The sequence below is a fragment of the Pinus tabuliformis genome, chromosome Q (genome assembly GCF_031772625.1).
Source record: "Pinus tabuliformis cultivar Carrire ecotype Pingquan chromosome Q, CPIR1, whole genome shotgun sequence".
Taxonomy (NCBI): Eukaryota; Viridiplantae; Streptophyta; class Pinopsida; order Pinales; family Pinaceae; genus Pinus; species Pinus tabuliformis.
The window spans coordinates 1,346,812,508-1,347,100,865 of record NC_142296.1 but is presented as its reverse complement, the minus strand read 5'-3'; the positions used below and the strand labels follow the sequence as shown (position 1 = coordinate 1,347,100,865).

General features: G+C 39.1%; 1 protein-coding gene across 1 annotated transcript; it reads left to right on the top strand.

Moving 5' to 3' along the window:
• Positions 1 to 72,853: 72,853 nt before the first annotated feature.
• On the top strand, positions 72,854 to 275,999 carry LOC149224878 (uncharacterized). Its single transcript, XM_089386311.1, has 8 exons — positions 72,854 to 73,008; positions 132,854 to 133,098; positions 133,244 to 133,481; positions 133,609 to 133,799; positions 143,001 to 143,236; positions 274,735 to 274,978; positions 275,139 to 275,246; positions 275,635 to 275,999. Exons 2-8 carry the CDS (start codon positions 132,880 to 132,882, stop codon positions 275,752 to 275,754), a joined length of 1,356 nt encoding a protein of 451 aa, XP_089242437.1. The 5' UTR covers positions 72,854 to 73,008; positions 132,854 to 132,879; the 3' UTR covers positions 275,755 to 275,999.
• Positions 276,000 to 288,358: the final 12,359 nt, after the last annotated feature.

The window sequence follows — 288,358 nt, the reverse complement described above, 5'->3', positions numbered from 1 at the left end:
TCTCATTAGTGGAACAATGGCGGAGATGGATTGTTTTTTCCTCAACATGATGTCAAATCAGATGATATTTAGTATTGATGTGCTTCGTTTGATCATGGAACTTTGGGTTCTTGGCCAACTTTATTGCCGAGGTATTGTCAATCATGAGTGGAGTCGATTGTTCTTGTTTTACCTGCAAATCTTCAAGAATTTTCCTGAGCCACACAATTTCTTTTGTTGCCTCAGCTGCTGCCACATATTCTGCTTCTATTGTGGAATCTGCTGGAACTGATTGTTTGTGTGATCTCCAGGAGACAGCTCCTGATCCAAGACTCATAGCATAACCTGAAGTAGATACCCTAGTTTCTTTGTCTCCATTGAAGTCTGAATCAGAGTATCTAATCAAGCTGAAGTCGTCCACTTGTGTATATTTGATTCCAAAGTCTTGAGTTCCCTTCAAGTACCTTAGAACTCTTTTTGCAGCAGACCAATGTCCCTCACAAGGCTTTTGCATAAACCTGGAGAGGATTCCAACAGAAAACGAAATGTTTGGTCTGGTAGTGGTTAGGTAGTTGAGACTTCCTACAAGTTGTCTATACTTTGTTGCATCCTCAAATTATTTTCCTTCCATGGATGTGAGATTTAAGTTTTGTTCCATTGGAGTCGTAAGAGGATTGCATTCTATCATGCCAAACCTATTCAACAGATCTCCAATGTACTTATTTTGAGAAAGAAATATGGACTTTGGATGTTGAGTTACTTCAATACCAAGATAGTAATGAACATAGCCCAAATCAGTCATTTCAAAACCTTTCCTCAATTCCTTTTTTATGGATGAAATTTCATTGTTCCCTGTCATCAAAAGATCATCTACATATACCACAAGATATACAACTATTTTGCCAACTTTCTTGACAAATAAAGTTGCATCATCAAGATCATAATGTTTGAAATTGAGTTTCAGAAGATGCACAGTTAGTTTTTCATACCAGGCTCGCGGTGCTTTTTTGAGGCCATACAAGGATTTCACAAGTTTGCATACTTTATGTTCATGTCCTTTCATAGCAAATCCTTCAGGCTAGGACATAGAACATTCTCTTTTAGATCTCCATTCAAGAAAGCAATTTTTACATCCATTTGATGGACTTTCCAACTGTTCTGAACTGCTAGGGCAAAGAGTGTCCGAATGGTAGCCCATTTTGTTGTGGGGTCAAAAGTCTCCTCATAATCGACCCCTTCCTTTTGTGCAAAACCTTTTGCCACAAGCCTGGCTTTGTGCTTGTCAAGTGAGCCACCAGCTTTATACTTATTCTTGTAGACCCACTGGCAGCCAATTAGTTTGGTTCCTAATGGAGGATCAACTAGCTTCCAAGTGCCATTCTTTATGAGGGCATCATACTCCTTTTGCATCACTTCTTTCCATTCATCATGAGAAGCAGCTTCTTTGAAGGAAGTTGGTTCGAAATCTGTAGACAAATTCAATTCACAATCATAAGAAACATCCATATCAACAGGTGAATTAGAGTCATCTACATCACCTCCATTTTGCCGGTTTGAATTTCTAGTTCCTGCCTTTCCAACCTCATCGGGATGAACACTTTCAAGTGTCTTTTTCAGCCACTTTGGAGGACCTTCCTCAGATGGTCCAGGCTGTTTGATTGATTGAGTTGGGACTGAATCAAGATTGAGTCTCCCAATTCTATCAATCACATCACTTAAAACATCATCCGTTGTTGGAGTTTCATGCGAGGGAGAGAGTGCTTCAGAAGAAGATTCCATAGGTTGATCTAGTATAGGAATCCCCCATTCAAGATGTGGAATCTGATTATCAAATTCTTGAAATGATTTTGCATTTGCGAATCTATCCAAGCGATCAAGTTGCCACTCAACCACATTGTCAGTTTTGGATGATTCAAGAAAGATTACATCTCTAGATACAACAAAATTTTTATTAACTTCATCATAGAGACGATATGCTTTGGAGGTGTTTGAATACCCCAAGAAGATACACTTACGACTTCTTGCACCAAGTTTGTTTCTATGTACCTTTGGTATCAAGGCATAACAGGTGGAACCAAAGACCTTGAGATGCTTTACTGAAGGAACGTGCCCATACCACATTTCATATGGAGTCTTGTTTCTAATAGCATTAGATGGACATCTATTCTTTATATATACAACACATAGAGTTGCATCAGTCCAAAACATCAACTTTACATTTTTGAAAAACATCATAGAGCGCACCATATTTAAGATTGTCGTATTCATTCTTTCAGCTACACCGTTCTATTGGGGATTATAAGGCACAGTTGTTTGATGTTTGATCCCATGTTGGTGAAGATAGTTTTTAAATTCATTTGAAGTGTATTCTTTTCCATTATCAATGTGAATAGAGCCAATATGAGATTGTGCATCATTTTCAATCCATGTATGAAAGTTCTTGAATGTTTGAAAAGCATCAAATTTGTTCTTCAATAATAAACCCAACACATTCTGGTGTAGTCATCAATAAATGTCATCATATATTCATTTCCATTTCCAGAAGGAACAAACATTGGACCACATAAATCTGAATGAATGAATTTAAGTTTTCTATGTGCTCTTGAATGTGAATCATGAAAAGACTGTTTGCTATGCTTTCCTAGAATGCAAGCATCACATTTCTTAAGTTTCCTAGGAATTCTAGGAAAACCAGCAACACCATTTTTATTCAACAAGCAGAGGTTTTCATAGTTAAAATGTCGAAGTCTATCATGCAATAATAAACTTGATGGAAGTGTACCTTCTTCATAATGAGAATTGTATGAGAAATGTTGTGCACGAGCAAAGGTACCTTGCAGCTTGAGAAGCCTTTCTTCTTCTATTCCCCTCATGACAAGTGAGTGGTCAGATGCTTTTCTCACCTCAAGCTTGTCATCAAACATATGAATGGAGTGACTTTGCTAGCGGATGTGGACCAAGGAAAACAAGTTTCTCTTCAGTTGTGGAAGATATAGAACATGATGCAGAAGAAAGTCAGGAAGACCAGGCAATTTGAGCTTGATTGTGCCAAGCCCTGATGGCTTGAGTTTTGATTGGTTTGCAAAATATACTGCTCCATCAACATTATCAGTAAATTCTTCAAAAAAAATATTTTCTATGAGTCATGTGGCAAGTTGCTCCTGAATCAAGCAACCAATCATTTTTCCAAGAAGCAAGTGAAGCATGAAATAAGTCTTCATTTACTCCAATATTATAGTGTGCCACAACATAATGAGTGGATTCAGGTGCGTTAACTTTGTTTGTGTCATTAGTTTTACCTTTGGGTTGGTTTCTTTGCTTCTCAATTTTGTCCCAAGGTATTTTGCATGTATAGGCATCATGTGATCCATTTCTTTTGCAGCGTATGCAGTGCAAATCTGAATTTTCTCCTTAAGAGTGTCTGCCCCCATGCCTCTGAAATATCTTCCTCTTCCTCTTCAACCACCTCTTCCTCTAGAAGAATCTTGGGCAAGATTCTTTTCTTTATGAGCAAGGCACACAGCCTCTTCAGAAGATTCAGGGGCTGTCTTCTTTCCAAAAGCTTTCTCTCTTTTAGCAAATTTTTTCACAAGAGAGTCAAAGGTAATATCTTTGAGATTTCCATTTGCTTGCAATGACTCAAGATAATTGGAGTAAGTAGGATAAAGTGCCTTGATAAAAGCAATAAAAGCAATATCCAATTCAACCTTAGTTGCTTTGATATCATGCATTATAGATTTTACTTCGGATGCAAGAGCAAGAGGATCATTATTTTGTAATTCAAGAGTGAAGAGTTTAATCATGAGTTGAACAACTTCAAGTGCAGAATGTCAGTCATAAAGTTCTTTCAGCTTTTGTAAGGCTTCGAAAGCAGTTGAAAATGGAAAAATATGGTGACTCACCTCTTCACTTATAGATGCTGCAATTAATGCATAGGCTTTGTCGTTCTTATTTTCCCAAATGGCAAACTTTTTGTCTGAGGTAGGTTGTTCTGGCTCTTTGTCTCTATCTCCAACACATATTCCTTTCCACAACTCATTGAAAATGAGGGTGTGTTGTATCTTCGGGTACCACTCAGGCTAGTTCTCCTTTCCAGTGAGAACTACTCCCATAATAGATATGATTGAATGCAATGAAAAATTTGTCAATGATTAACCAAAATCGACAATACTAGAACAACTATAATTCCAAGATAGTGAGACAATGAAAAAATGGCGATATATATACCAGAATTTATGTATATGAAACACCGTGTTTTGGAGAAAACCTTTAAATATATATCAACGTTATATATATCAAAACAGTGGCTTTATATATACCAAAACTATGGCTTTATATATACCAAAAACACTGCGGCGCCAGCATGTCAAAAATGGAGGAACGCTCACCACACCAGAACGAGAGGGTCAATAGCGAATGGAGGAACGCTCACCGCACCAAAACGGGATGGCTTCCACCACACTTCCACTATGCAAAACCGCGAGCACCTCTGCCTTCCATTCCTGCACTATTGACGAGGAGTCTTCAGAGACCTTGTGTGTTAGTGATGCACCTTTAGTCACAATGCCTCCCGCTCCAAGGCAGTAAGGTCTACATAGTAACTCCTGGACTTCAGAATTAGAATCAAGTCGATAATAATGGGCCAACGTATGGCAGGTCAGGTGTATGAGAAAGAACCTGGTTGAGTTGGTTTCCAAAGGCTAAAAGAAATTCAATAAAATGTGGAATCCTAGTGGGCATGCACGGAAACCCTACTTGTAAAACTATTAAATATGGGCAAGCATGTCAGATGTATGGCTACAACAGCATGTGTGTGGAGGGTCAATGGCGAATGGAATAGCAAGGTGACTCTCCAGCTTCCCGTTGATGAAGCTGAGTGAGAGGATGGCAGATGCGTTGCGGTTTGGAGCGTATGACCAGCGTGGAGAGAGCAGCGTTGTTGTACTCTGTTATACCATACAATGCCAACGGTGGTTCAATCACATAGTCTACACAGGCTGACACACAAGTCAGATATTAAATCACCACTCATTACAACGTAGCTAATACAATGCAGTTTCCCACCAAAACAGCGAAGATGACCCAAAAATAAATAAATAAAAAATCCAACAATAAATTTTCAAATTACAAGAGATTATGCATAGCAGGACAGATTCATGTCAAAGGACAGACTGCAGATAAAATAGTAGAAGGGAGTTACAAGGGCATACTAGAATGCCAAAAATGGAGCTGGCTCTGATACCATGTCAGGCCAGGCAGTGACTCCTCCAAATCAATTCACATTTATTCCTTCAGGTTGGTCTTTATTATATACATGAGGGAGAGACTGTTCACTTCATCTCCCGATGACTATTCATATTTCTTATTATTTATTTACATAAGTTACATTTATTCACCCAATCTTGATGATTAGGTGTCAACAAGGAGTTTCCCATTCCATAATAGTTCTTATCTTTCCCGGATCCACTGTTATGCCTTCCTTGGAAACAACATGTCCCAAGTAATGTGCCTTTGCCTAAAAGAAACTGCATTTGCTAAGCCTCGAATACAATTGATGCTCTCTTAGAAATCTCAACGCTGTTGTTAAATGTTCAGCATGTTCTTCCTCATTCTTACAATATACCAATATATCATCAATGAATACAATAAAAAACTTGTCCAAATAAGGATGCAACACACTATTCATCAAGCACATAAAAATAGTTGGAGCATTAGTCAAACCAAATGGAACTACAACAAACTCATAATGCCCATACTTGGTCCAAAAAGTAGTCTTGTAGATGTCCTCTTCTTTAATGTGTACCTAATGGTATCTTGATCTCAGATCAATCTTTGAGAACATTGTCGCTCCCCTCAACTAGTCAAACAAATCATCAATCCTCGACAACGGGGATACCTATTCTTGATGGGAACTTTGTTCAACTTCATGTAATCAATGCATAACCTAAGAGTACCATCCTTCTTCTTGACAAACAACATCGGTGCACCCCAACGTGATACAATTGGCCTGATGCATCCTTTGTCAAGCATTTCCTTCAACTACAACTTTAATTCCACTAACTCTGGTGTGCTCATCATGTATGGCTCTTTTGATGTTGGTGTTTCCCCTTCTATCAACTCAATAGAATCTTTGTGAGGCGGTAACTCTAGAATATTTGTGGGAAATATATCCTAAAATTGTTGTATAACTAGATACCTCCTCAAGACATCCACGTCCTCAACTTTATTACCTTTGTCACTAGAAATATGTACTACAAATAGCACACACTCTTTTTTGCAATTGTGCTTTTCCTGCGTAGTTGTCACCATTCTAACTGATGTTGTCTTATTCTTACCCTACAAGATTATTTGTTCCCCAATGTCATCCAAGCACTCAACGACCTTGTCATAACAATCCACTTTTGCCCTGTGAAGATATATCCAATCTATACCCAAAAGAATATTGTATGATCCCAACAAAATTACATTCAAATGCGTTGATGTAGGCATAACACTCAACTCAAATGCACAAGTTCTTACACAGTGATTGATCCGAGTTGATTCAACTCCCGGATTTAACAAGATTTTGCTTTCGTGATGTGATTAGAATTGTGATTAAAATAGAATAAAGGAACATAAATGAATGTTGTAAAGAAGAAGGAACGTGACAAGAATCATCAACATAAAAATAACAAGACATTGATAACAGAGTTCGTCCAGGAGGGACTACGTCTCCGGGCCCCGGTGTCAAGATGGTGTAGGTCGCTGCATTAAGTGTTATCAATAGTAATGATGTACATAAGAGATGACGTCACTATCATAGAAGGAAAATTCCCTCACACAGGAGTGGCTCCAAGAGATGTTCCATTGCAGGAAATCTCATCCAAAAAGGACTCCTATTAGTATGACCTAAACTCATGCATGATGATAAAGAGCATCCCACCAACATGGCATAAAAGGGATCTCAATGCAAACATACATGGCGACACATGAGTATCCCATCAACATCATAACAAAGGGATCTCAAACAAAACATGACGAATCATGACAACAAGTACATCCCACAAATGATTCTGCATCACATCAAGCAGGAATCATGAAAACAAGTAAGAAACAAGATCCCTCATCAAACATCAAACAGGGATCTGTGCAGCACAATGCATAGCAAAAGAAGTACATGAACACACTGCATATACCTCACATCCTGGGGTCATCTGAAGAAAGGGATGTCAAACTACTAAAGGTAGTTGTACCATCAATCTCGCTGCGTTGAATCTCATGGAATGACTGCTCGCACGTTGAATGTTGACACCTACAATCTGCTTTGAAAAAAGTGGCTGAAAAATGAAATGAGCAAATGGAAAATATGAATGCACCATCAGATTTTTGGCATCAAATAGTGCAAAATCGACTGCCAAATTTCTGAATTCTGAGAAAGTGAAAATCTGGGGCTTAAGGAATCTTTTAGATTCCCCCTAGATTTTACAAAGAATCCCTCCTCTGAGTCCTCTAAAAATATGCTGCTCAGATCAGGAAAATGACTACGCCATCAGGTTCGTGTCGCCAAGAGGTGTAAGATCAACATAAAATTTTTCCAATTTGGACACTGCAAAAATTTCACCCTCCTGAGAATTTTGCCCAATCATGGTTCTGCTTGTGTTTTTCTCAGGTTCATGGTTCCACCTACAAATAGATTAATAAAAAGTTACGTCCTGATTTCCATGCATGCTCTTGGCTCCTCCATGTTGCTTGGGTGCACTGGTGAACTGAGTTTAAATATTGAAAGATTGGTGGATTTTCCAAAAGTTTCGTTGGGCGGAGTGGTTAGGGATCCGTTTATTGTGGAGGGGGTCAAGCAGTGAAACCCCGCCCCCTCCCATTTTACATAACAGAATTATTTTTGGAAGGGAGGTCAAGTTGGGCCTGCCTTGGGCAGCCCACCTACCTCACCTGTCGCCTAACGGTGGCCCATGTCTCGTGGGTGGTTCTGTTTTTATGGTGGTTGTGGTTGGGTCCATGCCCGGACCCAAGGGCCGGCCCACCATCTACTCCTCCGTGCGCAACGACAAAGGCCAAGTATGGTGGGAGGGGCCGGGGGTAGTGGCCCACCCCTCCATAATACATATATATGACAAGGGTTGGGGTGGCGGGGTTGATGGCCCGCCACCTCCTTTTTTTAATAATCTTTCTTTTATATAACAATATGGGCATTTTAAAAAATTTGGAATTTGGACCGAAGGAGAGGTTTCAACGAGGCAACAATTTCACCTAGAATCTGACAGGAGTTGGCTGGATTCCATCCGTCGGAAAACTTCAAAATTATGTCTCCATTAATCTTGCCCAGTCAGCAAAAGTCAACCAAAACTTTGACTGGCTCGTTCTCCCTCATACAAGCTTGGATTGACGAACCATTCACATTGTTGCGATCAGGACAACAAGATCTACGCTTTGGTATTAGTTCGAAATCATTTCGATCAGTTTGATTTCTAAGCTTCCATAAGCCCTCTTTGTCCTGTGTGCATCTCTGGAGCCACCTGGATCAATCCTCCCCACTAAGGAGATTTTGGTCCTCCAAAAGCATGAAAAGTAATCTGCAACTTCTTTGTACCTTGTCTGCATCACAAACGTCCTGAAAGGTCCCACTTCCATCTCCTTCACCTATGTTCTTCGAAGCCTTAAGTGATGAGCCAACACCTACAACCTCTGCAACATGTAGTACATTGTTTTTCAAATTACATGCTTGACTTTCATGACCAACTAATGACCCAAGCATCCCCCACTTTCCACGAGTTTATAACACATACTCGATGATCAGGTTTACATCGAAATGGAAACAATCCCCCAGCTACGAAATAAGGCCAACATATCATTGTTTCTTCAATAAGTGATGGGAAACACATCATCACTGCAACACATGATTTACAACAATAAGTACAAACACTATTTTGTTTTAACAAGTGATGGAAACATGACATCACTTTCACCGTTTATCATGCAACTCAAAATAAGACCAGACATCATTGTTTCTTAACAAGTGATGGAAACACGTCATCACTTTTACATTTTAAAATGCAACAAATGATTTGAAAAAGAACAACCATGAAAAGCTAACATATCTAGAAACCATTTTTCACTTATCGCTGTGAGGTCTCTCGGTGTATCTCGAGCCTACAAATTGAGGTCTCTACACAACCTCCAATTGTTGAGTTATGCCTTGGTTATTAAAACCAAGTTCTTCTTCCTCCTCACGTCTTTTCCTGGTAAGGAACCTCATGTTTGTCCCACATATCCAACAAAAATCATACTATGTGAAGACGAAACTAAAAGGAAATCAATCTCCACATATCCAACATAAATCATACTATGTGAAGACGAAACTAAAAGGAAATCAACATCTTTTACCTTCTCTATTGATTTGGAAAGAACTAATGAAGTTTTCCCATCATCTATTGTTGGTGGTTCACTAGCTGTCTCAGCATATTCCCCAACTTCCTTTTGACATACCCAAGCACTGCCTGACTAGGTAATTCTTCTACTTTGATGGGGTTGACAATGCCTTAGCCATTAACGCCCAATCCTTTTCCTTCATACCCCATTCTCTTCAATAGTTTGGAGCCAATTCCTGTGGTATGATTTTCAAAAATAGCGAAATCATCATCAAGACACATACATGAAGATGGAGAACTACTTTTAACCTCACATGGGTCATGTTGCAACTCTTCCAAGGCCTCATCCTTAACTTGCAGTTGTCATATAAAACTATGTTTCTCCTCTTTCTCTTCATGTAGAAGCATCTTCAATTCAACGTTATCTGTTTGAAGACTTTGGTTGTTGTGCTTCAGTTCTTCCAGGGCCTCTTCTGTGGCTCGCAACTAAAGTTGCAATCGCTCCTTTTCCTCTGTCTCTTTTTGTATAGTTTCATACATTATCTCCACCCTTTTGGAAATTATGAGCATGGTCTTATACATCACTTTTTCATCCTCTGTCGCTGCATGTTCCATTGTTCACGCTTGCAATTCACATCCACGCAAAGACCGCTCTGATACCAAACTTGATCCGATTTGATTCAATTCCCGGATTTAACCAAGATCTTTTGCTTTCATGATGTGATTAGAATTGTGATTAAAATAGCATAAAGGACCATAAATGCATGTTTTAAAGAAGAAGGAACATGATGAGAATCAGCAACATAAAAATAACAATACGTTGATAACGGAGTTCGTCCAAGAGGGACTACGTCTCTGGGCCCCGGTTTCAAGATGGTGTAGGCCGCTGCATTAAGTGCTGTCAATAGTAATGATGTACATAAGAGATGGCATCGCTATCATACAAGGAAAATGCCCTCACGCAGGAGTGGCTCCAAGAGATGTTCTGCTGCAGGAACTCTCATCCAAAAAGGACTCCTATCAGTATGACCTAAACTCATGCATGATGATAATGAGCATCCTTCCAACATGGCATAAAAAGGGATCGCAATGCAAACATACATGGTGACACATGAGTATCCCATCAACATCACAACAAAGGGATCTCAAGCAAAACATGATGAATCATGACAACAAGTACATCCCACAAATGATTCTGCATCACATCAAGCAAGAATAATGAAAACAAGTAAGAAACAAGATCCCTCATCAAACATCAAATAGGGATATGTGCAGTACAATGCATAGAAAAAGAAGTACATGAACACGCTGCATATACCTCACATCCTGTGGTCATCTGAAGAAAAGGATGTCAAACTGTGGAAGTCGATTGTACCATCAATCTCGTTGCATCGAATCTCATGGAATCACTGCTTGCACATTGAATGCTGACACCTGCAATCCACTTTGAAAAGTGGCCAAAAGATGAAATGAGAAAAGGCAAAATCTGAATGCACCATCATATTTGTGGCATCGAATAGTGCAAAATCGACTGCCAAATTTCTAAACTCTAAGAAAGTGAAAATCTAGGGTTTAAGGAATCTTTTAGATTCCCCCTAGATTCTACAAAGACTCCCTCCTCCGGGTCCTCTAAAAATCTGCTGCTCAAATCAGGAAACTGACTGCACTATCAAGTTTGTGTCGCCGAGAGGTGTAAGATCGACATAAAATTTGTCCAATCTAGACATTGCAAAAATTTCACCCTCCTGAGAATTCCACCCAATCATGGTTCTGCGTATGTTTTTCTCAGGTTCATGGTTCCACCTGCAAATAAATTAATTAAAAAATTACGTCTCGATTTGTGTGCTCTCTCTTGGCTCCTCCATGCTGCCTGGGCACACTAGTGAACTAAGTTTAAATATTGAAAGATTGGCGAATTTTCCAAAAGTTCCATTGGGCAGAGTGGTTAGAGATCTGTTTATTGTGGAAGGGGTCGAGTGGTCAAACCCCGCCCCCTCCCATTTTACATAATGGAATTATTTTTGGAAGGGAGATTAGGCTGGGCCTACCTTGTGTGGCCTACCTACCTCACTTTTCACCTAACGGTGGCCCATGTCTCGTGGGTGGTTCTGTTTTTATGGCAGTTGTGGTTGGGTCTGTGCCCCAAGGGCCAGCCCACCCCCTGCTTCTCTGTGCGCAACGACAAAGGCCAAGTATGGTGGGAGGCACCGGGGGTAGTGGCCCGCCCCTCCATAATATGTATATATGACTAGGATTGGGGTGACGGGGTTGATGGCCCGCCACCCCTTTTTTAAACATTTTTTTTTTATATAACAATATGGGAATTTTAAAAAATTCAGAATTTGGACCAAAGGAGACGTTTTAACGAGGTGACAATTTCGCCTAGAATCCAGCCAGATTTGGTCAGATTCAGTCTACCGGAAAACTTCCAAATTGTGTCTCCATTAAGCCTGCCCAGTCAGCAAACGTCAACCAAAAATTTGAATGGCTCGTTCTCCCTCATACGAGCTCGGATTGATGAACCATTTACACCATTGCGATCAGGACGACAAGATCTAGCTTTGGTCTTGGTTCGAAAGCATTCTGATCACTTTGATTTTTGAGCTTCCTTAAGCCCTCTTTGTCCTGTGTGCGTCTCTGGAGCCACCTGGATCAGTGATGAACTATTTTCATAGTACCTATAGCTAACTGCACTAACCAAGATTTTGTGTGCACTTCTTTATTCAAACCACACTTATCCACCAGGTTAGGCTTAACATAACTATAATTAGATCCAGGTTCAATCAAAATAGAAACAACTTGACCACAAATATCACTGTCCATCTCGATAATAGATGCCTGGTGATCTACCTCCCTATTATCCAACGCTGCATAAATTCAAGGAATATTATGTCCAATATCCCCCACTGTTTGTGCCTCCTGAGAACTGTAGATCTGTGGTCTACCACCCTGATGTTGTGGACAATCTCTCCTGTGATGATCTTTGCCATAAGTCCAACATTGTAAAGGCTTCCTGCCATCACCTTTGTTCTGCTCCTCAAAGTAAAATACATGTCCTCTGTCATATGCATTAAACTTCTTAGGTGGTGTTTCATTCTCTTTGTTATTTTTGTCTTGAGGTCTAGGTCACTTCCTATCCCATTTCCCTTTATTCTTCACAATACCTTTCGAATCCTGCTTAGTCTCGAATTGATTTCTCATAGCAATGATTTGGCTTCCTGATGGCTTGCTCCAATGATCTAGGCTCATCAAATTCAATATTGTCCTTGAATGCTACCAGCAACCCACTGATGAATCTCTAAATCTTCACTTTCTCCTCCTTTAGATAAGGCACATACCTTAACAAATCCAAGAATATGCTAGTGTACTCCTCACCAGTCATGGATCCCATCTTCAGCTCATAGAATTCCTTTGCAACGTCATCATAGTATCTCTTTGATAGATACTTCTTCCTGAAAAGTCTCTCGAACTCACTCCAAGTTAACTCCTCCTCATGAATACCTCTAACGTTCTTTACATCTTCCCACAAAATGTATGCTTTACCTTTAATATTGAATGTAGTTATTATGGCCTTCACGTTCTCTTAGTAAACATGCAATCTGAAAAACTTATTCATTCCAAGCAACCAAACTTCTACATTCTGTGACATCTTCATTTCCCCATCAAATGTAGGTGACTTTACTTTCTTGAACTCATCCATAAAATATCCCCTATCACATTTCTTGTAAGGATGATAACGATGATGACCACGTTACTTGTCTGAACCAGAACTAGAGTAAAGCCCATGCTCATTGCCTCGTCTATTAGGTGTATCCAAAAATATTCCATCTCTAATCGTGTAATCTCTATCCAACATATGCCCACCATGAGACCTGCTTCCATATGCTCCATTAGTCTTATCGTCCCACCCATGACTAATTCTAAGTGGTCCTTGTCTATGCAAGTTTGAAAAGATATGAAGATAACTGCATTAACCTCTTCTTGTTTCTCATATTCCCTAGCAAGTCTATCTTGTGACTGAATGATTTGGTCATTATCTTCTTTGAAAATTCTTATTTATGCCTTCAAACTTCTTACGGCATCTGCTATGTCAGGAGAATATCCCTCACCATGATGCTCATCTGATCTATAGGGAGAATCTTGTGAGTTGTAGTCTAACATCTTGCTAGTCATCTTGATCTTCTCTTCACGCAAGGTATATCATGTCAGCTAAACCATAATATAAACAAACCAAGATACCTCAGTGTAGTTCAGGGGAAGATCTCTTGTCTACAAGATCAACCAGATTAGCACAATACATGTGTAATCATAATCATCACAGTATATAGACATCATCTTAATCGTCATCCAGTCACCATGCATAGTGCCATAATTATAACACCAACTAGGTACTCTGCATAACAAACATATGGATGACACACATGCATAACAATGCATACACAATCAGCATATGTTCATGACAATGCATATTAACAACAACATCATCATCTTCTGCATGAAATCACAATGGAAACAATTACCAGTACCATGCATACACAACAATCACATAGATCGCAAGTATAAGGACACATATGCAGCTGACATGTACACATGGCAACACATTCATCCAAGGAGAACGGAAACCAGACATCACCTAAGGAGAATGGAACCATGCTCTGTTACAACTCTATAACACTTTCCTCCCACATTTACCCAAGCTAACTAGTACACCAGGGTAAACATGTGAAGAAGAGTTACTATGATATGATTCAACTCCCCAAGTACAGTTAAGGAAGTGGAACCAACAAGCCTAGACCAATCTGACCTTCCTTAGGAGCTACAAAATCTTTAGGAAACCACCAACCTTTCTAGGTACCCAACCCTTGAGACAACTTGACTTTTTTCTAATCCAAACCCCTAGTCGCTCCCATGACAAGCCATGCATGCAACTGAAACCCTCCAGTGTCTCCCACAGCACGACATGCATGTGACTGTGGCCTTTTTCAAGCTATTTTGTGCCAGCGACCCGAGATTCTTTGCCACTTTTTTAGGGCCAAGACTCATGTCACTGCCCAAAACTTCATGGAACTTCCAGAAAAGATAATTGACACTGAGATAAGGTTACTAATGCAAACATTTGACCAAGAAATTGACCGGACCCCTACAATCCATGACAGACATTTCGTCAAACATATCATAAACATAAAATCTACTGATCATAACAACATATTTGAACATAGGCATCTTATACTTATTTGAGAATCATCAAGGAGGATTGATATATCCTCCCAATAGCTACATTGTTATCTACTAGGTCATTCATTCATTAGTATTTCATATATTAACCAAAACATGATGAGATCCATACATCAAGATTATCATAAAACATGCTCATAACCAGCAAATAACCAAAGATGTATCAATGATGAAACAACTATTAAAGCCATATAATGATAAGCACATTTACTCATGAAAATCCCAAAGGAAAAAGAGATCTTATTAACATATCAAAATCCAATCGAGTCAAGGAGTTCCACGTACCACTTGACCATAGATTGGGTTGAACCAAATCTCTCTTTTAGCCAATCACCCTCGTGCCATATTCCAAGAAAGAATGTGGGATCTCATGAAACGAGTCGAACAAAACCAAATCAGGGCTTCCATAGGCCAAATCACCTCAACCCTAAACCAGTGATTCCACCTCACGGTTACACATCACTAACCATCACCAGATCGGTCTCTACCTAAGCTGTCAAGGGCGCCAGAGCATTTGTTCCAACCAAGGCTTCTAGGACTAGTAACTTAACCCACAACTGCTACCGGGATCCAGAGCATTTGTTCAAATAGGGCTTGCGGGACTATTAACTCAACCCACCAAGGCTCTAGATCATTTTTCCAACCAAGGCTTCTTGGACTAGTAACTCAACCCAAGCCATTTTAGGGATTCTAGAGCATTTGTCCAACCAAGCCTCCAGGAACTAGTAACTCAACCCATAACCATAAGGAATGTGAGAACCAACCAAAAAATGGACATCCAGGAAATGGAAAGGCTAGGAAAAACCACTATCAATCTAGGCAATCCTCCATGCCAATGGAAAATCATAACCAAGAAACCACATGCATGTGCCATGCATGCCAAAACTAGCAAGGAAACCATACATGCAACTCGTTACCTGCAAGAAAAACCTATCGTAGTTGTTGATCCCGATGTCCTCTTGCACTTTCATGCTTTTCTTTTTCCTCCTTGCTCCAATTACCAAGTATACCACACTCCTCCAAGAGTGCTCCAAGAAAACTCTAAGTGTCCAAGAGTATGAGAGAGAGCATAGAAGAGAGAGCTCCAAGCTAAAACTGGAAAAAGGTTAACATGAACTAATCCTCATAATCTTTTTTGTCATTGAGCCCTCTATTTTCTTCATTTTCCATTTTTTCCTTCATTTTCCTCCTCACATGCAACCTATGACCTTTCACCTCCCTTTTCTCCTATTTTCTATTGTTTTCATAAACAAAAAGCCAATTAATGTCTCATGCCTTTCCAAAATCTTTACCATTGCCTTTGCCAATTTCCATAGCCATTAATTAATCACAAGTGATCCCCATCACTATGTTTTTTCCCAACTTTCAACTTGGAATACGTGTCCCATGACCTTGGTTATTATTGTTCCTTAATATTAGCTTTATTACATGTGTTTTTTACCAGGGCTCCTACATTTCCCATTGTAGGTTTTACAAGTGATACTATTGGACCTCGACCGATTTTCCATGCCATTATGTATAACCATTTCATTTAGACTACAAAGGCCTAACAATTCTACTCCAAAGTATGAAACCCTCCCTTTCCCATCCTATAATATCCTTCTCCAAGGATGATCTTCACTCTCTCTTAACCATAAGTGATTGTTGTCCTCTCCTATATCGTTGCCCAACTAAATAAATAGATTTTTCTTTGTTGTAGCATTAAAATTACCAATTAAGAATATTTTTCCCATAGTGCTAAAAGTTGAAATATATTTACTTAACAATGGATAGGGGTCTTCATTATCTAGGTTCCTTTTCTTGTAGAATTTTGAGATTTTTGGAGCAAAATAACAAGAGACCAACCAAATTGTTGCTTCATTGTCTATTATTTTCAGCCATATAAATTGTTTATTTTTCTCCAATTTTACAATTCCAATCCACATTTATTTTATTAGGACTGTTATCCCTCCATGTCCTTTACTTGTTTTAGTCTCTTCATTCTAGACAAAGATTTTATTGTATCCTTCAAAGTCTAAAACTCTATATCCCTCATGTTCATGTGTTTCCATAAGGAAATTAATGTATTTTCCCTCATCTATTGGCCCCAACCTAGGTCCTTGTCTCCATGGGTAACCTTTGCAATCCCAACTTACCATGTTTAGGTACTCTCATGGGACCCTAAAACCCTATTTATTGTGTGTTACTCTCTCATTGAATTAAGCTTTCTTGTTCTTCAACCATGCCCACATTACTACCTCTCTTGTTGATTTTACTTTCTCCCATTCTTTCCTCCTTTCTTCTTGTTGAGCGAATGTTATATCTTCATCCAAGTAGATATGAGTACCTCTAAGAAACCACCTATTCTTTAGATCATTGACTTGTCCTCCAAGTTTCTAAAGGTAACTCTCACATGTTTATCCCTTCCTACTCCCATATTCTTTCCTATCCTATTCGCTTGTTGAATCCCACATGTCCAATGCAACTCGTCCCTAAGAAAAATCCTTGTTAGAATATATGTTCTCCTTTTTCTCCAAAGTACTTCAGTCCTTTAATGATGATATTTACTATCGTTACTTCTTTGTCTTTTTCCTCTCTTATTTTTCTCTTGATTTGTTTTTCTATGATTTACTTTTGTTCACTTGTCGGTTATTTTACCACTTGAGCCCAGGATTTGGCCTCTTTTATTTTCTCACTAGCTTATTTTCTTGTATTTCCATGTTTGCCATTACTGATTTAAACTTTTCCATCTATGTTGTGTTGGTTGTTCCCATTGGATTTGAATGATTTTTATTCATTTCTCTTGCTTATTCTATCTTGTTTTAAACTGATTATCTCTTGTTTCCCTTTCTCCATTTTGTCTCGTAAGCTTATTACCTTCTCTTTTAATAACTTGTTTTTCCCTTTCAATGTTCTTTCTATCTTCTGTAATTTCCTTTAAATTGTTATCTTCATGTTGTCCTTTTACCTCTAAAATTACAATTCTCTTTTTCACGCTCGTGAGCTTGTTTACATAGATTTTTGAAGACCACAACAAAGGGGAGGTTTTGGGACTGTATAGGTCTTTATTTATTTGAGGTTTGTTTTCTCTTGCCTCTTTGTTTATTGCAGATGTTTCAATTCTAATTTTCTTTTCCTCATATGGTTCTCGGGAAGAAATAACGTCTTTCTTTTTGCCTTTGTTACATCTTTGGTTTGTCTAATTGACCACTATATGGCCCATTGTAACAACCACAGTCACATAATTGTTTTTCATTGCTTTTGGTAATATCATGGTAATTTTTTTTTCTACAACTGTTTCCTTTTTGTGACTTGTATGTGCTTTAATATCCCCAAATATTGTTTTTCATTCACAAAAATCCACGTATTGCTTGAGCTACCTATATTAAGATGTTGAAACTCTAGTAAAAGGGGTTTCCATTCTGAGCCATAATGTGTTCTTACAGGCCCACTCATTGCCTCAAAGATGTTTGGACCCCACTTTATCAATCCTAGGTTGTCTAGGCATATGTTTTCATCTTCAAATTGATTTTTTATAGCAGACCCTAGAGCCCCTGTTTTAAGCTACCTTGACCCACTTCAATATTAGGCATGGTTTAATTGGTAACTTGTGGTTACCCAAACCCCTGTTTGTAGTTTTAAAGTGTTTTCCCCAACTCCAATTTGCAGTAGAAAAATGGAGAAAGGTTAAAGTTATTCTTTGAAAAGACAAAAAGGGGAGAAAATATGGAAAACTAATTTCCCCAAGTCCCTACACTAGACCCACAAAACTGGTAGAATTTGACAACAACCCTCATTTTACCCGTATACCCCGACAATAACTCTCCCAAATCGTAAGAAATCGCAGTCCTCCATGATATTGAATATTGCAGCTTAAATACAAATTGATGTGGGCTTCTCAAATCAAATCAATTACAATGGGAATTGTTGCTCTCATGCAACCTATAAGAAACACCTCTATGAAGTCAATTTTTTAAGTCCTACTATACCACGGATGCACAACGTGAAAGAAATTTAGAATATACAAATATGGAACATGTGTAAGTGTTAAGAAAGGAAAAGTGGCACACATATGTGACTTGCCCCTATGAGACAATGCTGACAAGTAATTATGTGGTTAGAGATATTACCTTGTGGGCTTCCTATATTTTTCCTTCCACACATTTTCTTTTACATTTATCTATCATTAAGTCCAATGTTTGATTCTTATAACTTCAATGAAAAAATAGATATAACAATCAAAGAATAATAACATAATGATTGGTTTTAGGTTGGTGTTATAATTCAAATTGTTGGAAATGTAACTAGTGTCGGTCTTCATTATGTAATGTAATTTTATCGTCAAAATATTTATTATTACTATTTTATTTTTGGTCAAAGCATGTTCTTCATGCTTATAGATTCAAAAGAGTCAAAAGAATTTATTATGAGTCAAAAAGAAAAATGTATTTGAGTCTAGTACCATTTGGACTTTTGTAAAGAAAAGAATCTTGAATTTTTTTGAGTCAAAGTCCACCAAAATGTACAAGTTGTCCCTCCTTGGGAAAAATTCGGCTTGGAATTTCAAGAGCCACCTATTCAATTCCCTGGATATATATATATATATATATATATATATATATACATAGATATATATATATATATATATATATATATATATATATATATATATATATAGATATAGATATAGATATAGATATGATTACTTTGGAGGACAGTCACTCATGATCATCATACATATCTTCTGCAACTAATTAGTGGAGAAAAGGATGAAGAAGAAGGACAAGAACCAATTTTTTCTGTAATTATTGCAGACCCAAAATTTCAAGGCCAAAATTTCAGGACAAGACTGAAATTTCAAGAAGAGACAATTTGGCCATCGTTGACTTTGACTAGAGTTGATTAGATTTGGAGGTGACTTGGAGGAGGGTCGAACTTAGCATTTTGGCGGAAGTTTTGGGTCTTGGTATTTGTCCTAGATATCTAATTTTGATATAATTTTATAACAGAAGAATTTTTGGGTTTTCCCCTTGTGGGGTTTTGCTCTGGCTTAGAGCCTAATTTCTGGTGTTCTTTGTCTCTTTGTGATCCTTTTTATTTTGAACATTTGTATAATTTCTTGATGAAGAGAACACAATAAATAATAAGAAAGTAGATAACATTCACAAGTAATTATCATAAAGAGAAATCAAGTTTTAATCTACACTATACTTGGTTTCTCAACATGGTATTAGAGTTATGGTAAAGACAAGAGCACTACTAAAGAAGCTCTAAGTAGGGATAAGTCTGGAAGAAAGATCAAAACAAGAAGTCTACTATGCAAAGAGGCCAAGATTCTTTTGACGGTGTTGGACCCACCAACATTTATGGGATCTCCCCGATATGAAATCCCAACTAGACCTAGCACCATTTGGTGTAGGAGTCCCATCTGGTATGATGGATCGGTTGCCATTCTCTTAAATGTTTTCCTTAGCTCTTGCTTTTCACCATGATAGAGTGGTCTATTTTATCTTCGAACAACGAGATTCGCGTGCCTAGTGAATGCCAGTGTTGCTTGTGTCAAGGTTCTTTCACATCAGAGAGAGAAGGTGGGAGTGAGTCTCAAGTCAGATGGGAGGAAGTCCCAACTCTGTTAGAGACACATAACACAACAAGACATGCATAGCTTCCGGAAGAGTAATCCACATAGATGCATAAGTCACAACACACAAAGGAAGATGACACGTACAACTCCTAGGGGGAAGTTCGCGTGAGTGCAACGGTCATTATAGCAGGTTTCATGAAAGGTTTTGTCTGATGTTTGGGAGGTAACCAATGCAAGCAGGTTAACGTTAAAAACTTATACAACACATTTTCACAAATATATGTATTATAATAGTTGAATGAGTTCAATTGTTTAACACAGGTTAAAGAAACATCTATTACAAGTGTTCAAGATTAATTCTTACAAACAATTACAACACATGTGAGAAAACATGTTGGCCTGTGAGCAGGCTTCTGAATTAATCAAAAGTTCCAAGACACATCGATACACCATACATCACTAACCCCATAGGTAGGGCGTTGGAGCCACTACTTACTCCTCAAATAAAATATTATAGACTCTCAAGGCTATGTGGGAGGAGCCAAGGTGAAAAGTCCTTTGCATGTACAAATGAGGGGGTATTTATAGCCAAGGGTGAAATTGGCCCTTGTGACTATTCGACTTCCCTCATGACTATTTAACTTCCATGAATTTTCATATTGCATGTCTCTTCAGATTACAAGTGGGTCTCTTGGAATTCCACGTTATATTACATTGAGTGACAACAGTATCGCCCACAGTAGTGATGTGGCCGACACGACTCATGACATGACTTGACATGACAATGCCGGTATGTTCATGATGCTACTGGTGTGCATGTCGAGCTGTAGTGTTGTTGAGTGATGGATGTCCTCTTAGTGTATCACAACTTCCCCTCCGCATGGCAAACTGTGCAAAGTCCTCGATGGTCCTTGGGTTCGCTTGATGTTGCATGTGCACGTTGCTCCTTTGCTTGTACTTTGGCATGCTTGACATGTTCATCCGTTCACAAAAATATCTCCTTGCATGTTCACTCGTTTGTCTATCCACACATGTCATTCGTTCGTCCATTCGTGAACACATCTTCGCACGGTCATCCGTTCGTGAACACATTTCTTCGTATGCATCGTTTTTTCATTTGTTTGTGAACACATCCTTTTGCATGTACTCTCCTTGTTCATCCCAATTTTCGTCATGTCATGTTTTTTCATGCACATGTATCTACAGTTACTCATGACGAGATGACATCAAATCCATAAACCTCCTAGTCTACCATGATGCATGGTCGTTCGCTTTCGTATGCAGGTGACCAGGAGAGAGGATAAGGCTGTGAAATTGCGTGATGCAAGTTTCAAGTTGGGATGCGAACTCCAGGAACTACTGGTGAAAATTGCGCAGAGGTCACTGGAGGGATGAGATGTATAATTCGTATTAGCAGTGACTGTCCATGGGATCTGGCTTAGCTGGAGGGAAGATCTGCATAATTTCTGGAGGGAAGAAGTTCGGCCAGCAGAGGACCTTGGTAGCAAAAACTATGCAATTCTTGGAGGGAACTGGTAGCAGGCTGTAGGAAGGCTTGGTAGCAAAAACTACGCAATTCATGGAGGGAGCTAGCAGCGGGCTGCGGGGTTTCCTGGAGCCAAAAACTGCGCAAATGTTGGGAGGTTGACTTGCTGGGCACCTCTGTGCAATTTCTGAGCTGAGCGAGATGTTGGGTTGTTGATGGGCTTACTCAGAAATCTACACAGTTTTATGGGTAAGCAGCCAGCTGGCTGTTTAGGTGACTTGCTAGAAAAACTATGCAATTCTTGAGGGGAGACAGGGACAGACACTTGGTGTCTATCCGACCTGTCTGCGCAATTTCCTTAGTCAACGGAGTGGGTAAGGTCTGTAGCTTCTGCATAATTTTTTAGGGGAGTGAGTCCCAAGGTCACTGCCCAGTCAAACTCTCTCGTTGACCAGCATGAGGGTTGATTGATCATCTTGCGAGCAGCGCAAATTGAAATGGATCATTGGACACTTTTGTGTTGTTTTGGGTGACAGTCAGTCAAGTCAATTGCAGGGTGAAGGTCTGGTTGTTAGAGGGTGATTCAATCGTCGGAACTTCAGCAAAACTGACTAAGTGTGTGAAAAAGTGAATTTGTGCATACACAAATTTTTCAAACACACACACAACATAACTTGACGAAAAGATGCCTCAAACCATCAAGACAACATATGCTCAACATGACTAATAGACGATGCGAGAGACAAGCGCAACACTTGTGATAGATCGTTGAATGACAACGAAGATGCTTGCGCGATAGTGCATAAAACTTTGTATGTAAGTGTGACGGATGTTTACATAGCGAACACAACATGTACACATGAAGCAAATGCCTTGTGCACGACCACAACATAGTTGCAAGCGTGAAATTGTGACCAATATGAAAAAAAATCGTCCATCGAACGGTCGCAAAGAGGGTGCAAAGACTCACATGAACCCACGATGTGAGCCCAAGTGATTGCAAACATCAAGTAAAAATTCAAGGGAGGCTCAGAAATTGCGTATGAGCCAAAATTTTGGAGTGCGTTGTTGCAACCGCTACAATAGATTCGTATATTCGCGTACCCAAATTGGGTTTAGAAGCAAGTGAAGGAATCTCCTCTATGATCCAAATATGTTCAAGAAGGTCAAAGCTTTTGTGGATGAGACAAATTTATTCCTATGATTCATTTACTGTAGTAAAGTCCAAGATTTGTGAAATACTACTTATACAAAAAGGATCTGATACCATGACCAAATCTGTAATTAATTGTAACAAAAATTTGAACCTATGAGGCTACTATGATCCAGATTTATGGAACTACTATGGAAAGGCTACAAAGATATGTAAAAGACAATGAATCTATACATCTCTCTGAAGTCATTATATATCTATGAAATACGAAATGTTAGAAGACTATATCCTTCCATGGAATGTGAAAAAAAAAAAAAAAAATCTGATACATGACCATGTAAAGAATCATTTACTCACTTCTACATCTGAGGCTACTCAAGTAAATTTGGAAGAAAATCAAAAGAGGCAAAAATATGAAGCTATATGAAATTTTTGAGGCATAGAACAATACGAGGTATATTTATGAGGTATGTAACAGTGCATATATAAGCAATAACAAAAAGGTGTGAAGTATTTCTAAAGAATATAAACTAAGTTTTGTCTCCCTATAAGAAGGGTTGTAATTATAGGAATCCAAAGATATGTGGAACATCCAAATTTGTAACTAGTTTGAGCATGGAAGCAAATATCATGATATCTCTTATTTGAAATAAGACTACCATTGGAATATTAAATACTAGGTTATTCGCTCAAGGAGTTTGGAGGATATTAAAAAGTAAAAAGACCTAAAAGTTTGTGATTATACTTTCCTCTGTGGCACAAATCCATATCAATGAAAAGGGTTGAGCCCCTATGGAGAACAATTAATTGATATCTAAAGTTCACTATACAATGATATACACTACAAAGAGTTAATTCATTATCTCATACTCAAGTTAAGAATTGAAGGATGAAATAAAATAAATCATAGTTTAATTTGTTCAGACCATTATGTTTACCTTGCTCTAGAATCTTGAAGTCTGCATCTTTGAAGCAAATAATAGTATAGTTGAAGATCAATGTGTGAACCTTTTGAAGAAGATACGAAGACATAGTTACTAAGAAATCTTATGGACAAATTGAAAAAATCTTATGGACCGAATTGTAGAGTTAAGAATTCCAAGTTCGTTGCAAACATATCTGCTTGAGGCAACTCCAAGAAATTTTCTTGGTTCATATCCTAGTTTGAAAGCTAAGATGTTGGGTGCTTTATGGAAGAACTATGATATGAAATTTGAATCTTATCACTATGACGCCAATACATGAAGCAATCAAGATACCAATATTTAATTCTTATACATAAAATAAAGAAAAATTACATCAACAAGGCTGAACTATCTAATTCACTAAAGTTTGCAAGATCTGAAGTATCTATGTTAGAATAAAAAGACACATGTCAACTAAAGACAAGGTCAAAGAATTATATATCTACAAGGTTGGACAGGTAATACTAATAGAGATATGTATAATTTTTGCAATTAATGACCTACACTAAATATAATACATATATTGTTAATATCTTTTAGGTCATGAATAAGCTAACAATCATGTGCTCTCTTGAAAGATAAAGATGTGCTAGAAAAGGGGTTTGTGTAGATATATTAATAGTTGTCGATATGTTAGCATGTAAATTCTTTCATTGCTATTGTATACTAGGTTTTGTAATCAAGAAATGAAATGAACTCCATCTCATAAGATGCTTGTTAATAACATCTCTAGGGTTTTTGCAACTAACTCTTTAGTATAGTTGTAGAATTTGCAATTCTTAAAAGGCGGATCTTGAAGGCTTTGGATAATCTATGGTTTTTAAACCCTAGTAGAGGTTTGAATTAGAAAACCCTATGAGTAAAACCCTAACTAATTGTTTCCTCTATAAAAAGAAAACCTAGATTTTGAGTATGATAGGAATGATATCATGTGAGGACAAGGTTGATGAAAAGGTCCAAGATAAAGAGGGAGTTGACTCTCCTCAAAGAGATAAGTATTATACACCTCCTTTATTTAATTATTACTATAGCTATTCTGTCTATGCACTTTGCCTTTTGTTCTTTCATATTCTTCTAATAAAGGTTGCAGGTCAAGACAAGATCTATCTAAGCTTGAATAATAGATGGAAGAAATGAAATAACATAGCAAATCATGAAGACAAGAAGAAATAAATTGAAGTATGTATAAGTCAATTAGATGGCAGCATGAAGAAAAAGACTTTGTAAATAAGAAGTTTACCTACATCAGCTGGAAAGAGGAAGCTTTGATTATTTCGATTCAGGAACACATTGATTGGGTTGAAAATACTGATGTTGATAGAGATACTGCTGATGATTGGGAGCTAATATGATTTCTTGAAAGAGAGTGAAGGAGAATTCTATCTAAAGAAAGAAGATGTAAAGGCTTATACAATCAATAATGAAAGTTTTGCTCCATAAGGTGTTTGATGACCAACTTAATGAAATGTTGGATTCAAAATTGCATGAAGAATGTTAGAGAACCAGGAAGGTCGAAATGCTTTATGATTCAAAAGTATGATACAGGTAGGAGTCGGGAAGCTACTACAGATATACATGGAAGAACAAGTATCTAATGCATTGATGAAGTCCCTTTCATTGAAAAGAATGGGTATTTTTTAGACAAGCTTAGGCTTGTGGATGTCTCCTCCCTGGTTTAGAGGGAGTGAGGGTGGACACTGTGTTCTCCATGTGCCATGTACTATGGCCAGGAATAACAGTATTAAGCCTAGTAAAGGCATTGTTATGGATAATGGTGGATTGGATAAGCATCAGGGACTTACATTCTTGAATCATGTATTGTGATTGACTAAGGATTAACATCCTAAGTTGGATACGTTAACTTGGTAAATAATGGTTTGGAGGACGTACATTTTCTTGGATTAGGAAATGGTCCTGTGAGGTCATACCTTAGGAACACCCAGGTGGGGTATGTACCTGAGATGAAGTGGTGTCCAAATTTATGCCTCTCGGCATTGTGCTCTGATCTAGCGGAGACATATAGCTTGTTAGTCAAGGCCTTGTTATTTTGATAATACTAGCTTTGAGGATGTAAATCCTCATTGACGCTTATCAATATAGATCCTTTCTTATATGAATATTTCAACTTGAGGGTAACTTGTTGTGTCATTATGAATACCTCCCTAGTTAAGAGGGAGTGTTGAAAATGTAACTAGTGTCAGTGTTCATAATGTAATGTAATTTAATCATCAAAGTATTTTTTTTTTTTTTTTTTTCAAGGCATGTTCTTCATGCTTATAGAGTCAAAAGAGTCAAAATATTTTAGTATGAGTCAAAGAGGAAAATGTATTTGAGTCTAGTCCCATTTAAAATTTCGTAAGGAAAATCATTTTGAATTTTTATTGAGTCAAATTCCACCAAAATGTACAAGTCATCTCTCTCTAGGAACAAGTCGGCTTGGGCTTCCAAGAGCTACTTGTTTGACCTCTTAGACAGATATATATACAACAGCTCAATCACTTTGGAGGACACTCACTCATTGTCATCATACATATATTCTACAACGTGTTACTGGAGAAAAGGATGAAGAAGAAGGATATTATTTATAGGATGGAGAAGAAGGAGAAGAACGAATATTTCTATGACTATTGCAAGCTCGAAAATTTAGGGCCAAATTTTCAAGATAGGACTGAAATTCCAAGAAGAGACAATTTGGCCATCGTTGACTTTGACTAGAGTGGATTATATTTGGAAGTGACTTGGAGGAGGGTTGGACTTGACATTTTGGTGTTAGTTTTGGGTCGTGGTCTTGGTCTTGGATATCTCATTTTGATCTGATTCTATAAGAGAAGGATCTTTTGGTTTTTCCCCTTGTGGGGTTTCTCCCTAGCTTGGAGCCTAATTTTTGGTTTTCTTTGTCTTTTTGTGATCCTTTTAATTTTGAAAATTTGTATAATTTCTTGATGAAGAGAACATAATAGGTAATAAGAAAGCATATAACATTCACAAATAATTATCAAGAAGGGGAATCAAGTTTTAATCTACATTATAATTGGTTTCTCGACCCAAACATTATATGCTTATATACTTGGAACTTAACCTAGGGAACAAAATTTAGTTCATGATGAATGACATGAAATAGTTGTTCACAAAACTCAACTTCTTCTGAGTTCATTCGAGCCACTTGCTTATGTAAAAGCCAATGTTCTATATAGGGATGAATTTATGTAGAATTTATGACCGAGGAATCAACTTGTTCATGGTAACTGATAGTTAATAGTGAAAAAGTAAAAAGAGCATAGCTAGGGAAATAGATTGATAGGGAAGAGGAGGAGAAGGTGCACAAGATTTACATTTGGATAAAGTCATGCATTCATCTAGAAAAGGGAATGTCAACCATGTTTGCATCCTCAAGGAAGGAGAATATAATGTGAAATCAAAAGGTAAAGAGAGGTTGAACTACAAAGGGTTCAAGGCCTACGAATAATTACATTTTTATGTGTCATAGTGGAACCCTAAAAACAAGGAAATATAAGGGTTTCCATAAAAGGATTCATGCTATGTAGCTCAAGCATTAGGAAATAAACAAAAATTAGATTGCAAATTAATTCCTACTAAGTTGAATGACTAATGTGTTCTAATGCGTATGCTTTGGCAATGGTGAGAATTACCGTTCAAACTAGCGGGGGTCCTAGGAGGGGATCCTATAGAGCAATTACTAGGTTAAGGGGGCAGAATGGAGTGATAGCCCACTGTCACCTCAACTAAGGCTCTCTGCTCTTTACATACTTTCACCAATGGGAGGAGACCTGGTATAAGGGGAATAACTAGGAATGATGGATCTATGAATGGATATAGAGTGATTCCTAAGGCCTTTTCACAAGATAGGCTCAATTAGATAGTTTGTTTGCTTCAAAATCAAGGTGATGGGATCTCTAGGAAGGGATAATAGGATTTTTGAGCCTAGTTTTGGAGGATATGCCTTAACAAGGGGCTTCTTAGACTTAAGGATCCTTATGGATAAGAGACTTCTATGTAACCTTGTGGGATTGAAGTTGTAAAATTTCAGGAACACACAGAGCCAAGTGGAACTAAAACTAGGTCAAGGATATAGACTTGACCAACCAATGAGGGGATTAACCTAATTAGGGTAGAGAATAAGATCAAAGGATTAATTTTATTTTAATATTTGAATGTAATGATCTTAATGAGGACACTAACCCAACTCAACCTAGGGAAAGAATTGGTCTTGTGGCTAGGGCTTGCTATATCTCGGGATTCCACAATTGTGCTTACTTCAAATGTGAAGTACAAATAAACAAAACTTTAATGCAGTATTGGACCAAAAATCGATGTGATTGGATGGATACAATGGAATTCGATTGATGCCCTAGGAGACCTATTAGGGATAGGCCTAGAAAGAGAAGGAGAATGTGTGAAGGATAATCATTTAAGTGACCACTAATAGTTGGATCAGTATATTTCCTTTGGGAGAGATAGAGTCTGTTAGGGCCTAAATCTACCTCAGGCTGAGAAAGGTAGGATCTAGGGTAACATCAAACCACGCTTAACCTAGTAGCTAGCCCTACCAGGTCAGGAGAGGGCTCTCTCCTTGTCAATCTCAGTAAAATACATCAAATGAAGCTTGAGATGACTGATGTAAAGACTAATTTTAGGCTAGGTATATGCTTAGAGGAGTTTGATTGAATTTTATGATGGTTTGCTAGCTCAAATGTGAAATGCAGATTTGGGTCTGAGGAATGGACTCAGTTTTGTAGAGGTTTCTATGGGGCGGGGTAGGAAAATTCTTTAGTACTTTAAATTGAATGATATGGAGAGTCTTAAGATTGGTGAGGAGTTGGAGAGGGCATGAGAGTCTTAGGAATCCTCTTCAAACAGTAGTAAACATGAAAAAAAAAAAAAAAAATTAAACAAACCCTAGATAGGGCACTGCAACATCAATGATTTCTACCTTTGTCCTTGATTCATTTAGTTCAGCTGAAAAGAGAGAGATAATGGCATACATAAACACATGTAAATTTGAATTATAGAAGAAGAAACAATACCAAATCAACTTGCCACAAGAATCCCACAAAATGCTGCAAACCCTGGTCTATTCATTTGCCAAATTGCAGAGATGAATGTACAATGATGCTCAAAGCTTTCACAAGAGTCCAACCTTCTTCCAAAGTCCAACCCCTACACTATGAAATTCATCAAATATATACATTTTCTCATCCTTGTACTAAGGGAATTGAGCTCAACCATTTTCTTCAAAATAGAATCAGTTACATTAAACTTGGGCCGAATTTCTGAAAATAGGTGTTGAAGATGAACTCGTATCTCCTAAACCATAGCACCTGTTACAAAACTGAAAGACATTTTTGTAGATAAGGTCATTTTGGAGAAAAAACCTCTCTCAAATTTTGAAAATTCATTTCCAGTTGCTCGTAATCCGTGCCACAAAATCATCTCTAAAACAGAAAATCATTAAAAATTTAAATCTGTGAAAATGAGTTGTAAAGATCTAGTCACATATCCCAATTCATGATACCTGTGAATAAACTGAAATATTTTTTTGTTATATGGCTTGTGATTAAAAAATACCTCCTTGGGTTTTTTCAAAATTACTTTCCATCTATTGTAAAATGGCACCGCACTAAAATGACTAAAACAGTGAAAAATATGAAAATTTTGCTTTGTTTTAATGTAGGCTCCAAATATCACTGTATATCTCCCACGTAGTAGCACCTATGCATAAACGGAAGGAGGTTTTTATTATTTGGTATGTGATGGACAAAAACCTCTTTCACTTTTGAAAAATTCCTTACCATTATTTCAGAAACTGATCTTGTACTAAACTTGTCATTGTGTGCAGCCACTGACCTCAAAACATGCATAACCAAGAATCACTCATTCATTTCGATCATATCTTCTGATCCAGAAACCGGTTACGGGAGTGTGATATACCGTTGGAAATATTTTTCTGAGCTTCTTCTGATGGACACATTTGTGACATGTTTGTGCCGAATATCATGTGTAAAACATCTAACCAAACCAGACATAGTAAGAGCTCATTTTGATCTCTGGTGACAGGCTACGAAGAGTGGAACTAACAGAGTCAAGGTGAATTTGTGATTTTGAGATAATTAAACCAATTGATTCAGATCTCTTCAGCTACCAGAATTAACCAAGATCTTTTACTTATGTGATGTTACCAGAATTGCATGTGAAAGAGTATGAAAAACCACACGTGCATACTTTTAGAGAAGAGGATACATAATGACAACCATTAAATTAAAAACACAAAACACATTAATAACAGAGTTCACTCAGTGTGGGTTATGTCTTTGGGCCTAGTGTCAATAGTGGGGAGGATGCTTCATTAAATTCTACAATATGATAATGAGTACATTGTTCATTCTTTGTCATTACAAGGATAAATTCCCTTAACCAGAGTGGCATGCCTTTCCACGAGACGTTCTCCTATGGAACTCTCACTCATATGGTCCCTCCTTCAACATCACAAGTTAATAAATTCTCACATGATGTGGCATACAAGTATCCTTCAACATAATGGTAACAAAGATCTCAATAACAAAATCATCATCTCAATAAAACAAAAGAAAGGCATGGCATCACTGCATCATATACCACCACTTTCTAGAATGTTCTAAAAATGCAAATCTTTGCTGAAGAAATGGATTGCAACATTGAATTTGTGACGCGAAATCATGTCAAACTACTATAAACTTGGCCCCTTTCTGACATCGTCAAAATCTGGACCCTTGGGAATCTCGAAGATTCCCTCAAAGATTTCTTCCTAGAGATGGGCAAAAAATTCGCTGCTCGGATGAAAATTTTGAGCACACCACTACGCTCCTTGCGAAATTCTGACAAAAATGACTATAAAGTCAGCATCATTCTGACTCTGTCAAAAATCAACCTCCAAGGGAATATTTTAGATTATGCAAAGATTCTTCACGGCTGACCGCATGAAATTTTGCTGCTCAGATGAGGAAATAGACCACACCATCATGTTCCCTTCAAAATTATGGTTTGTTTGAGAATAAACTCGACATGATTCTATCACTGTGAAAAATTTCCCCCAAGGGAATCTAAAGATTCCTCAAGCATCAAAAAAATATTCCTGCAAAGATTCCTTGACAATCTACCTCGAAATTAGTGCCAGGCATGGTTCCAATGCCTTGGCATTCGTATGCATTTTGGGTTCTATGTGCTTAGCCTTCTCGGTCCCCTACAAATGAAAGAAACAAGTTTATATGTTTTTTTGTTTGGGCGAATCTAACAAAGTTGTGCCCATTTAGGCATTTGGTTAAGTCGTTTGGCTAGGGGGCGGAGATCCTGGGGTCAAGCCCGCAGGCCTCCCCCATATAACACACATTGCATTATTTTTTAAAAATGGGCACGTTAGTTTTGCGGTCTTTGATTTGGCGCATGTCATTTTCTTTTGGTTGATAAGGTCGTTGGTTGGGTGGGGCTAACGGACCTGCCAGCCATGGGTTCGATTCCCACCGACCTTGGCTTATTTGGAAGGTTGTGCAATGGTTGGTCGAATGTCCATGTATATGTTGGATGGGCCATTGAACCTTGGTGCATCTTGTTAACAAACGTGTGGCGGTTTGTTTGGTATGATTCTGGTTGGCCGTCGTATGGTATTGTTTTGGAGCCGCCGCGTGGGGCGGGCCGGCCACCAGATGGTGCATATTCAATCCTCGTCGGCTCCGTCATAATTCATATATGGGTGATTTTTGGGATGGAAGGTCCACCAATGATGGCTCGCCCCATATGTCGGTATCTTTAATATATATATTATAATGAGCACTGGCAGGGTTTGCCCACCCGCCAGCCCTTATATATATATATATATATATATATATATTGTTGCCTCGTTAGTGGTTTCCACTGGGCCTAGTTTGACCATAACTTTGATCGTGAATATCTTAAGCATGAGAACTCAGATTTGAGTGTCGTTCGCGCCTTTGGAATCAAGACGATGAACACTACAATTTGGCCCTGGTTTCACTTCAATCCAGAAAATTTGGTTTTCAAGCTTTTTTAAAGCCACTTCTAAATTCTGAGCATTTTTGGAGCCACCTGGATCACTGATCAAGGAGACTTCGCATGGAAATTAGGGCATGATAGAAACTAACTAAGGACTTTATACTTCAATGTGAAATGTTTGATGACTTATCACGGTATATTCAATTAAAATAACCTCTAGGAACATTCACCCATTCATACATGACACATGCAATGTATGCAACACTTCAATAGGATTAAAATTTCCACCATTTCGCATAAAGTAGCATTAAATTTCAAACCTCGATAGCGCAAATCCTGGAAACATTCATGTGATATGATAAATACAAGAATAAACATGAAAAATAAATCACTTACATGTACAATGAGTATATCCATTCGTCAAATCATGACAAGAATGAAGCTCCAAGAACAAGAGAATAGTATGCAAACATCAAAATCCTTCCATGAAACCAAACTCATCTTCCCAAAGGGAATACAAAATTGTTTTAGTAACTATTAAACCAAAACAAGTGATGATAATAGAAATGAATCACCTCACATTAGTTTATATGATCTCTAAGGAGTTTGGTTTACCTAATTAAGCCTAGTTAAGCCCCAAGTAATAAAATAATGTGCACTAATAACATCCCTTGCTGACAAGCCCACCAAGATAGCTCAATAAAATAAGCCTCTCAAGAGGGCAGACTAATGAATATAATGAGTCGTTGGGCCATTGAGAAGGCCTAATGAAGTCCAAAGTGTGTCATGGTGAGAGAATGGACCCCAATAATAGTGGACAAGGGGTTGGTCCCTTGTTTCCCAAGTAAGCCACATGTGGTGCTCCCAAGTGGATGTGGGGGCACCATGGCATCCTCATGGGTCTCCATGTGGATCAATGATGCATGTAAACCATTTGTAAAGGCTAGGATGATGACATAATCCCTCCCTTTAGCTCCTGTAGTGAGACACATCCTCATCTGGACCTTGGAACATCTGCCAAGTGTATGGTACAAGTGTGGAGTCAGTTGGGCATGGTGAACCAAGTGCATCATCCTCATCCGAATGGTGGAACATGAGCAATCACTAAGTGGAGTTGGGGATCCATGAAGTACTCTTTGTTGTGGTGGAGGCCCATGGCTCTCAACGCTCACCCTACAAGTGCCAATGTGGCCCTCTGGAGGGCTTGGACCCCATATAGGGAGACCAAACCCCAAATGGAGACCTACTTATAATCTTATATAAGATCCAATGCATCCTCTTACTCTCCAATACATCAAATCATTAGAATAATCAAGTAAAAGAGCTTGAAAATAATGGAATCAATGGGTCACTTCATGGTGACATGCCCTTCCATAGTGGGCTTTGGCATGTACAAGTGTCTCCAAGCTTAATAAGGGCGTTAACCACGAACCATATTAGGTGATTTCAGCCTTTAAATGAGCTAACATGTCCATGGTACATCCATCAATTGTAGTTGGCAAGTGATATAATGATGGTATGAAGTAGGAATTAGGGGAAGGCTCCAAGCCACATGTCATGGTACAAGGGTAGCTATAATAGGGGAAGCCCACACTTGGGTATATGAGTGGAGGAGGGAGAAAATCATGGTATATGAGTTACCTCGGCCTTTGTTTTTACATTGTTCTTCATGTACCTTTTGCCATTGATTGATTTATTTTTATAGATACTCAGGGCTCTAGGGGATGAGAGCATGACGTGTAGGTTATAGTAGTAGATACCCCCTTTGAGGAGGGGTAGTTCATTGCCCACCAGGGGTTGGGACTATCATGGGTTCCTTCATGTAGAGGGGGCTCATCTAGGTCCCATAGGAACCAAGGTGAGGGCCATAGATAAGGGGTAGATCTCATGCTTGGCTTTTTCCCACGTGCTAAATTTGTATGTCCCGACCATATTTTTCATTTTGTAGCACATTTGCTAGTGACAATGACCAAATATGCTTTTTCTTTTCCTTTTAGATGCATCATCCCTTGGGGAATAGTTATAGGCCTGACCCAGAATGTGGACAAGGGGAGGGGGAGGCTAACCCTTTGTGGACCCAATGAAAAATGTGGACCCGGATGGGAAAAGTGATGAAGTGGGGTTTAAGTGAGTGGAGGGGAGCGACGTATATGGTGTCGGAAAGTGGGACCACACAACCCAAATCAGGATTTCCCATGTAGTTCCGACCTTAAAGGTAATAGCTAGTAAAGGATATCCCACTAGACTAGGACCAAAGGATGACCACCTAATCGGGAAGAGGAGACAAGATTACATACCTAGCCCACTCTTTCCATAGAATCCCCCAGCCAATTCATGCCCAAAAGTGTCTATGATAAGCAACCAAAATTACTCAGCTATACCAATGAAAATCCATACCTTTGGAGTCAAGAGGCCACCTTCAAACATATGATCATAACAAATGGGCGAGGGATCACATGGCTAACTGAGGTGGTAGAGATAGTGGCACATTGATCTATTTGGTGCATTGTTGCAGGAACCCCCCCCCCGGATCAAAAGCCCGAAACGCGATCCGTAGGATTTGTGGGCGATCCGTCGTCCGAAACACGTTTTAGAAATTCAAAAACGCGGATCGGGGCGAGAAAAATGGTTCCTACCATGTTGGAAACATCCAGCCCAATCCGCATTTCAGAATTTTGGAAACTCGTTTTAGCTGGGAGATCAGCCATACGAAATGCAGCAGTTCCGGGTTGGATCCGTACAGATCGCGACCGCTTCACTGGGCAGCCACCGTTTTTTCTGCGCATGCCACAAATTGACTTTTTTTTTCTTTTCATTCTTATTGGTTGGGGGTGGGTCCAAATTGGGTTAGGGTGATGTGTGAAGGGATTAAAAGCCCCTTTCATCTCTCCTTCGCTCACTTCTATTTTTTGAGAGCTTGGAGAAGAGAGGAGAAGAGGGGAGAAAGAGAGGAGAGCTTGGAGGAGTGAAGAAGGAGGAGCTAGGTGAAGGAGGAGGAGATTGGAGGAGTAAAAAAGGGCTTCCATCTACAAGAGCTAAATAGGTAAGTGCAAACCCAAAACTCCCTCATTTCTTTTCATTGTTTTTTGTATTTTTTGTTGGGTTGTGTTATATTCTTTCCACGACTAACCTACGTAGTGAACCGGGGGGTTAGAGGGGGGGCAGAGCCCCCCCTTCGTTACATTGATTGCGCAGCGGGGGGGTCAAAGGGGGGGCAGCAGCCCCCCCTGTCCGGGGGGTTTGTGGCCCCCCTCTACGGGGTTCGGGGCAGCACCCCGGGAAATTTTGTTTGGACCCTATATTAGGTTGGGCAATCCTACCTATGGTTTTCGGTCCATGGTTTTGGACGCGATGGTTTTCGGCCCATGGTATTGGATGCTTTGGCATGTATAAATATGTATTATGACATTGAAAGGAATATAATGAAAAATCAAGCTAGTAGTCCCGGTTTTGGGATCCAGGGGAAAATCTCTATGTATATGTGTTTTATGTGTTATGCTTTCGTATTGTTTATTTTCTATGTTTTAGAATTCGTATGCAGGTAATTTATGTACGGGGTTAAAACCTACATTTTTCTCCTCCCTCTCCTACTCTTTCCCATTCTTTCTACTTGCTCATTTAATTGCAAGTTGTCCACCACCTATATCCATATTCTAAGATGGTGTTCTTTTGGATTCCATGTATCATTCCAATTTTGGTTTTAATGATGGCAAGGGGGAGTAGGAATAGAAGGGAAGAAGAACAAGAGGATAGTGGTCTCCATATCAGTGATCCAATGTATGATGAGGAGGAAGGGTTTTAAGAGGAAGTGGATGAACCTGAAGGGAACACTGAAACACTAGAGGGGAAAGTTGCATTGACACTCTTGTGGAACTATGTGACAAAACTTGAAGGGGGAAATGGTAGTGGAAGATACAAATTTTTGTGCCCTCGAGGTTGCCATGGAGGAAAACCATTTAGTGGTTCATATACCCATGTGAAGAGGCATATTTGTGGGGTGATGGTCAGTGATGATAAAAAGGGTGTTGTGGGGATACAAATTTTCCCAAACATTTCAGCGGAAAAAAAGAAGAAAATACATCAAATAAAGGAGGTTGCACAACAAAAAAGCAAGAAACAAAACACTCAGTCTGAATCAAGTGCAACCTCTATATTTGGTATCTTATCTCCTCATGGTACTTCTGCAATCTCTGGAGGTAAAATAACAATAGGGGATTTCTTGAATGTTGTTGGGAGGGATGATGTGGATGGAGAGATAGTCTGGTCTTTGTGCTTGTGATGTACCATTGAATGTGCTTTTCTCTCCCTATTGGCGTGAAATGCTAAAGGCCATAAATGAAGCCCCAAAAGGATACAAGTCCCCCAACTATGAGAAAGCTAGAACAATGTTATTAGAAAGAGAAAAAGAAAAGGTTCAAAGAGCTTTGACACGTTTTACAAATGAGTGGGTGGATTGTGGGGTATCCATTGTATCAGATGGGTGGATAAATATTAGAAGCCAACATTTGATAAATGTTCTTGGTGTTTCTGTTAGTGGTGCAGTATTTATTACATGTCATGACTCCTCCTCCATCAGTGCATCTTCCCAAAACATTGCAGATCTCCTATTGCAATCAATTAGAGATGTTGGTCCGAATAATGTGGTTTAAGTGATCGCATATAATGTAGCAAATTGTAAGGCAACGGGAAAAGTTATTGAGCGTACTCATCTGTGCATCTTTTAGTCTGGGTGCATGGTTCACACATTGAACCTTTTGATGCATGATATTGTGAAGAATTAAGAATGTGGGTGGATTAATGAGCTTTATAGGAGAGGGAAGCAATTCATTAAATTTATCACAGGGCATACAAGGGTAAACTACTTCTATGGCACTTACTCCAAGTTGCAGTTGCTTAAACTTGCGAAAACAAGATTTTCAAGTTATTACCTCACCTTTAGGGGGCTAGTGAAGGTGAGACAAGCTTTAACTAATATGGTGACCGCTAAATCATGGGAGGAAATTGAAATTGATAGAGATGGTGCTAATGTAGCCAAGGACATTATTCTTGATATGTTAGTTTTGTCACAAGTTAAATATGTTTTGCAAATCACCAAACCAATTTATTACATGATCAAGTTTGCATATTCAAATCACCCAATAATTGGGGGGTGTATGAGAAAATGGCTAGCATGTTGGGGTAGATTAAAGACATTGTTGAGCCTAGAGATATCACCTTGTGCAATTGTATTTGTGCGGAGGTGGAAAACCGATGGGAAATGACAAATGTTCCATTACATGCATTAGCATATGTTTTGACACCTAAATACTATCATCCATCATGTCTTTCAACACCAGCACCTGGGGGGGGGGGAGAAAACCACACCTAGATCCAGAGGTTCACGAAAAATATATGATTGGATTGAGTAAATTAGTCCCTAATGAGGAGGAGGTTGCCATGGTACGGAGGCAATTGAGCAACTATACACTTGGCAGTGGTCCATTTGGGAGCATGCATGCAATTAGAGATCGAGATACTTTTTCTTCTGTTGAGTGGTGGAACATGCATGGAGGTGCTACTCCACTTCTACAAACTTTGGCATTGCAGGTGCTATCACAAGTGGTAAACACTTCTTCTGCAAAGAGGTGTTGGAGGTTTTATTCTTTCATCCATAATGTTAAAAGGAATAGGTTGAGTTTAGACCTGAAGAGAACTTGGTTTATGTTCATTACAACTTGTGATTGTTGTCCCATTATTGTGATGATGCAAAGACTAATAAAGACCTTAAGGTTTGGGACAAGAATCCAGAGGAGCCCAATTTGGAGGATGGAGTGTTGCGATTATAGCAATTAGAGGATGCTCTTTTCCAGGTATGTCCATTGTGGTATGAATTTCAAAATTCAGTCAATAAGTGTTATGTCCATTGAATTCAAATGTGTCAATTTTTCTTATAAAGCATTTCTCTAATCATATTTTTAATTTTTTTTGTTAACTAGTGATTTTTTTAGCATGAATGTTTTTAGTGATTCTAGGATGATGATGATCGAGTTGAGATGCCACCCCATCTGGTCCCTTGGTTCCCAAGTTCCATGGTTCAACAGCAACATCAGGGGATTCATCTTCATCAGTTTTAGTGCCACAAATTCCACATGCACCATCTTCTTCATTGCCACCACGTGGAGGCCCACCGCCACGTTCTCTTTGTGGTGGAAGGAGGAGAGATTAGTAGATATATTCACAATTTACTACTTTTGTCATAGATTAATCATTAGACTTGTAGGCTTGTTGTGAATTTGAACCTTTTTGTCTTGGTGGTGGCCAAGTGGCCTATTTTGTAAACATTATTATTTGAATTTTGGACATGACTAATGTTGACAATTGCTCACTTGCTAGATAATATGCTTTATGTTTTATGTTTTATAATATGCTTAAAATTTTGATGTATATTTGTAATTGCTAGAATATAGATGGTTGATGCTCGAATAATTAATCATTGATGTACAATGGAATCATGGATGCCATATCTATCTTGATTTATGTAAAAATATGCATGTTTTCATGTCTTCTACAACTAATTTGGTATTTGGGATGTTTGTTTTGAATATAAATGCGTATATATATATATATATATATATATATAGTAGACGCTTTGCTTCCTAGATTTTTAGAAAATGATGCTTCCGCATCCCCGCTTCCAAAAAATGTCCTCGTTTCGTCCCCACTTCCCGCAACGTTGATTTGGTGGCTGCAAGGGGCAAATGGCTATCGGTTGAGGACCATCTAGGAGAAAATTTTCTCCTATGCATACTACCCACGGGTAGTGGGTAGCATTTGGCTCTCACTGGGACATGAGCTCTCGGAAGGGTGCACAAAGGTACTCGAACGGGAGGTCATGAGAACTCCAATAATATATTGGGTCCGAAAACGTGTCACCTGCACATATCACAAATCAAACACATGGGGAAGCATGCTTTCGTAGTGTCTCATGATTGTACACGCTTATATTAGGCCACTAAAAATAAACTAATAAATAAAATAAAATTCAATGCAATTTTAATCTAAATGCAGCTAATATATCATGATAATATCATATGATGTTAGTTCTAATGAGAAAAATCAACAAAGCTCCAAGGCTTAGCTCAACTGGTCGACTCCCTGTTGTTAAGTACCTCCCGATTGGGAGGTCACAAGGTAAATTCTCCTCGATGCCCTTGGCATTAGGCCCTTCTAGTCTGACAGACAGGCTTTAAAAGATTCCCTCCAGGGTTAATTTGCCACATTTTTCCAAGGGAAAAAAATGAGAAAAATCAACATGAAATGCATCCTATCTAACATGCATATTAATCATGCAAATACTAAGTGTAATCATAGAGCCAATGCAACCAAGACATCACTAGATCAATATAAAAACATTTTTCCAATGATTATTTATGTGGAAAATCCAAGAGCAAGAATAAGAACAACCATATGGAGGGTCACCAAGGTGAGAGGTGGAATGCCCATGCATGGAGGATCATGGGATAACAGAGAACGATGTAATCTACTCCACAAGATCCTCTCCTCTAACCAAAAGATAGAGATGTCGAAATTCAAGCTCATAAACTTTTGATCGATGGCAACCTCGGGCATATCACTTCCATCATGGTCCTTATCACAATGTCATGCTTTATGGCCACCATAAGATCATGAGTAGTAGGAAAGGGAGACTGATGAGATGGAGAAACACAAAAATTATGTTTCCCATGATGATCACATTTAGGAAGGACTAATTAACAGTAGTAATACAAGAAGGGGCTAGGAAAGGATCCACACGAGACTCAAATACAACCCTAGGATTGTGAGGAAAGACAAAGGTCCTATTGACATCATCATCATTGGTGTCTTAGATAGGGTATTCGTTGAAAAAATTCCTTCAAACCTCCCATTTTCCTTCTTTAATATGTAAGTAATCATTGATATCAATGTTTGAAGGGGCTATGGGATCACCTTCTCCAAGGTTTTCAAAGGGTATATCATTAGAGAAAGTGTGCTTGGAAAAGGTAGGGTTAACCCTAACTTCATTCTCTACAAACTCACCCTCCCTATCACACATGTTTTTAGAATTATCATCATCCCCTCTTTCGTCATGCAAACTTAGGGAGGACCCCCTTTCTTTCTCATCATCAAGATCACAATGAAGCTCAATGAAGGCTTCCTCTTGAATGCTTAATGCGGAGCATACTTGAAAATGTCTAAGAAAGCCAAGAAATAACTCCTCAATATATGAGATTCTCTTAGGTTTGTGATTATGCAACCATGAGTTTGAACATAAAGAGATCTCATGAACAAAAACATAAGGACATCCTGGTGGACCACTTTCTCCTTTGAAGCATGTGCATTAAATCTTTCTACATGATCAACTACGGAGAGTGGATCACCATCAAACATGGGCACCCCACGTATCATTTTTCCTATGACGTGATTAGGGTGCCCAAGGATGTTAGTGATGTCCAATGCGGGAAAATTGTCAAAGAAAGACATCCTATTGAGATATACATGTAAATTGCATAGCAGTCGCCAAGGTGAATTTAAATACACCTAGAAACATGCTTCCTCCACCTATAAGCATTGATCTTAAATTTCAATGAAGGATTAGGGCTTCGTTCTTCCAATGGAGTCGCCAATAATGATATATCAATGATGTCGTAAAGGAAAAAAGACACATGTCTCGTGTTCCCTGCAATGGCGCCAAAATGTTACCGCTCAAACTAGCAAGCTAGGAGGGGATCCTATAGAGAAACTACTAGGTCAACGAGAAAGAATGGAGCAATAGCACACTGTCACCTCAACAAAAGGTTCCCTACTCTTAATGGACTTTCACCGATGTGAGGAGACCCGGTATAAAAGGACTTACTATGAAGGTTAGATTTATGAATGGATAAAGAGTGATTCCTAAGGCCTATTCACAAGAGAGGCTTAATTAGATAGCTTGCTTGCTTCAAAAGCAAGGTGATGGGTTCTCTAGGAAGGGATAAGAGGATTATTGAGCCTAGGTTTAGAGGATATGCCTTAACAAGGGGCTTCTTAGACCTAAGGATCCTTATGGATAAGAGGCTTCTATGTAACCCTTGTGGGATTAGAGTTGCAAAATTGCGGGACCACACAGAGCCAAGTGGACTCGAAACTAATTCAAGGACATATAGTTGATCAACCAATGAGTGACTTGACCTAATTAGGGTAGAGAATATGATCAAAGGGTTAATTTTGTTTTGAGATTTGAATGCAACAATCCTAATGAGGACAGTAACCCAAGTCAAACCAGGGAAAAAATTGGTCTTGTGGCTAGGGCTTGCTATATCTTGGGATTCCACCATCATATTTGCTTCAAATTTGGAGGACCTCTAGAAAAAACTCCAACGTAGTAGTGTACCAAAAATCGAGGTGATTGGATGGCTAGAATGGAATTCGATTGATTCCCTAGGAGACCTATTAGGCCTAGGCCTAGAAAGAGAAGGAGAAGGTGTGAAGGATAATTGTTTAAGTGACAACCAATAGTTGGATTAATGCCTTGCCTTTAGGAGAGGAGTCAAGGTGAATTTGTGATTTGGAGAGAATTAACCCAATAAAGGAGGCCTCTAGGCAACTTCTCATGGAAATTAGGGCATGAGAGTAGCTACTTAAGGACTTAATACTTCAATGTGCAATGTTTGATGACTTATCAGGGTATATTCGATAAAAATAGCCTCTAGGAACATTCACCCATTCATACATGACACATGCAGTGTATGCAACACTTCAATAGGATCAAAATTTCCACCATTTTGCGTAAAGTAGCAGTAAATTTCAGACCTAGATAAAGAAAATCTCAGCAACATTCATGTGATATGATAAATACAAGAATAAACATGAAAAATAAATCACTTACATGTACAATGAGACTATCCAATCATCAAATCATGACAAGAATGAAGCTCCAAGACCAAGAGAATAGTATCAAAACATCAAAATTCATCCATGAAACCAAACTTGTCCTCCCAAAGGGAGTGTGACATTCTTCAAGTAGCTACTAAACTCAAACAAGTGATGATGATAGAAATGAACCACCTCACATCAATTTATATGATCTCTAAGGAATTTGATTTACATAATTAGGCCTAATTAAGCCCCAAGTAATTAAATAATGTGCAATAATAACTTTGCTTGGTGACAAGCCAACCAACATAGCTCAATAAAATAAGCCTCTCAAGAGGACAAAATAATCAATATAATGACTCGTTGGGCCATTGAGAAGACCTAATGAAGTCCAAAGTGTGACATGGTGAGAGAATAGACACCAATAATAGTGGATAAGGAGTTGGCCCTTGTTTCCCAAGTAACTCACATGTGGTGCTCCCAAGTGGGTGTGGGGGCACCAAGACATCCTCATGGGTCTCCAAGTGGATTGATGATGCATGTAAACCATCTGTAAAGGCTAGGATGATGACATAAGCCCTCCCTTTGTGATCCGGATTTAAACAGGAACACAATAAATTACATAGATAACCATAAACATAGAGATGCAGCAGAAATAATACTTCATTTCATTAATGTAAAATACTGAAATATGCTTACAAACAGAAATGGAAATAAACTAGCTAGGGCGATGGTAGCTTATCTCTGAGAAGAGATGTGGCAGCTACATGCCTCTAAACTGTGTCACAATGAGGCTCGAAGGCCTATTTATTTTTGAGAAATAATGGAAAACCCTTAACATCCCAAAGCCTAACCCTAGAAGATGAAACGCCAAATTGTGGGCCCCATTTGGGTAAATTGGTACATCAATTTCCTGGGTTTGTAACTTTGGCATACGATCTTCGTTTGACGCGTACAATAGCTTGTTAGAAAGATCTATCTGAGAACTATAACTTTAGGAAGATCAAAATCGGTCTATGGACCCATGTTTCTCCCAAATTTCCCAAAAAACGTCATTTAGGGCCTCAAAACAGCTCCAAAAGTTCAGGACCCAAAAAACTGCTAAAAATAGTAAATTGTGCTACAATTTAGGAAATTGAAAGAGACAGTTGTGAGGGTCCAAATGGGATAGGTGGGTTGCCACCAACATCCACCTGGATCACTTTGTCTCCTGCAATGAGACACATCCTCATCTACACCCTGGAACATCTCGCAAGTGTATGGTACAAGTGTGGAGTTGGTTGGGCATGATGAACCAGGTGCATCATCCTCATCCAAAAGGCAGAACATGAGCAACCACTAAGTGGAGTTGGGGATCCATGAAGTACTCTCTGCTATGGTAGAGGCCCATGGCTCTCAATGCTCACCCTACAAATGTCAATGTGGCCCTATGGAGGGTTTGTACCCTGTATAAAGAGACCAAACCCCAAATGGAGACCCACATGCAATCTTGCATAATATTCAATGAGTCCCCTTGCCATCCAATACAACAAATCATTAGAATAATCAAGTAAAATAGCTTACAAATCATGGAATCAATGGGGCACTTCATGGTGGTATGCCCTTCCATAGTGGGCTTTGGCATGTAAAAGTGTCTCCAAGCTTAATAAGGGGGTTAACAAAGGACCCTATTAGTTGATTTAAGCCTTTAAAGGGGATGACATGTCCATGGTACATTCATCAAGAGGTAGGTGGCAAGTGATATAATTATGGTATGAAGTGGGAATTAGGGGAATACTCCAAGCCACATGCCAAGGTACATGGGTAGCTATAATAGGGGAAGCACACAATTGGGTATATGGGTGTAGGAGGGAGAAAATCATGGTATATGAGTTACCATGGCCTTTCTTTTTCCACCCTTCTTCATATTCCTTTTGTCATTGATTGATTTTTCTTTATAAATACTCAGGGCTCCAGGGGATGGGAGCATGATGTGTAGGATATAGCAGTAGATACCCCTTTGAGGTAGGGTAGTTCATCACCCACCAAGGGTTGGGACTATCATGGGTTCTTTCATGTGGAGAGGGCTCATCTAGGGCCCATAGGAACCAAGGTGATGACCATAGATAAGGGGTAGAGGTCATGCTTGGATTTTTCCCATGTGCTAAATTTGTATGCCCAGACCATATTTTTCATTTTGTGGTACATTCCTATTGAGAGTGGCCAAATTATGCTTTTTCTATTCTTTTTAGCTGCATCAACCTTTGGGGCATCGTTCAAGGCCTGACCCAAAATGTGGACAAGGGGAGGGGTAGGATAACCCTTCGTGGACCCAGTGGACAAATGTGGACTTGGATGGGAAAAGTGACGAAGTGGGGTTTAAGTGAGTGGAGGGAGTGATGTATATGGTTTCGAGAAAGCGGAACCATGCAACCCAAATCAGGATTTCCCATGTAATGCCAACCCTAAATCTAATATCCAAGTAAATGAGATCCCATGTGACTAGTACCCAAGTCTAACCATGAAATCGGGAAAAGGAGAGAGGAGTACATACCTAGCCCACTCTTTTCATCGAATCCCCCCACCAATTCATGCCCAAAAGTGTCCATGATATTCAAACAAAATTACTCAACTATACCAATGAAAAGCCATACCTTTCGGGTTAGGAGGCCCACCTTCAAACATACGATCATAACAGATGGGCAAGGGACCACATGGTTAGCTTAGGTGGCAGAGATAGTGGAACATTGAGCTATCCGGTGGCTGCAAGGGGTTGTTGGCTACCAGCTGAGGACCATCTAGGAGAAAATTTTCTCCTATGCATACTACCCATAGGTAGTGGGTAATAGTGAGCACATGAAATATCTCTACTCTCATTTTTCTACTTAACTGATGAGTTAAAGAAATTTCCAACCCTAGGGAAAAATGTGTGCTCACCCTCATAGCTTTAGTTATTTGTGTCCTTCTACAATTGATTGAATTGGCTCAAACAAGTCATTTTCCTAAATCATGATTTAGTAATTCTCGGTCGAGAGTACTCATTATATTGGCCAACATCTTTTCCCCTTTTGTATTTCATCTTCCTCACCCTTTTACATATGCTTCAAGAAAACAAGAAAACAAGTTATTTAAAGAAGAAATAGTCAAACTGCAAGGCAATATGAAAATAGGTCAACAAGGAATATCAATCATGAAGCAGGAACTAAAGTAGATTAAAGAAATAAATTCCCTCAATAAAATGGAAGAAAGAGGCACTCCACCTCTACAAGAGTTCCAATCAACAATAGCAAACATAGAGATCAAGGAAGCTAAACTAAAGGAACAACTAGAAGAGGCAAAATCATGGGCATAAGTAACAAGAGGGTCGGCAAAGAGTGAAAGAGAACTGATAGATAAGAAGATTAAGGTGCATTTAGGGGAAGAAAAGCATCAGAATGATAGAGCAACAAACATAATAATAAAAGTATTAAAGGGCTACGGAGAAGGTGAGCACACCAATAAGTTACTAAAATACTTTTTAGTGGACACATTGGAGTGGGTAGGGCACATCCATCAAGTAAGAAGAATTGGTAACTCATATACCATGATTTTCTCCCTCCTACACTCATATACCCAATTGTGAGCTTCCCCTATTACAAGATGGCAGGAATATGAATGTAAGGGTAACATTGAAAAAGATAGAGGATAAGAAACAAATTATGAGGAAAAAAGGTTTTCTCTAAGGAACACAACTCTACATGGATGAATATTTAACCTCATTACAATTAGAAGAGAGAAGAAATGAATGGGAAAAATTTGTAGCAACAAGAAATGCAGGGAATGAGGCTTGGATGTATAGAGGGAAAGCTCAATTCAATGTTGCGATTTGTAGCTTGGGAGGTACTCCAAACCTTAGGGTATAGGCTTCTGGAGGATTTGGCACCACAAAAGGGCTTTGTGGGCTAAGTACCCAAAATGTGGGCTTTTCACCCAAGCTTGTGGGTGTGAAACCACAAAGAGTTTTGATGAATTGGCACTTGGATATGATAGAGCACCCTTAGAGGAGCAAGGGATTTCTTCAAGAACCAATAGAGCGATTATCATTGTGGAGAAAATAATATGTATGTGTTTCATGTGGGCTTGCAACAATGGATTCAAGTTGGCTAGCTTGAAAAGGTGGCCTAAAGGGTTGGTTGTTGCACACACTAGGAAGCATATAAATAGAATATGAAGTGGAGGCTCATTTCACTATCCAAGTGCAATACTTCATAGTAGAAGAAACCTCTGAGATAGCCACAGCCAAGACAATCCTAGTTTGTGGGTTTATTTTCTAATGACAGTAAGTTGAGTTCTTGGAGAAGGCAACCAACAAAACAAGGAAGGTTTTTCGGTTATTCTTGTGCTAATTTGTCTTTGTTTAGCAGTCTACATTTATGTTTTACCTAAATTTGGACGAAGCCCTAGTTTAGGGGAGATCTGGGCCTAACACAGCCTATAATAAAAACCTAGGAGGAGGACAAGTACAATGGAAATTCAGCGCTAGAAGGGAGGTAGGACAACGCAGGAGTTGATGTAGTTTTGAGGGCTATTGCAATGGAACAAAAATACCTAAACAATGGGATAAAAACTCAGAATTAGGGGCATAGAATAGAGTTTCATCTCAAGAAGAAGAGGTATGTTTTTGTCTTCTTAAGTTGATTTTGTTGCTAGTGGATGAGGTCCTAGTTTGGACATTTTTTGGAGGACATTTGTTGACTAATTGGAGGGCAACAAGAAGGTGTTCTTGTGTGCCATAATTCCATATTTGTAGAGAAGCTCAAATCTGGTAGGAGAGGCAAAAGTGAAGTGTCCTAATGGTTGATCACTTGAAGGAAGAAGTGGAAACCTAAGTGGGCTAGTGAACATTCCCTAAGTTCATTTTGACAATGATAGTGGGTAGTCCTCCTTGCCCTAAGATTGTCTTCATTGGAGTAGCATAGGAAAGAAATAGTGGGAAGAAGTCCCAAAGAGTTGAGGAGTAGTAGTGGGAAACCTAGAAGTTGTTCACAAATGGAGTTGTGAACAACTCACAAGAAGGCCCTATGTGTTGATTCGTTGATGGATTAACAATCAAATAGAGGGAAGGTTAGTAAATATGTTCAATGACTTAAAGGAGCAATATTCATTGGTAGAGGTAGATCCAAAGGACCGACATATGTGTTCAAGACACGTGGACTGAAATGGTTGTGGGGCGCTACATCAACGAGTAGGTCAAGTGTTGTCTTGTTTAGGGTATATTGGTTGTCATAGTTGTTGACACCAAACCCTAGTTTGTATTCTTGTATCAGTGATTGTATGAGGGCCATGATCCTTGGTACGAGAGCCCTAGACAATTCTATTACAGTTTGTTAATATAATGAAGTTGGGTTGTTGAAAAATTGTAAAAAGTTTTCTATTTGTACATGTGTTGATTTACTGTTGTATTTATTCCACTGTGCAAAGTAGTTTGTTGTGGCATTTGAGTTGGTTGTGTCAGAGATTCTAAGACCCTAACCTAGATTCTCTAGTGCCATGGAAAAACAACATGGTATCAAATCTACTTTGAAGGGCTAGTGAATCATTGGGTGCATAACGAAGTGGCTTAGAGGGAGCTGAGATTGTCTAGATCATGGAGTAGAGGGTTCAATTGAAGACATGGAGATGGTCTTGACTAGCTTGGCACTGAGATAGGCTAGGAGTTCTAGTGGATTGGTGGAGAACCTAGTGAACAAAAATTTGTTGTAGGGTAGGTTATTAATCATGGACTTCCTATGACTCGTCATAGATTGTTGGGATTTATTGAGGGTTTCTTTCGCATGGATGAGATTGGTATGGACAAGATTAATTCATGTGATGGACATGATGTTGGTAGGCTACTTTCTTCTTTGTGCAGTGATGTTGCACATCTGAGAATGGAGGCATGTGCACGTGTTGTGTTTGATCTAGGAGGATGAGTGCTTGCAGGATTGGGTTGCGATAATGATGGCCCGTGTTCGACTGTAACTCAGACTGACCTTGTAGGACACAAGATCAATTGTAGGTTGAGCTAGTGGAGTTTGTGTAGACTCAAAAGGAGTCTAGCTTCAAAGGGAGCATCCCTATTGAAGTGTTGAAGATCTTCAGGTTCAAATGGGATGAGGTAGAGGCACTACCAAGATAGTGTGGTCCATTCTAAAAAGTATGTTGCAATTGTGGATGCGAGATGGGCTAGTGTCACTGGTGACGAGTTACTCCCTAGTGTTGGAAGTACCTCCCTCGCTAAGAGGGAGTGTTGAGATTTGTAGCTTGGGAGGTACTCAAAACCCTAGGGTATAGGTTTGTGGAGGATTTGGCATCACAAAAGGGCTTTGTGGGCTAAGTACCCAATATGTGGGCTTTTCACCCAAGCTTGTGGGTGTGAAACCACAAAGAGTTTTGATGACTTGACACTTGGAGATTATAGAGCACCCTTAGAGGAGAAAGGGGTTGCTTCAAGCACTAAGAGAGCCCTTGTCATTGTGGAGAAAATATTTTTTATGTGTTTCATGTGGGCTTGCAACAAAGGATTCAAGTCAGCTAGCTTGAAAAGGTGCCCTAAAGGGCTAGTCGTTGCACACCCTAGGAAGCATATAAATAGAAGATGAAGTGGAGGCTCATTTCACCATACAAGTGAAACACTTCATAGTACTATGAGATAGACTCATCCATGACAAGCCTAGCGAAGGAGGGAAAAGGGATAGTTTATGGGTCTATTTTCTCATGACAATAGGTGGAGTCCTTGGAGAAGGAAGCCAATAAGAGAAGCAAGGTTTTTGGGCTATTCTTGTGCTAATTTGTCTTTGTTTAGCAGTCCTCATTTCTTTGTTACCTTAGGTTGGACGGAGTCCTAGTTTAGGGGATATCTAAGCCTAACAAAATCTATAATAACAAGCTAGAAGGAGGTCGAGTACAATGGAAGGCAAGGTTAGAAGGGAGGTAGGACAACGTAGGAGTTGATGGGTTTTTGAGGTTGAGTCGAGGGTTTTTGTAGTGGCACAAGAATCCCTAACTAATGGGCTGAAAAAATCAAAGCCAGGGGCACAAAACATAGTTGCATCTTAGCCATAAGAGGTATGTTTTTGTCTTCTTAAGTTAATTTTGCTACTAGTGGATGAGGTCCTAGTTTGGATGGTTTTGGAAGGACGCTTATGGATGTTAATTTTTTGTAGCATCAGATGTGTTCTAGCCACGGAATTTGGTGGAGTGGCTAGAGTACATGTATTCTCCAAAACCCATAAATAGTTTATGGAAATTCCACCTAGAGATGACTTAATTAAAATAATTAATCGTTTTTTAATGTTTACTAAGTCTAAACATAGGATATATGATTAATTAAAGGGTATTAATTAAGTCATGGTGAGAATATTCTAGAAAAAGACATGGATTGAGTTCTAGTTAATCTTAGCCATCAATTATGTTTTAATCTTGGTCATTGATGTCTCAACAAGAGATTATAAGAAGAAATTTGATGGGGGTTGGAGAACACACTTTGAGCCACCAGTAGTTTGAATTCACTAGCAGATCAAACTCCAAAGTATCTATGTTAAGTTGTTGAAGAGAGAGATAGTGAGCTTGAAGCAGTGAGAGAGGAACATGGATAGTAAGGTCGGAGGAAGATTTTCCTGTTCTTGTGAGTGCAGTGCAGAGAGGTATTGAGTGCCACAGAGAGGCAGCGTAGAGCTACAAAGAGCTTCAGAGGGGAATCTGTATTTTGTTGGGGAGAAGCAGTGATTTAGTGCCAGAAAACGGAGTGGGAACCCGGAAGCCAAGAGAGTCTAGATCAACTAATCAGTAGGCAAGAGAGACGCAGTTCCAAGTTGTGGGATGCAGTACTGCATAGGCTGATGCAAAGAGGCAACAGAGAGAAGCTCATCTTGAGTCAAGGTTAGAGTTAGATTTCCAGTGGGAGTGAGATTTTTCTCACTAGACTTATTGTCAGTTATTTCTCTGTATGGATTGCTAGATTTGAGCATCCATAGTTTTGTACTTAGATTTACTACTACATAATAATAAAACCCTCAGATGCTGCACCGGTTTTCCCGAGTTGGGTTTTCCTGGGGACTTAGTCCAAAATTAATTGTGTATTTGTGCGTGTGTGCATCTATTCTTCCTGCATTATTTTTCTTCCGTAGTATTTTATTTGTGAAGGCTTTATTGTATTAGTTTCGAAATTTACCGTAGGATGCAGTAAATAATTTGTTCAATTCATTTAACAAATAGAGGAAACTAAATCAGTTGCTGTAGTAGGATTTAGGGTTTTCCGAATTTTCACATGGTATCAGAGCATAAATTGTAAGTCTGGGAGATTAGTAGCAGAAGGGAAGAGGAATTTTGAATCTCTGCATAGGTAGTAGTTTGAAACCCTCAGAGGGAACGCAATTCCTTTGGGGAGAAGGGTCGATTTTTTAAGGAAAGGTTTATTTCTCTAAGAGAGTCGACAGAGAAATTTGATTTTCCAAATCATATTTTATCAGAGGTAGAGGGAGACACAATATTTTCCTCGTAGAACAGATCTTCAGTTGGGACACAGCTATTTTGCAGTAGTTTTCTAGTGAAAAATAACATCATGAGGAAGGAAGAGTACACATTGAGGGAATTCTTTTCTCAGGGGATTTCTAGCCTAGAAGTTCGATTTTTCCTAGCAGAACAATAGTATTTGTGAGAATATTTTCCCACTCTAGGAGGGAGTGCATAGAGTCAGTCAGCAGTTGCGCAGAGGAGAAGAGGAGGAATTTGACTTTTTCAGGAGATGGCATTAGTAGGGCTCAAAGATCAAGATCAGTTGGAGGGAGCCTTGAACTATGTGATCTGGAAGGCAAGAATTTCATGTGTTCTAGATGAATATGAACTCAAAGCATACATCGATAACGTGGTAATTGTACCCACGGATACAGATCCGCTAAAAAACTACAAGAAGGAGATGATAAAAGAAAAGAGATTGATTCTCGATGGGGTTCAAGATCACATGGTGTCTCACATAGTTGGCAAAAATATTGCTCGACATATGTGGGAGGCTCTTGCTATGCTATATCAGGGATATTCTAAGCAACGAAAGATGTACCTTAAGGAGAAGATGAGATGTACGAGGATGCAAAAAGGGGAGCACATAGACTCCTTCCTCACCAGGCTTCAGGATGTTTGGGACTAGCTGTCTGAAGTAGGGTCAACATCCCAACCTACAAAATTGGTGAGGTTATCTTTAAACAATGTTTATGAAGAATGGCAGGTCTTCGTCCAGAGTATTCTAGGCAGAGATAAGTTGTCAAATTGGGATCGAATGTGGGGTGATCTATAGCAAGAGGGGATGAGGCAAGATCTTGTGAAGAGAACCATTAGTGGTACCAACAATAACAGTGGGATGAAGAAAGTAAAGGAAGAGGAAAATGTGGCCCTCACATCAAAGGGGCAGCAGGAGCAGCACAGGAGGAAGAAGGACATTTCCAAGGTAAAATGCTTCAGATGTGGTGAACTTGGACACTACATCACTAAATTTCCTCTTAGAAAGAAGGACAAAGAGGAGAAGAAGGATCAACAGGCTAAATCTGCAAAGATCGACAAGTTGTCCTCCAGATTGGAGGAAGAGTTTGCCATGATCACCGATATACCTCCAGGAGTGAGGTGGGGTGATTTGGTTTTTTAGCCCCAAAGAGCTATAGGATGGGAAGGATTCTTGAGGAGGTCCACCTCTTGAATTAATACCTTGCTAGGGGGGGCCATAGTATGCATTAGTGGGATGGATCAGTGGCAAATGATGCAGTCAGATGCCAAAGTGACAGATGCAGTAGCTAGTAATGGTCATATATTGGACAATGCAGTGCAGAGTTGGCAACAGTGCAGTTGGCACAAAGCAAAGTCAACAACAGCGTAGAGGCTTCAGTGACAACGCAGAGTTTAGTAGCAATTAGGACTCAAGTGACAGATGCATCATACTGATCACAGTTGATTCAGTATTTTGGGTGCTTTTCAGTTGCAGATGTTGCAGTTGTAATAGCAACAAATGGAGGGGGAGTTGCAATGCAGATGCAGTAGTTGACAGAAATTCAACAAGATCAACAGCAACACAGATGCAACTCATATTAGAGTTGCGAAATAGTGATGGGCAGAGCAGCTAGACTTCAGCAACGTAACAGGAGGTGGTGTAGAGACAAGGTGTTGCTTCAGTGGGTTGCAGTGCTAGAACACATTCCTTGTGAAGAGGGAGTGTTATTTTTTGAAGCATATGATGTGTTCTAGCCAAGAAATTTGGTGGAAAGTCTAGAATAAATGTATTCTCCAAAACCCAAAAATTGTTTCTAGAAATTCCACCTAGAGACGTCTTAATTAAAATAATTAATCATTTTTTTTAATGTTTCCTAAGTCTAAACTTAGGAAATATAATTAATTAAAGGGTATTAATTAGGTCATAGTGAGAATCTTCTAGAAGAAGACATGGACAAAGTTCTAGTTAATCTTAGCCATCGATTATGTTTTAATCTTGTTGATGTCTCAATGAGAGATTATAAGAATAAATCTGATGGGGGTTGGAGAACACACTTTGAGCCACTAGCAATTCGAATTTATTGGCAGAACGAACTCCAGAGTAGTAGCGCTAAGTTGTCGGGGAGAGAGATTGTGAGCTCGAAGCAGTGAGAGAGGGGCAGGGATAGTAAGGCTGGAGGAAGATTTTCCTGTTCCATTGAGTGCATTTCACAGAGGCATTGAGTGCCATAGAGAGGCAGCGCAGTTCTTCAAAGGGGAATTTGTATTTTGCTATGGAGAAGCAGTGATTTAGTGCCAAAAGCCAGAGTTGGAGCCCAGAGGCTAGGAAAGTCCATCTTCCAGACAATAGTTGATCAGTTGGCAAGAGCGACACAGTTCCGAGTTGTGGGACATAGTACTGCATAGGTTGACGTAGGGACTGCACAAAGGTAGCAAAGAGCAACTCATCTTGAGCCAAGGTCAGTTTCGGATCACCAGTGGGAGTGATATTTTTCTCACTAGACTTATTGTCAGTCATTTCTCTGTATGGATTGCTAGATTTGAGCATCAATAGTTTCGTACTCATATTTACTACTGCATAATAATAAAACCCTCAACTGTTGCACCCGCTTTCCCGAGTTGGGTTTTTCCGGGGACTTAGTCCAAAAATAAATGTGTATTTGTGTGTGTGCATTTATTCTTCTAGCATTAATTTTCTTCTGCAATATTTCATTTGTGAAGGCTGCAGTGTATTAGTTTCGATATTTACCGTAGGATGCAATAAATAATTTGTTCAATTCATTTAACAAATAGAAGAAACTAAATTAGTTGTTGCAGTAGGATTCAGGGTTTTCCGAATTTTCACAGTGGACTGATTGGAGGGTAGAAAGAAGGTGTCCTTGTGTGCCCTAAGTCAAGATTTCTAAAGGGGCTGAAATATGGTAGGAGAGGCAAAAGTGAAGTGGCCTAGTGGTTGATCCCTTGAAGGAAGAAGTGGCAACCTAAGTGGGCTAGTGAATAAGCCCTAAGTTCATTGTTTAAGAAGGATTTTTTACAGTGAAAGTGGGCAACCTTCCATGCCCCAAGATTGTATTCATTGGAGCAACATAGGAAGACAATAGTAGGAAGAAGTCCCAACGAGTTGAAGAGAAACAATGGGAATCCTAAGAGTTGTTCACAAATGGAGTTGTAAACAACTCACAAGAAGACCCTATGTGTTGATTTGTTGGTGGACTAATGATCATCCAGAGGCCAGATTGGTGAGTCATGTTCAGTGACCGAAAGGAGCAAGATTCATTGGTAGAGGCAGATTAGTGTTGTTGCATATTCAGATCCAAAGGACTGACAAATGTGTTCAAGACATGTGGATTAAAGGGGATGTGGAGTGCTACATCAACAAGTAGGTCAAGTGTTGTCTTATTCAGGGTAGATTGGTTGTCATAGTTGTTGACAAAAAACCCTAATATGTATTCTTGTATCAGTGATTGTATGAGGACCATGATCCCTTGTACGAGAGCCCTAGACAGTTGTACTATAGTTTGTTAAAATAACGAAGTTGAGTTGTTGAAAAATTGTAAAAAGTTGTCTATTTGTGCACGTATTGATTTACTAATGTATTTATTCTGCTGTGCAAAGTAGTTTGTTGTGCCATTTGAGTTATTTGTGTCAGAGATTCTAAGACCCTAACTTAGATTCTCCAATGTCGTGGAAAAACAACATTCAACAACAAAACAACACATAGTAAATAGGAAAGCGACCTCCCCCATGGACACCTCTCCATAGTAAGTTGGAATTGCAAGGGTTATCCTTGGAGGAGGGGGGCTAGTTTAGGGCCCATAGTTGAGGTGATGAATATAATTTGTCCTCCTTGAGATACATGAGCATGAGGGATGCAAGGTTCTGAATTTTGAGGGCTACACAAAGATGTCAGTATTTAATGAGATAACTGAAAGTGGAAATGGGTAACAAATTTAGTAAGATAATCTTAGGAAAAAAACATACAACTGGAAAAGGAAGACCCAAATAAGAAATACATATGGATAAAATTTAACGTTAAGGATCTCATAATTTCACTTGCAACACGCTACTTTACTCCCCATGGTTCAAAATTCTATAGGAAAAAGAAATTAGATAAAGATGACCCATATGTTACCTTGAAAAAGGATATATCAACATACAACCACAAAGTAAAAAATCACCTTAATTGGAGAATTTTAATGCTAGAACTGCAACAACCAATCTCTTTTCCTTAGTAATGAAGAGGGAATAGGAGACAACCCTTTATGGTTGGAAGAGGAAGGGAGCCAAAAGTGGGAAAGAGTATCTCAAGATGAAAAAAGAGCTATCACACAATATGGGGCAAAATTGTTGGGAGTTTGCAACTTGTATGATTTGATTATATGCAATGGTTTAAAAGTTTGGCCAAGCTCATGAAACATTAAGTGTCACACCTACAATAGTCGAAGTGTGTTGGATTATGTTATAAGCTCAAAGAAACCCATGACAAGTTTCATAGACAAAGGTGAAGGATTGTCCCATAGAAATGAAATCAGATCACAATTCAATACATGTAAAAATCAACATACAACATGATAATCAGTACCAAGAGGAGATGCAACAAAATGAAAAGAAAGAAGCTACTCAAGGCACATTCCTTTTGATGCATGAAAACAAAGAAACCTTTCGAACAACCCTCGAAAAATAGTGGCACAGAGTGGGAATCAATGAGTTGGTCAATTCAAATGAGAAAACCACATACATCATCATGTTGACCTCTATTATTCTCAAGTCTCTCAATTATTGCAATAGGTCCAAGCCTAAAAGAAACAAAAAACCCATGGTATGATGAGGAATGTTAGGCAGCAAATAAAATGGCCAAAATACGTGGTAATAATAGGGAATATGAAAATTTAGTCAAATTGAAAAAAGAAGTTTTATATGCAAACAATAAATAAGGAGTTGATTTCACTGGGGAGGCACAATCCAAGAGGCCTTTGGAAAGAATTGCAACAAAATGACATAAATAAAGAGAATAATATCATAGATCTTGAATGGTTAGAGTATGCAAAACAACTATATGAGAGAAGGCTAGATAAAAACAACCCTTTGATAATCAATTCAGGAACTAAACTTTTCTCTTTGAAAAACATTAAAGATGGAATAAAGAAGCTTGCGATAGGTAAAGCTCGAGACATAGATTGTCTACAAGCAGAATACTTAAAATGGGGCTTGGAGGTCCTCACGCCTCACATTAAAAGAATATTCAATGAGGTCATTCAGAATGGGTTTCTGAAAAATTGGATGACTAGTGTTGTCATCCCCTTGCTCAAAAGTGGCAACATCAACAACCCTTTAAATTACCACACTATAATGATCAATCCTCTTTTTGGTAAACTTTTTGGGAGCATGATAGAAAATTGGATTAGTGTTTGCGCTAAAAAGGAGGGAAAGAGTGTGAAAGGGCAAATGGCTTCAGGCCAAAGCATTCTACCATCGACCATTGCATTACACTTAGACACTTGATCGAGAAGGTTTGGGATAAACAGGGAGGGGAGGTCTTTTGTTGCTTTGTTGACTTCAAGAAAGCTTTTGATACAGTACCTAGAAGCAAATTGTGGAGTAGAATGGAAGAATTGGAAATTCCAAAACAATATAGGGTTGTTGTCCATAGGTTGTATGACCAAGCCTAGGCCAAAATTCAAACCAAGCAAGGATTTTTAGAATGTTTTGGAAGTTATAATTTTTTTTGTGTAACTTCAGAAATTTAAATTAAGCATAAACATAAAATACAATCAAGATGTAATCCAGAGCCAATGTTCCTAAACAGAAACCAAATTGGCTCTACATCCCTAGAAACTAAATCCACATAGGTGTCAAATTATACATATTTGTTGTCACATTGATAAGGATTTCCCAGTGGGAAATCAAACCCCGTTTAGCTTAGAAGATACTAAACTTTCAGCTAAAAGCCACCAAATTTTCCTTATTGATCTCCAAAATGGGTTTATGCTTAACATAGGGATCATAAACTAGACTATAACATACCAATACATTAAGAGCTATACTGCTAAGCATAAAGTTTTGGAAGTGATATTGGGGACCAGTAGAGATTACCATTATCCCCTACTTTATTTGGGATATACATTGACAAATTAGAGGAGTGGATAGACAAGTTTGGTGGTGAGAGGGTTTACTTAACCAATTATGTTATAAAGTTGTTTCTTTATTTCGATGATCTTATGTAATGGCAAAAGCAACACAAGATTTCAAGGAACACTTAAAAGTTGTAGAGCTATTTTGTCATGAGGTGGTGATGCAAGTGAACATTATCAAAATTAAGGTCATGATTTTTACCTTGAAGAAAGAAGGTTCATAGAGAATTTGTTTTTGAAGGCAATCCCCTAAAAGTGATCAATGAAAATAAGTACCTTGGCCTTAATTTCCACAACAAACTTAGCTAGGAAACATGTAGAGCAAAAATGATACAAGGGGGATGGAGAGCTCTATACTCATTGCAAAATAGATACAAAAGCATTGAGCTATGAGACTAGAAGACTAAGAAGACCCTTTTTGGGCTTTTAGTTGTTCTAGTGGTACTATACAAATATGAAGTATGGGGTGGCAACACTTCAACAAGAAAGTGGAGACAAATAGAGAGATTACAAAAAAAAAAAATCACAAATAGCCTCAAGATTAAATCAACTATTCCTTATGAGATTGTCTTGGCAAACACTGGGGCTTTCCCCGTTGAAGCATTGACTATGTTTCAGTTGTTAAGTTATCCAAGAAGATTAGATAACATGGAGACTCATCATTGGCAAAAAATGGCAGCATGAGAGAAATTAAATAGAAAGAAGAGCACGCGACTGAAACAAAACATCAAATGGATGAATAAGTGGGGTATTAACATAAGTGAATGGCCAAATAACAAAGGAGAAATAAAAAAGTGTGTGCAAATAAAATTCAAAGGGAAAGGGTCGTTTGGGAGGAAAAATGAATTTCAATCTTACATACGACCATATGCAAAAGTCCTACATAGGAATGGAAATAAATTGGAAAGCAAAAATGTTAATCGCTCAAGTAAGCACTCGTTCACATCAACTTAGATGTTAAACAGGAAGATGGACGATAGCTAAAGAGGTGTGGGTAGACAAAAGGTGTAGTTATTGCACACAAGAAGTGGTAGAGACGGAATGGCATTGCTTCATGGAATGTTCAACTTACAAGGATATCGAGATCAATTATATTGAGACACTAAAAATGAACAAGTTGAGTAATTTGTTTGAAGAAGAGAAGATAATAAGAGTTGTGGATTTCCTGGTCAAAATACACGGTAAAAGATCCAAGATGCAAAAAGAAAATAAGATTTAGGTGTGAAAATAAATTTAGTTGTGATGTTTTGGACTGCAAGTTTTTCTTCGCTAGCTACTTGTGGGTCCCCTAAACTGTTAGGCGTCGTTGACATGATTAAAATATTCTATTATATTCTAATACTCCTTAGGAAGACAACAATGTCGAGTCGGCTTGCTGGCTGGTCCCCACATCTGTCACTAAAACGCGTATGCGTATGTAGGGGATTTAGTTAGGAGCCCCGCATCTCTCAGTCAAACGTGTACTTAGGGGTTTTAGTTAGGGGCTTGGAGGAAGGCAGGCTTGCTGGATGGTCTACCGCATCAGACAGTCAAACGCGTACGTAGGGACTTTAGTTAGGGGCGGTAGGCCCTGGTTCAGCTGGATCTGGTTGTCGAACTGCTTCTGAATCAAATGGTATCTCTATTACTAGTAGTACAGGTGAACACACTTGTTTGACTGCTTATCTGGATGGAATTCTAGTTAATTTATATTTTATCTGGCTGGAATTCTAGTTACGTGCAGCGAGGCGTGTTGGATGTTGGATGTTTACAAACAATCCTTAACCTGTTTATGCTCAGAAAAGAGAAAAAGCGTGGAGGTAATGCAATGGCAGTTTGTAGCCAATTATAGCCATTCCGAATTGTAACAGAGAGATCATCTACCAAGTCGCTTCCACCTTGCGTTAATTAGGCAGTGACCACTCAATTCGGCATGTTGTTCACCTGAGTTTTCTCCATGTTCATTTGGAGCACTGAATTTGGAGGAGCAGCTGGGTTTGAATTCGCTGGAGGTTTTTTTTCCAACCATTTAGCAGTGTGGTGAGCAGTGTGGTCAGCAGTATGAGCAGAGCAGAGCAGTGTGGGCAGCAGTGAAAGCAGTGAACAGTGAACAGTGAGCAGTGTGAGCACAGGGAGTTTTTATGCAGCAGAAGTATCGAAGTATCGAGCAGCGAGCAAGTAGCAGCAAATGCATTCAAACATGACAAAGGAACCATAAATTTCAGAACATGTGGAGACAAATGATTTAGGACAAGTGAAAATTGTCTCATCCACCAAAGCTGGGAAGTGGGTTTGGATCAATGCCAAACAATATCAGGGAATTTTAAAACGAAGAATAGCCCGTCTAAAATGGGAGCAAGCAAGGAAGAAACAGTCTCAAAAAAAAGTAATCCGGCCCTTCACAAAAAGCACTCAAACAAGTCTCCTCCACAAGCACGTGGCAACAAGAAGTCCAAAGGAAAAGTCATTGATGATTCTGTCTTATATAGTCCCACATCCACACCTCTCACTTGGTCATCTAATTTTTATGTGAAAGAATTGTTAAATGCAAAACAAAGGTTGGAGGTTTTATAAGCTAAAGGGCAGGAAAGAGATTATAAAATTCATATAATAACGACTAAGAAAAATGCGCTAGAAAAAAAGCAATAAAATTTTACAAGAACAAGTGGCATTGCTACAGGAAGCTTTCCTGATAGGGAAGATAGAATGACAACGCATAAAGGCGGATGTGCAAAACATAAAGAAATCTGTAGTGGAAAGTACAGAGGTGGTGAATGTGAAATCATCCCAGGATAAAATGAAAATGATTGCCCAAATAAACAACCATGAAGAGAACACGAGAAAAAACGAAAGGAGATTCCATCAAAGTTTCCAAAACTTTGGCTCAAGTTATTAACAATTCTGCTAATAAGAAAGGAGAAACAGATATTCAGGTTGACAACATGCAAGATAGTGAAGGCAAGGAAAGACAAAATAGGGCAGCAAACATAATTATTAAAGGGGTGAAAGACTATGGGAAAAATGAATGTACTCTTGACCTTGCAAGAGACTTCTTAAAATACAAGTTGCTATGGCAAGGACAAATATGTCAAGCATGGAGGGTGGGTAAGTTTAACGGGGAGAGAGCCAGGCCCATAAAAATCATTATGCCTAGCTTGCGTGATAAATATATTATTCTAAGCAAGAAACATCTCTTGAGGGGTTCTCTTTTTTCCTAGAAGAAGATTTAACTGTAAAACAACAAGAGGAAAGAAGAGAGGAAATTTTAAAGGTTAGGGTAGCAAGAGATGAAGGAAAGAGAGCATGGATTTATAAAGGCAAAGCTGTGATAGCACAATTTGGACCTCCTTCCAGAACAGAGCAGTAAGATGGTAATAAAGAAGAGGCAACAAACTCTTCAACAGGAAATCAGAAAGCAAGGTCAGTATGGAAAACAGGGACAAAGACTCAAATGTGAGTCTTGCATGTCAAAATAAATAGCAATCAAGTCATACCCAGGTTTCCTTAAGATTAGTTTGTTGGAATTGCAGAGGTCACCCATGGAGACAAGGACCTGGGTTAGGGCCTACTGCAGAAAATAGAGACATAATTTGCCTCATAGAAACACATGAGCATGAAGGGTGCAAGACACCTTTGTTTGGAGGATACTAGAAGATGGCAGTCTGGAACAAGGCAGCAGGGAATGGCGAAGGGCACGGGGGTATCATGGTTTTAGTAAGGGAGAAAGAAGGTTGTCTTATTCAATTAGAAAAAGAAGACTCAAATAAGCAATTCATTTGGTTTAAAATATTAGAAAATGGAAACCATATCAGAATTGCAACATGCTATTTTGCGCCACAGGTTTCAAAAATCTACAAAGGTAGAGGGCTTGACCACAAAGATCCATTTGCAGCTTTAAAAGCGGATATTGCAACATATTCGCAGCTAGGTGAAGTCCTTATAGTGGGTGATTTCAATGCTAGGACTACAAGTGAGCAAGCTAGAATTTTTTGTTGTAAAGATGATTGTGACCCTATTTGGCTTACAGAAGAAAGTAATCATCAGTGGGAAAGAATTTCAGAGGACAAGGGTTGCAATCTCTTTGGTGAACAATTGCTTACTCTATGTGGGGCCTTTGATTTAGTCATTTGTAATGGCTTGACTAGATGAGAAAAGTCTGGTAATTTCACTTGCAATACTTACAATGGAGCAAGTGTGGTAGATTATGTAATTTGCTCGCATGGTTTGTGTGAGAAAATGGAAGAAGTTTTGGTTGGAGATCAGCTGTGGGATTTGAAATCAGATCACAAGCCAATTTATTTATGTTTCTCTTGGATTGGAAAAAAACAATTAGAGTCAAAAATTCAACATGTCCAACAAAATCTCCCACATGGCAGAATTCTTTTGACGCTAGAAAATTGTAATACCTTCAAAATGACGCTAGAGAGGCTCTTTGAGAAGGAGAAAATTACAATTCATAGCCTTCATAGTCATGAATTAACACATTTAATTCAATGCGCACTTGCAAAGTGCAAAAGAACAAAAATTAAGAAGTCTGAAACAAATTTCTTTCTGGTTAATGCTTGGTTTGATGAGGAATGCAAAAAGGCAAGGAGAATGTGGAAAGAGTCGAACAAGGATAACATAAAGCTCAAATCGTACAAGCAGTTATTAAGCAAAAAAAAGGCTGATTTCATGGTTTCAAGGAGGGAAGAACTAATCTTCCTTGGGAAAAATAATCCCAAATTATTTTAGAAGGAGCTCCAACCGAAAAAGATACAAATTGGAAATAATATTACAGCTTCTAAATGGTTTGACTATGCAAGACAACTCTATGAGCAGATTCCTAAGGTTGACCCTCCCCCCTTCGTCAACACTGATACTGAACTCTTCACAGTACAAGAGGTAGAAATGGGTATCAAGAAGTTGGGTGTTGGAAAAGCAAAAGACTTAGCTGAACTCCAAGCATAATATCTAAAGTGGGGCTCAAAGATTCTTGCACCTCACATTACAAAAATCTTCAATAACATCATACAACAAGGGCTCCCCATAGATTGGTCAACTAGTCTGGCAATACCTCTTTTCAAGAGCGGTGACGTCAATAATCCCTCCAATTATAGGACCATCATGATAAACACTTTGTTTGCAAAGCTATTTGGAAGCATGTTAGAAAACAAAATTAGCAAGTGGGCAGAAGAAAGAGATAAGCGTACTAAAGGGCAAGCAGGTTTTAGACCTAAACATTCCATAGTTGATCATTGCATAACTTTAAGACACATCATTGAAAAAGTTTGGGAGAAAAAGGAAGAAGTCTTTTGTTGCTTTGTTGATTTCAGAAAAGCGTTTAACTCGGTTCCCAAAAATAAACTTTGGCAGAGAATGGAGGAACTTGGGGTTCCTAAACATTTGAGAGCAATTGTGCATAGGCTGTATGAAGATGTGAAAGTCAAAATTAGAACTTCAACGGGCATTTCTGAAAGTTTTAGAAGTGATATCGGGGTCAAGCAAGGTTTCCCACTGTCTCCTACCCTTTTTGGTTTATATATCGACAAGCTTGAGGAGTGGTTAAATTCGCAAGGGGGTGATGGTATCTATTTGTGCAAGTTTGTTATAAGGCTTCTTTTGTATGCAGATGACCTTATTCTGATTGCTAAATCGACTCTTGGTTTGCAAGATCACTTACTATCCCTTGAGCATTTTTGTAGAAGTGTGGGGATGCAAGTCAATATCAACAAAACGAAAGTAGTGGTCTTCTCTAAGAAAAGAAAACATAACCAGCATAAGTTCTACTTTGAAGGCAACATTCTGGAAGAAGTTGCGGATTACAAATACCTTAGGATTGACTTCAACAAAAATCTAAGCTAGAATGGTTGTAGAAAGAAAAGAACTTTGGGGGGTTGGAAAGCATTTTATGCTTTTCAAAATAAGTGTAGAGAGGTAGAGTTATGGGACTGGAAGACCACTCAAACTCTTTTTGGGCTTCTAGCGATTCCAATGATTCTCTATGGTTGTGAACTGTGGACTAGCAGTACCTCTGACATGCAGTGGACACAAATTGAGACAATTAAGAAGCGTTTGATTACAAACAAATTTAAGATTAAAAGTGCAGTTCCTTATGATATCTTGTTAAATGAAACAGGCACTGCTCCTATTGAAGCAATTGCTATGGTGCGAGTCATAAGGTATTTAAAAAAAATTGAGCAAATGGAAGAGGGAAGATGGCCTAAGGTTGTCTTTAATGATAGATTGTGCAAGAGCAAAAAAACTTGGATGCAGCAAAATAACAAATGGTTTAGTAAATGGGGTATTTGCTTGAACGTGTGTCCCATAAACAACAAAGAGATAAAAGCTTTTGTTATGGAAAAGTTCCACAAATGTACTTGGGATAAGGATCTAGGAAGAAAGAAAACTTACTGTATTGAAGTGTTTAATCCCACTCATAATAATCAACCAAAAGCATACATAGAGGCCAATATTTCTTGGAGAGCCAAAATTCTTATTGCTCAGTTAAGGACTAATTCTCATCAACTCCGTTGTGAAACAGGGTGCTAGAAAAGGCCAAAGGAAGTGTGGGAGGAAAGGGTATGCATTTTTTGTTCTTCCGGAAAAGTGGAAACAGAAAAACATTTCATTTTAGAATGTGAGGCCTTCAAAGACAACAGGAAAAGTTATGCATATATGCTGGCAGCTAGCTCTTGGGATAATATATTTAGCGAAGGGTTTGTCGAGAAGTTGGGAGCATTTATTGTGAAGCTTCACAGAAAAAGGGCTGAATACATCAAGCAGATGAAGAAGCAATCTGTCCCATAGGCTATCTTTATCCTCGTGGACGTTAAAATAATTTCTTTCTTTCATGTTGGGTAAAATTCATTTACCATATTTTTTTTTGGGAATTACATTTGGTTTTATGCATGCATAAAAAACAATGATTGACTCACTAGGTTGGGCCTTCACTTTTGGGCCTTGCAGCATTGATATCACTAGCATTTAATGTTGCACCCGGTTTGCTGTTGGGATTGAGTTCTAGTTCATTGCTGGTAAGAACTCTCGTTCTATTTCTTGCCACATCGGATTCTTCTTACACTCTTGGCTTCCTTCCAAAACAAGGACACGATTTACTGACCATGTCGATCATCCTTCTTTATGTTTAAAGATTTAATAAATAAAATATTTTTTTATTAGTTATGGTTTGACTGTTGTAAATAAATTTATTAAGTTATTTATCTTTTATAAATGGGATTTGTAATTATTTATATTGTTAAAATGTTTTTTCATCTATAATATTTTAAGGTTTACGAGATTAAAAATAATCTATGAAACCATTAGTTCCTTGTTTTTAGCTTTTTGCAATTCAATCATTTTCCAATTCAAATTGATGATGAGCTGGCCCAACCTTCCAACAATCCCCTCACTAAAAAGACAACGCCAAGAAACTGATGCTAACATGTTCTCATAACTTTCTTTGATGTTTTTGAATGCATCACATTCCAAATGAAATGTTGTTCTGATTCCACAGCCCCAAACGTGCAAAATGTACATACCTGTTCTTCCCAAGCTTCTTTAGGCCTTTTCCACCGTCCTGTTTCAAACCGAAGTTGATGTGAGTTGGTCCTTAATTGAGCAATAAGAACCTTTTCCCTCCACGAAATGCTAGCTCCAATGAACTCTTTTTGTTGTAGATCATGCGTAGGGTTGAATTGCTCAATGTAATATTTCTTCTTTTTACCCAACTCTTTTCCCCATACCTTTTTACGAAACTTCTCCATAACAAAATCCTTTAGCTCCTTGCTATTTGTGGGACAAAGATTGAATTAGATACTCCATTTTTGCATCCATGTGTAGTTTTGTTTCATCTATGTTTTCTTTCTTTCACTTATGGCTTCATTGAAGATAACATTAGGCCATCTACCTACTCTCATTTGCTCAATTCTTTTTAGGTATCTTATCAGCAGCACCATAGCAATTGCTTCAATGGGAGTTGCTCCTGTTTCACTCAACATTATCTCATAAGGTATTGAACTTTTTATTTTGAACTTGCTCATGATCAAGCGTTTTTGGATTTTCTCAATTTGTTTCCATTTTGTGACGAAAGTGCTGCTAGCCCACAATTCACACCCATATAGCATCACTGGACAAACTAGGAGTCCAAAAAGCACTTTAATCATTTTCCAATCCCATAACTCTATCCCTCTACATCTGTTTTGAAGAGCATATAATGCTTTCCACCTTTCTAAAATTCTCTTCTTTTTGTAGTCCTCCCAATTGAGTTTGTTGTTGAAATCAATCCCATAACTCTATCCCTCTACATCTGTTTTGAAGAGCATATAATGCTTTCCACCTTTCTAAAATTCTCTTCTTTTTATAGTCCTCCCAATTGAGTTTGTTGTTGAAATCAATCCCAAGGTACTTGTACTCATTTACTTCTTTAAGAATGTTGTCTTTAAAGAACAAAGTATGCTCGCTCTACTTCTTTTTATTAGAGAAAATCATTATTTTGGTCTTGCTAGTATTGACTTGCATCCCCACTGCTCTACAAAAATGCTCAAGGGCATATAAGTGCATTTGCAATCCATGGGCCAATTCAAAAATCAATACAATATCATTAGCATATAAAAGAAGCTTTATCATAAACTCCCCCAACCGAACACCATCTCCACCTTACAGATTGAGCCACTCTTCCAATTTATCAATATATAAACAAAAACAGTAGGGGATATAGGGAAACCTTGCTTGACTCCAGTGTCACTTCTAAAGTTTTCTGAAATACCTATTGAAGTTCTAATTTTGACTTTCACTTCTTCATAAAGTCTATGGATAGCGGCTCTATAATGCACAGAAATTTCAAGTTCTTCCATTCTATGCCACAACTTATCCCTAGGGACTGTGTCAAATGCTTTCTTGAAGTCAACAAAGTAGCAAAATACTTCTTCTTTGTTCTCCCAAACCTTTTCAACAATGTGTCTCAATGTGATACCATGATCCACTGTAGAATGTTTCAGCCTAAAACCCGCTTGTCCTCTTGCCCTCTTTTCTTTTACTTCTGCCCACTTACTAATTTTGTCTTCTACCATGTTGCAGAAAAGCTTTGCAAACAAAGGATTGATCACAATTGTTCTATAGTTGGATGGATTATTAATGTCTCCACTTTTAAAAAGGGGTATTGCTAGGCTAGTTGTCCAATATCTTGGAAATCCTTGCTGAATGATGTTATTGAATATTTCCATGATGTGCGGTGCAAGAACGTTCATTACCCATTTTAGATACTCTGCTTGAAGTTCAACCAATTCCTTTGCCTTTCCTGTTTTCAACGTCTTAATTCCATTCTCCACCTCTTGTAATGTGAAGAGATTTGAATTTGTGTTGATCCTCGGTGGGGGGGGGGGGGGGGGGGTATGGCTCCACCTCAGATTCTTTCTCATAGAGTTGCCTTGCATATTCAAGCCATTGATTGGCTGTAATATTATTTTCAATTTTCTTCTTCCTTGGTTGCAATTCCTGCCAAAAAAGCTTTGGATTATTCTTGCTTAAATATGTTAAACTCTTATCTCCTTGTTTGCATGAACTCATATTTTTTAGTATCTGTTTATATAACTTTACATTCATCTTCTCCTTTCTTGCCTTTTTCAAGGTTCTCCTTGCCATTTTGCATTCCTGATTAAACCAAGCATTTACAGGAAAACAATTTGATTCTAATTTCCTATTTTTTTGCTCTTTTGCACTTCTCAAATGCACTTTGAATTATATTTGTTAAGTCATGAGTGTTGAAGCTTTTGAAACCAGTTTTCTCCTTCCGAATTAATCTCTCTAACATTGTCTTGAAGATAGTACAATTTTCTTGTGTTAGAAGAATTTTGCCCCTTGATAGTGATTGTCGAGAGATTAAGATTTTAATTTTTGCCAAATCTTTTGCCGCACTTGTCTTAAACCTATTAACATTCACCAAACATTTAACTTATATGACAACCATTTAACTTATATAACTAAACTAATTATGATAATTGAAATTCTATATTCTTTATCAATATCTTTTACACCATTTATTGAATAATCAATTATTTGGATGTCACCTATCCAAATGGCCTTCCAAATATTTGAATAGTTGTATACTTCATGGTCAAGTTAACTCAAGTTAACTTAATTTCAATTGTTACCAAAAAAGTTGTATCATTATTTAAACTTATATTTATATAGATAGATATGCCTATTTTGGAATATAAATGCTAGAATTTTAGAGATTTGCCTTCTATGGAATATTTTAAAATATTTTTAACAGTAGTCACAAACCAAAGGTTGAGATTTATCTCATAAGTAGTTATGCATTTTCTACCCTTTTAATTGAAAAAATGCACATAAACATGAGTTATGATTTTTTGGAATGTGTGATTACTAAGCCATAGTATTGTAACAAAGCCTTCATGGTAAAATGAGTGTGAATCTCCATTGTTAAGAATCTTGTTACATGCTTTTTTTTTAAATGTATATATGTTTAAATCGCATATTATTATTTTTTATAATTAATAAGAATAATTTTCCCCGATCGAGTTGGTAAGTATGGATGGGCGAGATGTTGGGTGGCAAGCCTGCCACCCCACCACCTCAAGCAATGTTTAAGAGGGGGGTGGTGTAGACTACCCCCCCATGTGCATGCATGTGAATGGATTTAATGTATATGGAGTTGGTATTTTCTATCTTCGATCCAACTTTTACTACCATAAAGTCGAGGCTAAGGGCTAGCAGTGGTGAGGAAATCCCCTCTCCTACATACGCAAATCTGTGGGAAAAGACTTACAATGTCAAGTTTCTGCTGAGAGAACATTATTCCACAATTCCAGTGCATCTTTTCATCTCAATCCCGAACTTGGTTCACTATTAAGCCAACTATGGCACTATGGCAATAGTGTTTTGTTATCTAAGAATTCGCAGGACTGGTCTTACTATGGTTGAGTCTTAACGAAGCAAGAGGAGTTAGGGCTTCAAGATCACAATCAGACCTCTACTTGTTGGTGGGTTGGTTGGGACTTTGCTTCTTTCTCTCATTGTTGTAGTGGCATTTTCAATCATCTGCCTCATTTTGACCCTTAGACCTAGTCAAGCGACTCTCCTGGTCATACTCTCTGCATTCATTGTCTCGACTCCCTCTATTTTTGGAAACTTAATTCTTGGTTTTTTCTTGGCAAGGTGTTCTATTGTTGTTAAATTGTAATGCCTCCTCCCACATTTACTCAAATTCACAATCTCACCAGGGTAACCATGAGATGAGTGTCACTATGATATGACTTGACCTCCAAGTTCCAGTTATGGAAGTGGGGCTTGCAATCCGACCACAAACTGAAATCCCTCAGAGACCACATACCACTTAGGGGGCTGCAAGCCACCCCAAATGGTCAATCCTTGAGATGGAACTCTGTTTCACTAGGAAAATTCCCCAACTGCATGCACAACACAACATTAGTGCGGTTATGAGGTCCCAACTGCACGCACAACACAACATCAATGTGGTTATGAGGTCCCAATGCACACACAGGTATGCCTCCATGCGGTTATGACTTAAATTCTCGAGTTCAGTGCTAGCGGTTTCGATATTTGAGCCACTTTTTTTAGGTTAGCCTATAGACCACCACCCAGAATTCTCTATAACTTTCTAGAATGTAATCAAAGGTAATGACAAAGCCAACCAATCAAAACTCAATCAATAACTTGACCTAGACATGCCTAATCCATGATAGACATTTCTTCAAACATATGGTAAACATGAAAGCTATAGGTCATGAATGCATATATGATCATAGGAGTCTATACTTCATCTGAGAATCACCAAGAAGGCTCCAAGCCCTCTCTAGCTAGCTGTAATAACACTTATAGAGTTTAGGCTTCTGTGATCCATATCAAGTTTGTGAGAGATTTTTCGGCGAAAATCACATGGAATACCATTTGTCGACGCGTTTCGAACCAACTAGTGTGGTTCATCGTTAGGACAAGTTGAAGAAACAGATCCAGCCTAGCAAGTTAAATAGTCTGAGCAGAGCCTCCAACGGCTAACTTGACCAACGACTAGTTTGACTCTAGGACCGGGGTCAAAATTATTTTATTAATTTAATTAATAATCTCTGGGATCAATATATAAATATATAAAATTTTAATGGGTATTTAGTTAAAAAAATATTATAAAAATTATAAGTTAATTAGTATTTAAAGGAAATCTAGTTAAATAAAGGACCTTATAATATATGAATAAATTGAATAAATATATAAAATAATTTTACTTAAAAGAATTATTAAAAATTATAAGTCAATTAGTTATATAAAGGGCATTATAATATCAGAATAAAATAAAGTAATATCAAAAGGATGCTAGGTTAGTTAGAAAAATATTTAAAAAGTATAAGTTGATTAGAATTTAATTGGAAAATTAGTTATGTAAAGGACCTTATAATAAATTATATGCATAAATAAAATATATATATAAAAATAATTGAAAAGGGGGGAATATTAAGAAGAATTAATAAAATTAAAAGAAAGTTAGTACCAAAGGACCTTATAAGTTATAAGAAATGAGAAAATTAACACTCTAATAATAAAATAAAATAAAATAAAATAAAATAAATAAACAAATAAATAATAATAATAATAATAATAATAATAATTAAATAATTAAATAAATAAATAAATAAAAATAAAGATAAAAAAAAAAAACCTAAGGAGGAGGGTGGAAAAACGACTAGGAAGGGAGTGCTGGGACCCAACACCTACTGATTTTCCAGCCATCCTCCCTATTGAGATTGCTTGGCCTCTTTTCAATCTCAAGCGCTTCCCTAAATTTACGATGATGGAAATGCGAAACCTTAGCAATAACACTAGCCTCCTCAATACAAACATGATGATTGGTTTTCTCAGCATGTTCAGCTAAAGCGGAAGACTTAGCTCTCCTATGCTTAAGGTCCGCTGCATGCTCGCTAATCCTTTGATTAATGGAGCGACCAGTCTCCCCAATATAGGGGGTCCCACAGGAACAAGGGATCATATAAACACCTTTCATATCCTTAGGGTCGATAGGATCCTTCACCGATCTGAGGGACATACGAATGGTGTTCAGGGGCCTAAAAGTCACAGGGATACTATGCTTCCTGAGAATCCTTCCAATTCTATCAGTGACCCCCTGAACATACGGAAGATGGACACCTGGAATTCGTTCCTTCGGTTCCCTTTTAGTCAGAGAATTCTTGGAAGCTTTAAGGAAAGCCCTCTCACCCATGTATCTACTATAACCATTCTCAACAAAGACATCAAGCAGATGGGATTTTTCTTTCTCAAAGCTCTTCTTGTCTGAGATCCTTAGACCATGCATTCATCAACCATTCAATAACTTATCAAAACATGTCAAGATCCATAGATATAATACATCATATAACCAACATATAAACATAATGGAAACCATGGCAAATTAACCATAAAATCACCAACATAATCACTACAAATTCTCATAGATCACAATAGGAAAATATCTCATATTAACATATGAAAATGTCAACCAAGTCAGGGACTTCCACGTACCACCCGACCATAGATTGGGTGAACCAAATCTCTCTTTCAACCAATCACCCCCATGCCATATTCGAAGCATCAATGCGGGATCTCAAGGGTTAAATCAAAACAGAACCAACTAGGGCTTCCAGAGGCCAAACCACCTCAACCCTCAACCACAGTGATCTCACCTATACGATCTAGAGATCACTAACATCAACCAGATCATTCTCTACCCAAGAGATCCAGGGCTCCAGGGATTAGTAACTCAACCCACAAACTTCCAGGGCTCCAGATCATTTGTTCCCACCGCATCTCCAGGGACTAGTAACTCAACCCATAAAGATCTAGAGCGTTTGTCCCAACCTATGGCTCTAGGAACTAGTAATTCAACCCAAGTTGTTCCAAGGCTTCCAGAGCATTTGTTCCAAATCACAGACATAAGGAACCTGAGCACCAATTAGAAAAACAAGCAAGAAGCCCACAACACCATGGCTATCTAGGAAATGACAAGACAAGGTTAAAACCACTATCAATCCAGGCAAATATCCATGCCAATGACAACACATAACCAAGGAACCGCATGCATATACCATGCATCCAAAAATCAACAAAGAAATTACTCATGCAACCTGTTACTTGCAAAGTATCCCTGCCATAGCTATTGATCCAAATATTCCCTTACGCTCCCTTGCTTTCCTGTGCTTTCTTTATCCAATCCAAGTGAATGCTAGAGTGCTCCAAGCATGCTTCAAGAATGCTCTAAGTGTGCATGAGTATGAGAAAATGAAAGGAGAAAGCCAAAACTAAATTGACAAAAGCTATGGACTAATTCTTTGATGCCTTTTTATTATTGATGTCTCATTTTTTCTTCATTTTTCTGCTAATTTTCCCTTGCATGCAAATTTGTGTCTCTTCACCTTCATTTTCTCCTATTTTCCTTTATTTCCATAATTAAATGTCAAGTATTGCTTCTTTGCCTTCACTAATGTCTTTTCCAATTTCCATAGCCATTAATTAATCACAAGTGATGCCCACTAAAGTGTTTGCCCAACATTCAACTTAGAATATGTGTCCCATGACCTTGGTCTTATTTTATTTACAAGGAAAATCAACCAGGGTTGTTACATAAATTATGTGGGCAAGAAGGGTGGCATGATTTTTATGTCTTGAAGTTTTGACTAGATATCTTTCTCCAACCCATTGGCTCTACTCGCTTCCCGCACTCTATCTGCATACCTGTTTTCAATTTCCACCTTCACAAGCCTTTGTTTTATCCTTCTTTATATTCTTGCACTGCTGGTTCTCTTGTAGTCATATCAATTTCCTGGTCTTTATCCACTATGAGTACCCAACCTCAACAACACATGCACAACCACTGAGGTGAGTGGGGTGGAGGTGGAGGAGAGATTGATCATGGTTTACAGGTTAGAACCTGTGTCCAAGCACTGACTCATGAGGTTGTGGCATTTACCACTTTATTGTTCCACCTGAGATTTGAGCTAAGATTCGACGTCTTGAGACTCTGCCTGCTGATGAACTTCTTGTTTTCTCGGACTCAAATATTATTGAAGATGTTTCCCACTGGTTCCCAACCTTGATCACACTAGGGGAAGACAAAACATTATCTTAACTCAATAACTCTCCATTGGCATCTAAAAATCTTCTTGGCAGGGTATTAAAGGAGAAGCAAGAGGACTAATATGACGTTTTTCTGCCCTAAATGACATCAAACATGCTCAAATATTTCAACGTTCATGCCTAGAAATCCTGGATGCCCGACTAGCTCATCTAGAGAGCCACCTCCAATGTGAGCTTAAGCCTCCAAGTCCTCTAGGTTCCAACGCCAAAGATCCTGCACCTGTGACCTCCTCAAACTCTTGAGTTTTTATGTTCTCCAAAGATATTTTCCTTTTTAGTTCTCTAGTTGATAGGCTAGTTGGATTTCAACTAATTTTGTACTGGTATGACTTCTTCTTAAAAGTTGGTCAATATATCTGGTTTCTGTAGTGGCAGATTGAGCTTGCCTTCGTTGATCATAGAAAATCATGGACAAATGACAAAGGTAGGTTGATATTTTGAATTTATAAGACAATACAAACTTAAACTTACAAAGAAAAAGAGAATAATTTAAAATAAAGTTATAATTTAATTAATTTCTATGATGTTTTTAATTTTTGATGATAAAAAGATATTATAATATAAGTGCTTTGATATCTATTTAAGTTTACCAACCATTTAATTATATGGCTCTTACAAATTATAATGGTGACCAAGATTATTATTAATTTTTATTTTTTTAAATCGACCTTTTTCATCTTTTTATTATTGATAGTTTGAAAATATATTATTGTATATTACTTTAAATATATATATATATATATATGTATGTATGAAGTTTAAAGTATTTCTCTTAAAACTTAAAATAAAATTGACAGAAATACATTGATGTTCCCACCTTTGGAATGAGTCCACGTTCATACTTGCATATCCTCTTTTGGGACCAGGCTTCTACTTCAATAGCTGTGGTTGAGTGGGGTCTTCTTAGAATGTCATCTTCCCAAATTTTGATTAATCTACCATTTCTCCAGACCCATGTCAAATGAGCTTGAACTAAGGGGCCTGCTTCTTTACACAGTCTTCATATTGATGATCCTCGCTCTTCTAACAAGAATTAATCTACACATCTTTCCTTTTCTAATGTACACATCTTTTCTTTTCTTTTGCTTCACAGATTGTTTTATCACCCTGAGATTACACATTTTTCTTTTCTTTTGTTTCACGGATTGTCTTATCACCCTGAGATTCCAGCTAGAACGTATTGCAGTGCAAATGCAAATGGCCTACATGAATATTGAAAGCATGCATGCAGCAGTTCACAAACTACATGTTGAGAGTCCTTCAAGGAATTGCTTTCAGATCACTATGGTAGAGGTTTCTATGACTCTAATACTGAATAATATATTAAATTCATCACAGCCATTTTTTTTGGTTCTATACAACATCAATATCAAACTATCATGCCAGCAAATTTGGATTAGCCTCGAAACATTTCAATAATTAGTTTATCATAAACATCATTAGTCATGCATTTCTTTCCAATTACTATTTGATTGGATAATGTTCATACTCTAAGGATATTAAATTAAGGTCAGTCATCAATCCAAATCCTTCTGGGTCAACATTGGCACTATTCCTTCTCTTCTATTTCATACGTCTCGAGCAGGCCATAGTTTGCTCGGTCACAGTTGGTGCCAAGTACACCATACAAGCAAGGCGGCCTTTGTATGCATTGAAATCATTTGGGTAAGCACTCCAAACAATTTCTTTTCTTTTCTGCTTATCTTGTATTCATTTTATTTGGTGATCAATTTACTGTCAAAATGCAGAAAAAATTAGTTATCGGCATTTGCATGGAAACAAAACAAAAACTTCAGTGGATTCACACAGAATTAGGCCTTTCAGTCAGACATAACTTTTGTTAGTTGCAATGAAGTGGGTTTTGCATGGAAACAAAACAAAAACTAAAGTGGATTCATACAGAATCAGGCCTTTCAGTCAGACATAACTTTTGTTATTTGCAATGAAGTGGGTTTTGTTCTCGCTTAGGATTTCCTGAAAATGGTAAGAGTTCACTTTTTTTTTTTAAAGCGCAGAATACCATAGAGGGTATTTCCTTAATCCCTGAAGGAAGAGAAACTGAAGACCGAATGGCATAACAGTACTTCAAACTGGCTGTTGCTGTAGTCAGCAATAAGACAAAATTACAAAAGTTCTATTGTCATTTACATATACAGGGGGTCCTGCCACCCATTCGTTTTCATGAACCATAAGGAGTATTATCAGCTGTCTGCCGCAGAGCAAAAGCTAGTCTTCATAAGTCTTGAAGCATGCCAATCAAACAGTTAAATTATAGCTGTGAAAAAGTCAGAAGTTCATTTCAGAAAACAAATAGAATTCTAAAGCCACGATTCATGAAGATAAGTGGAAATGTCTCCCTGTTGGGACTCCTTGATCGCCCAAACTCCCTGCAGGTTGAGTCCATTCTTGGATAGCCAATCAGCGTCATTGTTATTTTCTCTGTATACATGCACAAATGTAATGTGAGTAAATGTGAATTGCAGATGTTTTTCATCTGAAAAAAGGGGTTGTAATTAAATGTTCATCAAAAGCGAAAGCGAGAAGGCGAGAAAGCGTACGCATCAATCAAATTACAGCGTTTGACTGTTGCAAACATCTTTACATTTACAGCTACAACAGAACTGAACCGATCCGGCTTCAACTTTGGTCAAGTCATCCATCCCCCGTGCGGTAGAGCTCAAACACACCAAAAGGGAGAGCTCAACGAACTGCCACCAAGAAATAGAGAGCCGTGGTAAACCGACGGCACCTTCGCCCTTGCGAAGTTGCGATCAGTAATCTCTAACTCGGAGGGAAGGAACTAAGGGCGTCAAAATTCGGGGTGAAATTCGAATGACATGCTAGCAGCACTCTGAACAGTTTGGAATCAATCGGTGTAAGGTAAATGCTTAGAACATGGAAAATGCTCAGAAGAGCCAAGGCGTAAAGAGTAAGGAAATTCCAGATTTTGTGGAAACAAATCATTTGGGTCAAGTCAAAATTGCTTCCACAGACAAAACATGAAAGTGGATTTGAGTAAACGCAAAGCAATATGAGGGCATTTTAATGGGAATAAATGAGAAGAAACCGATCAAGAGAAAGAAAATAAATAAGAGAAACAAAAATAAAGAAAAATCAATCATTTATAGTCCCACATCTACACCTCTTACTTGGTTATCAGATCTATATGTCCAAGAACTGATGAAGACCAAGACAAGGCTGGAGATTTTGGAAGCCAGAGAACGGGAAAGGGACTGCAAAATTTCAGAGATCACAGTTGCAAACCGATGTCTAATGGAAGGTAATAGAATTTTAAAAGAACATGTAACAATGTTACAAGAGGCTTTAGAGACAGGGAAACAAGAATGGCAAAGCATGAAAATAGCGTGGCAAAGCATGAAAGGATTAATAGTAGCAAATAGGGATGTGATTATTTTTAAACAAACTCAAGCAGATACACGGGGATCTCAGCTAACAGACATTTCCAAAGAGAAGGCAAAAATGAACAGTGGGAAAGATAGTCCAAAAGAAATCAAAGCTAGAGCTGAAGACGCTAATGGTTACATAAGGACATAGGAAGAAGAAGATGCGAGTGCTCATAGAGCACAGGAAATAGAACAAAAAGAAAGGCAGGACATGAAAACAAACTTTATTATTAGGAGAATAAGATATTATGGGAAGAATGAAGGTACTCTCAATTTGACAAGAGACTTTCTGAAAGAGAAACTACATTGGAAAGGGAAAATTTGCCAAGCAAGAAGGGTTGGGAGGATATGTGAAGACAGGCCTCAACCCATTAAAGTCACCATGGCAAGCGTACAAGACAAAAAGAAATTCTTGGAAAGGGAAAATTTGCCAAGCAAGAAGGGTTGGGAGGATATGTGAAGACAGCCTCGACCCATTAAAGTCACCATGGCAAGCGTACAGCTTTTGGGCAAAAAGAAATTCTTGAAAGGCTCACACTTCTTCCTCAATGAAGATTTAACCAAAAAACAACAAGAGGAGAGAAGGGATGAAGTGAAGAAAATTGGAACAACAAGAAATGAAGGGAAAAGGGCATGGTTGTACAATGGGAAAGCCATTATTGCAGTGTTTGGGCCTCCAGGCAAATCAGTGCAGCAAGCTGGAAGTAAAGAAAAAACAGAGAATTCAATAATAGAGAAGGGGTGAAGACTCAAATTTGAGTCTTATGTGCCAAACTGCGTAGCAGTCAAATCCTACCCAGGTCTACCTAAGTTTAGTTTGTTGGAATTGTAGAGGTTAGCCTTGGAAGAGGGGACATGGGTTAGGGCCTATTGCGGAAGGTAGAGACATAATTTGTCTCATGGAAACTCATGAGCATGATGGTTGCAAAACTCCTGTGTTTGATAGTTATTTGAAGTTGGTAGTTTGGAACAAGGTAGCAGAAAATGGCAAAGGGTATGGGGGAATACTGGTTTTAGTGAAAGAAAAAGAACGACGTCACATTCAGTTAATTAAAGAAGATGCAAATAAACAATATTTATGGTTGAAAATATCAGAGAATGAGAATCACATAAGAATTGTAGCATGCTATTTTTCCCCTCAAGTCTCAAAAACTTACAAAAATAAGGGGCTTGACAACAAGGATCCATATGCAGCTTTAAAACAGGATATTGTTGTGTATTCTCAGCAGGGAGAAGTTCTTCCAGTGGGAGATTTCAATGCTAGAACAACAAATAATCAAGCTAGCTTTCTTTGTTGCAAAGAGCATAACAATCCTATTTGGCTCACTAAAGAGGAGAATCCCCAATGGGTGAGGTGTTCAGAAGATGTCAAAGTTAGCAATCATTTTGGAGAGGAGTTGCTTACAATGTGTGGGGCTTTCAACTTAATTATTTGCAATGGTCTAGATAAATGGAAAAGGTCTGGGAACTTCACTTGCAACACATACAATCGGGCAAGTGTCATTGACTATGTGATGTGTTCGCAAAGCTTAATAGAAAAGATAGATGAAGTTAGTATCGGAGAGCATATTTGGGACTTAAAATCAGACCATAACCCAATTTATATAAGGTTATCATGGTTAGAAGAAAGACAACATAGGAGGAAAACCCAATGCTCTCGAAAATCACTATCAAGGGGCAAAATTCTTCTAACACAAGAAAATTGTACTATTTTCAAGACAATGTTAGAGAGATTAATTCAGAAGGAGAAAACTGGTTTCAAAAGCTTCAACAATCATGGTTAACAAATATAATTCAAAGTGCACTTGAGAAGTGCAAAAAAGCAAAAAATAGGAAATCATAATCAAATTGTTTTCCTTAAATGTTTGGTTTGATGAAGAATGCAAAATGGCAAAGAGAACCTTGAAAAATGCAGGAAAGGAGAAGATGAATGTAAAGTTATATAAGGAGATACTAAAAAGGAAAAAAAACAATGAGAGAACAGTTAATATATTTAAGCAAGAATAATCCAAAACTTTTCTGGCAGGAATTGCAACCAAGGAAGAAGCAAATTGAAAATAATATTACAGCCAATCAATGGTTTGAATATGCAAGGCAACTCTATGAGAAAGAATTTGAGGCGGAGTCCCCCCCTAGGATCAACACAAATTCAAAGCTCTTCACATTACAGGAGGTGGAGAATGGAATTAAGAAGCTGAAAACAGGAAAGGCAAAGGACTTGGTTGAACTTCAAGCAGAGTATCTAAAATGGGGAATGAATGCTCTTGCACTGCACATCATGGAAATATTCAACAACATCATTCAACAAGGATTCCCAAGAGACTGGACAACTAGTCTAGCAATACCCCTTTTTAAAAGTGGAGACATTAATAATCCATCCAACTATAGAACAATTATGATCAATCCTTTGTTTGCAAATCTTTTCGACAGCATGGTAGAAGACAGAATTAGTAAGTGAGCAGAAGTAAAAGAAAAGAGGGCAAGAGGACAAACGGGTTTTAGGCCGAAACATTCTATTGTGGATCATGGCATCACATTGAGACACATTGTTGAAAAGGTTTGGGAGGACAAAGAAGAATTATTTTGCTGCTTTGTTGACTTCAAAAAAGCATTTGACACAGTCCCTATGGATAAGTTGTGGCATAGAATGGAAGAACTTGAAATTCCTGTGCATTATAAAGCCGATGTCCATAGACTTTATGAAGAAGTGAAAGTCAAAATTAGAACCTCAACAGGTATTTCAGAAAGCTTTAGAAGTGACATTGGAGTCAAGCAAGGTTGCCCTCTATCCCCTACTCTTTTTGGTCTATATATTGATAAATTGGAAGAGTGGCTAAATCTGCAAGGTGGAGATGGTGTTCGGTTGGGGGAGTTTGTGATAAAGTTTCTTTTATATGCTGATGATATTGTATTGATTTCTAAATCGGCCATGGATTGCAAATGCACTTATATGCTCTTGAGCATTTTTGTAGAGCAGTGGGCATGCAAGTCAATACTAGCAAGACCAAAATAATGATTTTTTCTAATAAAAGGAAGCAGAGCCAACATACTTTCTTCTTTGAAGACAACATTCTTGAAGAAGTAAATGAGTACAAGTACCTTGGGATTGATTTCAACAACAAACTCAATTGGGAGGACTGCAGAAAGAAGAGAATTTTAGGAGGGTGGAAAGCATTATATGCTCTTCAAAACAGATGTAGAGAGGCAGAGTTATGGGATTGGAAAATGATTAAAGTGCTTTTTGGACTCCTAGTTTGTCCAGTGATGCTATATGGGTGTGAATTGTGGGCTAGCAACACTCCCGTCTCAAAATGGAAACAAATTGAGAAAATCCAAAAATGCTTGATCATGAGCAAGTTCAAAATAAAAAGTTCAGTACCTTATGAGATAATGTTGAGTGAAACAGGAGCAACTCCCATTGAAGTAATTGCTATGGTGCGACTCATAAGATATCTAAAAAGAATTGAGCAAATGAGAGTAGGTAGATGGCCTAATGTTATCTTCAATGAAGGCATGAGCGAAAGAAAAAAAACATGGATGAAACAAAACTACACATGGATGCAAAAATGGAATATCTACCTCAATGCCTGTCCCACAAATAGCAAGGAGCTAAAGGATTTTGTTATGGAGAAGTTTCGTAAAAAGGTATGGGGAAAAGAGTTGGGTAGAAAGAAGAAATATTACATTGAGGAATTCAGCCCTATGTGTGATCTACGATAAAAACAGTTCATTGGAGCTAGCATTTCGTGGAGGGCAAAGGTTCTTATTGCTCAATTAAGGACCAACTCACATCAACTTTGGTGTGAAACAAGACGGTGGAAAAGGCCTAAAGAAGCTTGGGAAGAACGGGTGTGTACATTTTGCACGTCTGGGGCTGTGGAATCGGAAAAACATTTCATTTTGGAATGTGATGCATTCAAAGACATCAGAGAAAGTTATGAGAACATGTTAGCATCAATTTCTTGGCATTGTCTTTTTAGCGAGGGGATTGTTGGAAGGTTGGGCCAGCTCATCATCAATTTGAATCAGAAAAGGATTGAATTGCAAAAAGCGAAAAACAAGGAACTAATGGTCTCATAGACTATTTTTAGTTTCGTGGACCTTAAAATATCATTTCATTTCATTCATCCATTTGATCATAATTTGAGAGTCTCCCATGACTTGAAGATTAGGGAGTTTTTTTTTCTTAGCCAAGAGCAGAGCCAATTTCAGGGTTTTAAGCTCATTTTGATTATTTGTTGAAGGGCTTGTTGCCACAAAATCTAGCAGACCTAGTGCAAAGTCCCACTAGGTAGATCCACACCTTATGGCAACAAGAGAAAGGGTTGCCACTGTCACTTCAGCAAGCTTTCTCTTTGCTCCTTATTGGTATTTGACCACAAGGGAGGCTTCCCTAAATCACCTAAAGGATATTCAATTACTATGGCTCAAAGTGATAGATAAAGTCTACAAGATGGGACAAAGTATTGATGAAGCGTAGATGGCCTAGATGTTCTATGCCAAGTTCAAGTACTCTATTCTTGTACCAAATAGATGGTTGTTATAAGTTAGGGTTTTTTGATTTGCAATGATAAGGTATATGATGTCATATAACAGCTAAAGAAAAGGCTTTTCAATGGTTAATCAACAATGGGAGTAAGTCCTAGTAGACAACAAGGATTAAGGTTTCTTAATGGATTTATACAGCTGAAAACATGCATAAACAACAAATTAAGGATGAGATCACCACCAATTTAACCCATGAGCTCGACTCCTAGCTCATGCAGCTTCACAAATTTCTATTCTCAGCCATGATTGTCAAACAAAGAATGCGACCCAAACATGTCCTAGGCAAAAAAAAAGATGCTCACGCCCTCAACGACTTTTCAGTAAATTGGACTATCTTTTTAATTATAATCTTGGCCCTTTTTAATTTGGTCTCATAAAAGAATATTTGGCCCCTTTCAAAATGATTCGGCTTCCATTAAAAATAAATATGGCCTGTAATTTGACTCATTAATTTGTCGCACAGGTATTATGCATGCAACATTTGTACAAGTCAATCTGTCGACCATTTATTGAAAGTGCGACAATTTGGTAAATGGATCAACTTGATTAGCAGGATAGGAGTATAGATCTGACCCTAATGTGTTCTTCGACAACAATATGGTAAATGGATCAACTTGATTAGCAGGATAGGAGTATAGATCTGACCCTAATGTGTTCTTCAACAATAATTTGGCTTCCCCAACAAAGATATATTATCTACAATTGAAATTGAAACCCTCCAGGCTGGCAGGAAAAGCCAGCTTTGATACCATTGTAATATCCCAAATGGGGAAATTGGGTAGATTCTTGGAATTTAACTCAACAAAATGCTTCATATAAAATTTCCATTCATTTTAACAAAACATTGCCATGTAAAATATAGCAATAGAGTACTGCAATTCGATAACACGAGGAACAAAAATAATCTCAGCTTTTATTATGATAGATAACTAGGGGTTACACGCTGATACAACCAATATAATTGAGATGAAAAAATGGCCTCAAGAAACTGCTCCAATTTTGCACTGGCCCTCCAAAAATGAACTGAAATGCAACTGCTAGGCTCCCCTGTGAATTCTAGGTGAATTCACCAAGGGCAGAGTTGGGTACATGCACACTCACACTGAATCACGTGAGGGTTTTCGTCCTGGGGCTACTGTTGAAGCTAGGAAGTCTCGGTTCTCCAAATCTCTCCACAAGAAAAATGCTCAATTCCAAGATATCTTCAAAATGGTCTCCTCCTCTTTTATAGATCTGATGGACCTATCTAGAAGCTTTTATTTTATTATTATTTTAATTACTTAGTACCTTTTCCCTCCTTTTATTTTAATTAAAATACCTTTTTAATTTGGGAAAATGGTAAATCAACCACCATCCCTCCTCAAGCCACTGAAATTCACTTCCCACCATCTCATCCTATAGATCTTCTTGTTCCAATTCCAATGAGCTATTGCACTAAGGTGTTCCGTCAAGTATTCCTCTCAAAATGCCACCTTAAGCATAATTAATTGAGTTAGACTCAATAATAACCTTGTTTTCCGAAAGTTGTTGGAATCCAATGGAACAAAAGGCAAGTTGTGCATATCATGGAATATGCCAAGCAAATGTATCGAACCCCATAAAATCTATTCAAAACCCCTCCAGAAGCCCTTGGGCCCGTTGATGGAGTAAACCTGCTCCTGTATCATAGCTGCCTCCAACCTTAGAAGTCCATCCTGACCATGACATAAAGGAAACCAAAAAAAGGAACTTCACAAAATGGGTGAGGAAATATACAATTGATGCAAGGAGCGGAAATAAACTAGCACATCGCATTTGCTGCAAGGTGGCTGTTAGGGGTTGCTAGATGTCGACTAAAAGAAGATGAATAGGAGAAGAGCTCTCTTAGGGGTACCCACTTTTGGTGGGAAACAAGCCTTATGACTCACCCGTGTGGTTTAATCATTTGATTTTTGTCTAAGCTATTGGGTTGGCTTGTAACCCAATGCATCATTGTGATTTTACTTGTTTTCCAAGGGGCTTCTAGGCTAATTGGGAACTATTCATCCTCATATAAATAAAGGGGAGGACTATTGTATTTCTCATCATCATCACTTGTGAACTCAACCTCTCTTCTTGAGAATTACGACCTCTTTTCCTATTGGAGAGATGCAATTTATAGCAAACCTTGTCTTGCAGCTATTGTCTTGTCTTTGGAGAAGTTATCTTGGATTGATGATTGGATTGTTCATGAATATTATCTTGTAAGTGCTCTTTTATTGAAAATTTCTGATTTCATGTCTAATGTATGGAATATATTGGTGATCTAGGTTAAATTTTGTGCCCTAATTTTGTTGAATATCAATTTTATGGAAGCTAGGTCATATTATTGCATGCATTACTCATAGCATGATATGTGAATGGCAATCCCTGATCCGTAAATTGTCGTGGATATTCCACTAGACAGTTCATCACAACAAATATGATAATATTATATTAAAAATTTGAGATTTTACACTATTACAGTTTTATTTAATTTCTAGATCTGTAAAATTAATTGTAATTAGTGCATGCATGTAAAATTAAATCAAGCAGAAAAGTAGAGAACAACAAAATAAGCTCACACACACATAATACACAAGATATGCTCTCTGGGAAACCCTTTCGGGAGAAAATCTAGCTGGAAGGTGAGGCCGCTTCGCTCTCTTTCTTTGTCTAGAAATATGGCTGCAGATACAAAGAAGTAATGTCTGTGGCCCGTGGGTTGCTACAGTGCACAAATCCTCTCTGTATGCTCTACCTCCTATCTCTCTTGGCTATCTTTTCTCAACTATGGAACAAAATGTTCTCAAAAGAATGGAATGCCTCTTCCTCCTAGTGGCTCGATTATAACACAACCTGATAGCCTACTAGTGGTTAAGTTTGACTACATCAACTCTTAATTAGAGTTACAAAATAGACTCTTCTAGAGTCTTTTACATCACAAACACGTGGCTAGCCCCTTTTCCATGAATAATGGGGGTTGACATGGCATCTTCCCGAACTATAGGTGTGAAAATAGGAAGGTCAACTTCTGAGTAGCCTAACTTTTGCATACAGACTCTGATTTATGTGATTCTTGCGCTGCTGGAAGCTCTCTGTGTGTATAATAGCATGAAAAAGTGTTGCGCATTGGCGACAAAGTTTTACCCCCAAAAAACGTCGTTTGATGCCTCAAAACACTCCCGGAAGTTTTCAAACCCCGTTTTGCCACACTGGGTCCCGTCAGTAAAAACGTCCCGTGAGCTGATTCCTCCACTTTATCCACTCCAAATGCATCGAGATGGATGAAAAACAATATAATGATCCAATTCGGATCAATCCCCTTGGTGATCTTACATTAGCTTTCCCATGTGACTTTCAATCCCTCACAAAGGTAATAGTTAGGGTTTTGATACTAGGGCATCAAAATATCCTTACACCTTTGCAAGTTTTAGCCAAATTTAAGAACCCATATACTCCATCAACCCTAGACTAGGAACTGGCCTCCATTTGTTGGTGATCAAATCAAAATTTATCCATAAACTTTTTTTTTCTTTCTTACCTAATTCAAGCCCCTTAAAGCCAAGCGACTATGAAAATTCCAAACTGGAATCCTATTGCAGCGACTAGAAATTATTCTCCTAATTGTTAATTTTGTTTAACAATTTGTTTGTTGTTTCCTACGACAAATACTGAATAAACTGCAACCTACACAAATAAAATTGTGGAAGAATAAACGCTAGAAGAAATGCTAGCACACACACAAAAATAACACAATTATTTTTGGACAAACGTCCCCAAAAAAAACCCAACTTGGTGCAGCAGCTAAGGGTTTTATTATTAAGCAGCAATGAAATAATCTGAGTACAACTAGATGCCGAAACTGGAAATCCTACAAAGAATTACTTGTTGGAAACATTGAGAGGGGGGTGAATCAGTGTTTCTTTTCAATTGTTAGTTTTACCAGTTAGATCACTTATAATTAGAACACAAAATTAACAATAAGAATAAATACTTTTATTAATCTCAATAAATCAAGTACAATATTTGTGTAGGGCTCCAACCCTAGATGAAGACACCAATTTTCAATCTCCTAGGTTCCAATCTGTAATATGCCAAGCACTGACTTGGACTTCAAAGGTTCCAACCTTGTCAATTTTGAGGCACCAACCCTATATCTGGTTCAGGCTCCAACCTGGTTTCTTGAGGACTCTGATCCTCTAGGGCTCCAACCCTATCCAGCGAGGCACCAACCTTGTATTTTTGAGGCTCCAACCTCTTGGCTCCAACCCTTAGCTTTACTTCATCATGATATGTTTAGTTGTACTTCACGGCTCCCAATGCCTTCTTCAGCGAGCCCTGCCAATCTTCAGCAATGCCTTCACTTAGTCTCCACGTCACATCATCAATGACAACCTTGTTCTCATAGAAGGTGTCACCACTGCTCTTCTTTGTACCCAAAATAAGTTTCTTAAGGTTACATCATAAGGGCCTTCAACATTGCATCATGGAGTCTTCAATAATGTCTCCATGAGGCTCCAATTCAACTGCTACAAGCTAGTTCTAACAAGGTCTTCAAGAGGTTGTTGAGGGCTGCTCTTCAATCAACCTTTTCTGATCCAAAAACTGCCCCTCAAAAGGTAAGGTCAACAAGGCCAACAAGTCTGCTTCAACAAGGCTTCTTCAAGAATACTTCTAAATTGGCTTCAATGGCATTCTAACAAGGCTGCTCCAAGCTTCAACAATGCTCCACTAGATCTGCCCAAAAAGGAGACTTCAATGGTGCTTTGAGATAGCCTTAACAAGGTTGTTGTAGACTTCAACAAATCTTCATAAATGATTCAACAATGTCCCAGACATTACTTCTATAGGTTGAGATAAAAGTCTCTTTTCACACTACTGGTCCATCCTTAAATGTTGCCCAAACAGAGATACCTTCAAGGACACTATTGTCTGAGCTTCTTTACAGAAGAACTGCTACAGGGATGTTGTATAACTCAGCTTCTTCAACAAGGATTTGAGCTCTAAATGATGACTGTTCCAATGTATCACTGCTCCACAGAAATCCGCACTTCTTCAGTTCAATCCGAACTCTTAATCACAGTTCCAATTTTCTGCAAGATGGTCCGAGGTGTAGTGCTCCAAATTTTGTTCACACTTACGAGGTCTTCGCAAAGAAGCATGTAACAGGACTGCAGGTTCGAGCACAGAGAGCCAAAAATATGTTTCCAAAGGACTGAAAAAGATGCTACTTCAGGTTCAAGAATGTCTCCACAATTCTGCAATTAGAAAATTTTCTCCAAGTCTCTTTTGCAGCTATAGAAGGCGAGTATTTTTCTTTTGAATTGCGTCCTTGATTACCTTATCTTTCTCGTCCAAAACAAAGATATATCTGCACTGTTCCACAAACATATACTGCCTCAGATCTACATGATTACGCAGAGATGCAGTGCCTCAAACTTCAGACCTTTTTTGCTTTAAATAACGAGTTATTTTGCCTCAAAAGAATGAGCTTTCACGCCTCAAAATGCAAGCTTATCTACAGGTCTGTAATATAATTTGCACAAAAATATTTTGACATGTCCAGAATTGTGGTTCCACACAATTCTAAAATACAATGGCTCTCCACAGGTTCAAGAATACGCTACTACAGGTCCACAAGAAATATATCCACAATTCTGGAGCGTAAACACAAGTTTAATACATATGCTATAGATCCGCACAGTTCTGGCCCCTGGGTGTAATCGCTTTCCACAATGCCGAGCAGTTTCCTTCCACAAAGTCGAGAACCAAACCAGACAAAAAAACATCAACGCTTTTCTTCTCTTTTTCCCTCTCTTTTTATCTTCTTTGTTGGGCTATTTCCTTCCTGTGGCTATCTTTGAATATCTCACCGAAATATGATGGTTAAAATGAGAAGTACGAACTTCTATTTATAGTGATTTCGTCTTCCAAATGAAGGGACACGTCTTCTGGGAGCAGGACGACTTGAGAGGCCTAGCACAGGTCGGCTCAAGGACCAGATTAATATTCATAACTTAAAAAATTAATATCTCCCAAACTATTTGGAGTTTCGGGCCAAGTAAGAGCTCATTGGAAAGCTAAAAATATGCTCTAAAGGATGGTGAAGGTCTCATAGAGAAATTCTGCCTCTAAGGTAGTAAAAAATATTTTTAATGTGACTGGTCATTTATTGAGTGCAGAAATGGAGGCAGGGCAGAATGCCTTTGAGTGTAGGGCTTCTTCATGGTTTGATTTCTTCATTGATTGTCTTCATAATCATGTCCTAGCCTTCTTCAAGATAGGATCACCATCATCATGTCCTTGCCTTCTTCAACATAGGGTCACTAGTGCAGAGTTACTTCATCAATCAAATGCAACATCATTATGTAGTCTTCATCATAAGGACATCAAGCTTCACATCATTGGAGATTTGTCATGTCATCATCAAATTATCGGAGGTAGGACATGTCATCATGTAGTGTTATCATCAAGATCAGTGATATGGTAGTCTTCCATTATGATCATCAAGATACGTGATTGACACTTCATTTGTGTCTTGATATCTAAACAAGTTTGTAATTATCCTCTGGCATCTTCAAGAATATTGGCCATCCCGGTCACTGACATCAAATATTGACATCAATGACAACCTAAATTAACAATCTCCCCCTTTGTCATTGATGGCAATATTCTTGCCCTTTCAACATTCTCTCCCCCTTTGACATCAATGGCAAACGGGGTGCCCAAGTACTCCCCCTGTCAAGCTGCTTCTTTTTTTCACGAATAGTAGTTCTTCATATGTATGTTACTCCCCCTGTCATGGTGCTTTTCTTTCTGGCAATGTGGTTCATGATCGATGTGCTTACATTCTTTTATGTGATGAACTAACTCCCCCTGTTTGCACAACCTCCTCTAGTTTAGGAAAGATTACCTGCTTAGTGATCAAGTGGAAGACATCTTCAACAACAATCCATTGGATAGATAAGAGATCATGTTCTTCAATGGAGTGTCCTGAGGAATGATCTATCAAAGAATGATTGTCAATATAGCTCATCAAGGATTTCATAAGGCTCATTCACGGATGGCTTCTGCAAGAATGCTTAATCATCATAAGCTCCCCCTAACTGTATGCACGATCTTCGTTTTTGGCACAGTCTCCTCATCAAATACTTGGAATATCAAGGATAACTTCATCAGGTCAACAACATGTGTTGTTGGCTGGAGTGTTCAAGAGACTTCTAGATTCAATTTGCTTCCTTCTCCATACTTGTGTAACTTTCTTCTCTGGCTTGGTTTTCATAGTTTTAGCTTGTTTAGAGACTCAAGTCAAGTTACAATCACGTGCCATATGTCCAATGTTATGGCAATTGAAGCATTCCATCTTATTCATGAATGAGGAAGCATTAGTTCTTCTTGCAAAGTTGCTTCTAAGAGACTGACAGGGATCATTATATTTGTCCTTGTGGTATGCCCTACAATCTTTTGCCATGTGCCCAAAATTTGTACAAGAATAGCAATAACCAAAAAATATACTTTGGTACGTGGATGATGGAGATTGCCTTGTTGTACTTCCAAAGTCATTTTGTCTTGGGATCCTTTGATGATATCCTTTGCCTCTTGCATTCTTGACATCATCTTTGATGATATCCTTTGCCTCTTGCATTCTTGACATCATCTACAAGTCTTCTTGGTGTAGGATTTCTTCCAATGTCATCTTGACTCTTCTCCTTGCCTTTGTTGGAATTGGGAGCATCAACATTTCTTCCAGGCTTCCTCACATCCTTGTTGTTTGAAGCATTAGGGTTTGCATCATTCTTGCTTGAGGATTCACCTGCATAGCCAAGACCTGATTTATCGAGGGGAGACCTTTGATGACTTAGGATGTCATCTAGGGTTTGAGAACTTTTCAAGTTCTTATTTAGCAAGTCAACTTCCTTTTTAAGAAAGACAATTTCTTCCTTCATTTTCTTGCATTCTTCATCCTTCTTTGATAGAATGATCTCCATTTCTTCCTTCATCTTGGTTGCTTCACATGATTGGGCCTTAAGCGAAGTGATTTCTGATTTTAACTTGGTGATGTCATCATCCTTTTCTTCTAGTTGGCATATCATGGTGTTTCTCTCCTTTTCTGCTTCATCAACTTGTCCTTCTATGAATGTCAAAGCTTCCATCACCTTCTCAGCTCCTTGTGCTTGTTTCCTTGCTTCTTCTAGTTGAGATCTAAGGGAGGAGACCTCTTCCTTGTATTGACCAATCTCTGCTTCAAGTTTGTTCAAGCTTTTGTGCCTTTGTTCAAGGTGGCTTGACAAGGTATCTTCCTATTTCTTTGCCTTATCCAATTGATTTGTCATGGATATGACTTCTTCATGATGTTTTCTCTTGTTTTGATGAAATTCTTCCTTAATCTTGGCGAGCTCCTCATCTCTTTCTTGTACTTGAAGCTTGACAAGGTCAACTTCCTTCCTTGTCTTGTCCTGGTCACCAACTTGCGCTTTCTTCTTAAGTTCCTCATTTTCTTTTTTCAAATTGTTAATCTCTTCCATGGTAGCCATAAGTTTGGTGAGGAGATCTTCTTCAAAATCTTTTTCATTCTCTTCATCTTCTAGGTCTTCTTTAGCCTTGATGTTATCACTCTTATCCTCACCTTCCTTGATGGGCTCAGGATTTCCTTCTTGTTTTCCATCATTTTCTTGGCTAGAGATCATTGTCAACGCTCCTTTTGAGTGAAGATCATGAAGTTTATCCCATATGCCTTTTGCTGTGAACATTTTTCAAAATTGGCCTTCATAGAATTTGGTAGCCCATTTAAGATTGCCTTCATCACTTTTGCATTGTACTCCTTGGATTCTCCATTCATCATGTTATCAGTAATTACTGATTCCCATACTTCAACGCCTTGAGTCTTTAAGAAATTCCTCATTCTTGCCTCCCATATATCAAAGTTTCCATTGAACAATGGAGCCTTCACGAATTGATTGACTTCAATTTCGGTGGTTGAGGGAGACACATCTTTAGGAGGATTGGAGACTTTCTTCCTTGGCTTTGCCATTGGTGTTCTAATGATCAACCTTCAAGTTGTTAGGCTTTGAGTGAAGGTCCTAGCTCTGATATCAATTGTTGGAAATACTAAGAGGGGGGTGAATCAGTATTTCTTTTCAATTGTTATTTTTACCAGTTAGATCATTTATAATTAGAACACAAAATTAACACTAAGAATAAATACTTTTATTAATCTCAATAAATCAAGTACAATATTTGTGTAGGGCTCCAACCCTAGATGAAGACACCAATATTCAATCTCCCAGGCTCCAACCTGTAATATGCCAAGCACCGACTTGGACTTCAAAGACTCCAACCTTGTCAATTTTGAGGCACCAACCTCAAGGGCTCCAACCTTATATCTGGTTCAGGCTCCGACCTGGTTTCTTGAGGACTCCGATCCTCTAGGGCTCCAACCCTATGCTCCAAGGCACCAACCCTATCCTCCAAGGTACCAACCTTGTTTTTTGAGGCTCCAACCCTTAGCTTTACTTTGTCATGATATGTTTAGTTGTACTTCACGACGCCCAATGTCTTTTTCAGCAAGCCCTGCCAATCTTCAACAATGGCTTCACTTAGTCTCCACGTCCCGTCATCAATGACAACCTTGTTCTCTTAGAAGGTGTCACCACTGCTCTTCATTATACCCAAAACAAGTTTCTTAAGGTTACATCATAAGGGCCTTCAACATTGCATCATGGAGTCTTCAATAATGTCTCCAAGTGGCTCCAATTCAGCTGCTACAAGATAGTTCTAACAAGGTCTTCAAGAGGTTGTTGAGGGCTGCTCTTCAATCAACCTTTTCTGCTCCAAAAACTGCCCCTCAAAAGGTAAGGTCAACAAGGCCAACAAGTCTGCTTCAACAAGGCTTCTTCAAGAGTACTTCTAAATTGGCTTCAATGGTATTCTAACAAGGCTGCTCCAAGCTTCAACAATGCTCCACTAGATCTGCCCAAAAAGGAGTCTTCAATGATGCTTTAAGATTGCCTTCACAAGGTTGTTGTAGACTTCAACAAATCTTCATAAATGATTCAACAATGTTCCAGACATTACTTCTATAGTTTGAGATAAAAGTCTCTTTTCACACTACTGGTCCATCCTTAAATGTTGCCCAAACAGACATACCTTCAAGGACACTATTGTCTGAGCTTCTCTACACAAGAACTGCTACAGGGCTGTTGTATAACTCAGCTTCTTCAACAAGGATTTGAGCTCTAAATGATGACTGTTCCAATGTATCACTGCTCCACAGAAATCCGCACTTCTTCAGTTCAATCCGAGCTCTTAAACACAGTTCCAATTTGCTGCAAGATTGTCCAAGGTGTAGTGCTCCAAATTTTGTTCACACTTACGAGGTCTTCGCAAAGAAGAATGTAACAGGACTGCAGGTTCGAGCACAGAGAGAGAAAAATATGTTTCCAAAGGACTGAAAAAGATTCTACTTCAGGTTCGAGAATGTCTCCACAATTCTGCAATTAGAAAATTTTCTCCAAGTCTCTTTTGTAGCTATAGAAGGCGAGTATTTTTCTTTTGAATTGTGTCCTTGATCGCCTTATCTTTCTCGTCCAAAACAAAGATATATCTGCACTGTTCCACAAACATATACTGCCTCAGATCCACATGATTTCGCAGAGATGCAATGCCTCAAACTTCAGACCTTTTCTGCTTTAAATAACGAGTTATTTTGCCCCAAAAGAATGAGCTTTCACGCCTCAAAATGCAAGCTTATCTACAGGTCTGTAATATAATTTGCACAAAAATATTTTGACATGTCCAGAACTGTGGTTCCACACAATTCTGAAATACAGTGGCTCTCCACAGGTTCAAGAATACACTACTACAGGTCCACAAGAAATATATCCACAATTCTGGAGTGTAAACATAGGTTTAATACATATGCTATAGATCCACACAGTTCTGGGTGTAATCGCTTTCCACAGGTATGCCGAGCAGTTTCCTTCCACAAAGTCGAGAACCAAACCAGACAAAAAACATCAACGCTTTTCTGCTCTTTTTCCCTCTCTTTTTATCTTCTTTGTTGGGCTATTTCCTTCCTGCGGCTGTCTTTGAATATCTCACCGAAATATGATGGTTAAAATGAGGAGTACGAATTTCTATTTATAGTGATTTTGTTTTCCAAATGAAGGGACACGTCTTCTGGCAGCAGGCCGACTTGAGAGGCCTAGCACAGGTCGGCTCAAGGACTAGATTAATATTCCTAACTTCAAAAATTAATATCTCCCAAACTATTTGGAGTTTCGTGCCAAGTAAGAGCTCATTGGAAAGCTAAAAGTATGCTCTAAAGGGTGGTGAAGGTCTCATAGAGAAATTCTGCCTCTAAGGCAGTAAAAACTATTTTTTAATGTGACTGGTCATTTATTGAGTGCAGAAATGGAGGCAGGGCAGAATGCCTTTGAGTGTAGGGCTTCTTCATGGTTTGATTTCTTCGTTGATTGTCTTCATAATCATGTCCTAGCCTTCTTCAACATAGGATCACCATCATCATGTCCTTGCCTTCTTCAACATAGGGTCACTAGTGCAGAGATACTTCATCAATCAAATGCAACATCATTATGTAGTCTTCATCATAAGGACATCAAGCTTCACATCATTGGAGATTTGTCATGTCATTATCAAATTATCAGAGGTAGGGCATGTTATCATGTGGTGTTATCATCAAGATCAATGATATGGTAGTCTTCCATTATGATCATCAAGATACGTGATTGACACTTCATTTGTGTCTTGACATCTTAAACAAGAGTTGTAATCATCCTCTGGCATCTTCAAGAATATTTTCCATCCCGGCCACTGACATCAATGATTGACATCAATGACAACCTAGATTAAGATTAGTGGCAAGAAAAATCTAGTGAGGAAATATCCTCACTCCACAGGCAAATCTGGGCTCTGACCTCAGCTCAAATTGAGCTGTCCAAATTGGCTCTGCGTAGCTACCATGTCAACCTAGCACAGTCCCTTCTGCACTTAGTTCGAACTAGCTTCTCGTCAAGCTGTTTGGTTTGCTGCTCTCTGGGAAAATGTCTCTCCTGGCTTCTGGAACATCAATCTAGCTTTTGGCACTGAAACTTGACTTTTCCCCAGCAGATTCGAAATTGCCTCTAGAGGCTACTGCACTGCTGTGAGTCAGCCTCACTATGGCTCACTTGCCTCTCTGAAAATGCACTCACCGGATTTGGAATCCTTCCTCTGGCTTCACTGTCTCTGCCCCTCACTCACTGCTTCGATCTCACTAGCTTTCTCTCTAGAAACTGACTACTGCTACTCAGGAAATTGATCTACTCATGAAATCGAATTGCTCAAGTGTCTTCTCCATGGGCCCATCGACTTCTTATAATCCTCTGTTGGGACTCCAACTGCCAAGATTAAATCTTAATCGATGGCTAGGATTAACTTGAAGTCGATCCATGCGAGTTTCTAGAACATTCACACCTTGACTTAATTAATTATGATTAATTAACCATATTCCCTAAGTTTAGAGTTAAGAAATATTAAAAAACTTGTTAGTAATCTAATTAAGTCATTTCTAGGCGGAATTTCCAAAACTGATTTCTAGGTTTTGGAGATCTCCTATATTCTAGCCTTTCCACAAAATTTTGTGGCTAGAGAACATCCGATACTATAAAAACTAACACTCCCTCTTAGCGAGGAATGTGTTCTAGTGCTCTACTGCACATCCTGTAGTAGCACCCTGTCTCTGCATCATCTCCTGTCACGCTATTGATGTCTGGCTATTGCTACCCACCACCACTGCGCAACTCTGATATTCGTTGCATCTGTGTTGCTACTGACCTTGTTGAACTGTTGCCAATGTTGCATCTGCACTGCAACTCCCTCTCATCTGTTGCTGCTGCATCTGCAACATCTGCAACTGAAGAGCATCCAAAATACTATCTCTGATCACTGCTAGTATCTTCACTGTCACTGAATAATTTGCGTTGCTGTTGACTCTGCACTGTGCCAACTGCATTGCTGCCAATTCTGCACTGCGCTCCCCAGCATCTGAGTGCTACTAGTCTCCGCAACTGTCACTCTGGCATCTGATTGCATTAATTTTCACTGATCCATCCTGCTATCGAATACTGTGGGCCCCCGTAGCCAGGTAATGATCCATGAGGTGGACTCCTCAAGGACCTTGCCCAATCTCTGTAGTTTTGGGACTTTGATCTACTCATATTTTCAGTGTTGTTAAAATTGCGATAAAATCGCGATTTTTTTCGAAAAAATCGCCGAGGGCGCGGGCAGCGGGCTTTTAATAGGGAAAAATGAATTTTTTTTATGTCATTTGACTGTCGCCGCGCGGAGGAGGAGGAGAAGAGCTGAAGGGTTTGGGTCGACTTTGGGAGCGAATCCAAGTGTTTTTAGGAGAAATCCAAGACAAGATCACCAATTTGTCCATAAAAACGGTATGTAGATTAATTTTTTTTTGTTTTGCTTCTTTAAAAACTTTGTTTTTCATTGTTTTTAAAGAATTTTTTGTAATTTTTCATTGATTTGGGATGGGTAATTTGTTATGACTATGAGAACCAATTTTTTATTTTTATTTTTTCATTTTTTTTAAACATTGTTTATGTTTTTTGAATTTTCATTGTTTTTTGGCATTTGCCATTGGCATTTGGTTGGGTAACTTGGGTTTGGAAATTGGGATTTTGGAAATAATTAACTTGTAATTTTGTAAATGCTAAATTGTAATTTGTATTATGTAATCCTAAATTCCTATTTCCTAATCCTTATTTTTCCATAGGTTTGCAAATTCAAAATTCAAAAACAAACATGCCAAGGAAATTGGATCCTTTCTGGGAATATGGTGAACCTAAAGCTCCGAATGATAGACAAAACTTGTTTTGCAAGTTGTGTGGAAAGGAGATAAGCGGGGGGGTGTACAGGTTGAAGTTCCACCTTGCACAAATCCCTGGACGTGATGTGGGGCCCTGTATAAATACAAATCCTGAAATTATCCAAAGAGCCATGAGAGCATTGGGAGAATTAGAGCACACTAGAGAGGCCAAAGAAGAACTCAAAAGGCAACTAAAAAGGTCAGCTGAAGGAAGTGGGCCAAGTGGCACTGGTTCTACTGCAGCGTCAGTCAATTCGGTAGCTGCATCATCATTTTTTGTTCCTCGAACCACACCTGGTTCACAACCAACTATCGGTTCAATGCTAAAAAGAACTGAAAAAGAACAAGCTGATAGGTTGATGGCAAAATTTCTCCTCTGGAGTGATATTCCTTTCAGCATTGTAAGGAATAATCCATTTTTCCAACCTACTGTTGATGCTATTGCCAGTGTTGGCCCGGGTACAAAATCCCTTCTCTTCATGATTTCAGAGGCCGGATTCTTCAAGAGGAAAAGCGTGACTGCACCCAAAGATTGGAGGATTTTAGGGCATCATGGGCACAAACAGGATGCACTGTTATGTCAGATGGTTGGACTGACCAAAAGGGGAGAACCCTTATAAACTTCTTGGTTAGTTGTCCCAAGGGGACTATGTTTATCAAATCTATTGATGCAACTCATCAAATCAAAGATGCAAGAACTTTATGTGATTTGCTGGATGTGTTTATTTTGGAGGTGGGTGCAGAAAATGTTGTCCAAGTCATAATGGACAATGCTGCAAATTATGTTGCTGCTGGTAGAATGCTTATGGACAGGCATCCTACTTTATTTTGGACACCTTGTGCTGCCCATTGTATTGATTTGATGTTAGAGGACATAGGGAAAATTCCCTTTGTCAAAGATATTGTTGACTCATCAAAAAGCATCACAAAATTTATTTACAATCACACATCTGTGCTTAGCTTGATGAGAAAATGCACCAACAACAAAGAGTTGGTGCGCCCCGCCATTACACGGTTTGCGACGAGTTTCATATCTCTTCAATCCCTCTTGAATTCTATGTGGGATTTGAAGAGAATGTTTCTTTCAGAGGAGTGGCGTGCTTCGTCAATGAGCCGCAAACCAGAAGGAGAGGCCGTGTGCAGACTAGTTTCATACCAGGAAGACTTCTGGGCGGGAGTGCAGGAGGTGTGCGCTGTTACTGAACCTTTGGTAAAGGTTCTTCGGTTGGTTGATGGTGAGAAGCCCGCAATGGGCTATTTTTATGAAGCCATGGACAGGGCCAAAGAAGCCATTCGGTCCTACTATGATGATAAGGGAGATGATGGGTTTCAGAGACAACTCCTTCTATGGGAAGTGATTGATGAGCGATGGAACAACACACTCCATCGTCCCATTCATGCTGCTGGGCTTTTCCTGAACCTTGCATTTTCTTATGCATGTGGGTTTGATTTTGATGCTGAGGTCGTGGAAGGATTATTAACCTGTGTCCAGAAGATGGTGAGATCTCCAGAACAACGTATAGAGATCTCTAGACAAATTGAGACATATAAGATGTCAGGTGGCACATTTGGCTTTGAGATGGCTGTCACTGATAGGACGATTAAAATGCCAGGTATTTTTTAGTTTGTACTTTGTAACTTTGTTTCAAATTTCATTGTCTCTTCAAATTCCATTTTTTTCTTATGTTTATTTAAAATTTTATTTGTAATTTTGTTGTAGACGCATGGTGGAAGATGTATGGTGGCAGAGTACCCCTTTTGCAAAAGCTTGCCGTACGCATCCTCAGCCAAACATGCAACTCCTCAGGATGTGAGCGCAATTGGAGTGTATTTGAAAAAATACACAACAAGAAGCGCAATAGGTTAACACTTAAACATTTAAAATATTGCAAATTTCCAAATAAATTTTTGAATTCATTAAAGTTTTAAACAATATTTTTTTTATAATATTAATTATTAATTATTATTTCATGAACTTTGTACAGGTTGGAGTCCCATAGACTTAATGACATGGTCTATGTCTACTACAATCTTCGATTGTGGGTGAGACAACTAGAGAGGACACCTGATACGGAAGCCATCTCATTGGATGGGATTGACACCACTACTGAATGGAGGGTTGAGACCGAGAGGCCTCTCATGGATCCCACTGATGATTGGTTAGTGCAGGATGAGGGGGAGGAGGAGGGGGAGGAGGAGGAGCAGGAGGAGCAGGAGCAGGAGCAGGAGGAGGAGCAGGTGGAGGAGGAGGAGCAGGAGGAGGAGGTGACACCGCCTACCCGGGCTACCACTACCACCAGTAGAGGACGTGGTCTCGGTCTACCTCAGCCTCCTGTAGCTGCTACTACTAGTTCTTCAGCTTCTAGAGCACGTCAGACTCCACTGCCATTTCCACCAGCACAGGCACCAGCTTCTACATCTAGAGGGAAAGAGAAATTTGTGCCATTTTCTCGCAAGAGGGGCAGAGGAAATCAATAGGATTAGACTTTCATTTTATTGTATATGACATTATGACATGATGAGATACATTATCATATTTTTTGTTGATATTTTGAGGCTGAGTTGGGACTCAGGACTTACTATTCAGGACATGATTCAATGTTATGTGTGATTTTAGCGCTAGAAATGATATTAAACATCTTATATATTAGTTTTTTTATCATATTTATGTGTCAATGTATTTATTTTATGTTGTAGATGGTTTAGATATTAAAAAAATTGAAAAAAAATGAAAAAAAATGAATATTTTTGTGCCAAACGCTTTTTTCCCGCTTTTGCCGATTTTTTCCGCTTTATTCCCGGCGCCGATTTAATCCCGATCGTGCTTTTAACAACATTGCATATTTTTGCTGCTACCTTTGCGTGGCTACAACTACTGCAATAATGAGTCTAATCTCTCAGATCCTAAAACACTAGCTTCCATAGGGTTGTTCCCTCTGAAGCTACACTCCTTTGAGTCTCGATCCCCTAATGAGAAATCTCTCTGCTCCCTCCTGGCAACTTGCACTATCCTCTTGCACTGGAAACTGGACTACAAAGTTTTGCGCTAGGAATCTTCTAGCTAGAATTGCACCTGCATACTGCAACTGGGCAATTCGTACTACTTGTGTCACTGCATCTAGCTCTGCGTCTGTCTCCCGGGCACTGACTGCAACTATATCTACAACTGCCATCTAAATGATTGACAACGCCTGCTGACACTGAGTCTGCTACTATGATACTATGGGCCCCTGTAGCGAGGTGATGGTCCTACTGCAACAATCTAGAACTAATCTGACTGATCTCCTTGTTGCCATTGCGCAGGAGCCTATTGACACTGAATCTGCTACTATGATACTATGGGCCCCTGTAGCGAGGTGATGGTCCTACTGCAACAATCTGGAACTGATTTGACTGATTTTCTTATTGCCACTACACTAGACCCTGCCCATATGGCACACTGGAGTCTCATACTCCACCTAGATTTGGTGCCCCACTATCTCCTATCGAGCCTAGTCCTAGTCCCTGGCCGGGACCCTTGCTTTCTTTGCAACTCCCACTTCCTCCAGCACCTGTCTCCGACTACTAAAACTCAATTTGTTGCCCAGATCTGCATTGTGGCTAACTCGTATGACCTCCTCAGGCAATCTCATACGCCCATCCCTGCAGAGCTACAAAATTTGGATTTCAAAATTGGAGAAAATAAACCCGAAAATCTCCCTCTTTCCTGTTGCTCAGCTGCTGGATCTGCTACTCGCACTCCCTTTTGGAGTGAGAAGATCTGCTCACAACCACTGCCAATCTGCAACTGGAAAAATTAGATCTTTAAATCTCGAGATCCCCTGATAGAAATTTTCCCTCTACTGTGTGAGCTTTTCTCTCTTCCACCCATCGTTGGCTTTGTTCTAGTGAACTACTACAAAACCCTCTACATCTAGCTAGAGATCTGCCCAACGAAAAATCTGAGCTGCTCCCTCTACCTCTGGAATTACTCGATCTGGAAAATCGAATTTCTCTTCTTTGAAAAATCGAGTTTCCTCAAGTAACTCAGTCTCTTGGCAAAAGAATGCGCTATCCTTGGGAATTTCGGGCTGCTGCTCTTATTGAGCAGCGAAATTCCTTCTTTTCGCTTCTAAGCTCTCCGACTAATCAATTGCGCTCTGATACCATGTGAAAATTCCACAACCGGAATCCTATTGTAGCAACTGGAAATTATTCTTCTAATTGTTAATTTTGTTTAACAATTTATTTGTTGTTTCCTACGTCAAATACTGAATAAATCACACTGCAGCTTACACAAATAAAACTATGAAAGAATAACATTGGAAGAAATGCTAGCACACACACAAAAATAACACAATTATTTTTGGACAAATGTTTCCGGAAAAACCCAACTTGGGAAAACCGGTGGAGCAGCTGAGGGTTTTATTATTAATTAGCAGTGAAATAATTTGAGTGCCACTGGATGCCGAAACTGGAAATCCTACAGAGAAATACTGCCAAGAAAAATCTAGTGAGGAAATCTCCTCACTCCACAAGCAAATTCGGGATCTGACCTTAGCTCAAATTGAGTTGTCCAAACTGGCTCTGCGCAACTATTGCGTCACCCTAGCGCAGTCCCTTCTGCACTCTGTTCGAACTAGCCTCTCCTCAAGACGTCTGGTCTGCTGCTATTTGGGAAAATGTCTCTCTTTGCTTCCAAAACCTTTGTCCAGCTTCTGGCATTGAAACTCGCCTTTCCCCACCAGATTCCAAATTGCCGCTAGAGGCTATTGCGTTACTCTATGTCAGCCTCACTGTGGCTCACTTGCCTTTCTGCAAATGCACTCACCGGATCTAGAAACCTTCCTCCGGCTTCACTGTCTCTGCCCCTTACTGCTTCGATCTCACTAGCTCTCTCTTCGACAACTGACTGCTACTACTCAAGAAATCGATCTACTCATGAAAACGAACTGCTCAAGTGTCTTCTCCATGTACCCATCGACTTCTTCTTATAATCCTTTGCTGGGACTCTAATGGCCAAGATTAAATCTTAATTGATGGATAGGATTAACTTGAAGTCGATCCGTGTGAGTTTCTAGAACATTCACACATTGACATAATTAATTCTGATTAATTAACCATATTCCCTAAGTTTAGACTTAGGAAATGTTACGGCTCAAACTAGTAGGGGACCTAAAGGGGATCCCTAAAGGACAAAAGCTAGACCAAGGGCAACAAATGGAGACTTATCTCATTGTCACCTCAGCTAAGGCTCCCTACTATTTATGGACTTTTGCTGATGGCAGGAGACCCGGTATATTATGGAGTCACTACTGAAGGATAAATCAATGAGTGGATGTGGAGTGACCCAAATGATTCCCTTTCTAGAAGAGGTTGAAGGATAGAGCTTTCTTGCTTTCTAAGCAAGGTACAATGTCTTCTAGGAGAGGAATGAGAGCATTTGAGGGTTAGGTTTAGGGGATATGAGTTGTGAAAGAATTTCCCAATCCCTAAAATCCTTATTGAAATTGGTATCCCAGATGGTTCTTGAAGAATTGTCTTTTCAAAGGAATGGGACCACACGGGATCAAGTGGATCCAGTTTAGTGTAGGGGAGAAGAGTATGGCAACCAATGATGTCCCTAGCCTAGACAAGGTATGGAAATGGATCAAAGAAAGAATATCCACTTTAAAGTTTGAATTGATCCAATAAGGTACTAGCCTTTGGCAATGCTAGGGAAAAGTTTGGTCCTGAACCTAGGGCTTGGCTTTTCTCACAACTCCACCGTCGAAATGGCCTCAAATTTGGAGGAGGTCTTCAGGAAACAACAGCGCAAGAGACCCTCAGAGATCGAACTTTTTGGTGGGGTAGTTTGCCAAGAAAATGATGCCCTAGGTGACCCAACTTAGCTAGAACTTGGAAAAGGTGAAAATATATGATTTTAGGTGACCACCTCTTGGTAGATCAGTGCCTTAGTCTTGGGAGAATGGAGTCTATGATGAATATGGGTGACGATATTTGATTCCCAGTCGTGGAGGCCTCAAGACCACTTTGCTAGCCCTTTAAGTCAAAGAGAAGCAATCTTGCAGCTTTTATGCTTCGATGTGCAAAGGAGATGGCTTGTCAAGGTCAATTTGTTGATAGAATCACCCCTAGGAAATTCCGTTCACATTACATGGTCCATACATTGAGAGATGCTATAATAGAGACAAAATTCCACAATTTAAAGTAGTAAATGCAAGCCCTAAAAATAGCGAAAATCTCAGTCCAATGTATATGACAAAGTAAAACAAGAATAACATTAAAAGCATGTACTTACATGTAACAGAATATATCCAACCATCCACAATTGACAAAAGAGAAGCTCCAAGATAACATAGACCAATATCCACACATCAAAATTCATCCATAAAGCTCCAATTCATTCTTTAGAAAAAGAGTGAATTCTCAAGAGAGAGAAAAGATCCAATCCAAAGTGATGATGAGATAAATAACTCATCTCACTTGTATTTATACACTAATGAGGAGTTCAAATTATCCTCCTTGGCCTACATAAGCCCGAAAAATAAAATAATGATCTAATAATCCAACTTTTGGTGACAAGCCCACCAAACTAGCTTGTAAATGAAAGAATAAGCATCTCAAAAGGTCAAATAATAATTTATGTATGTTGTAGGGCCCTCTAAGAGGCCTAATGAGGTCCATGGGTGCCATAATGAAGAGCAGAACCCTCAAAAGTAGTGGACAAGGGTTTGGCCCCTTGTAATAACTTGTGGGCTCCAAATGACATGTGGGGCACACAAGTGTCCTCATGGGTCTCCAAACAAATCGAAGATGCTTGTAGATCGCCTGCAAGGGCTACGATGATGGTGTAGGTGATGCCACATCATCGTGCAAGTCCTGGATCATCTGCCAAGTGTATGGTGCAAAATTGGGGCCAGTTGGGCATGATAGATCACGTGCATCTTCCTCGTCCAATAAGTGAACCATGAACAATATTTGAATGGCTGTGGGGATTCATGGAGTGTTGTCTGCTACTGTGGAGGCCTATGGCTCTCAACGCACACCCTACATGTGCCAATGTTGCCCCCTGGAGGATTAGGATCCTGTATAGGGAGACCAAACCCAAGATGGAGACCATCTGCAATCCTGCATAAGATCCAATGCGTCCCCTAGCCTTCCAGTACAAGAAGTCATTAAAGAAATAGAGTAAATGAACTTACCAATCATGGACCATAGGTGGGGACTTCATAATGGCCTGCCCTTCCATAATGGGCTTCGGAATGTGCAAATGTCTCCTACATCCAAATGGGGTTAACCAAGAATGCTATTAGGTGGTTTCTACTTCTAAAGGGGATAATTTATTCAAGGTACATCCTTCAAAAGGTGGTGGCATGTGACAGATAGGTGAATGAAGTAGGGGATGAGAAGGGGCAGTCTTGGGTCACATGCTGGGGTACAAGGGTAGCTAATAAGAGGGAAGTCCACACTTGGGTTTATAATGTATAAGAGGGAGCAATCGTGGTACATGAGGTGCCCTGACCTTGATTTTTCCAACCTTTTTTATATGTCTTTTGCCTCTTTATGATTTTCCTTTGATTAACTGCTCGGGGTTCAAGGGGTAAGAACATGATGCATAAGATATAATAGTGTGTTGACCACTACGTGTCAACGACCCATAGCAGTACACCCCCTTTTTTCGCAAAAGGGATAGCGCATGATCGATGTGTCCGAGCCATCCAGCTATCTTCATTAGCCTGATCTTAATGTTATAATGTAAACCCATTCTGGATGTATATGATTTAAATAATCTCAACAGATCTGTGTCATGTATGTAATTGCCTAGGTAAACCTTCTTTTCTAGTGACGACCTACATTCTGGGAGGCTTTTTGTCTCACCGATCCATTCTAGGATAGTCGGCAGAGTTTTCCTTTAGTCTTACCCCAAAAACGAAATGGATTTTGTCATTGGGATCTTAGGCGAGTCCTAGTGTTCTAGATCAAGTCTATGTAAAAGTGATTTGGTTAGATTATTTTATTACAAATTGCTTGGTCTGTTGGATTATATTTGTGTCGCAGAAATGGGTAGTCTGTGAGGGTCTATTACGAATGGGTTTTCCCCCTTATGATGTAAAAAATATGAAAATAATGATGTAATGTGTCTTGAGGGTTGGAAACATAATTTATTCTCTCATAGGTTAATTAATTAAATTTTCTGGCCAAAATTAATTAAAATCCTAAGCCAGAAATTTAATTAATTCTAGATTCTAGGTGAATTTAAATTCTCCAAAGGCAAAATTCATTGGTCCTTAAAAAATTAAATTTTAAGAGGTCCAAGGACTAAGGAAAATTAATTATTTTGATAAATTTTAAGCCTTTGATCCCTGGGGTTAAGTCAAAGTCAAAATTTTGAGGAAATTAATTCAAAAATTTAATTTTTGAATTAATTAAAATGCATTTAATTGAAAATTTAAATTTCCTCAAGAATTTAAAATTTCGACGGATGAGATTAAAAGAAATTTTGATCCTCATCGATGGTCGAGATTGCTTTGACGAGGATCACTCGAACTAGTCGTTGGAGGATTTATCTTTAAATAAGAAGTCATTTGTCAGTCAATCTATCTGACCTTTGAGTCGTGTGCTAAGCGAAAAGCTCTTGTGTAAATTTTTTCGGATAATAAAGAAAGACTTCGGGGTTAATTTTTGCCAGTGTTACTCTTCATGGAAATACTGTAAGATGTGCTGTTTTCATGCATAATTTCCTTTTAGTCATTGATGATAGCTTCTGAAGAGTGATTTGAGTACAGGTATCTTGCTCAGTCGCTGGGGTTTAAGTGAATCTAAATTTTGAATGTAATAGCAGGTATCTCTATTTATCTGAATTTTTCTTATTATTTTGAATTTACTTTTGTTTTCTTTTTACATTTTTCAATTTTCATTTTTTTTTTTTTTATGATTTTGACTTTGATTTTTATTAAAATCTCAAAAATAAAAAATTTAAGAAATTTTAAAAATTCTAAAAGCAAATTTTAAACATTTAAAAATCCTAAAAAAAACGGTTCATTAAACATGACAAAAAATTTAATCGAAAGTAATTCACATTAAAATATTTTTTAAATTTTTATGTGGCCTCTGGCCCATTAATATTTTTAAAAAATTATTAAATCCTTCTGATTTATTTTGGTCACATAGATCATTTACCACATTAATCTTGTTTCATAAAACTTAGCACATCGAAATTTTTTCCTAAAGACTAATTAAACAGTCAATTTAAAATTCCTTCTTGGTGTCTTTTCGGGCTAAGGGTAAAATCTAAAAGAGAACTTTTGTGGTATTGACATTTTCCATTTCTCTGTAGTCAAACATGCTTAAAATTTTTGTATCTAAGAGTAAGGATTGACTATAGGAAAATGGTAAATTTTCCTAGATTTGGGTCACTAAGCATAAATCATTTTAATTCTAGGATTTTGAATTGATTAGCATTTAAATTGCATGGTTTTTAAAAGTATTTGGATCTCCAGAAATTTAATTGCTAGAACATTGTGCATCTATTGAAATTGATCGTTATTGCTTGAATTGTTTAATGCTCGTTACATGTTAGACATTTTGCGAATATTTTCAAGTAATTGTTAAAGTGCTCTGTCGTGGAATCATAATAGATTGCATATCTTTGTTTCCTAAGCTGAGTATTTTTTGAGCATTTGTTGATATTGATATTAAATTTCAAAGAAGTTTTTGTTTTCTTTGAGCTATAATTATATCAAAAATATTTGAAATAAGCTTGTGGTTTAATCATAATATTTTCAGAAGTTTTTTTTTAAGTCTTAATCCAATAAAGCGAACATTTCATTTTGGTAATTAAGGGCTTTTGTGACACAAATGTTTCTAATCCTCGAGTGTAGCTTCATCCCATCATCTGGTGCATTTGCATCTAGGATAGCTTTGCATAGGTAAAATTTACTTCCAAGCATAAGCTTAGTCGATAGAAAGATAGGTATCCATCCATCTTTGCTTGGGAAGCCTGCCTTTAATAGTACTTAAAACGGTGACCTTGCAGTCGTCAGAGCCACAACTCTCTGCAGCGCCAGAGGCACCGGGTATGTTAGTTTTTCAGGAGAGGTATCGTTAATCACACCTTAGTGTGCTTCACCTTATCTTCTCTCTGCCAATTACTACAAAATATTCAACCCAAAAAGGATCGAAGGATTCACATTTAAGTAGGCATTTAAACTAAAATTAACCAAGATTCTTGCATCCCACATTAGCTTTAGGATCTTCATTTCATATAAGATAGTCATTCATCTAAGCAACAATTTCTAATCGATTACTTGGTCTTAATTCCCTAGCAAGATCATTGACTCCATAAGGCATTGGTATCAATCGTTTAAAATTTAATTAAATCCTATAAGTCTTGCTAAATCTTAATCAAGTACTTGGTCACTTCACTGTGTCTCCGAACTGGTTGGTTCCCAACTAGTTCCTTTTCATTCCTCTTTCCATAGGGTCTACCCTCCCTTAGCCTGCTGTAGGGAGACAACTTAAACGGAGAGAATGGGGATCAAGGTGACAGCCCCCGATCTGAGCCATTGTCGTGGTGCCTAGACATCCTGTGCGACAACACAGTGAATACCCCCTTTTAAGGTAGGGCAGTTCATTGCCCACAAGGGGTTGGGACAATCATGGGTTCCTTTATGATGAAGGAGGTTCATAGAACCTATACGAACCAGGGTGATGGCTATGATGATGGGCAGATCTCATGTATTGCCTTTTGCCCATGTGCTAAATGTGTTTGTCCTGACCATATTTTGCATTTTGTGGTACATTTTCCTATTGAATGTGGCCAAATATGCTTTTATCTTTCTTTTTTAGCTACATCAACCTCCGAGGCAACATTCCGAGCCTGACCCAAGGTGTGGGCAAGGAGAAGGGGCGAGCTAACCCTATCTAGACCTAGTGGAGGAATGTGGACCCAGGTGGGAGAAATGATGAATGGAGTAATAATGAGTGGAAAGAGGGTAATATAAGCAGATAAGGAGCGGGACAACGCAACCAAAATTAGGGTTTCCCATGAAATACGATCCCTAAAGCCAATGGTCAGTAAAAGAGATCCCACGGGGCTAGAATGCAAGGTTAATATCCAAAAGGGGTATAGGGGGCAAGGGCACAAACCTAACCCATTCTTTCCACATCCCCCCATTACTCCATGCCTAGAATTGTCCATGATAAGCAAACTACAATACTCAATTACCAAATGACAAGGCATACCTTTAGGTTTGGGAGGCACACCTTCAAACATATGATCATGGCAGATGGGCGAGGGACCGCATGAATGGCTTAGGTGGTGGAGAAAAAGCACAATGAGCTAGTTGGTCGCTGCAAGGGCTTGCTAGCTGTCGGCTGAGGACCATCTTGGAGAAAAAAAATTCTCCTAGGGATATCACCCACAAAATGGTGGGTAACATCTAGCTCCAACTGGGACGTGATCTCTCGAAGAAGTGGGCGAAGCTACTCGAACGGGAGGTCACGAGAACTCCAACAATCTCTTGGTTACAATAGACCTCTCACTTGCACATATAATAGATGGAAAAACATGGTGCAACATGCTTTTGCGGCATCTCATGATTGCACATGCTATATGTCGGGCCATAAAATCAACAGAAAATAAAATATGTAGATATGCACCTATTTACCATTAGAAATATCATATGATGTTATTTTTAATGCGGAAATAAGCATGAAATGCATCCTACCCTAACACGTCTATGACGAAGCTATTATTAAGTGTAATCATAAAGCCAGTGCAACCAACATATCATCAAGTCAATATAAATATGCTTGCCTATATGATTACTCATGCAGCAAGTCCCAAAGCGAATGCAAACCCAAACACATGGAGGATGTTGTGGGCGGGAGGTGGGAAAATATGATGCCATATATGGATGATTATGTGAGAAGAGCTAAGAAAAGGATGTAATCTAGTCCATGAGATCTTTTCTTGCAACCAAAATTTTGAGATGTTAATAACCAAGCTTATAAACTTTCGATGGATGGCGACCTCCAACATATCACTTCCACCATTGTCCTTATTATTTACGTCATGTTAGTTTTTGTAGCATCGGATGTGTTCTAGCCACGAAATTTTGCGGAGAGGCTAGAATACATGATATCTCCAAAACCCAAAAATTGTTTCTGGAAATTCCGCCTAGAAGTGACTTAATTAGATTATTAGTCAGTTTTTAAATATTTCCTAAGTCTAAACTTAGGGAATATGACTAATTAATCAGAATTAATTAAGTTAAGGTGTGAATGTTTTAGAAACTCACACAGATCGACTTCAAATTAATCCTAGCCATTGATTAAGATCTAATCTTGGTTGTTGAAGCCTCAACAGAGGATTATAAGAAGAAGTCAATGGGGCTTGGAGAAATCACTTCAATAGTTCGATTTAATGAGCAGATTGATTTTCTGAGTAGCAACATTTAGTTGTTGGAGAGAGAGCCAGAGAAATCAAAGCAATGAGAGGGCAGGGACAGTGAAGCCGGAGGAATATTTCCTGATCCGGTGAGTGCATTTGCAGAGGTAGAGAAGCCATAGTGAGGTTGACGCAGAGAAACGCAATGGCCTCTAGAGGCAAAGTCTATTTGCTGGGGAGAAGCAGAATTTCAGTGCCAGAAGTTGGGCAAAGGTTCCAGAGGCTAGGAGACGTTTTCCTAGACAGTAGCTGGTCAGACGTTTTGAGAAGTTGTTCCAAGCTGAGAGCAACAACGATTGCGCAGAGGCAGTTTGGACGACTCAATTTGAGCTGAGGTCAGTGCCAGGATTTGCTTGTGGAGTGAGGAATTTCTCCTCACTAGATTTTTTTGCCAGTATTTCTCTGTAGGATTACCAATTTGGGCATCCAGTTGTACTCAGATTATTTCACTGCTATATAATAATAAAACCCTCAACTGTTGCTCTGGTTTTCCCGAGTTGGGTTTTCCCAGGGTCATTGGTTCAAAAATAACTATCATTTTATGTGTGTGCGCTAGTATTTCTTCCAGTGTTTATTTCTTTCGCAGTTTATTTGTGTAGGTTGCAATGTGATTGATTCAGTATTTCATGTAGTAAACAATAAATAAATTGTTAAGGATTAATTTAACAATTAGGAGATTATTTCCAGTTGCTGCAATAGGAATCAGGTCTTTGATTTTTCACACGTCATGGCTTATGGCCTGCATCTGGTTATGATTAGTAGGAAAGGGAGGCTAACGAAATGGAGAAACACAAGTAGGTTGCACATGATGATTACATTGGATAGGGTAGACTATGGAGTGATCAAAACCTTGAGGGTGCGTCCAAGGAGGAAATGTATAATCAATGATGGGTTTTTCCTTGACACAATTCTCGGAAGGGGGAAAGGGCTTATAGTTACTTGAAATCATATCACCACGGGTGAGGGAATCATTTGACGAAGACCCAAGATGATGACCGATAGGAAAAAGGGAGAAAGAAGTATTGTATTCAACGGGTTTTGCTTTGCCAAAATCATAATCTAAAGGCTCAAGTGATTTGAACATAGAATCATACTCAGGAGAAGTGGCAGCCTTATCAATTTCCTTAGTATCAAAGATTGGGTCCCTCCTAAAAGGAAAATTGATCACTTCCAACTGCCCCTCTTTATGCAAAGGCAAATGAAGGTTCTCCTTCCCAAGGATATCAATGGGTATGTCATCATAAATAGTGCCTGAGGGGAAGGGAAAAGCAATCTCATCCTCACTCTCCTTGCCGGTGTCGTAAATGGGAGCACAATCAAATTGAGGATCAACACTTTCCCATTTCTCCTTTTCAATGTGGAAATAATCTTCAATATCATCTTCCAAGGGGCTAATGGGATCATCTTTCTCAGGGTTTTCAAAATAGGATTCATAGGGAGTAATATCCTTGAGAAAGGTAAGGTTGGTCCCACTTTCACTTTCCATAAACTCATCCTTCCCAACACGTGTCCTCAAAATCATCATTTTCATGATGTGGACCCAAGGAGGACACATCTTCATGCTTATTACCTAGATTCTTAATATCTTGGTGATGCTTGATGAAGGCTTCCTCGTGGATGCTTAATGCAGGGTGTACTTGAAAATGTCTAAGAAAGCCATCAATGAACTCTTTAATAGATGAGATACTCCTAGGTTCATGATCATGCAACCATGAGTTATGACCACTGAGAGATCCCATGAACAATAACATAAGGACATCTTGGTGAACAACCTTCTCTCTTGAAGCATGTGCATTAAATCTTTCTACGTGGTCAATTGCGGAGAGTGGATCACCATCAAACACGGGCACCCCACGTACCATCCTTCCTGTGACATGATTAGGATGCCCAGGGATGCTAGCAATGTCCAAAGTGGGAAATTTATCAAAGAAAGACAACCTATTTGAGGTATACATGAAAAATATGTAGGAGTCGCCAGGGTGAAATTAAAGATGCCTAGAAAAATGCTTGCTTCACCCTATAAGCATCAACCTTAAAGTTCAATGAAGAACTAGGGCTTCGTTTTTCCAATGGAGTCGCGAATAATGATATGTCTGTGTCAATATGTTGTATGTGGAACAAAACACACGTTTCGTGTCCCCAGCTTCGACACCAAAATGTTACCACTCAAACTAGCGGGGGACCTAGAGGGAAAATGCTAGGCCTAAGGCAACAAATGGAGACTTAGCCCACTGTCACCTTAGCTAAGGCTCCCTACTATTTACGGATTTTCACCGATGGGAGGAGACCAGGTATATTATGGAGTCACTAATGAAGAATAAATCATTAAGTGGATGTGGAGTGACCCAAATGATTCCCTTTCCAAAAGAGGTTGAAGGATAGAGCTTGCTTGCTTTCTAAGCAAGGTACAATGTCTTCTAGGAGATGAATGGGAGTTTTTGAGGGTTAGGTTTAGGAGATATGAGTCGTGAAAGAATTTCCCAATCCCTAAAATCCTTATTGAAATTGGTATCCCAGATGGTTCTTGAAGAATTGTCTTTTCAAAGGAACGGGACCACACGGGACCAAGTGGACCCAGTCTAGGGTAGGGGAGAAGAGTATGGAAACCAATGATGTCCCTATCCTAGACAAGGTATGGAAATGGATCAAAGAAAGAATATCCACTTTAAGGTTTAAATTGATCCAATAAGGTACTAGCCTTTGGGGATGCCAGGGCAAAGTTTGATCCTGAAGCTAGGGCTTGGATTTTCTCACAACTCCACCATTGAAATGGCCTCAAATTTGGAAGAGGTCTTGAGGAAATACCAATGTAGGAGACCCTAAGAGATCAAACTTTTTGGAGGGGTAGTTTGTGGGGAAAATGATGTCCTAGGTGAACCAATGTGGCTAGACCTGGGAAAAGGTGACAAAATATGATTTTAGGTGATCACCTCTTAGTAGATCAGTGCATTAGTCTTGGGAGAATGGATTCTATGATGAATATGAGTGAGGATCATTGATTCCCAGTCAAGGAAGCCTCAAAACCACTTTGCTAGCCCTTTAGGTCAAAAAGAAGCAATCTTGCAGCTTTTATGCTTCCATGTGCAAAGGAGATGGCTTGTCAAGGTCAATTTGTTGATAGAATTAACCCTAGGAAATTCCGTTCACATTACATGGCCCATACATTGAGAGATGTTATAATAGAGACAAAATTCCACAATTTAAAGCAGTAAATGCATGCAACAATTAGCCCTAAAAATAATGAAAATCCCAGTCCAATGTATATGACAAAGTGAAACAAGAATTAAATTAAAATCATGTACTTACATGTAACAAAATATATCCAACCATCCACAATTGACAAAAGGGAAACTCCAAGATAAGATAAACCAATATCCACACATCAAAATTCATCCATAAAGCTCCAATTCATCCTCTAGAAAAAGTGTGAAATTCTCAAGAGAGAGAAAAGATCCAATCCAAAGTGATGATGAGATAATGAACTCATATCACTTGTATTTATATACTAATGAGGAGTTCGAATTAGCCTCCTTGGCCTACATAAGCCCCAAAAATAAAATAATGTTATAATAATCCAACTTTTGGTGACAAACCCATCAAACTAGCTCATAAATGAAAGAATAAGCCTCTCAAGAGGTCAAATAATAATCTATGCATGTTGTAGGGCCCTCTAAGAGGCCTAATGAGGTCCATGGGTACCATAATGAAGAGTAGGACCTTCAAAAGCAGTGGAAAAGGGGTTGGCCCCTTGTAATAACTTGTGGTGTTCCAAATGACATGTGGGGGCACACAAGTGTCCTCATGGGTCTCCAAAGAAATCGAAGATGACTGTAGATCGCTTGCAAGGGCTAGGATGATGTTGTAGGCGATGCCACATCATCGTGCAAGTCCTGGATCATTTGCCAAGTGTATGGTGCAAAATTGGGGCCAGTTGGGCATGATGGATTAGGTGCATCTTCCTTGTCCAATAAGTGAACCACGAACAATCTCTGAATGGTTGTGGGGATCCATGGAGTGTTGTCTGCTGCTGTGGAGGCCCATGGATCTCAACGCACACCCGACATGTGCCAATGTATCCCCTTGGAGGATTAGGATGCCATATAGGGAGACCAAATCCAAGATGGAGACCATTTGCAATCCTACATAAGATCCAATGCGTCCCCTAGCCTTCCAGTAAAAGAAGTCATTAAAGAAATCAAGTAAATGATCTTACCATTCATGGACCACAGGTGGGGACTTCATAATGGCCTGCCCTTCCATAATGGGCTTCGGGATGTGCCAATGTCTCCTAACTCCAAATGGGGTTAACCAAGAATCCTATTAGGTGGTTTCTACTTCTAAAGGGGATAATATATTCAAGGTACATCCTTCAAAAGGTGGTGGCATGTGACAGATAGGTGAATGAAGTAGGGGATGAGAAGGGGCAGCCTTGGGTCACATGTTGGGGTACAAGGGTAGCTAATAAGAGAGAAGCCCACACTTGGGTTTATAATGTATAGGAAGGAGGAATCGTAGTACATGAGGTGCCCTGGCATTGATTTTTTGACCCTTCTTTATATGCCTTTTGCCTCCTTATGATTTTTCTTTGATTAACTCCTCGGGGCTCAAGGGGTAAGAGCATGATGCATAATATATAGCAGTGAATACCCCCTTTTAAGTTAGGTGATTCATTGCCCACTAGGGGTTGGGACAATCATGGGTTCCTTTATGATGAAGGAGGTTCATAGAACCTATAGGAACCAGGGTGATGGCTATGATGATGGGTAGAGCTCATGTATTGCCTTTTGCCCATGTGCTAAATGTGTTTGTCCCGACCATATTTTGCATATTGTGGTACATTTTCCTGTTGAATGTGGCCAAATATGCTTTTATCTTTCTTTTTTAGCTACATCAACCTCTGAGGAAAAATTCCAAGCCTGACCCAAGGTGTGGGCAAGGGGAAGGGGTGAGCTAACCCTATCTAGACCTAGTGGAGGAATGTGGACCCAGGTGGGAGAAATGATGAATGGGGTAGTAATGAGTGGAAAGAGGGTAATATAAGCGGATAAGGGAGTGGAACCAGTGTTGCAGGAAGCGCCCCCCCCCGGATCCTAGGCCGGAATCGCGTCCCGTACGGAAGTGTTCCGGAAGCGCCAGCCGAAGCGCGATTCCATTTTTGCCGAAGCGCGATTCCTAGTTTTTTGAGCGATTCCTGGTTTTTAGGAAGCGTTGCCCCCGAAGCGCGCTTCGGAGGGCGCTTCGGGCCTCCGGAAGCGCCACGCTTCGGGCCTGGAAGCACACGCTTCACGAGCGCTTCCGGAAAAATCCGCGCGGGCAAGGAATGAAACTTCAATTTTTTTTAATTTTTTTTTAAAGTTAACTTAACTTGCAATGAGGGGGTGGGTTAGGGTGAGTTTAGGGTGAGTTTAGGTGAGGAATGAAAAGCATAAAGCTCCCATTCATTCCTCATTTTCTCACTTTGAGTTTATGAGAGTTGGAGAAGAGAAGAGAGGAGAGGAGAAGAGAAGAGAGGAAAGGAGAGGAGAAGAGAGGAGAGCTTGGAGGAGTGAAGAAGGAGGAGCTAGGAGAAGGAGGAGGAGCTTGGAGCAAGAGCTTGGAGGACTTCATCTACAAGAGCTAAAGAGGTAAGTTCAAACCCCAAACTCCCTTGTTTTTTTGAAAAAAAAATTGTATTTTTCTCCTCCCTCTCCTACTCTTTCCCATTGTTTCTACTTGCTCCTTTATTTACAGGTTGTCCACCACCTATATCCATATTCCAAGATGGTGTTCTTTTGGCTTCTATGTATCATTCCACTCTTGGTTTTAATGATGGCAAGGGTGAGGAATAGAGGGGAAGAGGAAGGGGATGAACTTGGTCCTAATAGTAGTGACCCAATGTATGATGAGGAGGAAGGGTTTGAAGAGGAAGGGGATGAACTTGAAGGGGACACTGAAGCACAAGATGGGAAAGGTACATCAACACCCTTGTGGAACTATGTGACCAAACTTGATGGGGGAAAGGGTGGTGGATCTTACAAATTTGTGTGCCCTCATGGTTGTCATGGAGGAAAACCATATACGGGTTCATATACCCGTCTGAGGAGGCATCTTTGTGGGGTGCTGGACAGTGATGAAAAAAAGGGTTCTGTGGGGGTACAAATTTGCCCAAACATTTCAACTGAAGAAAGAAGAAAATACATCCAAATAGAGATGACTGCACAACAAAAAAACAAGAAACAAAAAACTCATTCTGAATCAAGTGCAACCTCTAAATTTGGTAGTTGCCCATCTCCTCATGGTACTTCTGCAACCTCTGGAGGTAGAAGAACAATAGGGGATTTCCTTAATGTTGCTGGGAGGGATGATGTGGATGGAAAGATAGTCCGTTTTCTTTGTGCTTGCGGTGTACCATTCAATGTGCTTCGCTCTCCCTATTGGCATGACATGGTAAAGGCCATCAGTGAAGCCCCAAAAGGATACAAGGCCCCCAACTATGAGAAAGCTAGAACAGTGTTATTAGAAAGAGAAAAAGCTAAGGTTCAAAGAGCTTTGACACGTTTTACACATGAGTGGGTGGATTCTGGGGTATCCATTGTATTAGATGGGTGGACAAATATTAGAAACCAACATTTGATAAATGTTCTTGGTGTTTCTTCTAGTGGTGCAGTATTTATTGCATGTCATGACTCCTCCTCCATCAGTGCAACTGCACAAAACATTGCAGATCTCCTATTGAAATCAATCAAAGATGTTGGTCCGAATAATGTGGTTCAAGTGATCACAGATAATGCAGCAAATTGTAAGGCAGCAGGAAAAATTATTGAGCGTACTCATCCACACATCTTTTGGTCTGGGTGCCTGGTTCACACATTGAACCTTTTGATGCATGATATTGTGAAACACAAAGATTGTGGGTGGATTGCTGAGGTTTACAGGAAAGGGAAGCAGCTCATTAAATTCATCACAGGGCATACAAGGGTAAACTACTTCTATGGCACTTACTCCAAGTTGCAATTGCTTAAAATTGCAAAGACAAGATTTGCTAGTTATTACCTCACCTTTAGGCGGCTAGTGAGGGTGAGACAAGCTTTAACTAATCTGGTGTGTGCTGAAACATGGGATGAAATTAACACTGACACAGATGGTGCTAATGTAGTCAAGGACACTGTTCTTGACAGTTACTTTTGGTCACAGGTTAAATATGTTTTGCAATTCACCAAACCAATTTATTACATGATCAAGTTTGCAGATTCAGATCGACCAGTAATTGGGGAGGTGTATGAGCAAATGGATAGCATGTTGGGGCAGATTAAAGACATTATTGAGCCTAGAGATACCACCTTGTACAATTATATTCGTGTAGAGGTGCAAAACCGATGGGAAATGCTAAATATTCCATTGCATGCATTAGCATATGTTTTGACACCTAAATACTATCATCCATCATGGCTTTCAACACTAGCACCTGGGGGGGGAAGCAGGAAAAAACCACACCAAGATAGAGAGGTTCACAAAAAATATATGGCTGCATTGAGTAGATTAATCCCTGATGATGAGGAGGCTGCATTGGTACGGAGATAGGTGAGCAACTATACGCTCAACACTGGTCCATTTGGGAGCATGCATTGTAATGACCCATCATTAATGTAGAGAGCACGAGAATATTAGCATGCATACGATGCATGCATATGATAGCTACATATGCATGTATCGCATGCACTGCACTATTAACTATATTCTAAGTTACCTAAAATATTAAATATCCTGACACTCCTTCATATAGAAAAGTCGCATTCAACCAGCAGCGCATAATTCTTAATACTTCATGATTAATGAGCGATTATCAATGATATTAAGTTTAAAAGTATAAAGTAAAGGAAAAGGGTTATAAAGAAAATAAATGTAAGGAATTATGTAAAGCCTAAAAAAATCAGGTTATATAATTATCTATTTAAGAAATTTTAAAATAAAGTATATATTATTAAAGGGATAATCTAAATCAAAATAAAGCATAGGACAAATAATTAAGCATATGACTTAAGACTTTAATTAAACATATAAAAAATTATAATCAAAGTGAAAAGGCACATGTTAAAATATCTTGAAGATGAAATTCGATTTTGCATGTTAAGAGGTGTCATTGAGAAAGAAGCGGTGGGCTCATAGGTGGAGGGAGCAACCACCGTCATTAAAGGGTACATAAGGAGAGGTCGAGGGCAGAGAAGGGGGGTGTTCTTGCCCTGTGAGTGTATTCGCTGTGAGGGTATTTGCTGTGAGTAGAAAGGAAACTGATGCGGGTGCCATAGGAGGAGGAAGGTGCTGTTGGAGGAGGAAGGAGAGGAAAATTACACATACTGGTTTGTGAGCCTTACTTGTTTTGAAGTTTCTGGGCACGGGGGAACGGTATGCATCGGTTGAGAAGCATACTGGGTCGAGTATCTAGGTATACTCGATTTGGCTGGGTGGTTTTGGTTATTCAGTAATGAGAAAGCGGGAGCAGTTTTGAAGCACCCTCACCGCAACAGCAGTAGCAAGCCAGGTAAGTATTTCTTCAAATCAATACTGGCTCTTTATTTAGCTAGGTCACTACATATGGTATCAGAGCAATCCGTTTAGTTTTTTTTTATTCAGTAATGTTTCAATTGAAGCTCCTCTTTTTCGAGTGCAGTAATTGACATGTCATATGAATTTGTTGGACTTTTTGAATGTTATTTTCAACCATCTTTGCTTGAGGAGAATAACACCTGAGATCTTTTAGTTGATTCTGCAATTGTGTCAGTAATGTTTCAACTTTCAAGGCTCTTTTTCTTGTGCAGTAAGCTTGATGTAATCTAAACTTCGCTGGAATTGCTAGAGATCATTTTATATCATTTTTGCTTGACAAGAATAAATCTGTGGTCACTCAGCTTTTAGTATATTCTGCATTGGTCTATTTCTCAGTTTATAAAAAAAAAAAAAAAAATATTACACACATCTCTGATGAGCACAAGGCACACAAATATTGAGATTGGATTAAGTCAATGTGCTATAGTAAGTCAAGGTGATAATTGTAGTTTTGATTTCTACCAGAATTCTGCAGTTACCTCTGTGAATTGCTTATACCTGGAAACCTTTTTCTTTTAATATATGGTTATGCCACTTAGCTTTTATCTAAAAATCTGTTGGAAATTAGATTCATCTTCTATCAAACGGAAATGTCCTTGAAAATTAGACATGTTCTTTACCTATCTTATTTTGGATCATGTTGAAAACATTTAAGGTGAATGTAACTTCATTAGGGGAATATTTTAATTTGATTTAAGTTTGTCAACATTTTCATTTCCCTGATATTTTACGAGTTTCCTAAGTCCTTACAGTCCCTGGGTGATGTAAGCACCTACATGATATTTGCAACATTGTATGATATACTTGAAATTATTCAAAAGACGTAGATTTAAAGCAGAGGCTACTTAAAGCTGTGAATTCCTTGATGATATGATATGGACTCCTTGATGCTGTGAATTCCTTGAGGATATGGACTTCCTGATGATGATAATATGGACGAGATTAACTCCTTGAAGAGTTGAACAAAAGGAGTTGACATATTCTCTAGAGATAAGTACCTTCTTGAATATTTTGATGTTATTCTCTTGTATTGGTATACTTTGCTTGGATGGATTCGTTTTTATTATTATTTATGCTCCTATGACAAACAATGGGTAATGATGTTTATATTCTTACAATCTTCTAGATATTCATTTTAATGTTTAGTCATCCTCCTTTATAATTACCAGGGGACTCACTCCTCTGTACCTGTCAACAGCGTAGATATTTCTCTTTGACTTCTCGACATAGGAGATGTATTTGAGTTTGTATAAATTATCCTATGAGACCTTTCTTCAAGTTGTATGAAAACTTCTGTAGGTGTTTTCTTAATAGTTTTTACTTCAGAAAATATATACAGTGGACAGATAACATTCAAAAGAGACCTCTAAAGAGTCACATATAATATCTTCCTTACTCAAAATTACCCCAAGTGACTGTGTACCTGTTAAAAGGTTCCATGAGCATAAATTCAACCCATAGGGCCAAGGTATTGAAAGAGTACTACTATTTAAACATAGAGCAATGTTCGGTGTATTATTGTTAAAGGAAATGTTCAGTTCAAAATATGTTTTCCAAACGTGTTGCATACCATACTTGAGCTAGGTATTTCAATCAAAGTATATATAAAAGAACACAACAAGTAACAGTATTGTTAAAAAGAAGGAATTGAGATTTGTCTTCGCTAATGACTATCCATATGATGCATTTTGTTACCAAGTAAGACAATAACCCAGTTAGTTGTTACTGGAGCAGACGCATTCAGATCAATGAAAGTTTGGAACATAACGGTATGTGTTCGTAAGATCAAAAATCAGGTATCAGTTAGCAATTTAAAGTCATGAGTTTTATGCACAAACAAATTCACGAAAGAATGATTATATTATGAATATGAAAGCTAATGACATGAATAGATTATGGCAAGGTATGTTATACTTTAGATAACATGTATGAAATATACATAAGCTATGTGTTTTTGAAAATATTAATGCACATGTTATAAATGCATGGACAAGTGTTTATGATTGCAGATAAAATCTCATTACCGAAATGACCACGTGATGACAAAAACTTCAGAACAATTAAGGCTCAAAGAGATTCCATGATAGGGTATTAACCCTGATTCTACTGGGAGGGGTGGAGGTGTTGCCCACCGTTTATCCTCCGAACCCTGGAGTCATGGGAGGACTGTGCGAGTCACGCTCCCCTAGACGTGTGATGATGACTGCCAGATGCCTACTAGGGATCAGGTCGGTATAGCCAACGCTGTCACCCTTGGAGTTTATGAATGGTAGGGTCAGTACAACTGACGCCATGGCATACTCCAGTAGAGGACGGATAGGATGGGAGCGGAAGAGATTAGGAAGGATAGGATGATGTAGTGATAGCCTGGGGGGGGGCCTGATGAAGTAGGACATGATCATTAAGTTATAAACCTAAAAGTATTCAAAACACCAATTTTATAGTGTTCTCACAAAAAAAAAAAAAAAAAAAAAATTTAACCTCAATACTCAATCCGAACAAGAATGTACTAATCACTATTATAAGTATTGAACTCTAACTTCGGGACGAAGTTTTCTGAAGGAGGGGTGTATGTAATGACCCATCATTAATGTAGAGAGCACGAGAATATTAGCATGCATACGATGCATGCATATGATAGCTACATATGCATGTATCGCATGCACTGCACTATTAACTATATTCTAAGTTACCTAAAATATTAAATATCCTGACACTCCTTCATATAGAAAAGTCGCATTCAACCAGCAGCGCATAATTCTTAATACTTCATGATTAATGAGCGATTATCAATGATATTAAGTTTAAAAGTATAAAGTAAAGGAAAAGGGTTATAAAGAAAATAAATGTAAGGAATTATGTAAAGCCTAAAAAAATCAGGTTATATAATTATCTATTTAAGAAATTTTAAAATAAAGTATATATTATTAAAGGGATAATCTAAATCAAAATAAAGCATAGGACAAATAATTAAGCATATGACTTAAGACTTTAATTAAACATATAAAAAATTATAATCAAAGTGAAAAGGCACATGTTAAAATATCTTGAAGATGAAATTCGATTTTGCATGTTAAGAGGTGTCATTGAGAAAGAAGCGGTGGGCTCATAGGTGGAGGGAGCAACCACCGTCATTAAAGGGTACATAAGGAGAGGTCGAGGGCAGAGAAGGGGGGTGTTCTTGCCCTGTGAGTGTATTCGCTGTGAGGGTATTTGCTGTGAGTAGAAAGGAAACTGATGCGGGTGCCATAGGAGGAGGAAGGTGCTGTTGGAGGAGGAAGGAGAGGAAAATTACACATACTGGTTTGTGAGCCTTACTTGTTTTGAAGTTTCTGGGCGCGGGGGAACGGTATGCATCGGTTGAGAAGCATACTGGGTCGAGTATCTAGGTATACTCGATTTGGCTGGGTGGTTTTGGTTATTCAGTAATGAGAAAGCGGGAGCAGTTTTGAAGAACCCTCACCGCAACAGCAGTAGCAAGCCAGGTAAGTATTTCTTCAAATCAATACTGGTTCTTTATTTAGCTAGGTCACTACATGCATGCAATTCAAGATCGAGAGCATTTTTCTGCTCTTGAGTGGTGGAACATGCATGGAGGGGGTACTCCACTTCTACAGAGTTTGGCATTGCGGGTGCTATCACAGGTGGTAAACACTTCTTCTGCAGAGAGGTGTTGGAGCTCTTATTCTTTCATCCACAGTGTTAAAAGGAACAGGTTGAATTTAGACCGGGCAGAGAGCTTGGTTTATGTTCATTACAACTTGCGATTGTTGTCCCATTACTGTGAAGATGCAAAGTCTAATAAAGACTTGTTGATTTGGGACAAGAATCCAGAGGAGCCCAATTTGGAGGATGGAGTGTTGCGACTAGAGCAATTAGAGGATGCTCTTATCCAGGTATGTCCATTGTGGTATGAATTTTCCAATTTTCCCTTATAAAGCATTTCTCTAATTCATGTTTTTAATTTTTTTGTTAACTAGTGTTTTTTTTTTTTTGCATGAATTTTTTGAGCGATTCTAGGATGATGATGACCATGTTGATATGCCACCACCCCCACCCCCATCTGGTCCCTTGGTTCCTAGGTTCCATGGTTCAACACCAACAGCAGGGGGTTCTTCTTCATCAGTTCCAGTGCCACGACTTACACAGGGACCATCTTCTTCATTGCCACCACGTGGAGGCCTGCCATCACGTTCTATTCGTGGTGGAAGGAGGAGAGATTAGTAGATATATTCACAATCTACTTCTTTTTGTCATAGATTACTCATTAGACTTGTAGACTTGTGAATTTGAATTTTGAACCTTTTTGGCTTGGCGGTGACCAAGTGACATATTTTGTAAACATTATTATGGACATGACAAATGTTGACAGTTGCTCACTTGCTAGATAAATCATAATATGCTCTATGTTTTATGTTTTATAATATGCTTAAATGTTTTATGTTTTATAATATGCTTAAAAATTTGATGTATGTTTGTAATAGCTAGAATATAGATGATTGTTGTACATACTAGTAACTACAATGGAATCATGGATGCCATATCTATCTTGATTTATGCAAAAATATGCATGTTTTCATGTCTTCTACAATTAATTTGGTATTTGGGATGTTTGTTTTGAGTATAAATGCAAAAAAATATAAATATATATATATATATATAGCAGACGCTTCCGCGGACGCTTCGCTTCCTAGATTTTTGGAAAATGACACTTCCGCGCTCCGCGCTTCCGCTTCGCTCCCGCTTCGTGCAACATTGAGTGGAACCATGCAACCAAAATCGGGGTTTCCCATGAAATACCACCCCTAAAGCCAAATGGTCAGTAAAAGAGATCCCACGAGGCTAGAATGCAAGGTTAATATCCAAAATGGGTCTAGGGGGCAAGGGCATAGACCTAAGCCATTCTTTCTGCCGAATCCCCCCATTAATCCATGCCCAGAAGTTTCCATGATAAGCAAACTACAATACTCAATTACCAAATGACAAGGCATACCTTTAGGTTCGAGAGGCCTACCTTCAAACATACAATCCTGGCAGATGGGTGAGGGACCACATGGTCGGCTCAGGTGGCAGAGAAAAGGCACAATGAGCTAGCTCGTGGCTGCAAGGGGCTATTTGTTTCCAACTGAGGACCATCTTGGAGAAAAAAAAATTTCCTAGGGATATCACCCACAAAATGGTAGGTAACAGGAAATATTTAAAAATTGGTTAATAATCTAATTAAGTCATTTCTAAGCATAATTTCCAGAAATGATTTATGGGTTTTGGAGATCTCCTGCGTTCTAGCCTTTCCACAAAATTTTGTGGCTAGAACACATCTGATGCTACAAGAACGAACAACGACCACCTAGGGCCTAGTGAGAATTGGCTAGGAAGGGATATTTTGGCTCTTGGAAAGTCTAAATATCTAGGGAGGAGACATTGCCACAAAATCATCCCCCTTTGGTAGGCATTCATTCCAATTTTATCCATAATTTTCCTTGCCCTAGTTGTTTGCCCTGGGAAAACCCTAGTTTTGGTTTAACTTCAACTTGGGGGCTTATTGAGGGTTCTATGCGCCTTAACCTTGCTAAAATACATTGTGGGAAACCCTTTCTCTCCACCTTGACCTTTGGCCATACCAACTCTCATCCTATTAATCAAGCCCTAGGCCTTGTGTTACACAAATTTGGCATCCCTAAGGAAAGTGAATTACCTTCACTCATTGATTGGAGCCTTGTACTTAAGTTGTATCTTTCACTTAGAAGCCTCTAGGTCATCTTACACCTTTATACCTAGAATATCCCTTATAGGTGACCTTATATCGAGACTCCTCCCATTGGTGAAAATCCATAAAGAGTAGGGGGTAATAGCTGTCGTGACAATGGGTTACTACATCATTGTTGTCACTTAGTCTAATGCTAGCTTTGTAGGGTGCCCCTCTCCAAGGCTTGCAAGATTTTGACCTCTTTAAAGGGGAAATTCTGATACAAATATAAAGTGGTAAATAGAGTCAACTTGTAAATGAGGTTTGGAGCAATTTGTAGGTGATTTAATTTGATTTTAAACATCGTGAGAACTTGACTTGTATACATATGACTTAGAGCAGATCTTTATCAATTCCATTCGGAAACTATTTCAAAAGTGGTGCCCCTTTGGAATGATTGTTCATCTTAACTTTGAGGACACTCCATTTTGAAGCCCCAAAACATGGGATTCTTGTGTAGCATGTTTCATGATCCATGTTGAGTATCTCAAACTCAGGTTATTGAGATAGCTTGGAGAAATGTGTATAGCAATTTGAATGGCCAAATATGCATAATCAAGCACACATCTACATGTGGAGGAGCGTTTGGGATGTTATTAGCTTGGTTAGTGGAAGGAAATCAACCCTTTGGAGGACTTTTTGGAATTTGGGAGCCCCTACTTGTCATCGCTTGTGGGAGTGATGGTGCCTTGATGGCTGCTTGCACGTCTTAAAGGATTTGTGACTGTGTTCTTGGGGTTTTGCTTGAGCAGTAAGAGGGATCTATTAATGGGGTAGGCTTTCTCATATGAGGCTTTGGGCATTAGGGTGTTGTGTGCCTGCCTTGAAGGAAGCTTTGAAAGAAAGTTGGCAAGATGTACATCATTGAAGGGCCTTTGGAGGTTGAATGCTATACCAACAACCCTCTCTACCCATGCATTTGTGGCGATGGGTCACTTTGTGAGGGCTTATGCCCCTTTATTGTTGTACATGTGGCGTGAATACCCCTAAATTGTATTGTTTTGGATTATTTGATTGATGAAGAGGTCCTTTTTCCCCTCCATAGGGTAGAATAGGGGGGTTTTAGCCGAGAGAAGTAATATTTTATTGTGAGGGAAGTTGAGCACCTCCTCTATATATAAAGATGCACTTCCTCTCATTTTGTCTTGGAGTTTTGGGGGAGAAATCCTATAGTTAGTCTAATATTTTCTGCACTTTTTACGTTGTAAATTGGTTATGAATGTTTCAAGTTGAGCGGACTTCTTGAAGCAAAATTTGGATGTGGAGTGTTTTGTTTTTGTGATGAATGACTCTATGGTTTTGATGGAATGCTTGGCTTTCAAAGTAAGTTATCATATGTTTATTTTTATGTTATGAAGATGAATGGTATCTTGATTTCATGGTTAAAAGGTTGAATTGGTAAGGGATCTTGGTTTAGCTCTCTTGTTTTGATCCCCTATTTAATTGACTTGGGGGAGGAATACCTAAGTTTAGCTCTTTCTCTTTTCATTTATCTCAAGAATTGAGTTTCCTAGGTGTTGACCTTGCCGCCTACACCTACCTACAGTTAGTGAGAAAAGCTTTTAACCCCACAAGGTGTGGTTGGTGGCAAGGAACCTAGAGAAGGGGTTGCCACCTATTCCCAACTCTATCTGTTTAAGCTATCTCCTAGACTAGCTATGGGGGTTGGTCCCTAAAGGAAAACTAAGTTAAAGATGTGAGGTTTCTAGGAAAATTGTTAAAGTGAAATAGATTACTTTTTAAGATTTATAAGCAAATGTGATATGCGCAATAACCATCAACAACCATTGATACATAAGATAAACATAACGCATATGAAAAGATAGAGCCTTTAAAGTATTACTCTAAAATGAAAAGATATTTTCTTAAAGTAAATGGAATGCTTTCAAATGGAAAGCAAAAGTAATCTTGAAAATGAAACAAGAAACTGTTAGCACAAGATATAATGATTCCTTTAAGATATATAAACCAATGATAAATCAAAGCATGCAAAAATATCTTGCCAAAATGAAAACAATTAGTAATCTACTTGGAGAATGTAAATGAGATGATTCTAGTCAATGTCTATCAAAGTAACTTGCCTTCAAACATTAAACAAGCATATAAGTAAACTTGAAATATATATTCAAATTGTAGACTAGTGCCTTCAAGTAAACAATAGCTTGCCCAAAATGAGATTAAGATACAAATGATAGAGAATTTAAATGTTAGACCAAGATACAAGATGAAATTAAATTTGCAACATAAAACAAGTAGTACTTGAAAATGAAATGCTCAACTTACAAGATACATCAATCATTCATGAGCATAATGACCATCAAAATGATAACATGAAATGGAGTTGCAAAAGTAAACAATATTCCAAGTACAAGAGAATTAAATTGTTGCAAAATTAAAGAGATTACAATGCTTGCATCAAAAGTGCTTCTTGAAATGATATTTGCATGTGAAACTTTAAACCATCAAGATAGCAAAAATTTGAGAACTTTGCAAGTAAAGTAAATGTGATGAAAAAGTGCTCTTGGTTTATTTTATTAGTTGAACTCTAAAAGCAAGATTGCAATTGAATTCTAATCCTCCGACCTCACCCTCGCCCAAAATATTTGGATCTCACAATGAGGAGTCAATAGAGGTAGAGGGTCCCTAAAAGTCTATTCAACCAACTTAAGTTGGAGGTAAGTTTTAGTGATGCTTGGGGCATGTAAAATCTCTAAAAGTAAATTAACAAAATGAAGGAACTAAACTTCAACTTGAAATATATTTGTTTGACATGAAATAAAATGTTGCTTTGTAAATTAGAATTTGCCCAAATACTTGATGCATGTAAAGTGTGCTCAATGGTGAAGCATAAGTAAACTTGGAACAATATTCAAGCCAAATAAAATCAAGTTAAAGGTGCTTGCATGCAAAAAATCTGAATTTGCTATGAAAGTAAATGAACTTAAAACTTGTAGCAAATCAAACTAAATAGCATGCAAAATGAGTGTAATGCATGGTTGTGTTAATTAGCCAATTAGATGAGATGCATGCAAGTGAAAAGAGATCAACAAATCAAACCAAAAGTCCTCTCCCAAAGCTAAAGAGATAGGGATTCCAATAGGTAAAATGTATGCTCCCAAAATCAGAAATTTTATTAGTTGTTACAAGAGGGAAAAGCCAATGAAGCCTCCTCCAAAACCCAAGGAAAGTCTTCACAATTGAGCTTTAAGCCATAGACCTTTCCTTGCTGAAAAATTTCTGCAATTTGAGGCCCAAAAAGGCTCAACAAAATTCAGATTTTATAGGAGGAGAAGAGAGGCTAAGCCTCTTCAATGCCCATGACCAAGAGAGAGAGAGAGAGAGAAACCCAAGATAAACTCAGCCTCACCCAAGAAGAACTCAGCCTTGCCCAAGAGGAACTCGGCCTAGAGATGGAAATAGTCTCGAAATTAGAGCCCCAAGGTCCTACATGCAAACTTGTAAGTAGTTTGGAGATGAATCCTGCAAGTTGCTGCAAGAAAACAAGTTAGAAATGGGCTACAAAACACAACAAGTATTAGCTCAATAAATTACAAAATAATCTACAAAAGGCTAAGCCAAAGAGTATGAGTAAACTCTCATCTTTGACTAGCCATGGTTTAGCTCTTTGAAATAGCAAGATATAAATAAATGAAGCATGATACTTGAAGAGTAAATTTTTAATTGATTTTGATGCAATAAATAAGAGCTTAAAACTTAAAGAAACCCCTGCAAGATAAATCGAAATTGATGAGACTTTGGAATTTAACACATGTGGGTTCTCCTTGAATATTTCAAGAGTGGGTTGGTTCCTCCGAGAACTTCCCCTCACGCTTGAAACTTGACCAAAGAAAGATTCTTCTACAAAACTTCACCAAAACCAATTAGATCCACATGAAATTAAATAAATGCAATGGAGAGAATTTCTAGAGATATATTTGACATCACTAAAATATTTTTCTTCCTAGAGCAATTAAACAATTCTTATGCTAATATGAGATAGCTGCATATCAACATAACTCGAAAGCATGAAAGAAATAATAGCATGAGGAAGTAAATAGAAACATAATAACAAACATGTCAAGAATTTACCATATGCAAGGAGAAGAACACCTCACAAGTAACCCCAAAGTCTGTTGTATTATATTGCAAATGCGTGTACAATCCAACAACGTGTCCTCAAGCCCAATAGCTCATATTACATGATACATATGAGAGCCCATGGCTCTATTATATAGAGAGTTTGGAGCAAATCCCAAGAAAGAGCAAGTCGAGTTCCAAGTGGAGATGAGAGAGACACCAAGGTAAATCGAATTCCATATGTGGTACTCAAGGAAAATCAAATTCTCCATGTGGTACAGTAAACAAATCCATGAGTGAACCAAAGCAATGAGATAACTCCAGTCAAACAATCCAAACTCGAACCAAGTGTTGCCACCTCAGATGATGATCCCAAAGAAGCTCAACGTAGGCCCCAAGGAAATGTGTGGTCCCTTCCAAGAGAAACTCGTAATTCTCCAAGTGAAGTGCTAAGTGTAGAAGCACTGGAGCTAATAGTGAGATAAGTCCCCACGAAATCCTCAATCCAAATATTCCATCGAATATTCCTTTAGTGCATGAGCTTCTCCAAATAATTCGATTTTCCACATAGGCAACTGTTGCATTAACTCCAAGAAATTCGATTTTATGAGATATTGGTGCATTTATGATGTAAGGTGCTCAGTCATCATCCACATGTCCTTTGACTCAACTCTTTGACTTAGGATAATTTCCAAGTCATTCTGTCACATGGAATAATTTATTTTTCTTTATTTAATTTATTTTTAGCCTAATTTATTGCCACATTTTCCACTAAACTTAGGAAAAGTGGGTTTTGGGGGTCCTAAACACATTTTTGACCCCTCAAAGTGTGTCATAGTAGAAAGTTGAGGGTGAGAGGTGTAAATTTTATTACTCATACCCCATACAACTTCTCTATACATCACTTATTACATTACAAATACAACTTTTATTACAATTTCCGCCCTGTGGAAAATCTAAAAAATTAAAAAATGACCACCTAGACCTAACCAAATTCCATGAAATTTTTTGTGTGATCTAGTATGGTAATAAACATTGACCCTAGACACTAGGACTCACCCAAGGCCTCACCATCAAGCCGTACTCTGGCTTTGGGGTATATTTGGAGGAAAAAACTCAATTAATTATTAAGTCCTAGTAGGGAGATGATAATTAACCAAGTGAAAAAAAAACCTCCCAGAGTAATACTCACTTGTTGGCAAGGTCCCAAGCTACCTAGGCCTGTTACATGACTCAAAACTCATCATACTAGCATCACTTATTACAATTCCCCATAGGGTGTGGAATCTGGGTACAACAAAAAATGATGAGAAGAAGAAGTAGACTTCTTTTTTTTTTTTGTTAACAAGAACGGTTAATGTATTTATTGCCAAAAGTGGAGCAAGCTCCTATTACAATCGAAAGTAGCTTCTAAAAACTGAGCAATGAGAATGAGCTGATGGTAGTCCCTTGTCCTAAGTTTAAATTCATAAGTTTTGTGAGTTCTTTGGCTATTCTTGTTTCCTGTCTTACATTTTATCTCTGGAAGAGAAAAATTTGCGACCTTTTCCTTATGTTTTTCTTTTTGCTGTTCCTTAAGTTTGTCGTTCCTTCTGCTATTGTTCGTACTGCTTGTGTTCCTTTGGCCTGTTGTTCCTTCAGTTGCTGTTCCTTCGGATGTTGTTCCTTCTGTTGTTGTTCCTTTGGCCTACTGTTCGTTCTACCGCTGTTCCTTCTGCTTGCTACTCCTTCTGGTGTTGTTCCTTCTGATGATATTCCTACTAATTGCTGTTCTTTCTGCTGCTGTTCCTTAATCTGCTTGTTGTTCCTTTTGCTTCCACTTTTGCTATTCCTTCGACTTGCTGTTCCTTCGGATGTTGTTCCTTCTTCTGTTGTTCCTTATACTGTTGTTCATTCTGGTTGTTGTTCCTTCTGCGGCTATTCCTTCTACCATCTGCTGCTGTACATTCTGGTGTTGTTTCTTCAGCTTGATAGTCCTTGTGCTTGTTGTTCCATCTGCTTGTTGCTTGGCGATCCTGAGTGTGACTTTCAAGGTACCAAATACCACTCTCTCTCTGAAAAGTAGATCTACCTTCTGTAGATTGTCTAAGGCAAAGGATGAATCGAGCAGGGTCCTCCATTAAGGCTAAGATTACCTTGAGTCAGCAGGCAACCTTTATTTGCCAGCGAGTCTGCTTGTTTGTTTAAATCCCGCAGAATATGGTATGAGTCGACTGTGTCGAAGTCTTTCAAAGTGTTTCGAATTCTCTACAAGGTTTTGTTTAAAGCTGGGTTACTAAAATAATCTTCGGAGTTTAAGAGCTTTATCAGAAGCTCCGAGTCTCCGAATATTTGGATTGTTTTGTATTCTAACTCCTTTGCAATCTAGCAAGCTTTTAGGAGGCTGTAACTCTCTGCTTGATTGTTCGAACTTATGCCTAGGCCCCAACTGAAACTGGTTTTTTTCGATCTATCTGGGGAAAGAATCAATCCCCCTGCGCCTGCAGTGCCTGGATTCCCCTTGGACGCTCCATCAAAGAAGATAGTGGCTTTTGGGGTCCCCTGCCACCACTTAAGAAAGTCACCTGTAGTGAGACGCAGGCGCCAAGTAGGATCTTTCATCGGTTTGTTGATTGAATCTTTCCTTTCTCCTGGCACGCAGGGTCCTAGCCACGCAGAGACTTCTGCAGATAATGTAAAGGCAAAAGCTGGTTTATCTATTATTTCCAACAAGAGAGCTTTTACTTTGGCAGCCACTTCCACTGATTTCGGGATCCTATTGTTAAAAACACACTCATTTCGAGCCAACCACACTTTCCACCAAAGGAATTTTGGAATAGCTTGCCAAATGTTTTTCCAACCTGCATTTTTAGTTTTTTTCTCAAGGTTTTGATCTGCCCAAGAGGTGTAGAGAGTAACAACTGAAATCTGAGGGGGTGGGTACGCTAAGTTCGTGGAGGACCATCTTCCAAACTTCTTGTGTGAAAACACAGTCAACCAATAAATGGTCAGAGGTTTCGATAGCAGAAGTGCATAGGTAGCATCTAAAGGGCCCGTGGAAGCCTCTTTTATTCAGATTTTCTCCTGTTAGTGCCTTTTTATGCATGAGTAACCAAGTGAAGAAATTCACCTTTGGAAGGCAAAAGGGAGACCAAACGGATTTCCAGAGCTTCGGTGTTAGCAAAGATGCATGTGTGGCTTGCAATGAGGAGAATCCTTGAGTTGCTGTATAAATTCTGGTTCTTCCCCACCCCCATTTATCTTTGGATGTCCGATGGACAGGGGCGAGGCCAGAAAGCGCTGCACAGAGCAAGTTTTTTTGTGTGTTCCAGAGGATCAGGAACCCCTGGGAAAGTCCATCCTGCCCAATTCCCTTTGCTGTCCCAAGAACATATGTCTACCAGCCGGAGAAGCCCTTTGTTCACTAGCTAGATCTTTAAATCGTTACAAGAATTTAGGGTGGCCAATGGGGCATTCCCTTGAATGGTGTCCTCCCAAAGTAATGTTCTCTGCCCATTACCCGATATTTTGTATAAATGCTGCTATATATGGTCGATGCTCCTTCTGACTAAATTCCATATTGTTGTTCCTGTTGGAGTAGAAGTAGTTGTGAGGTTTCTCAAGGAGCCTCCCTTTAGGTATTTCTTCCAGAGGATCTTGCTGGAAGGATGGTTTTTATCTGCATACAATTGCCATATGATTTTTCCACCAAGAGCCAGATTTGCTAAGCCTGGGTCCCATATCTGTAACCCACCTTGCTGGAGTGGTCTATTCATGATATCCCATCTTACCAAGTGTAACTTGCTTTGATTGCCCTTGCCTCCATTCCATAGGAAGTCCCGAAGGAGTTTGGAGATCTGTTCCGAGATAGACTTAGGAGCTAGCAGAAGGGAGGACTGGAAGATAGACTTAGGAGCTAGACTTAGCCTCCCCAATGTGCTATTTTTGCTTTTATCTTACTAATTACTTCAGTCCATACAGAGGGAGGGCTTGGTCCCAAGGTTAAGGGAAGGCCTAGATATTTGATCTTTTCCCACTTGTCATGCCCAGGGAATCCCAATATGCAGGCAATTCGAAGGATAGTTGGGTGATCTACATTCTAGCCATAAACCACACTTTTTCTTTTATTGATCAAGGCTCTTGTGATTAAACAGAAGTGTTGAAGGATTTCTTTGAAAGCCTTTGCTATCTTAATTGAGGCCCCTCCCAAAAGGAGAGAGTCATCCGCAAAGAGGGCGTGATTTATAGGGTCCACCCCTCTTGCTGCCTTGATACCTGGAATAGTGCCTACTTCCATTTCTGCTGTCAGCTTTCTGCTTAGGGATTCTGCCAACAAGATATAAAGAAAGGGTGACAATGGGCATCCTTGGCGGAGCCCTCTAGAAGCTTGGAAGAAGTCAGAAGGTCTGCCATTGACCAGGGGGGCTATCCAAGGTTTGTGTGTGCAGGGTTTTATCAAGTTGACAAAATCAGCACTAAAACCGAAGGAGAGGAGGATTTTATAGAGAAATGAGAGTTTAACTCGGTCAAAAGCATTTGACATATCCAACTTGATGAGCATACCTTTTTCCTTCCGAGAGTGGCTAGAGTGGAGGGCTTCTTGCACTTGGATCACATTGTCTATGAGGTGCCTTCCTTTGACAAAACCGCCCTGCAGAGGGGAGATCAGGTTCCCTAACAGAGGCTTGAGTCTATTGGCTAAGAGTTTGGCAAGGATCTTGTAGGAGGCATTGCATAGAGAGATTGGCCGGAATCTGTCGAAAGTCTCAGGGTTAACTTCTTTCAGGATAAGGGCAAGGAAGGTGGAGTTGGTGCACCCTCCCACTTTGGCTTTCTTTTGGAAGGCTTTTACCATTCTGAGAAGATCGAGTTTTATTACATTCCAGCAAGCTCTGTAGAAATGTATGGTGAAGCCGTCTAGCTCAAGTGCTTTATCCGACTGCATTGAACAAATGACATCAACTCTCTGTTTTTCCGAAAAAGGCTTCATTAACCCAGTGTTTACATTTGTAGTGACAAGAGGGGGGATGTTTGACAGAAAGTCGGCAGTCAGGTCGTCATCGGAAGAACCATCCTCCTGGAACAGATTCTAATAATGGGTTGTGGCTACCTGTTTTATGAGAGACTATCCTTTGATAACTTCCCCCTCCTTGATAGATATTTCGGAAATGTGATTCCGAGAGAGTCGTGCTCTGCATTGTCTATGAAAAAAACTGTGTTTCTGTCTCCAGCTTGGAGCTAGAGGCTGCGAGACTTAAGGCGCTAGTATTCCTCTTCTTGTCAAAAGGAAATAAAGGAATTGAATTGGGCGTTCTGTTCGGTGAGTAGCTGAGCTTTGGTGATTTCAGATCCTTCCATGCCTAATTGAATCTCAGCTAGAGCCTGAACTGTCTTTTGTCTATGACTCGTAGGAGTGAAAAGGGGTTTTTTTGCCCAGACTTTTAATGCAGACTTAGTGTGTTTGAGTTTCTGTTCCCACACGAAGCTGGGGGATCCTTCAACTAGTTGTGCCCAAACGTCAGCCACTATGTCCATAAAGCCCTCTCTCGATACCCAAAGAGGGTTGAATCTAAAGGGAATAGGGCCCAAGTCCTCCTCTTTCTCTATCAGCAACGAGATGGGGTTATGATCAGATGTTAATTTGGGCAGAATTTTTGAAGAGATTAAATGGTTCCCCTCTAGCAGAGTACTTTGAACTAGAAACCGGTCTAAACGGGTAGCAATGTTGGCATTACCAACTCTGTTGTTGGTCCAGGTATAATGACCTTTCTTAGGTTTGTGGTCCAGAAGGTCCCATTCGAGAATCAAAGACTCCACTGAGGCATGGAGGGGATCTTTACCCCTTACATCGCCTTTTTTCTCGTGTGGGTCTAGAGTGATGTTGAGATCCCTCGCCAGAATGATGTTTTGGAGGGCATAGATTTCTAGGAAGTCTGAGAGAGAATTCCAACAATCCTTCTTTTCCAAAAAATTAACAGGAACATAAAGATTGAAGAGAGCTAGAGAAATCTTACTTGGGAGGTGAAGAAGATCTGTATATATCCAGTGTTGGGTTGCAAAAGAGCTTTTAAGCTAGAACATATCCTCCGAGCAAGGCCCCCTGAAGTACCTCTGGCGCTGACCGCTTTTCCTGAGTTCTTTTTCCATTTGGTTCGACTTAAAGATAGAAGAGCATCTTCTTCTATCTTTGTCTCTTGGAGCAGGAGAATGTCTGAGGTTTCCATTTTTAATAGGTCTTTTACTGCTTCAGCTTTCAGAGGGTTTCCCAGACCCTTGCAATTCCAAGAGACAATCTGCATTATTTACTAGAGGGGGGCGGTGCAGACCCACCCTTTGGGGGTCTGGTCCTTGTGTTCCTGCATAGTGACATTTCGATTGTGGACTGACTGCCCTGCATCTTTAATCGCTTCGCCTCTTCTTCTCTGATCTCCTTGTAAGACTTCCTTCCTGCCTTTTTGTTGGATTGCTCAAGAGGTTCATCTTCAGAAGAACCAGGGCTATCTATTAGCTTTTTCTTTTTGGTCATTTCTGCATAAGAGGGTGGGGAAGTGGCGCCTACTGGAGGGCCTTGATTTTCCTCTTAGATTTCTTCTATACCAGGGTTTCTGAAATGGCTTCTACAGACTGTTCCTGAGATCCTGAGTTTATTTTTGCGTTTGCTGTCTGTTCCATATTCTGTTGCACCTCTCCCTCTTCAAGTTCTGGTTGGTCTTCTGGAGGGTTTAAAGCAACAAAAGGATTTGTTGAGATGGTGGCATTTGCAGTGGCTTGATCTTCGGTTAAACTCTTCCCAGCAGAGGGTCCACCGGTCTCTAGATTCCCTCCTTTCCTTTTCGCTCTGGTGGTCTGTTTAGTTGTGGTAGTTTTTCTGGCTTGTGTCCACTGTTCACCCTTTTCTTTTTCATATTCTTCTTCAATTTTCTTCTTGCAGTTTTGAGCAAAATGACCATAGACATGACAATGTCGGCACTTGAAGGGGAGCTGTTCATAATCTAGTTCCTGAATGTGAGACCAGCCAGCTATGGTCAACTTGATCGCCTCAGGCAATCCTATCTCCAGATCGATTTCAACACATATTCTGGCACACGAATATTTTTCTCTCCTTTCAACCATGTCAATGTATTTTCCTAATTTGTTCCCGATTGTTTCCATAGATTCTGGGTTCCAACAATGAAGAGGAAGATGGGGTAGCCTTACCCAGACAGGGACAGCTGAGAAGAAGAAGTAGACTTTAAAAACTATGGTAATATGATAATATTTGATGGTACAAGTGTCCTTTGGTACATCCTTGGGCATGGAGTCTTCAGATAGTCATCAAGTGCCACTCCAGTGGTCAACACTCGGTAAACAAGGCTAGGAGACCTTGGTTTAGCTCTCTTATTTTTGTCCTAGATTCATGATTAATGAGGTGAGAAACCTTTTTTTAGCTCTCTCACCATTGTCTTGTGAATCTCATACATGATCTCTCTCTTTGACACTTTATCCATGATTTTTGGGCTTGCTTTTGGGCACATACCCACTTCATGTCTTGAAGTTTGTGCAAGGTGGTATTTCATCTACATGATACTTCCCCTCATATCCCGCTCACACAACTTTCAACTCAACTTTTGCCTATTAAACCCCCTCCCGAGTTCACCATTTTCCCATATCAGGTCCAAATTTCTTGGCATTTTCAGTCTTCAAAGTAATGATTAAACTTATGGCACAAGAAAATTTTGAAAAAAAATTAAAATCAAAATACAAAAAATTTGCATTAAAAAATACAAATCTAGATGATATATAAATGGTAGATCTCCTACAATCCACTAAAAATATATATATAAAGAGGGAAACTGATAGGCATTGCAAAACCTATCAAAAATTTGAAAAAAAAAAGGTGGAAATTATTATGCATGCTTGCAAATATATCATTAGCTGTGGGAATCAATTCCCACTCCACAATAAGTTGATGATGATAAATAAAAACACTCTCCCCCTGGAAAGATGAGGGAAAACTAATGGGAAAAAGGAAAACCTATAAAAAATCTAAAAAAAAACAAAAACAAAAAACATTGGAAATTGTTTCCCATTCCTGCTAATGCGTGCACAGTTGAGGGAAGTCAATTTCCTCTCCACAATAAAATAGTGATGTCAAATGAAAATGGTCTCTTCCTAATCCTTGGATCAAGGAAAAATGCTCTCTTCCTTCTTTGCTCTCCAAACCCTATGCTCTGTTTCCAAAATGACAGGAAAAACCAAAAAATCGCTTTATATGGGTCTGCCCTTAGCTTGGTGATATTTTTGGCTGTGGTGCGATAATATTGCGAGATTTAAGAGAATATCACAATATTTTCACCAAGGAAAATATCACGAAATTCTCAGCTGAGAATTTCGTTTCCAAAAAATATCATGAGATATCATGATATTGACTATATTCTTGCGATATTGGCAACATTGAGCATAACAATTTGTACAACAAGTGTAGATTTGGACAATGACATGCTATAGTGGAGCATTGACAAGGACTAAAAGGTTAATTTTTTGATTGACATGTACATTTGATATGATATATTTCTATTTTCATGTTCTATGGTGTTGTTTATGCCTATTAACTTGATGATGGCACATGTGCATTTATTTGGATCCATGATTATACACATGCGGCTAGTTATTATTATTGCATGTATATGTAATTTCAGATGATGCATGACTTACTCATCAAATTCCTGAAGTTACTTGAGTGGGTTTCCTATTTTGATTTTGAGCTTGATAGACCCAGGGCAGAAACATAGTGCTGCAAGGTTATAAGGCAAGTGAATTTCTAATTCCTTCATGGGTTACTATTCATTATATATGACCAATTAGGACCTTTTGATTCTTAGGAGTTGTAGAAGGCTGTTTGCTTGAAATGGCCCGTTGTTCTCCACGGCTTGTAATACCCGTAAATGTCAAGAAGAAACCATGGGAGCAAGAAAAGCCTCTGCACAACAGGTGGCATCCTGATATTCCTGCTGTTGCGGAAGTTGTAGAAGGAGAGCTTTTCAGAGTGGAGACAGTAGATTGGACTGGAGGAGCAATTGGAGATAATAGTTCCGCAGAAGATGTCAAATGCCTTGATCTCTCCACTGTGAGTTCAATTCTTATCATTTAATTGAGCCTTTTCATTATCTATGAACTTGCTTGGCAGTGTGTTCTATGCCTATAATTCTCATTTTTCACCATGGTTTCAGTAATTGGTGAAGGGATACTCCTGAAATGTGTCATGTTTCCAGGTGCACAACCTTAGTGGTCCTATTAAGATTGCAGATGCAAATGGCATATCTGCAAAGCCTGGTGATATTCTTGTGGTTGAAATCTGCAATTTGGGTCCTCTTCCTGGAGATGAATGGGGGTATACTGGGACATTTGACAGAGAAAATGGTGGTGGTTTTTTGACTGATCACTTTCCTTGTGCAACAAAAGCTATTTGGTACTTTGATGGAATATATGCCTACTCTCCTCACATTCCAGGTTCATAACCTGTCCTTTTCTTCCTTGTATATGTATATCTTCGAGTTGCTGCTATTGTACACTTGTTTGAACGGGCACTTGATAGTTCGTTGAATGAAAGAGAGTCATTTTTTTATATGTTGTGCAGGTGTTCGGTTCCCAGGCTTAACTCACCCTGGTCTAATTGGAACAGCACCGTCGAAGGAACTCCTTGATATATGGAATGCAAGGGAGGCAACCCTAGAAAAAAATGGCTCACATTCTATCAAACTCTGTGACGTTCTACATACACGACCCCTTGCAAACTTACCAATGGCAGAAGGTGCTGTCCTTGGAATGGTATAAATCTCTGGTCCATAATAAGGATTTTTTCCATCTTTATATTGTCTGTTAAGTTATTTTATCTCCAACTGAACTGCATATAATTCTCCAAAGTTTCTGATTATTTCCTTCTGAGCTCAATTAGTTAAAGGTAGGAATGTAACCCTGTGCTAAACAATTTGACTCAAGCCAAATAAAAATTTAAATGAGAAAAGAGAGCCTGGACCCAACATAAAGAAAAAAAATTGATGCTGAAAACACTAGCCAATATACCATCGTAGAAATTTGAGTGGACCCAAATTTCTTTATTTCCAGGATTTGTGCTTATCCTGGAAAGTGACAAGTTGTGCCTAGAAAAACCAAAGTTTGTAGATGCCTGACCTATTACCAGAATTCAGTAGTTTTCCATAGCTGCAATGATATGCATGTCATTCATAATTTGAGTATTTAACAAAATCCATTGTCAAAACAATTCATATATCACAACTGGAATACAAATAGTGAGAATTCCAACAACACTGACCATGCCAGTGCTAAACAGTAAGCAGAAATGGACATGCTTGTTCCATAATATAGAACTGTTGTAATATCCCCTTTTAATCTTTTAATAATTTTTTTGAGAATTTTTTCTATCTCAGATTTCTTTAGAAAATGTCCATACACAATTTTGCCAAAATTTAAATAAATTCCAATTAAAATTTGGAAAACTGGCAACCACAAATTTTCATTGAAAATGTCACAACAAAAACCCAGCCAATTCTATTTATTAAATTTCTAGAAAAATTACAAGCATGATTATTATTGAACCTGGTGGCAATACTAGGCTGGTTTCTCCTGGAAATTATTTTGGCTTCGAACAATAAATTTGCCCTCCAAAAGAATTTGGACCCTGCACAATAATTCAGCCTCCTTGATGATATTTCGTTTCCCCCTGTTGACCATGTACATGTCAACAGTCCAGGAAGCAGAGCATATAGCAGCAGACAAAATTTTTTGAGTCAATTTCATCATTGTAATCCTCGATCCTGCAAAATTATTTTAAATGATTCTAGTATGACTGTTAAGCCATGTAATAACACCTAGGTAAGTCTATGATTCTTCTCAAAGGGTTTCATCCTAGGGAGTTTTTTAACCTCTCCAAATTGTGAAAATTCCTTCAAATGTAGCAACTGGAAATATTTTTCCTCACTGATAAATTAATTATGCAGTGTATTTCGTTTACGACAAAATAATAAAATATACGCTGCAATTTCTTCACCAAATAAAATACTGCAGAAACAAAAATAGGAACTGAGAAATGCTAGCACACACGTAAAAATGACACAATTACTTTTGGACAAATATCCTCGGAAAAATCCAAAGTGTGAAAACTAGTGCAACAATTGAAGGTTTTATTATTATGCAACATCATAATTTCCGACTACAATAAAATGACACCAAACTGGTGTTTCTATCTAAGAGGAATATTGGCAAAAATATCTGAGGGTATTTACCCTCCTCCTCAAGCAATCCCGCAATAATCTGAGCCTCAGAATTGGCTCTAGAACACTTCTGCGTCACCGTCTGTGCTGCCTCTGCGCAGGCCCCACTCTTGCTACCCAAAAATTGCCTCTAGACGTCTAGCTTGTCACTGCCTTTGGAAGTGATTCTTCTGGCCTCCTCGAAATTTCCCCGACCACTGAAAGCTGAATCCACCTCTGCTCTGGCTGAATCGAACTGCTTAATTGAGTCTCTACGCAGCTCTTACGTAGCTTCCTGGGGAAATAATACAACCTCCTCTCACTGCTTCCCCAGAATTGGAACCTCCTCTGGAGAACCTTTGTGCTGCCCCTTTGTCACCTACTACTCGATCTACTGGCTCGATTTCTCCTGCTGTATTGCCTGCACTGCAAAATCGAACTGCCCAGATCATTGAGCATCTGTAACTGGTGTGTCCTCCATCTACCCATCGACTTCTCTTATAATCTCTAGTTGGGACTCCAATGGCCAAGATTAAAACATAATTGATGGATGAGATTATTTTTGAATCGATCTGTGTGACTTTTTAGATGATTCACATATTTCTCAACTAATACTGATTAATTAACCCCTTTTCCTAAGTTTAGACTTAGGAAATATTTAAAAATAGGCTAATAATCTAATTGAGGCACTTCTAGGTGGAATTTCCAGAAACAATTTATGGGTTATGGAGAACTCCTGTGTTTTAGCGTCTCCACAAAGTTTCGAGACTAGAACACCTCCGATGCTACAAAAACTAACACTCACTCTTAGCGAGGAAGGCGTTCTAGTGCTGCACTACTATTACAACACCCTGTCTCTATATCATCCTCTGTCATGTTGTTGATGTCTAGCCACTGTGACTGCCTGCCACTGCCCAACAACCACTGCGCAACACTGATGTTGCATCTGTGCTACTGCTATACTGTTGGTAACTCTGCATTTGCACTATAACTCCCTCTCATTTGTTGTTGCTGCAACTGCAACTGCTGCAACTGAGAAGCGTTCGAAATACTCTGTCCCTGCTACTGAAACGGGTTCTCCACCATACCCAACTCTTCTCTGAAATAGACAATCTTAGCTCTCCCTAGAGCTTTTGTGAGTATATCTTCAACCTGCTTATTTGTGGGAACATACTATAGCTGGATCGCTCCACGCTGCCCACAATCTCTGATGAAATGACACCGAATATCTATGTGTTTCGACCTGTCATGAAACATTGGATTCTCAGAGAGCTTGATGCAACTCTGATTATCACAATAGACATTGGTTGCCTGCATCCTCTACCTAAACAAGCTTATCAACAGCTTCTGAAACCATATAGCTTCACACGTAGCTGTTCTTGCTGCCATATACTCTGATTCTGTAGAGCTTAGTGCTACTAACTTCTGTTTTCTGCTGCACCAATAAACCATCCTTGATCCATCGCTAAAGCAATACCTAGAGGTACTTTTTCTGTCCACTGAATTGTTTCTGCCCATAGAAATCTGGGTAGATCCCGGTCATATAACATAGCCTTTGCATCTCCAATAATGGTTTTGTTTTTCCGCTCCGCTACACCATTCCGCTGTGGACTATATGGAGTTTTCCATTCTCTCTTGATGCCTTCCTTCGCACATAAATCTATGAAGTCCTTATCAATATATTCTCCACCATTATCTGAGTGAAGCACCTTGATCTTCTTCCTTGTCGCATTCTCCATGAGAGCTTTAAACTCTCTGAAATGATCGAAGACCTCATCTTTGGTCTTCAAGAAGTAGATCTAGGTTTTCCTGGAATGGTCATCAATAAAGGTGATGAAATATTCGGCATCGCTGAGAGCTCTAGTGGACATCGAGCCACAAATATCTGAATATATGAGTCCTAACACGCCATCAACTCTGTTGTCACTTCTTGGAAATGTTGCCTTAGCATACTTCCCAATTATGCATCCTCTACACACATCATCGTGTTCCGTGCCAAGTTTTGGAACCCATGTTACCGGTTCTCTGAGAATTCTGAGTGCTCCACGGTGTAAATGTCCCATTCTCCTATGCCATAACTCATTCAACTCCTTCCCATTGCTACTGTCATTTCCTATTAATGCCATTGGAGAATCAATCTATAAGCGGTACAATCTGTTAATTCGAACTCCAATCTGTCTTACCTTTTTCCAGCTTGGGTGTTTGACATACACCTTCTTGCCTACGAAGTGAATATCATACCCCTTATCATGTCACTGGGATACTGAAATCATGTTCATACCCAATTCTGGCACATGCAATACATCTGTAGGGTTGGTGCTTGCTCCTGATTCCCTCTAAAAATCTTTGGTACCTCTCCCTACTGGAGAACATTTCATTATGTTTCCCATAGTAATCTGGAAGTCCATGTGCTCCTCTTTGTAGCTAGAGAAATATTCTCTAACCCCTGTCGTGTGAGTTGATGCTCGACTATCTATATACCAGACTCCCTGTGAAGTTGATCCTGCCAAGCAAGCAAATTTGTCCTCCAATCTGGAAAAAAATTTGAAGTCTCCTGAATGTTACTTCTGTCCATGGTTATGTTGAAAATTTTATAGTGTGCTATTCCTCTTTTCCACCTCGACACTAGCTCTGCTCTGCTACAAAACCCTCTTCGTCCAACTAGAGATTTGCCCAACGAAGGTACTGAGCTTCTCCCTCTACCTCTAGAATCACTCGATCTGGAAGGATTGAATTTTTTTGCCCCTCTCAGAAAAATCGGTCTTTCCTCAAGCAACTCGGCCCCTTGGCAAAATACTGCGTTGCCTTTGGGAATTTCGGCCTGCTGCCTTTGCTGAGCAACAAAATTCCTTTCCTTCGTTTTCTTGAGCTCTTTGGCTGATCAACTATGCTCTAATACCATGTGAATTTTTTATCTATTGCAGCAACTGGAAATTATTCTTCTAACTGAAAATTTAATTATGTAGTTTATTTGCTATGGCAAACAACAAATAAAATCACAATTGCAATTTTCACCATAAAAATATTGCGGAAAAAATACTAAAAACTAAGAAATTCTAGCGCACACAAGAATTTTGACACGGTTATTTTTGGACAATTGTCCCCAGAAAAACACAATGTGGGGACCCGGTGCAGCAGATGAGGGTTTTATTATTATTCTTCAACAACAATTCTGAGTACAATAATTTAGATGCCCAAATGGAAATCTAATTTGAGGAAAATATTGGCAAAATTATCATGAGAATTTTCTCTCACCCCACAACTATTTTCTGCCTCCGAAATTGCCTCCCTAGCCTCTGCGCTGAGCTCCCTGCGTCACCCTTTGCGCAGAGCTTACGCTGGCCCTCTGAGAATTTCAGCCTTCCTTCCTTTGCCTCTTCCGGGGACTAGAAACCTTCCTCCCGAAATGCTGCTGCCCTCCTCTTCCACTTGCTACTCACCCTCTGGCTCTATCTTCTCTGTTGAGCTGCTACTTCTATTGAGAAAATCGAACTGCCTAGGCAACTAAGTATCTGCACTGGTGTATTCTCCATCACCACATCGACCTCCTCTTATAATCCACTGTTGGAGCACCAACAACCAAGATTAGAACTTAATCAATGGCTAGGATCATCTCTGGATTGATCCGTGTGAGTTTCTAGATGATTATCACCTTATCTCAATTAATACTGATTAATTAACCATGTTCCCTAAGTTTAGACTTAGGAAATATTTAAAAAACAATTAATAATCTAATTGAGACACTTCTAGGTGGAATTTTTAGAAACGATTTCTGAGTTTTGGAGATCTCATGTATTCTGGCCTCTACACCAAATTTCATGGCTAGAACACAGCCAAGGCTACAAAAACTAACATAGCATGCCTCACAACTGCCTTGGTTCTACCCTAAACACAATTGATGGTCCTTTTGCTCCCAATCTACAACACTACCTCTATTAATGGATCCTGGTCCTTTAGGTCACTGAACACGGCTCAACAATATGCCCTCTAGCTGAACATTAGTCCTTCAATGTCTCAACACATAGGGAATTTTGTTGAGTTGTTCACAACTTCGTTTGTGAACAACTCTAGACGACCCACTGCTGCTTCTAAACTCCTTTAGGACTTCTTCCCTCTATTGCCTTCTTGCACTGTTCCAATGAAGACAAACTTTGGGCTGGAGGGATACCCACTATGAATGTCAAATGCCCTTCTCCAATAGTCAACTTATGGTTGTCAATCTGGCTCTCTTGGTTGATCAGACCCTGAGCTCATTAAGTCTGCCACTCCTAGCATATTTGAAGTCCATCTCAAATCTGCACTTAGGGCTCTTTGTAGCAGTCTTCTAACAACCCTCCTTTTTGTACTTGGACTACCATTCTCTATCCCATCTGGACCTAAGTCCTATGTTGCTTCCTGTGCTTCAGATCTGCCCATTCTTTAGTCAATGTTTGATTGATCTTGGGCCTACAGGACTTCCCTCACCTAGGGCATGTAGATCCTCCTTCTAACAATGATTTGGATGCCTCCTCCTCTCTATACTTGGGCTCCAACGTACTGCCAAATATTCTACCCTCAGATCTAGGGCTTGGCATCAGATCTGCCCTCTTCTAGGGCTATAAGTCTGCCCTTTGTTCTGCAATATCTCCTCTATTGCACAGATCTGGGATTCATGAATCTGCCCTCAACTAGGGCTTCTTTTCATCCACTGTTCATACACTACAAACAAACCTCCAAACTACACTCTTTCTCCTAGCACAATCAACCCTCCATTTTGTCATCTTCCCACTGTTGTTGCATCCTCTTGTACCACCTATACATCAGCACCATACCAGACCTTGGAGACCAGATCTGATGAGGGTAATCTCGTGCACAATACTTTCAACGAAATTGTTGTTCTAGTTCCTTTAGGAACAACCTTCAATGTATCCAACTCCTCTCCAACTTATTTGTTCAATACATTCCTCTAGGAGATGTATAATGCTGCCCTTCTAAACTCTCTTTACAATGTAGATCTCTGAGATACATAGTTGCATCAACAGTGACAAGATGACCTTCTTGTCACATCCATTGAGGTCTCAACCTATCCTAAACTTGCTTCAGAATTTAGCGGACTGCTACAGCTCCTTAGAGTGTCCCCTTTGAACAGAACTTGGTGAAGGAACAACCCTAAACTAGGGCATCTAACTCTGTCCTAACTCTGTCCTAAATTCTTTAGGAACAATCGTTTTCCATTCCCTTGCAACAATTGATCTAGACACTTGTTTCTAAGGTTGCGGCCTTCCTCTTTAGGGTTTATGTCCTTGCTACATAAATACCCTAACTTGGCTACTAACCAAACCTCAAAACCCACATTTTTTCCTCCTCTTTTGACTGTGCTAGTCCAAAAATCAACATGCCCCTCCTTCCCGAGAGGCACTTCTAACCATGCAAATTGCTATATTTTGACGTTATAAGGTCAAGCAAGGTGAGAGAATCCCAAATAAGCTCAAATGCTCAAGCCCTAGTTGAATTTGACTTGAACTCTAACCCTAGCATCTTTCCTTGAAGAGCCGAAATTTTAGGAAGAGGGGAAAAAGATGATATTTTGAAGTTTTTAATCATCAAGATGGTTGTCAGTGTTTTTTGTCTACTTTGGTGATGGAGCATTAGGAACTTTAACCATGGAAATATCAAACCCCTGAAGGGAATAAGGGGGGAAACCCTAGGTTTTCACTTGCTAACCCTAGCTATCATTTTATGAGTGGAGAAATTCACTAGAAAAATGCTCTCTAGGAGGTTTTTTGGGGAGTTCAAGGATACAAGATTAAAGCATGCAATAATCACCAGGCATTTCATATAAACATAAGCTTTTAGATAGGGAATATAGAAAACCTAGCAATATTTCATTAGATCCAATAACCATAAAAGATATTCAATATGCAAGAGCTTACCTAAGGCTCTTCAATCTCGTACAAGACGAGAAGAACCCAAAGAAAACCTCATGTGACCAGCCATGGTCTAACCAAAGTAGCAAGATATAGACTCAATGACAAGACACAACACCTAGGATACCTAATACAAGGTCTCACATGGCTTTTACATTTCTTTTGACTTTTGACCTTGGGCTTATATTGGTGGTGATAAATACTACAAAAGTGTGTACCCCTGCGAACATGAGGGGTAAAAGGTCCTTTGATAGGTTAATATTAACATGCATTTAGTGTTAAGATGTAGGGTTGAAGAACCTTTTTGGTTCATGGCATATGAAACATCTCAAAAGGGATGAGTTACATTCTAAGGTTGGATAGAATTCCATTGGAAGAATAAGGAACTCTACCAAAATAAGGTAGGAGTATTGGTGGCTTTCTTAACTTAAAATTAAAAAATCTTGAGGAGAGAACAACTAGGATGTTCTTACAAACCTAGGGGCCTCTAGAACAGGAAAAACCCCTTTGGTAGGCTACTAGTGTGAGTGGAATATGAACCCCATGGTTCCCTCATATCCTTAATCTATACTTCGAGAAGCACCCTAGGAGGAATCCTCCCAACAAAGAACTCCAAGATGAAATTTGTTCAAAACTGATTGTACAAGTTATGATATTCAAAATAAAAAATACCACTATGAGTTTCAAACAATGGCTCATAATTCATTACCTTGTGGTACACCTTGGTATTTGGGAATAAATTGCTAGGGAGTCTTGGGCACCATCTCCATTATCTGGACTAGTCGCAAATCCTCCCAAACAATGGTGACTTTAGGCGAAGGGGAACCCATAATGACCCCAAAAGTCCTATCAGAAAGGTCGTAGTTTGATAGGCCAATAATGCTAAAACCAATGCAATATGACTGGGAAATAGCTTAGTGAGGGTATTGAAAGATCATGATTGTTTAGACAATATTATCTAATCTTGGGTCTCTCAATGCTCCATCTCCTTTGCTTATCCTTCTTCTTTTGGTCCTTCTAAAGGATGGAAATTTTGGAAGTGTATTAAGTAATATTTCCTCGCACATAGAGATGTAGGACTTAGTTTGATGCTCTTGTACTTGACCTGACTTTTTCAACACCTTGCTTTGTAAGGAATGGTTAAATGGGGAAGAGTCTAAGATGAAAAAAGGGCAGTTGTGTTTGGTGAATTTCATGAGTTGGTTCCATCAACCACATACATAAACCATGGATGCTTACATGACCAATAGCAAAGGGTTCTACTTGCTTAGTTCTATGAATCCTAGTTGAACAGTCCACTTATCTTTGTACAGCTTAACGACTCCAAGGACAACGGCCTTTTGGTTGAGATGTTAACGTTCCAAGGCTTGCTTCTTGAACCTTTTTCTTTCTTAAATGTGAGGGTTTGGTTCATTACAGCTAAACAATTTTATCTTTTTTTACTTGAAGAGATTTTTTGTGTTGTTGGGAGTGAAATATGTTTTACCTATGAATTGCATGAACTCACAATGGAGTGATTTCTGAATGGGATGAAATCAGAACCTTGAGCCTATACTTGCTTCAGTTGGATTTCACATTCTTGACTTATGCTCCACTGTATTAATAGTAGGTGTATTAGTATACATAGGTAATCCCTTATGTCAATTTCATTAAAAAGAGATATTCCTTTGGTTTTGAAAGTGGAGAATTAGAAGAAATCCAGTTCCAAAATTAGAAAATAATTTCACAAAAGATTCATCTTTCTGGCCACAATTTTAATGTTGAAATGTTTCTATTCATAGTGTAAATTTCCTTGGATATGATATGTGTCTTCATTAGTGTAAATATGTTAATACAAGATGCTTTAATTGCAGGTTAAAAAAGGCACATCAGAATGGGAAAGGATTGCTGCTGAGGCTGCAAGGACTATTCCAGGGAGAGAGAATGGTGGAAATTGTGACATTAAAAATCTTAGCCGGGGATCGAAAGTATATTTTCCTGTCTTTGTTGATGGTGCAAATCTCAGTATGGGTGACATGCACTTCTCACAGGGTGATGGCGAAGTCTCATTTTGTGGGGCTATTGAAATGAGTGGATTTCTTGAGCTAAAGTATTGTGTCTTATCTTTCATATTGAAATTTTCATTTTAGATTTGAAATGTATGTATGGTTTTCTATCTTGCATGGTGTAAATGGACCTTAGACAGATATATGTTCAATCTATCTATCATCTTCTCAAGACATAACTAATCTGTAAAATTTGTAAAGGCCTATAATGGAAACAATGATAATGTATATTACTTGTAGTATTTCATACTATGAGATGCCACAAGGATGCCTTGGATATCTAATTTCTGGAGAAGTATATTTTTAGCTAAAATCTTTTACATGCAAACAGGCATAAATGGTTAAATGAGTGCACACACTATTCCTGCGGTTGAATGCACTTTCTCCAAGACATAGTGGTTGTGCTACCCAGTGAACCCCTTTAGAGTTTTATATAAGTATTCCTTGCTATGAGTGCATCTTTCTTCTTCTTGCGCCAAACTTCCTTTTTCTCTGATATATGGCATTAAAGGAGAGCCCAAAATGAGAGAAGTTCCTCATCAGATGTGATCCCCACCATAGGTGAGGTGGATTAAAGAGAATTTCTATAGAACAACCAAAGGCAACCCCAAGGAAACAAGAGTGGGGGGGCGGGGGTAATTTACTAATTAGAGACAACAATGGTAAGATCCAAACTATTTATACCAGATATATATGCCTAGGTAAAAACAGTCAATTGCAAATGGAAGCCATATTGAGGAGGACCATATGGAAGTACTTTTTGTTTAATTCCAATTATAGTTATTTATGGGGTTTTTGTAGGCCATCATGGCCACCCCATGTATATATTTGCTTCATTTCTTGCCTAAAGTGGAAAGTAGCCTCCATCATACTAAAACATTTATAGTAGGAGCGTCGAGTAGAGAGACTAGTTAGATACCCATCCTTCCTTGTGCTAGATCAAGTTAGATGGGACATGCCAACGTAGAGTCTTATGGGCAGTGTTGTGGGGGAGCGCCCCCCCCCCCTTCGAACCCGCTCCCGAAGCGCGCTCCGGGCGGGAGCGGCTCGGGAGCGCGCTCCCAAAATCGCTCCCGTAAAAAAATTTACGCTCCCTGGTCTGTTAGGGAGCGACTCAGGGAGCGATCGCTCCCGCGCTCCCGGAGCGTTTTTTAATGCCCGGAGCGATCGGGGAGCGATCGCTCCCTGATCGCTCCCGGGCATTAAAAACGCTCCGGGAGCGAATCGGGCCGGGCCGGGAGCGGTTCGGCGGAAAAAAAATCCGCCGGACCCGAAAAAAATAAAAATTTTAGAAATTTTTTTTCGTTTTATAAGGCCAATGCGCCAAAAAAAACTTTCATTATCACTTCATTGAGCAAGTTGGAGCTGGAGCAAGAGCATTGGAGCGAAGAGCAAGTGCTGAGGAGCGAGGAGCAACTGCCAAGGAGCGAGGAGCAAGCCTGCAGAGGTAAGTAACTTAGTAATCTAGTTAGTTTAGCTGGTTAGGTAGTTAATTTAGTTGATTTAATTTAGTTGTTTGAGTTTAACTGTTTAAAAATCATGTATTTAAATTAAATTAATAAATTAAATGAATTAATCCCAATAAACTAAATTAATTTGCAGATTCAAGACTCAAAACCCTACAAACATCAAACACCATGGACCTGGGGATATTTATTGGCATTTTCCTCTTCCTGGTCCCTTTTATGGTTATTATGGTGGTGGAGAGTAGGAAACGGAGGGGGCCTCAAACTGAAGAGGTGGATGAAGAAGCCGGAGGAAGTCAAATGGGTGAAAACCCCAGTGAGGAGGAGGTGGAGGAGGGTGAACATGACCCTCAAAAAACTAAACAAGACCAAACTCCATTGTGGAAATATGTTCACAGGGCTGAAACAGGGAGAGGGGGTGGAACCACTAAATTTCATTGCCCCCATTGCAACACTGATTACACAGGCTCATACACCCGTGCTAGAAGACACCTCTGCGGGAAAAGGCCATGGGATGGAGAGAAACAAATAGGAATCAAAACTTGTGTAGCGGTGTCAACAGCAGATAGAGCCAAATACATAAAGGAAGAGGAGGACGCCCAATACAGAACAAAAAGATCAAGGGGTTTCTTTGAACCAAGCTCACAATCACAAAGAACTCCTTCAGCATCCTCCCAAGGCAGTGGATATGGACATGGAGGCACAGGGTCATCATCTTTAAGGCGTAGAACCATATCAGATTTCCTTGATGAGGGGTGTAGGAATGATGTGGATTCAAAAGTTTACAGGTTCCTCTATGCATGTGGGATACCATTCAATGTTCTACGCTCACCTTATTGGCACGAAATGGTTTCTGCCATAAATGATGCCCCTAAAGGATACAAGAGCCCTGGGTATGACAAGGCAAGAACTGTTGGCCTTGATCATGAAAAAGCAAAAATATCACATTCTTTGAATAAAATGACAAGTTCTTGGACTGACAATGGGGTGTCCATTGTATCTGATGGATGGACAAATGTAAAAGGCAAGCCATTGACAAGTGTTCTTGCTGTGTCTGTTAGTGGTCCCATCTTTCTAGCTGCACATGATTACTCAGACAAGTTCAAGACCGCTATCAACATTGCAAAAGCATTACTTGAAACAATTGAGCGTATTGGCCCATACAATGTCATCCAAGTCATCACTGATAATGCTCCTAATTGTAAGGCAGCGGGAGCAATTATTGAGGATAAATACTCGAACATATTTTGGTCTGGATGTTTGGTTCACACATTGAACCTTCTGTTGCATGATATTGTCAAAAACAAAAATGAACAATACCAATGGATTGGTGATTTGTACAAGAAAGGAAAACAAATGATAAAATTTATTACAAATCATAGCAATACCCATGGCCTTTTCCGCAGTCACTCGAGATTGGAGTTGCTGAAGATTGCGAGGACTAGATTTGGTAGCTATTACCTCACCTTCAGGCGCCTTTTGAAGGTAAGAGAGGCATTAGCTAGCATGGTATCAAGTCCACATTGGCAGGTGTTAAAGGAAAGGGCTACAAATGTAGCTGACATGGCAGGTTTTGAAACGGTGGAGGAGGCCGCTCTTGATGGGCAGTTTTGGACAACTGTGAGGCAGGTATTGGATTTCACCAAGCCAATTTATCACATGATTTGGTTTGCAGATACAGACAAACCAGTGATTGGCGAGGTGTATGAGCAAATGGATACCATGTTGGGGGAAATAAAAGACATTGTTCATAATAAAGATCCCAACTTGTACAAACTGATTCATGATTGTGTGTGTGAACGGTGGAATAGGCTTAACCTTCCACTACATTGCTTGGCGTATATCCTTACGCCAAAATACTACTCTACATCTTGGTTGGGCCAACCTGCAGCAGGGGGTGGGGTTAGGACCAAACCCCATTTAGATCAAGAGGTAACTAAAGGATATCTGGAAGCATTAGAAAAGTTGGTGCCTGACAGGGAGGAATGTGCAGCTGTGCGCCTTGAAATAGGCAGATACTTCAGTGGCACTGGTTTGTATGGTAACTTCCATGCAATGGACGACAAAGATAAATTTGATTCTCTCACATGGTGGGAAACATATGGCGGCCACGGACTTTTGCCAAAATTGGCAAAAAAAGTTCTTTCATAGGTTGTAAATTCTTCTTCTGCAGAGAGGTGTTGGAGCACCTACAGTTATATACATAATGTGAAAAGAAACAGACTCAACGAAAACCGAGCAGAAAGCTTGGTTTATGTGCACTACAACTTGAGGTTGTTGAGCCATTACTGTGATCGGGCTAATGAAGATCCCACATATAAAATTTGGGACAATCACCCTGAGGACGACAATTTGGAGGATGGCATTGTACATATTGAAGAACTAGAAGAGGAGCTTGTACGGGATGAAAATGAAGCAGCTGCAGCAGCCATGCCACCTCCACCTCCACCATCCAGTAGCAGTGCTCGAGGCCCGAGTCTTGTTCCATTACTGTCACCACCTCCATCGACACCCTCGCGTGGAGGTTCTAGTTCTGGTCGTCGGTCTGTGCGGGAGACTCCTAGAAGACCACCATGACTTGCTTATACTCCTGGAGACTCTCGTGGCAAGGGCCACTTGTAGATTTACAGTTTACTTGTCTTTTTTAGTTTCTATTAGACTTTAGTTTTCATAACTGTTGAGTTTTGAGTCCTTGACTCTTGACTCTTGACTCTTTCATATCATTATGACATTATGATATTTTTTGTAAACATTATATCACTGTGACAATGAAAATTTGAAGTTTGAAGTTGGGCCTTGGCAATTATAACTCATTGGTAATGATTGTGAATTATGAATATGATGCTTTGTGAAAGACTAAAGTTGTTTCATTTCATCTCATTATTCATGTTTCATTTTATAAATTTTTAACATTTCATATCATGTTAACAGTTAGAAGTTAGGACTTAGAAATATCTTCGATATTACTTCTTGTAATGGTTAAACTTGGCTTACAAGTACAACTTTGGTGATCAATGATGATAAATGTTATTGAATTTTCAATTCTGAAAGCTTGAAGTTGAAACTTTAATATTGAATTTGATGAATCATGATTTATAAGACTCAATATGTTGCAGTTGTAATATGTATTTTACTAACTTGTGGACATGGTTGATGACGATTATAATTTCTAGATGATTGATGTGATATGGTTCAATGATCAATTTATGTTTTTTTATGTTTTTTATGTCTATTTCATCATTCTACATGTTTTTGTTGACATATATGTATCAAAAATTAAAAAATATAAAATATATATATATTTTTAAAAAATCGCTCCCGGATTCGCTCCCAAACCGGGAGCTTCTGAAAATGGTCGCTCCCGCTCCCCGCTCCCGCTCCCAAGTAACATTGCTTATGGGATAGAAAAGATGATTTGCAGATTACCTTCTATGAGGAAATTTACAGTTGTTATGAGCAGCAAAAAGGACAAAGACCCAAAGAGAACCTTGGGGGATGTTGAACTAGGTTTTGGACCAATGGAAGAGGGGAAGACTACCTAGAGTTTGGAATAAGGAGAAAAAGGAATCAAAATCCACCCAAGAATAAATTGGGGGAAGTGTTATAACTAGTAGAGGTGCAAACGCGTTGAAAGAAGCAAAAAACATCTATCAACAAATTTGGAAGAGGGGAGAAAAAAGGGATTGGGAATTTTAGGGGAAAATTGGCAAGACTAGAGCAATTCAAGTCTACAAGGAATTTTCTTATTGGTTGTAGCCCATAGGAATGCATAAGTGTTGATTTTTGGTAGCGTCAGATGTGCTCTAGCCATGAAAATTGGTGGAGAGGCTAAGGCACTTGAGATCTCCAAGACCCAAAAATCGTTTGTGGAAATTCCACCCGGATGGAGAGATATTAAAATAATTAATATTTTTAATGAAACCCTAAGTCTAAACTTAGGAAAATTAAAATATTAATGTATATTAATATAATATGGGTGAGAAAGTTCTAAATAATGAGGATCAAGCCATATCTAATCTTAGCCGTTGATTAGGGACTTAATCTCGGCCGTTGAATCGTCAATAGGGAAAGTATAAGAGGAGGCTTGAGGGTCAGTTGGAGATACACCAAGACACTAAAAGAGATCAGTCAGTTCAATTTTATGGGGCGTGGTTTGCTGAAGAAATCAAATCAATAATCAATTGCAGTGAGGGGCAGCTCGACATGAGGCTGAGGAATACATATCAGAGAGGCAGCAAAGTGTCAGAAGAGGCAGCGCAGAGCCTAGGAAGGCTGATGTAGAGGCAGCAAGGGTTGATGCAGAAGCTGAGGAGGCTAGCGCAGAGGACATAGGAGGGCCAAGAGGCTGACGTAGAAGCCGTACAGGTTGACGCAGTTGACACAAAGGACTCTAGAGGCTGCACTGAGGTGATCCAGTGGGTCAGACCAAGAGTTGATTGGCTGACGCTAAGCCAGAGAGGGTGACACAGTTCCAGAGAGTGCGTGGAGTAGCTTTCGCTGTCCAGCACAAGGAACAACCGGAGTTGCTGTGGGATCGTTCATTCGGTTGCTGATCAGTCGGAATATCTGTCTCTGAATAGAGGTATTGCTGCCAAGGAAATTCTCTTAAGGGTGAGCCATTTTTGGCACCCTAGTTGTATTCAGAATTTGCTTAATAGTAAAACCCTCTATATGCTGCACCGGTTTTCCTGCATTGGGTTTTTCCAAGGACGATTGTCCAAAAATAACGGTGTCCCTTGTGTTGTCTCAGTTTATTTAAGTTGTTGATTTGTATATTTGTGAAGGCTACTATTGTGTTTATTTCGATGTTTATATGATTAAATAACTTGTTAATGTAATGAACAAGAAGGAGATAATAAACCAGAAATAACAGTAAGAGATTTCTGATCTGTTAGATTCAAAAAATTTCACATGGTATTAGAGCGATTGCAAATCACAGGAGGATTGGAGACACCAACAGGAGAAATCTGAAAAATTTGCCGCAGAAGCAGCTGTCCCGAGAGACAGCGTTGTTCCAGAATTGAAGCGACAAGAGGAGAGGTGACACAGTGCTTAAAGGGTGATGTAGAGGCTCACGCAGAGTCTGCATCAGCATTTTGAGCCAGGAAAAGGGCCAGTGTAGAGGCAAAGAGGGTCAGATCAAGCCTACGTTGTGCCCGACCATCTTTCTCAGCCAAGAAGGATCAACGTTGTGGCCAGGAGGAGCAGATTCAGCCCAAGCCGTGATTGCGCAGAGCCTGAAGGGCTCAAATTCTTCAGTTATCGGGGCTAAGGGAGCTATGCAGATTGTTATTTGAGGAGCCGGTGGGGCGTTGTTTTTGTCTGAACAGAACAATGTCTAAGGAGACAAAACCAAGGTAGAGGGAAGCACTACCTCGATGCCAAGAGATCCAGATTCGAGTTGCAGCGGCAAAGGAGGATTGGAGAGGAGTGATTCGACATTTGGCCGGAGGATTTCCGTGAAGGAAATCAGGACTTAGAGGGAGTCTAGAGGAACTTGTTCCTTAGAGGATTTCTAGCGCCGAAGAAATCCAGATCCGAGTTTTGTTGGGGCAGCAACGAAAGAGGGAGAAGAGAACCAGTTCGACATTCATTCAGTAGAGATGGCAGCCACATCTCCAGGAGGGAGGTGGGGTGATTTAGAGTTGTAGTTCGAAAGAGCTACAAAGGGGCAGGATCCTTGAGGTGCCCAAACTCTTGGATCACATCCGACTACGGGAGCCCTTAACGAGAGTAGCATGATGACAAGTGTCGGATGGAGCAAGGTGTGATGGAGGACAAGGTAGTGCTAGAGTGCAGAAGTCTGTAGCAACGCAGTAGAGATTGCAGCAGTGCTGTGGCAACAGATGGAGCACAGGATAGCAGCAGAGGCAACTTCAGCATATCGAGGCTTCCAGACTGACCGAGATGTCAGTATTTGGGAGAAGTTAGTTACTTCTCGGTAACTGAGTTGCAGTGCTATGGGCAACAGATGCAGCATGTTGAGAGGGAGTTGCAGTACAGATGTGGCAGTGGCAGTGTCATGGGTAGCAATATTGGAAGCAACAATGCAGGGGATGTGAGGCAACAGGCCGAGTATCAGCACAAGTACCGATGCAGAAGATCAGTGTGATGTTTCTATGGTGAAGCATTACTAGAGCACATTCCTCGCTAAGAGGGAGTGTTGATTTTTGGTAGCATCGAATGTGCTCTAGCCATGAAAATTGGTGGAGAGGCTAAGGCACATGAGATCTCCAAGGCCTAGAAATTGTTTGGGGAAATTCCACCCGGATAGAGAGATATTAAAATAATTAATATTTTTAATGAGACCCTAAGTCTAAACTTAGGAAAATTAAAATATTAATGTATATTAATATAATATGGGTGAGAAAGTTCTAAATAACGAGGATCAAGCCAGATCTAATCTTAGCCATTGATTAGGGACTTAATCTTGACCGTTGAATCGCCAACAAGAAAAGTATAAGAGGAGGCTTGAGGGTTAGTTGGAGATGCACCAAGACACCAAGAGAGATCAATTAGTTCAATTTTCTAGGGCATGGTTTGCTAAGGAAATCGAACCAATGATCAGTTGGAGTGAGGGTCAACTCGGCAAGAGGTTGAGGAATACATATCAGAGAGGCAACAAAGTGCTGGAAGAGGCAGCGCAGAGCCTAGGAAGGATGATGTAGAGGCAACAAGGGTCGACGCAGAAGCTGAGGAGGCCAACATAGAGGACGCAGGAGGGCCAAGAGGCTGACGCAGAGGACTTTAGATGCTGCGCTGAGGTGATCCAGTGGGATAGACTGAGAGCTGATTGGCTGACGCTGAGCCAAAGAGGGTGACACAGTTCCAGAGAGTGCGTGGAGCAGTTTTCGCTGTCCAGCACAAGGAACAATCGGAGTTGTTGTGGGATTGTTCATCCAGCTGCTGATCAGCCGAAATATCGGTCTTCGGATATAGGTATTGCTGCCAAGGAAATTCTCTGAAGGGTGACCCATTTCTGGCTCCCTAGTTGTATTCAGAATCTGCTTAATAATAAAATCCTCTATATGTTGCACCGGTTTTCCCGCATTGGGTTTTTCCAGGGACGATTGTCCAAAAATAACGATGTCCCTTGTGTTGTCTTAGTTTATTTCAGTTGTTGATCTGTATATTTGTGAAGGCTACTATTGTGGTTATTTCGATGTTTATATGAGTAAATAACTTGTTAATGTAAAGAACAAGTAGGAGATAATAAACCAGTTCTGGCAGTCAGGGATTTCTGATGTGTTAGATTCAAAAATTTTCACAATAAGGAGGTTCCCTAGATGGTGATAAACCTCAAAATATTGAGATAGATGGAGGAGGACATCCAACAAGGTTTGGAAGCTTTAGCAGGAGAGCTAGAAGCATTAAAAGGAACAATCAATCTACTGTGAAGGGACCATGACATAACTAACACCATGGTTTCTGGAATCAAATAGATAAGATATTATAATTTTATTAATGTCCAAGGAACGATCACAAAACTAGGTCAAGGGTCTAAGAAGTATAATCAAACACAAATGCATTTTCTAATTTCAAAAGAAACTACTATCACTAATCTACAGAAAAGAAAAATGGCTAAATAATAGTAACTAGAATCAATATAAATACAATGTCAGTGTCAAGCATAATAAATGATATTGACAAAATGGCTCCCTGTCTCCAATCAAAAGGAGCATCTCTAAGTGTGTTAGGGATATAAATAGAATGATAGGAGGAAGAGGAAGACAATGCCCCAACAAAATCAACCATCTTAGGGAAGGAGTTGATTCATTGTTTGATAATGAACCTCTAGAGAGAACTCTTGGCTAAGTGGCCCAAGTTATGTGATCGTGGGTTGGATCTTGGGTTGGCACTGACTAGTTGTTGAAACTTTACTAACATTGAAGGCCATTGGAAAGGCCTTGGTTATGGGACTCTGAGTGCTTGAGAGGGGGTGGCAGGGTGGGGGGGGGTAGATGAATTATGTTGTCAGAAGAACTGCTTGAGAACTTAGTGGGTATAGGTTTGCTAACCGCTAGTTAAGAAAAGAGCTAACTACCTTAGGTTGAAGTATCAAGAAAAAGTAGTGAGGGATCCTCTTGATTCTTTGTAGAGATGATGAAACCTGCCCATGATCTCATAGTACACAAGACAATGAAAGATAAATTACTCCTCTCACTCGATGTCCTATAGATGGAATACCTAAAAAAGACTCTTCGATCCTAAAATGGGATGATTTGCCTCAATTCCAAGTTGACCTAAACAAACTTAGAATTGATCTAATGGAATTATAAGGGTATGCTTCGGTTCATTCAAGTATATTTGGGTCTAAAAATAAGTCCATCTTTTAGTTATATGAAAAGTTTAAAAGAGTGCACTTACAACCCTAAGACATGACTCATATCCCCTTAAACATAAGAGATGCATATAAGGAAAATTTGAAGAAGGTGATTCCTTAGAAATGAGGGAGATATATTCATAACCTTTGAGGAGTAATTAAATCCATAAATATACAATTGTTTAGAAAGGAGAACTCTTATCTCCCAACTATCCCTTAATTAAATATTTAATAAAGTGGTTTAACCATTGACTTGACTAATTCGTAAACTCTCATGGATATTCCACGGGATTGTTTGTCACAACAGAGCTGATAAAATATATTGGAATTCTGAAATCTATACTATGAGGATTAATTTTCCTTAGATTCCTGGATTTATTAAATTATTGTTGTAATACTCAATTTTGCTATTAACCAAAAATGTAAACCTCATTTTTGCTATTAACCAAAAATGTAATATTCATCTTCAACTATTAACAAGAAATGAAAATATTATGCCCTAAATTTAGGAATGAACTTAAATTCAACAATTTAAACCAATTATGATGCCCTAATTTGCATTTTAACCAAACAAATATGAATATTGACAGTTTAATTTGCAAGTACTTACTTGAAAATCTCGTTTGAAGGCGTTTTTGTTCTGTAGTTGCTCCTACTCCTGCTACCAAACCAACCCTTTTCCTCCCAGCCTATCTGGGATCAATCTATCCGGTTCCAGATCCAAAAGACTGGAGCATAAATTCATTACGAAACTGGAATGTTTGTATGTAGATTTGTGTTGTAGAGTAAGTAGTAATTGTTTTTATATAAATATCAATGGTGGTTACAAATCTTCGTGGCGGTGTGCCTATATAGGCATTGACTGGCCACGAAGATAAAATGACACAACTTTTGACCCATGTCTCTTCACAATTAATGAGACATTAACTAATTAAATTAATTTATTATTATTGATATTTGTTATTTAATATTTATTATTTAATTGATGTTTTATGAATATTTTTATTCATAACATTGCCACCCCCTTCAGAGATGCTTTGTCCTCAAAGCACAACCAGAAGGGTTTTCTCTAGTTGAATAGTGTTGGGATGGAATGGCATCCTTTTGTTGATTGGTGCATTCATCACGAGTAATTGTACCTTCCTTGGAACTGGGAGTGTTAAAACCTTTTAATTTATAATGTCGTCCTTGCCAGTTAAACTCCATGAATTTTTCTTCAAGGTTTGTAGTATAGCTTCCTAATTGTATTAACCATTTTGCACCTAGAATTATATCCATTTCTTTGAGTGGTAGGGCAAATAGGTCTGTTTGTAGCTTTAATTCTTGTATTTGGATCGAAACTTTTTGACATTCTCCTATTTCCTTGATTTTCTTTCCGGTAGCGACCGACATGGATAGGTCCTTGATTGGGCATATACAAAGACCAAGTTGTTTAGCAAGATCAATGTTTATACAATTGTGAGTACTACCAGAATCTATAAGTATATTGACATTTCTGTCTTTTATGAGTCCTTTGAGCCTTAGGGTTTTAGGACATAGATTCTTTCTCATGTTTGTTGATGGAGTAGTAAGTTTAATGTTCTTTTTTGGGAATTGGCTCTTCTTTCGAAGATGTGGTGGAACGTATTTTGTAGTTGCTTGTTGTTCTTGATCTCTGAAAGAGTTACTATTTTCATCAAGGTTTTTCCAATCACATGAAATTGCAGCTAATGATGGTTCCTCAGAATCTGAATCTTCACTGTGTGTGACAACGATTCCTTCATCATGTTCTTGTACTTCAATTTGCTTCCCATCTACTATTTTATAGTAGCGTAGGGATGCGTCTTCACATTTATGGCTTGGCGTCCAATTTTCTCCACATTTGCGACAACTATTTTTATTTTTTATCTTTTTCTTTGGATCATTACTTGAAGTGTCTGATTCCTTCTCGACTTCATAAGTATACAATTTTTTGTTAAGGCATTTGTGTCTTGATGTCCATTTGTCTCCACAATACCTACATTTGTTAGTTTCTTTTCTTCCCGAGTGTTGTTGTTGGTCTTCGTCTTCCCTGAATGATGACATTCTAAGCTTATATTTTCTCTCAATAATTATGGCTGTGTATCTGACATCTTCAATGGTTTGGGGTTTACATAATTTTAATTCTTCCCGAATGTAATATTAAGGCCACAATGATACATTTTTAGTAGTTCTTCATCTGAAAATCCTCTTTGCCTTACCACCAACACTTCCCATTTGTGAGTGTATTCACTCACTGTTCCTTTCTGTTTGAGGTGAATGAATCTCTCGTATACATCATCCTCTTCCTCGTCATGAAATCTTTTCAGCAAGGCGTTTTTAAAGTTTTGCCAATTGAACGAGCAACCTGTACATTTAGAAGACCACCACAGAAACCAATCATATGCTTCTGCTTCTAGGTAGTTGGATGCAGTCATGACCCTTTCTTGCTCGCCGAGTGGTGGGTTTGCTAAAAAAATGGCATCCATCTTATTTACCCATACTACGACGCCTTTATGGTCCTTACCATCATACTTAGGTAATTCGTTTTTAATTTTAAGATGGTTCCTTCCAGAAGACTTAGTATAATACTAGCTTCCTTCAAAGTGTAGTTCTGGTATTCTCGGCTGCTCGTGCCTCAAAAATCTAGGGTTTGGAGAATTTTCGTCTTCTGGGGTCCAAGGACTTTGCGTGGCTGAGGGTGGATTGGCTCCTCTATTAGACTGGCTCACCATGTCTTTTATGGCTCAGATATTCTGTGCCATGTCGTTTTGAGTCTTCCCAAAATCATCTTGCTTCCTTTCGACATCGTCAAGGCGTTTCCGCAGCTTGTCGAGTTCTTCTTGAATCTTTTTTGAACTATCATCACTGTTACTCCCCATTTTGCTCTTTTTCTTCCTAGTAGACCTTTTTTTTTTTATAATTAAATTAATAATTTTTTTGTTTATTTGTTTTTGTTTTTATTATTTATTTTTATAGATAATTTAATTAATTAAATGATTTAAATTAATTAATTAAATTATATTCACTAAGTTTATAATGTAATTGTATGATAAGGAAAAAAAATCGATCGACGTTCTGTAATGTGTATTAACCTTGGTGTACTAAGAGTAAACATCATACACATGACAACCCCGGTGTAGAAAGAAAGAAAGAAAGAAATTATTTTAATGTCCACGAGGCTAAAGATAGCCTATGGGACAAATTTCTTCTTCATCTGCTTGATGTATTCGACCCTTTTTCTATGAAGCTTCAAAATAAATGCTCTCAACTTCTCGACAAACCCCTCGCTAAATAGATTATCCCAAGAGCTAGTTGCCAACATATATGCATAAATTTCCCTGTTGTCTTTGAAGGCCTCACATTCTAAACTGAAATGTTTTTCTATTTCCACTTTTCTGGGAGAACAAAATATGCATACTCTTTCCTCCCACACTTCCTTTGGCCTTTTCTAGCGCCCTGTTTCACAATGTAGTTGTATCGAAAATGTATTAACCACGGTGTAAGCATTTATGCATTGTAATTGGTGTATCAAACACCACTTATATGTACCCCGCAACCACGTATGAACCGACATTAGACTTTCCCGTTGACCCTTCGACTCGGGCCACACCATTTGACAGTGGAAAACAACACTTTTTATTACCAGTGTGTGCGTGGACACTGTCGGAACAGTGGCTAAGTTTTGTAATAGACGGTGACTGCAGACATGTATCGAGCAGCGGATAGGTAGCAACAGTCGGAACAGGAAGTAACCGCAGGTAATACAGTGCAAACAGGTAATACAACGGAGGTCTTGGTGGCAGTGGGGATGCGACTAGTGGAATAGGACGACGGAAGTGGGAAAACACGATATAAGGAATCAAAACAGAAGGAAGTGGGAGCGTGCGGGATGGTTGAGCAACGAAATGTTGATGTGGGGCGGAGACAATGTGGTGGTGACAACGGAAATGATGGAGGGTGTTTAATTGCAGCAGAACAAGTATGGACATATTTGTACAATGAGCAACAGCAGCGTAGTGGTGGCTCTGACACCACTGGAACATAAATTCATTACGAAACTGGAATGTTTGTATGTAGATTTGTGTTGTAGAGTAAGTAAGTAGTAAATGTTTTTATATAAATATCAATGGTGGTCACAAATCTTCGTGGCGGTGTGCCTATATAGGCATTGACTGGCCATGAAGATAAAATGGCACAACTTTTGACCCATGTCTCTTCACAATTAATGAGACATTAACTAATTAAATTAATTTATTATTATTGATATTTGTTATTTAATATTTATTATTTAATTGATGTTTTATGAATATTTTTATTCATAACAAAGACTTCGGAATAGAGGTCTTCTGGCCCCCATGCCCAAAGCTCCAATAACAATTAAGGCTCAATCTTCCTCTTTGTCTGTGACTTTCTCGGATTTTCCATCACTATCCATGAAAGACTCAAAAAAAACTTCCCATTTCTATGCCCTCTTCATCTTCCTTATAACCACAAAGTGTCACCGCCTTCCCCTCCACTGTCTCCGTGTTCTGATTTAAAAAGGGTTTTTCAGGTTTTTTGTTGGTCACAGGTGGAGCAAACCTTGACCTACACAAGCCTTTTTCATTTTGAGGTGGTCACCTTTATTATTAGTGATGGTCTAAGTTGAAATTCGTGAGACAACAAGTCTTATGAGTGATGGTCACTATTATTCAAGTTAATTTAACGCTTATTTATTGTATCTAATTTATAAATTAATTAAATTACTTTATTTATAAATTAAATAGATTACTTTATTTACTTTAATTAAATTAGAAATTAAATAAATTTAATTCATGACCCATTAATTTAATTCATAAACCATTGTATTTACTTTATTTTTGAATAATGCATTAACTATATGATAGCTACATATGCATGCATCGCATGTACTACACTAGTACACATAAAAATATCTAAGTTTAGGGTAATGAATTGATTATCGAAGTAAATTCCTAACTCGCCAGAATATAATGCATATATCGAGTGGGGTACTTGATATGTTTACCACCATCATATATATATATATATATATATATATATATGATGCATGCATATGTAGCTATCATATGCATACTAGTATTCCTATGCTCCCTTAAATTCAAGATGGGTCATTAAAATTGTTTCTACTTATGCATTCAATATATAAATTACAGAAAATAGAGAATAATGAAAATATTAACATTCACAAACCACATCGACACAAGGTATGCTTTAGGAAACCCTTATGAGAGAAAGCCCACCTGGAAGGTGAGGCTGTCGTGCTTTCTCTTTCTCTAAATGGAAATTGATGCAAGTATAAAGGAGTGAGGCTCGTGGCCCGTGAGCTATTGCAAAAGACAAACTATCTCTGTTTACTCTCTTTCTATCTCTTCACAACTACTCTACTCATCTATGGAACTAAATGCACTCGAATAGAATGGAACCCCTTTTCCTCCTAGTGGCCTTGTTACTGCTCAAACTAATAGGGGACCTAAAGGGAACATGCTAGACCAAGGGAAACAAATGGAGACTTAGTCCACTGTCGCCTTAGCTAAGGATCCCTACTATTTAGAGACTTTCACCAATGGGAGCAGAACCGGTATATTATGGAGTCACCAATGAAAGATAAATCAATGAATAGATGTGTTGTGAACCAAATGATTCCATTCCAAAAGAGGTTGAAGGATAGATCTTGATTTCTTTTTAAGCAAGGTATAATGACTTCTAAGGGAGGAATGAGAGGATTTAAGGGTTAGGTTTAAGGGATACGATTCCTGAAAAAGTTTCCCAATCCCTAAAATCCTTATTAAAATTGGTATCCCAGATGGTTCTTGAAGAATTGTCTTTTCAAAGGAACGGAACCACACGAGACCAAGTGGACCTAATCTAGGATAGGAGGAAAGAATATGGCAACCAATAATGTTCTTACCCTAGACAAGGTGGGTGAAAGGATCAAAGAAATAATTTTCACTTAAAGTCATTGAATTGATCCTATGAGGCACTAGCCTTGGGGATGCTAGGGAAAAGTTTGATCTCGGAGATAGGGCTTGGCTTTTCTCACAACTCCACCATTGGAATGGCCTCAAATTTGGAGGAGGTCTTGAGGAGACACCAGCGCAGGAGAGGCTGGGAGATCGAACTTTTTGGAGCGATAGTGTGCCGGAAAATGATGCCCTAGGTGAACCAATTTGGATAGACCTAGGAAAAGGTGAAAAGGGTATGATTTTAGGTGACCACCTCTTGGTAGATCAGTGCCTTAGTCTTGGGAGAATGGAGTCTATGATGAAAATGAGTGAGGACCTTTGGTTCTTGGTCAAGGAGGCCTCAAGACTACTTAGCTAGCCTTCTAGGTCAAAGAAAAGAAATCTTGCAACTTTTATACTTCGATGTGAAAAAGGTGATGTCTTATCAAGATCAATTCGTTGATAGAATTACCCCTAGGAGATTTCGTTCATATTACATGGTCCATACATTGAGAGATGCTATAATAGAGACAAAATTCCACAATTTAAAGCAGTAAATGCATGCAACAATTAGCTCTAAGAATAGCGAAAATCCCAATCCAATGTATATGACAAAGTAAAACAAGAATAACATTACAATCTTGTACTTACATGTAATAGAATATAACCAACCATCCACAATTTGACAAGATAGAAGCTCCAAGATAAGATAGACCAAATCAACACATCAAAATTCATCCATAAAGCTCCATTTCATCCACTAAGAAAAAAGTGCAAAATTCTCAAGAGAGATAAGAGATCCAATCCAAAGTGATGATGAGATAATGAACTCATCTCACTTGTATTTATACGCTAATGAGGAGTTCGAATTAGCCTCCTTGGCCTACGTAAGCCCCAAAAATAAAATAATGTTCTAATAATCTAACTTTTGGTGACAAGCCCACCAAACTAGCTCATAAATGAAAGAATAAGTCTCTCAAGAGGTCAAATAATAATCTATGCATGTCATAGGGCCCTCTAAGAGGCCTAATGAGGTCCATGAGTGCCATAATGAAGAGTAGGACCCTCGAAAGTGATGGACAAGGGGTTGGCCCCTTGTTCTCCAAACAATAAACCTGTGGTACTCCCAATGGGTGTGGGGGCACAATAATAACATCATGGGTCTCCAAATGAGTCGAGGATTCCTGTAGATTGTCTATAAGGGCTCTGATGATGGTGTAGGGGATGCCACATCATCCTACAAGTCCTGGGCCAATTGCCAAGCACATGGTACATCTCTGGGGCCGACTACGCAAAGGTGAACCAAGTGCATCATCCTTGCCCAATGGTAGTATCTTGAGCAGCTCTGATCATCCTCGGAGATCCATGGAGTGTTGTCTACTGTTGTGGAGGCCCATGGCTCTCAACACACACCCTACATGTGCCAATGTAGCCCTCTAGAGGATTAGGACCCCGTATAGGGAGACCAAACCCAAGATGGAGACCATCTGCAATCCTGCATAAGATCCAATGCATCCCCTAGCCTTCCAGTACAACAAGTCATTAGGGAAATTGAGTAAATGAGCTTACTAACCATGGACCATAGGTGGGGACTTCATAATGGCTTTCCCTTCCATAATGGGCTTCGAGATGTGCCAATGTCTCCTAAACTCCAAATGGGGTTAACCAAGTATCCTATTAGGTGGTTTCTACTTCTAAAGGGGATAATATGTTCAAGGTACACCCTTTAAAAGGTGGTGGCATGTGACAGATAGGTGAATGAAGTAGGAGATGAGAAGGGGCAACCCTGGGCTACATTGTGGGGTACAAGGGTAGCTAATAAAATGAAAGCCCACACTTGGGTTTATAATGTATAGGAGGGAGCAATTGTGGTACATGAGGTGCCTTGACCTTGATTTTTTCACCCCTCTTTATATCTCTTTTTCCTTTTTATGTTTTCTTTGATTAATTGGTCGAGGCTCAAGGGGTAAGAGCATAATGCATAAGATATAACAGTGAATACCCTGTTTTAAGGTAGGGCGGTTCATTGCCCACCAGGGGTTGGGACAATCATGGGTTCCTATATGATGAAGGGGGCTCACAGAACCTGTTGGAACTAGGGTGATGGCCATGATGATGGGGTAGAGCTCATGTATTGGCTTTTTCCCATGTGCTAAATGTGTTTGTCCCGACCATCTTTTGCATTTTGTGGTACATTTTCTTGTTGAATGTGGCCAAATATGCTTTTATCTTTCTTTTTAGCTGCATCAACCTCCGGGGCATCATTCCAAGCCTGACCCAAGGTGAGGGCAAGGGGAAGGGGCGAGTTAACCCTATGTGGACACTGTTGACCACTACCGGTCAACTGCCCATAGCAGTACACCCCCTTTTCTTCGCAAAAAGGGGTAGCGCTTGATCGACATGTCCGTGCCATTCTGCAGTCATCGACAGCTTGATCAATTTATGTTGTAAACCCAGTCTGCATGTATAAATTGTAAATAATCTTAGCAGATATGAGTCATGTCTGTAAATTGCCTAGGTGGACCTAATTTTCTAAGTGATAATCTACGTTCCGGAAGGTTTTTCGTCTCACCGATCCATGATCGGCAGAGTTTTCCTTCAGCCTAACCCCAAAGCCGGAATGGATTTTGTCATTAGAATTTTAGGAGAATCCTAGTGTGTTAATCTGCTGGATTATAGTTGTGTCGCAGAACTGGGTGGTTTATGAGGGTCTATGTTAAATGGGTTTTCCCCCTTAAGATGTAAAGTTGTAAAAGTCATGATGTAAAGTGTCTTGAGGGATAGAAAATGTTTTAGTCCCCTCATAAGTTTTAAGTCTTAAGTCCTAGGTCCTAGGTGATTTTTCCAAAGGCTAAGTTCGAGGATCCATTTAAAAAATAAATTAAAAATTAAAAAAATAAAATAAATAAAAATAAAAATAATAAAATAATAAAATAAAACAAAAACCCTAAAAATAATAAAATAATAATATTTTTGAGTAAATAAATGCAAATTTTCATTTTTTAATGAATTAACTAATTCGACGGATGAGATTAAGAGATATCTTGATTCTCATCGACGGTCGAGATCATTTCGACATGGATCACTTGAACTAGCCGTTGGGATCTTTTCCTTTAAATAGGGTCCTAGGGGGTCATTTGAGGGATAAGATCTGTGAGTCTTGTGCTGAAGAAGCTCTCTTGTAGTTCATTTTTTTTGTGCAATAAAGAAGACTTTGGGGTTAAAAATCTTGCTGGTGTTACTCTTCTGAAAATGCTGTAAGATTGTTCTATTTGTTCTGCATAATTTTATTTTCAGCCATTAATGATAGCTTAATGAAGATTGATCTAGGCACAGGTATCTTGTCTGATCTTTGGGGTTTGAATGATAGTCTAGATTCTAAAATATATTGGCAGGTATCTCCATTTGATCGGGGTTTTACTATTGTTTTCTCCTTCTATGTTGATGGTTGAATTTAAGCTGTGCAGGAAATCCTTTTTTTCAGATTACCGGACGTTAGGGGAAGTTCTCGACTGAACCAGCCAACTCCCGGGTTGTGTTTTCTGAAAGAGCCCAGCCAGTTCTTGATCTCGGGCTTATCATTCGAAATATTTTTTATGAATGCATGCAGGGTTTTCTGAAGCATTTTACATTTAAATTAAATTATGATAATATTACTATGGTTATTGATAAATCTGGCTACTAAGGAGCCTTAGATCTGTAAATATTGTAATTATTTAGTTGGGTTTAGGGTTTTCAGTTTTTGTTTTATGCACATATCATATTAGGGTTTTTCTTTTCTCTTGCAGATCACAGGTGCATGTGATTGAGAAATTTTCTGGGTTTCATCAGGCAAATTTTGAGCCGAGAATTTCAAATATAAATTTTGTGGAAAGCTGCAGTTTTTTTTGGGTTTCTAAGGCAATTGGTTTACTGTGGCCCGGAGCTTTCAATTTCTTCTGAAAGTTTGGCTTTGGACTTGTGCTCTCCCGTCTGCCATGCCACGCCTCACACAGTCTTAATCTGAGGCCGCAAAATGCGTGTTGGGGTTTTCTGGCAAATTCTTTCATGTATCGGTGCGTTGGTAAGTTCAGCGCAAAGATCTTAGTTCAGCGTGAGGCCGCCTGCATCCCTTGGCTCTCAGCATAGCATACGCTCGCGTTTTTTTTTTTGGGTTATCTATTGGTCATACTGCATGGTAAATACAGCACTCCAAGAACGCAGATACTGGCCGAGTTTTGTGTGCACGCGTTGGTATGCTCTTGCACGTGTTGGTATACTCTCTGAGACGGGGAAGTGAATTAGGTGTATTATGTGAGGTAACCAACATTTCGCGTGGGCAAATCAGGTGAGTTTCAATACGATTCAAGTTTTTGACCCTCGCTGACAGTGTGTGCTAGGATCATCGTATCCATGAGCTCAAGTTTCATCAGCACGCCTAAAATCGACCCGCAGGCCTGTCAACACGCCGCCGTCACCTGTGCTCTCGTTCGAAATTTTTTTAGCGTTCAGTCTTTTTCGTTTTATATTGAACTAGGGTTACGACTTTTTTTTTTCGTTAACTCAGATATTAGTGTTCAACATTTTATTAGATTTATTTTTGATTGTTTTAAATTTAATGTTATGATATACATTTGCGTAGTTAAGTGTTAGGTTTATTAGATTAGGGTTTAGCATTAGAAATGGTTTCGTTATTTTTTTAGGATTAAAGCTAAGTTATATTTAGGATTCGGTTTTAGTTTATTTTTTCTTTGTTTAGTTCTAGTTTAAATTTTATCAAAATTTAAATGTTAAATTTATTTTAATAGTTTCATTTTTTTGGATTTTATTAATATCAAAAAAAAAAAATGTGGGAAATTTTTGACAAGATTTAGTTTTTTCTCAGGAAATTATCACGTTATTTTTTTTATGCTGAGAGTTAAATTTCCGATTTATGCAAGTCTGCACACGAATGATCATCTCGAAGATTTAGTTGCATAAATGTGATATCTGGTTAATGATTCATGATTTGCGTGGTTGTTTAAAGCATTCATCTCTGCAAAATTTTTAATTACTGGATATCGTTATTGAGATTTGGTCATTATAAGAACTTTGTGGTTTTAACAGATATCTTGCACTGTTCTAGCCATTTGATGATAAATGATTGGTACACATGGTTTACATTTATGAAATATTTACTAAGTGATCGTTTAAAAATCAAACCCACAAGGCACTGGTCTATTAATTCAGCAAAATCAATCTAGTGCTTGTTTCTTCGTGTCTCCCAACCCAACTAGTCGACAATGGGTCTTCATCACCTCATAGGGTCTACCCCCCTTAGTCGCGGGAGACAGGCTTAAATGGAGAGATCGGGGATCAGAGTGACAGCCCCCGGTCTGAGCGTTGTCGTGTCATTCTGTGCGACAACATTTTTTGGCGCCATTGCCGGGGACATTTTATTCTTGGCGTTTCAAGTTTCAACGACAATCATCCTTCTCATTTCTTATGTTTTCATCTGGCACGGCAATGCCAACATTTTTTTGGCGCTGTTGCCGGGGACAGAGTTTTTCTGTCCCTGGTGTTTCAACGACATTCATATTCTCATTTCTCATCATTCTTTCTCATCTCGCGTTTGAGCTGGCAGATTCAACATTTTTTGGCATCATTTGGATCTCTTTCATCACCTTATATTTCGTCATATCAGCAACTTCTCTTCGATTTGTTTCTTGTTTGGGTGGCGACTCCATTTTCTTATTTTTCCCAGACAAGAAGCCTCCCTCATATGTACTTGTTGGTTTCTTTTTGGATCTTAGAATTAGATTCATTGTTCAAGTGGCGACTCCACTTCTTTCATCTCTTAATTTTCTTGAGCAGAAATCTCTTTCTATCATACATTTGATCCCTTATTATTCATCATGGATTATTCATTTAAACCATGTCATTTTACTGATAATCTCCATGATTTTCCGAAAGAGGCCATTTCTAAATTATTTAAGTTCTCAGGTGGTGATTCGGTCGCTGTTAGATAGCATTTAAATAGGTTTACTTGTGTAATGATCATATATTGTAGACTTCCTCATATAATCATGAAGATTTCAAGATGCGTCTATTTGTCCATTCTTTAAAGGGTGATGCTTTGAACTGGTTTAATAGTTTTCCTGAAGATTCCTTCATTTCTTTGCAAGACATTGTCAATGCTTTTAAAGATAGATATGGTGATCCAGATAGCTCGCCTTGTGCCCCTAAAATTGTGCAACAAAATGAAAGTAATCTTGTAAAAGGTCCAGCTGTCCAAAACAATTCTTCATATCAGAATGTGCCATCCACTTGTACCATTGCAGATCATAGTAGTGTTGACAATGAAAAGGAAGATCATAAGCAAATTATACAAGATCTATTGCTACTGGTAAGAAATATGGAGATAAATCAAACTAATTACGCCAATGATGTGAGAACTTTATGCACTCACTTGGAAAAGCGTAATAGGGAGATGGAGATCATGCAAAATTAACATAGTAAGGAAATTGAAGCCATGAAGATTAATCATGACACAAAAATTAGATTCATTCAAAGCAAGATGTCAGGCTTAGAGGAAAATATGACGACCATGAAATCTGATCATGATAGGGAAATTAATTCTATACAGACCAAGTTATTGACTATGGATGAAGAAATGACTATCATGACTTTCAATCATAATAATCAGTTAGCTACCATGCAAGCAAATCATAACAAAGAAATAAACTCTATGCAGTATTGCTTGATGAACGTAAAGGAAAAGAACGATAAAGTAATAAAAGATATGGAAGAAGACCATGTCAGGCAAATCAGTGCTATAAAGGTTGAACACTCTAGTCAGATAAATGCCATTAAAATACAGGTTCAAAAGTTTCAACAATGGTCAGAGGATGAGAGAAACCAGGAGACATCAATAGATCAGGAGCCTTCTCATTTGTTGCAACAAGTTCCATCTTATTATGAGGAGGTCATTGGTTCGATTGAAAGGTGGTTAATTGAAGGTGATCCAGATAGAATTAAAAATGATAAAGATCAGATGCAGGATAAAGAAAGACATGTCACGCATATCTTACATACTTCATCTGATAGCTTTGAAACAGAAAGTTCCATGTCATCAGTGATACAACCTGCCACAAAGAAAAAGCGCAAGAGAAAGAAAATGAGAAGAAGATTTGATGCATCAGACAGCCGCGAGCAGCTTGATTTTCGGATAGGAAAAAGTCCTACCATATGTAGAATTGGACATGGCACATCCGACAAGCAGCCGACAGATTTGCCTGAAAGCAGACAAATGCTCAGTATACACTATATTGAACACATCTGATGCCAGGGGCATCCGCTGTATTTCTAACCCTACTCCTTGTTTTTTCAGCATTTTCATTTCTGTTTTAGGATTAGATTTACTTTTCATGTTACTAAATGAAGAGCTTTTATCTTTCCTGTGCTTAATGTATATGATGATTTTTGGATGGACGCTACTTATATTTTGTTGTGTGTTGCATGGGTGCAGATTCTGGATTCTCACATTCCTACAGTGCAGCAACGTGTCCCCAAGTAGAGCCAGATGTTGACCACTACCGGTCAACTGCCCATAGCAGTACACCCCCTTTTCTTCGCAAAAAGGGGTAGCGCTTGATCGACATGTCCGTGCCATTCTGCAGTCATCGACAGCTTGATCAATTTATGTTGTAAACCCAGTCTGCATGTATAAATTGTAAATAATCTTAGCAGATATGAGTCATGTCTGTAAATTGCCTAGGTGGACCTAATTTTCTAAGTGATAATCTACGTTCCGGAAGGTTTTTTGTCTCACCGATCCATGATCGGCAAAGTTTTCCTTCAGCCTAACCCCAAAGCCGGAATGGATTTTGTCATTAGAATTTTAGGAGAATCCTAGTGTGTTAATCTGCTGGATTATAGTTGTGTCGCAGAACTGGGTGGTTTATGAGGGTCTATGTTAAATGGGTTTTCTCCCTTAAGATGTAAAATTGTAAAAGTCATGATGTAAAGTGTCTTGAGGGATAGAAAATGTTTTAGTCCCCTCATAAGTTTTAAGTCTTAAGTCCTAGGTCCTAGGTGATTTTTCCAAAGGCTAAGTTCGAGGATCCATTTAAAAAATAAATTAAAAATTAAAAAATTAAAAAAATAAAATAAATAAAAATAAAAATAATAAAATAAAACAAAAACCCTAAAAATAATAAAATAATAATATTTTTGAGTAAATAAATGCAAATTTTCATTTTTTAATGAATTAACTAATTCGACGGATGAGATTAAGAGATATCTTGATTCTCATCGACGGTCGAGATCATTTCGACATGGATCACTCGAACTAGCCGTTGGGATCTTTTCCTTTAAATAGGGTCCTAGGGGGTCATTTGAGGGATAAGATCTGTGAGTCTTGTGCTGAAGAAGCTCTCTTGTAGTTCATTTTTTTTGTGCAATAAAGAAGACTTTGGGGTTAAAAATCTTGCTGGTGTTACTCTTCTGAAAATGTTGTAAGATTGTTCTATTTGTTCTGCATAATTTTATTTTCAGCCATTAATGATAGCTTAATGAAGATTGATCTAGGCACAGGTATCTTGTCTGATCTTTGGGGTTTGAATGATAGTCTAGATTCTGAAATATATTGGCAGGTATCTCCATTTGATCGGGGTTTCACTATTGTTTTCTCCTTCTATGTTGATGGTTGAATTTAAGCTGTGCAGGAAATCCTTTTTTTCAGATTACCGGGCGTTAGGGGAAGTTCTCGGCTGAACCAGCCAACTCCCGGGTTGTGTTTTCTGAAAGAGCCCAGCCAGTTCTTGATCCCGGGCTTATCATTTGAAATATTTTTTATGAATGCATGCAGGGTTTTCTGAAGCATTTTACATTTAAATTAAATTCTGATAATATTACTGTGGTTATTGATAAATCTGGCTACTAAGGAGCCTTAGATCTGTAAATACTGTAATTATTTAGTTGGGTTTAGGGTTTTCAGTTTTTGTTTTATGCACATATCATATTAGGGTTTTTATTTTCTCTTGCAGATCACAGGTGCATGTGATTGAGAAATTTTCGAGGTTTCATCAGGCAAATTTTGAGCCGAGAATTTCAAATATAAATTTTGTGGAAAGCTGTAGTTTTTTTTGGGTTTCTAAGGCAATTGGTTTACTGTGGCCCGGAGCTTTCAATTTCTTCTGAAAGTTTGGGTTTGGACCTGTGCTCTCCCGTTTGCCATGCCACGCCTCACATAGTCTTAATCTGAAGCCGCAAAATGCGTGTTGGGGTTTTCTGGCAAATTCTTTCATGTATCGGTGCGTTGGTAAGTTCAGCGCAAAGATCTTAGTTTAGCGTGAGGCCACCTGCATCCCTTGGCTCTCAGCGTAGCATACGCTCGCGTTTTTTTTTTGGGTTATCTATTGGTCATACTGCATGGTAAATACAGCACTTCGAGAACGCAGATACTGGCCGAGTTTTGTGTGCACGCGTTGGTATGCTCTTGCACGCGTTGGTATACTCTCTGAGACGGGGAAGTGAATCAGGTGTATTACGTGAGGTAACCAGCATTTCACGCGGGCAAATCAGGTGAGTTTCAATACGATTCAAGTTTTTGACCGTCGCTGACAGTGTGTGCTAGGATCATCGTATCCCTGAGCTCAAGTTTCAACAGCACGCCTAAAATCGACCCGTAGGCCTGTCAACACGCCGCCGTCACCTGTGCTCTCGTTCGAAAAAAAAATTTAGCGTTCAGTCTTTTTCGTTTTATATTGATCTAGGGTTACGACTTTTTTTTTCGTTAACTCAGATATTAGTGTTCAACATTTTATTAGATTTATTTTTGATTGTTTTAAATTTAATGTTATGATATACATTAGCGTGGTTAAGTGTTAGTTTTCTAGATTATGGTTTAGCATTAGAAATGGTTTCCTTTTTGTTATTTTAGGATTAAAGCGAAGTTATATTTAGGATTCGGTTTTAGTTTATTTTTTCTTTGTTTAGTTCTAGTTTAAATTCTATCAAAATTTAAATGTTAGATTTATTTAATAGTTTCATTTTTTTAGATTTTATTAAAAAAAAAAAATTGTGGGAAATTTTTGCCAAGATTTAGTTTTTTTTCAGGAAATTATCACGTTATTTTTTTTATGCTGAGAGTTAAATTTTCGATTTATGCAAGTCTGCACACAAATGATCATCTCGAAGATTTAGTTGCATAAATGTGATATCTGGTTAATGATTCATGATTTGCGTGGTTGTTTAAAGCATTCATCTCTGCATTAATTACTGGATATTGTTATTGAGATTTGGTCATTATAAGAACTTTGTGGTTTTAACATATATCTTGCACTGTTCTAGTCATTTGATGATAAATGATTGCTACACATGGTTTACATTTCTGAAATATTTACTAAGTGATCGTTTAAAAATCAAACCCACAAGGCACTGGTCTATTAATTCAGCAAAATCAATCTAGTGCTTGTTTCTTTGTGTCTCCCAACCCAACTGGTCGACAGTGGGTTTTCATCACCTCATAGGGTCTACCCCCCTTAGCCGCGGGAGACAGGCTTAAACGGAGAGATCGGGGATCAGAGTGACAGCCCCCGGTCTGAGCATTGTCGTGTCAATCTGTGCGACAACAGACACAGTAGGGGAATATGGACCTAGGTGGGAGAAATGATGAATGGGGTAGTAATGAGTGGAAAGAGGGTAATATAAGCAGATAAGGGAGTAGGACCACGCAACAAAAATTGGGGTTTCCCATGAAATACCATCCCTAAAGCCAAATGGTCAATAAAATAGATCCCACGGGACTAGAATGCAAGGTTAATATCCGAAAGGGGTTTAGGGGACAAGGGCACAGACCTAACCCATTATTTCCACCAAATCCCCCCATTAATCCATGCCCAGAAGTGTCCATGATAAGCAAACTACAATACTCAACTACCAAATGACAAGGCATACCTTTAGGTTTGGGAGGCCCACTTTCAAATATACGATCATGGCAGATGGGCGAGGGACCACATAGCTGGCTAGCGGAGAAATGGAACAATGAGCTAGTTGGTGGCTGCAAGGGGTTGTTGGTTGCCGGTTGAGGACCATCTTGGAGAAAAAAATTCTCCTAGGGATATCACCCACAAAACAGTTGGTAACAAGCCTGATTATAACACAGCTTGATAGCCTACTAGTGGTTAAGTTGGAATCCTTCCACTCTTAACTAGATTTACAATATTGACCCTTATAGAGTCTTCTTCATCATGTTCACATGGCCAACCCCTTTTCCATGAATAATGGGGTTGACATGGCATCCTCTCGAATCATTGTGGTCAAAATAGGAAGGTCAAATTTTAGGTGGCGTAACTTTCACATACGAACTCCATTTGAGGTCTTTTTTGCACCGTTAGAAAAGTATTGATTGTAGAAAAGCGCAAGGGGGTTTGGCTAAGCGAGAGTTTTTGGACCTTTTACCAAATCTATTAGTAGTGTTGCTAAGGTCTTGGAAACCTACTAGATGGGCACACACAGGGCAAGGGCCGACTATCACTTTGACCCAAGCCCCTGCTATTTAGAGTCAACAACCTCCTAAATGACGAAGGGAGGAGTCCCAAATATAATCTCAATTAACCCTGTTACCCACCATTTTATGGGTGATATCCCTTAGAGAATTTTTTTCTCCAAGATGGTCCTTAGCTGGCAGCCAACAGCCCCTTGCAACCACCAACTAGCTCATTGTGCCACTTCTCCGCCACTTGAGCCAGCTATGATGGTCCCTCACGCATCTGCCATGATCGTATATTTGAAGGTGGGCCTCCCAAACTCAAAGGTATGCCTTGTCATTTGGTAATTGAGTATTGTAGTTTGCTTATCATGGGCACTTTTGGGCATGCATTAATGGGGGAATTCGGTGGAAAGAATGGGCTAAGTATGTGCTCTTGTCTCCTAAGACCCCTTTGGATGTTAACCTTGAATTCTAGTCTTGTGGGATCTCTTTTATTGGCCCTTGGTCTTTAGGGATGCTATTACATGGGAAACCTCGATATTGGTTGTGTGGTCTCGCTCCCTCATCCATATATACTACTCTCCTTCCACTCATTATTACCCCAATCCATCAGTTTTCCCATCCAAGTCCACATTCCTCCATTGGAACCACATAGAGTTAGCTTTCCCCTTCCCCTTGTCCACACCTTAGTTCGGGCCTGGAATGACGACCTGGAGGTTGATGCAGCTGAAAAGAAAAGTAAAAGCATAATTGGCCACATTCAACAGGAAGATGTACCACAAAATGAAAAAGATGGTTGGAACAAACACATTTAGTACATGGAAAAAATCCAATACATGAGCTCTACCCTATCATCATGGCCATCACCCTGGTTCCTATAGGCCTTAGATGAGCCTCCTTGTCATTTAGGAACACATGATTGTCCCAACCCCTGGTGGGAAATGAACCGCCCGTCCCAACCCCTGGTGGGAAATGAACCACCCTACCTTAAAAGGGGTATCCACTGTTATATCTCACACATCATGCTCTTACCCGTTGAGCCCCGAGCAGTTAATTAAAGAAAAATCATAAAAAGGCAAAAGGAATATAAAGAAGGGTGGAAAAATCAAGGTCGGGGCACCTCATGTACCACAATTGCTCCCTCCTATACACTATATACCCAAGTGTGGGCTTCCCTTTTACTAGCTACCCTTGTACCCCAGCATGTGGCCTAAGGTTGCCCCTTTCATTCCCTACTCCATTCATCCCTTTACCACATGCCACCACCTTTTAAGGATGTACCTTGGACATATTGTCCCCTTTAGAAGTAGAAACCACCTAATAGGATACCTGGTTAACCCCATTTGGAGCTTGGAGACATTAGCACATGCCAAAGCCCATTATGGAAGGGCATTCCATTATGAAGTCCCCACCTATTGTCCATGGTTTGTAAGCGCTTTCACTTTATTTCCTTGATCACTTGTTGTACTAGAAGGCTAGGGGATGCATTGGATCTTATGTAGCATTGCAGGTGGTCTCCATCTTGGGTTTGGTCTCCCTATACGGGGGTCCTAACCCTCCAGAGGGCTGCATTGAAACATGTAGGGTGTGTGTTGAGAGCCATGGGCCTCCACAGCAGTAGACAACACTCCATGGATCCCCAGAGATGTTTAGAGATTGCTCGAGATTCACCTATTGGATGAGGAAGATGCACCTGGTTCACCTTTGTCCAACCAACCCCACAATTGCACCATGCACTTGGCAGATGACCTAGGACTTGGATGCTGATGTGGCATCACTTACACCATCATCTAAGCCCTTGCGGATGGTCTACAGGCATCTTTGACTTACTTGGAGACCCATGAGGTCACTTGTGGTCCCTCACAACCATTGGGAGCACCACAGGTTTATTATGTGGAGAACAAACTGCCAGCCCCTTGTCCATTACTTTTGGAAGTCCAATTCATCATTTTGGCACTCATGGGTGTCATCGGGCCTCTTAGAGAACCCAACGACGTGCATTATTGATTATTCGACCTCTTGGGAGGCTTGTTATTTTGTTTATGAGCTAGTTTGGTGGGCTTGGCACCAATAGATAGTTATTTGCACATTATTTTTAATTGATGGGTTAATGTAGGCTCAAATTAGGTAATTTGAACTCCTAATGAGTGTATAAATAGGAGAGACATGAATTCATTTTTTATCATCACTTGGTTTGGACTTGTGTCTATCTTGAGATTTTTGTTATTCCTTCTTGGTGGACAAAATTTTGGAGCATCGATGAATTTTGATGTATGGATTGTATTTTCTTATCTTGGAGCTTCATAATTGGCAAGTCTATTGGTGGTTGGATATATTCTCTTACATGCAAGTGCAAATTTAATGCTATTATTCTTTTACTTTGTCACATGCATTGATAATGAGAGTTTTGCTATACTAGGGCTAGTTGCTGCATGCATTTACTATGAAATTGTGGAACTATGTTTCTATATAGCATATCTCTATGTATGGGCCATTTATGTTGAACGAATTCTCCTAGGGATAATTCTATGGTTGAATTTATCTTGATAAGCCACTTCACCTTGCAAAACGAAGTATAAAAGATTTTAAAGTCACTCTCCTTTGCCCTAATGACAAGCAAAGTTGATCTTAAGGCCTCCTTAACCTAGAAACGGAGTCTATCTTCATATTCTTCTTGACTTCAATCTCCCCAAAGGATCAGGCACTGGTCTTCCATAAGGTGATCACTCAAAGAAACATTTTTCTTCACCTCCCTTTCTTTATTCTAGGTCTAGCCACATTAGGGATACTAGGGCATCATTTTCCCGACAAACCACCCATAGAAAAACTTTGATCTCTCGGCCTCAATTGCGCTGGTGTCTCTCCTAGGCCTCCTCCAAATTTTAGGAAATTCCAATGGTGGGGTTGTAAGATATCCCAAGCCCTAGCCTCTAAATTGGTTTTTGTGCTAAGTTTCCCTAGACTAGTTCTTCATAGGGATCATTTTTCACCTTTAACTGAAAATTAATTGTTTGGTCCCTTTCTCCTCCTTCTTTAGGTCAAGTCTATCATTGGTTGCTAAACTCATTCCTTTTGACCTAACCTGGGTCCACTTGGTCTCGTGTGGTCCCATACCTTTGAAAAGACAATTCTTCAAAAACCATTTCGGAAACCAAGTTCAATAAGGATTTAAGGGTTTTGGAAGCTCCTTTACAATTGACACTCCTTAAACCTAGCCCTTAAATCATCATCCCCTTCTCCTAAAAAGCTTTGTACCTTGTTTAAGAAGCAAGCAAATTACATTCTTGAGCCTGCCCTAGGAAATGGTCCCTGAGATCACGTCACACCCATATTAGTTGATCTATTCCTTTATAAGTGATTCTCTATATATCAGGTCTCCTCCCACCGGTGAAAGTCTGCAAAGAGTAGGAAGCTTTAGTTGTGGTGACAGTGGGCTTTAGCTTCATTGTTGCTCTTGACCTAGCAAGTGCCCCTCTAGGACCACTTACTAGTTTGAGCGGTAACAAACCCCAAACAAAATCAGTGCCTTATATGGAGTGACTTGGAATGGAGGTGTTCACTTCTCAGAACTATCTCGCTATAAAATATATAACTATTGCAGCAGAAAACTAAACAACAAATTTGGTAATACTAAAACATCAAATACATATCATGTCACCTATGGATTTAAGTATACAAGAAAAATCCTAACCATATATGTGATTATTTAATGATTTAGGTTGTTGGATGAAAAGCTACAAGTCAAAACAATTTGTGTTCAGTGTAGAAAACTGTAAATTCCATAAAAATGTAGGACAATAGTCTAATTTACCTATAACAACCACCTTACAAGCACCTTAACACTTCCAAACTGTTAGTCCAAGGGTGAAAATGGTATGAAGGTTAATACTTGTAATGACCATCTTGAATTATGGATAGAACATGATTATTAGCATGCATATGATAGCTACATATGCATGCATCGCATGCACTGCACTAGTATACCTACTAATTGGCTATGAAGAGTGTCAAAATACAGATAAATGAATTAATAATAAATTAAATACCTAACTATCATGAATTTCATGAATGTATTAAGTCTAGCGTTCTATGATAAAATTTACTGAATCTATTTAACCCATTAATTAATAAGCTCATTCAATAATAAACTCAATTAAACAAACCACTATGCTTACTTTGGTGTAACACCCAATGTATAATCGAGTTAAACTCAAATGTTCATATAATAACTTATTAATTATTCAATGAAGTTTATCGACATTAATGTGTACCATACATACATACATACATACATACATACATACATACATACATACATACATATATATATATATATATATATATATATATATATATATTTGTTTGTTTGACATTGGATATCGACATCAATCATCATAAAAGTTATTTAATAAATTCATTAAAACCCGACTACGTTAAAAGTTATGGATAGAAATTACATGTGTATATAAAATCTTATTATATATGGAATAAGATCTCTTCACATACATACCATAATTTTATACAAAAAAAAAACGTTAAATAACTTTATATGTAGGAATTAAAAATCATTTAATAAATTCATTAAAATAAAATTACAAGTCCTTTAATATATAAAGATTGTAAAACAATGAAGATGGTGACCGCCTAAAAATCATAAAAGGGCATTGCAGGTGGCAGGTAGCCGACAGGAGTGGAGAAGATTTTTATGCAAGGGCGGTGGAGAAATTTCAAGAGAGGAAGAAACCTCTCCAGTAGAAAGGGTCGGAGGTATTGTAAATAGGGGAATTCTTTTCATGGGAGGTATTTTTTGGTCTTTCATAGACAGAGGAGGAATACTCAGAAGGTCAAAGATAGAGAGGAAGATTAAGCCTTAATTATTCTTGGAGCTTTGGGTGTGGGGGCCAAAAGACCTCGATTTCGAAGTCTTCTGGATCTGGGAACCAGATAGGTTGATCCCATTTAGGCTGGGAGGAAAAGGTCAGTTTGGTAGCAGGAACGGGAGCATCTTCAGACCAGAAACGCCTTCAATTGAGATTTCCAAGTACTTGCAAATTAAACTACTAAAATCTAGATTTGTTTGGCTAAAATGCAAATTAGGGCATCATAATTGGTTTAAATTGTTGAATTTAAGTTCATTCCTAAATTTAGGGCACAATATTTTCATTCCTAGTCAATTGTTGAAGTTGATTATTACATTTCTGGTTAATAGCAAAACTGAGTATTACAATATTGAGGCTTTTGGCGCCTTTTGTCAACCTAAATTGACTAAAAAAGTGGATTTCTAGCAAGTAGGAAATCACTTTTCGGATTTTTGGGTTAAATCCTCTTGGGAAATTCACCAAAAAATTCTAGATTTAAATTAAGGTTTTAAAAGTGGCTAGAAATTGTGCAAAAATTACTTTAAATACAATAAAATATAGATTTTAGGCACTATAGAGTAGTGGAAAGAGGTTTGATGAGGGATTTACTTACTTGAATGTCTGAAAACCTCTTTGAAGTTGCAGACCCCATGGTACAACAATGTAATGTTTGGATTTACAAGTCCAAAATGTTAGATACAAGTGTAAAATAACTTTGAAATGAAACTTGTACCTATCATTGGTTAGATTTAACAATATGATGGAGTTTTCCCAAAGAATTACTTCTTATAACGATAAACAAACAAAAATTCACCTAGCTAAATGACCTAAACTAATTACAAAAAACTAAAAGTTTTTGGATTTCTGAATGGCAAGTGGTTGTTAGATATATCTATGCCCTTCTAAATACCTCACCCTTGCCGAAGTGTGAAGTTAACTCCCTCTTTAGTTGATATAGCCGGTTGAACTCAAGGGAGTGGGTTTGATCTTGAATAAAAATCGCACCCATTATTGACTTAACTCCCTTGGTGACTTTCGAATTCGCTTAGAAGCAATCTCTATCAAAGGGGTTTTTCTAGCTTTTAACACCTATGTGTGAGGAATATGAAACATTGCACAAATCGAAGCTCCCCTCTAGAGATGTTCTAGGTACTTAGATCGACTCACCTACAAAATAAAAAAATTCAAGTGGGGTCACCCTCGAGTTGGCCCTTTTCATGTGAGTAGAGATACCCTCAATGGCAAGAATTGTTAGCTTCGTCATAATTTTATTTATCACCAAGAATAGTTAGAATTAAAACCCCAAACATATATCAAGAAAAAGAATGAAAATGATATTCACTCCACATAGTGCATAAACAAAATTTACGCAAGGGTTTTCATACAAGTAAGTTCTTTATTATTATAGCACTTATCTCAATTGAAAAAAACAACAATACAATGAGGGGAGGCTAGTCCTTCATAAAAAAACTTGTAATGGCTAGATAACGGTTAGTTTTGACTCCTCAAAATAGTAATTTACTAGACATCCACAACTTGGAGACTTAGTAATTTTTTCATAAAATATTACAATATAATTTTTAATTCACCCACTAGGGGGTCGAATTGGACAAATTTCCACAATTTAGCTCAAAATTCCCTTTGTTCGTGGTCCATGATGGTCAATAGTCAAAATAGTAAACAATAGTAGTTCAATGTTCCACTTGTTCTCCCTTGAAAAATTCGACTTAATCCTTTGGAGGAGAAATGTATCTTCTAACAACTGCTATCTTGGTCCATTGTTGATTCAGGTGGCTCCAGAGACGCTCAAAAGTCAAAGGGGGCTCAGAAAAGCTCAAAAATAGAAGTCCTCAGATTGAAGTGAAACCAGGACCAGATCGTAGTGGTCGTTGCCCTGATTCCAACGGTGCAAACGGAACTCAAATATGAGTTCGTATGCTCTAGATATTCACAGTCAAAGTTTTGGTCAAAGCTGGCCAAGTGGCAGGCTTAAGAAGACCACAAATTAGCGGAAACCCGGCGCATGAAATCCGGCCGTCGAAACGGGTGAATTTGTCGAACTGTTAATTTGTCTGGTGACCCTTATTTTCGGCAAATTTAAAAATGACCAATATGGTTATTAAAAACGAAAAATGATAGAAAAATAGGGGGACGGGTCGGGCCCGTCGAACCCGTCCACCCCACTGGCCGTGTTATATTCAAATATATTAAAAAATATTAATCGGGGTAGCGGGCCACCACCCCCGCCACACCCCATGGCACCATATTTTAAATGTAAAAAAAAACAATGTTATGGGCCCAACCATATACATATATATGGTAATGTGAAGCTGGCGAGAGTTGAAGGGGGCCGGCCCATTAGCCCCGACGGGTGGCCCCATAAACGATGCCAAAACAATATGCTACACCATATTTGATTCACAACCATTCGTTTAACAATGCAAACCAACATCAAACATAACTGCCATCGGTTACAATGGTTTGACTGCCAACTGAAAACGTTAACCAATGTTTATTTCAGGTCGAGCGGGGGTTGGAACCTTTGACCTCTGCCAACCTAATCTTGGCCTCCACCAACAGCCCATAGGGACATACCTTGTTAAATCCTTCCAACCAATGATATGTAAACCTGCTCAATCATTCGAACCGGAGGCCAGCGGAGCGCAGAGAGCGGATGTGGATTGGGAGAGCGGCGAAACCTTTCCCAAGAGGAGTGGAACCATGAGTGAGGAGAATCTCTTGATGCCAAAAAGATTCCAATAGAGGGACAGAGATGCTAGTGTAAGATTTTGACAAGTTGATAGTCATTTTTGCACCTTCTCTTGCTAGGAGTCCAACTGTGCAATCTGTTTCCCCATTTGAGCAGCATAAATTCAGGTGTCCAACAGCGAGGAATCTTTGGAGAATCTTGTGGAATCTAAAAGATTCCCTTTGAGGCTTATATTTTATTGAGGCAGAATGATGCCAACTTTATAGTCATTTTTCACAGAATTTCGCATGGAGCGCAATGGTGTGCTCAAAATCTTCATCCAAGCTGCAGATTTTTCGGCCATCTTCAGGAAGGAACCTTTGGGGAATCTTCAAGATGCCCGAGGATCCAGAATTTGACGGTGTTAGAAAGGGGCAAAGTTTATAGTCGTTTGACACGATTTCACGCCATGAATTCAACGGTGATGTCCGTTTTAGCACCTGAGCTTTTTATTTTTCAGCCATCCTACAAAGTGGAGGTATATGATGTAGTTATGTCATGTTTTTTCTTTTGATTTGTTGAGATGATTTTTTGTTGTTGATATCCTTGATTACTATTATGTTGAGGGATAATTGTATACCACATCTTGTGAGATTTTATTAGCTTTTCATGCTGAAGGAATGCTTATTTGAGTGAGAGTTCCTATAAGGAGAACGTCTCGTGGAGAGACATGCCACTCTTGTTGAGGGAATTTTCCCATATGAGTGAGAGTTCCTGAAAACGTCTCATGGAGAGACATGCCACTCTGGTTGAGGGTATTATTCCTTGTAATGACAAAGATATACCATGTACATCATCATCATCATTTGCAACATTTAATGAAGCGACCTCCCCACTCTTGACACCAGGGCCCGAAGATGTAACCCACACTGGGTGAACTTCATTATCAATGTGTTTTGTGTTCTTGATTTGATGATCATCGTTATGTTTCATCTTCTTTACAGTATGCACATGTGGTATATCATGCTCTTTCATATGCAATTCTGCTAACATCATAGAAGTAAAAGATCTTGGATAATTCTGGTAGCTGAAGAGATCCGGATCAAGTTTGGTATCAGAGTGGTCTTCTCGTTGATGTGAATTGCGAGTGTGAACAATTGAACGTGCAACAAGAAAGAAAATGGAGGATGACAGAGATATGTACGAGGCCTTCCTCAGGATGTAAAAAATGGTAGACATAATGTATGCAACTTATGAGGAGAAAATGGCAAGAGAGGAATGGGAGAAAGAAAGAGTAGAGGATGATGCTCCATCTACCCCCTTGAGTGTACATTCATATTCTTCATCGTCTTCTCGTCATTCAGATGAGGAGATCAATCAGAGCCTTCAAGCAAAGAATGCTGAATTGAGGAGACTTCTATGAGAAGAGAAAGAGGAGAAGCAGAGATTGTAGCTTCAGCTACGAGCCATGGAAGAGGCCTTGAAAGAGTTGAAGTGCAATGAAGGCTTAGCGAAGCCCTCATACCTGCTCCAAAATCGACAACTGAGGTAAACATTATTGATTGTTCTTCAGTTTCTCTTTCACATGATGTTATTTCTGTTGGAAATGTGGAGGTACCCATTTCAGGAACTAACATGAGACTCCTTACCAAGATGGGATATAAAGGAGGAGGATTCGCAGGTTTTGGATACACTAAAGGAGAGTGCTCAAAGTTGTCAGAAGCTTCCAAGACATTGTTGAAACCGTCGAGGAAAGAGAATGATGGGAACACATCACAATCCTTCCGTGACAGTGCACATTACAGAGGAAGAGCTAAGGCAAGCTCTCATCGCCAGGGTCGCACCAGAGACAACCAAGAGAGGTATAAACAGTCTTAGTATTCTAAAGTTCATTTTGATTACAAGCACGTTAATGATGAATATAAATCATGTCATGGAAAACTATGTAGTTTTTGTAGTTTACATAACCACGTTGTTGTTGAGTGTTGGAAGAGAATGGCAGCAAGAAACAATATGAGGCATGAAAGGCCTTCTCCACATCAAGGAAAGAAGAAGGTAAAGCAGGTGTTGGAGGCTCCATCCAGAACAGTCTTTCAAGGACAAAGTGCCCATGTAGAAACCAATCGATGAAGCTGTTCAATAAGAAAATCTGCCACATTCCTATTGGTTCACTTTGTTGAGTAAAAGATGGTTTTACTAGATATGGTAGCTTGTCATGGCCGCATTTTGTAAATCATGTGTTGCAATTTAAATTTTAAAAGTGATGATGTGTTTTCCATCGCTTATTAAAGCAACGATGATGTTTTTGGCCTTTATGGATAGCTGGGGTATTGATTTCTATTCTGATGTAAACTTGACCAAAGAGTATGTCTTATAAACTCTTGGAAAGTATGGGGATGCTTGGGTCATGATTGGTCATGTAATTGAGCATGTAATTTGCAAAGATTGTAATACAGGTTTGCAGAGGATGCAGGTGTCGACTCATCACTTATGGCTCTGAAGGACAAAGGTGAAGGAGAAGGAAGGGTGACCTGCCAAGACACTTGTGGTGCAGACAAGGTAACATAGTAGTTGTAGATTATGTTCATGTTTTTGGAGGACCAAAAGCTCCTCAGTGGGGAGGAATGATCTAGGTGGCTTTAGAGATGCTCAGAAGTTAATGGGGGCTCAGAAAAACTAAAAAATCAAAGTCCTCGGATTGAAGTGAAACTAGGACCAGATCGTAGTGGTCGTTGCCCTGGTTTCAATGGTGCGAACAAAACTCAAATCCGAGTTTGTATGCTCCAGATATTTGTGGTCAAAGTTGGCCAAGTGGCAGGCTTAAGGAGGCAACAAATTGGCAGAAACTCGGCGCACAGAATCCGGCCACCTGAACGGGCGAATTTGTCGAACCATTAATTTGTCTGGTGACCCTTATTTTTGGCAAATTTAAAAATGACCAATATGGTTATTAAAAATGAAAAATAATAAAAAAAGGGGGGCGAGCCGGACCCACCCACCCCATCGGTCATGTTATATTCAAATATATTAAAAATTATCAATTGGGGTGGCGGGCCACCACCCCCACCACACCCCACGACACCATATTTTAAATATAAGAAAAAAACAATTTTGCGAGCCTAACCATATACATATATATGGTAATGTGGAGCCAGCGGGAATTTAACCCCCCCGGCCCTTGACAGGCAGCCCCATAAACGATGCCAAAACAATATGCCGCACCATATTTAATTCACAACCATCCATTTAACAACGCAAACCAACATCAAACATAACCATTGTCGGTCACAATGGTTTGACCGCTAACTAAAAACGTTAACCAATGTTTATTTCAGGTTGGTCGGGGGTTGGAACCTCTAACCTCTGCGGACCTAATCTCGACCTCCACCAAAGGCCCATAGGGCCATACCTTGTTAAATCCACCGAACTAGTGATATATAAACCCACTCAATCATTTGAACCGGAGGCCAGCGGAGTGCGGAGGTAGATTGGAGGAGTGGTGGAACCTTGCCAAGGAGGAGTGGAACCATGAGTGAGGAGAATCTCTTGATGCCAAAAAGATTCCCCTAGAGGGCCAGAGATGCCAGTGCCAGATTTTGACAAGTTGATAGTCATTTTTGCACCTTTTGTCGCCAGGAGTCCAACCATGTAGTCTATTTCCCCATCTGAGCAACATAAATTCAGGTGTCCATCAGCACGGAATCGTTGTAGAATCTTGTGGAATTTAAAAGATTCCTTTGGAGGCTTATTTTTTACCAAGGCAGAATGATGCCAACTTTAAGTCATTTTTCACAAAATTTCATACGGAGCACAACGATGTGCTCAGAATCTTCATTCGAGCAGCGAAGTTCTCGGCCATCTTTAGGAAGGAATCTTCAAGATGCCTGAGGGTCCAGAATTTGATAGTGTCAGAAAGGGGCAAAGGTTATAGTTGTTTGACACAATTTCGTGCCATGAATTCAGTGGTGATGCCCATTTCAGCAGCTGATCTTTTCATTTTTCGACCATCCTAAAAAGTGGAGGTATATGATGCAGTTATGTCATGTTTTTTCTTCTGATTTGTTGAGATAATGTTTTGTTGTTGTTGAGATCCCTGATTACTATTATGTTGAGGGATAATTGTATGCCACATCTTGTGAGATTTTATTAGCTTGTCATGTTGAAGGAATGCCTATTTGAGTGAGAGTTCCTATAAGGAGAATGTCTCGTGGAGAGACATGCCACTCTGTTTGAGGGTATTCATCCTTGTAATGACAATGAATATACCATGTACATCATCATCATTTGCAGCATTTAATGAAGTTGCCTCCCCACTCTTGACACCAAGGCTTGGAGACGTAACCCATGCTAGGTAAACTTTGTTATCAATGTGTTTTGTGTTCTTGATTTGATGATCATCGTTATGTTTCATTTTCTTTACAGTATGCACATGTAGTATACCATGCTCTTTCATATGCAATTCTACTAACATCACAAAAGTAAAAGATCTTGGATAATTCTGGTAGCTGAAGAGATCTGGGTCAATTACTCAACTAATTGGTCCATCGGGTCTCCAACAACTAGTTAGACCCTCTAATGGCTAGTTAACTTCACCAATGAATATTTTTTATTTGACTTTTTGGTTTAGTAATTCAACTTAGCCACATGGAAGTTGGATCTCCAATGCCCTTGAGTTTCTGACAATTCTAACACTTGGGTATGTTAAAACCGTCTTAAATCTGAACTGGATATCCCTCAAAATCTTCAAATCTTGCCTAACACTACCACATCATCCCTTGTCTGTCATGTCATCATACCCTATGCTATAACTCTAATGCCTCTAGGAATTTTGAGAAACCAAGACATGGGTTTTGTTCCTCTCATTCTGTATACAAATTTTTACATATTACACGTCAAATTCTATCAAGATTTGTCCTTGTTAAGCCTCCTAGAAACATGCCCTACCACATCATTATGCCCAAGTGGATGATCTCTAATGCCCTTGAGGATTTGCAAAATATGAAACATGGGTTTTCTTACTATCATTGAGTAAACCTCTTTTGATGTAATACATGTCATCGACAACTCAATGCTACCCCGCATTTATCACCTGGAAACCTTTCTTGACCTATAGACCAAGTTTGACCAAGATGTAACTAGCCATTGTCATCTTCATTTGGAAAAATTCAACATGGCATAGATTCCTCTCTTCAAAATGCACATTCTAAGACCAAGTTGAATTTTTGACCACCAAGACCACTTTGCATTGGGAACCATGCATTGCTCGAGAAACGTGAATAGTTATCAAATGAGACTACCATGCTCTGAGAATTGTTTGAGGAATACTGCTCCAAAGCCAAGGTCACATTCAAACTCTATCAACCCTAGTCATATTGAGTGACATGGGTGCACCTTGATACGGGTTAGATTAGCCCCTACACTGATGATCATCCCTACAAATGCAGGTTCCCATAAAACCATGTGTCCTCAAGAGAGCACCTAAAGCCCTCCAATCCTATACGAGACAAGGGTAACCAAAGTGAAACTTCAAGGGACCAACCATGGTCCAACAAAGACAACACGATACAAACTCAAAAAACACAAGTTTAGGATACCTAATATAGGTCCTCACATAGTTTTTAGATCGCTTTTAACTTGTGACCTTGGGTTTACAATGGTGGTGAAAGATGCTATAAAATTGTTCATTTTACCCCTGTTGAAATGAGGGCTTTAAACTTGCTCCAATTGTGGGACACATGCTCTACCTGGGAGGATGCGAGAACATCAAAATCTTCCACTTGTCATCTAAAAGCTCGACAATACAACATCAAATATAGGGAGGATTTACCTAGGAGGATGTGAGAACCTCATAATCTTCCACCTGTCACCTAAAAGTTCAACAATACGCATCAAATATAGAGAGAGTGTTAGACTGATTCCTATCCCTTCCTAACATGGCAATAAAATCAAAATGAAATGACAACTATTCTAGGAAATGAAATAACATGTCGATTAAATAGCAAGAATGGAAATATGATATGACAAAAATATATAACTAAACCAAAGCATGTAAATACATCATATCAATGAAATGAAATCACACAAGCAAAAATTGAAACTACAAAATAATTAATCTAGTCTAATACTCATGCTAAAGAGCTTATTCATTCGATCCTAATCTACTTAAAATAAGAAAAACATGTTAGGTGAAATAATATACCCAATGCAATCAACAAATGAGTTTATTATTACCATTGATTTTACTTGTGTTTGGTTGCTAACCAAAACAGTGAAACATCAAACTTACAAAAGGCATATGTTGGAACTTTTTGCAAGGTTTGTACCAAATCTACAAGGGAATCTTTTTCATGTGGAAGGAAATCGAAGAAGAGCCAAGGTTTCGCTATGTCATTGCAAGCTTCTTCATTTAACAAATTGATAGGTCTAATATAATGTCCTTTCTTAGTGTGCACATGCGGCCATTCATCAAGTTTTTTCGCTGTATATGTAAGCAAGGAAGGTTTTAATGGTATCTCCAACTGGAACTTATGCAAAGACTATTGCCCTCCCTAGGTACCCCTTATCACATAGACATACAACTGATGAGAAAATTCATAAGAACTGGAAATACATTGGAAAGCACAACTTACAGTCAACTGCTTTGACTAGGGCAGTTGAAAGCTCGTAAAGTATGTTTGGAAATCAAAATGTTGTGGCCTTCCTATCAAATGGGTCTTCATACACCTGCAAACCATATATCAAGGATATCCATTGCTAAAAAGTCTCATTTGCAGCTCAAATGTAAAAGTCCCCTTTCTGTACCTATAATCTAAGCTTTTATCATAGCCTTAATGTACATAAAATGACTCTAGAATCAACTCTTAGCTATTGGTTTCAAACCAAGTGAAAAAAACCTCATCATAGTGTTCTCATGAAAAAAGCCATGGTTGTTGATGAATTCCATAAAGGCAAGTAGGTGTTGCATGAATGAATCACCATATCCATTGAATCTTAAAATTTTCTCTAGTTTTAAATAGGGGTGTTCATGAGGAACCCTTGATCCTTCAAAACTCAACTGAAACATACCATCGTGCAATCCATGAAGGGAGATCCATCTTATTTTCTTCTAAAACTTCAATATAAGACTAAAACCAAAAATATGTAGTAAAACTTTATCGTACCTTATAAAATGCCATGGTGGAGTCTCCAAGATGAGCTTCAATGAGGCTTCATGATTGTTGTATGTGCTCACCTCTACCTCCAACAATGTATTTTAAAAATATAAGGAACAAGGGCTTCGTCCCTTCATGGAGTCTACATGTGAGAAGATCTTCAATAATGCACTTTCACAAATTTTGTCTTCCCAAGAGAATGGGCTTTATCCCTAGCAATGGTGCCAAAAATGTTACTGACAAAATTGTGCGTGTGTGATAACATCCCCAATCCACAATGCACAATCCGATGGGAACCTTTTAGGAAGGTCACCCATTGTTACCTCAACAACCTGTGATGGAGGGATATGAAGATCAATGCCAATATCCTTCTGGGGCTATGGAGCCAATAGGAATTAAGTGGCAAAGATGAGATCAAGGAGACAACCATCTTAAATTGGTTATTCAATGTTTTGTGGATTAGGGCAAGAGGTTAGAAACCGATAGCTAAATTAACCCTTCAGCTAATCAAGGAAATTCATGAAATCATGGCCCCATTAGAAGGGATCCCTCCAAGGGGAGAGCCTTTAACCACAAAATCGACTATCGTATGAAATGGCATCAAAACCTTTACTAAGGAACTTTGGAGTATGGCCTAGCAAGGAGAATTAAAACTTACCCCAAACCAACAAAGGAGAGCATGTGAGAAGAGCCTCTAGACTGGAAAAAGTTGCCCTTCAAATGGATAGACGTTCATATTCTTGTGATAGTCTTGAGTAATCATACAAATTCCTTTAATAGCATAGAAGTAACAAAGAAGGTGTTGAATTTTGTAGCTATGGTCGGTCTATTGATTTGGGGTAGCACCGGATGTGCTCTAAGCCTCAAATTTTGCAGGGAGGCTTGAGCACATGTATTCCAAAGAACGCAGAAAGCGAAATTCCACCTAGAAACAATTTTATTAAAATAATTAATATTTTTTAATGGGCACCTAAGTCTAAACCTAGGAAATTAAAATATTAATGGGTATTAATCTAATTGTAGGTGTAACTTCTAGAAGAAGACAAGGATCAAGCATAAATGATCTTAGCCATTGATTAGCTTTTAATCTTGGCCGTTGAATGTCAATGAGAAGATTATTTAAGGGAGCTTGAGGGTCATTTGGAAAACACACCAAAAGATCAAGAGATCGAATTTCTGAAGTGAGAAATTCTCAGGAGGAAATTTTGATTGAGTAGATTTCTTACAGTGAGGGGCAGTGAGTAGCCGGAAGAAGGAATTTTTCCTAGGCCGGAGAGTACAAGGCAGAGAGAGGGCAGACGTTGGCCCATCCAGAACTGACGCAGTGGCAACACAGACCTTAGAGGGAAATCGAATTCCTGCTGAGGAAATCGAGTTTCAGTAGCCAAGAGTCAGGGTGTGAGATTAGGAGGTAAAGATTCAGATTTTCCAGCTAGTAGAGGGTCCAGAGAAGGAGCAGTGTGATACTCAGCAGGGGTGATGCAGCAACTGCGTGGGAGTGACGCAGTTCTGCGCAAAGGCTATGCAGAGGCTCCAGTTCAGCATGATTAGACTTAGATTCTCCCAGTGACAGGGTGAGAGCACTTCACCATTCATTTTGTCTAGTTTCTCTCTATATCGGATTGCTAGTTGAGCATCCAAGAATTGTACTTAGATTTACTATTGCATAATAATAAAACCCTCAGATCTGTTGCACCGGTTTTCCCACATTGGGTTTTTTCGGGGACATTTGTCCAAAAACAACAGTGTCATTTGTGTTGTATTTTCTTTCTTGCTCAGTCTCTTATTTCCACATAATATTTAATTAAGTGAAGGCTGCAGTGTATATGTTTCGATATTTGCTGTAGGAAACTGCAAATAATTTGGTTGATTAATTTAACAAATAGAAGAAACATTATCAGTTGCTGCAATAGGGATTCCGGTTGAGGAATTTTCACATGGTATCAGAGCTGCAGGTGAAGCAAGAAGAGCAGTGCTAGAGAAGCCAACGCTGAGTAGAAGAGGGAGATCGAAAAGTTGCAGGAGGCAGCAGTTTGAAACCCCAGAGGGTTTGCGCAGTTCTAGTCGGAGGGCTGAAATTTTGAGGCAGTCTCTCTCTGAGTGAGTCGATGGAGAGAAGGACTCCCAATTCGAAATTTTGTCGGGGCAGAGGGAGCAGCGCTGAAGCCTCAGCGTGAGGAGAAGCTGGTGGGACGTAGATTTTTTTGCAGGCAGTTAGCTGGGCAGAAAATCATTAGAAGAGAGAGGAGAAGCACAGTTGAGGGAATTTCTTCCTCAAAGAATTCCTAGCTAAGGAATTTGAATTCTCTAGAGCTGAGTAGCATCAAGGGCAATAGTTTTACTAGTGCCAGTAGGGAGTGCGTAGGCTAGCCCAGTAGCAGCACAAAGGAGAGGAGATTTTCGACATTTGTGGCAGAAATGGCAACCAATGACTTTAGGGATCAAGATAGGTTGGACGGAGCATCCAACTATGTCATCTGGAAGGCTAGAATGTCATTCCTTCTAGATGAGCATGCCCTCAAGACATATGTCGACAACGTGGTGGTTGTGCCTACAGATCTAGATCCGCTGAAGAATTACCGAACAGAAATGGCGAAGGCCAAGAGGATGATCCTGGATGGAGTAAAGGATTACGTTGTTTGTCACGTTGCTAGCAGAGGGACTACGAAGGAGATGTGGGATGCCTTGGCTACGTTATATTAGGGATCTTTCAAGCAGCGGAAAATGTACTTGGAGAAGAAGCTGAGATCTGCTTAGATGTAGAAGGGGGAGCGTGTGGATCCATTTGTAATATCCTTAACCCGGAATATTCCTCAAACCCCAGCAAAAACTCCAACCAAATATGTGCAGATGATATAATAACCCAGAAATGACAAAATAACAATGGTACAACATATAATAATGTAAACCGGAAATATAAGCAGATACACAAGAAATGCAGCGAGAAATGCTAAGCCATTTTATTATACTGAGCAATAAAATGAGTACAAGAGGTGATTATACAGATGGCACCTCGACTTGCACAAGGCAAGTGAAGAAATATTCTCAGAATGACAAGAATGGCCTCTCTGCGTGGATGTTGTTGTTGCTGCTAGAAAACAAATGATGATTTGGGGCTGCTCCCCTCCTCGGAAAAAGCTGAAACTCTGGATTCGGGCTCTACTCAAGAAACCCAGAAAAACCCAGAAAGCTTTCCTGGAATAGCCGACCCCTGAAAATCGCCCCCTTGGGGATCTGCGCAGTCCCTCAATGCTCTACACTGCTACTGAAGAAACCCCTCCAGAACCCTGCCTAGAACTCTACCAAAATCCTCCAAGATGCAAGCGCTGATCCCCTGCTCAATCACCTAGCATAAATCCTCCTGCAAAAACCCCAATCCAACACTGCTGCCAGAAAGAACTGCGTCCCTCTCCTAGTGCTGCGCAGGCCTCCAAAACGCTGCTGAAACTGCTACTGGAATGCTGATAAAACTACTGCTGAAATGCCAAAGGAAATACCTTGCCCGAGCAGGAACTCGAAGTCCCCCGGGGCTAAGGGTGAGATCTCCAAACGGAGACACTCAATGCACTAAACAGTGCTGCAGACTAGCTAAACAGCCAGCGTGCTCTAAGTCGAAATGACTATCACAAATGCTCATAACTTAATGATCAAAATGAGGGGGCTCCTCTCTCTTTTATAGCCTCTGCCTCTCACAATCCCTAGGCTCACCTCCTCCTGCGTGCTTCTTCTCTTACCATTTGTTCTTCCCTCCTGCGTAGTCTCTCCATGTGTCTATGTGGGCTCCATTTCTGCGTCCTCCTTTGGCCCCCTTGGCTCCCCTTTAAGTCACAACATTGTGCTACCTAGGAAGTGACTTTTGATTCTAAAGTGAGTTATGCCCCCCTTCCTCACTTTTTATTTACAAATAACTATAGAAGGCAAAAATTGAACAAAATCGAATATTCCAATTAGCCATATCTAATTAGGAATATTACACCATTCCTCACGAAGCTCAAGGAGACTGGTGATGAATTGTCTCTTGCAGGGCATACAGCTCAAGATTCAGATTTGGTTAGACTGGCCCTCAATTTTGTCTCAGATGAGTGGCAAGTCTTTGTCTAGAGTATCTTGGGCAGAACAACATTGCCAAATTGGGATGAAATGTGGGCAACTCTAAAACAAGAGGAGTTGAGGAGAGACTTAGTCAAGGTTAAAATTGAAGGAAGCAGCAGCAGTGGGTCGAAGACCAAGGAGGAGGAGGATAATGCAGCCCTTGCATTGAAGGGACAGCAGGAGCAATGAAGACGTAAGAAGGATGTCTCGAAGATCAAGTGTTTCAGGTGTGGTGAGATGGGTCACTACGCTACACAGTGTCCTCTCAGGAAGAAGGACAAGGATGAGAAACACGATCCGAATGTTGCGCTCGCGAAGATCGAGGAAGAGGAGTTCGCTATGACAGCCGAGATACCTCTAGGAGTGGGGTGGGCTAATTTGGAGTTGTAGTTTGAAAGAGCTACAGATGGGCGGGATCCTTGAGGACTCCACCTATCTGATCATTTCCTTGCTACAGGAGCCCATATCAGAAGTAGCAGGATGGACTAGTGTCGGATGGTGTCGAGGAGTGTCAGGGAGACAGTTGCAGTGGCTAGGAGCACCAGAGACTGAACAACGCAAAGCAAAGTTGGCAGTAGTGCAGATGGCACAGAGCAGAGGTCAGCAACAACGTAGTAGATTCAGAGGGTCAGTGCAGAGACTAGCAGCAGTCAGACTCCAGCATTCATGTGGTATCATACTGAACACAGTTAGTTCAGTAATTTTGGATGTTTTTTCGTTGCTGATAGAGTAGCAACAACAGTTTGCAGTGTAGTGGCAGTTGGTAGTGGCAGTGCTAGCAGCAACACAAATGCAACACTTGAGAGGGAGTTGTAGTACGGATGTAGTGTTGACAGTGGTAGTGTCAGCAACAGTACAGTTACAGCAGCAGCGCAGTTGTTGGTGGACAGCATGTCAGACATCAACAACACAGAGGACGATGCTTCAGAGTGAGAGCAGTATGCAGCAGTGTATATTGCTAGAGCACAATCCTTGCTAAAAGGGAGTGTTGATTTGGGGTAGCATCGGATGTGCTCTAGGCCTCAAATTTTGCAGGGAGGCTTGAGCATATGTATTCCAAAGAACCCAAAAATAATTTTATTAAAATAATTAATATTTTTTAATGGGCCCCTAAGTCTAAACTTAGGAAATTAAAAATATTAATGGGTATTAATCTAATTGTGGGTGTAACTTCTAGAAGAAGACAAGGATCAAGCAAAAATGATCTTAGCCATTGATTAGCTTTTAATCTGGGTTGTTGAATGTCAATGAAAAGATTATTTAAGGGAGCTTGAGGGTCATTTGGAAAACACACCGAGAGATCAAGAGATCGAATTTCTAAAGTGAGAAGTTCTTAGGAGGAAAGTATGATCGAGTAGATTTCTTGTAGTGAGGGGCAATGAGTATTCGGAAAAAAAAGAAGTTTTCCTGGGCCGGAGAGTACGAAGCAGAGAGAGGGAAGAACGACATCCAGAGAGAGGTAGACGCTAGCCCACGCAGAGTTGACACAGTGGCAATGCAGGCCTTAGAGGGAAATCGAATTCCTGTTGAAGAAATCGAGTTTCAGTAGTCGGGAGTCAGGGTGTAAGACCGGGAGGCAGAGATTCAAATTTTCTAGCAAGCAGAGGGTCCAGAGAAGGAGCAGGGTGATACCCAGCAAGGGTGATGCAGGTATTATGTTGGAGTGATGCAGTTCTGTGCAGAGGCTCCAGTTCAGCATGATCAAACTTAGATTCTCCCAGTGACAGGGTGAGAGCACTTCACCATTTGTTTTGTCCAGTTTCTCTCTGTATCAGATTGCTAGTTGAGCATCCAAGAATTGTACTCAGATTTACTACTGCATAATAATAAAACCCTTAGATATGTTGCACCGATTTTCCCACATTGGGTTTTTCCGGGGACATTTGTCCAAAAATAACGGTGTCATTGTGTTGTATTTTCTTTTTTGCTCAATTTCTTGTTTCTACATATATATTAATTAAGTGAAGGTTGCAGTGTATGTATTTCAATATTTGCCGTAGGAAACTGCAAATAACTTGATTGCGTAAATCTAACAAATAGGAGAAATATCATCAGTTGCTGCAGTGGGGATTCCGGTTGAGGAATTTTCACACAGTATTCATAATTAATATTTTAGCCCTTGAATTATGTAAGACATGTTCTTCATGTCATTTTATATTGGCCCTTGAAACATAATTAATATAAGACATGTTCTTCATGTCGATTGCAAAAGAGAAAAATTTTGAATTTCAAAAAGTTGAATTTTTGGCTCCAAATGACAAATCGGCTCTCTTAAAGATGAAGTCAACCCCAGTGAAGGGACATGCCTATTTGGGCTCTTGAAATGCCTATATATAGGCCATTCATTCTCCTCAACAGAGCAAGAATTCAGATCACCTCTAAGGTATATTTCGGACCATCTGAGGCAGACAACAAGACTTATTTGAGGCAAAATATAATGCAGATTTGAGGTAGAGAAGAGGGCAAATATGAGATAGAGATCTGAGTCAGAGTTTCTGGACATAGCATGAGCAGCAGAACCGAGATTCTTGGGCACAATAAGAGGCTGAAATTCAGCACTAGCAGATTAGACCAAGCCTTCATTAGGCAGCAGTTTGACTTGTCTAAAGGGTAGTTTGGCCAAGTGTGACCAGAGCTATGTTACTAGTTAGTTTGACTTTGCATTTGACTTAGATGTATCTCTTGTTGAACTAAAGAATTTTTGTAAGGAAAAGGTTGTTGGGTTTTTCCCCATGTGGGTTTCCAAAGGTAAAATGTTTATGTTTCTTGTCTGGCTGTCTCTATATGATCCTACTATCAATTTTGTTCTACTATTGAAGATATTCTGTGTAATCACTTAATGATTAATGTGAATACAAGAGGATTTAAAGTAAAAGATCATTAGAAATAATTATCAGCTAGAAGACCTATGAAAATTCAACATGGAATCAGAGCTATGGTGGAAGAGCAAGCTTGGAAAAGTCAAAACTTGAGCTTGCATTAGCCCTCCACACTTCAAGAGACTAATCACATGAGAGATCTCAGACCATCCAAATTTTCTTTTAAGTCCATTGGTCAAGAACAAAGCAGGATGATGTCCTGAAACAAGGGACCGAATTACCTTAGTCTTACCTCAAGTAGTCTTGGAAAGGCCGAGAAGACCTCAAAATGCCCTCAAGAAGGCCGAAAGGCCTCATTATATCATCCACAGGGACCGAAGCAAAGGATTGCATGTTTTGTTTCAAATTCTTTGAATCATACCTCAATGAAATCTCTGCGTAAGCATTTGGAAGAAGAACAAATTAATATGATTTTGAAGAAGCCAAGGTATTATTCATTCCTAGAACTAAAGATTATTCTGTCTTAAGAGGCCGAATCCTTTAAATTCTTGAGGGGCCAAGTTGGTGTCACTTTGAGACCGAGGAGATGAGATCATATTCTTGCCAGATCCGGTTATTGCATTGGTGGCTAAATTTCTATTGCCTTGGGGGCCAGGTTATTGAATCAGATCGAGTTACCTTAGATCTAGAAGCATCCTTGTACCTATTACTATTGTGGTTTTAAGAAAGGTCCAAGAAACCCAAACCTTTTGAAATAGATCTAAGAGGCCTCATAAAGTGGTCGATAATTTTTTTTTGTTTTTGACAAGCTGAGAACTAAGTCAAGTCTAGCTAGTGTGCTTTTGGAAATGGCACTTGCATGATTATCTTTCTTGTTAGTTTTTGTAGCATCAGACATGTGTTCTAGACTCTAGTCTCGATTTGTGTCAAAAAGGCTAAGAGCACGAGATCTTCATAACCCAGAAAACATATTGCAAGATAAGCTTGTGAAGCGCCTTAATTAAATTAATTAACCATCATTAAAAAAATTCGTAAGTCCAACTTAAGAAAACTAGTTAATTAATAGAAATTAATTAAGGAAATGTGAGAATGCTCCAGAAACTTACACAGATTGAGTTTGAGATGTTCTTAGCCATTGTTGGAGATCTAATCATGGTCGTTGGGTCACCAAAGAGAGATTATAAGAGCAGGACGATGGGGATGGATAAAGTACATCAAGTGAGACAAAGATCAAACAAAATCAAATTTCCCAGAGAGAAGAGATTCATCTAGGGAAGAATTTGAGCCAGTGATCAAATAGCATAGATTGAGGAACAATAGCAGAGTGATTCCGGAGGATTTTGCAGATCCGGAAGAGTTAGTAGAGAGAGGTAGAGTTTTCCACAAAGAGGATGCACAAGGGCTTGTGCAGATCCTCAAGGAGGCAGTTCAATTTTGCTGAAGGAGAGATAGATTCAGTAGCAAAGAATCGGGAAAATTCTTCCATAGCGCCAGTGAATCCTTCTTAGTGGTAGAGATAGTCAGCAGAGGCAGATAGCAATTATTCCTGGCAGTGCGAGTTTCAACCTGCGCAGAGGTTGACACAGCGGCAGATTGGGAGCTTATTGTGGGGCCAGATTAGGCTAAGATTGCATGTGGAGAGAGAGAAAAATCTCTCAGATATTTTGCCAGTGATTTCTCGGGAGTGGATAGCCAGTTTGGCATCCAGATATTGTACTTAGATTTTGCTGCCAAATAATAAAAATAAAACCCTCATCTGCTGCACCGGTTTTCCCATGTTGGGTTTTTCCGGGGACTTTTGTCCAAAAATAATGGTGTAATGTTACTATGTGTGTGCTCTATTTTCTCAGTTCCAGTTTATTTTCCGTGGTCCATTTTATTTTTGGTGAAAATTGCAATAGTGATTTTATTTGTTGTTTGTCATAATAGCAAATAAACTACACATAATAATATTCAGTTAGAAGAATAATTTCTAGTTGCTGCAATAGTGAAAATTTCACATGGTATCAGAGTAGGTTGAAGACAGATCAATGGCTTAGTAACGAGGGAGAAATTTTGCAGCTTCAGAGGGAGTCTTTGGGCAAAATATCTGAATCTGTGCAAACCACCAGCAGGAAGTGTCAATTAGCAAAGGCAAGGTTCGATTTTCAGTTTGCAAGCAAAGGAAAATTCGAAGAGCCACAGTTGTAGTGATTTGTAGGCAGTGTTGCTGTTAGGAAGCAGTTTCGATGAGCAGGTTAGTAATTTCGTTGAGCAAGTCTGGGCATAGTTGATCTGTAGCAAGTTTTGCAGCAACAGATCAACGTTGGGTCGAAGAGAAAAAGCCAGACAAAATTATACTTAGGATGTCTTCAATAAATTTCTCAAAATTCTCCAGTATGGCCACAGACAGATTTGATATTCAGGAGGCTACAACCTACAAATTTGTCTTCCATATTGGAGGACGAGTTTGCTTAGATAGCTTGCCAATCCAGCTCAGCTTCACAGGGAATCTGGTATAGAGACAGTGGAGCATTAGCTCACATGATAGAGTTAGATAATACTTGTCCGACTACAATGAGGAGGAGATGGAATTATAGATAACAATGGGAAACAAGACTAAATGTACTTTAATTGAGAGAGATACCCTTGACATTCATAGGGGGTCAGGAGCAAGCACCAATGTTACAGATGTAGTGCATGTGCCGGGACGAGGTATGAACCTAATTTTAGTATCCCAGCTACAAGATAAGGGATATGATGTCCACTTTATAGGGAAGAAGGTGTTCATCAAACAACAGAACTGGAAGAAGGTGAAATAGATTGGGGTACAAAGCAACAAATTGTATAGGTTGCAGTTCGACTCTCCAATGGCACTAGTTAGCAATGGAAGTAATAGTGGGAGAGACCTAAATGAGTTATGGCATAGGAGGATGGGACATTTACATCATGGAGCACTTAGAATGCTTAGGGAGACAGTAACAGGTGTTCCATAATTAGGCACAGAACACAATGATGTGTGCAAAGGGTGCGTACTTGGGAAGTATGCTAAGGAAACATTCCCAAGAAGTGACAACAAATCGGATGGTGTGTTACAACTTATACACTCAGATATTTGTGGTCCTATGTCCACTAGATCCCTCAGAGGGTATGAGTATTTCATCACCTTCATTGATGACCATTCCAGGAAAACCTGGATCTATTTCTTGAAGACCAAGGATGAGGCCTTCAGTCGCTTCAAGGAGTTTAAGGCTCTAGTAGAGAATGTGACAAGGAAGAAAATCAAGGTGCTTCGCTCGGATAATGGAGGTGAGTACACAGATAGTGACTTCACGAGTTTCTGTGCACAGGAAGGCATCAAGAGGGAGAAGACAACTCCATACAATCAATAGCAGAATGGGGTAGCAGAGCGAAAGAACAAGTCTATATTTGGGGCCGCGAAGGAAATGTTATATGACCAGGATTTGCCCATGTTTTTATGGGCAAAGGCATGTAAAACAATTGTTTATATACAGAACAGGGTTCCTCATAAGGCATTGGGGAAGATAACACCAGAAGAAGTCTTCTCAAGGAAGAAGCCAGGAGTCAGTCACTTCAGGATCTTTGGCAGCATAACTTATTGCCATGTACCAGATGAGAAGCACACCAAGTTGGATCAGACTGTAGAGAAGGGGTACTTCGTTGGGTATAGTGAAACCTCTAAGGCATACAAGATCTACATTCCTAGCAATAGGAAGATTATCGTGAGACGAGACGTGAAGTTTATGGAGGACAAAGCCTTCAAGAAATCTCATGAGTTGCCAATAGGTGATCAGAGTCGGCCTACAGAAGCTCCATTCATCTAGCAGCAGGGGTAGCCATAGGGGCAACCGTGGGGACAACCACAAGGATAGTCACAGGGATCTAGCACAGTTACCACAACCTCAGGTGCAGGAGATTTATGAGTTTGCAACAAAGGGAGAAACAGAGGCAGGATGAGGAGCTGGTCAATCCTCCCACCACTAGTGGTCGAACTAGCAGGGAAGTTCGTCAGACATTAAGGGATGCAAAGGAGTTCATAGGAGCTCCTAGGAGAAACAGGAGAGAATGCAAACAACGAGACAGGTACCAAGCTTTGGTGGAACAAGTTGTAGAACCTTCCAGCTATCAAGAGGCCGCACAACATCAGGTGTGGATAGATGCCATTGTGGAAGAATATAGCTCCATCATGACAAATGATGTTTGGGAGGTAGTGTCGAGGCCTGAGGATAGGTCAGTTGTGGGCTCTCGATGGATCTATAAGATTAAGTACGCTACAAACGATAGCGTGGAGAAGTACAAGGCTAGGTTCATGGCAAAGGAATATGCACAAAAGGAAGGCATAGATTATGAGTAGACCTTCGACCCAGTTGCCAGATATATTTCTATCTGGTCATTCATATCTCTAGCAACATAGATGGGATGGCAGATTCACTGGATGGATATCAAGACAACCTTCTTGAATGGGGTGATAGAGGAGGAGGTATAAAACAACTAAAGGGCTTTGAGACACATGAGAGGGGAACACATGTGTGCAGACTAAAGAAATCTCTATACGGGCTCAAACAAGCTCCCAAGGCATGGTATGGTCGGATTGACAGCTACTTGCAGCAGATAGAATTTGCCAAGAGTGATGTAGATCCCAACCTTTACTATCTCATTGTATAGGGTGAGCCACTCATCCTAGTATTATATGTGGATGACCCTTTTCTGACTGCGTCATCAGGGCTCATAGAGGATTGCAAGAGGAACCTAGCAGCAAAATTTGATATGAAGGGCTTGCGACTTATGCATTACTTCCTAGTTTTGGAAGTATGGTAGAAGGATGGCGAGATCTTCCTTGGTCAAGGGAGATATGCTACTAAGGTCCTGAAGATATTCAGGATCCAGGATTGTAGACCAATGTCTATGTCTATGATTACAAATTGGAGGAAGATCAATGCATCAAAGGACGAGGACAAGGACGTTGACCCAACCTTGTATAGACAGCTTATCGGTTCCCTTTTGTATGTTTTCAACACCAGGCTAGATATCTACTTCGTAGACAACACTCTCAATGAGTTTATGGTGGGACTGAAGAGAGTATTCTGAGGTATTTGTGCAGCACGATCGAGTATGGGTTGAGGTATACTCGAGGTGATGGTGTCAAGTTATGTGGTTTCATGGATGCAAATAGGGTAGGCAGTTCAGTGGATCGGAAGAGCACATTTGGGTGTTGCTTCAGCATTGGATCAAGGGTTGTGTCTTGGTGCAGCAAGAAGCAGAAGTTCGTGGCGCTGAGCTCTGCAGAAGCTGAGTATATGGCAGCTAGCACAACCACGTGCAAAGCTATATGGCTTCAGAAATTGTTGGTGAGCTTGTTTAGTCAGAGGTTGGAGGTGACTAGTATTTACTGTGATAATCAGAGTTGCATCAGGTAATCTGAAAATCCAGTTTTTCATGATAGGTCAAAACACATAGACATCCGATACCACTTCATCAAAGATTGTGTGCAGCGTGGAGCAGTCCAACTACAACATGTTTCCACAAAAGAGCATATTGCAAATATACTCACGAAAGCTCTAGCAAGAGCTAAGTTCTTCTATTTTAGAGAACAAATGGGCATAGTGGAGAGCCCATTTCAATAGCAAATGTATCATGATGTTCAACATGGTGTGGTTAGATCTTGGGGGACAGTTGCAGAACTAGTTGCAGTCAGTTACTAGAGGGGCGCAGAACCAATCAGGGCACAGACAATTACTAAGTAGATAATGTAGAGACTAGTTGCAGTTAGATACTTAGGAGACAGTTGTATAGCCAGTACAAGGACACGGTTGATTCAGAGTGTGATTCTCAGTTGTTATTGTTGCAGCAGCAACAACAACATGAGATCAGTTGCAATGCAAAGGAGAGTTGGTAGCAGTGCAGGGCGCACAATGCAGTGTCAGTTGCAACGCAGATGTAGGGTGGTTCAGCTACAGAGTTGGTAGTTGAATCAGAGTATGCGCAGTGACTTGATGGACAGATGTTAGACATCAGCAGTGTGAGGGAAGTTGTTATGGGAGAAAGACAGTAGAACACCTTCCTCGCTAAGAGGGAGTGTTAGTTTGTAGCATCAGACGGATGTTCTAGTCTCGATTTGTGTTAGAGAGGCTAAGAATATGAGATCTTCAAAGCCCAGAAAAGGTTTCATGAGATAATCTTGTGAAATGCCATAATTAAATTAATTAACCATCATTTAATTTTTTCCAAAGTCTAACTTAGGAAAACTAGGTAATTAATAGAAATTAATTAAGGAAATGTGAGAATGCTCTAGAAACTCACACGGATTGAGTTTGAGATGATATTTTAGCCGTTGACGGAGATCTAATCATGGTCGTTGGTTCAGCAACGAGAGATTATAAGAGCAGGACGATGGGGATGGAGAAAGTACATCGAGTGAGAAGAAGATCATGGCAGATTGAATTTTCTAGAGAGCAAAGATTCAACTAGGGAAGAATTTGAGCCAGTGATCAAGTAGAAGAGATCGAGGAATAGCAGTAGAGTGATTCTAGAGGATTTTCCAGATCTAGAAGAGTCAATAGAGAGAGGTCAAGCTTTCCACAGAGAGGTTGCGCAGAGCCTCAAGGAGGCAATTCGATTCAGCGAGAGGAGAGATGGATTCAGTAGCAAAGTGTCGGGAAAATTCTTCCACAGGGGCAGTGAATCCTTCTTAGTGGTAGAGACAGTTAGTAGAGGTAGATAATAGTTATTCCAGGCAATGTGAGTCTCATCTTGCGCAAAGGTTTGTGAAAATTCCTTGAAATGCAGCAACTAGAAATTATTATTCTAACTGGTTAATTATTAAGTAGTTTATTTGCTATGACAAACAATGTGGAACGAATAATTCACACTACAATTCTTCACAAATAAAAATTATGTTGCAGAAATAAAATACGCGGAACTGAGAAATATAGAGTAATCACACACACAAATTGACATTGTTATTTTTGGACAATTGTCCTCGGAAAAACCCAATTCGGGAAAACCGATGCAGCAGATGAGGGTTTTATTATCATGCAATAGTAAATTTGATTACAATAATTTGGATGCCAAACTAGCAATGCAATTTGAGAGAATCACTAGCAAAATTCTTGTGAGGAATTTTCCACACCCCACAACCGATCTGAGCTCCCGAAACTGGCTCTCAACAATTCGCACTTACTTCTGTGTCAGCGTCTGCACAGGCTTTGATACTGCTGCCTCAAGAAACTCCTGAAATCTGCAACTCTGCTTCTCTTTGGCTCTGAAACTGATTCACTGGCTCTCCTTATCAAAATACTGACCACCATCTATTGAATCGACTGCTCCTCCAGCTAGACCGAATTGCTCTGCTACTGTTGCCTGCGTTGTCCTTGTGCGGTCCCTCTGGGAAAACTCGCACTCCCTCAATTTGTCTCTTTCAACACTAGAAACCCTCCACCGAAATATTGCCTTGCTCCTCTGCCACCTGCTACTCTTCGCTGGCTCGATCTCTCTGCTAAATCACTTGCTACTAGAAAATCGAACTGCGTTGATCACTGAATATATGCAACTGATGTATTCTCCATCTACCCCATCGACCTCCTCTTATAATCTCCCATTGGGGAACCAACGACCATGATTAAGTCCTAATCAACGACTAAGATCATCTTCAAGTTGATACATGTGAGTTTCTAGAGAATTCTCATCTTTCTCAATTAATTCTCATTAATTAATCGACTTTCCTAAGTTAGACTTAGGAAATAATTAATTATCAACTAATTAATTTAATTGAGTTGTCTCTAGGTAGAATTTCCATAAACGATTTATGGGTTCTGAAGAACTCATGTGTTTTAGCCTCTCCACAAAGTTTGAGAGTAGAGCACCATCTGATGCTACAAAAACTAACAAAGTTGACGCAGAGGCAGATTGGGAGCTACTTGTGGGGCCAGATCAGGCCAGGATTGCTTGTGGAAAGAGAGAAAATTCTCTTAGATATTATGCGAGTCATTTCTCAAGAGAGGATTGCCAGTTTGGCACCCAGATATTGTACTTAGATTTTGCTGCCAAATAATAAAAATAAAACCCTCATCTACTGCATTGGTTTTCCCACGTTGGGTTTTTCCGGGGACTTTTGTCCAAAAATAACAGTGTCATTTTATTGTGTGTGTGTGCTCTATTTTTCTGTTCCATTTTATTTTCTACAATGCATTTTATTTTTGGTGAAAATTGCAGTAGTGATTTTATTTGTTGTTTGCCGTAATAGCAAATAAACTGCACATAATAATATTCAGTTAGAAGAATAATTTCCAGTTGCTGCAATAGTGAAAATTTCACATTTCTTATATCAGTTGCACTACTACTTAAAAGATTTCAAACTTATATCTGTCAAATGATACCTACAATGAATAATTTTTATGTCATCTATCTCTCTTTAGGAAGCTATGAGTAAAGATCACAAACTCTGATTGAATATGCTATCTCCATTATGATTTCTTGAAGCAAGCTATTATGTCAAGGAAATTGTTTGAGACAGGTTTGAAGGAGTCTTAAGTAATCCCTCAACATCGTCTTATGATAACGAGTAGGAATCGCAGAGCAAGGCATGGAGTTGGCCTATACTCCAACCAAGGAATAGATGACCAACAATCTACAACATAAAGCACCCTTGCATACTAGTTGTAGAATGTGAATGACAAATCTCATGGATGAAGTTATAAATTAAAGTCTCTTCTAGCATCAGATGCATGTGTCACTTGAAGATTTATTTTATGGAAGGCAGTGGAATGTCATGATCTCATCCTTCACCTTGTTGACATGATAACTGGAAGAGCTATTTCCTTGCTATACTAAGACACAAAGATCCTATGACACATTCTCTTTTGATTCTTATACTTGTATACTGTAGGATAATTTGCACATACATTTTTGAGCTTAGGAAGATCTGATAACATATAATCCAATGACATCACAGTTTTTGAATTATGATAAAGTTAATTGGCATCCTCAAGCATGATTTGATTGAAGTTCAGGTTTAGACCTGTGTAAAAAAATTCCCTTAAAATGCGTGATTAGAAGCAGAATGTTAATGCCATATATTGTACTATTGCGAAAAGGATTCTTGTTAAGTATGATGCCTTGCATTCTACTGTTGAAATTATGATTGCACTGGATGAAATGTGGTTGATTTGGGTTGTTACTAAACATCTGAGATATGACCAGTTTATCAGAAAGTTACTCATATTCCGAGGGAGCAAAGAAGCACGTCAAAATGCCTTCATGAAGTATTTTGATACGACAGAAATACTTCATTGTAATTTCTGTCATATCAAAATACTTCATGACAGAAATTACAATGAAACAGGAGGCCAAGTTCCTCTTCAAATTTGAAGACCACAGTCATCTTGAGAAAAATGAGTCATTTGCAGGACCTCTTATTATTACTACTGCTATGATGAAGGACGGGCTACTTAGGTCAATGTTTAGATGATAATACATAATTATAGTGGTAACCAAGTAATGTTGATGAAGACATCTCACATTTATTGGAGATCCTTAATCTTGGTACATCTGCTTAAGTCTGACATCAAGATAGAGCATCATTGATTGCTTGATGACATGATGAATTTCATATTCTGAGGCATGGGGCTTCTATATTTTTGGACATTTTAATATGGAAAAGAATCTGCATATGACAAAGTCTGTTGGACTTGCAAAAGGTTTAAAATGAAAACTAGGGTTTGTAAATTCTAGAAAACTGGAAGTCTTGGATGTGAAAACCTAGGGTTTGCAGATAAAACCCTAGAGCTGGACCTAGATTAATGTTCCGCTGAAAGAAGAAACCCTAGCTCTTGCAGGGAAGGAATGACATCATGCTGATGATGAGGATGAGTTTGATAAATTTACAAGATGGATGCAAGAAGGCCAAGATCAAGAGGAAGCTAACATTTCCCTACAATCTTCAAATGACAAGTACTTTATATCTCTCTTCCTTGATTATTATCGTTGTTGTTGTTTTACTATTAGTTAGCCTCTTGTCTTTGTTTCTTTTGTTGGGTTGCAATTGTTCTTCCATGGACTCTTAGTGAGGATTGTAGATACATATTGAAGGCTGCCAAGGCTCTGGCAGCAGATGGAAGTAGTGGAAGAATGAAGTAGAGCTTTTGACAAGAGGACTCTCCCAGAATCAATGATTTGTGTTGAGAGATATTGTACTAGATGAGATCTGAACTCAGAGGGAGTAGGCAGATTAGCAAATTTGAAGTATTCCTTGATTGTGCCGAAGGGATGTTAGTGATGACTTCTACATGGTTCTATAAGATCTAGCATGCAGTGTTAACCCACCACCTATGGGTAACCCCTATAGGATAATTTTTCTCCTATATTTGTCTCCAGTCGACAGCCAGTAGCTCCTTGCAACCACCTAATAGCTCGATGTGCTACTATTCTTTGCCACTCGAGCCAACCATTGTGTGTCCTCGCTCATCTATCATGATCGTATGTTTGAAGGTGGGCCTTTGGTTTTTCATTATGTATTGGGTATTTACGCTTGCTTTTCTTGGGCACACTTGGGCATGGATTAGTGGGGGGATTCGGTGGAAAGAAAGGGTTTTGACTGTACTCTTGTTCCCTTACCTCAACTTGGGGGTTAATCTTGTATCCTAGTCCCATGGGATCTCCTCTATTGGCCATTAGCTTTATAAGTGGCACTACATGGGAAACCCTAATTTTGGTCGCGTGGTCCCGCTTCCCGACACCATATATGTCACTCCCCTCTGCTCATTATAATCCCTATTTCACATTTTCCCATCTAGGTCCACATTTGTCCATTGGGTCAACAAGGTGTTAGTGTTAAAATTGGAAACTAGGGCCAAATTCCACTTTGGCTTGTTCCTTTGAGGAAGATTATTGAAGCATTGAATTCCTCTTTTCGAGAGGTCCAAAATCGATCTTCAGATCACCAAATTTGGATAAAGGAAACTATTAATTTACCTAAAATAAATTCTACAAGACATAACCTTATTAAGGCGGGAAAATTGAAAATTTGAAATTTGAATTTGCCTCCACAAATATCTTATCTATTTGTATATATAGGTGTCCTCCAAACTCATTGGGGTAGATATCCTATGAGCTCCTATTTCTGAAATAGGGCAGCGGATCTGAAGCTAGGGCAAGGAGGCAGCTAGCACGAGTTTGGGGAGAAGATTGTCTTCCTCTTAGGTGCGGATGTCTTGCAGAGAAAGGCAACAAATGTTTGGGTCAACGAGGAGGTGTTTTAGGGCTGATTTAAGATGATTTAGGGTAGAGGACTTTTGGCCAGATCAGGACACAGGAGCAGAGGTGAGTTGGGTGTGTTTGTATGTTTGTTTTATGATCTATCATCTCTGTTCAGTGGGCCGCAAGGCTGAGCTTCTATAGCATCACTGTTGGGAACTATTATGAGAGTCGAGAAACCTTATTTGGGAGTGTTTACCCTAGCCACTGTCAACCTACAGTAGGTCTTTGATGTTCAGAGGTAGCGAAGGCTGAATCAAGGTGTTTTCACACCCTAGGTAGGCCGCATACAATATTGTAACAGATTTGTTCATTGTGGAGTGACTTGTGATGGTTCCAAGGCCTACATAGTGCAGGAAGGCAACGTTGAAGGGTTGTTAGTTTGAACAAAGAATCACAGCGTCTTGGAGCTGAATTAGGGTCACTGCAATGCCCTAACTAAAGCTCAGAAGTTTGCACAGAACCCTTGGGCAGCAACAGCGTATGTCACCAGCTTCAGAGGACATTATGTGACTGCTCTAGAATTGCAACTGTAAACAGGCCATCTATTTACCTAAGGTCAGAGTTTTCCAAGTCAATTTTGACTTTGAATTGATGCACTATCTCTCTCTCTGCTAAACAATTGAATAATAAGAAGAATTGATCTAGGGTTTTTGTTGATTTCTGGTAGCATCAGATGTGCTCTAAGTCTCAAATTTTGCAGGGAGGCTTGGGCACATGTATTCCAAATAACCTAGAAAGTGTTTTGGGAAATTCCACCCGGAGACAATTTTATTCAAATAATTAATTATTTTAATGGGACCCTAAGTCTAAATTTAGGAAATTAAAATAATTAATGGGTATTAATCTAACTATGGGTGTAACTTCTAGAACAAGACGAGGATCAAGCAGAAATGATCGTAGCCATTGATTAGCTTCTAATCTGGGTCGTTGAATGTCAACGAGAAGATTATTTAAGGAGGCTTGAGGGTCATTTGGAAGACACACCGAGAGAGATCAAGAAGATCGAATTTCTCAAAGAGGGCAGCGCAGCAGTTGCTAGAGGAGTGATCGAAGAGATCTCTTGCAGTGAGGGGCAGAGAGTATCCAGAAGAAGGAATTTTTCCTAAGCCGAAGAGTACGAGGCAGAGAGGGCAGAAAGACGTCCAGAGAGAGGCAGACGTTGGCCCACGCAGAGTTGATGTAGTGGTAGCGCAGGCCTCAGAGGGAGATCGAATTCCTACTAAGGAAATCGAGTTTCAGAAGCCGAGCCAGGGTGTGAGACCGGGAGGCAAAGATTCAGATTTTCTAGCCAACAAAGGGTCCGGAGAAGGAGCAACGTGATACCCAGCAAGGGTGACGCAAGGACTGCACTACGCAGAGGCTCCAATTTAGCGTGATCACACTCAGATTCTCCCAATGACATGGTGAGAGCACTTCACCATTCGTTTTGTCCAATTTCTCTCTATATTGGATTGCTAGTGGAACATCCAAGAATTTTCTCAGATTTACTACTGCATAATAATAAAACCCTCAGATATGTTGCACCGGTTTTCCCACATTGGGTTTTTCTGGGAACATTTGTCCAAAAATAATGGTGTCATTGTGTTTTATTTTCTTTCTTGCTCAGTTTCTTGTTTCCGCATATAAATTAATTAAGTGAAGGCTGTAGTGTATGTATTTCAATATTTGTCGTAGGAAGCTGCAAATAACTTGTTCATGTTATCTAACAAGTAGGAGAAATATCATCAGTTGCTGCAGTAGGGATTCCGATTTAGGAATTTTCACAGTTTTCCCCATCTTGGGGTTTTTCCCTAGCTTATGCCAATTACTTTGTTCTCTTGTCTTGGCTTGTCTTCTGCATCAATGTTGAATGTTCTTTCATCAATTACTATTATAATTCAATGACTAATATGATTGCTAATGGTATAAGTAAAATGGTCTCATGCAGTGACTGACCTAAGCAAAGAACATGTTAAAATTAACAGTTAGCCACCCCCTCCCCTTGTCCACACTTTAGGTTGGGCCTGGAACGATGCCTCGAAGGTTGGTGTAGCTAAAAAAGAAAGATAAAAGCATAATTTGGCCACATACAACATGAAATGTACCACAAAATGCAAAAGATGGTTGGGACAAAAGAATTTAGCACGGGGACAAAAGCCAAACATGAGCTCTACCCCCTATCACTATGGCCATCACTTGGTTCCCAGGGCCCCTATGAGTGCCCCTTGCATCATTAAGGAACCCATGATTGTCCCAACCCTTGGTGGGCGATGAACTGCCCAAGCTTGAGGGGGTATTCACTGCTACATCTTACACATCATGCTCTCATCCCCTTGAGCCCCGAGAAGTAAAAAAAAAAAAATCAATAAAAGGCAAAGGGCAAATGAAGAAGGGTGGAAAAACAAAGGCTGGGGTAACTTATGTACCACAATTTCTCCCTTCTACATTCATACACCCAAAGTGTGGGCTTCCTTCTATTGGCATTATGATACAAGTGTTGTCCTTGATGGCAACTCACTCACAAGTCAGTTTAGATTTGATAAAGGGAAACTCACATTGTAACGGGTCAATTCAGAGGTAACAGGGCATTGGTACAGAAGAACAAGAAGTTGGAACAAAGGTCTACTAATCAGAATCAAGAAGTTGAAGGAAAAGGATGTTGTAAGGTAGTTTAAGCTGTATACGCAGGTTCACCTTGTCAAAGCAGCATATACACGCGGTTTAACAAAACAAAAAGAGTGTATATGTATGCACGCACTTTCACAAGAGAAAAAGCGCATATGAGTTGGAAAATCAAGGAAATTCAAGATTAAAGAATACCATGGTATTAGCTCACAATATTGAGCGGAGTAACGACTATTTGATCCCATCCAAGATTACCACAGGTTTTAAGTGTTGTTTTGGTCTGAGGTATTGAGAAAGGCCAAAAACTATATAAGGAGGAGAAGATGAAAGGGCCAAGTGTGCAAGCAAAAGGGTTTCTCAGAAATACTTCTATCTGAAGTATATTTTATGTTGCAGGGGCTATGATTATGATATAATCTGAAATATTGTGTGCACCCTGAATTCAATGTTTAATCAAGATCATGAGACATGAAATGACTTATCATTGAATGATCTAATATTGATTGGGCTAGATCTGATTGCTTACACATATTTTATTATTTAAATGTCATGATCTGGGTATGTCTGAAATCTGGAATAGTAGCGAAGTTGTAAGTTAGTATTTCCAGATCTATACACTGGTTCGCCTTGGTGAAGACGCGTATACACGTTGGTTTGAAGCTTTCAAGTAGTGGATACAAAAGAAAACCCTGTTATTCAGAAATGACTGATCTAAAAGATCAGTGTTGCTGGGTTACTGTTGTCTATCAATGATGTCTTCTTAGATCTGAATGCATAAGGAGATTGAGTCTGATTGATTGATTGATTAAGTGAGAAGGGTGATCTTTACTGCTGATTGTCTAGATCTCTATAATTTGACAGTAGATGTTCAGAATATCACTGGTTGGTACAGATTTGATTCAGAAGTTTTTATGATTCAGTAGTTTTGGAGGTATACACAGGTTTGGTTAAAGGAAGTAGCGTATACACGCAGGTTGGGTTCATTAAAGTAGTGTATGCATTCTGATGTATGATTTTTGAGGTTGCAGCTGGTTTTGAATGATGATGCAGGTTTTTGGGTTCAGCACAATGTTCTGGTGACAGTGATCTGACTATTCAGATTGACTGATTATTGGTTGATGCAGTTATTATTATAGAGTTTGAGCTTCAAAGTTTCTGATGGGTCTAGTGTGAAAATTTGATGAAATGAGGCCTTCATATTCTATTGTTGTGTACCAGGAGCATCCAGTCTGAAAACTTATGAAACGTGGTCCTTGGAGGAAGAGAGAAGGTTGTAGCCTTCTGTAGGCCGGCGTCTACGTACTAGTAAACATATCGGCTAGTACAATAGCTAGGGGATTGTAGCTCCCTTCCAGTAGAAGCTGGAGAACGAGAGAAGGTTGTAGCCTTTTGCAGGTGGGTGCCTATGTACTGGTATGAGTCTGCACTAGTACAAGATTGTAAACAGATTTTCTTTATATTAAAAAGAAGACAAAGATGACAGCAGTAGGTGGTTTTTCTCCCGCATTGGGTTTCCACCTTAAATCTTGGTGTTCATGTGTGTTTCTTATGTGTGATGGTTTATTATGTTATTACTGCACATAGTTATTGTATAATAAAGTACTGATGCACTGATTAAAGATCAACACATGATGAATTAACTAAATCATAAGTTCTTTGGGTATACGCTGGTTTCTTTAATCACAGTTGCGTGCACACGCAAGTTCACTTCACTGAAGTAGCGTATATAAATCTGATTGGGAAATGAAAAATTATTGAATTGTAAACACTGATTCACCCCCCCTCTCAGTATTATTTCCAACAATTGGTATCAGAGCAGGTCCTTCAGAAGAAGCTTGATCACTTGAAGGGAGATCTTTCAAGATGAACAATCACGAAGGCATGGGATCTATCAGACCACCAATCTTCAATGGGAACAACTTAGTATATTGGAAAATAAGAACCATAGCCTATCTTCAGTCGCTTGGAGCCGATGTTTAGGAAATTGTGGAAGGAGGATACCAATTTCCAGCGGCAATACCTACAGATACAACATGTAAGAAGTTATATGAAACCAATGCCAAAGTAGTCAATACTTTATTGGGAAGTCATGCAGCTCAAGACAGCCAAAGAGATATGGGACAAAAACATTTAGAGCTACAAAGGAGACTCCCAGGTAAAACGTGTTAAGCTCCAAACTCTCAGAATTCGGTATGAAACTCTCAAGATACATAGTGATGAAAGTATTGTTGATTTGGGGTAGCAACGGATGTGCACTAGCCACGAAAATTGGTGGAGAGGCTAAAGCACATGAGATCTCCAATACCTAGAAATGGTTTGGGCAGAATCTAACCAGTTTGAGAGATATTAAAATAATTAATATTTTTAATGGAGTCCCTAAGTCTAAACTTAGAGAAAATAAAATATTAATGTGAATTAATATAAAACTGAGTTAGAATGGTCCAAAAGTCATGGATCAAGCCAGATATAATCTTAGCCATTGATTAGGGACTTCATCTCGGCTGTTGAAATGTAAACGAGAAAAGTATAAGAGGAGGCTTGAGGGTCACTTGGAGAACACATCAAGTTGATCAAAAATTCGATTTTCTGGGGCAGGGCTTGCTGAGGAAATCAAAGGAGTGATCAGAGTTGCAGCTGAGGGGCAGTGAATATAGTAGTAGAGAGGCAGAGATAGTGTTGGGAGCATCAGCGCAGAAGGTGAGAGGGTTGACGCAGAGCCAGCTAGAGGCCACGCAGAAGCTGAGAGAGGGTTGACACAGAGCCAGCTAGAGGTCACGCAGAGCCTGAGGAGGGCCAGCGTGGGAGACGCAGAGGCTCCAGAGGCTGACGCAGAGCCCAGAGAGGCTGACGCTGGGCCAAAAAGGCTGACGCTGGGCCAAAGAGGTTGACGCAGACCCTAGAGGTTGACGCTGGGAGATTTCGTGGGGCAGATTGGGGTTGATATTTGTCTCCGACTGAGAGGTACTACTGCCGAGGGAATTCTCTCTTGGGTGAGCTATTCTTGGCACCCAAATTATATTCTGAAACTGCTTAATAATAAAACCCTCAGATAGTTGCACCGGTTTTCTTGCATTGGGTTTTTCCGGGGACATTAGCCCAAAAATAACGGTGTCAGTTGTGTGCTTGTTTTTCCTTCAGTTGATGATCTATATGTGTTGAGACTGTACTTGTATTTATTTTCAATATTTACATGGTAAATAACTTGTTAAGTAACAGAACAAGTAGGAAGAAATAAATCAAAAAGTACAGGAAGGATTTCTAACAGATAGAATTAGAAATTCCAACATGGTATCAAAGGGTAGTTGCAGATCACAGGATAACTGAGGGCATCAGCTGAGCAGAGCAACAACAACAGAAAAAGCTGTCCCGAGTGACAGAAGTTGTTCCTAGCGAAAAAACAGCAAGGAAGGGGTGACGCAATGTAAGGATCTGAGTCAATTAACCAGAAATGTAAAGCTCTAAAACATAATATGTGTTTTCTTCAAATCTGTTTGCAGCTTAAATGACTTAACCAACATTCATATAACTAAATTACTCAATTTGGTATGGAGTACCTACTTGTATTCGTGCGGTTGATGATGCCTCAAGCTGATCCCGCTTTTGTCACCAAAAGACCGAAACCACCTAGCCGAATTGAGCATCACCTCGATACTCAGTCCAGTAAGCTTCTCAATTGAAGCAGTCTGTTTCCCCCGTGCCCAGAAACCTCAGAACAACAAGGCTCTCCTTCTGTTGGTAACTCCGGTTTATAAATTTCGCCCCTCTTCAATAAGTCTCTTCCTTCGGTTCTTCCTTCTGCTCCCGATGCCCCTCCAAAACCGTTCCCTGCCTCCTATATGCTGTTTCTTGGCGGTGGCCGCCCCTTCTACCAACAACCCACCGCTTCTCCTCATGGTGACACCCTTCCCATGTCACATGATATGTATTTCCTTTTAAAGGTATATTGATACGTATTATGATTTTTGGTTTAATATTCTTTTTTGTTTGTTTTTAATATAAAGGTCCTAGGTTCATTTTAGGTACCTTATCTTTAATTTATTAATATAATTTATTAATATTCTAAGATATATAATTATATAACCATCTTTTAAGATTAGCTTAATTTTTAACATCTATCTCTTTATAATTATTTTTACATTATACATTTTAAATTTATATCATTGTTATTTGCCCATTAATCATGATGCATTAAGCAATATGGATGTTGATGGGTGAATATAACTTCTATTTGAAGGAGTGTCATGATATTTAATACTTATAGTTAATTTAGTATATAAATACTAGTGCGGTGCATGCGATACATGCATATGTAGCTATCATATGCATGCATCGTATGCATGCTAATATTCTTGTGTTCTCTATATTATAGATAGGTCATTACATACACCCCCCCTTCAGAAAACTTTGTCCCGAAGTTAGAGTTTTTATCTTATATGAATACTTATGATAGCAATTAGTACATTCTTCTTAGGATTGTGTATCGAGGTTAAATTATTACTTAATGTGAGGACACTATAAAATTGGTGTTTTGAATACTTCTAGGTTTATAACTTTAATGATCATGCCTTACTTCAATCAGGTCCCCAAGCTATTACAAAATCATCCTATTCTTCCTAATCTCTTCCACCCCCATCCTATCCGTCCTTTACTGGAGTATGCCATGGCATAAACTCTAAGGATGGCAGCATCAACTATACCGACCTAATTCCTAGTAGGCATCCGGCAGTCATCATCACACGTCTAGGGGAGCGTGATTCGCACAGTCCTCCCATGACTCCAGGGTTTGGAGGATAAACAGTGGGCAACACCTCCACCCCTCCTAGTAGAATCAGGGTTAATACCTATCATGGAATCTTTTTGAGCCTTAATTGTTCTGAAGTTTCTGTCATCACGTGGTCATTTTGGTAACGAATATTATCTGCAATCATAAACACTTGTCCATGCATTTATAAAATGTGCATTAACATATTCAAAAACAAATAGCTTATGTATAATTCATATATGTCAACTACAGTATAACATACTTTGCCATATTCTATTCATGTCATTAGCTTTCATATTAAAATGTAATCATTCTTTGATTTCTATCTCATCAATCATATTGATATGCATAAATGAAACAAAATTATAATATCTTAATTTTCATTAGCAACAAAATTACTCAAATATTTAAACTTTACCTTGATAACTATAATTGAGTAAGATCAATAACATATTCCGTCTTGGTATCCATGTACTAGTGGAATTAAACAGATATCATGTCATAAAAGTTCATGTTTATATATGGTCATTCAAAAATGGTTATGAGTTTCTGATTTAAAGTAAAGTAAATATATACAAAACATGGTTTAAAGTTCTTCAAAATTGACACAAGTTGGGGTATTTTGACATATGATCTCCGTATCTTCTCAAGTAGCTGATCCATAACATACATCCTCAACATATCTTCAAGTACTTGATTTACCCTTTTTGTTTGCTTATTAGTTTTAGGATGATAAGCTGTGCTTAAATTTAATTGAGTTCCTATGTTTTTGTTTACAACAGAAAATATGTAGCTTTATGACCTTTTCTTGCTTCTTATTTTTCCATAATATCTCTTATGACTACTTGTACTAGCTTTAATATTTGTTCTACAAATTCACTAGCTCATAGGTATTATTGTGGTATTTGGATCCTTCCATGACCTCTAAAGAGTCCAATTCACTAGATCCTTCGTACCTTTCCATTGTACCTCCAGTGTCTATATTACTAATATAACATTCAACATGTATTTCCATGGTTGTTTTAGATTTATGCCTCACTTTGCTATAGAAGCACCTATGCCTCCCTTGTTCGTATACTTTTGTTTGCCCATCATTTTCATCAAGTCAATGCTCTCAGACTTTATCATAACAGAGGATAAGGCATATAACCTACTAATTGGAATCAATTGTATTGCTATGTCGATATTATTTTATATTTCAAATAAATTATCCATTAAGTCCCAATCTAAGTCATAGGACACGTCCCTCAAGTTCTCATGTCCCGTATTTCACATGTCGGACACGAAAACCGCCCTAAAACGTGTCGAAAACGTTTTTCTTCGTGTCCTCCAATCGAGACACGTGTTTTGGACGTGTCGAAAACGTGCCCTAACATTTTTGGTTCTTATGACACATGTCCCATGAAAAGTGACATTTAAAACCTGCAACATGGTTTATTTTTGGGCTTTTTTTGTCATTATTTGCCACCGAAGTTGAGATTGCTCGTCGCTGGAATCCAATTTGTTGTGCAGTATGAGAAATTCCATTAGATTCGAACGCAATTCTCACAACTTCACATCGACCTGGACCTAGAGATGTAGGAGACGAGCGTTCGCATGCTTTGCTGAGAGTTTGGAGCACTTAAATTTCTTGTAAGTTGTGTTATAGCCTACGGAACTTAACTTAATTATACACGAGTGATCACGTATAAATTGTGTGTTGAAATAAAAATCCCAGCTTCCCGTCATGTGCTCATTGTTCACTACACCTTCGAGGTCTAAAGGGGGGGAAAGCTCGATTAACGCTCTGGTCAATGGTCAACAATGAAGTTTGAACACATAAATTTATAGTTCATAAAATACCTTATGTGAAGTTTGAACATGATCGTACTTGTTTGAAGTTAATAACAAAAAATATAACATGAACAATGAACATTGAACTATGAACATCATTGATGTAGTAAATTAATAAACTAACTAGTAAATTACTAAATATTAAATGGATATCATCATAATTCATATCTATATGGATCAAGCATTATATTTTGGTATTTTTTAATATATATATATATATATATATATATATATATATATATATATATAATGTGTCCCTCGTGTCCTCTTTCCGAGGTTGTTGTGTCTCGTGTTGAATACTCGTATTTACGTGTCCTCTGTGTCTCGTGTCCTCCTGTCATGTGACTTAGGTCCCAATCTTTATCCTTTATTCAAGATATACCAGCCACTTAGTTTAATTGGAAGTGTTATTTTAAGGAAATCTCTCTCTATGTCCTAAGATTCATGGTAAAAAGCTTCAACATATCGGTTCTACAAATCTAAGTGTGTTTCTTCATTTGCCAAAGTATTGCCTTCAAACACTGAGGAATCATTAATGTCTTCTCCCACTGCTTCTACAAAAGCGCTGAGAGATTCTTCAGTATCAGAATGTCAATTCTGAAATTCTTTCCCCAAAATACTATTTTGTAAAATCTCAATTCTATGAGTGTTAACAGGAGACAATAATCTGCTCTCCCAGAAATGTCAGGAGCACTATCTTCATCTCTTCAACTACCACGCATTGAATCAAAATCACTAGAATTTTTTCAACTCAGAGTATCACTTTTGTTTTAATTTATGTGTTGCCTATGTAGATAATTGTGTCTTGCATACCAGCTCGGCCATTTTCTGCTCATGAAATTTAAGATTCCTTGAATGCTTGGTCAAAGAGTTTAGAGGTACAATATCATCCTTTTTTTTTTTCTTCTTCTCCATGAAATATAATATAATATGAAACACCTCCCTTCATGCAAATTTTAAATTCTACCTAGTTCTATTAACTTTCACATTAGAAGAGTCCAAATCAACCATTTTTGTCTTTTCCTAATTTTAGTGCTCACAGGGTACAAGGAATGCGGCAGTTACTGTTGACAGTGTATATTTTACTTGCTGAGGGTGTTATTTCTACAGGGCTACATATGGATTCGAGAATTTGACAAAAATACAGAGTATTTAAGAAGTAATGAAGAACACATCCACTGTAACAGGATTGCCTCTTTAAACTTATTGCAATAATCCATGAAATTGAAAATCAGATAACATCACAGATTGCAGAATTCAAAGGGTTTTTGGTGGACTTAAAATATCAATTGGCAATTGAGAATGCTTAATGCAACCTTCTCCAGAATTTGACACTTTAAACTAAATAACGTTGACCAGTCAATAACCTCGAACCAAGGACTTCTGCGAACTTGTAAGGAGCAGTTCTATAGAAGGATGCATCAATTTATAAGGAAATGGTACCCGTGAGTTTGGAAGCTAAACCAACAAGTACAGGTTTGGGGATGCTAACAACCACTATGCTTATTGCTTATTTAAATGTTTTTTCTTTTTTAGGACTATTTTTAAAAATAAAGGCACATTTTATAGGATATATTGTATAAAGAAGCATTAGATAATTTTGCAGAAGGTTAAGACTAATATGTGTTTTGGGCCTGTATCAGGGTCTATGGACTATGCAACTGAAATTTTGAAACTATATAAAACTATATCATGTGTAATCTCTGTTGTAGCTTTTGCCGTAACAATTTAATAATCAGGATTCTGAACTTTGGATGAAACTAGATTCATGGTACAATATCCTCAGGTTTCTATATGTAGTTTATTCTGATAACACGTGAATATGGCAATGCATTGCAATTTTATATAAAATACAAAACCCTAATATTTCTTTTGGTATATTTTGACATGCTTCCTAGTGGTTATAACTATAGGCTATGTTTTCTTTATGGCCTGATAATTTTTAAAATCTTCTAAATCTAGATGCCAAAGGCCCTCTTCCCTTCCATGCCAGTATGTCTGGGAAATATCCGTTATGTCCTTCCTCAAAGTCTTATATTTTTGGGTGCAGTTTGCCAAGCCATGTTTAGAATGCAGTTCCACACATGCTTGTACTATATAATCTGAAGTATAAATTGTTCTCTGGGTAGCATTTTCTTTCTGCTGAACTAATTGTATGGACATTGGCGTCCTTTGAGAAACTATCCTTATAATTAGCTTCAAACCACCATGAACAGTTACACTCTTCCTCTTTCAAGACATCATAATTCTGGTATCAGTTTCAATCATACTTGTAGCCTGTAGGTACTGATTGGATGGTTTAAATTCTTTGTATTTAGTATTTTATATATATATATATATATATATATATATATATTTTAATTTAATTTAAATTAAGTAACTGTCACTAGCTAAATATTAGCTGTAAGGCATTTGTTATTTTATGGTGGATTTTGATTTTATTAATATGGCATTTGAAATGAAAGTTTAGTGTCAATATTTTATTTTAAAACGGAATTTGAACCGAAGGTTGCAATTTTGCTCACTAATTGGGAGAAGCTTTGCGAAAGAATATTCTGTTTGTTCGAAGACATATAAAGTCACTTTCCATTATAGTTGATCCATGCCCACAAATCATTACAATTTTGGCTCGGAGTCTCCTACAAATAATAAAAATTTAAGATTTTGGCACTGTCTGAATGGCACGTGACAACACGACCTTAGGACGAGGTAAAACCACAAGTCACAACTCGGCCTTGGAATGGGGTAACACCGCAAGTCACAACTCGGCCTCGGGACATGGTAGTGTCATGAATTAAATTAAAGCCATCTATTTTACCATCTCATCTTTCATGTCATCTCCCTTCAGGCAGTGTTATGACAGTCCATTCGGTGCGGAGTTAATACATGTAAGCAACATCGGAGCCACAAGTGCGGAAGTGGCACGTTTTGATATGGTTTGGTGTGGAGTGTAGCGTTTTATATAATGATTTTTGGAAGGTCGTTGGTTCAAACCTCCGCCCGACCCTTCCGCCTTCTACACGGTTATCATATGATATAAATATTGCATATTCTAATATGGTAAGTTTAATGCTGGATATGGTTGGATATATATCGTATGATATATTTATGATATAATATATCATATATGGCTTATAACATTACCATGTTAATATCATTCTTATTCCCGGTGGTTACTTACATATATTTGACACCTGAACCTTAATAAAATTATTTCCTCGGCCACGATAATCCAGGTTTGGTACGCGCGTCTACATAATAACACACTGGCATATTTTATGGAGGTGATTGGCATCTGGTTGTTTTATGATATTTCCCCGTGGCTCAATGCTTAGTTTGTTAACTGGATACTTGACACCGTACGCAGAACATTTATAAATTTTCGGTGGCCCATATTGTTGTAGAAACATAATGCATCCACCTTCACTACTTTGCCTTATTGCTTGGAAAATGGTGCGAGTAATTGAAGCTAACATGTCATCTTGCAATCTCGCGGTGCAGCAGAACTCTCTGGCACCCAAGACTCTGTTATATTCCATAAATTGTGTGAGAAATTTTGTTTCAGCTCTGATGATGATGGCAACAGGAATAGATCTTACTGCTGGACTGTCAAGCAATAATTCTCAAAGGCATTCTCTATTTGGAAATATATGCCATGATTTGCCATTCAAAGATGAATTTTCAGACTGGAAATACTACAAAGGCCTCATGAAATCATTGCAACAAACTAGCTGCGGTCATGTGCTTGATCTTTATTCTCGGGGCCTGGCTTCCCAAAAGGACTTCCTACAACAAGATTTGGAATTTTTCGAATTGCAGTATGAAGCAACTTGGCGAGCAGGAAAGTGGGATTTCTATTGGATTTCTCCTAAATTTAATTATGTCCATTGTGGTGGCCAAAGTAACAGCCAACGAATCACTTTAAATGCAAATTTACATAGGTCTACTGGTAACAGATTGACTATCTTCTATCGGCAAAACTGCAATACGATGTGCTTCATATTTCACTTCTGTTTTATATGTTGAGCACTGGTGTGAAGAATATTTTGGATCTCTCACATTAGGTGATCCTGATTTTTTTTTTTATCATGAGCAGTTACCAGATCATATAGCAGTGCTGATGGCAGCGACCACAAATATTAATGAGCCTGATGGTATCTATGGAGTTCGCTCCCATAAGTTACCTCCGATGTCTATAAGAAGGTGATGCTTACACGTTCGGATTGAAGCTAAAGAATCCAAGAAGATAAACTCTACAGTCAAGAAAGTATAAGTTCTGTTCAACTTGTGAACACCAAGCGGGATAGGGATGACAAAAAGGAAGGTTGTCATCTAACCATATTACACCATACTCAGAAGTTGCTACCGATGGTTTTGAATCATTGGACAAGGATTTGAATTAGCTCATTGGTGAGGGAAGGCCGTCAATGAATTAGTTATTCAAATTTTTAGCTAACTTGATTAATAATGCACTCTTCTTTTAGATAGAGTTCATTTTAAGGACTGTAAGGACTGTATATTTTCCGAGTGAACTCTGATTTTCCTTAATATATTGCCACAAACTTTTGGCTCTTTATTCTTTGTTTTTAGAGATTTTTAAATCAGGCACCCATATCTTTAACAAACTTAACAGATCCGAGAGTTTGAACCTCGCTCTGATACCAAATGTAAGGATCTGAGTCAATTAACCAAAAATGTAAAGCTCTAAAACATAATATGTGTTTTCTTCAAATCTGTTTGCAGCTTAAATGACTTAACCAACATTCATATAACTAAATTACTCAGTTTGGTATGGAGTACCTACCTGTATTCCTGCAGTTGATGATGCCTCAAGCTGCTCCCGCTTCTGTTACCAAAAGACTGAAACCACCCAGCCAAATTGAGCATAACCTCGATACTCAGTCCCGTAAGCTTCTCAATTGAAGCAGACTGTTCCCCCGTGCCCAGAAACCTCAGAACAACAAGGCTCTCCTTCTGTTGGTAACTCCAGTTTATAAATTTCGCCCCTCTTCAGTATGTCTCTTCCTTCGGTTCTTCCTTCTGCTCCCGATGCCCCTCCAAAACTGTTCCCTACCTCCTATATGTTGTTTCTTGGCGGTGGCCGCCCCCTCTACCAGCAACCCACCGCTTCTCCTTATGGTGACACCCTTCCCATGTCACATGATATGTATTTCTTTTTAAAGGTATATTGATACGTATTATGAGTTTTGGTTTAATATTCTTTTTTGTTTGTTTTTAATATAAAGGTCCTAGGTTCATACTAGGTACCTTATCTTTAATTTTAATATTCTAAGATATATAATTATATAACCATCTTTTAAGATTAGCTTAATTTTTAACATCTATCTCTTTATAATTATTTTTACGTTATACATTTTAAATTTATATCATTGGTATTTGCCCATTAATCATGATGCATTAAGCAATATGGGTGTTGATGGGTGAATATAACTTCTATTTGAAGGAGTGTCATGATATTTAATACTTATAGTTAATTTAGTATATAAATACTAGTGCGGTGCATGCGATACATGCATATGTAGCTATCATATGCATGCTAATATTCTTTTCTCTATATTATAGATAGGTCGTTACACGCAATGCTTGCGTCATCAGTTCGTGCTGGGAAGAGGATTAGCGTAGTGGCAGAGAGGAGCAGACCTAACCTACGCAGTGCCCGGTCATCTTTCTTAGTCAGGAAAGATTGACACCCATGGCTAGGAGGTGCGGATTTTGCTGGTGCCGAGATTGTGCAGAGCCTAGAGGCTCTAACCTTCAGTTTGCTGGGGCATAGGAGGTTGTGGGTAAGTTGCGGAGTGAAGCTGGTGGGGTACTGTGGTTAGAACAATACCTAACAGGGCAAGACCAAAGAGGAGGGAGTTGTTGTCGAGGATTTCTAGCCAAGAAATCCAGATCAATGGTGTAGCTGCACTAACGATTAGAGTGGGGGCATCTTGACATTGGCAGAGGGGTTTCCAGGAGGGAAATCGAGGCTCAGAGGGAGTCACACCGAGAACTTCCAGGAGGGAAGTAGAGAGACTCAGAAGAGTCGAAAAAGGAGCAGCGAAATGGCAGTGAATGGGGTAAGAGATCAAGACAGACTGGATGGAGCCTCAAACTTAGTAGTCTGGAAGGCCAGGATCTTATCCATTCTAGACAAGAATCGTCTCAAGCACTTTTCCTTGAATACGATAACAATCCTAGTTGATCCGGATGAGAACAAAAAGTATGAGGAGGCAATGGCGAGAGCCAAGAGCATCATCCTTGACGGGGTCAAGGACCATGTAGTACCACATATTGCCGAAAAGGACACGACAAATGCGATGTGAGAGGCCCTGACGAAGTTGTATCAGCATACTTTCGTGCAGAGGAATATGCTACTAGAAAATCAGTTGCAGTCATACTAGATGCAGAAGGGAGAACAAATAGACACCTTCCTTGGTCAATTGAAGGAGATTCGGGATCAGCTGACTTCCATAGTGGCCACGTCGGATGAGGAGATGTTGGTGAGGACCGCATTGAACGCGGCCTCAGAGGATTGGGAGGTATTTGTCCAAAGCATACTGGGCAGGTCGACCCTTCCAGATTGGGAGGAACTGTGGGTGGCTCTTTGTCAAGAAGAGATCAGAAGGCTAACCAAGGTGGGAAGCAGCGGCAAGGGGGTCAGAATCAAGAAGGAGGAAGAGGAGGATGTTCCCCTAGCATCTGAGGGAAAGCAGGAGAAACAGAAGAAGAAGGACCTCTCCAAGGTCAAATGCTTCCACTGTGGGGAACTCGGTCACTATGCGAGCCAATGTCCGAGGAAGAAGAGCAAGGGAGAGGCTTCTGAGACCAAGGCTACGCCAGCAAGGGTGGAGAAAGAAGTGGAGATAGATAATGACTGTGCCATGAGTGCTAATGTGCCAGGGGGACATTGAGTTGTAGTTAGACGGACTACAGGCGATGAGGGGTAGGATCCTCGAGGTACCCAACCTCTTGGATTATACCTTGCTACGAGAGCCCCGAAGAGGAGTAGCAGGACTGGCAAATGTCGGTAGAGACAGATGTCGATGGAGCGACAGAGGGAGCTATAGTGCAAGAATCCCAGGACAGCATGAGGCAGCAATGTGAAATGCACAGAGTTGTTGTAGCAGTGCAGAGGTCAGAGAGGGAGCACTTGTTAGTGACAGAGGGAGCTTCAGCATCGGGAGTGTTTCTAGCCTGACAGAGATGTTAGAGTTGGGAGATCAGTTACTTACTTCTCAGTAACTGAGTTGTAGTGCAACAGTTAGCAGTGGCAGTGCTATGAGCAGCACGATGCAGCATGATAAGAGGGATTGCAGTGCAGATGCAGTGGTGGCAGCGGCAGAGCCATGGGTAGCAACACAGGTGCAGAGGGAGCTGTCGTACAGATGCAACAATGGCAGTGGCACAGCCATGGGTAGCAGTACATGATGCAGCAGTGCAGAGGGTGTTGGGCAGCAGGCCTAGCATCAGCACAAGGTCCAATGCTGGATGATCAAGGTGATACTCAGTGAGGAGTATTACTAGAGCACAGTCCTCGCTAAGAGGGAGTGTTAATTTGGGGTAGCATCGGATGTGCTCTAGCCACGAAAATTGATGGAGAGGATAAAGAACATGAGATATCCAATACCCAAAAATGGTTTGGGCAGAATCTAACCAGTTTGGGAGATAATAAAATAATTAATATTTTTAATGGAGTCCCTAAGTCTAAACTTAGGGAAAATAAATATTAATGTGAATTAATATAAAACTGAGTTAGAATGGTCCAAAAGTCATGGATCAAGCCAGATCTAATCTTAGTCGTTGATTAGGGACTTAATCTCGGTCGTTGAAATGCCAACGAGAAAAGTATAAGAGGAGGTTTGAGGGTCACTTGGAGAACACACCGCGTTGATCAAGAATTCGATTTTTTGGGGCAGGCCTTGCTGAGGAAATTGAAGGAGTGATCAGAGTTGCAGCTGAGGGGCAGTGAATATAGTAGCAGAGAGGCAGAGATAGTACCGGGAGCATCAGCGCAGAAGTCAGGAGAGGGTTGACGCAGAGCCAGCTAGAGGCCACGCAGAAGCTGAGAGAGGGTTGACGCAGAGCCAACTAGAGGCCACGCAGAACCTGAGGAGGGCCAGCGTGGGAGACGCAGAGGCTCCAGAGGCTGACGCAGAGCCCAAAGAGGCTGACGCTAGGTAGACGCTGGGCCAGAGAGGTTGACGCAGACCCTAGAGGTTGATGCTGGGAGATTTTGTGGGGCAGATTGGGGCTGATATTTGTCTCCGACTGAGAGGTACTACTGCCGAGGGCATTCTCTGTTAGGTGAGCCATTTCTGGCACCCAGATTGTATTCTGAAACTACTTAATAATAAAACCCTTAGATAGTTGCACCGGTTTTCCCACATTGGGTTTTTCCGGGGACATTAGTCCAAAAATAACAGTGTCACTTGTGTGCTTGTTTTTCCTTCAGTTGATGATCTGTATGTGTTGAGATTGTACTTGTATTTATTTTCAATATTTACATGGTAAATAACTTGTTAATTAACAGAACAAGTAGGAAGAAATAAATCAAAAAGTACAAGAAGGATTTCTAACAAATAGAATTAGAAATTCCAACAAGTATTGCTAGTTACTTTTTACGTGTAGATGAGATTGTTAATTGTATGAAGAATCCGGGTGAAGAGATAAAGGAGGCTACTTTAGTAGAGAAAATTTTGAGATCTTTGTCTTCTAAATTTGAGTCAAAAGTATCTACCATAGAAGAAAAGCAAGATCTTCAATCTATTTCTGTTGTTCAACTTCCTGGAATTCTAACTTCCTTTGAAATGAAGAAAGGAGGTCCATCAAATATTAGAGAAGTCGCTTTCAAAGCTTCAGCAAAGGGAAAAGAAAAGGAAGAGCTCAATGAATCAGGATATATTTCAGAAGAAGAAGATGAGGTAAACTTTGTCAAGAAGCTTCAATGAGGTTCCAGAAGATTCATAGGTAAGCTACTATTCAAATGCTTTGCTTGTGGTAGCGTTGGCCATTATGCTGCAAAATGTCCTCATAAAGGTAATCATGAAAAAGGAAAGGAGTCTGCAAAAGGCAATAGAAAACAGGTTGTTAATAGAAGAAGTTATTATACTCATGAAGATAGTGATGGATTATCTAATAGTGATGAAGATGAAACTGAACAAGATTATAAACTACTCATGCCTTATGAAAATGGTGATTTTTTGGATGCCTTAGAAGAAGAAGACTTTCTTGAAGAAATCACTAAACTTTAAATCTGTTTGGAAGAAAAGAATATGATCATAGAAACGTTGACGCATCAACTCACTGAAAGAGAAAAGCACAATGAAAAACTAGAATGTGAAGTTGTGGGTCTAAGAAAAGAACTTGAGAAGACAAAATCTCTTAATCTTAGATTTGCTAAAGGATCAGAAACTTTAAATGAAATCATCAAGGTTCAGCGTTCTCCTCTTATAAAGACCGGTCTTGGATATACTGAAGAATCATCCCAATCACAAAAGTTGTTAGCCTCCACTAGAAGCTATCTTGATGTAGCAAAGACCAATGAACAATATGTCAATCGTCAGCAAAAGCCTAAAAGTACTCATCAGGTAAATCATGCTCAATTTACTCCAAGGATGAACATCAATAGAAGCATCAACCAAAAGGTAAACAATACCAAAAGATTCTATGATCACAGAAACTTTTTTAATGGACAATGCTTTTCATGCCATAACTTTGGGCATAAGGTTGCTCAATGTGTTGCTTACAAAACTATCATGACTAGAGAAGCACGAAATCAAAGGAGCGTAACAAGAATCAAGAAAAGTTCTTATAATAAATTTTCTCCTCTTGAAGATGAAATTGAATGTTTGTTTTGTAATAACTTTGGTCATGAAGAATCTGAATGCAGGAGCAAATTTTGGCCAACACTTCAAAAGGAGCAAACATCATCAAATTCCAAGGTATGGAGAAAGAAGGAATTTCAATCAAAAAGATGTGGCATAGCTCTGTTTGCAGAAGGACAAGAAAATCAGTGGTACATTGACAACGGATGCTCTAAACACATGACAGGTGATAAAGAGAAACTTCATTCATATAATGCTTTAGAAAAGGAAAAGAATGTCTCCTTTGGAAATGACACACCAGCTGTCATTAAAGGTAAAGGCTCTGTTTATTTGAAAGAAAAGTTTAAAGCTAGAAATGTCATGTATGTTGATAGCTTAAAACATAACTTGTTGAGTGTTAGTCAAATGTTTGATCAAGGAAATGAAGTTGTGTTTCGATCAAATGGATGTGTGGTTCATGAGCTTGATACAGGAAATACCGTAATCAAAGGCACAAGAACTCCAAGCAATCTATATATACTAAAAGGAGGACAAAAACAATGCTATCTAAGAAAAACAAATGAAAATTGGTTATGGCATAGAGGATTGGGGAATTTAAGATTTTCTTAAATAAGAAAAGCATGCAGGCTCAAGGCAGTTCGTGATCTTCCAGATATCAGCATCCCAGAAAATACCATTTGCAAACCATGTCAATTCGGTAAGCAAACCAGAGTTCATTTCAATGAAAAAGAAGGATCAGCGAGTAAGCCTCTTGAACTCATCCATATTGATTTGTGTTGACCAACAAGGAAAAAGTCACCTCATGGAGAAGAATACTTTATTTTATTCATTGATGATTTTTCTAGAATGTGTTGGATAGGTCTAATAAAGCATAAAGATGAAGCATTTGAAAAGTTTAAAGCCTTCAAAGCTTTAGTTGAAAATGAATCAGATCGAAAAATCAAATGTCTCAGATCTAATCGAGGGGGAGAATTCATATCAGATGATTTTTTTATTTTTGTGAACAACATGGAATAAAAAGGCAGTTCTCTATTGCCAGAACTCCTCAACAAAATGGCGTAGTGGAAAGAATGAACAAAACAGTTCAACAAATGGCTCGAGCTATGCTTGATGAATCTGGAACTCCTACCACCTTCTGGGGTGAAGCTGCATTTACTGCCATGACTATTCTCAACAAAGCTAATGTTCGGGTAAATAGTGATCAAACTCCATATGAACTTTGGTATGGTAAGCCTCCTACTGTAAAACACTTTAGAGTTTTTGGAAGCAAATGTTTCATCAAAAAGACTGATGAAAAACTTGGTAAGTTTGAACCCAGAGCAGACGAAGGAATTCTTCTTGGTTATTCATCTAGAAGTAAAGGATACAAATGTTATAACAAGAGACTTTGGAAAATTGTTGAATGCATTGATGTAGTAATTGATGAAGCATGCAGAAATCCGGAACAGATAAAGTCAACAAAGGATGATGACAATGAGGAAGACGATGAATGCTTTCCCATATCAAATCAAAATGATATAGAGGAAGAAACCAATGAAGCATCAGAAGAAGATACAACTGACAGGGAAAAGACTCCATCCAGGTATGTTCAAAAGAATCATCCAGAATCTCAAATTCTAGGAGAAAAAGGGTTTGGAGTACAGACAAGAAGAACTCTTGCAGGAACTTCCAGTTATCTAGCATTACTATCCTCCATAGAACCACAAAATGTTAATGAAGCTAGCAAAGATGAATGTTGGGTTAAGGAAATGAATGAAGAACTTGACCAAATTGAAAAGAATGATACTTGGGAACTAGTTCCTAGACCTCTTGATAAAAATGTTATAGGAACAAAATGGATATTCAAGAATAAATTGAATGAAAATGGAGAGGTTATTAGAAACAAAGCAAGACTTGTTTGTAAAGGGTATGCTCAACAAGAAGGTATAGACTTTGAAGAAACATTTGCACCTGTTGCCAGACTTGAAGCCATAAGAATGTTTCTTGCTCTTTCAAGTTTTCGGAAATTCAAAGTGTATCAAATGGATGTAAAATCTACATTTCTTAATGGAGAGTTAGAAGAAGAAGTTTATATTGAACAACCAAAAGGATTCATTCTAGGAAATGATGCAAAGCTTGTATGCAAGCTCAAAAAGGCTCTTTATGGACTGAAACAAGCTCCAAGGGCTTGGTATTATCGCCTTGACAAATATCTACAACAACAAGGGTTCACAAAAGGATCTGCAGACAACAACTTATACACCAATATTGAGAATGATAAACTACTAATTATTGTTGTTTATGTTGACGATATCATCTTTGGCAGCAATGAAGGATCTATGGTTCAGAACTTTGCTTTGGTTATACAGCAAGAGTTCGAAATGTCCTTACCTGGTGAACTTACTTATTTTCTTGGTCTACAAGTACAACAAACAAAAGATGGTATTTTTCTTTCACAAACTAAATATCTCAAGCAGATTCTAAAGAAGTATGGAATGGAAGATTCTAAACCAATATGTACTCCAATGGTAACAGGATGCAGTCTCAGTTCTAACAATGAATCACCTACAGTGAATCAACCAGCATACAGATCTATGATTGGAAGTCTGCTCTATCTAACAGGTACCAGACTTGATATCATGCATGCAGTAGGAATTGTTGGAAGGTTCCAAGCAAATCCAAAGGAATCACATCTTCAGGCTGTAAAAATAATATTCAAATATCTTCAAGGAACTCAAGACTTTGGTCTATGGTATCCTAAAGATACAGATCTTACTCTTCATGCATATACAAATGCAGATTGGGCAGGAAATGTTGATGATCAAAAAAGCACTAGTGGAGGTGCATTCTATATGGGATCACGGTTAGTATCTTGGTTCAGCAAGAAACAAAGTTCGATTGCCTTATCTACAACTGAAGCGGAATATGTGGTTGTTGCATCTTGCTGCACACAACTACTCTGGATGATGCAAACATTGCAAGACATTCAAATCACATGTTCTCCACCCATCTCCATTTTATGTGATAATACAAGTGCCATCAGTATTTCGAAAAATCTAGTCATGCACTCCAAGACCAAGCACATACCCATTAAGTACCATTTTCTACGAGAACAAGTGCTTGAACAAAAGGTTAAATTGGAGTATGTTCCCTCCAAAGAACAGGTTGCTGATATATTTACCAAACCGCTTCCCAGAGAAACATTTGAATATCTCAGACAAAAGCTGGGAGTAGTTTCTGCATCATCCTGTTGTTAAATCCAGTTTTCAGAAGAAGGTTCCTATACGCGGGTTTCATGAAGGATAGTCATGTATATACGCGAGTTTCTGTGGTTGCAGGAGCGTATATGTTTTTCTGATAGAAAAACAGTGGGTCAGACTCTGACATGGGTGCTCAGTCTGCTGATATGCTTTGTTCATTGATTTTTATCTAACTAATGAAGATGCCTTGATGAATGATTTGTTGACAATGCACAGGTAGCACAGATTCAGGGGGATCGTTAACCTTCACAAACATTTTGCATTGTTGGCATTATGGTTGCTAATTTCAACTATGGTTTCAGATATTCATATCAATTATTGCATAGGTCATGTAAAGATCTAGGGTGTAATATGTCTCCTTCTGTCATAGTCTATTTTTGAATGAGTCCTATTGGACATATGATGTAATTTGTATCCCCACTATGTATGGGAAGGATGATGTAATAATTGCTATATTTTAGTCATGTATAAACAATTGGTATATCCCCACTTGGTTGGGTGATTGATGTATGAATGAGTCATTGGTGATAGGAAGGTCATACTCACATAGTTGAGTTATAAAGTCATGTTATTCTTTTGAAAAATATCTCTGCAGAATCTGCATGTACTCAGGGGGAGCATAGTGTATCTCAAAGGGGGAGAATATCTTGATCCTCCCTTTGCCCTTGATGTCAAAGGGGGAGAGTATTTTGGTGTTGCTTGATATCTCTAACAGGTTCAACAACTTGAAGTAATCAACACCAATATGGTTGCCATCAAGTCCAAAGGGGGAGATTGTTGGCATTATGATATAGGTGTTGTCCTTGATGGCAACTCACTCACAGGTCAGTTCAGATTTGATAAAGGGCAACTCACATTGTAACGGGTCAATTCAGAGGTAACAGGGCATTGGTACAGAAGAACAAGAAGTTGGAACAAAGGTCTACTGATCAGAATCAAGAAGTTGAAGGAAAAGGATGTTGTAAGGTAGTTTAAGTTGTATACACAGGTTCACCTTGTCAAAGCAGTGTATACACGCGGGTTAACAGAACAAAAAGAGCGTATACGTATGCACGCACTTTCACAAGAGGAAAAGCGCGTATGGGTTGGAAAATCAAGGAAATTCAAGATTAAAGAATACCAAGGGTCAATACCATGGTATTAGCCCACAATATTGAGCGGAGTAACGACTATTTGATCTCGTCCAAGAATACCACAGGTTCTAAGTGTTGTTTTGGTCCGAGGTATTGAGAAAGGCCAAAAACTATATGAGGAGAAGATCAAAGGGCCAGGTGTGCAAGTGAAAGGGTTTCTCAGGAATACTTCTATCTGAAGTATATTTTATGTTGCAGGGGCTATGATTATGATATAATCTGAAATATTGTGTGCACCTTGAATTCAATGTTGGATCAGGATCATGAGACCTGAAATGACTTATCATTGAATGATCTAATATTGATTGGGCTAGATCTGATTTCTTACACATGTTTTATTCTTTAAATGTCATGATCTGGGTATGTCTGAAATCTAGAATAGCAGTGAAGTTGTAAGTTAGTATTTGCAGATCTATACGCTGGTTCGCCTTGGTGAAGACGCGTATACACGCTAGTTCGAAGCTTCCAAGTAGAATATACAAAAGAAAAGCCTGTTATTCAGAAATGACTGATCTATCTGATTATTTCTGCTAGTTTACTGTTGTCTGTCAATGATGTCTTCTTAGATCTGAAAGTAGAACTGAATGCATAAGGAGATTGAGTTTGATTGATTGATTGATTAAGTGAGAAGGGTGATCTTTACTGCTGACTATCTAGATCTCTGTAATTTGACAGTAGATGTTCAGAATATTACTAATTGGTACAGATTTGATTTAGAAGTTTTTACGATTCAGTAGTTTTGGACATATACGCAGGTTTGGTTAAAGAAAGTAGTGTATGCATTCTGATGTATGATTTTTGAGGTTGCAGCTGGTTCTAAATGATGATGCAGGTTTTTGGGTTCAGCACAGTGTTCTGGTGATAGTGATCTGACTGTTCAAATTGACTAATTGTTGGTTGATGCAGTTATTATTATAGAGTTTGAGCTTCAAAGTTTTTGATGGGTCCAGTGTGAAAATTTGATGAAACGAGGCCTTCATATTGTGTTGTTGTGTACCAGGAGCATCCAGTCTGAAAATTTATGAAACGTGGTCCCTGGAGGAAGAGAGAAAGTTGTAGCCTTTTGTAGGCCGACGCCTACGTACTAGTAAACATATCGGCTAGTACAAGAGCTAGGGGGTTGTAGCTCCCTTCCAGTAGAATCTGGAGAATGAGAGAAGGTTGTAGCCTTCTACAAGTGGGTGCCTGCGTACTGGTATGAGTCTGCACCAGTACAAGATTGTAAACATATTTTCTTTATATTAAAAATAAGACAGAGACGACAATGGTAGGTGGTTTTTCTCCTGCACTAGGTTTCCACTTTAAATCTTGGTGTTCATGTGTGTTGCTTATGTGTTATGGTTTATTTTGTTATTACTGCACATAGTTACTGTATAATAAAGTACTGATGCGCTGATTACACATCAACACATGATGAATTAACTGAATGATAAGTTCTCTGGGTATATGTTGGTTTCTTTAATCACAGTTGCGTGCACATTGTTAGGACCCTACATTGTCCCTTTTTGACCATATATTTTGCTATTATGTCATCCTTTTTCAACCTATATCTAAAGTCCATAATATGACTTTAATCCATTTTTCCTAAGGTATACAATATTTCTTCTCATTACTATAAGTTTAATTTATTTTACATATAATTACATTACCTTCATAGTTAATCATTGAATCGGATAGTTGCTGAAATAGTTATCATTGCAGTCTATGTTGCTGAAACAACCTGGAGACTACAGGGTTATCATTACAGGTTATGTTGCTGTAATAGTTAGAACAATGCGCAAATCTCGTTGCTGAAACAGTCGTGATTTGCATTCTAGATTCGATAGCAACAGAAGAAGATCATCAAAGGAGCTGCTACACTGGCTGTAACGATCACATTCCAAAGTCAACATTACCATAACCATTGTAACAACATTTTGTTAATGGGAAAACCGATTACCCTATTTTGGTATATTGGGTTAAAGATAGGACTTACAATGTAATCAATTGTAATAGATGTCTCCTCTTTCTCCTCTTTAAAAATAGGAGACATCTACATTAAAGGGGGACAGACTGCTGGAAAGTTGGAAGCTGAAGAAATAGAACTGAATCTTTTTGTAACATGACATATTGATGGATGAATAGAATATTGTTCTGAGCAATTATTTCTAGTTCTTGTTCCCTGGGGAATCTTGTGAGAAGGACAGGGCCCACCTTCATCACAAGATTCACCCATTACATTTCTGCAGTGTGTTAAGTGTGTTTTTTATCTATACCTTGTTAAAGTTCTGTTTACTGAATGTTGCTCATGCGTTATTGCTGAACTCTGTTTTTTCCAATTGATTGCTGCATTATTTTCTTGAACTCATTTACAGTTTATCTGTAAGTGTTTTATTGGCAATTAAGTTTACAGAGTGAATTGATATGCATGGTAATCAGAAACAGGTGTTGAAGGTTCCTGCTTGGGGAATAGGGTCCTGTTCTTTGTTACAGCTAGTGTTTTCTTTTGTAGAGTGACTCCTTTTATTAGATTGAAATCAATCATTCCTTGATAAATAGATTGTTTTTTCTGTAACTCAGAGCAGAGCTTCAGTTTGTTTAGAACAAGGTGTGACTGTTATACTTATTACTACAACTTTTACTGCTTTTGAGATTGAGTACAGATAGTGCGTAGTTTCCTTCGGAATAATAGACTTCCCTGGGTTGACAATTTATGTAGCACTTAGTTGTTTGAATTAATCAAAAATTAAAGTGACCAACATTTTGGCGCCGTTGTCAGGGAAGGAAATTGTAGATTTCAAAAGCATTAACGTTTTTCTTTTAGATATGCAGAATGCATGAGAGGACGCAAGAAAAACAACCATACAGGTGGCAAGGGTAAAGGAGGAGGAAGAAAGACCTTTATTGATGATATTATATCAAAGGCTGAAACTTCTTAGAGGCTGAGCTCTCAGAAGCCCAAGCCTCAGCTCTCCCTCCAAACAAACTACGAAACAGAGGAAGTTGTGGGTCCTGAAAAAGTTGAGGAAACAGTAGAAGAAATTGAAAAACCAGCAGAAGATTTTAAGGAGCCAATTGAGGACATCAAGGAACCAGTTGAAGACATTGAGGAATCAATTAAGGATGTTGAGGAGCTAATAGAAAACATTGAAGACAGAGCAAGTGCAGCGGGAGAACAACCAATGGAAGAGAATAATGAAGGATTCTATAATGGAAGACAGGAAGGAAGAGGGGAGAATTCTCTCTCTACCTTGGGATTTCCTATTGGGGATCTTCCTAGGGGGGCAACTCCCATGAAGAATATCCCACTCTTAGCCTTACCTAACTTCCATGGTTTATCTTCTGAAGATCCTGATGAGTTTCTTTTTGAGTTTGATATATTGTGTAGAAGTTATGATTATGTTACTAACGCTCAGAAATTGAAGCTATTTCCAGCAACATTAAAAGGAAATGCACTAAGATGGTTTATGAGTCTGGGAGGCCATGTAATCATGACATGGGAACAAATGAAAGAGAAGTTCTTGACTAAATATCAAGACTACTGCCGGACAAGAGAAAAAAGGGAGGAATTATTTAAGATGGTGCAAAAGGAGGACGAGAATCTGGAGGATTTTGTGGAAAGGCTGCAATATAACCTGCAAAGATCCAATCACCCCGATGTAAGTAAAGATATTCTTAAAACAATATTATTGAAAGGGGTGAGGGATGATTGTCTAGACATGTTAAACATGCTTGGTAAAGGGGACATATCTAAAGAATCATATGATGAAATTGTTAACCTCTGCAAAAGATGTTCAAGAGGAGCTGCAAGGAACAGATCAAATAGCAAGGATAATACATATTCAAGAGTTCAGAAATCAGCCAGTGGAGGAGCAACAAGAGCTGAAATAGGTAATTTACTTGAGGAATTTAAAACTGAAATGTTAAGTTCTTTTGCTTCATAGATTGACACCTTGTAGGCTAAGAAGAAACAGGCAAAAGCAGAAGCTGCTTTAGCCATCTTCTGTTCGAAATGTAGAGAAAAACATCCACTAAGGGAATGCCCGTTGGACAAAGTAACAATTTGTACCATTTGTGAGAGGGATCATGAAACACAACAATGCCCTTCTTTACCAGGAATAAAGGCAGCATTGCAACCAACTGAAGAAGAAGCTGAAGCAGTTTATCTGCTGACACAGAGAAGGCAATGGCAACCACGAGGACAAGGTATGAACTCTAATATGCCATTTTCTAATCATTGGAATAATTACCCTTCTTTTAATCAAGCAAATTACCCTCCCTTTAACCAGATGCAATACCCACCCTTTAATCAAATGAGTTACCCACCCATGCAACAACCAAACCCTCCCTTTGTAGATCCAGCAATGTGGACTTCTTGGCCCCCACAACAGCAATCTTATTTTAATCAATGGAATCCAAATTGGAGGGGTCAGCAACTCCCATTTCCAAACCAATTTCCTCAGTTTCAGCAACCACTCCTGCCATCAGGAGCTCCACCTAATAATCAAGCAATGAGACCCCAGCTACTAGTACAACTGAACCCTAACCCCAATAATAAAGCCATACAAGTTATTGATATTCAGAACCAGCCTATGCAGTGCAATGATATCCACTTACGATCTAGAAAAATAGTTGAACCTATTATTGATGACATCACCTCTTCTGATTCTGATAAGGAAGAGACTGAGAAAAATAATTCTCGTAAGCAGGAACAGTCACCCTCTAACAAGGGTGCCGAAACTACTGAACCACCATTCCCTGAGCGTTTAGCTTTGACTAAAACCCCTGAGCCACCTGCTTTTAACCTTTTGGGGGAATTACAGAATCTTTACGTTAAAATTCCACTTCTACAAGCATTGAGAGATGTACCAATCTATGCCAGAACTATGAGGGATATTTGTATCAAGAAACCTGGTAGGAAAGCTAAAGATCCCCTTACAGTTCATGTTATGGGTGATCTATCAGCCTTAATGACCGGAAAAGCTCCCCCTATTAAATATGGTGACCCTAGACATCCTACTGTTACAGTTCAGATCGGAAAAACTATCATCTCACGAGTTCTGGTAGATTTAGGTGCTGCTATAAACATTATGACTCTGGAAACTGCACAACTATTACAGCTAAAAAATGTGATCAGAGAGACACCAACCATTCTAGAATTAGCTGACTGTTCTACAATCAAACCAGAAGGAGTCATTGAAGACCTAATCATTTCAGTTGAGTCCTGGAATTACCCAGTTGACTTTGTGGTGTTACAAACTAAAACAAAGTTGGGGGGACACCCTCTAATTCTAGGAAGGCCCTGGTTGGCTATAGCCGATGCCTTTATCAGCTGTAGATCTGGCTCAATGACAATTTCTAATGGGTGTGAAACCAAGCAGCTTACTCTCTACCATCATGCCCCACCTATGATTAATAATGACAATTCGGTATGGTTGGACTATGATGATGATGCTACTCAACCTATTTTGACTATCGGACAAGCTTTAAGTCTTAAAGATAGCACTGAAGATAAAGTAATTAATAATTATATTTGTGAACCTTCCTCGACAATTGCTGAAACACACAACCACTTGACTGCAATTTTGGAATCTGATACCCAGGAAAAGCTTAAATCAGAAGATCTACCTCAAACATCAACCACCATCTCTTCTAAAAGCATAACAGTAGAAATCGAACCTAGCAAAACATTGAATATAAACCCCAATTTAACAGATGTTGAAACACAACAATTAATGAAGCTACTTCGTGAAAATAAGGAAGCATTTGCATGGGATTATATAGATATGAAGGGAATCTCTCCTGAATTATGTACTCATCGCATCTATATTAAGGAAGGTTGCCGACCAATCTGTCAACCCCAGCGACGAATGAATCCCAATTTAAGGGAAATTGTCAAAGAAGAACTTCAGAAATTACTTAATGCAGGGTTTATATATCCTATATCTGACAGTGAATGGGTTTCTCCATTGGTTATAGTACCTAAGAAAAATGGGAAATGGAGAGTATGTGTAGATTATAGAGCCTTAAACAAAGCAACTCAAAAGGATCACTTTCCCTTGCCATTCATTGATCAGGTGCTAGATAGTTTGTCAGGGAAGAAATTCTTCTCCTTTTTAGATGGTTTTAGTGGGTACAATCAAATAAAAATTACACCCCAGGATCAGGATAAGACCACTTTTACTAGTCCCTGGGGAACTTTGCTTATAGAGTTCTCCCATTTGGACTATGTAATGCTCCAGCAACTTTTCAAAGAGCAGTGATAGGAATTTTTTCTGATATGATTAATGACTCCATGGAGATATTTATGGATGATTTCACTCCTTATGGTGTGTCTTTTGAAGATGCATTGCTAAACCTTGAAAAAGTACTTAAACGTTGTGTACAAGCTCATCTTTCCTTAAGCACTGAAAAATGTCATATGATGATGAATGAGGGAATTGTACTTGGACATTTCATTTCATTTCAAGGAATTCAAGTAGATCCATCCAAAATACAGGTAATTCAGAATCTTCCTATTCCTAGAACACAAACCGATGTAAGAAGTTTTTTAGGACATGCAGGATACTATAGAAGATTTATTAAAAAAAATTCTAAAATAGCTTCTCCTTTGTTTGTGTTACTTATGAAAAATGTTGAATTTAAGTGGACTGATCTTTGCCAAAAATCATTTGATGAACTCAAGCATCAGCTATCTACAACTCCTATTTTAAGAGGACCTGATTGGGCACTTCCCTTTCATATATCCTCTGATGCTTCAAATACTGCAATTGGAGCTGTCTTGGGACAAGAGGAAAATCATCTTCCTTATGCTATCTATTTTATTAGTAAGAATATGACTCCTGCTGAGCTTAATTACACAGTTACTGAAAAGGAATTCTTAGCAGTTATTTATGCTATTAACAAGTTTCGACACTACATTACTGGTTACTCTACTTTTGTCCATACTGACCACTCAGCTATTAAGTATTTAATGAACAAATCTATCACAAATGCCTGAGTTACCAGATGGTTATTGTTATTACAAGAATTTGATATTACAATTGTAGATCGACCAGGTAAAGAAAATGTAGTTGCTGATTTCCTTTCTCGGATAAACGCTGATGATAATACTCCAGTAGATGATTCCTTTCCTGATGAGTATTTATTTGCATTATCTGCTCACTCACCTTGGTATGCAAACATTGCCAATTATCTGGTTGCAAGGAAGTTACCATCACACCTATCACATCGGGAGAAAAGGAAGATCATTCAACAAAGTGCTAGATATAGCTGGATAAGTGGGTGTCTTTTCCATATAGGACTTGATCATGAGATCCGAAGATGCATTAGAGAAGATGAGGTTTATGATATACTGAAGGCTTGTCATGATGGCCCTTGCAGAGGGCATTTTGTTGATAAAAGAACAACACATAAAATTCTTAGAATGGGTTATTATTGGCCCTCACTGTTCAAGGATGCGAAGAAATATGTTCGGGCCTGCGACAGCTGTCAGAGAATGGGTCAACCAAATCATAGAGATGAAATGCCATTGAATCCCCAGGTAATACTTGAACCCTTTGAAAGATGGGCTCTAGATTTTGTAGGGCCCATTAATCCTCCATCCAATCAAAGAGTTTATATATTAGTTTGTACAGATTATATGACTAAATGGGTGGAGGCTAAAGCACTCATTAGAGCTAATGAAGAATCTGTTCTAGCTTTTCTCTTTGAAGAGATCTTTGTCAGATTTGGAGTACCTAGAGAGCTAGTTACAGATGGAGGACCTCCTTTCAATTCTCATGGTTTTAAAGCCACCCTCCAAAAATATCATATTCATCATAGAATGACTACACCATACCCCCCCAAGCTAATGGGCAGGTGGAGAGTACAAACAAAGTTATAGAAGCCATTCTAACAAAAACAGTGAAAGAGAATAGGAAGGATTGGTCCCAAAGGCTCCCTGAAGCACTATGGGCTTATAGAACTACTTGGAGGAACACTACAGGATTTTCTCCCTATGAATTGGTTTATGGTAAAAGTGTTATTTTTCCTGTGGAATTTGAAATTAAAACTTTAAGGACTGCTTTAGTTGTTAACCTTGATTTGACTGATGCACAGACAACAAGGTTGCAGCAGCTTCAGGAATTGGATGAAAAGAGGTTAGATGCCATTCATCAAACAACTATGATCCAACAACAAAGAACAAGGTGGCATGACAAAACCATTAAGCATAAGCAGTTCCAAAAAGGTAATTGGGCTTTATTATATGATTCTCGGTTTGAAAATTTTCAAGGGAAACTACGTACAAGATGGTTGGGACCTTATGAAATAGATACTGTTTTCCCCAATGGAACAGTAAGGCTCCTAACAATTGATGATTCTAGGACACCATTATTGGTGAATGGTCATCGGCTTCGTCTGTACCAGCGACCCATTTCTAAAGAAGACTTTAAGGCCACTTGCATGGCAGAAACACATTATATCCTTTTGGGGGAACTTGTTGCCCCTCATTGCTATTAATTTCTGCATTATATATTTTAAGTATTAGAGTAGATTTCTTAACTAATAATCCCTGTCAAGGGTTGCCATGTTACAAATGGTTATTTTGCAGATCTCAGATGTAGGAGAGGCTGATGGAAAAGAACAATTTCACTGCAAGCAGATTTAAGCTTCATTTTGTGAAGCATTGTTATCTCATCCCAATTCACAAATTCATTCCCCCATTTCGATCATTTTTCCCTTTTTCCCTTCCCTATGTCCCCCATTATTTTTCAACAACATTTTCCCTATTTTTCCTATTTACAGCAACATTTTTCCTTACTTTCTCCGTTGCTGAAACACCATCTTCCACCCATTTTCCTGTTGCTGAAACACTATCTTCCATTCATTTTCCCTGTTGCTGAAACACCAACTTTTACCCATCTTTTCCATTGCTGAAACAACATTTCTCCTCAAGGAATTATCATACATTACTTTCCGTTGTAAGAATCACCTATTGCATTTAACTCTGTTCTTTCACTGCCCTCTCCTATGTTTATACAGGCCTTTCATATAATTACCCTCATATTTCAAAACCCTCTTCCATAACCAGTGATGATCTATTAGCAACGTATACTATATTTTCCGAATATCAATCAAAGGTAAACATGAGGTATGTGTTTGTTATGTGTGAATATTATTAAACTATAGTAAATGAGAAGATTATGACATTATTACCACGATCTCCGTACATTTAAAACTCATTATTACAGCCGTAGTTGGGGGGAATATCAAATCACACGCCAATCACCGTCGTTTTTTAACCCATGATTACATCCTATCACCCCGTTTCTATCCTATTATTCCATGATCTCATTTGCAGAATTTACTTTGTCCTGGGTGCAGTAATTCGGTTTGTCACTGTGCATTTTACTAAAGCTGGTAACTATGGGAGGACCTGCTATTCGACATGAGCCTAACTCCATAGCTTTATTAGAATTACACCCAGAGGTATATCAGATTTTTCAGCAGGCAGGATGGGTAGATTATTTTCGGAGGCTTCAGGGATTTGATTCACAGCAAGTCCTTGAATTTGCACGTAATCTACGGGATGGCTACTCTACTGTTCAAGGAATTCGAATTCCAGTCTCAGAGTATGATATAGCACAGGTTTCAGGCCTACCAACCGCTGGCATTCGATGGTTTAGTCGTAAACACATCATTTTGAACGCACAACAGGACTTTCTTCTGCCAGGAGAGCAGGTCAAGCCTAAAGGCAGGGGTGTCACACTTCATTCATTACCACCTCCATGGCCGACGGTTGCGGAATTCGTCAAGCACTATCTCACCTGCGAAGGACGCTACCAGGTAGTCTATCAGCATGATTTTGTCTTGTTAAATCATTTGAGACATGGTCGACTGTTAAATATGTCGTATTATCTACTTGGGTGTCTAAAGAATATGTCACATTATTGTTTGCATGTAAAATACCCACTCCTTTCCCTCACCCATCATTGTCTTGTTCAGTTATTAATTCAAAGGGGTTTCGCTCAACAGAATCCTCCCCCTCTTAACAATCCACCCCTAGAGCCTCAAGAAGCTGCTGAAATTCCTCAAGCAGCAGCTGAAATTCCCCAAGAACCCGCTGAAACTCTCGAAGTCCCTCAATCAGCTCCCGAAAGTCCCCAACAAACTCCTGGAATCTCTCAGCAAGCTGAAAATCCTTCCGAACAGCAACCAGGGAGTATCCCTGATCCCCCAGAAATCCCAACAGCCACATCAGCCAGCCCAATTGACCCTTCTACCACATCAACTCCACCCCATAATTTAGCAGAATCATCTAGTCCCACTGTCCACATTCCTAGTGATGATTCTGAGGATAACCTTCCCATTGCTAGGCTAAAAAGAAAAAGGCAAGATAAGGCTGCTTCCCTACCAAAAAGACGAACAAGGGCCTCAACCAAAGAAGCCACCATTCCTGATACCCCTCCCCTCCTAAAGAGACCTACTCATAAAAGAAAAATCACTACTTTACCTGCCTTTTTACCTCGAAGACGAATGAGGATGTCTACGGAAGCAGCAACTGTTACTACCATCCCAAATTCCCCACCTATTAGCCTAAAACCCCATACACCACCACAGTCCCAAGTTCCTAAATCTTTACCTGTCTCACCCTCGGGTACTGAAATGCAAGACGCCCAGGATTTTGTGACATCATTCCTTTCAGAAAATGTAGCTGCCACACAAGAACCAGCTACCGATTCAGCAGTTGCCACACAAGAACCAGCTACCGATTCAGCAGTTGCCACACAAGAACCAGCCGCTGATTCACCAAATTTAGATACCCAAGATGATGTACAACATGTAGCTGCCCCACAAGAACCAGCTATTGATTCAGCAGTTGCCACACAAGAACCACTTGTTGATGAACAGAAAATAGACAACCAAGATGTAGCTGCCCCACAAGAACTAGCTACTGATTCAGCAGTTGCCACACAAGAACCACCTGCTGATGAACAAGACATAGAAAACCAGGATGTTGCACAAACCGTAGCTGTTACACAAGAACCAGCTACTGGGTCAGCAGCTGTCACACAAGAACCATCTGCTGATATGCAAAATCTGGATGCTCACGATGCTGCGAATAATGTAGCTGTTACAGAACCAGTTGATGATTCAGCAGTTGTCACACAAGAACCACCTGCTGAGGCTACAAGAGATGTAGCTGCTACGGAACAACAGGCCATTCATCCACCAGAATCAGCTACTGAGACTGTGACTACTACACAAAGCCCAGTCACTTTGGCTTCCCTTCTACAGGAAAACGAGTTTCTAAAATTAAAAATTGAAGCTTATAAACAGGAATTAATAACGGCAAGGGAAGCCTATGACAAAGAACTTAATTTGTATACTTTAGCCCATGCAGCATCCGCAGCTAAGAAGAGTACAGAGAAAGACCGGTATAACGAATATATGTGCAGCCAATGTGGTAATATTTATCATCAAGCCGGTTATAAAATAGTTGAAATTCCACTGCCTAGAGCCACCCCTACATCTACTTCTGCTGCAATTAAAAAGGAACGCCCTGCTGTCACACAAGAACCAGCAGGGCCTTCAAAAAATTTTGAAAAAGAGGTTAAACCACAAATACCTCGACCTACTGTGATTGTTAAAACTGAAAGTCCTGTACCTCGGTCTACAAAAACTATGTTTACTCAGACTGAGCCTCGGCCTACAAAAACTATCTTCACTCAGACTAGCAGCACTCAAGCACAAATGGATAAATGGAAGAAAGAATACGTTACGTCGCAAGAGAGGATCTTGCAGGAGCATAAATCATCGTGGCAAAATCATATATATTCAAACTGGGAAGTTTTGGATCAGGTGCTCCAACACTCTCATGCTCAGAACAAGGAGAATAAATAGCTAAAAACTAGACTACTTCTCATGTTTGATTTGGTTCAAAGATTACTGGCCACCAGGAAACCATCCTCCAATTACTCTCTTTTTCTTGCAGAACACTTAGCGTTCTTCCAAATAAAAGCAATTAGAGATGGGAGACCTCATGAGATATCTGCACCTGAACAGTTTGTGAAAACTTTCACAGAGGCATCTACCAGTGAACAAAATCTACTTATCTTCATAATGAAGCCATCCCTGAGGATAGGAAGCTCAATCTGAACCCTCTGGTGGGTGATATTTAGATCAGAGCCTTTGTCTCTTTCCTTGCCAATCAGCTCACGTGGCAGAATGCCTTCCTTTCAGCAAGGCATAATGAAGATAATCGTCTTCTGTGGATTCGATCCGAGCCACAGAATGCTGCCATTTTCATTGCCGAATATCGTCAGTTTCTAAAGGAACCAGGAATGTGTGAACACATCAGACAGTTACAAGCAGTAGTCTTAGAAGACTGCCAACATTATGTTAAAGCTAAGGGAGCTCTTGCCTTACAAGCAAACAACTTATTTTGGCAACAGTCTTCTAAGGAGAGGCAGGAGTATCATCCCTTTAGTCCTCTTAATGTTGAAGCAGCAATTTCACAGCTACCTAACTATGTCAAATGTGTTCAGCAGTGTGCCGAAAAATGGATAGGATATCATTTTCACTTCCCTCTTCTATGGATGCCAGCACAAGAGTATAAGGTTCATTATAGGTTGTCCAAAAAGGAGGAAGTAGCAGCATGGAAAAGATTACAAAATCTTTATGGCTTCAGAGATCTGTCTGATAGCACCTTCTATACTTACTGCCTAAGTAATTTGCACTACAAGGCCCAGTACTCGGACTCAGATACAGAGTAAAGTTGCATGAGGACATGCAACCCTTTCAGTTGGGGGGGATGTTAGGACCCTACATTGTCCCTTTTTGACCATATATTTTGCTATTATGTCATCCTTTTTCAACCTATATCTAAAGTCCATATTATGACTTTAATCCATTTTTCCTAAGGTATACAATATTTCTTCTCATTACTATACGTTTAATTTATTTTACATATAATTACATTACCTTCATAGTTAATCGTTGAATCGGATAGTTGCTGAAACAGTTATCATTGCAGTCTATGTTGTTGAAACAGCCTGGAGACTACAGGGTTATCATTATAGGTTATGTTGCTGTAACAGTTAGAACGATGCGCAAATCCCATTGCTGAAACAGTCGTGATTTGCATTCTAGATTCGACAGCAACAGAGGAAGATCATCAAAGGAGCTGCTACACTGGCTGTAACGATCACATTCCAAAGTCAGCATTACCATAACCATTGTAACAGCATTTTGTTAATGGGAAAACCGATTACCCTATTTTGGTATATTGGGTTAAAGATAGGACTTACAATGTAATCAATTGTAATAGATGTCTCCTCTTTAAAAAGAGGAGACATCTACATTAGAGGGGGACAGACTGCTGGAAAGTTGGAAGCTGAAGAAAAAGAACTGAATCTTTTTGTAACATGACATATTGATGGATGAATAGAATACTGTTCTGAGCAATTCTTTCTAGTTCTTGTTCCCTGGGGAATCTTGTGAGAAGGACAGGGCCCACCTTCATCACAAGATTCACCCATTACATTTCTGCAGTGTGTTAAGTGTGTTTTTTTTTATCTATACCTTGTTAAAGTTCTGTTTACTGAATGTTGCTCATGCGTTATTGCTGAACTTTGTTTTTCCAATTGATTGCTGCATTACTTTCTTGAACTCATTTACAGTTTATCCGTGAGTGTTTTATTGGCAATTAAGTTTATAGAGTGAATTGATAAGCATGGTAATCAGAAACAGGTGTTGAAGGTTCCTGCTTGGGGAATAGGGTCCTGTTCTCTGTTACAGCTAGTGTTTTCTTTTGTAGAGTGACTCCTTTTATTAGATTGCTCTTTTCAATTGAAATCAATCATTCCTTGATAAATAGATTGTTTTTGCTGTAACTCAGAGCAGAGCTTCAGTTTGCTTAGAACAAGGTGTGACTAGTATACTTATTACTACAACTTTTACTGCTTTTGAGATTGAGTACATATAGTGCGTAGTTGCCTTTGAAATAACAGACTTCCCTGGGTTGACAATTTATGTAGCACTTAGTTGTCTGAATTAATCAACAATTAAAGTAACCAACACACATGCAAGTTCACTTCACTGAAGTAGCGTATATAAATCTGATTGGGAAATGCAAAATTATTGAATTGTAAACACTGATTCACCCCCCCTCTCAGTATTATTTCCAACACCTTCATCATAGCTACCCTTGTAACATGGCATGTGGCTTGGAGCCTTCCCTTTTCCCCCACTCTGTTCCATCATTATTTCACATGACACCTGCCATTTGATGGATGTACCATGGACCTATCATTCCCTTAGAGGTCGAAACCACCTAATAGGGTCCTTCATTAACCTCTCTTGTCAAGGAAGGAAACATTAGTACATGTTTAAAGTCCATTTGGAAGGGCATGCCACCATGAAGTGTCCACTTTTGCCCTTGATTAGCTAGTTTATTTACTCAATTGCACTAATGAACTATTGTACTAAAAGGTGAGGAGATGCGTTGGATCTTATACAAGATTGCAGGTGGGTCTTCATCTTGGACTTTGCCTCCCTATATGGGATCCAAGCCCTCCAGAAGGTCATAATGGCACTTGTAGGGTGAGCATTGAGAACCATGGGCCTCCAACCATGCAGAGCATTAATTGACACACCATGGGTTTCTTTAGCACCACCACATTGCTTGTTCGTGCCCCAGTTATTCTGAGATGATGCACTTAGACCACATTGCCCAACCAGCTACACATTACACCCAACACTTGGCATCTGATCTAGGGCCAAGAGGAGTTTTTCTCTCACTTGAAGAGACATGGGAGGGCATGTGTCATCTTCTAGCCCTCATTGATGGAGCATTGACTTGATCTTGAGCCATTTGGAGACCCATGAGACCCATTTGGAGCCCACTGAGCCCAACTTGGGGTTTGGAGATGTTTTGCAGCATTTGGAGGGCATCCCCCTCTTATTCATCACTTTGGAGGCCCTCACCCTCATTCTCAGCACATGAGGCCTCAACGCTAGCATTGGAGAGCACTTCACATTAATTACATGGGCTAAAGGACAAATAAAATAATAATTAATGTAAAGTTATCTTGGTTGGCTTGTAACCAAGGGTTTGTTACCTTGTTTTAACACTTTAGGGGCTTCATAATTAGAAATTTGAACCTATGAGTCTTGTATAAATATGAGAGACTCACTCTCATTTGAATTCATCACACTTGGGATTTTCGGCTACCTCATTAGAGGATTTTCAGCCTGCAATTTTGTGGAGAGATTTGGATGAAGCTAATGCATTTTGATATTTGGAAAAATTCGTTTTCTATCTTGGAGCTTCTTTTTGGCATTCTTGTGGATGGATATACTCTTCATTGTCTTGTAAGTGCCTTTTGATGCCTTCTGAAATAATGAATCTCTAATGCATGGAATTTTATTCTTATGGTTATTATTGTTCCTTAATTCATGAAAAATTGTTTAAGGCCTTGATACTATTGGAAATTTTTGCATGTGTTACTCATAATATGAATAATGAATGAATGTTCCTTGGGGATAATTTGCATCCTTGAAACTCCATAATAATTGCCATTGAAGTATAAAAGTCTAAAGTTGTCATGTAGTTGCATCCATAGATAGCGAAGTTGCTTCTTTAGGCCTCCTTGAAGAGTGAAGTTACCAGATCAAGATCATTTTTTACTCCAATCCTCCCAATAGCCAGGCACTGGTCCTAGATCCTTGGTGATCACGTACAATTGAAAAATCATACTTATTTCACCTTCTTTTACCTTTCTTTTTCATCCCTTTAAGGATAAGGAGGCCCATTTAGGGCTTGGTGCGAAATTTTAGGGAGAACTTTTTGAATTTCATCTGGACAAGACTCTTCCTTAGTGTCTCCTCTAGGCATCCACGAGTTTTGAACGAATTCCGACAGTGGAATTTCAATATAATTGATGCCCTAGCTATCACACCAAGTGGGAACCCTAGAAGCCATCCTTCAACTTGGGGATTCTCTGAAGGTTTGTACTTTAGTACTTGTTGAAGTATATCATTTACAACCTTTTCTCTTATCTACCTTGACCTTGGATGAACTCTTATATCATAAAATTTCTCAACCCTAGGTCTCATGTAGTCTTTCTTTCAAGGGGTTTTTCTTGGAAAGTCTTCCTAGCTTCTCCCAAAGCTCACACTTTCATTGAACCTTTCCATTGAATGAGCCTCCTTGCCTCACTTCAAACCAATCCTGGATACATCTATCACAAGTGAGGGATACTAGGACTCCTCTCGTCGATGAAAATCCAAGAAGAGAAGGGGACTTAGGTTGTGGTGACAGTGGGCCTTAGTCCCAAAGTGTTGTTGTGCCCTCTAGTTTTAGCCTACAAACTAGGCCTACTAGTTTGTGAAGCAACATGCAATAGATGGCAGCATAGAGCGAGATTTGAGACTAGAAGGTTCTTCCAAAAAGAGGCAGAGGATCATGAAAAGACATTTGCTCGAATTGCGAGGTACACTTCTATTAGAATTCTTGTTGCTTCTGTTATGGAATTATATCAGATGGATGTAGAGGTTGTTTTTCTCCATGAATAATTTGAGAAAGAAGTGCCCATGGAACCACCTCAAGGCTTTGAAGGTCACAAATAAGTCTCTTGAAAATAGAAGATTGCACCTAAGATTTGGATTAATGGATCAAGGTTGATCCTATATGATTTATTTTTGACAGAAGTAGAAGGACTCATGTCAGAGGGAGCATTTGTGGCATAAATATTTTCTTCCATAATAGAGGGAGTAGTCAAGGAGCCTTGTTTTAGCTTCAAAGGGAGTTGACCTCTAAGTTCAAGATGATAGACTATCATTGAGATTGTTAGGCTAGTAGCTGATATGCTAGAAATGTAATGTTCCAAATTGAAATTTACAGCAATAAATAGAGACATATACAAGGAAACAAGAACCATAAACAAAATACCACATATACACATCAAAACATTGAAAAAATAAAGCTGAACAGCTGAGCCATTTTATTAATAATGATAACTCAGAGTACATAAGCAGGTAGGAACAATGGAACCTAGGCTTGCTATGCAAGCTATGCAAACCCTAGGTGGTACAGCTCTGATCCGAAGGAAATACTTGCCTAAATTGGAATTGTGCACTGCCTTAGAAATTTTGTAGATGGTTGTTGAATGAAATTGGAATTTCTGCCCAGAAGAGTGCTTAGAATAAGCTGAAATTTTGTGAGTGGCCTCTTCTCTAGAAACACAACAAAACCCAGAAAAATCTTACGGACCCAAGTGGTAGAATGGTTCGCCCAAATAACTGCGCCCTGCTTCGGAAATACTATTGTTGCTACTAGAATTGATCTGAAATTTCTTCCTTCAGGAGTGCTGAGAAAATTCTATAAAATTAATCCTGGATTCCTCTCACCAAACCCACAAAAACCCAGAAAGGGTTTGGGATGAATCCTCTGACCCCTGATGTCCCCAACAAGTGCGTGTGGCTCTAACAACGAGCCAATGTGAGCTACTAGAGAAATAACTGTTGAAGAATGCCCCAAAAATATTTGTTGGAATGATCTTCCAACTCTTGTATAAACTCCTCCGAAAACCCTTATTTCTCCTATCCCAACTCCCTTCAACTTTTGTCCTCTCTATGCCTGTGCAACCTCTCTAGTAAACCCTTGTGCATGCCAGTAAATGGAGCACTCCAGCTCTCTGAAAAACCTCACTCCCAACCCTGCAATAAAACTGCAAAATCTTCGGCTAGAAAGGAGGGAAATCCCTCCAAATCATCTAGTGTTCTACTCCTCAGTAGCTGGTCTCCACACAAGAAATTCGAACTGCTTGTGCCTTGGGTGAAGTACGCAGCAGATGAAGATGACCTGCAATTTTGGCTCAATGAGAGCCTAAGATGGACTTTCCAATTTCTCCCCTAGGGTGGCACTCGAAGTTCACTGAAGGTAGAGGTGGAATCCCTGCTCAGAAATTCCTTGTGTTGAATAGCATGAGTTGTCTTGGCTAAGCAAATCAAGAGAACTAATGTTGAATTGTAAAATAACCAAAGATGCAAAAGTGAGGCCCTCAAGATCTATTTACAATTTGTTGGCCTCTTCTCTCCTTTATGCCCCCGCCTCCCTCTCTCTTGTTGATTTCTGGTAGCATCGGATGTGCTCTAAGTCTCAAAATTTGCAGGGAGGCTTAGACCCATGCATTCTCCAATACCCAGAAATCGTTTTGGGAAATTCCACTCGGAAACAATTTTATTAAAATGATTAATTATTTTTAATAGGACCCTAAGTCTAAACTTAGGAAATTAAAATAACTAATGGGTATTAATCTAAATTGTGGGTGTAACTTCTAGAAGAAGACGAAGATCAAGCCAAAATGATCTAAACCAATGTTGCACGAAGCGGGGATGAAACGGGGACGTTTTTTGGAAGTGGGGATGCGGAAGCGTCATTTTCCAAAAATCTAGGAAGCGAAGCGTCTGCTATATATATATATATATATTTTGTTTCATTTATACTCAAAACAAACATCCCAAATACCAAATTAGTTGTAGAAGACATGAAAACATGCATATTTTGCATAAATCAAGATAGATATAGCATCCATTGTACATTAATGATTAATTATTCGAGCATCAACCATCTAGAATCTAGATTCTTCTCCTCTTGTCTAGTCTTTGCCTCTACCTCGATTGTCTAGGGATATTAGTCAACATTGCCCAATTTTGATCAAACTACCTAATTCAAGACTTAAAATATGGTAGAAAAAGCTTAACATGCTTGATCGATGATTTTGACTTGATTGAAAGGTAATTTTTTGCTAAGGGCATGACAAAGGAGTTCAACAATTAACACCACCAACACTAGGGTACATATAGGGCTTGGTGCTCTTGATTAAATGCTAATCGCATACCTTCATACTTGATATAATCTAATGAAATGCCACAATCCCATTGATCCTGAATTCCTAAAAACTGTTAAGTCTGCTGAATTTTGAATAGGATATGAAATTCTATTTTTTCCATATGAAGTCCAATGAGGCTGGAACCACTCTCAAACATACTGAGTCATTTCATGGTAATGTTAAAAATTTAAGTAAAATGATGAAAATGAAAAATAAAGGAGAATGTCACTTTTACTTTAACAATTTAACATTACCATGAGGGAGTATCTGCTATATTTATATTTTTTTTTATATTTTTTTTGCCTTCATTCATCACCCTAACCCAAGGTGGACCCACCCCCAATATGTAAACTCACCTAAAATTAAAAAAAATGATTTTCTAAACAGCGCGACGGACTTTCTGGAAGCGTGTACGAAACCGTACGGGAACCGTACGATTCGCCCTCCGAAGCGCCGCGCTTTGTACGGCCGAAGCGCCGTACGAAACGCGCTTTGGAGATTCCGAAACGCATTTCGGAGGGACGCTTCCGGAATTTCCAAGAAGCGTCCATATCAGTTCGAAACGCGTTTCGGAATTTCGGAACCACGCTTCCGGGGACGCTTCCTGGGCGCATCCGTACGGTACGTGCTTCGGGCATTAGATCCGGGGGGGGGGGGGAGTTTCCTGCAACATTGATCTAAACCATTGATCAGAAGTTAATCTGGGTCATTGGTTGTCCAACAAAAAGATATAAGAAGAGGCTTGAGGGGCACTTGGAGAACACACAGAGGGGAGATCAAAAGTTCGATTTTCTGAAGCAGAGCAGCTGCCAGAGAGATTTTCAATAGTGATCTTTTGCAGAGAAGGGCAAGGATGGTATTCGAAGGGAAATCTTTCCCGGTCGGAGAATACTCATCAGAGAGGAGAGAGAGATCCAGTAAAGACAACGCAGAGCCAGAGAGGCTGATGCAGAGCCACGTAGAGGCAGCGTACGCTAATGCAGAGGCAATGCAGAAGCCTTGCGGGAGTCCGAAATTTGCTGGAAGTTTTGATTTCTGTAGGTGGAAGACAGGCTATGAGACTAGGAGAGTAGAAGTCAGAATCTCAGAGGAAAATCGATCAGCCGGGAAGAGTGACGCAGGTCCTAGACAGTGTGACGTTGGGCTGACGCAAACACTATGCAGAGGCAACACAGAGGTACCCAGGGGTTGTTCATTCAAGGGCTGGATCAGCCAAGACTTCCAGTGATAGTGTGAGGTAATCTCACAAATTTCTCTGCCAGTGATATTCTCTATAATTGGATTGTTGGGAAGGCATCCAGAGATTGTATTCAGAAATTACTATTGAATAATAATAAAACCCTTAACTGCTGCACCAGTTTTCCCTCATTGGGTTTTTCCGGGGACATTTGTCCAAAAATAACTGTGTAGATGTGTTATATCTTTTTCATGTTTTGTTTCTTGTTTCGGCATATTATTTTAAATAGTGAATGTTGCAATTGTATTTACTTCGATATTTACTATAGAACACAGTGAATAACTTGTATGGATTAACAAGTAGGAGAAGTAACATCAGTTTGCTACAATATGGATTCCGGGTTTAGGAATTTTCACATCTCTCTCCTAATTTGCACCCCCTTTTCTCTTGGTGGCCCCTCTCTCTCCAACTTCGCACCTCTTCTCTCTTCTTCTCTTCTCACTAGTGCGAGTTGCCTCCTTTGGGTAGAATTCTCTCTCCTTGTGGGCCCACATTCCACTAAGGCTATAATTTTCCTTTTTCCTCTTAAGTCCCTATTACCGCTCAAACTGACAGGGGACCTAAAAGGCAAATGCTTGACCAAGGGCAACAAATGGAGACTTAGCCCACTATCACCTCAGCTAAGGCTCCCTACTATTTATGGACTTTCACTGATGGGAGAAGACCCGATATATTATGGAGTCACCAATGAAAGATAAATCAATGAATGGATGTGTTGTGACCCAAATGATTCCTTTCCAAAAGAGATTAAAGGATAGACCTTGCTTGCTTTTTAAGCAAGGTACAATGACTTCTAGGAGAAGGGATGAGAGGATTTAAGGGTTAGGTTTATGGGATATGACTTATCAAGGAACTTCCCAATCCCTAAAATCCTTATTATAATTGGTAACTCGGATGGTTCTTGAAAAATTATCTTTTCAATGGAATGGGACCACACTGGACCAAGTGGACCTGATCTAGGATAGGGGGAATGAGTATGGAAACCAATGATGTTCTTACCCTAGACAAGTTGGGGGAAAGGTTCAAAGAAAGAATTTTCACTTGAAGGTGTTGATTTGATCCTATGAGGTACTAGCCTTGGGGATGTTAAGGCAAAGTTTGATCTCGGAGCTAGGGGTTGGCTTTTTTCCCAACTCCACCGTTGGAATAGCTTCAAAATTGGAGGAGACCTTGGGGAAACACCAACGCAGGACACCCTAGGAGATCGATCTTTTTGGAGGACTAGCTTGTCGAGAAAATGATGTCCTAGGTGCCCCAACTTGGCTAGACCTGGAAGAAGGTGAAAGAATGTGATTTTCTAGAGGGCTTGGACTGCAAATAGGGAGACCAAACCCTAGATGAAGACCCGCCTGCAATCCTGTATAAGATCCAATGCGCCCCCTCACCTTCTAGTACAATATATCATTAGTGCAATTGAGTAAATAAGCTTACAAATCATGGAACCAAGTGGACACTTCATAGTGGCATGCCCTTCCATAGTGGTCTTTAGAACATACAGGTGTCTCCAAGTGCAAGAAGAAGGTTAACCAAGGACGCTATTAGGTGGTTTCAGCCTCTAAGGGGGTGACATGTCCATAGTACATCCATCAAATGGCAGGTGGCACGTGATACAATGATGGAATGGTGGGTCATCAGGGAAGGCTCCAACCCACATGCCACAGTACAATGGTAGCTAATAAGGGAAGCCCACACTTGGGTGTATGAATGTAGGAGGGAGAAATCGTGGTACATGAGTTACCCAGCCTTTGTTTTTCCACCCTTCTTCATATGTCTTTTGCCTTTTATTGATTTTCCTTTTTGTAACTGCTCGAGGCTCCAAGGGATGAGAGCATGATGTGTAAGATATAGCAGTGGATACCCCTTTAAGGTGGGGCAGTTCATCGCCCACTAGGGGTTGGGACAATCATGGGTTCCTTAATGATGAAAGGGGTCGATATGAGGGACCCTAGGAACCAGGGTGATGGCCATAATGATAGGGGTAGAGCTCATGTTTGGCTTTTTCCCACGTGCTAAATTTGTATGTCTCGACCATCTTTTACATTTTATGGTACATTTCCTGTTGAGAGTGGCCAAATTATGCATTTTTTTCTTTTAGCTGCATCAACCTCCGAGGCATCGGTCCAGGCCTGACCCAAGGTGTGTACAAGGGGAAGGGGAGGTTAACTCCTTGTGGACCCAATGGAAAAATGTGGACTCGAATGGAAAATATGGTGAATGGGGTTATAATGAGCGGAGGGGGGTGATGTATATGGTGTCGAGAAGCGGGGCCACACAACCAAAATCGGGGTTTCCCATGTAGTGCCACCCCTAAAGCTAGCAACCAATAAAGGAGATCCCACGGGACTAGGATACAAGTTTAATCATCAAATTGGACATAGGAGACAATAGTACAAACCAAGCCCACTCTTTATGCCCAAAAGTTTCCATGATAAATAAACAAAAGTACCCAACTACACAATGAAAAGCCATACCTTGCAGGTTGGAAGGCCCACCTTCAAACATACAATCATGATAGATGGACGAGGGAGCATAAGGATGGATCATGTGGTGAAAATAGTGGCACATCGAGCTATCTGGTGGCTGCAAGGGGTTGCTAGCTATCAGCTCAGGACCATCTAGGAGAAAAAATTTCTCCTATGGATACTACCCACAGGTGGTGGTTAACAAGCCCTAAATCAGTGATTATCCATCAATTGGTGTCAAGGTCGGTCTAGGGGCATCCTGGGTCTAGGTGTGTCATCTTGAAGAATCATCAAATATGGTACAAAGTGATCCAACGTCCTGGGTGCAGGAGGTGGCTAGGAACATGTGCCATATGATGTTGCTGCTAGGAGGCCCAAGAGTCTCAATGCTTCACCTATTTGTGCCAATATACTTCTCTAAGGGCCTAGGTACCTGTGGAGGAGATGCCCAAGACCTGGGCTACTGAACCACCTGACAATCACAACAAAGATTCTAGTGAAAGAAACCAGTCATTAGGGACAAAGATCATTATTTCATCTAAGTGAACCAAACTTGAAAGGCATGGGGTATTTAATACTTCAAATAAGGATCGCCTTCCAAAATCAAGACCTTGATCTCATAATGGTGTTTTCTCCCTAGGTAGGAGTGGCTAAAGGTCAACCCTATTAGGTGCTTCCAACCCTTAAGGGGAAGTGACATTTCCTTGATCCACCCTTAAATCGGTATGTGTTAGTGAATATAATGATGATAATGGAGGGGATAAGACTTCTTGGCCAAGTGCCATGGTCAAAGGAATCGGTTGATGGGGGTTTCCACATCCTGAATGTATAGATGTGAGGAGGGAGCATTCGTGGATGCATGAGATACCAACTCAGCCTTGTGCTTTTCCACCCCTTTGGTGCCTTTTACTTCTTGATTTTTTCTTTGTATTGTTGCGCATAGCTAAAGGGTTAGAGCTTGCTTTGAATGATGTGGCAGTTGTATTACCCCTTAATGATGAGTCAGTTCATCGCCCATCATGGTTGGGACATGCAAGGGTTCCTTCTTTTGATGTAATGGAGCAACATGTGCTTAAAATCTGGATGATTTCCATAATGAGTGAGGTAGAGCTCATGCTAAGCTTTTACCCACGTGCAAATCTATGTCCCTGGCCATCTTTTGCATTTTAATTTTTATTTCTTTAGCTTTGTTGTGGCCATGTTATGCTCTTTCTATTTCTTTTAGTTGCATCAACCTCCTAGGGAAAAGTTTCCAGGCCCTAAAGGGTGCCAAATCCCAAAGAACTCATGATAGGTTGAACCCGAAGAATGGCAGTGAGATAAGGGCTTATAATGTGAGATGGAAAGTGTTAAGTATGGTATATGGGAAGATGGAATTACGCTATATCAATTAGGGCTTCCCAAGTAGTGCCCCTCCTATACCCAAAGGACCATTAAGGGAGGTCCCATTTGTAAAGACTGCAAAGACTGATATGGAAAGACTGATATTCCATTTGTATCAAATGTAAAGACTGTAAAGACTGAAATGTAAAGACTGTAAAGACTGAAATGTAAAGACTGTAAAGACTGATATTCCAGTTTTATATTTTAATCAGATTGACAGATTTCCTTTTTCAAACTTCTATCAAATTAAATGCATCTGTGTACCTGATTCTGCATCTGTGTACCTGATTCTGTATCTGTGTACCTGAATCTCTACATACCTGGTTCTCCCGTCCGGTGTTGATCACATTGCTCCGAGTTTTCTGCCACCATTACCAAACCAACTTGTTCCTCCCTGCCTATCTGGGATCAACCTCTGCGGTTCCCAGACCCAAAGGACTTCCATTTCGAAGTCCTCTGGCCCCCGTGCCCAAAACTCCAAGAACGGCTCAGAATTTCCCAATTTATAGTTCCAAAATCGAGCCCTCGGCTCATCCCTCAAACAGACTGATTTTCTTCCCCCCTTCCCCTGTATGTCTCCTCCCTTTTTATAGTAGAGGTCCCTCCCCTCTACGTACATGTTCACCGCCTTTATGAAAGGATAAGATTTTGTTAGGCGGTGACCGCTTTGTCAAGATATTTGCCTTCAATAGAATCAGATCTTCACACATCGGATGGTGTCACTTTAATTTATGACAGATGGTACTTTAATTTAAATAGTATAAAACCATGATGATTTAAATATTACATATTATTTTATGTCTTATAAAATATCAAGTCTAATCATAAGGTTTATGGGTTTAGTTTTATTAGTACACCTTTTGGGTTATATATATGTAACCATATGAATAAACTCAACTATATTTCTTAGTGAGTGTATATTTCTTCTATTTACGAGAATTAGGTATTTAGTTACACCTTTGATAATTAATTCATTTATCTTATAGACATTCTCCATGAATAGTCGATATATAGTCGATGTATATATATATATATATACTTATACTAGTGCATTGTATATGATGCATGCATATGTAGCTATCACATGCATGCCTCACATGCATGCTAATATTGCTATGTTGTTCGGGATTTGAGATGGGTTGTTACATACACCCCTCCTTCAAAAGAACTTCGTCCCGAAGTTAAGGGTTTATAAAGTATATTGATAATTCCTTTAAGGTATGTAAGGATTGTATTATGTGATTGAATTTTCATTTATGATCGTGAGGACACTTTAAAATTTGAGATTTTGAACGCTGATAGATTTCCAATTTTAATAGTCATGCCTTGCCCAAACCAGGTTCCCAAGCTATTCTAAAATCATCCTATCCTTCCTAATCTCTTCCGCTCCCATCCTATCCGTCCTCTACTGGAGTATGCCATGGCGTCAGCTATACTGACCTAACCATGCATAAACTCTAAGGATGGCAGCGTCGACTATATCGACCTGATTTCCCAGTAGGCATCCGGCAATCATCATCACACGTCTAGGGGAGCGTGACTCGCACAATCCTCCCATGACCCCAGGTTTTAGAGGATAAACGGTGGGCAACACCTCCACCCCTCCCAGTAGAATCAGGGTTAATACCCTATCATGGAATCTCTTTGAGCTTCAATTGTTCTTGGAGTTTTGTCATCACGTAGTCGGTTTGGTAATGATACTATCTGCAATGTAAACACTGATACCAGGTACTATCTGCAATGTAAACACTTGCCCACAATTATAACATATGCATTGGCATATTCAAAATCAATTGTATTCAGATAACGATTTTCTATGCATTTTAATAAACTCTCATCTATGATATTGATCTTTGAGTTCATATAACATACTTGGCTATATCTAGCCAATATATTTGTAAGTTCATTTTCACATCTTGTAGTAAAGTGTACTCATTCTTTTATTTCCATTTCATCATTCATGTTGATGTGTACAATAAAAATAAAATTAAAATTATAAATATCCATCCCTAACATAAGTCATAATTTATATAAGTATCCATGCACCAGCAACGTTAAGCATAATAATTGGAAATCATTCTTTCGTGTATCGATCGTGCATGAAATTTATGGCTTTCTTTTCTATATGTTTAACGCTAAACATAGCTGTTAGCTGTGAAAGTCCAATAATGCTGATGTAGTGAACAAACAATAACATTGAAATGACTATGAGTACACAATGTGAAGGAAACTTCATCATTGAAAACCTTGGAAAGGACATCAAGGAGGCAACAGTAGTAGGACATCAACCGACAATTTATAATTTTCTTTTGCTTCCTTTCAAGAGTAAAATTTTATATCATAATCGTTATCCTGGGTTAAGTCATTGTTTACATAAGAGAGAACTAGGCTATCATCTGAATACTCTTCTTCTCAGCTTTTCTGATCGTATTTACATATCTGGAATGATAAGTAAAAAAAACTAGAAATAATATCCTTTGAAACAGAACTGGCATAAATGATACATTTCCTTTGCAACAAATTTTATTTTCAAAAACCTGCAAGTGGTTTAGCATTTACTGATGAAGTTCTTAAAGGGCAACGAAAGCTGAAAATGATACATATATTTGAGAGAAACTTGCTAAGAGCCACAAATTCTGCAAAGCTCATGATTCCATTTCTGTCTTATCATCTGTTGGTCAATTGAATCTGAGAAGTGGAGATTGCCAGCAACTAGAGTTTTCTTCAGATCGAAAGCATTGATTTGGCCTGTTCCCTGGACATCTATACTTTCAAACCGCTCTCTCAATCTCTCTTCATTGACCATCCCCACTAATATTTTGATTTTGGAGTAAGGAAGGAGATTGTCACAGTAATTTGAACAACTAAAGCTTGTTCCACGTTTAAAAATGTAAGGGTTTATATATATATATATATTTTACTAAGTGACCAAACCGAGATAGAACCTCTTTCATACATTTTGTGTAAATACCCCACGTGCATGCCAGTGGTTATAAAAAAAAAAAAAATGTAAAGACTGCAAAGACTGATATGGAAAGACTGATATTCCATTTGTATCAAATGTAAAGACTGTAAACACTGAAATGTAAAGACTGTAAACACTGAAATGTAAAGACTGTAAAGACTGATATTCCAGTTTTATATTTTAATCAGATTGACAGATTTCCTTTTCAAACTTCTATCATATTAAATGCATCTGTGTACCTGATTCTGTATCTGTGTACCTGATTCTGTATCTGTGTACCTGAATCTCTACATACCTGGTTCTCCCGTCCGGTGTTGATCACATTGCTCCGAGTTTTCTGCCACCATTACCAAACCAACTTGTTCCTCCCTGCCTATCTGGGATCAACCTCTGCGGTTCCCAGACCCAAAGGACTTCCATTTCGAAGTCCTCTGGCCCCCGTGCCCAAAACTCCAAGAACGACTCAGAATTTCCCAATTTATAGTTCCAAAATCGAGCCCTCGGCTCATCCCTCAAACAGACTGATTTTCTTCCCCCCTTCCCCTGTATGTCTCCTCCCTTTTTATAGTAGAGATCCCTCCCCTCTACGTACATGTTCACCGCCTTTATGAAAGGATAAGATTTTGTTAGGCGGTGACCGCTTTGTCAAGATATTTGCCTTCAATAGAATCAGATCTTCACACATTGGATGGTGTCACTTTAATTTAAGGCAGATGGTACTTTAATTTAAATAGTATAAAACCATGATGATTTAAATATTACATATTATTTTATGTCTTATAAAATATCAAGTCTAATCATAAGGTTTATGGGTTTAGTTTTATTAGTACACCTTTTGGGTTATATATATGTAACCATATGAATAAACTCAACTATATTTCTTAGTGAGTGTATATTTCTTCTATTTACGAGAATTAGGTATTTAGTTATACCTTTGATAATTAATTCATTTATCTTATAGACATTCTCCATGAATAGTCGATATATAGTCGATGTATATATATATATATATATACTTATACTAGTGCATTGTATATGATGCATGCATATGTAGCTATCACATGCATGCCTCACATGCATGCTAATATTGCTATGTTGTTCGGGATTTGAGATGGGTTGTTACACCATTGGACTAGGATCGAAGACTAACCCCCCATTTAAGGTGAGAGAATAAGATCACAGTTAAAGCCCATCATTATTTTAGATCACCCTATAATCCAAATCCAAAAACAAACAAGTATAAGCTCCCGATTGCAAAATGAACAAAGTACCTTTTGAGTGGAGGTCCACCTTCATCCATGTGCTCATGTCGGATGGGTGAGAAACAAATGGTTGATGCAAGTGGCAGAGATATATGGCATATCATCAGCTAGTGGTGGTTTTCAGGGGCTGCTGACTATGTGGTTGACCAAATAGTTATCAAGAATAGGAGAAAACTTAAAAAGTTTTCCCGTATAGGGTTACCCATTTTAGTGGGTAACATGGCTCAAGAGTTTGCATTGTCTCATGTGTGAAAATTCCTAAATCTAACACATCAGAAACCCCTACTGCAATTACTGGTTTACAATCTCCTACTTGTTCTTTACATTAACAAGTTATTTAATTGCATAAACATTGAAGTAAACACTATTGTAGCGTTCACAAATATAAAGAGCATGCATTGAAATAAACTGAGACAATAACACAAGGGACGCTGTTATTTTTAGACAACTGTCCCCGGAAAAACCCAATTCAGGAAAACCGGTGCAACATATAGAGGGTTTGTATTACTAAGCAGATTCGTGAATACAAATAGGGTGCCAGAAATGGCTCGCCCAACAATATCCTTGGCAATAGTATCTTTATCCACAGAGATATTCTGGCAAATCAGCAAACGAATGATCAAACCCCACAGCGACTGCAGTTGTTCCCTATGCTAGACAGCGAAATCTACTCCAAGCACTGCTCTGGAACTGCATCACTCCTCCAGGAGCTGCATCACCCTCTCTCGGATCATAATCTGTTGATCTACTCCTAGTTTGCCCAACAGAATCTCCCCAGCGTTGCCTCTGAGGCCCAGTGTTAGCCTCTACGGCTTATGCTTCCTCTGTGTCAGCTCTTCGGCCTCTACGCCAGCCCTTCTAGGGCCTGCACTATCTCTCCGAACACTGTGTTGCCTCTCTACTATGTATTCTTCAGCCTCGGATGAAAATCCCTTGCTGAACTGCCCCTCACTGCAACTCTGATCACTAACTCGATTTCCTCAGCAAACCTTGCCCCAGAAAATCGAATTCTTTGATCACTTGGTGTATCTCCAACTGACCCTCAAGCCTCTTATACTTTTCCTATTGACAAATCAACGGTCAAGATTAAGTCCCTAATCAACGGCTAAGATTAGAACTGGCTTGATCCTCGTCACTTAAACTTTCTCACCCATATTTTATTAATATACATTAATATTTTTATTTTCCTAAGTTTAGACTTAGGAACCCATTAAAAATATTAATTATTTTAATAACTCCTCATCCGGGTGGGATTTCTCCAAATGATTTCTGGGTCTTGGAGATCTCATGTGCCTTCCTCTCCACTAATTTTCAAGGCTAGAGCACATCTGATGCTACCCAAAATCAAGATCATGTGGGTTGATCCACTTTTTTGGATATCATTGGGCTTATCTGTTATGAACAAAGTTCATAAACGCGGAATACTCTGAAGATCTGAAATATGTAAATATCCATTATAGGACAATAATATATTTATATAAGAATTGTATAAAAGATATGAGATGATGATGAGAATGTTACAAATGAGGGTCTGCTTATATACCTAGGCAGGTGCCCTTTCATGAATGGCCATGTCCTTAGAGACATGCCTCTTCTATACTAATCACTAATTAATGATTATTTATGATTGATATTATATATATATATATATATATATTATATTCATAACATTGCCTTCCTCTTCAAAAAGCTTTGTCCTCAAAGGTTATTGCTGACAAGGCATGTCATCTGTTTCTATTCGCATCTTTCAGAATTCTTCGAGTTGTCATCTTTGTTGATACAAGATGATAGGATCCTCCGAGTGATAAAAAAAATTGTCGAACTGAGAAGGGATCTAATTATCCTAAATCAATCTTTTGTGGAACTTTGCAATTATTTGTTAGCTAGAATAAATTGTTATCATAAGACTGGATTTTGCTAACATCAATATTCTTCGGAACATAAGTTTGTTGTTCTTGTTCTAAGTGATACAGATACGTAGACTGATTGAGATGTATGCTCCTGTGATTCAGATGTCGATAGAGAGTTCTTGTGATTTGATTTTCTTCACGTACTGAAGTTGCTTGGTTAAACATTGGATCTTCACTTGAAATTTTCGACATTTGAACTGCAACATCTATATATGTTTTTACCTCAACTGGTTTGTCATCTTCTTGAGTTGTGATATTAACTGGATCGGGATTTTTTCATTTTTCTTCAACTTGGACTGTTATGTCTGAAGACTTTGATGCTTCTTTTGCGATAAGTTCTTCAAATTTGTTCTTCAATGATTTCTTATCATTTTAAGTTTTTTAATTTGAGTGAGTAGACTTTGATTATGATTTCTGAGATGTAAGAGTTCTTCAGTTTCTGATTCATCAACCTTATTCTTAGTGTTTTGACGTTCAAGCTTTTCATTTTTTAAATCTTTAATTTGTTCTATTAACCTTTGATTAATGGTTTTTAAGTGCAAATTTTCTTCTTCCTTTTCCGATAGATTCTCATTGAATTTCTTCTCGAGACATTCCTTTTCTTCTTCTAATTTTTTCTTTTCATCTTTGGACTTCTTCACCTTTGCAAGTAATTTTTGACCATAGTCCCTTAGACACAAAATTTCTTCGTCATTTTCTTTTTATTTTTCATAAAGCACACCTTCAATACCCTTATGCCTTTTTTGTGATGCCTCGGATTTTTGTTCCATTTCTGCAAGTTTTTCCTCTTGTCCTTTCATTTGCATCTGCTCATTACCTTGACATTCTTCCGTGTTAAATAATTTTCCACATGTTGGACAACATAATTCGCTATTTTTATGAATCCACTGATATTCGATGTATGTTTTACAAAACGGACATTTAGTCCAAAATGTTGAGTTATATGTGGAACTCATCAACCCTTCTTTGAAGTATATTTTCTTCCTTTAGACTTTTTATTAAAACGTTTGTAATCCCCCTTACACTTTGATTGGAACTTTTTAAGTTGAATTTGGGATTATTTTTTTCAATAGACTTTTCAAAATCTAATAAAGTCTATTTTATCTAATGGCCTTTTAACACCTTTTATGGATTCTTTATAAAAATTGCCTTTTCACCTTTGTAACAAGACCCTTTATGAATTTTCATTTTTATGTTTTTTCATCACACTTTATAATAAAAACTTTGGGGTTATATATATATATATATATATATATTTGGCTTTCACAATAATGGAATGTTATTTTTTTCAACCGCTTAAACCTTTAGATCCTAAATATTTCATCCAAAAATTAAAAGTTTCCAATGATGAGGTGTGACTGTACTAATAGTCACATGGGCATGCAGAGTTGTACTGTATGGACGTGGTGTTTTAATTTCACAGAGGAACTGGATGTCACAGGAGTGAGGCGTCTGGTATGTTGTTGTATGGATGACAGTAGATTGTCCACAAGGTTAGTTTATATAGGAGAAATTTTTTCTCCTAGATGGTCCTCAGCGGAGCAGCCCCTTGCAACCCCTAGATAGCTCGATGTGCCATTTTCTCTGCCACCTGAGCTAGCCATGTGGTCCCTCACCCATCTGCTATGAATGTATGTCTGAAGGTGGGTCCCCTGACCCGAAAGGTATAACATTTCATTGGTTTCGTTGAGTAATTTTTTTTACTTTTCATGGGCATTTTTGGATGTGGATTAGTGGGGGGATTCGGCGGAAAGAGTGGATTAGTCTATATTCCTGTCCCCATTGCCCGATTTTGTGGTTACCCCTGTATCCTAGTCCTGTGGGATTTCCTTTACTAACGATTAGCTTTAGGGATGTTACTACATGGGAAATCATGATTTTGGTTGTGTGGTCCCATTTCCTGATACCACCTACATTACTCCCCTTCCACTTATTTTAGCCCTATTCATCTCTTTCTCCGTCTAGGTCCACATAGAGTTAGCCTCCCCCTCCCCTTGTCCACACCTTGGGTCGGGCTTGGAACAATGCCCTGGAGATTGATGCAGCTAAAAAAAAAAGAAAAAGCATAATTTGGCCACCCTCAACGCAAAAGATGGCCGAGACATACGAATTTAGCGTGTGGGAAAAAGCCAAACATGAGCTCTACCCCTTATCCATGGTCATCACCCTGGTTCCTATGGGCCCTAGATGAGCCCCTTCTATCATTAAGGAACCCATGATTGTCCCAACCCTTGGTGGGCAATGAGTCCTGAGCGGTTATGAAGAAAAATCAATAAAAGGCAAAAGGCATATGAAGAAGGGTGGAAAAATAAAGGTTGGGGTAACTCATGTACCACGATTTGCCCCCTCCTACACTCACATACCCAAGTGTGGGTTTCCCTTATTATAGCTACCCATGAACCTTGACATGTGTTATGGATGATTCCCCCGATCCCCACTCCTTTCCATTATTATATCATTTGCCACCTACAACTTGAAGGATGTACCATGGACATGTCACCTCCTTTAGAGATTGAAACCACCTAATAAGGTCCTTGGTTAACCCCCTATTGAGCTTGGAGACACTTGTACATGCCAAAACCCACTATGGAAGGGCATGCCACCATGAAGTGCCCCATTGATTCCATGACTTGTAAGCTTCATTACTTGAGTATTCTAATGACTTGTTGTATTGGAGGGCGAGGGAACGCATTGGAACTTATGCATGATTGCAAGTGGGTCTTCATTTGGGTCGTGGTCTCCCTATACAGGGTCCTAACGTTCCTTAGGACCACATTGGCACTTATAGGATGAGCGTTGAGAGCCATGGGCCTCCACCATAGCAAATATTACTTCATGGATCCCCAACACCAATCATTGATTGCTCGTGTTCCACCTTTTTGGATGAGGATGATGCACCAGGTTCACCATGCCCAGCCGGCTCCACACTTGCACCATACACTTAGCAAATGTTCCAGGTTCTAAAGGATGTCTCCCAATGGAGAGGGAGGGCTTACATCACCATCCTGGCCCTTACAAATGGTCTATAGGCATTTTCGATCCACTTGGAGACCCATGAGGATGTCCTTGTGCCCCCACACCCACTTGGGAGCACCATAGGTTCTTACTTGGAAAACAAGGGGCCAACCCCTTGTCCACTATGTTGGGAGTCCATTTTTACATCATGGCACCCCTTGGACTTCATTAGGCATCCTCAAAGGCCCAACGACTCATTTTATTGATCATTTGTCTCTCTTGAGAGGCTTATTCATGTATTATTGAGCTATTTGGTGGGCTTGTCACCAAAAGTATTGTTATTATGCACATTATTTTATTTTAGGGGCTCAATTAGGCCAATTTAGCTAAATCAAATTCATTAGAAAGTGTATAAATAGAAGTGAGATGATTCATTTTGATCATCATCACTTGGATTGGGTTATTTGCTCTTGTGAAATTTTCACTATCCCTTTTGGAGGACGAGTTTGGATGTTATGGATGAATTTTGATGTTTGGATATCTCTCTCTTGTCTTGGAGCTTCATTATTGGCATAATTTGATGATTGGATATAGTCTTTAATACATGTAAATACTCTTTTAATTATTATTCTTGTCATTTACTTTTGTCACATGAATGTTGCTAGGATTGTCGCTATACAAGTCTGAAATTTACTATTGGTCTATATGAAATTGTGAGACTTTTTGTTCTTTATAGTGTTGCATCATGTCATGGGCCATGTATGAATGGGTGAATGTTCCTACAGATAATTTATTTTAAATACATCTCGATAAGTCATCATTTGTTGCAAATTGAAGTATAAAGTCCTTGCAGCAGTTGTTCTCATGCTCTAAATGCCATGGAAAGTTGTTGAAGGCCTCCTTGATTGGGTGAATTCTTCCCAAACCATAAATTCTCCTTGACTCCATCTCTCCCATAGGACAAGACAGTAATCCTCCACTGGTGATCATTTTCAATGACTATTCTTTTCACCTCCCTCTTTTTTCTAGGCCTAGCCTACATAGGTCACCTATGTCATCAATTATCTCACAATATAACCATCCAAACACTTCGATTTTTAGTCCACAACTGCGTTGAGGCTTTCTCTAGAGGCCCTCCAAATTTGAGGCAAATCTGACGGTGGGATCTTGAGATATAGCAAGCCCTAGCTCAAGGACCATTTCTTGCCCTAGTTTTCCCTTGGCTAGTGTCCTCATTAGGATCATTGAATTCAAATCTCAAAGAAAATTTGTCATTTTATCCTCTTCTCCTCCCTAATTAGGTCAAGCTCCTCATTGGGTGATTAACTCCATACCCTTGACCTAATTTTGGGTCCGCTTGGTATCATGTGGTCCCACAACCTATTCAAGTTAATTTCACAAAGACCACTTGGAAAGCAAGTTTTCACAAGGATTTCTAGGACTAGGTATCTTCCTTACAAGTCTTATCCTCAAACCCTAGCCCTTGAAATACCCTTGGCCCTTCCTATGGAGCCTTATACCTTACTTCTCAAGCAAGCAAACCACAAAATTGAGTCTCTCTTACGAATAGGCTTTGGGAATCACCCTTTATCCTCTCATTGACACATCCATTATTATGATTCCTCTTATATTGGGTCTCCTCCCATCAGTGAAAGTCTGTAAAGAGTAGGGAGCCTTAGCCGTGGTGACAGTGGGCCATCACTCCATTGTTGCCCTTGACCTAATAGTTTCCCTATAGGATCCCCTCCTAGGACCCCTACTAGTTTGAGCAGTAACACAACCCAATATGGTAAAGATGATGTAATGTAATGTAATATGATGTAATGTAAACAATTTAACTCGATAAAAATAAAATAAAATAAAAAAATAACCCTATAAAAATAAAATAAAAATAAAAATAAAAATGACCAATGGTATTCATGTGGAATATAGCCTATTTAAAAAGGGGAATTAAACCTTCTTGCATCTATATGACCCTTGAATATCCTTGCCTTCTTGGAGCATTGAACATGATCTTCAATTGCATCCAAACCTGAGTGAACTAGCTGATTTAAGGTAAACCTACACTTTTGTTTTATTGACTTTAATCTATGTGACAATAAAGTACTTAAGGATAATAAATTTATGATCTTGATTTTGAATTTGTAATTTACAGGAATCCAAAGATATTAGAGCTTTTCAAGAACTACAACATAAGCTACAACATTCAAAACAAATGATGGAAGATGGATATCTTAGTTTACCGGCACTACTGAAAATTATATAATTTTTGTTCGAAGTATTCACAACATTCAAGGACTATATTTGTTTCATTGAACCACTGCAATTTTTTGGGGATGAAAATGAGATTTCACTTTTTTATTTCCACGTTTTGTTGTAATATCCAACATCAAACATTGAGATAACCCAAGGAAACTAACCGTAGTATGGAATTTTCTCAAATATATCTTAATGAAGAAATAAAACATCAGCGATTACTTTTAAAAATATTATATTAAAAATGGAAAGAAAATTGTAATCGCTTTTAAAAATATTATATTAAAAAATGAAAAAAAGTTGTAGGATTTTCAAATTTGTAAACAAAAATTTAATTTTTAAATAGATTTGGTAGCTAAAATTAGTTTTAGCAAATAAATAAATAGAAAAAAAACAACCAAAATTCGTTATCCTGGTGGTTTTAATTACCTTGTAAGTTTGATTAATTAGTAATTTCTTTTAAAAATATTATATTAAAAAAAATCGTAGAAATTTCAAATTTTTTAGCTAAAATTTGATTTCTAAATAGATTTGGTAACTAAAATCAGCGTTAACAAATAAATAAATAGAAAAAAAAAAGAATCCCAAATTTATTATCTTCGTGGTTTTTATTACCTTTTTATAAGATGGATATAAACCAGCGTAGGTCCATCTTAACCCTGGATCTATCAAGTGCTGAGAGGGATCAAATCTCTCGAGGTGCAAACCTTTCCTCAAGTTTTGCATTGAAAAAAGAGGTTTGCACCTAAAGAGATTTGATCCCTCTCGACACTTAATAGATTCGGTGTTAAGATGGATCTAAGCTGGGTTTTATTTTTCTATTTTTTTTTAATGGTCAAAGGCCTAACGGCAAAATGGAGAATCTCCAAAGATTGTGTAGTGAAACCTAAGTGGCACGATACAGGGAAACGGGTATGAGTTTCTGAAACGAATACGGGTACGAAACCTTTCCTCAAGTTTTGCATTGAAAAAAGAGGTTTGCACCTAGAGAGATTTGATCCCTCTCGACGCTTAATAGATTCGGCGTTAAGATGGATCTAAGCTAGGTTTTATTTTTCTATTTTTTTTTAATGGTCAAAGGACTGAGGGAAAAATGGAGAATCTCCAAAGATTGTGTAGTGAACTTAAGTTGCACGATACGGGGAAACAGGTATGAGTTTCTGAAATGGATACGGGTACGAAATGTGACCCCCGCAATTTTTGGAAACGAGGAAACACGATATATATATTTGGACATTTAAGAAATGTTATGTGCAATCATAAAGCATACATGATACATTATAATTTATTACATTATGATTAAATTGTCCAATGTCAATGCATAAACTATAAGTCTCTAAATTTACATCACATTTACTCATGAATGATCACATAATGAAAATAGCAATATCGGAATATTCAAAATCAGCCTTTATCATATATCCAAATTTCAAAATAAATTTGTATTATATATATGAGAATGCAAGTACAATAAATACTATGAGGCTGCAAGTACTATAAAGACTAAAGACTAGTCCTCATCATCATAATCCTCATCAAAAATAGAAGCAAAAGCATGCTCAACAGTGGATGGTGGAGTTGAAGAAGATGATTGGCCAATTCCACTTCTAGGTCCCAATCCTCAATATTCAGGGCAATAAGAGAGAGCTCCAAATCAGGACTTTCTATATCCACATCCCATTCTTTAGAATGACCACTACTATATTTTGGACCCCTATGAGATGCAAGGCGAAGGTTGGAGAGCACATTAACAAGATCCTGTGCCTTCTGTGAGCCCAACCTGTTGTGCTTCACAGAATGAATAAAACCATAGGTGCTCCAATTCCTTTCTACTGAGGAAGAGCTTGCCACTTATGAAAGAACACGAATGACAAGGTTTTGCAAATGTTCACCATTTTCTCCATGATGAATCCACCACCTAACTGGATTCATGGTGCTTCTCTCCTCCAAAGTTGATATATCTGAATAATCATCTAATCCTGTAGCAAAACTGGTAAATTCTTCGTTCACCTCCCTGTGTAGATGAGCTGGAAACATTCTCATAAGGGCTTTTTTCACCCCATTAGCCACCTCTCTATCCTTATGGGGTTCCTTCCTCTTCCCACTACTTTGAACAATAAGCTCCTCATCAGAAAATTTGGGGTTCAAGGCATGTGCTAAAGTGTGTAATGGAGCGTTGAAATTGTTCCACCTAACAGTGATTTTCTTGACTAAATCAGCAAAATGATCATCAACAAATAAAATTTGTGGAGACTCTTGTGAAATGATTTCCATAGTTTTCTCAACCATGGTATCCAGGCATCATATACCTCTCCTAAGAAGGGTTGGTCAATCACAGCATTTCGAAGAAGCTCAAATGCAGGCCTTGTGAACTTTAGCAAGAAATCTATCTTGCTCCACCACTCTTCATCAAGGCACAATCTACGCACCATATAACCCCGCTCTGAATCTACCTATTGTGAAAAAATTATTCTGCGATGATTGATTTATTTCTCCTACTTATTTACAATAATAAGTTATTCACCAATGCTTCAGTAAATATCAAAATAAATTCAACCGCAGACTTCACAAATTATGAAGTGATAAAAGCAAGAGAAACACCAACACATGAACAATCACATTGACATAGTTGTTTTTCGACAATAGTCCCCGGAAAAACCCAATGCGAGAAAACCAATGCAGCAGATCTGAGGGTTTCTATTATTGACAGTAAATTTCTTAATACAATATGGATGCCCCAGAGAAATGGCAATCCACTCAGAGAAGATAACTGATAGAAAAATAGTGAGAATTTTCTCACACTGAATCTGGAGATTTTGCACTGGCCCCAACTCCTGGATGACCCACTGCGCAGTCTCTGCGTGAGCCTATGCAGTCACTGTGTGGCTTTTGCGTGGAGACTCCCTCTGACTGCGTCACCCTTGCTGTTGCTGCATCTGTTGCTGAGAATTCAAGATTTCATTTGTCAATCACCCACAGTGATTCCTGACACTGATCTCTGCTATCCCCCAGCAGTTCTGCGTCAACCTCCTCTAGTTGTTGCGCTGTCCCTCCTTGGCACTGCACTGCCTCTCTGATCCTTCACTGTCTTCTCTAAAGTATATTCACTGGAACTGGAAATCACTTCCTTCCAGTACTGCCTCTGATCCTCACTGCTTGATCACTTGTTCGAATTCCTTAGCCAACCCTGCCCTAGGAATATCAAACTGACTGATCAACTCTCTGTGTGTTTTCAAATGAACCCCAAGCCTCCTTCTTATACTTTTCTCGTTGAGACTTCAATGACCGAGATTAAGTCTCTAATCAACGACTAAGATTAAAAACTTGACTTGATCCGCTTTCTAGAACATTCTCACCCATATTTTGATTAATACCCATTAATACTTTAATTTTCCTAAGTTTAGACATAGGAACCCCATTAAAAATATTAATTAGTTTAATAAAAGACTATTTGGGTGGAATTTCACCAAACGGTTTTTGGGTCTTTAGAACTCATGTGCCTTAACCTCTCCACCAATTTTCATGGCTAGAGCACATCCGATGCTACCAAAAAATAGCACCTATCTCCACTCAGCCTAGAGTTGACTCGCCACCATAGAAACTAATGGTTGGTTAACCTCAACAAGGCGGTGCAACATTAGGAAGTTTGAGGCATATCTTGTCTCAACAACTTTTAACAACTCCAATTTGGAGTACTCTCAAAATATTGCTTGAGATTGGTGGTGGTTGGTGATGAATTTAACAATCTCCCTTGCTTCCCCTGTGATTTCCTTTATCCATGGAACTTTATTTCCGATCTTCTCTAAGATCAGATTCAGATTATGGACAATGCAGGTTGTCCAAAATATGTGGTCATACCTCCCCTCAATAATTAAACCTACAGCTTTGCAAACTGGTGCATTATCCGTGATAACTTGCACCACCCTGTTAGGTCCTATTTGTTCAATAGATTTTATAATAACATCAACAATGAACTGTGCATCTTTTACCTCTCCTGAGCAGTCTTCCACCTTTAAAAACATTGCTTCTTTTGGTGAAGTGGCAATGATATTTATCAATGGCCTACGCCTTGTATCTGTCCATCCATTTGAGACTATGGTAACCCCAGAGCTACTCTAGGAAGAGTGAATTGGTGATAAGATATCCTCCATAAGCTCCTCATTTTTGAGAAGCTGAGTTTTGACTTTCTCATAGTTGGGTCCCTTATACCCTATGGGAGCTTTGTTAACTGCCCTTATCATATCTTGCTAGTAAAGAGTGAACAACATTGAATGGAATACCACATGCATAGATGCACCTAGCCACTCTGGAATCAGCTTCTCCTCTTGCTTGCACATTTACCAATTTAGCAATTTTGCTATCTTGAACTGAAGCAGATGTCCCTCTGGTATTTTTGGATGGTGGTTGTTCTCGTTATTAAGTGGCTCTCCTCTTCCTTGCTTCAACCACAACCCTTGGCTCAATGTTTGGTGGAGCTTGAGAAGTAGCTTGAGCAAGCTCTTCATGCCTTCCTTTAATTCCATCTACCTCATCTTACTCTCTTTGATAAGCCCTCCTCACCAATGGGTTTGTTGTTTTTGTGAAACCTACAATCCCCTGTACTCTTCCATGCAAAATATGTGCCTTCACTCTTGGGTAGTAGCTCTTGCACAAATTACTACAAAGATTACATCGTCATTCCCATGAGCCACCACCTCCACGTCTTTGAAGCTTCTGAACATGCCTCCAAAGAGGATAATATTCAGCCCTCCGGTTGGACTTGGGGGTTGAACTTGCAACTTGGTTGGAAGCCATTTCTACAAAAACAATAATAATAATAATAATAATAAATTAATTAAAAATAAATAAATAAATTGTAAAGAAAAAACATTTTTCCCATTTTTGGAAGCATAAACCCTCGAAAAATAGAAGAAATAGTGGGAAAAAACTAAGAAAATGAATGCTTCTTACCCAAATTAATTTTTTGTAGCTGAAGCTACCCCAAAATGCCACAAAAGGCAAGAGAAATATGGTTGTAGCTAAGCCAAAAACCAAGAATGTCATAGCCGAAAACTCTCCACTCCAAATCTGCTTGTGAAATCTATTTCTCTTGCTGCTGAAATCTCCTTTGCTCACTATTGAAAATGCCCTAGCTAAAACCATTGCTCTCTTCCTCTTTTCTCCTTGCTAAAACCTTTCGTCTCCAAGTGAAACAACTTGCTCAATTCGTGTGATGAGGGAATGAGACGAGAGTCCTTTTATAACTTGCAAGAGTCATCTAGAAGCATCCAAAAAATATTTTACTCGCTAAATAAAATAATAAAAACAAAACAAAAAATGAAAAAAAAAACCACTTAAACGTTGAAACGTGGCCGTACGACCTAGAAACACATTTCAGGTCGTACTGAGCCACGTTTCACCCACGTGAAACGTGACAGTATGGCCTGAAACACGTTTTCAGGCCGTACCAAACACATTTCAGCGTTTTCGTACCGTTTTTGCCCAGAAACGGGCTTTGGCCCAACGTTTCTTGCAACATTGAGCGAAAAGCTTCAATCGCAATGACAACGAAGTTGATGGCAAAAGGCCAGATTAGACTAGATTTGTGCAGCGGTTGAGTGGCTAGGGGATCGAACAACTCTGATACCAAATGTTATAAACAAAGTTCATAAACGCATAGTTGATATATATATTTCCTATCCTCAATTAATGTCTTCATGTACCAAGTGTTCTGAAGATTATTGTAGAGTACGAACTTTGTTCGTTACATTATCGCTTAGGAATATCAATTCAAGATTAACATTGATATGCCAGGTCCCTTCTAGCATGATTGGGATTGGAATTTTGGATGCCCCTTGATTCAGTGTGATTCTCACAGACTTTACTCCATTGTGCATCAAAGGCATGGGATCAGTGGGCTTCATCGTACGTTGAGAGTCATTGGTTTCGAACGTTGCATAGTGTTTAGTCAGTGCGGGTTTCCTATAAACTCTGTGTTTTATTAGCTAGTGATTTATTAGTATCTCCCATCCAAGGCTTGGTTGGCCTAGAGTGGCTTCTTGGATGGACTCTTACCTCCCCTGCCTAAAGGTGGAAATTGTGAAGTATATCCTTTAGGAGTGCTCTTTTGCAAGGTCTTTTTGGGATTAGGTTTAGTTGCAATTAGAAAGCATTCTTTGGAGCATCTACATTGGAGGGTAGAGTTGTTGAGGATTCCAGATATGTAATTTGGGATTCCCTGGCCAGCATTTGACATTGTTTGAGAGTTTCAGCATTAGTGTGAAAATTATATCGCTGCAGCAACTGATTTATTTTTCCTACTTATTCCACCATAAGTTATTTATGAAATTACTTCAATAAACATTAAAATAAATATTGTTGCAGACATCACACCGTAATACAGAAACAAACATATGCACAAGCATTAACACATTGACACAAATATTTTTGGACAACAGTCCCCGGAAAAACCCAATGTGGGAAAACCGGTGCAGCAAGGGAGGATTTTATTATTCAGCAAATCTTTAGTACAACAGGGTGCCAAACTGGCTTACCCACAGAGAGAAATAATTCTCCAGCATTTCTCCCAATCCCAATGTCAGCCCGACTGACCTCTGTGCGGCTCTCAAACCTCTGCGTCAGCCCTAGGCTTCTCCGCGTCACCCACGCAGGCCCAGCTAGTGATTGCGCGGTCAATTGTTGCCTTTGCGTCTTCCTGAAAAACCCTATGTGTGCCTCTCCTGCCTCAATGCTGATCTCCAGTGGCTGATCCTGCCTCTCTGCTCTATACTTGCTGCCTCCTGACTGCTCACAAGAGCACTGGTTCAATTTCTCAGCTAACCTCGCTCCAGAAATTGAACTGACTGGTCTCCCTCAGTGTGTTCTCCAAGTGACCCTCAAGCTTACTCTTATACTTTTCTCGTTGACACATCAACGGCCGAGATTAAGTCCCTAATCAACGGCTAAGTTTAGATCTGGCTTGATCCATGACTTTTGGACCATTCTAACACAGTTTTATATTAATTCACATTAATATTTTTTTTTTTCAAAGTTTAAACTTAGGGACTTCATTAAAAATATTAATTATTTTAATATCTCCCAAACTGTTTAGAATCTGCCCAAACCATTTCTGGGTATTGGAGATCTCATGTGCTTTAGCCTTTCCACCAATTTTCGTGGCTAGAGCACATCCAATGCTACCCCAAATCAACACTCCCTCTTAGCGAGCACTGTGCTCTAGTAATACTCCTTACTGAGTATCACCCTGATCATCCGGCATCGGTCCCTATGCTGATCAACTAAGCCTCCCTGCCCAACATCCTCTGCATTGTTGCATCCTGTACCGCTGCCCATGGCTCTGCTATTGCCACCGCTGCATTGTACAACAACTCCCTCTACATCCGTGTTGTTGCTAGTCCTTTCTCCAACACTGCATCCGCACTGCAACTCCCTCTACATCCTTGCTGTTATCACTCCCATTTCTGCTACTGAAACAGGTTCTTTACCATCCCCATCTTTTCACTGAAGTAGTCAAACTTTGTCTTTCCAAGGACCTTGGTGAGGATGTCCGCCACCTGTTCTCCTTTAGGAGTGTAGTGCAACTGTACAACTCCTCGTTGGACACAGTCCCTGACAAAGTGACACCGGATATCAATATGCTTCGACCTATCATGAAACATTGGATTCTCAGAGAGCTTGATGCAACTCTGATTATCGCACATGATCTTGGTCGCCTCCATATTCCTTCTGAATAGGTTCACAAGCAGTTTTCTAAGCCATATGGCCTCACACGAAGTTGTGCTTGCTGCCATATATTCTGCCTCAGATGAGCTCAGAGCCACGGACTTCTGTTTCCTACTGCACTAGGAGGTCATTCCTGATCCAATGTTGAAACAGTACCCAGATGTGCTTTTCCGATCCATTGAACTTCCTACCCAATCTGCATCAGTAAATCCACTCAATCTGACATCTTTACTCCTAGTGTACAAGAGTCCATAATCGACTGTTCCTTGTAAATACCTGAAAACATGTTTGGCTGCTGCCCAGTGCGCCTTCTTCGGTTCCACCATGAACTGACTGAGGGTGTTGACAGCATAGCAAATGTCTGGCCTGGTATTGACCAAATACATCAGGGACCCTATGAGCTGCCTATATAGGGTGGGATCGACATCCTTGTCTTCTGATGCATCAATCTTCTTCCAGTTGGTGATCATTGGCATAGCCATAGGTCTACAGTCCTCCATCCTGAATCTTTTCAGGATTTCTGTAGCATACCTCCCTTGCCCAAGGAAGATTTCTCCCTTCTGCTGCCAAACTTCCAACCCTAAGAAGTAGTGCATTCGTCCCAAATCCTTCATATCAAATTTTGTGGCTAGATTCTTCTTACATTCCCCAATGAGTCTGGATGATCTAATGAGAAAGAGATCATCCACATACAATACTAAGATTAGCGGCTCGTTCTCTACAACCAGATAGTAGAGATTTGGATCCGCGTCACTCTTGACAAACCCCATCTTCTGCAAGTAGCCATCTATTCAACCATACCATGCTCTCGGTGCTTGTTTTAGCCCATACAAGGCTTTCTTCAATCTGCACACATGAGCTTTCTTCTTATGAGTTTCAAAGCCCTCTGGTTGTTCAATATATACCTCCTCTTCTATTACCTCGTTCAAAAATGTTGTTTTGACATCCATCTAATGGATCTCCCATCCCATCTGAGCTGCAAGAGATATAACTCTCCTAATAGAGGTATACCTGGCTACCGGGGTGAAGGTCTCCTCATAGTCAATCCCTTCCTTTTGAGCATACCCCTTAGCCACAAACCTGGCCTTGTATTTCTCAACACTGTCGTCTGCAGCGTATTTGATCTTGTAGATCCATCTTGAACCTACCACTGATTTGTCTTGAGGCCTTGGCACCACCTCCCAGACATCGTTTACCATTATGGAGTTGTATTCCTCTACCATCACATCTAGCCAAACCTGATGTTGAGTTGCCTCTTTGAAACTGGCAGGCTCTCCATCCTGAGCTACTAATGCCTGATATCTATCTGGTTGTTTTCGCTCCCTCTTATTGTTTCTTGGCGCACCGATGAAGTCCTCTGCATCTCGCAGAATCTGACGAAGTTCCCTGCTAGTTCTTCCTCTACCAGCAGGTGCTTCTATTCGCTCCTCCTCCTCATCCGGAGAGTCTTCCCGTCCTGAGAAAGAATTCTTTACTTCTGTTGGTTGAAGAGGCTTAACCAACGACTCTTCTTTCGACTGCTCCTTGGAAGGCATCTCGCGAGATCTTCTGAAAGGCCTGTCCTCCATGAACTTTACATATCGTCGTACTAATTCTTTCTTGCTCCCTGGAAGATAGATCCTGTATGCCTTAGCGTTCTCGCTATATCCTACCAGATATCCCTTTTCCGCAGTCTGATCCAGCTTCTTCCTCTTTTTTTTGGGTATGCGGCAATATGCTAAACTCCCAAATATCCTGAAATGACCAACTGCAGGTGTCTTCCCTGTGAAGACTTTCTCTGGAGTAATCTTGGCCACTGCCCAATGAGGAGTCCTATTTTGAACATAGATTGCTATGTTGCATGCTCCTGCCCACAGGAATTTTGGCATATCCTGATAATACATCATGGCCCTAGCTGCTTCTACAATAGTCCTGTTCTTTCTTTCTACTATCTCATTCTGCTCCAAATTATATGGAGTTGTCCACTCTCTTCTAATGCCCTCCTTAGCACAAAAATCAATGAAGTCCTTATCGACATAATCTCCACCATTATATGAGTGCAAAACTTTTATTTTCTTCCCAGTCAGATTCTCCACCAGAGCTTTGAACTCCTTGAATCGACAGAAAACCTCATCCTTGGTTTTCAGAAAATAAATCTAAGTTTTCCTTGAGTGGTCATCAATAAAGGTAAGGAAATACTCGGCACCACTGAGAGCTTTGACAGACATAGGTCCGCAGATATCAGAGTGTATCAATCCTAGTACACTCTTGGCCCTGTGTTTGCTCCTAGGAATTATTGCCTTGGCATATTTTCTTAGAGCACTTCCCCTGCATACATCATCTCGTTTTGTACTCAGATCTGGAACTCCTGTTACAGTGCTCCTGAGAATTCTCAAAGCTCCATGGTGCAAGTGACCCATTCTTCTGTGCCATAGTTCGTTCAAGTCCTTGTCTCCATGACTGCGTATTGGTGCCATTGGTGATTCTAGTTGTAATCTATACAACCGATTACTTTTGATCCTGATCTGCACTTTCTTTTTCCAGCTCGGGTGTTCAACTTATACCTTCTCTTTGATGAAGTAGACATTATAGCCCTTGCCTTGTAGTTGCGACACGGAAAGTAAGTTAATCCCCAATCCTGGTACATGCATCACATTTGTAGCACGGAACCGTTCTCCCGATTTTGTTTGAAAAACTATGGTACCCTTCCCCACTAGAGAACACTTTGCCTTGTTCCCCATGGTGATCTGAAAGTTCATCTTCTCTTCTCGATATTCTGAGAAACACTCCCTGATTCTCGTCATATGCCACGTAGCTCCACTGTCTATATACCATACTTCTGATGATGCAGCACTAGTCATACACGCCACTACTTCTTCCAGCCTAGAAGCCAACATAGAGAAATCGAAATCTCTTTCTCTTGGGCAATCTTCTGAAAATCTGTTGTGAGTCCCTTGACGTGGATGCCTCTGCATCGTGGTCTCAACCCATCACTGATTTTCCCTTTCTGCCTTTCATTACTCCTTCTGATACCATGCGAAAATTCTATCACTGCAGCAACTAAGTTATTTTTCCTACTTATTCCACTATAAGTTATTTATGAAATTACTTCAATAAACATTAAAATAAATATTGTTGCAGATATCACACCGTAATACAGAAACAAACATATGCACAAGCATTAACACATTGACACAGATATTTTTGGACAACAATCTCCGGAAAAACCCAATGTGGGAAAACCGGTGCAGCGAGGGAGGATTTTATTATTCAGCAATTCTTTAGTACAACAGGGTGCCAAACTGGCTTACCCACAGAGAGAAATAATTCTCTAGCACTTCTCCCAATCTAAGCGTCAGCCCGGCTGACCTCTGCGTGGCTCTCAAACCCTTTGCGTCAGCCCCTGCTTGACTGCGTCAGCCCCTGCTTGATTGCGTCAGCCCTGGCTTGACTGCGTCAGCCCTGGCTTGACTGCGTCAGCCCTGGGCCTCTCTGCGTCACCCACGCAGGCCCAGCTAGTCACTGCACAGTCTTCTGCTGCCTCTGCGTCTGCCTGAAAAGCCCTACGTGTGCCTCTCCTACCTCAGCGCTGATCTCCAGTGGCTGATCTCGTTTCTCTGCTCCGTACTTGCTGCCTCCTGACTGTTCACCAAACCACTGGTTCAATTTCTCAGCTAACCCCGCTCTAGAAATTGAACTGACTGGTTTCCCTCAGTGTGTTCTCCAAGTGACCCTCAATCCTCCTCTTATACTTTTCTCGTTGACACATCAACAGCCGAGATTATGTCCCTAATCAACGGCTAAGATTAGATTTGGTTCGATCCATGACTTTTGGACCATTCTAACACAGTTTTATATTAATTCACATTAATATTTTATTTTCCCTAAGTTTAGACTTAAGGACTCCATTAAAAATATTAATTATTTTGATATCTCCCAAACTGTTTAGAATCAGCCCAAACCATTTCTGAGTATTGGAGATCTCATGTGCTTTAGTGTTTCCACCCATTTTCGTGGCTAGAGCACATCCGATGCTACCCCAAATCAACAATTTGTCCCATGGAAACTCTGCTGCAAATATGTATTTGCCAATGAGGTCAGTTCTTTGGCTGTTTTTTGTTTATCATGGAGGGGAGAGCTACATATGCAGCTACTGGTTAAAAGGACATTATAGATTAAGGATGCCAAACTGTCAGATTCTGCTGCTTATTCTGACTTCATGGCTGTATTGGTTGCATTAACGAAGGGGATGTAAATTCCATTGTATATACCCTTCCGTTTTATTTTCTTGCTGCTGATGTAAATAAATTCCTGTATATATACGAAGTATATTTTACAAAAATTAGATAAAAAGAAAAAGAAAATAGATTTTCTTCTTGGACCTCTACACTAACAACTATGCATTATCCAAAGTTTCAAACCAACCAACACTCGCATTTATTTCATTATATATCAATCTGTCAATGACTTTATGTAAGTTGTATTGTGAGAATGGTAATTGCAACATGTCGAATAGAAAGGAATTCTTCCATTTAATGCTTCTGTTGTTTGCAAACCAAACTGAATTTAACATGACTTCATGACAAAGTATTATTGTCTAGGACTAAACCTGAAATTCGATCATTTGAAAACAGTGTTTCCTTTTGTCTTCTGATATTTTGAGCTTCCTCCTATTCAATCAGATATCAGACTCTGAAGCTCTTATTCATGGTCTTCTGAAACCTACTTGTCTATCTTGAAATGTTCAAACTGGGTCTTTTCAGTTTGTAAGAATGTCTGTTTGTCTTACTATATTTCTGAAAGACTCTTGGGCAGTTGTATTAGGTCAAATCTGCTTGTGACACATTTCAGTATCCTTATTTGTTTTGTGTCTTTCATTTTTTGTTTGTTGATGCCATAGTTAGCCTCTTTTCTGTCTTAATTCTCATAGTGAATTTTTCAAGTTTGGGTTTCTTATTGTTGCACGAGATTTCACTCACGAATAACATAGTTGAATGTAAAGTATATTCTTTACTTGTAATTACTTCTAATGGAATCTAATTTAATGAAGCATGTTCTTATTTTAAAATACTTTTGTCTCTTGTAGATGTGGGATTATACGAGGTGGGATGGACAAATATCTTACCCCAATGGGTCCAACAAAACTGCATGTAAATCCTATTTTTGAAATCGGTCCCTTAGAACCCCGTTTCTCTGAATGGTTGGTATTTGAAGGTATCAGCGTGGATGAGAAAGGTCAACAGCATTACCTTGATGCAAGCGTAGCTTATAAACGAGCTGTCCTAAATGCCATTGATTATCTTTCCAAATTTGGATATACAAAAGAACAGGTATTACTTCGTTTGTTTTCGCGAGGATGAATATTGAATATAGCCATGCAAATAAGTCTGTCTGAAATTGTTTTTGAGTTTATAATTTCTTTCATGAAATGAGTTGTGCTTGGTCTAGTATGCGTGCTTAATAATTACCAGACATGTGATGCATTCTCAGGTTTATTTGCTCCTGTCTTGTTGCCCATGCGAAGGCAGATTGTCAGGCATTGTGGATGCCCCCAATGCTGTTGCAACTCTTGCAATTCCAATTGCGATTTTTGATCAGGTTAGTCCAATATCTTGCTAGTTGATTTGAAATGTGGAGAAAGGAAGCCAACACAAGACATACACGCCCTCCTTGCCAATACGGGAAAAGAACGAGCATGCCCCTACTTTAGTGCATTAATGAAATATAAGATGCATTCGTTTCATAAAAAATGTAGAGGCCAGTGAGAAAAATGAAGTGAATGGATAACAAAGAGAATCGGGAGAGCTTTGTGAACAAGTATGAATGCTTGCAAGATTTAAGATTTTCAGGTCCATCTAGAGAAAATGCTGATTAGATTTCAGGCAGACATTACTGTAGAGGCATTGTCTTCACGTTTGTATCATTTTTCTATGAATATTCTTGCATGCATGTTCTTCAAGGCACTCCATTTCTGTTTTGGATGTAGGATATTCGACCACAGAAGCAGAGTGTGCCCAGTGGCCCGCAGCTATTCAGGAGACCAGATGTCCTGAAATGTACCTATGATGGAACCCTTTCAACAACGAAAAACCTTGCTTCTGTTTAAGTGTTTAAATTGTTGATATACAGGAAAATGGGACAAGAAAAGGAAATTAGAGCTGAGCACCTGAGCTTTTAGTAAAGTCTATAATTTCCTATACGTTCAAGTGATTTCTGTGCCCTTGAGGATTGCATATCTGTGAATTACCGTAACACGACTGTCACTGTCTAGATGTGATTCAATTTAAAACTATAACTGATTTTTTATGTTGTACTTTGATTATTTATATATGTGTATTTTCATTGAGGTAACATAGGCCTGTACAGTGGTCTGGTTGCAAAAAAAATTATATTCATGCTTTCTTAAATCACTGTCATATATTATTCTTGTAGCTGCTAGATTCTTTATCTCATGTAAGAACATGAAAGGATAAAAGATAAACCTTGATGCATTTGGATATGAAAGATGGTTTGGATGCATTCATAATATCCTTAACTCATAGAAGTACATAAAAAGGTTAAGTGGAGTCTAAAGAAAGTTCCAAATAAACCAAAATTGGACAAGCATTTCCAATGGGGTATTGGTTCACCTGAGAGATTTATAGTGTCACACTGCAGATACAGTTCTATTCTCACTGTGATTTTCCCACTCATAATGCATGAGTAGTAGAGGGATGAGACTCATGTCCCATGTGATTTTGGTGAAATAGATGCCCCCCATAGCTGGCACCCAAGCTGAAGGAACTGCACTCTTTGGGGTGTAGGTCCTAAGCCATGTTTCCTGAAGCATTTCACCAATGACATAATATGTCTCTTAGATCTTTTCCAAGAACTATATAACAAAATTTTGTTGAGCTCAATAGTAATAAGTTACCGAGCTAAAATATATGGTAGATTCAAACTTTGGAGTGATCTATTTCCCTTCTCATTTTTCATTTTTGTTGAAAATTTCTTAATAGTGTGTCATGGTTGCAACTTGCCTTCACTATTATACAAGTAACTAATAGTTTTGGTGTGTTCCTTGCTGTTGAGTACATTTAGTTTTCAACAATTGGACTACATTTTAAGGCCAACCTACTTTGAGAAATATGACTTTTTGTAACTTGCAAATATGCTACAAATAAAGTGCCATCCTTCTTTTTTCTCAAGAGTGAAATTGGAAGTGTTATTAAACAAGTGGTGTGTTAACACCTAAATCTGCCCTAGGCTGAAGGAAGGCAAAATTCAAGGTAACCACAAACCACGCTCAGTCTGGTAGCTAGCCCTACCAGAACAGGAGAGGGCTCTCTCCAAGTCACGCTCAGTGAATAGATAAGCAAAAACGGTCTGAGATGACTTACAATGAAATATTGATCTTAGGCTAGTAAGTGAATATGGATACGAGAAACAATTTTTATGAATGACCGAGCTTCTGGGATGGTATGGGACCAACGGTCAGCAAAGAACAGAGAATTTAATACAAAGGCACAGATTACTTCGTGAGGCAAGGCAGGCGGAAAGTGTAGCAATTTAGTTTGGAATAACGCGGAACGGAGAGATTGCTGAGGAGTGTGAAAAGGGCATAGGAACATGAATCCTTTTCAACAAAACAAGAACACTGAACATGAAATTTTCCCACAGGCAGAGCAATAAAATTGAATTCTACCTAATCTCACTCAGAAAATTTCACTGGAAATGAACATGAATTGAATTATGAAACATAACTAAATACATATGAAAACTTAAGAGACACATTTGCTACTCACAACCACAAGAATCTCATGAAACAGAGCCGCTGCCTTTCATTAATTCTCTATCAAAAATACACAGTGAAGAAACAGAGTTTCTATCCCACAGTCTTACAGAAGTTACAAACTAACCCCCCTTTGCAAATAGCTTACATACAATATATAGAATGTGCCATGAAGATATAGAATGCCCAAGGGTTGGGGAGTTACTCGAATCATTACAAAATGGAGATGAAGAGCCAACCATCAGCGACAGGTGCAGTGCTACAAACATGACATTTGGCTTGGGTGACCGTTTGCCTTCCTTCGCCACTTGGATAGAAGTCCATTTGGAAAGAAAATGCTTTAAATGCCGCCTTTGGTGCCAAAAAACCGAAGTGTAGATGAGCGGGCCCACTTGGAGAAGTCGTGAATCGAAATTTCGCGAAACGGAAGCAAATTTGGCAATTTTTCCTCTGTGCGCCGCGCTACTTTGGGGCCTATTTTGGGGCACTTGCAGGTGTCCAAAATGTGCCCAAGTGGGCTTGTTGGAAAGCCTGTCCTGTCTACTTTCTAACCCAACTGGAATTTCTGAATTTGGTGCTCATTTGCCCCTCCAAATCTTCATTCTCCCAAGATTTCTTCCTGTGTGTCAAAAAAGTGGCATAGAGGCCATTTTTTGGGTGTTTTTGACCTTCTGGAGACTCAAATCTCGCCCAAATTTCTTGTCCGGGCACCAGTAGTCGTGATTTTCCATGTTGAATCCAAAAATGCAAACCATTCCTCATTTGGAGCTCTAGATTTTTAGCGCCGCGCTACACAAGGAGAAAAACCCTGTGTTTTGCCCAAACATTTGTCATGTGACCAAAAATTCCCCAAATTTCTTGAAATTTGGGCTGGAGGTTCTCTATGGGGTGTTATGATGGGCCAAGGAAGCCTCAGTCAAGATTCGAAGTCGATCTTGCTCTTTTGCCTCTTTTGCCTTTCTTTTTGCTTTCCTAAATTTCGCCTTCAAGCTCCTTATCCGGGCCCTTGCACTCATATTTCGTGTCCTGTAATGATAAGCCATGTGTCTCAGCGAGGCAAGGTCCTAATTGGCCTTGTCCAGCAACCTCTCCAAGTGCATGTTCACGCTCTCGAGATGGGCCTCCCGATCCTCATTGATCTCTTGCTCCAATGATGTGAGTTGAACTCTTCTCCTTGGAGCAGCTTGGCGATGCTCACGAATGTTTTGCAGCTCCATAATCGCCCGCTGGTCCTCAAGCTGCTTGTTTCTCTGCTCCAAGTACTTCATGTTCCACTTGGCCCTCTCCAAGTCAAGGGATAAGGCCTCAATCACTGATTGTTGCTCCTGGATGATCTCTGTAAGCTCTGCATTTGTTGGTTCTGTATCTGTCTCATCATCATTGAGGAGAACGAATTCGGTCTCTCATTCACCTGATGGCCCTTCCTCCTGCACTGGCTCCTTACCTCTGCCCTGCTCATGTGATGCTGATGTCGGAAGCGAGGCCCCTTCCACCCCGGGTGGAGATAACACTCGCTTTGTTGCTGCAAATAAGGGTCTATTGCCTTTCTGATAGGTGATGAATACTGGCATAGTAGTAGTCTCATGGCGCTCATACTAATGTGATGGACCACCTATCTCATGCTCTGCCTCTGATACTACCTGTGGAGCGCTGAAGAAGACATGGGAGATGAAGTCCTCCCAAGCAATACCCTGCAATCCCAACTGATAATCCACCAGAATCCGGATAAGAGCAAAGTGATAAACACTGTTGAGCTGTTGTTGAGGGGTCTTATGCTGCATGAAATTTTTCATCCTCTCTATGTTCCCGCAAATGAAAAATGGGAGGTTCATCATCCGCACCCTGGTAAAGTGCATGAGCAACCTAATGTGATAGGCATAAAGGCGAGAAAACCTCCCCTCACAACTGAAGTACTTCATGATCAATTTCATGAGCGGAGCATACTCATCTCTCAAAAATCTAAATGGGAAAACTCTCGTGAGCTGACTCAAACAACTGGCCTTAATGTAAGGCTCATAATGATGCCTCTCCACCTTCTTCTTCTTATGCCACTGTTCTCCAACATTTGGTATGCCTGTTGCCACTGATATGGCTTCGGGTGTCAATGTGAAAGTGACCCCAGCCAAGATAGACTGACCTCCATGTAGGTGAAGTGCAAAAAGACGGGCCAACTCATGATGAACTCTGACATTTGCCACCCTTTGACAAAATTCAAAACATGCTAGGTGTTGGAAACATGACATAGAAAGAGGGCATGTCTGCAACTGAGTGAGGGTGTTTGGCTCATCCCTAACATGTTTGCCACTCCTGTGATGTCTCGTGGGAGCCTGTTCTCCTGAAGCTGTATCACTGTGGGTCTCCACCTCATACTCTGATGAAACCTCGGATGCCATGACTGCTATTTATAAACTGAATTTAGGCTGCCTTTTTGTTGATGGTGAAAGCTAGGTTGTTTTGATAATCTACCACCAAGGGGACAATGAAACAAGGGAATATTAGGAGGGGAATAATATAATGGGAACAGGGGTTATAGGGAGAATTTTGTTTAGGGACATGTAGGGGGTTTGGGTATTTTTGATAGGGTAGGGTTTGGGTTTTTGGCAAGGTAGGGTTTTAGGGTTTGTATTGAGTAATGGGAGGAGGGGTAAGGGAATATGAGTTTGGTAGTGTTAGGGTAGTGATAGTAGGAAGAATGCAATAGGGGAATAAGGAACAGGGGTAGGGAAGGGAAAATACCTTGGCAGCAATAACACTGTTACACAACCCTAGCAAGATGATTTCTTGGTGTCTTTTTGTGGTTGCTTTAAGAAATTTTTGCATTCAATCACGGGCATGAAACCATCATATCTTTACCAAATTTGATGCACAAGTGAGTTTAGGTAGCCTACCTTGCAATTAGAGTGTCTTCACAAAAAATTTGGGTGAGTTTGGCAATTTCTGGGCGCTTTGTCTCTGTGCGCCGCACGCAAAGCCCAGTGCGCCGCGCTCCGGGTGTGCGCCGCGCTAGTTGTAATTTAACACTGCAGGCGGGCTCTGTGTGCGCCGCGCCCCTGCCTGTGTGCGCCGCGCACCCTGAAACCTCCTCAAACTGCTCCAAATCGCGCGATTTCTCACTCAAACAGTTTGAAATGTTCTCCCAAGCACTTGGTTGCACAATGACTTGGATTCATGATGGAATTTGTGTATATAGGCTTGGAGGTCATGTTTTAAATTTGCTTTTTTAAAAAACCCACTTTCTAATGTCATGTTTGGCACCTTTTTCATTGACTTTAAAACAACCCTGATTTTCACTTTTCCTCTGAAATTTTGGCTCAAACGATGAAATTTTCGACACTTTTTGTAGGGATTGCATGATAGAGCATCTGGTCACGGAAACCATGATTGCATTTGAAGAAATCAATTATCGACCCTTTTTGAAAATTTTGTCACAAATGACACTGTTTGACTTTTCTTCAAAACAAAGTTTTGAAGAACAGTCGAAGTTTATCAATATGATGATGAAACTCTGCAGCTCATTACTTTGCAAGAGCATCACTCTGGCCTGCATGGATTTACTGGACATATTTAAAGATCAAATTGATCAATCCCTAGACCTAATGACCAAAAATGACTTTTGTCCATTAAAGGACCAGACCTTGACTGTCATGGACTTTAGTGATTATTTACAAAAGACCCAAGCCAGCAGGAACCAAACATGATGGGAAATGACTAGCATGACCTTCTCCGTCAGATTATGGCATGCCCCTAGCAGAATGCAGCTGAGTGAATGGAGCGGGACACGTAAAAATGAAATGCATAAAGAGTTTTGATCTCTGATGGAGGACTGACCAGACCGACTCTAACATGGTGTAATAAGGATCTATATCCTCAAGGGAAAGGTACCCCTTTTTGGGGTACTATGGGAGAACTTATACATAAGGATATAACATTCATTATTAAAACAACTAAGTAAGTTAATTGAGCCTAACTAATGGACAAAACATTGCATGGGCTAATATGACAAAAGTTAGGTAGTAAACATGCATTGTTATTATTGCATAATTGACCCTAATCATAAGCAAATATTAACTAGAATCATGTGGCAGATTAATTTTCAAAGGGTTGGGTGAATCAGTCGATGGACAACTTGAGTAAGGGTTCGTAACACATTACTACCAATTCAGCACAAAAAACCTGCTTAGTTTGGAGGGTTGTTTTGTGTTAGTCTATGTCAACTTGTGATTCAATTTTAGTGTTCTGAGCGGTGCAAAGTGTTATGTCCTTTTTCACCGTTGTTGCCAAAAATTCCTTTAAGCTTGCAAATTGTGATTCCAAATCTGATACCTATGTTGCTATACATATTTGGTTTGCCACTGTAGCAATATGAGGTTCTGTGATGTCCCCTCTACTTAAATTCACCTAGTAGCTACACCAATTTTGCAATTTTGTCTAAGTAATATTAATTTTGGCTCAACTTAGGATAAGTGGGTGGAAAAGGGAGAATTACTTCATTTTGTGGGAGAAAGCATAGCCAAACATTAGAAAAAGGGAAAGATTAAAATGCTAGTGGGAAGTGGGGGCCACCCAAAGGGGAATTCACACCCCTTAAGCTAGTACGCATTTGTGGGAGGAGAAGAAAAGGGAGGCAAAGCGAATTGGAGGAGAGAGAAGGAAGGTGGGGCCAACAAGTATAAGTATGAGGAGAGAGCCTCCATTTGGGACTTTTGATCATTTTACATTGTCTCTATTGTTCTCTTGAGTTGTTCAGCCAAGACTACACAGTGCTACTTAACACAACGGATTTTCATGCGAAAATCTCACCCTACGTTCAGTGGACTGTGAAAATTCGGAAACCCCGAATCCTACTGCAGCAACTGAGTAAGTTCCTTCTATTTGTTAAATAAATTGAACAAATTATTTATTGCATCCTACAGTAAATATCGAAACTAATACATTGCAGCCTTCACAAATACAATATTGCGGAAGAAAAATAATGCTGGAAGAATAGAATCACGCACACATAAATAACATTGTTATTTTTTGACCAATGTCCCCGGAAAACCCAACTTGGGAAAACCAGTGCAGTAGCTGAGGGTTTAATTATTATGCAGTAGTAAATCTTAGTACAAGACTATGGATGTTCAAATCTAGCAATCCATACAGAGAAATAACTGACAGAAGTCTAGTGAGAAAAATCTCACTCTCACCGGTGATCTGACACTGACCTTGGCTCAAGATGAGCTGCTCTCTATTGCCTCTGTGCAGTTCCTGTGTCAGCCGATGTAGTTTTGTGTCACACAACTCGAACCAACGTCTCTCTTGTTAATTGATCAGTTGTTGTTTGGGAAATGGACTCTCTTGGCCTTCGGGCTCCCACTCCGGCTTCTAGCACTGAATCACTGCTTCTCCCTAGCAAAATACAGTTGCCCCTCTGAAGCACTGAGTTGCCTCTCTGTGGAACTCTCTGTCTCTCTGCTATGCACTCACCGGACTGGAAAATCTTCCTCCCGACCTTACTATCCCTACCCCTCTCTCACTGCTTCAATCTTATTGAATCACCTTCGGCAACACACAGTTGCTAGTCTAAAGATCGATTTCCCAGCAAAATCAAATTCTTTGGTGTCTCAAGTGTGTTCTCCAACCCCCATCGAATTTCTTCTTATAATCTCTCATTGAGACATCAATGGACAAGATTAAAACATAATCGATGACTAAGATTAACTAGAACTCGATACATGTCTTCTTCTAGAATATTTTCACCATGACTTAATTAATACCCTTTAATTAATCATTTTTCCTAAGTTTAGACTTAGGCACCATTAAAAAAAGATTAATTATTTTAATTAAGTTGTCTCTAGGTGTCCAAAAATAATTTCTGGGTTTTGGAAAATACAAGTATACTAGCCTCTCCACCAAATTTTGTGGCTAGAACACAACCGATTCTACAAAAACTAACACTCCCTCTTAGCGAGGAATGTGTTTTAGCGTTGCAACCCACTAAAGCAACACCCTGTCTCCGCACCACCTCCTGTCACGCTGCTGATGTCTGGTTGTTGTTACCCATCAACTACTGCACAACTCTGATAAATGTTGCATTTGTGTTGTTGCTGGCCCTACTGAAATGTTGCCAACACTGCAACTCCTTCTCCATTTGTTGTTGTTGCAACTGCAACTGAAAAGCATCCAAAACACTGAATCAACTGTGATCAGTATGATGCATCTGTCACCCGAGCCCTGACTGTTGCCAGACTTTGCGTTGTCACTGAAGCCTCTGCGTTGTTGCTGACTCTGCTTTGTGCCAACTGCAAAGTTGCCAACTCTGCACTGCACTACCCAACATCTAACCTGCGACTAGCTACTGCATCTGTCACTCTGGCACCTGACTGCACCAACTGCCCCTGATCCAACCTGCTACTTTATGTTTTGGGCTCTCGTAGTAAGGTATTGATTCATGAGGTGGACCTCCTCAAGAGTCTTGCCCATCTTGTATATCTCTGGGGCTACAAAACCAAATCACCCCACCTCAGTCTTGGAGGTATGTCGGTGATCATGGAAAACTCTTCCTCCAATCTGAAAGACGGCCTATCGATCTTTGTGGATGCAACCTGCTGACCTTGCTTCTCCTCCTTGCCCTTCTTCCTGAGAGGACATTGAGTGTTGTAGTGACCAAAATCACCACATCTGAAGCATTTCACCTTGGAAATGTCTTTCTTCCTCCTGCGTTGCTCCTTTTGCCCCTTTGATGCGAGGGCCACATTCTCCTCTCCCTCCACTTGCTTCGTCCCACTATTGTTGTTGCTGCCAGTGATGGTGGTCTTCACAGAATCTCACCTCATCTCCTCCTGTTGCAGACCAACCCGTATACAATCCCTGTCTGGAAACTTTTCTCTGCCTAGAATACTCTGGACGAAGACTTGGCACTCTTCGGAAATGATCTTCAGAAACTACAATAACTGCCAGATCAGTTGGAATTCTGCCGAGTGAAGTGAGGTAAAACTCACTCAAATTTTCTGCTAGTATTTTCTCTGTAAAGGATTGCTAGATGAGCATCCTAGATTTGTATTCAGATATTTCTCATGCATAATAATGAAGCCTCAAAACTGTTGCACTGGTTTTCCCGCATTGGGTTTTTACGGGGACTATTGTGTCCAAAAATAAGTGTCCTATGTATCTTGTTATTTGCTCTGTTTTCTGTTTCATGAACTCAAATATTTAATTAGTGTAGGTTGTAGAAGTAATTTTCTTCAGTATTCAAAAGAATAACTTGATAATGTAATTTAAAAATCAAGTAGGTGAAGTAGATTCAGATTTGTTGCAGTAGGGGTTCCTTTAGTGTAGGAATTTTCACATTTCCCTCATCGGAAAAATAATAAAACAACCTAGATCCATTTTAACTCTGGCTCTACCAAGCGCCAAGAGGGATCAAATCTCTTGAAATGCAAACTTCTTTTAGAGTGAATAGAGATTTTATCCCTCTTGGCGCTTGGTAGATCTAGAGTTAAAATGGATCTAGGCTCGTGTTAGTCACACTGTAATGTTGGGTTATGAGCATAACATTGTGATGCCAATCAATGTCTACCAAATTGTGATATCCAACAATGTTCATCACATTGCAATGTTAAGTAAAGTTTGTTACATTACAACGTCAGCTAATGTTAGCCAGATAATGAGCATATCATTGTGATGTCAATCAATGTCTACCAAATTGTGATATCCAAAATTGTTCATCACAATGCAATGTCAAGTAAAGTTCATTACATTACAATGTCAACTAATGTTAGTCACATTGTAATGTTGGGTAATGTTTTTCACGTTACAACATCAGATAATGTTTTGTCACATTTCACTTAATGTTCATCACATTGCAATGTAGGGTAATGTCAGTCACATTGCAATATTGGGTTATGATCATAACATTGTAACATCGGGTAATGTCCACCAGATTGTGATGTCCTACAGTGTTCATCACATTGTGATGTTGGATTATCTTCGTTACATAACAACGTTAAGTATCGTTAGTCACATTGCCATGTTGGGTAATGCTTAGCACATTTCAACATTGAGTAATGTTTGTCACATTATAATGTCAGATAATGTTCGTTACATTTCAATATCGTGTAATGTTTATCACATTTCGGGTAATGTTCATCATATTTCGGGTAATGTCGTCACAATGTTATGTCGAGTATTGTTTGTCACATTACGACATTGGGTAATGTTATAGTTGCATTATATTGTTGGGTTATGATCATACCATTGCAACATCAGGCAATATCCACCAAGTTGTGTGTGTGACAATGTTCATCGCATTGCGATGTCAGGTAATGTTCGTCACATTGTGACATCGAGTTATGTTAATTGCATAGCAATGTTGGTAATGCTTATCACATTGCAACGATTGGTAATATTTGTCACAATACAACCTCAGAGAATGTTTGTCACATTGCGACATCATGTAACGATCATCACATTTCGACATCATGTAAGTTCACAATATAGTAGCATCTAATTTTTTTCATCAAATTGCAACATTGAGTTATGTTCATCACATTGCAATGTTGAGTTATGTTCATCATTTTATAAGGTTGGTTTTTGTTTGACATATTGTGAAAATGAATTTTTTGCCAAATTTTCTTATAACATTTTTATTGAAGTTTTTCATTTTTTAGAAATATACTAACTTTGAATTAATGTAATGTAATGTCATGTAAATTAAAACTTCATCTTATGTTGTCACATAATTATATATGTTTATGTTGATTTAAAATAGAAATAGAAATAAAAAATTATGTTAATAAACACTTTTTATAAAACCAGTATAGATCCATCTTAACCATGGATCTTTCAAGTGCCGAGAGGGATCAAATATCATTATATACAAATCTTTTTTTAGAATTCAAAACTTGAAGAAAGATTAACACACCAAGAGATTTAATCCCTTTTAGTGTTTGATAAATCTATGATTAAGATGGATCTATAATGTTTTTTGTCTCTCTTTCTATATATACCATGTGTAATTTTTCATTATTTAAATTGTATTTCTGAATAATTTATTAAAATTAATATTTTATATAAAAAATTGGACAATAATTACTTTTTCCTTTTGAGCATTGAAATATTTTATTAAGTTCAACATTAACACACACATAGACATCCAAATATATTATTTATAACTCCAATAATGAAAGTGAAATATTTTTACAGGTGAAGGAGCGCGGGAGACGGAAAATCACGCAGAGCTCTGAGACACGCAGACTATGACCCAAAATGGCGGCCCGCAGAGGAGGGAGCTCCACTCCCTCCTACAAAAGCGCTGTGGCCGGCAGAGATAAGACCCATCTGAGTAAGGGCAAAGGTACAGGGGAAGAAGAACACAGAAATAAGGAGAAGGAGACAGATGGGGCAGAGTCAAAGGATAAGGGCAACACTAAGGACAAGGAGGAAGAAGACAAAAACCAGGCAGGCAAAAAAAAGGACGTCGATCAAAAGGGACCGTGTAGGCCCAGAGCGAACATCACTCCAAGAGTAGTTTTAAATAATCCGGCCCTGCAGGAACACAGGGAGCATATGGAAACTTATGCCATCATATGCAAATTCATGGGAGTATGGCCCACTGAGAAAGATTTGCAAACCTGGGTTAAATATCACTGGAAACCTAAGGGTAGCATTGAGCTTCACCTTGGGTCCAAGGGTTTCTTCATAGTGGCGTTTACAAACATTGAAGACAAGGATAGAATATTCAAAGGTGGGCCCTACTTTTTTGCAGCAGCAGGCCTCTATATGCGGCCTAGGGTGATGAACTTTGTTCCAGAAAGGGAGACCTTCACCTCAGTTCCGGTTTGGGTTAGGCTTTTTTCGCTTCCCCTGGATTACTAGCAAAATGAATCACTTGTGGCAATAGGAAACAAACTAGGACGTTTTAGCAAAGCCTCGGAAGCCACCAGAAGGGGTAAATACACTTCCTAAGCAAGGATTTGTGTGGAAATGGACCTTTTAGGAGCTCTTCCGGACGAAGTTATCTTGGAAGTCTTTGATGAGGAATGGGTGCAAATGGTGGACTATGAGCATATTTCGTTCAGATGCTGCAAATGCCATGAACATGGACACTTGATCAGAGACTGCCCTCTCTGTAAAGAAGAAGACAAAAGAAAACTAAAAACAAAGAAGGACATTGAAAACTTTCAAAAAGTTTCAAACAGAGGAAAAGGAAGCAAAAGAGAACCAAAGCAACAACACAAAGAAGGACAAAAGTCCAGTCAAAATAAATTCCAAGCGCTGGTTGAGATGGAAGACATACCTTGTGAAAACCAGTCAATGGAGAAAGACCCTAAGGAGAAGGAGAAAGAAGAAAACAACACTCCAGCAACAAATAACAATGAAGAGGAAGAAACCATAATGAGTGAAGCAGAGCTAGAAAGGGACCAGGAAATGACCAAGAGCGAAACAGATCTGGAAGATCATGAACTACAGGAAATACTAGATAAAGAAAACCTAGATCTGGAAGGATTTCTACAACAGGGAACTAGGGCGGGAATAGATTCATTACCTCCAGATGAATGCAATAGAATACAACAGTTGTTTTTGTGGAAAACCCAGGAAACAGGGGCAGTTAGAGGAAGAAACAACGACGGGCAGGAATGCAGAGGGGTGAAAACAATGAAAGCTAATCCAGGTTTAGCAACCAGAAGTACAGGTAAGAAACGAGGAAGAAAGAAGCAAAAGGAGCTTTTAATGGAGTGTGGGAAGCTGATGATAGATTCAGGTAAGATGAAAGACCTGACTAGTTACTCCTTCACAAATCTTTAATTATGAAGTTTACATCTTGGAATATAAGAGGTTTGGGTAGTAAAAGAAAGCAAAGAATGCTAAGTTTTAGAATGAAACAAGATACGTCGGATATAATCTTCATTCAGGAAACAAAGAGCTCCATTCAGAAAATAAAAGCAATCCACAGTAAATG

Bases quoted from the DNA above. Each gene is read 5' to 3' on its own strand.
- LOC149224878 (XM_089386311.1), top strand. From the start codon at position 132,880: ATGGCCCGTTGTTCTCCACGGCTTGTAATACCCGTAAATGTCAAGAAG. The intron at 133,482-133,608 runs GTTCATAACCTG...TATGTTGTGCAG, and splicing joins CTACTCTCCTCACATTCCAG to GTGTTCGGTTCCCAGGCTTA. The intron at 143,237-274,734 runs GTATTGTGTCTT...TGTCTCTTGTAG, and splicing joins AGTGGATTTCTTGAGCTAAA to ATGTGGGATTATACGAGGTG.